At 50.1% G+C, this 288,358-nt stretch overlaps 3 protein-coding genes across 4 annotated transcripts; 2 read left to right on the plus strand and 1 right to left on the minus strand.

Moving 5' to 3' along the window:
* The first annotated feature begins 25,479 nt into the window (after window positions 1–25,479).
* LOC134945934 (phosphatidylserine decarboxylase proenzyme, mitochondrial-like) lies at window positions 25,480–135,935 on the plus strand. 2 transcript variants are annotated; one of them, XM_063935499.1, is made up of 7 exons: window positions 25,480–25,572; window positions 28,477–28,609; window positions 50,028–50,258; window positions 85,190–85,322; window positions 92,140–92,277; window positions 120,906–121,066; window positions 135,591–135,935. In XM_063935499.1, exons 1-7 carry the CDS (start codon window positions 25,520–25,522, stop codon window positions 135,813–135,815), a joined length of 1,074 nt encoding a protein of 357 aa, XP_063791569.1. In that variant the 5' UTR covers window positions 25,480–25,519; the 3' UTR covers window positions 135,816–135,935. The 2 variants fall into 2 exon arrangements, with proteins under 2 accessions (XP_063791569.1, XP_063791570.1); XM_063935500.1 differs by lacking the exon at window positions 92,140–92,277.
* A 22-nt stretch (window positions 135,936–135,957) lies between these two features.
* On the minus strand, window positions 135,958–206,799 carry HYLS1 (HYLS1 centriolar and ciliogenesis associated). The gene is made up of 2 exons (XM_063935501.1): window positions 206,674–206,799; window positions 135,958–136,978 (listed from the first exon to the last, which is right to left on the minus strand). The coding sequence occupies exon 2, from the start codon at window positions 136,956–136,958 to the stop codon at window positions 136,047–136,049; it is 912 nt and encodes a 303-aa protein (XP_063791571.1). The 5' UTR covers window positions 136,959–136,978; window positions 206,674–206,799; the 3' UTR covers window positions 135,958–136,046.
* Window positions 206,800–206,803: 4 nt separating this feature from the next.
* PUS3 (pseudouridine synthase 3) lies at window positions 206,804–232,402 on the plus strand. The gene is made up of 4 exons (XM_063935498.1): window positions 206,804–208,408; window positions 214,427–214,935; window positions 226,483–226,673; window positions 231,411–232,402. Exons 1-4 carry the CDS (start codon window positions 208,046–208,048, stop codon window positions 231,788–231,790), a joined length of 1,443 nt encoding a protein of 480 aa, XP_063791568.1. The 5' UTR covers window positions 206,804–208,045; the 3' UTR covers window positions 231,791–232,402.
* Window positions 232,403–288,358: the final 55,956 nt, after the last annotated feature.

Below are 288,358 nucleotides of genomic sequence, written 5' to 3' on the forward strand. Positions count from 1 at the left end.
ATGAGACCAGGATAGGACAGTGACCTGAGGACCTAGGGATGTAGTGTCTGTATGAGGAGAGGTCACAGTGTCACATGAAGCACAGACACCAGAGAGGGGAACACAGAGCGATTAGATAAGTAGGATGAGACCAGGATAGGACAGTGTCCTGAGGACCTAGGGATGTAGTGTCTGTATGAGGAGAGGTCACAGTGTCACATGCAGCAGAGACACCAGAGAGGGGAACACAGAGAGAGCGATTAGATAAGTAGGATGAGACCAGGATAGGACAGTGACCTGAGGACCTAGAGATGTAGTGTCTGTATGAGGAGAGGTCACAGTGTCACATGCAGCAGAGACACCAGAGAGGGGACCACAGAGAGAGCGATTAGATAAGTAGGATGAGACCAGGATAGGACAGTGTCCTGAGGACCTAGGGATTTAGTGTCTGTATGAGGAGAGGTCACAGTGTCACATGCAGCAGAGACACCAGAGAGGGGAACACTGAGAGTGATTAGATAAGTAGGATGAGACCAGGATAAGACAGTGACCTGAGGACCTAGGGATGTAGTGTCTGTATGAGGAGAGGTCACAGTGTCACATGCAGCAGAGACACCAGAGAGGGGAACACTGAGAGCGATTAGATAAGTAGGATGAGACCCAGGATAGGACAGTGTCCTGAGGACCTAGCGGTGTAGTGTCTGTATGAGGAGAGGTCACAGTGTCACATGCAGCAGAGACACCAGAGAGGGGGACACTGAGAGAGAGCGATTAGATAAGTAGGATGGGACTCAGGATAGGACAGTGTCCTGAGGACCTAGGGATGTAGTGTCTGTATGAGGAGAGGTCACAGTGTCACATGCAGCAGAGACACCAGAGAGGAGAACACTGAGAGTGATTAGATAAGTAGGATGAGACCAGGATAGGACAGTGTCCTGAGGACCTAGGGATATAGTATCTGTATGAGGAGAGGTCACAGTGTCACATGCAGCAGAGACACCAGAGAGGAGAACACTGAGAGTGATTAGATAAGTAGGATGAGACCAGGATAGGACAGTGTACTGAGTACCTAGGGATGTAGCGTATGTATAAGGAAAGGTCACAGTGTCACATGAAGCACAGACACCAGAGAGGGGAACACAGAGCGATTAGATAAGTAGGATGAGACCAGGATAGGACAGTGTCCTGAGGACCTAGGGATGTAGTGTCTGTATGAGGAGAGGTCACAGTGTCACATGCAGCAGAGACACCAGAGAGGGGAACACAGAGAGAGCGATTAGATAAGTAGGATGAGACCAGGATAGGACAGTGACCTGAGGACCTAGAGATGTAGTGTCTGTATGAGGAGAGGTCACAGTGTCACATGCAGCAGAGACACCAGAGAGGGGACCACAGAGAGAGCGATTAGATAAGTAGGATGAGACCAGGATAGGACAGTGTCCTGAGGACCTAGGGATTTAGTGTCTGTATGAGGAGAGGTCACAGTGTCACATGCAGCAGAGACACCAGAGAGGGGAACACTGAGAGCGAGTAGATAAGTAGGATGAGACCCAGGATAGGACAGTGTCCTGAGGACCTAGGGGTGTAGTGTCTGTATGAGGAGAGGTCACAGTGTCACATGCAGCAGAGACACCAGAGAGGGGAACAATGAGAGAGAGCGATTAGATAAGTAGGATGGGACTCAGGATAGGACAGTGTCCTGAGGACCTAGGGATGTAGTCTCTGTATGAGGAGAGGTCACAGTGTCACATGCAGCAGAGACACCAGAGAGGGGACCACAGAGAGAGCGATTAGATAAGTAGGATGAGACCAGGATAGGACAGTGTCCTGAGGACCTAGGGATTTAGTGCCTGTATGAGGAGAGGTCACAGTGTCACATGCAGCAGAGACACCAGAGAGGGGAACACTGAGAGTGATTAGATAAGTAGGATGAGACCAGGATAGGACAGTGTCCTGAGGACCTAGGGGTGTAGTGTCTGTATGAGGAGAGAGTGGTCACAGTGTCACATGCAGCGGAGACACCAGAGAGGGGAACACTGAGAGAGCGATTAGATAAGTAGGATGAGACCAGGATAAGACAGTGTCCTGAGGACCTAGGGATGAAGTGTCTGTATGAGGAGAGGTCACAGTGTCACATGCAGCAGAGACCCCAGAGAGGGGAACACTGAGAGAGCGATTAGATAAGTAGGATGAGACCAGGATAAGACAGTGTCCTGAGGACCTAGGGATGTAGTGTCTGTATGAGGAGAAGTCACATGCAGCAGAGACACCAGAGAGGGGAACACAGAGAGAGCGATTAGATAAGTAGGATGAGACCAGGATAGGACAGTGACCTGAGGACCTAGGGGTGTAGTGTCTGTATGAGGAGAGGTCACAGTGTCACATGCAGCAGAGACACCAGAGAGGGGAACACTGAGAGTGATTAGATAAGTAGGATGAGACCAGGATAGGACAGTGTCCTGAGGACCTAGGGGTGTAGTGTCTGTATGAGGAGAGGTCACAGTGTCACATGAAGCACAGACACCAGAGAGGGGAACACAGAGCGATTAGATAAGTAGGATGAGACCAGGATAGGACAGTGTCCTGAGGACCTAGGAATGTAGTGTCTGTATGAGGAGAGGTCACAGTGTCACATGCAGCAGAGACACCAGAGAGGGGAACACTGAGAGAGCGATTAGATAAGTAGGATGAGACCAGGATAGGACAGTGACCTGAGGACCTAGGGATGTAGTGTCTGTATGAGGAGAGGTCACAGTGTCACATGAAGCACAGACACCAGAGAGGGGAACACAGAGCGATTAGATAAGTAGGATGAGACCAGGATAGGACAGTGTCCTGAGGACCTAGGAATGTAGTGTCTGTATGAGGAGAGGTCACAGTGTCACATGCAGCAGAGACACCAGAGAGGAGAACACTGAGAGAGTGATTAGATAAGTAGGATGAGACCAGGATAGGAGAGTGTCCTGAGGACCTAGGGATGTAGTGTCTGTATGAGGAGAGGTCACAGTGTCACATGCAGCAGAGACACCAGAGAGGAGAACACTAAGAGTGATTAGATAAGTAGGATGAGACCAGGATAGGACAGTGTACTGAGTACCTAGGGATGTAGCGTATGTATAAGGAGAGGTCACAGTGTCACATGAAGCACAGACACCAGAGAGGGGAACAGAGAGCGATTAGATAAGTAGGATGAGACCAGGATAGGACAGTGCCCTGAGGACCTAGGGATGTAGTGTCTGTATGAGGAGAGGTCACAGTGTCACATGCAGCAGAGACACCAGAGAGGGGAACACAGAGAGAGCGATTAGATAAGTAGGATGAGACCAGGATAGGACAGTGACCTGAGGACCTAGGGATGTAGTGTCTGTATGAGGAGAGGTCACAGTGTCACATGCAGCAGAGACACCAGAGAGGGGAACACTGAGAGAGTGATTAGATAAGTAGGATGAGACCAGGATAGGAGAGTGTCCTGAGGACCTAGGGATGTAGTGTCTGTATGAGGAGAGGTCACAGTGTCACATGCAGCAGAGACACCAGAGAGGAGAACACTGAGAGTGATTAGATAAGTAGGATGAGACCAGGATAGGACAGTGTACTGAGTACCTAGGGATGTAGCGTATGTATAAGGAGAGGTCACAGTGTCACATGAAGCACAGACACCAGAGAGGGGAACACAGAGCGATTAGATAAGTAGGATGAGACCAGGATAGGACAGTGTCCTGAGGACCTAGGGATGTAGTGTCTGTATGAGGAGAGGTCACAGTGTCACATGCAGCAGAGACACCAGAGAGGGGAACACAGAGAGAGCGATTAGATAAGTAGGATGAGACCAGGATAGGACAGTGACCTGAGGACCTAGAGATGTAGTGTCTGTATGAGGAGAGGTCACAGTGTCACATGCAGCAGAGACACCAGAGAGGGGACCACAGAGAGAGCGATTAGATAAGTAGGATGAGACCAGGATAGGACAGTGTCCTGAGGACCTAGGGATTTAGTGTCTGTATGAGGAGAGGTCACAGTGTCACATGCAGCAGAGACACCAGAGAGGGGAACACTGAGAGTGATTAGATAAGTAGGATGAGACCAGGATAAGACAGTGACCTGAGGACCTAGGGATGTAGTGTCTGTATGAGGAGAGGTCACAGTGTCACATGCAGCAGAGACACCAGAGAGGGGAACACTGAGAGCGATTAGATAAGTAGGATGAGACCCAGGATAGGACAGTGTCCTGAGGACCTAGGGGTGTAGTGTCTGTATGAGGAGAGGTCACAGTGTCACATGCAGCAGAGACACCAGAGAGGGGAACAATGAGAGAGAGCGATTAGATAAGTAGGATGGGACTCAGGATAGGACAGTGTCCTGAGGACCTAGGGATGTAGTCTCTGTATGAGGAGAGGTCACAGTGTCACATGCAGCAGAGACACCAGAGAGGGGACCACAGAGAGAGCGATTAGATAAGTAGGATGAGACCAGGATAGGACAGTGTCCTGAGGACCTAGGGATTTAGTGTCTGTATGAGGAGAGGTCACAGTGTCACATGCAGCAGAGACACCAGAGAGGGGAACACTGAGAGTGATTAGATAAGTAGGATGAGACCAGGATAGGACAGTGTCCTGAGGACCTAGGGGTGTAGTGTCTGTATGAGGAGAGAGTGGTCACAGTGTCACATGCAGCGGAGACACCAGAGAGGGGAACACTGAGAGAGCGATTAGATAAGTAGGATGAGACCAGGATAGGACAGTGTCCTGAGAACCTAGGGATGTAGTGTCTGTATGAGGAGAGGTCACAGTGTCACATGCAGCAGAGACACCAGAGAGGAGAACACTGAGAGTGATTAGATAAGTAGGATGAGACCAGGATAGGACAGTGTACTGAGTACCTAGGGATGTAGCGTATGTATAAGGAGAGGTCACAGTGTCACATGAAGCACAGACACCAGAGAGGGGAACACAGAGCGATTAGATAAGTAGGATGAGACCAGGATAGGACAGTGTCCTGAGGACCTAGGGATGTAGTGTCTGTATGAGGAGAGGTCACAGTGTCACATGCAGCAGAGACACCAGAGAGGAGAACACTGAGAGTGATTAGATAAGTAGGATGAGACCAGGATAGGACAGTGCCCTGAGGACCTAGGGATGTAGTGTCTGTATGAGGAGAGGTCACAGTGTCACATGCAGCAGAGACACCAGAGAGGGGAACACAGAGAGAGCGATTAGATAAGTAGGATGAGACCAGGATAGGACAGTGCCCTGAGGACCTAGGGATGTAGTGTCTGTATGAGGAGAGGTCACAGTGTCACATGCAGCAGAGACACCAGAGAGGGGAACACTGAGAGAGTGATTAGATAAGTAGGATGAGACCAGGATAGGACAGTGTCCTGAGGACCTAGGGGTGTAGTGTCTGTATGAGGAGAGAGTGGTCACAGTGTCACATGCAGCGGAGACACCAGAGAGGGGAACACTGAGAGAGCGATTAGATAAGTAGGATGAGACCAGGATAGGACAGTGTCCTGAGAACCTAGGGATGTAGTGTCTGTATGAGGAGAGGTCACAGTGTCACATGCAGCAGAGACACCAGAGAGGAGAACACTGAGAGTGATTAGATAAGTAGGATGAGACCAGGATAGGACAGTGTCCTGAGGACCTAGGGATATAGTATATGTATGAGGAGAGGTCACAGTGTCACATGCAGCAGAGACACCAGAGAGGGGAACATAGAGAGCGATTAGATAAGTAGGATGAGACCAGGATAGGAGAGTGTCCTGAGGACCTAGGGATGTAGTGTCTGTATGAGGAGAGGTCACAGTGTCACATGCAGCAGAGACACCAGAGAGGAGAACACTGAGAGTGATTAGATAAGTAGGATGAGACCAGGATAGGACAGTGTACTGAGTACCTAGGGATGTAGCGTATGTATAAGGAGAGGTCACAGTGTCACATGAAGCACAGACACCAGAGAGGGGAACACAGAGCGATTAGATAAGTAGGATGAGACCAGGATAGGACAGTGTCCTGAGGACCTAGGGATGTAGTGTCTGTATGAGGAGAGGTCACATGCAGCAGAGACACCAGAGAGGGGAACACAGAGAGAGCGATTAGATAAGTAGGATGAGACCAGGATAGGACAGTGACCTGAGGACCTAGGGGTGTAGTGTCTGTATGAGGAGAGGTCACAGTGTCACATGCAGCAGAGACACCAGAGAGGGGAACACTGAGAGTGATTAGATAAGTAGGATGAGACCAGGATAAGACAGTGACCTGAGGACCTAGGGATGTAGTGTCTGTATGAGGAGAGGTCACAGTGTCACATGCAGCAGAGACACCAGAGAGGAGAACACTGAGAGAGCGATTAGATAAGTAGGATGAGACCAGGATAGGACAGTGACCTGAGGACCTAGGGATGTAGTGTCTGTATGAGGAGAGGTCACAGTGTCACATGCAGCAGAGACACCAGAGAGGGGAACACTGAGAGTGATTAGATAAGTAGGATGAGACCAGGATAGGACAGTGTACTGAGTACCTAGGGATGTAGCGTATGTATAAGGAGAGGTCACAGTGTCACATGAAGCACAGACACCAGAGAGGGGAACACAGAGCGATTAGATAAGTAGGATGAGACCAGGATAGGACAGTGTCCTGAGGACCTAGGGATGTAGTGTCTGTATGAGGAGAGGTCACAGTGTCACATGCAGCAGAGACACCAGAGAGGGGAACACAGAGAGAGCGATTAGAAAAGTAGGATGAGACCAGGATAGGACAGTGACCTGAGGACCTAGAGATGTAGTGTCTGTATGAGGAGAGGTCACAGTGTCACATGCAGCAGAGACACCAGAGAGGGGACCACAGAGAGAGCGATTAGATAAGTAGGATGAGACCAGGATAGGACAGTGTCCTGAGGACCTAGGGATTTAGTGTCTGTATGAGGAGAGGTCACAGTGTCACATGCAGCAGAGACACCAGAGAGGGGAACACTGAGAGTGATTAGATAAGTAGGATGAGACCAGGATAAGACAGTGACCTGAGGACCTAGGGATGTAGTGTCTGTATGAGGAGAGGTCACAGTGTCACATGCAGCAGAGACACCAGAGAGGGGAACACTGAGAGCGATTAGATAAGTAGGATGAGACCCAGGATAGGACAGTGTCCTGAGGACCTAGCGGTGTAGTGTCTGTATGAGGAGAGGTCACAGTGTCACATGCAGCAGAGACACCAGAGAGGGGAACACTGAGAGAGAGCGATTAGATAAGTAGGATGGGACTCAGGATAGGACAGTGTCCTGAGGACCTAGGGATGTAGTGTCTGTATGAGGAGAGGTCACAGTGTCACATGCAGCAGAGACACCAGAGAGGAGAACACTGAGAGTGATTAGATAAGTAGGATGAGACCAGGATAGGACAGTGTCCTGAGGACCTAGGGATGTAGTGTCTGTATGAGGAGAGGTCACATGCAGCAGAGACACCAGAGAGGGGAACACAGAGAGAGCGATTAGATAAGTAGGATGAGACCAGGATAGGACAGTGACCTGAGGACCTAGGGGTGTAGTGTCTGTATGAGGAGAGGTCACAGTGTCACATGCAGCAGAGACACCAGAGAGGGGAACACTGAGAGTGATTAGATAAGTAGGATGAGACCAGGATAGGACAGTGTCCTGAGGACCTAGGGGTGTAGTGTCTGTATGAGGAGAGGTCACAGTGTCACATGAAGCACAGACACCAGAGAGGGGAACACAGAGCGATTAGATAAGTAGGATGAGACCAGGATAGGACAGTGTCCTTAGGACCTAGGAATGTAGTGTCTGTATGAGGAGAGGTCACAGTGTCACATGCAGCAGAGACACCAGAGAGGGGAACACTGAGAGAGCGATTAGATAAGTAGGATGAGACCAGGATAGGACAGTGACCTGAGGACCTAGGGATGTAGTGTCTGTATGAGGAGAGGTCACAGTGTCACATGAAGCACAGACACCAGAGAGGGGAACACAGAGCGATTAGATAAGTAGGATGAGACCAGGATAGGACAGTGTCCTGAGGACCTAGGAATGTAGTGTCTGTATGAGGAGAGGTCACAGTGTCACATGCAGCAGAGACACCAGAGAGGAGAACACTGAGAGTGATGAGATAAGTAGGATGAGACCAGGATAGGACAGTGTCCTGAGGACCTAGGGATGTAGTGTCTGTATGAGGAGAGGTCACAGTGTCACATGCAGCAGAGACACCAGAGAGGAGAACACTGAGAGAGCGATTAGATAAGTAGGATGAGACCAGGATAGGACAGTGACCTGAGGACCTAGGGATGTAGTGTCTGTATGAGGAGAGGTCACAGTGTCACATGCAGCAGAGACACCAGAGAGGGGAACACTGAGAGTGATTAGATAAGTAGGATGAGACCAGGATAGGACAGTGTACTGAGTACCTAGGGATGTAGCGTATGTATAAGGAGAGGTCACAGTGTCACATGAAGCACAGACACCAGAGAGGGGAACACAGAGCGATTAGATAAGTAGGATGAGACCAGGATAGGACAGTGTCCTGAGGACCTAGGGATGTAGTGTCTGTATGAGGAGAGGTCACAGTGTCACATGCAGCAGAGACACCAGAGAGGGGAACACAGAGAGAGCGATTAGATAAGTAGGATGAGACCAGGATAGGACAGTGACCTGAGGACCTAGAGATGTAGTGTCTGTATGAGGAGAGGTCACAGTGTCACATGCAGCAGAGACACCAGAGAGGGGACCACAGAGAGAGCGATTAGATAAGTAGGATGAGACCAGGATAGGACAGTGTCCTGAGGACCTAGGGATTTAGTGTCTGTATGAGGAGAGGTCACAGTGTCACATGCAGCAGAGACACCAGAGAGGGGAACACTGAGAGTGATTAGATAAGTAGGATGAGACCAGGATAAGACAGTGACCTGAGGACCTAGGGATGTAGTGTCTGTATGAGGAGAGGTCACAGTGTCACATGCAGCAGAGACACCAGAGAGGGGAACATAGAGAGCGATTAGATAAGTAGGATGAGACCAGGATAGGACCGTGTCCTGAGGACCTAGGGATGAAGTGTCTGTATGAGGAGAGGTCACAGTGTCACATGCAGCAGAGACCCCAGAGAGGGGAACACTGAGAGAGCGATTAGATAAGTAGGATGAGACCAGGATAAGACAGTGTCCTGAGGACCTAGGGATGTAGTGTCTGTATGAGGAGAGGTCACATGCAGCAGAGACACCAGAGAGGGGAACACAGAGAGAGCGATTAGATAAGTAGGATGAGACCAGGATAGGACAGTGACCTGAGGACCTAGGGGTGTAGTGTCTGTATGAGGAGAGGTCACAGTGTCACATGCAGCAGAGACACCAGAGAGGGGAACACTGAGAGTGATTAGATAAGTAGGATGAGACCAGGATAGGACAGTGTCCTGAGGACCTAGGGGTGTAGTGTCTGTATGAGGAGAGGTCACAGTGTCACATGAAGCACAGACACCAGAGAGGGGAACACAGAGCGATTAGATAAGTAGGATGAGACCAGGATAGGACAGTGTCCTGAGGACCTAGGAATGTAGTGTCTGTATGAGGAGAGGTCACAGTGTCACATGCAGCAGAGACACCAGAGAGGGGAACACTGAGAGAGCGATTAGATAAGTAGGATGAGACCAGGATAGGACAGTGACCTGAGGACCTAGGGATGTAGTGTCTGTATGAGGAGAGGTCACAGTGTCACATGAAGCACAGACACCAGAGAGGGGAACACAGAGCGATTAGATAAGTAGGATGAGACCAGGATAGGACAGTGTCCTGAGGACCTAGGAATGTAGTGTCTGTATGAGGAGAGGTCACAGTGTCACATGCAGCAGAGACACCAGAGAGGAGAACACTGAGAGAGTGATTAGATAAGTAGGATGAGACCAGGATAGGAGAGTGTCCTGAGGACCTAGGGATGTAGTGTCTGTATGAGGAGAGGTCACAGTGTCACATGCAGCAGACACACCAGAGAGGAGAACACTGAGAGTGATTAGATAAGTAGGATGAGACCAGGATAGAACAGTGCCCTGAGGACCTAGGGATGTAGTGTCTGTATGAGGAGAGGTCACAGCGTCACATGCAGCAGAGACACCAGAGAGGGGAACACAGAGAGAGTGATTAGATAAGTAGGATGAGACCAGGATAGGACAGTGACCTGAGGACCTAGGGATGTAGTGTCTGTATGAGGAGAGGTCACAGTGTCACATGCAGCAGACACACCAGAGAGGGGAACACTGAGAGAGTGATTAGATAAGTAGGATGAGACCAGGATAGGAGAGTGTCCTGAGGACCTAGGGATGTAGTGTCTGTATGAGGAGAGGTCACAGTGTCACATGCAGCAGAGACACCAGAGAGGGGAACACTGAGAGAGCGATTAGATAAGTAGGATGAGACCAGGATAGGACAGTGTCCTGAGAACCTAGGGATGTAGTGTCTGTATGAGGAGAGGTCACAGTGTCACATGCAGCAGAGACACCAGAGAGGAGAACACTGAGAGTGATTAGATAAGTAGGATGAGACCAGGATAGGACAGTGTACTGAGGACCTAGGGATGTAGCGTATGTATAAGGAGAGGTCACAGTGTCACATGAAGCACAGACACCAGAGAGGGGAACACAGAGCGATTAGATAAGTAGGATGAGACCAGGATAGGACAGTGTCCTGAGGACCTAGGGATGTAGTGTCTGTATGAGGAGAGGTCACAGTGTCACATGCAGCAGAGACACCAGAGAGGGGACCACAGAGAGAGCGATTAGGTAAGTAGGATGAGACCAGGATAGGACAGTGTCCTGAGGACCTAGGGATGTAGTGTCTGTATGAGGAGAGGTCACAGTGTCACATGCAGCAGAGACACCAGAGAGGGGAACACTGAGAGTGATTAGATAAGTAGGATGAGACCAGGATAAGACAGTGACCTGAGGACCTAGGGATGTAGTGTCTGTATGAGGAGAGGTCACAGTGTCACATGCAGCAGAGACACCAGAGAGGGGAACACTGAGAGCGATTAGATAAGTAGGATGAGACCCAGGATAGGACAGTGTCCTGAGGACCTAGCGGTGTAGTGTCTGTATGAGGAGAGGTCACAGTGTCACATGCAGCAGAGACACCAGAGAGGGGAACACTGAGAGAGAGCGATTAGATAAGTAGGATGGGACTCAGGATAGGACAGTGTCCTGAGGACCTAGGGATGTAGTCTCTGTATGAGGAGAGGTCACAGTGTCACATGCAGCAGAGACACCAGAGAGGGGACCACAGAGAGAGCGATTAGATAAGTAGGATGAGACCAGGATAGGACAGTGTCCTGAGGACCTAGGGATTTAGTGTCTGTATGAGGAGAGGTCACAGTGTCACATGCAGCAGAGACACCAGAGAGGGGAACACAGAGTGATTAGATAAGTAGGATGAGACCAGGATAGGACAGTGTCCTGAGGACCTAGGGGTGTAGTGTCTGTATGAGGAGAGAGTGGTCACAGTGTCACATGCAGCGGAGACACCAGAGAGGGGAACACTGAGAGAGCGATTAGATAAGTAGGATGAGACCAGGATAGGACAGTGTCCTGAGGACCTAGGGATGTAGTGTCTGTATGAGGAGAGGTCACAGTGTCACATGCAGCAGAGACACCAGAGAGGAGAACACTGAGAGTGATTAGATAAGTAGGATGAGACCAGGATAGGACAGTGTCCTGAGGACCTAGGGATATAGTATCTGTATGAGGAGAGGTCACAGTGTCACATGCAGCAGAGACACCAGAGAGGGGAACATAGAGAGCGATTAGATAAGTAGGATGAGACCAGGATAGGACCGTGTCCTGAGGACCTAGGGATGAAGTGTCTGTATGAGGAGAGGTCACAGTGTCACATGCAGCAGAGACCCCAGAGAGGGGAACACTGAGAGAGCGATTAGATAAGTAGGATGAGACCAGGATAAGACAGTGTCCTGAGGACCTAGGGATGTAGTGTCTGTATGAGGAGAGGTCACATGCAGCAGAGACACCAGAGAGGGGAACACAGAGAGAGCGATTAGATAAGTAGGATGAGACCAGGATAGGACAGTGACCTGAGGACCTAGGGGTGTAGTGTCTGTATGAGGAGAGGTCACAGTGTCACATGCAGCAGAGACACCAGAGAGGGGAACACTGAGAGTGATTAGATAAGTAGGATGAGACCAGGATAGGACAGTGTCCTGAGGACCTAGGGGTGTAGTGTCTGTATGAGGAGAGGTCACAGTGTCACATGAAGCACAGACACCAGAGAGGGGAACACAGAGCGATTAGATAAGTAGGATGAGACCAGGATAGGACAGTGTCCTGAGGACCTAGGAATGTAGTGTCTGTATGAGGAGAGGTCACAGTGTCACATGCAGCGGAGACACCAGAGAGGGGAACACTGAGAGAGCGATTAGATAAGTAGGATGAGACCAGGATAGGACAGTGACCTGAGGACCTAGGGATGTAGTGTCTGTATGAGGAGAGGTCACAGTGTCACATGAAGCACAGACACCAGTGAGGGGAACACAGAGCGATTAGATAAGTAGGATGAGACCAGGATAGGACAGTGTCCTGAGGACCTAGGAATGTAGTGTCTGTATGAGGAGAGGTCACAGTGTCACATGCAGCAGAGACACCAGAGAGGAGAACACTGAGAGAGTGATTAGATAAGTAGGATGAGACCAGGATAGGAGAGTGTCCTGAGGACCTAGGGATGTAGTGTCTGTATGAGGAGAGGTCACAGTGTCACATGCAGCAGAGACACCAGAGAGGAGAACACTGAGAGTTATTAGATAAGTAGGATGAGACCAGGATAGGACAGTGTACTGAGTACCTAGGGATGTAGCGTATGTATAAGGAGAGGTCACAGTGTCACATGAAGCACAGACATTAGAGAGGGGAACACAGAGCGATCAGATAAGTAGGATGAGACCAGGATAGGACAGTGTCCTGAGGACCTAGGGATGTAGTGTCTGTATGAGGAGAGGTCACAGTGTCACATGCAGCAGAGACACCAGAGAGGAGAACACTGAGAGTGATTAGATAAGTAGGATGAGACCAGGATAGAACAGTGCCCTGAGGACCTAGGGATGTAGTGTCTGTATGAGGAGAGGTCACAGCGTCACATGCAGCAGAGACACCAGAGAGGGGAACACAGAGAGAGCGATTAGATAAGTAGGATGAGACCAGGATAGGACAGTGACCTGAGGACCTAGGGATGTAGTGTCTGTATGAGGAGAGGTCACAGTGTCACATGCAGCAGAGACACCAGAGAGGGGAACACAGAGAGTGATTAGATAAGTAGGATGAGACCAGGATAGGAGAGTGTCCTGAGGACCTAGGGATGTAGTGTCTGTATGAGGAGAGGTCACAGTGTCACATGCAGCAGAGACACCAGAGAGGAGAACACTGAGAGTGATTAGATAAGTAGGATGAGACCAGGATAGGACAGTGTACTGAGTACCTAGGGATGTAGCGTATGTATAAGGAGAGGTCACAGTGTCACATGAAGCACAGACACCAGAGAGGGGAACACAGAGCGATTAGATAAGTAGGATGAGACCAGGATAGGACAGTGTCCTGAGGACCTAGGGATGTAGTGTCTGTATGAGGAGAGGTCACAGTGTCACATGCAGCAGAGACACCAGAGAGGGGACCACAGAGAGAGCGATTAGGTAAGTAGGATGAGACCAGGATAGGACAGTGTCCTGAGGACCTAGGGATGTAGTGTCTGTATGAGGAGAGGTCACAGTGTCACATGCAGCAGAGACACCAGAGAGGGGAACACTGAGAGTGATTAGGTAAGTAGGATGAGACCAGGATAGGACAGTGTCCTGAGGACCTAGGGGTGTAGTGTCTGTATGAGGAGAGAGTGGTCACAGTGTCACATGCAGCGGAGACACCAGAGAGGGGAACACTGAGAGAGCGATTAGATAAGTAGGATGAGACCAGGATAGGACCGTGTCCTGAGGACCTAGGAATGTAGTGTCTGTATGAGGAGAGGTCACAGTGTCACATGCAGCAGAGACCCCAGAGAGGGGAACACTGAGAGAGCGATTAGATAAGTAGGATGAGACCAGGATAAGACAGTGTCCTGAGGACCTAGGGATGTAGTGTCTGTATGAGGAGAGGTCACATGCAGCAGAGACACCAGAGAGGGGAACACAGAGAGTGATTAGATAAGTAGGATGAGACCAGGATAGGACAGTGTCCTGAGGACCTAGGGGTGTAGTGTCTGTATGAGAAATGAGTGGTCACAGTGTCACATGCAGCGGAGACACCAGAGAGGGGAACACGGAGAGAGCGATTAGATAAGTAGGATGAGACCAGGATAGGACAGTGACCTGAGGACCTAGGGATGTAGTGTCTGTATGAGGAGAGGTCACAGTGTCACATGCAGCAGAGACACCAGAGAGGAGAACACTGAGAGTGATTAGATAAGTAGGATGAGACCAGGATAGGACAGTGTACTGAGTACCTAGGGATGTAGCGTATGTATAAGGAGAGGTCACAGTGTCACATGAAGCACAGACACCAGAGAGGGGAACACAGAGCGATTAGATAAGTAGGATGAGACCAGGATAGGACAGTGCCCTGAGGACCTAGGGATTTAGTGTCTGTATGAGGAGAGGTCACAGTGTCACATGCAGCAGAGACACCAGAGAGGGGAACACTGAGAGCGATTAGATAAGTAGGATGAGACCCAGGATAGGACAGTGTCCTGAGGACCTAGGGGTGTAGTGTCTGTATGAGGAGAGGTCACAGTGTCACATGCAGCAGAGACACCAGAGAGGGGAACAATGAGAGAGAGTGATTAGATAAGTAGGATGAGACCCAGGATAGGACAGTGTCCTGAGGACCTAGGGATGTAGTCTCTGTATGAGGAGAGGTCACAGTGTCGCATGCAGCAGAGACACCAGAGAGGGGACCACAGAGAGAGCGATTAGATAAGTAGGATGAGACCAGGATAGGACAGTGTCCTGAGGACCTAGGGATTTAGTGTCTGTATGAGGAGAGGTCACAGTGTCACATGCAGCAGAGACACCAGAGAGGGGAACACTGAGAGTGATTAGATAAGTAGGATGAGACCAGGATAGGACAGTGTCCTGAGGACCTAGGGGTGTAGTGTCTGTATGAGGAGAGAGTGGTCACAGTGTCACATGCAGCGGAGACACCAGAGAGGGGAACACTGAGAGAGCGATTAGATAAGTAGGATGAGACCAGGATAGGACAGTGTCCTGAGAACCTAGGGATGTAGTGTCTGTATGAGGAGAGGTCACAGTGTCACATGCAGCAGAGACACCAGAGAGGAGAACACTGAGAGTGATTAGATAAGTAGGATGAGACCAGGATAGGACAGTGTCCTGAGGACCTAGGGATATAGTATATGTATGAGGAGAGGTCACAGTGTCACATGCAGCAGAGACACCAGAGAGGGGAACATAGAGAGCGATTAGATAAGTAGGATGAGACCAGGATAGGAGAGTGTCCTGAGGACCTAGGGATGTAGTGTCTGTATGAGGAGAGGTCACAGTGTCACATGCAGCAGAGACACCAGAGAGGAGAACACTGAGAGTGATTAGATAAGTAGGATGAGACCAGGATAGGACAGTGTACTGAGTACCTAGGGATGTAGCGTATGTATAAGGAGAGGTCACAGTGTCACATGAAGCACAGACACCAGAGAGGGGAACACAGAGCGATTAGATAAGTAGGATGAGACCAGGATAGGACAGTGTCCTGAGGACCTAGGGATGTAGTGTCTGTATGAGGAGAGGTCACAGTGTCACATGCAGCAGAGACACCAGAGAGGAGAACACTGAGAGTGATTAGATAAGTAGGATGAGACCAGGATAGGACAGTGTCCTGAGGACCTAGGGATGTAGTGTCTGTATGAGGAGAGGTCACAGTGTCACATGCAGCAGAGACACCAGAGAGGAGAACACTGAGAGAGCGATTAGATAAGTAGGATGAGACCAGGATAGGACAGTGACCTGAGGACCTAGGGATGTAGTGTCTGTATGAGGAGAGGTCACAGTGTCACATGCAGCAGAGACACCAGAGAGGGGAACACTGAGAGTGATTAGATAAGTAGGATGAGACCAGGATAGGACAGTGTCCTGAGGACCTAGGGTGTAGTGTCTGTATGAGGAGAGGTCAGAGTGTCACCTGCAGCAGAGACACCAGAGAGGGGAACACTGAGAGAGCGATTAGATAAGTAGGATGAGACCAGGATAGGACAGTGTCCTGAGGACCTAGGGATGTAGTATCTGTATGAGGAGAGGTCACAGTGTCACATGCAGCAGAGACACCAGAGAGGAGAACACTGAGAGTGATTAGATAAGTAGGATGAGACCAGGATAGGACAGTGTCCTGAGGACCTAGCGGTGTAGTGTCTGTATGAGGAGAGGTCACAGTGTCACATGCAGCAGAGACACCAGAGAGGGGAACACTGAGAGAGAGCGATTAGATAAGTAGGATGGGACTCAGGATAGGACAGTGTCCTGAGGACCTAGGGATGTAGTCTCTGTATGAGGAGAGGTCACAGTGTCACATGCAGCAGAGACACCAGAGAGGGGACCACAGAGAGAGCGATTAGATAAGTAGGATGAGACCAGGATAGGACAGTGTCCTGAGGACCTAGGGATTTAGTGTCTGTATGAGGAGAGGTCACAGTGTCACATGCAGCAGAGACACCAGAGAGGGGAACACTGAGAGTGATTAGATAAGTAGGATGAGACCAGGATAGGACCGTGTCCTGAGGACCTAGGAATGTAGTGTCTGTATGAGGAGAGGTCACAGTGTCACATGCAGCAGAGACCCCAGAGAGGGGAACACTGAGAGAGCGATTAGATAAGTAGGATGAGACCAGGATAAGACAGTGTCCTGAGGACCTAGGGATGTAGTGTCTGTATGAGGAGAGGTCACATGCAGCAGAGACACCAGAGAGGGGAACACAGAGAGTGATTAGATAAGTAGGATGAGACCAGGATAGGACAGTGTCCTGAGGACCTAGGGATGTAGTGTCTGTATGAGGAGAAGTCACAGTGTCACATGCAGCAGAGACACCAGAGAGGGAAACACTGAGAGAGAGCGATTAGATAAGTAGGATGGGACTCAGGATAGGACAGTGTCCTGAGGACCTAGGGGTGTAGTGTCTGTATGAGGAGAGGTCACAGTGTCACATGCAGCAGAGACACCAGAGAGGGGAACACTGAGAGAGAGCGATTAGATAAGTAGGATGAGACCAGGATAGGACAGTGACCTGAGGACCTAGAGATGTAGTGTCTGTATGAGGAGAGGTCACAGTGTCACATGCAGCAGAGACACCAGAGAGGGGACCACAGAGAGAGCGATTAGATAAGTAGGATGAGACCAGGATAGGACAGTGTCCTGAGGACCTAGGGATTTAGTGTCTGTATGAGGAGAGGTCACAGTGTCACATGCAGCAGAGACACCAGAGAGGGGAACACTGAGAGTGATTAGATAAGAAGGATGAGACCAGGATAAGACAGTGACCTGAGGACCTAGGGATGTAGTGTCTGTATGAGGAGAGGTCACAGTGTCACATGCAGCAGAGACACCAGAGAGGGGAACACTGAGAGCGATTAGATAAGTAGGATGAGACCCAGGATAGGACAGTGTCCTGAGGACCTAGGGGTGTAGTGTCTGTATGAGGAGAGGTCACAGTGTCACATGCAGCAGAGACACCAGAGAGGGGAACACTGAGAGAGAGCGATTAGATAAGTAGGATGGGACTCAGGATAGGACAGTGTCCTGAGGACCTAGGGATGTAGTCTCTGTATGAGGAGAGGTCACAGTGTCACATGCAGCAGAGACACCAGAGAGGGGAACACTGAGAGTGATTAGATAAGTAGGATGAGACCAGGATAGGACAGTGTCCTGAGGACCTAGGGGTGTAGTGTCTGTATGAGGAGAGAGTGGTCACAGTGTCACATGCAGCGGAGACACCAGAGAGGGGAACACTGAGAGAGCGATTAGATAAGTAGGATGAGACCAGGATAGGACAGTGTCCTGAGGACCTAGGGATGTAGTGTCTGTATGAGGAGAGGTCACAGTGTCACATGCAGCAGAGACACCAGAGAGGAGAACACTGAGAGTGATTAGATAAGTAGGATGAGACCAGGATAGGACAGTGTCCTGAGGACCTAGGGATAAAGTGTCTGTATGAGGAGAGGTCACAGTGTCACATGCAGCAGAGACCCAAGAGAGGGGAACACTGAGAGAGCGATTAGATAAGTAGGATGAGACCAGGATAAGACAGTGTCCTGAGGACCTAGGGATGTAGTGTCTGTATGAGGAGAGGTCACATGCAGCAGAGACACCAGAGAGGGGAACACAGAGAGAGCGATTAGATTAGTAGGATGAGACCAGGATAGGACAGTGACCTGAGGACCTAGGGGTGTAGTGTCTGTATGAGGAGAGGTCACAGTGTCACATGCAGCAGAGACACCAGAGAGGGGAACACAGAGAGAGCGATTAGATAAGTAGGATGAGACCAGGATAGGACAGTGTCCTGAGGACCTAGGGGTGTAGTGTCTGTATGAGGAGAGGTCACAGTGTCACATGCAGCAGAGACACCAGAGAGGGGAACACTGAGAGAGAGCGATTAGATAAGTAGGATGGGACTCAGGATAGGACAGTGTCCTGAGGACCTAGGGGTGTAGTGTCTGTATGAGGAGAGGTCACAGTGTCACATGCAGCAGAGACACCAGAGAGGGGAACACTGAGAGAGAGCGATTAGATAAGTAGGATGAGACCAGGATAGGACAGTGACCTGAGGACCTAGAGATGTAGTGTCTGTATGAGGAGAGGTCACAATGTCACATGCAGCAGAGACACCAGAGAGGGGACCACTGAGAGAGCGATTAGATAAGTAGGATGAGACCAGGATAGGACAGTGTCCTGAGGACCTAGGGATTTAGTGTCTGTATGAGGAGAGGTCACAGTGTCACATGCAGCAGAGACACCAGAGAGGGGAACACTGAGAGTGATTAGATAAGTAGGATGAGACCAGGATAAGACAGTGTCCTGAGGACCTAGGGGTGTAGTGTCTGTATGAGGAGAGGTCACAGTGTCACATGAAGCACAGACACCAGAGAGGGGAACACAGAGCGATTAGATAAGTAGGATGAGACCAGGATAGGACAGTGTCCTGAGGACCTAGGAATGTAGTGTCTGTATGAGGAGAGGTCACAGTGTCACATGCAGCAGAGACACCAAAGAGGGGAACACAGAGAGAGCGATTAGATATGTAGGATGAGACCAGGATAGGACAGTGACCTGAGGACCTAGGGATGTAGTGTCTGATGAGGAGAGGTCACAGTGTCACATGCAGCAGAGACACCAGAGAGGGGAGCACTGAGAGAGCGATTAGATAAGTAGGATGAGACCAGGATAAGACAGTGTCCTGAGGACCTAGGGATGTAGTGTCTGTATGAGGAGAGGTCACAGTGTCACATGCAGCAGAGACACCAGAGAGGGGAACACTGAGAGTGATTAGATAAGTAGGATTAGACCAGGATAGGACAGTGTCCTGAGGACCTAGGGGTGTAGTGTCTGTATGAGGAGAGAGTGGTCACAGTGTCACATGCAGCGGAGACACCAGAGAGGGGAACACTGGGAGAGCGATTAGATAAGTAGGATGAGACCCAGGATAGGACAGTGTCCTGAGGACCTAGGGATGTAGTGTCTGTATGAGGAGAGGTCACAGTGTCACATGCAGCAGAGACACCAGAGAGGGGAACACTGAGAGAGCGATTAGATAAGTAGGATGAGACCAGGATAGGACAGTGCCCTGAGGACCTAGGAATGTAGTGTCTGTATGAGGAGAGGTCACAGTGTCACATGCAGCAGAGACACCAGAGAGGGGAACACTGAGAGTGATTAGATAAGTAGGATTAGACCAGGATAGGACAGTGTCCTGAGGACCTAGGGGTGTAGTGTCTTTATGAGGAGAGAGTGGTCACAGTGTCACATGCAGCGGAGACATCAGAGAGGGGAACACTGGGAGAGCGATTAGATAAGTAGGATGAGTCCCAGGATAAGACAGTGACCTGAGGACCTAGGGATGTAGTGTCTGTATGAGGAGAGGTCACAGTGTCACATGCAGCAGAGACACCAGAGAGGGGAACACTGAGAGAGCGATTAGATAAGTAGGATGAGACCAGGATAGGACAGTGTCCTGAGGACCTAGGGATGTAGTGTCTGTATGAGGAGAGGTCACAGTGTCACATGCAGCAGAGACACCAGAGAGGGGAACACTGAGAGAGCGATTAGATAAGTAGGATGAGACCAGGATAGGACAGTGCCCTGAGGACCTAGGAATGTAGTGTCTGTATGAGGAGAGGTCACAGTGTCACATGCAGCAGAGATACCAGAGAGGGGAACACTGAGTTTAGATAAGTAGGATGAGACCAGGATAGGACAGTGTCCTGAGGACCTAGGGGTGTAGTGTCTGTATGAGGAGAGGTCACAGTGTCACATGCAGCAGAGACACCAGAGAGGGGAACACTGAGAGAGAGCGATTAGATAAGTAGGATGGGACTCAGGATAGGACAGTGTCCTGAGGACCTAGGGATGTAGTCTCTGTATGAGGAGAGGTCACAGTGTCACATGCAGCAGAGACACCAGAGAGGGGAACACTGAGAGAGCGATTAGATAAGTAGGATGAGACCAGGATAGGACAGTGCCCTGAGGACCTAGGAATGTAGTGTCTGTATGAGGAGAGGTCACAGTGTCACATGCAGCAGAGATACCAGAGAGGGGAACACTGAGTTTAGATAAGTAGGATGAGACCAGGATAGGACAGTGTCCTGAGGACCTAGGGGTGTAGTGTCTGTATGAGGAGAGGTCACAGTGTCACATGCAGCAGAGACACCAGAGAGGGGAACACTGAGTTTAGATAAGTAGGATGAGACCAGGATAGGACAGTGTCCTGAGGACCTAGGGATGTAGTGTCTGTATGAGGAGAGTTCACAGTGTCACATGCAGCAGAGACACCAGAGAGGGGAACACTGAGAGCGATTAGATAAGTAGGATGAGACCAGGATAGGACAGTGTCCTGAGGACCTAGGGGTGTAGTGTCTGTATGAGGAGAGGTCACAGTGTCACATGCAGCAGAGACACCAGAGAGGGGAACACTGAGAGAGAGCGATTAGATAAGTAGGATGGGACTCAGGATAGGACAGTGTCCTGAGGACCTAGGGATGTAGTCTCTGTATGAGGAGAGGTCACAGTGTCACATGCAGCAGAGACACCAGAGAGGGGAACACTGAGAGAGCGATTAGATAAGTAGGATGAGACCAGGATAGGACCGTGTCCTGAGGACCTAGGGATGAAGTGTCTGTATGAGGAGAGGTCACAGTGTCACATGAAGCACAGACACCAGAGAGGGGAACACAGAGCGATTAGATAAGTAGGATGAGACCAGGATAGGAGAGTGTCCTGAGGACCTAGGGATGTAGTCTCTGTATGAGGAGAGGTCACAGTGTCACATGCAGCAGAGACACTAGAGAGGAGAACACTGAGAGAGCGATTAGATAAGTAGGATGAGTCCCAGGATAGGACAGTGTCCTGAGGACCTAGGGATGTAGTGTCTGTATGAGGAGAGGTCACAGTGTCACATGCAGCAGAGACACCAGAGAGGGGAACACTGAGAGAGCGATTAATTAAGTAGGATGAGACCAGGATAGGACAGTGTCCTGAGGACCTAGGGATGTAGTGTCTGTATGAGGAGAGGTCACAGTGTCACATGCAGCAGAGACACCAAAGAGGGGAACACAGAGAGAGCGATTAGATATGTAGGATGAGACCAGGATAGGACAGTGACCTGAGGACCTAGGGATGTAGTGTCTGATGAGGAGAGGTCACAGTGTCACATGCAGCAGAGACACCAGAGAGGGGAGCACTGAGAGAGCGATTAGATAAGTAGGATGAGACCAGGATAAGACAGTGTCCTGAGGACCTAGGGATGTAGTGTCTGTGTATGAGGAGAGGTCACAGTGTCACATGCAGCAGAGACACCAGAGAGGGGAACACTGAGAGTGATTAGATAAGTAGGATTAGACCAGGATAGGACAGTGTCCTGAGGACCTAGGGGTGTAGTGTCTGTATGAGGAGAGAGTGGTCACAGTGTCACATGCAGCGGAGACACCAGAGAGGGGAACACTGGGAGAGCGATTAGATAAGTAGGATGAGACCCAGGATAGGACAGTGTCCTGAGGACCTAGGGATGTAGTGTCTGTTTGAAGAGAGGTCACAGTGTCACATGCAGCAGAGACACAGAGAGGGGAACACTGAGAGAGCGATTAGATAAGTAGGATGAGACCAGGATAGTACAGTGTCCTGAGTACCTAGGCATGCAGTGTCTGTATGAGGAGAGGTCACAGTGTCACATGCAGCAGTAACCCAGAGAGGAGAACACTGAAAGAGCGATTAGATAAGTAGGATGAGACCAGGATAGGACAGTGACCTGAGGACCTAGGGGTGTAGTGTCTGTATGAGGAGAGGTCACAGTGTCACATGCAGCAGAGACACCAGAGAGGGGAACACTGAGAGAGCGATTAGATAAGTAGGATGAGAGAGACCAGGATAGGACAGTGACCTGAGGACCTAGGGATGTAGTGTCTGTATGAGGAGAGGTCACAGTGTCACATGCAGCAGAGACACCAGAGAGGGGAACACAGAGAGCGATTAGATAAGTTGGATGAGACCATGATAGGACAGTGTCCTGAGGACCTAGGGATGTAGTGTCTGTATGAGGAGAGGTCACAGTGTCACATGCAGCAGAGACACCAGAGAGGGCAACACAGAGAGCGATTAGATAAGTAGGATGAGACCAGGATAGGACAGTGTCCTGAGGACATAGGGATGTAGTGTCTGTATGAGGAGAGGTCACAGTGTCACATGCAGCAGAGACACCAGAGAGAGGAACACTGAGAGAGCGATTAGATAAGTAGGTTGAGACCAGGATAGGACAGTGACCTGAGGACCTAGGGATGTAGTGTCTGTATGAGGAGAGGTCACAGTGTCACATGCAGCAGAGACACCAGAGACGGGAACACAGAGAGAGCGATTAGATAAGTAGGATGAGACCAGGATAGGACAGTGTCCTGAGGACCTAGGGATGTAGTGTCTGTATGAGAGGTCACAGTGTCACATGCAGCAGTCACCATAGAGGGGAACACAGAGAGCGATTAGATAAGTAGGATGAGACCAGGATAGGACAGTGTCCTGAGGACCTAGGAATGTAGTGTCTGTATGAGGAGAGGTCACAGTGTCACATGCAGCAGAGACACCAGAGAGGGGAACACTGAGAGAGCGATTAGATAAGTAGGATGAGACCAGGATAGGACAGTGTCCTGAGGACCTAGGGGTGTAGTGTCTGTATGAGGAGAGGTCACAGTGTCTCACGCAGCAGAGAGGGGAACACTGAGAGCGATTAGATAAGTAGGATGAGACCATGATAGGACAGTGCCCTGAGGACCTAGGGATGTAGTGTCTGTATGACAAGAGGTCACAGTGTCACATGCAGCAGAGACACCAGAGAGGGGAACACTGAGAGAGCGATTAGTAAAGTAGGATGAGACCAGGATAGGACAGTGACCTGAGGACCTAGGAAAGTAGTGTCTGTATGAGGAGAGGTCACATGCAGCAGAGACACCAGAGAGGGGAACACAGAGTTTAGATAAGTAGGATGAGACCAGGATAGGACAGTGTCCTGAGGACCTATGGATGTAGTGTCTGTATGAAGAGTGGTCACAGTGTCACATGCAGCAGATACACCAGAGAGGGGAACACTGAGAGCAATTAGATAAGTAGGATGAGACCAAGGATAGGACAGTGCAGCTTGGAGGGACATGGGAGCTGAGAGATGGGGGTAATATGAGAGAGTGTGTGAGGTGGGTGTAGGTAAGTCTCTCAAGCAGTTTGGATTGACATGGGAGCTGAGAGATGGGGGTAATATGAGAGTTAGGTGGGTGTAGGTAAGTCTCTCCGGCAGGTTGGAGGGACATGGGAGCTGAGAGGTGGCAGTAGTATGATAGTGTGAAGTGGGTGTAGGTAAGTCTCTCAGGCAAGTTGGAGGGACATGGGAGCTGAGAGTTGGCAGTAGTATGATAGAGAGTGAGGTGGGTGTAGGTAAGGCCCTCAGGCAGGTTGGAGGGACATGGGAGCTGAGAGGTGGCAGTAGTATGAGAGAGAGTGAGGTGGGTGTAGGTAAGTCCCTCAGGCAGGCTGGAGGTACATGGGAGCTGAGAGGTGGCAGTAGTATGAGAGGGAGTGAGGTGGATGTAGGTAAGTCCCTCAGGCAGGTTGAAGGGACATGGGAGCTGAGAGGTGGCAGTAGTATGAGAGGGAGTCAGGTGGGTGTAGGTAAGTCCCTCAGGCAGGTTGGAGGGACATGGGAGCTGAGAGGTGGTAATAGTATGAGAGGGAGTGAGGTGGGTGTAGGTAAGTCCCTCAGGCAGGTTGAAGGGACCTGGGAGCTGAGAGGTGGCAGTAGTATGAGAGAGAGTGAGGTGTTTTTAGGTAAGTCCCTCGGGCAGGTTGGAGGGACATGGGAGCTGAGAGGTGGCAGCAGTATGAGAGAGAGTGAGGTGTTTTTAGGTAAGTCCCTCGGGCAGGTTGGAGGGACATGGGAGCTGAGAGGTGGCAGTAGTATGAGAGAGAGTGAGGTGGGTGTAGGTAAGTCCCTCAGGCAGGTTGGAGGGACATGGGAGCTGAGAGGTGGCAGTAGTATGAGAGAGAGTGAGGTGGGTGTAGGTAAGTCCCTCAGGCAGGTTGGAGGTACATGGGAGCTGAGAGGTGGCAGTAGTATGAGAGAGAGTGAGGTGGGTGTAGGTAAGTCCCTCAGGCAGGTTGGAGGGACATGGGAGCTGAGAGGTGGCAGTAGTATGAGAGAGAGTGAGGTGGGTGTAGGTAAGTCCCTCAGGCAGGTTGGAGGGACATGGGAGCTGAGAGGTGGCAGTAGTATGAGAGAGAGTGAGGTGGGTGTAGGTAAGTCCCTCGGGCAGGTTGGAGGGACATGGGAGCTGAGAGGTGGCAGTAGTGTGAGAGAGTGAGGTGGGTGTAGGTAAGTCCCTCAGGCAGGTTGGAGGGACATGGGAGCTGAGAGGTGGCAGTAGTATGAGAGAGAGAGTGAGCGGGGTGTAGGTAAGTCCCTCAGGCAGGTTGGAGGGACATGGGAGCTGAGAGGTGGCAGTAGTATGAGAGAGAGTGAGGTGGGTGTAGGTAAGTCCCTCAGGCAGGTTGGAGGGACATGGGAGCTGAGAGGTGGCAGTAGTATGAGAGAGAGTGAGGTGGGTGTAGGTAAGTCCCTCAGGCAGGTTGGAGGGACATGGGAGCTGAGAGGTGGCAGTAGTTTCAGAGAGAGTGAGATGGGTGTAGGTAAGTCCCTCAGGCAGGTTGGAGGGACATGGGAGCTGAAAGATGTTTGTTTGGCAGTGGGTGGTAGTTCTCAAACCAATGCAGCTATAACAATATTAGTTCTGTGTATTACAGGTCACATCCACCCTGAATATGTGTAAAGCCACCAGTCATTCTGGGAGTGGGGTCCAGAGGGACAGAAAATGGTGCGTATTACCTTCCAGCCAATGCACCTTCATAACACAGAGATGTTACTTCTTTCACAGTGCTTCTGCTGGCTACAGCCCTCTAACCCCAACCATAGTTTATATAGCGCCTCCACGTCATCCAGCTCTGTACAGAGATTGTTCCGGCCCTGCCCAGTCACACATTGTTCCTCCAGTGTTTTTATTGCACACCATGAGGCTCTTAAAGTTTATAACTCAGACTTCATTATTTGTTCATAAATTTTTTTTCTAATAAAAACGTAAAAATTGTGCTTTCAAAATATTCAGTTGAACGTGGAAGCTCCAAGATAAAGTCAGGTCCTTCAGTTGTAACAAGAAGCCCAGTCCCCATGAGAAATAGCACCTCCACCTCATGATGCCGCCATCCCCATACCTCACTGCTGGAAGGTGTTTGCTGAGGAATGGTCACTGTTTGAATTGGGGCCAAAAATCTACATTTTTGTGTCCATCCAGTAAAGACAAGGTTTTGGCAGCCGGAACACCAATGAATTAGTGCAAATAATTGTTGTGACAGAAATATGAAAGAATCAGCTGTTGGGTATTTTCACATCAGATCTCATCGTCTAAGACGAGTATATTGTTGTGTTGTCACAATAATGTTGTCCACTTAGTTTTCGGGACACTGGACAGCTACGGTGGCTGTGGTTACCTAGCAGCCCAGATGCTTGGGCTGTGTGCAGGACCGCAGCTGCAAGGAATTACTCAGTTAGCGGACCTTCCCATTCTGGCTGCTCTGATTGGTCCTGCTCCCTGTTATAAGGCAGTCAGTCCTGCACCACCCTGCCAGTTATAGTGTATACCTCCGTGTAAGTTGCTGGTCTGTGTCCTGGATTCCTGTATCCTGGTGATGTTCCTGTAAATACTCTGCATGTCAGTGCCTTGGAAACCCCAGCCGTGCCTGGAACCCAGTCCCCGCTTCTGCTATCTTATTACCTGTGTTTAGTCAGTGCCTCAGTATCTCTGTTGTGCCTCTCTTCCACAGCTCCACCTGCAAGCATCACTCTTATCAGTAGTTCTATCTCTCACAGGGCAGGATGTACTAACAGGAAAATGCAGCATAAACCCCATTTTTGGTGGTTTTATCCATATTTTCCATATGTAGCATATGTGTGTGACGGGCTGTACTGCAAGAGAGGTTGGTACATCCCATCTATAGTGTCCCACCTGCTGCTGCTGTGACTTCCACTCTGCTCTACAAGTTATCCCAGCATGTTCCACTCCCTTGCTGGCTATTCAGTCTGCCCTCTGTCACTCTACTCCAGCCATTCATCTAGTGGTCTCTAGTTAGCTGTATAAGCCCCTACTGCTTGAGGTTTAAGACCTAGCGGAATCCTAAGTACCAGTGTGTGTGTCAAACAGTAAGGGAGCCATGGCGGCTGTTGTAGGCAGAAGACCCTTGCTAGTGGCTCTAGGGGTCTTAGGCAATTGTGCTGGAGTTGTATAGCACAAAAATTTGGTTAACGTAGAGTTAGAGTCCAGACAAACCCAGGAAAAATTCCCCATCACGGGATAGATAACCTGTAATACTGAAGGGGCGATCTCCGTATTAGAATAATATAAGAAAGATAATAAGACAGATATACCACTCTGGTGTTTGGTCACAGATATGTGTGCTGTTGGCCTCATGCGTCCCTATGTACACAAGGTGTGTGTAGTATATCAGAGTGCGATCGCACACCCAAGACTGGTATCTGTATTACATATAAAGCACACAGGCTCTGCACTCACCATAACACAGCGTAATACTAATATTAGTAATAATACTTTATTATCATCAATGGTTCATATGTATGAACAACCAGCGAAATGAAAACATGAGCAGTACAGTAGCCATAGGAACAAAAGAACATCCACCAAGAATATCTCCATTATCTAACATGTGTCTTATTAAACATACTTATTGCTGTCGGGAAAAACGACCCCTTAGACGGCTAGTCCGACAACGTATAGAGCGATATCGCTTGTTAGATGGCAACACAGGATGCTTTTCACCTTTCCTCGTATACATCCTGAACACTGGGCAGACTACGTCCCACAGCTCCACCCTCTGATGAGAGTTCCGCTCTGTGGCAGGTTCCAAACCACGCCACAACTCCATATGTAAGAACGCTCCCTATAACACACGAGTAGAAATTAACTAGGATTCCCTACATATTCCCGACAATCGCATCTTCCTCAGAAAACAAACGTTGTTGGGCCTTTTTAATAACACACTGTGGGGGTAATTCACACCTGATCACTGGGGTGCGTTTTTTGCATCCCTGCGATCAGGTAGTCGCCGCCTACAGGGGGAGGGTATATTTTGTGTGCAGGGGTGCGATCGCATTTGTTTGGTAGCTACACAAACATCAATTTGCGCAGTCCCTGCATAGCCCAGGACCTACTCTTCCAGCGCGATGATCGGAGCCGGAGCTGACGTCAGAAACCCTCCCTCCAAATGACTGCGTTTTTCTGGACACTCCTCTAAAACGGACAGTTGCCACCCACAAACGCCCTCTTCCTGTCAGTCACCTTGCGATCTCCCGTGCGATCGCTCTTTTCGCACCATCCCGTCACTATGCACCAATGCCCGGCACAGTCGTCTGGCGCATTGCGGTGCATATGCATGCGCAGTACAGACCTGATCGCCCGCTGTGAGAAAACGCAGCCTAGCGATCGGGTGTGAATTACCTCCTGTGTGTGGACACTCCAAGACAAGTCTTTGGAGATGTTAATATCCAGGAACTTAAGCGACTCAGCCGTCTCCACTTCCCGACCATCCAGTACTGCGGGTAGAGGGGCTGTTTATACAGGGGCATTCAGTTCATATTTTGCTTTGATTTGCTAGATACATACAGATTTGCAGTATATAATTGTCAGCGTGTGTAATATCTCTTCTCTCAGGTTATCTGTACCTCGCTTCTCCATCAGACGCCAGTTTGGACGGATGCCGCAACCATTTCTGCGGTTCCGCTCCTGGCAGCTTCTCAAACCCTTGGCAAAAGCTGGATTCCGGCCAACCACCCGAGTCAGCAAGGTGAGTGCTGGGACCATTAGCCGGTGAGTGCCGTCTGAGGCTTGGGTAGGAGACACCGCAGTCCTGGATACGTGTCTCATGTCAGGGGAGACCGAGCTGTTAGCAACTCAGGAGAAGGGATAAGTCGGCTTATACTATAGTATAACACGGGGCCCGACGCTGGGGCCCCCCTCCCCCCCAAAGCACCAAGTACTTATATATTGTCTTATATCCTTGGTCATTTTCAAAATGTGGCTGTAGGGCCGACAAATATCTGGCAACATCCCTGACGTGGGTTGTGTACTGTACAGTTATGTCACCACACACCAACCCTGCAGCGCCCTCTGCCAGCCAGGATAGGGAGGCAGGATAGGGAGGCAGAATGGAGGCAGGATAGGGAGACAGAATGGAGGCAGGATAGGGAGACAGGATAGGGAGGCAGGATAGGGAGGCAGGATAAGGAGGCAGAATGGAGGCAGGATAGGGAGGCAGAATGGAGGCAGGATAGGGAGGCAGGATAGGGAGGCAGGATAGGGAGGCAGACTGTAGGCAGGATAGGGAGGCAGAATGGAGGCAGGATAGGGAGGCAGAATGGAGGCAGGAAAGGGAGGCAGGATAGGGAGGCAGACTGTAGGCAGGATAGGGAGGCAGAATGGAGGCAGGAAAGGGAGGCAGGATAGGGAGGCAGAATGGAGGCAGGATAGGGAGACAGAATGGAGGCAGGATAGGGAGACAGGATAGGGAGGCAGGATAGGGAGGCAGGATAGGGAGGCAGACTGTAGGCAGGATAGGGAGGCAGAATGGAGGCAGGATAGGGAGGCAGAATGGAGGCAGGAAAGGGAGGCAGGATAGGGAGGCAGGATAGGGAGGCAGACTGTAGGCAGGATAGGGAGGCAGAATGGAGGCAGGATAGGGAGGCAGAATGGAGGCAGGAAAGGGAGGCAGGATAGGGAGGCAGGATAGGGAGGCAGACTGTAGGCAGGATAGGGAGGCAGAATGGAGGCAGGATAGGGAGGCAGGATAGGGAGGCAGACTGTAGGCAGGATAGGGAGGCAGAATGGAGGCAGGATAGGGAGGCAGAATGGAGGCAGGAAAGGGAGGCAGGATAGGGAGGCAGACTGTAGGCAGGATAGGGAGGCAGGATAGGGAGGCAGGATAGGGAGGCAGACTGTAGGCAGGATAGGGAGGCAGAATGGAGGCAGGATAGGGAGGCAGAATGGAGGCAGGAAAGGGAGGCAGGATAGGGAGGCAGACTGTAGGCAGGATAGGGAGGCAGAATGGAGGCAGGATAGGGAGGCAGGATAGGGAGGCAGGATAGGGAGGCAGAATGGAGGCAGGATAGGGAGGCAGAATGGAGGCAGGATAGGGAGGCAGGATAGGGAGGCAGACTGTAGGCAGGATAGGGAGGCAGAATGGAGGCAGGATAGGGAGGCAGAATGGAGGCAGGAAAGGGAGGCAGGATAGGGAGGCAGACTGTAGGCAGGATAGGGAGGCAGGACAGGGAGGCAGGATAGGGAGGCAGACTGTAGGCAGGATAGGGAGGCAGAATGGAGGCAGGATAGGGAGGCAGAATGGAGGCAGGAAAGGGAGGCAGGATAGGGAGGCAGACTGTAGGCAGGATAGGGAGGCAGGATAGGGAGGCAGGATAGGGAGGCAGACTGTAGGCAGGATAGGGAGGCAGAATGGAGGCAGGATAGGGAGGCAGAATGGAGGCAGGAAAGGGAGGCAGGATAGGGAGGCAGACTGTAGGCAGGATAGGGAGGCAGAATGGAGGCAGGATAGGGAGGCAGGATAGGGAGGCAGAATGGAGGCAGGATAGGGAGGCAGAATGGAGGCAGGATAGGGAGGCAGAATGGAGGCAGGATAGGGAGGCAGGATAGGGAGGCAGGATAGGGAGGCAGGATAGGGAGGCAGAATGGAGGCAGGATAGGGAGGCAGGATAGAGAGGCAGGATAGGGAGGCAGACTGTAGGCAGGATAGGGAGGCAGAATGGAGGCAGGATAGGGAGGCAGAATGGAGGCAGGAAAGGGAGGCAGGATAGGGAGGCAGACTGTAGGCAGGATAGGGAGGCAGGATAGGGAGGCAGGATAGGGAGGCAGACTGTAGGCAGGATAGGGAGGCAGAATGGAGGCAGGATAGGGAGGCAGAATGGAGGCAGGAAAGGGAGGCAGGATAGGGAGGCAGAATGGAGGCAGGATAGGGAGGCAGGATAGGGAAGCAGAATGGAGGCAGGATAGGGAGGTAGGATAGGGAGGCAGACTGTAGGCAGGATAGGGAGGCAGAATGGAGGCAGGATAGGGAGGCAGGATAGGGAGGTAGGATAAGGAGGCAGGATAGTGAGGTAGGATAGGGAAGTAGAATGGAGGCAGGATAGGGAGGCAGGATAGGGAGGCAGGATAGGGAGGCAGACTGTAGGCAGGATAGGGAGGCAGAATGGAGGCAGGATAGGGAGGCAGAATGGAGGCAGGATAGGGAGGCAGGATAGGGAGGCAGACTGTAGGCAGGATAGGGAGGCAGAATGGAGGCAGGATAGGGAGGCAGACTGTAGGCAGGATAGGGAGGCAGAATGGAGGCAGGATAGGGAGGCAGGATAGGGAGGCAGACTGTAGGCAGGATAGGGAGGCAGAATGGAGGCAGGATAGGGAGGCAGAATGGAGGCAGGAAAGGGAGGCAGGATAGGGAGGCAGACTGTAGGCAGGATAGGGAGGCAGGATAGGGAGGCAGGATAGGGAGGCAGACTGTAGGCAGGATAGGGAGGCAGAATGAAGGCAGGATAGGGAGGCAGAATGGAGGCAGGAAAGGGAGGCAGGATAGGGAGGCAGACTGTAGGCAGGATAGGGAGGCAGAATGGAGGCAGGATAGGGAGGCAGGATAGGGAGGCAGGATAGGGAGGCAGAATGGAGGCAGGATAGGGAGGCAGAATGGAGGCAGGATAGGGAGGCAGGATAGGGAGGCAGGATAGGGAGGCAGACTGTAGGCAGGATAGGGAGGCAGAATGGAGGCAGGATAGGGAGGCAGAATGGAGGCAGGAAAGGGAGGCAGGATAGGGAGGCAGACTGTAGGCAGGATAGGGAGGCAGGATAGGGAGGCAGGATAGGGAGGCAGACTGTAGGCAGGATAGGGAGGCAGACTGTAGGCAGGATAGGGAGGCAGAATGGAGGCAGGAAAGGGAGGCAGGATAGGGAGGCAGACTGTAGGCAGGATAGGGAGGCAGGATAGGGAGGCAGGATAGGGGGGCAGAATGGAGGCAGGATAGGGAGGCAGAATGGAGGCAGGAAAGGGAGGCAGGATAGGGAGGCAGACTGTAGGCAGGATAGGGAGGCAGAATGGAGGCAGGATAGGGAGGCAGAATGGAGGCAGGATAGGGAGGCAGAATGGAGGCAGGATAGGGAGGCAGAATGGAGGCAGGATAGAGAGGCAGGATAGGGAGGCAGGATAGGGAGGCAGAATGGAGGCAGGATAGGGAGACAGAATGGAGGCAGGATAGGGAGGCAGGATAGGGAGGCAGAATGGAGGCAGGATAGGGAGGCAGAATGGAGGCAGGATAGGGAGGCAGGATAGAGAGGCTGGATAGAGAGGCAGAACAGGGAGGCAGAATAGGGAGGCAGGATAGGGAGGTAGGATAGGGAAGCAGAATGGAGGCAGGATAGGGAGGCAGGATAGGGAGACAGAATGGAGGCAGGATAGGGAGGCAGGATGGAGGCAGGATAGGGAGGCAGGATAGGGAGGCAGACTCTAGGCAGGATAGGGAGGCAGGATAGGGAGGCAGGATAGGGAGGCAGACTGTAGGCAGGATAGGGAGGCAGAATGGAGGCAGGATAGGGAGGCAGAATGGAGGCAGGAAAGGGAGGCAGGATAGGGAGGCAGACTGTAGGCAGGATAGGGAGGCAGGATAGGGAGGCAGGATAGGGAGGCAAACTGTAGGCAGGATAGGGAGGCAGAATGGAGGCAGGATAGGGAGGCAGAATGGAGGCAGGAAAGGGAGGCAGGATAGGGAGGCAGACTGTAGGCAGGATAGGGAGGCAGAATGGAGGCAGGATAGGGAGGCAGGATAGGGAGGCAGAATGGAGGCAGGATAGGGAGGCAGAATGGAGGCAGGATAGAGAGGCAGGATAGGGAGGCAGGATAGGGAGGCAGAATGGAGGCAGGATAGGGAGACAGAATGGAGGCAGGATAGGGAGGCAGGATAGGGAGGCAGGATAGGGAGGCAGGATAGGGAGGCAGGATAGAGAGGCTGGATAGAGAGGCAGAATAGGGAGGCAGGATAGGGAGGTAGGATAGGGAAGCAGAATGGAGGCAGGATAGGGAGGCAGGATAGGGAGACAGAATGGAGGCAGGATAGGGAGGCAGGATGGAGGCAGGATAGGGAGGCAGGATAGGGAGGCAGACTGTAGGCAGGATAGGGAGGCAGAATGGAGGCAGGATAGGGAGGCAGGATAGGGAGGTAGGATAGGGAGGCAGGATAGGGAGGTAGGATAGGGAGGCAGAATGGAGGCAGGCTAGGGAGGCAGAATGTAGGCAGGATAGGGAGGCAGAATGAAGGCAGGAAATGGAGGCAGGATAGGGAGGCAGGATAGGGAAGCAGAATGGAGGCAGGATAGGGAGGCAGGATAGGGAGGCAGGATAGAGAGGCAGGATAGGGAGGCAGGATAGGGAGGCAGGATAGGGAGGTAGGATAGGGAGGTAGGATAGGGAAGCAGAATGGAGGCAGGATAGGGGAGACAGAATGGAGGCAGGATAGGGAGGCAGACTGTAGGCAGGATAGGGAGGCAGGATAGGGAGGCAGACTGTAGGCAGGATAGGGAGGTAGGATAGGGAGGCAGACTGTAGGCAGGATAGGGAGGCAGAATGGAGGCAGGATAGGGAGGCAGGATAGGGAGGTAGGATAAGGAGGCAGGATAGTGAGGTAGGATAGGGAAGTAGAATGGAGGCAGGATAGGGAGGCAGGATAGGGAGGCAGGATAGGGAGGCAGACTGTAGGCAGGATAGGGAGGCAGAATGGAGGCAGGATAGGGAGGCAGAATGGAGGCAGGATAGGGAGGCAGGATAGGGAGGCAGACTGTAGGCAGGTTAGGGAGGCAGAATGGAGGCAGGATAGGGAGGCAGGATAGGGAGGCAGACTGTAGGCAGGATAGGGAGGCAGAATGGAGGCAGGATAGGGAGGCAGGATAGGGAGGCAGGATAGGGAGGCAGACTGTAGGCAGGATAGGGAGGCAGAATGGAGGCAGGATAGGGAGGCAGAATGGAGGCAGGAAAGGGAGGCAGGATAGGGAGGCAGACTGTAGGCAGGATAGGGAGGCAGGATAGGGAGGCAGACTGTAGGCAGGATAGGGAGGCAGAATGGAGGCAGGATAGGGAGGCAGAATGGAGGCAGGAAAGGGAGGCAGGATAGGGAGGCAGACTGTAGGCAGGATAGGGAGGCAGAATGGAGGCAGGATAGGGAGGCAGGATAGGGAGGCTGGATAGGGAGGCAGAATGGAGGCAGGATAGGGAGGCAGAATGGAGGCAGGATAGGGAGGCAGGATAGAGAGGCAGGATAGGGAGGCAGACTGTAGGCAGGATAGGGAGGCAGAATGGAGGCAGGATAGGGAGGCAGAATGGAGGCAGGAAAGGGAGGCAGGATAGGGAGGCAGACTGTAGGCAGGATAGGGAGGCAGGATAGGGAGGCAGGATAGGGAGGCAGACTGTAGGCAGGATAGGGAGGCAGAATGGAGGCAGGATAGGGAGGCAGAATGGAGGCAGGAAAGGGAGGCAGGATAGGGAGGCAGACTGTAGGCAGGATAGGGAGGCAGAATGGAGGCAGGATAGGGAGGCAGGATAGGGAGGCAGAATGGAGGCAGGATAGGGAGGCAGAATGGAGGCAGGATAGAGAGGCAGGATAGGGAGGCAGAATGGAGGCAGGATAGGGAGACAGAATGGAGGCAGGATAGGGAGGCAGGATAGGGAGGCAGAATGGAGGCAGGATAGGGAGGCAGAATGGAGGCAGGATAGGGAGGCAGGATTGAGAGGCAGGATAGAGAGGCAGAATAGGGAGGCAGAATAGGGAGGCAGAATAGGGAGGCAGGATAGGGAAGCAGAATGGAGGCAGGATAGGGAGGCAGGATAGGGAGACAGGATGGAGGCAGGATAGGGAGGCAGGATGGAGGCAGGATAGGGAGGCAGGATAGGGAGGCAGACTGTAGGCAGGATAGGGAGGCAGAATGGAGGCAGGATAGGGAGGCAGGATAGGGAGGTAGGATAGGGAGGCAGGATAGGGAGGTAGGATAGGGAGGCAGAATGGAGGCAGGCTAGGGAGGCAGAATGTAGGCAGGATAGGGAGGCAGAATGAAGGCAGGAAAGGGAGGCAGGATAGGGAGGCAAAATGGAGGCAGGATAGGGAGGAAGGATAGGGAAGCAGAATGGAGGCAGGATAGGGAGGCAGGATAGAGAGGCAGGATAGGGAGGCAGGATAGGGAGGCAGGATAGGGAGGCAGGATAGGGAAGCAGAATGGAGGCAGGATAGGGAGACAGAATGGAGGCAGGATAGGGAGGCAGACTGTAGGCAGGATAGGGAGGCAGGATAGGGAGGCAGACTGTAGGCAGGATAGGGAGGCAGAATGGAGGCAGGATAGGGAGGTAGGATAGGGAGGCAGGATAGTGAGGTAGGATAGGGAAGTAGAATGGAGGCAGGATAGGGAGGCAGGATAGGGAGACAGAATGGAGGCAGGATAGGGAGGCAGAATGGAGGCAGGATAGGGAGGCAGGATAGGGAGGCAGGATAGGGAGGCAGGATAGGGAGGCAGAATGGAGGCAGGATAGGGAGGCAGAATGGAGGCAGGATAGGGAGGCAGGATAGGGAGGCAGGATAGGGAGGTAGGATAGGGAGGCAGAATGTAGGCAGGATAGGGAGGCAGAATGAAGGCAGGATAGGGAGGCAGGATAGGGAAGCAGGACAGGGAGGCAGAATGGAGGCAGGATAGGTAGGCAGAATGGAGGCAGGAAAGGGAGGCAGGATAGGGAGGCAGAATGGAGGCAGGCTAGGGAGGCAGAATGTAGGCAGGATAGGTAGGCAGAATGGAGGCAGGAAAGGGAGGCAGGATAGGGAGGCAGGATAGGGAGGCTGAATGGAGGCAGGATAGGTAGGCAGAATGGAGGCAGGACAGGGAGGCAGGATAGGGAGGCAGGATAGGGAGGCAGACTGTAGGCAGGATAGGGAGGCAGAATGGAGGCAGGATAGGGAGGTAGGATAGGGAGGCAGGATAGGGAGACAGAATGGAGGCAGGATAGGGAGGCAAAATGAAGGCAGGATAGGGAGGCAGAATGGAAGCTGGATAGGGAAGTAGGATAGGGAGGCAGAATGGAGGCAGGATAGGGAGGCAGGATAGGGAGGCAGAATGGAGGCAGGATAGGGAAGTAGGATAGGGAGGCAGAATGGAGGCAGGATAGGGAGGCAGAATAGGGAGGCAGAATGGAGGCAGGATAGGGAGGCAGAATCTAGGTAGGATAGGGAGGCAGAATGGAGGCAGGATAGGGAGGCAGGATAGGGAGGCAGAATGGAAGCAGGATAGGGAGGCAGAATGGAGGCAGGATAGGGAGGTAGGATAGGGAGGCAGAATGGAGGCAGGATAGGGAGACAGAAAGCAGGTAGGATAGGGAGGCAGAATGGAGGCAGGCTAGGGAGGCAGAATGGAAGCAGGATAGGGAGACAGCATGGAGGCAGGATAGGGAGGCAGGATAGGGAGACAGAATGGAGGCAGGATAGGGAAGTAGGCTAGGGAGGCAGAATGGAGGCAGGATAGGGAGGCAGAATGGAGGCAGGATAGGGAGGCAGAATGGAGGCAGGACAGGGAGACATAATGGAGGCAGGATAGGGAGACAGAAAGGAGGTAGGATAGGGAGGCAGAATGGAGGCAGGATAGGGAGACAGAATGGAGGCAGGTTAGGGAGGTAGGATAGGGAGGCAGAATGGAGGCAGGCTAGGGAGGCAGGATGGGGAGACAGGATGGAGGCAGGATAGGGAGGCAGGATAGGGAGGTAGAATGGAGGCAGGATAGGGAGGCAGGATATGGAGGTAGGATAGGGAGGCAGAATGGAGGCAGGCTAGGGAGGCAGAATGTAAGCAGGATAGGGAGGCAGGATAGGGAGGCAGAATGGAAGCAGGATAGGGAGACAGAATGGAGGCAGGATAGGGAGGTAGGGTAGGGAGGCAGAATGGAGGCAGGCTAGGGAGGCAGAATGGAAGCAGGATGGGGAGACAGGATGGAGGCAGGATAGGGAGGCAGGATAGGGAGGTAGGATAGGGAGGCAGAATGGAGGCAGGCTAGGGAGGCAGAATGTAAACAGGATAGGGAGGCAGAATGGAGGCAGGATAGGGAGGCAGAATGGAGGCAGGATAGGGAGACAGAATGGAGGTAGGATAGGGAGACAAAATGAAGGCAGGATAGGGAGGCAGAATGAAGACAGGCTAGGGAGGCAGAATGAAGGCAGGATAGGGAAGTAGGATAGGGAGGCAGAATGGAGGCAGGATAGGGAGGCAGAATAGGGAGGCAGAATGGAGGCAGAATGGAAGCAGGATAGGGAGGCATAATGGAGGCAGGATAGGGAGACAGAATGGAGGTAAGATAGGGAGGCAGAATGGAGGCAGGCTAGGGAGGCAGAATGGAAGCAGGATAGGGAGACAGAATGGAGGCAGGATAGGGAGGCAGAATGGAGGCAGGATAGGGAGGCAGGATAGAGGTAGGATAGGGAGACAAAATGAAGGCAGGATAGGGAGGCAGGATAGGGAGGCAGAATGGAGGCAGGATAGGGAGGTAGGATAGGGAGGCAGGATGGAGGAAGGATAAGGAGACAGAATGGAGGTAGGATAGGGAGACAAAATGAAGGCAGGATAGGGAGGCAGAATGAAGGCAGGATAGGGAGGCAGAATGGAGGCAGGATAGGGAGGTAGAATGGAGGCAGGATAGGGAGGCAGAATCTAGGTAGGATAGGGAGGCAGAATGGAGGCAGGATAGGGAGGTAGGATAGGGAGGCAGAATGGAGGCAGGATAGGGAGACAGAATGGAGGCAGGATAGGGAGACAGAATGGAGGTAGGATAGGGAGGCAGAATGGATGCAGGCTAGGGAGGCAGAATGAAAGCAGGATAGGGAGACAGAATGGAGGCAGGATAGGGAGGCAGAATGGAGGCAGGATAGGGAGGTAGGATAGGGAGGCAGGATAGGGAGACAGAATGGAGGCAGGATAGGGAGTCAGAATGGAGGCAGGATAGGGAGACAAAATGGAGGCAGGATAGGGAGACAGAATGGAGGCAGGATAGGGAGACAGAATGGAGGCAGGATAAGGAGACAGAATGGAGGTAGGATAGGGAGACAAAATGAAGGCAGGATAGGGAGGAAGAATGAAGGCAGGATAGGGAAGCAGAATGGAGACAGGATAGGGAGGTAGGATAGGGAGGCAGAATGGAGGCAGGATAGGGAGGCAGAATGTAGGCAGGATAGGGAGGCAGAATGTAGGCAGGATAGGGAGGCAGAATGGAGGCAGGATAGGGAGACAGAATGGAGGCAGGCTAGGGAGGCAGAATGGAGGCAGGCTAGGGAGACAGAATGGAAGCAGGATAGGGAGACAGAATGGAAGCAGGATAGGGAGACAGAATGGAGACAGGATAGGGAGGTAGGATAGGGAGGCAGAATGGAGGCAGGATATGGAGGCAGGCTAGGGAGGCAGGATAGGGAGGCAGAATGGAAGCAGGATAGGGAGACAGAATGGAGGCAGGATAGGGAGGCAGAATGGAGACAGGATAGGGAGACAGAATGGAGGTAGGATAGGGAGACAAAATGAAGGCAGGATAGGAAGGCAGAATGAAGGCAGGATAGGGAGGCAGGGTAGGGAGGCAGGATAGGGAGGTAGGATAGGGAGGCAGAATGGAGGCAGGCTAGGGAGGCAGAATGTAAGCAGGATAGCGAGGCAGGATAGGGAGGCAGAATGGAAGCAGGATAGGGAGACAGAATGGAGGCAGGATAGGGAGGTAGGATAGGGAGGCAGAATGGAGGCCGGATAGGGAGGCAGAATGGAAGCAGGATGGGGAGACAGGATGGAGGCAGGATAGGGAGGCAGAATGGAGGCAGGATAGGGAGGCAGGATAGGGAGGCAGAATGGAGGCAGGATAGGGAGGTAGGATAGGGAGGCAGGATGGAGGAAGGATAAGGAGACAGAATGGAGGTAGGATAGGGAGACAAAATGAAGGCAGGATAGGGAGGCAGAATGAAGGCAGGATAGGGAGGCAGAATGGAGGCAGGATAGGGAGGTAGAATGGAGGCAGGATAGGGAGGCAGAGTCTAGGTAGGATAGGGAGGCAGAATGGAGGCAGGATAGGGAGGTAGGATAGGGAGGCAGAATGGAGGCAGGATAGGGAGACAGAATGGAGGCAGGATAGGGAGACAGAATGGAGGTAGGATAGGGAGGCAGAATGGAGGCAGGATAGGGAGACAGAATGGAGGCAGGATAGGGAGGCAGAATGGAGGCAGGATAGGGAGGTAGGATAGGGAGGCAGGATAGGGAGACAGAATGGAGGCAGGATAGGGAGTCAGAATGGAGGCAGGATAGGGAGACAAAATGGAGGCAGGATAGGGAGACAGAATGGAGGCAGGATAGGGAGACAGAATGGAGGCAGGATAAGGAGACAGAATGGAGGTAGGATAGGGAGACAAAATGAAGGCAGGATAGGGAGGAAGAATGAAGGCAGGATAGGGAAGCAGAATGGAGACAGGATAGGGAGGTAGGATAGGGAGGCAGAATGGAGGCAGGATAGGGAGGCAGAATGTAGGCAGGATAGGGAGGCAGAATGTAGGCAGGATAGGGAGGCAGAATGGAGGCAAGATAGGGAGGCAGAATGGAAGCAGGATAGGGAGACAGAATGGAGGCAGGCTAGGGAGGCAGAATGGAGGCAGGCTAGGGAGGCAGAATGGAGGCAGGCTAGGGAGGCAGAATGGAGGCAGGCTAGGGAGACAGAATGGAAGCAGGATAGGGAGACAGAATGGAGACAGGATAGGGAGGTAGGATAGGGAGGCAGAATGGAGGCAGGATATGGAGGCAGGCTAGGGAGGCAGGATAGGGAGGCAGAATGGAAGCAGGATAGGGAGACAGAATGGAGGCAGGATAGGGAGGCAGAATGGAGACAGGATAGGGAGACAGAATGGAGGTAGGATAGGGAGACAAAATGAAGGCAGGATAGGAAGGCAGAATGAAGGCAGGATAGGGAGGCAGGGTAGGGAGGCAGGATAGGGAGGTAGGATAGGGAGGCAGAATGGAGGCAGGCTAGGGAGGCAGAATGTAAGCAGGATAGCGAGGCAGGATAGGGAGGCAGAATGGAAGCAGGATAGGGAGACAGAATGGAGGCAGGATAGGGAGGCAGAATGGAGGCCGGATAGGGAGGCAGAATGGAAGCAGGATGGGGAGACAGGATGGAGGCAGGATAGGGAGGCAGAATGGAGGCAGGATAGGGAGGCAGGATAGGGAGGTAGGATAGGGAGGCAGAATGGAGGCAGGCTAGGGAGGCAGAATGTAAGCAGGATAGGGAGGCAGGATAGGGAGGCAGAATGGAAGCAGGATAGGGAGACAGAATGGAGGCAGGATAGGGAGGCAGAATAGGGAGACAGAATGGAGGTAGGATAGGGAGACAAAATGAAGGCAGGCTAGGGAGGCAGAATGGAGGCAGGCTAGGGAGGCAGAATGGAGGCAGGATAGGGAGGCAGGATAGGGAGGCAGAATGGAAGCAGGATAGGGAGACAGAATGGAGGCAGGATAGGGAGGTAGGATAGGGAGGCAGAATGGATGCAGGCTAGGGAGGCAGAATGGAAGCAGGATGGGGAGACAGAATGGAGGCAGGATAGGGAGGCAGGATAGGGAGGCAGAATGGAGGCAGGATAGGGAGACAGAATGGAGGCAGGATAAGGAAGTAGGCTAGGGAGGCAGAATGGAGGCAGGATAGGGAGGCAGAATGGAGGCAGGATAGGGAGGCAGAATGGAGGCAGGACAGGGAGACATAATGGAGGCAGGATAGGGAGACAGAAAGGAGGTAGGATAGGGAGGCAGAATGAAGGCAGGATAGGGAGGCAGGATAGAGGTAGGATAGGGAGACAAAATGAAGGCAGGATAGGGAGGCAGGATAGGGAGGCAGGATAGGGAGGTAGGATAGGGAGGCAGGATGGAGGAAGGATAAGGAGACAGAATGGAGGTAGGATAGGGAGACAAAATGAAGGCAGGATAGGGAGGCAGAATGAAGGCAGGATAGGGAGGCAGAATGGAGGCAGGATAGGGAGGTAGGATAGGGAGGCAGGATAGGGAGGCAGGATAGGGAGACAGAATGGAGGTAGGATAGGGAGACAAAATGAAGGCAGGCTAGGGAGGCAGAATGAAGGCAGGCTAGGGAGGCAGAATGGAGGCAGGCTAGGGAGGCAGAATGGAGGCAGGCTAGGGAAGTAGGATAGGGAGGCAGAATGGAGGCAGGATAGGGAGACAGAATGGAGGCAGGATAGGGAGACAGAATGGAGGTAGGATAGGGAGGCAGAATGGATGCAGGCTAGGGAGGCAGAATGAAAGCAGGATAGGGAGACAGAATGGAGGCAGGATAGGGAGGCAGAATGGAGGCAGGATAGGGAGGTAGGATAGGGAGGCAGGATAGGGAGGCAGGATAGGGAGACAGAATGGAGGCAGGATAGGGAGTCAGAATGGAGGCAGGATAGGGAGACAGAATGGAGGCAGGATAGGGAGACAGAATGGAGGCAGGATAAGGAGACAGAATGGAGGTAGGATAGGGAGACAAAATGAAGGCAGGATAGGGAGGAAGAATGAAGGCAGGATAGGGAAGCAGAATGGAGACAGGATAGGGAGGTAGGATAGGGAGGCAGAATGGAGGCAGGATAGGGAGGCAGAATGTAGGCAGGATAGGGAGGCAGAATGTAGGCAGGATAGGGAGGCAGAATGGAGGCAGGATAGGGAGGCAGAATGGAAGCAGGATAGGGAGACAGAATGGAGGCAGGCTAGGGAGGCAGAATGGAGGCAGGCTAGGGAGGCAGAATGGAGGCAGGCTAGGGAGGCAGAATGGAAGCAGGATAGGGAGACAGAATGGAGACAGGATAGGGAGGTAGGATAGGGAGGCAGAATGGAGGCAGGATATGGAGGCAGGATATGGAGGCAGGCTAGGGAGGCAGGATAGGGAGGCAGAATGGAAGCAGGATAGGGAGACAGAATGGAGGCAGGATAGGGAGGCAGAATGGAGGCAGGATAGGGAGACAGAATGGAGGTAGGATAGGGAGACAAAATGAAGGCAGGATAGGAAGGCAGAATGAAGGCAGGATAGGGAGGCAGGGTAGGGAGGCAGGATAGGGAGGTAGGATAGGGAGACAGAATGGAGGCAGGCTAGGGAGGCAGAATGTAAGCAGGATAGGGAGGCAGGATAGGGAGGCAGAATGGAAGCAGGATAGGGAGACAGAATGGAGGCAGGATAGGGAGGTAGGATAGGGAGGCAGAATGGAGGCCGGCTAGGGAGGCAGAATGGAAGCAGGATGGGGAGACAGGATGGAGGCAGAATGGAGGCAGGATAGGGAGGCAGGATAGGGAGGTAGGATAGGGAGGCAGAATGAAAGCAGGATAGGGAGGCAGAATGTAAGCAGGATAGGGAGGCAGGATAGGGAGGCAGAATGGAAGCAGGATAGGGAGACAGAATGGAGGCAGGATAGGGAGGCAGAATGGAGGCAGGATAGGGAGACAGAATGGTGGTAGGATAGGGAGACAAAATGAAGGCAGGATAGGGAGGCAGAATGAAGGCAGGCTAGGGAGGCAGAATGGAGGCAGGCTAGGGAGGCAGAATGGAGGCAGGATAGGGAAGTAGGATAGGGAGGCAGAATGGAGGCAGGATAGGGAGGCAGAATGGAAGCAGGATAGGGAGACAGAATGGAGGCAGGATAGGGAGGCAGAATGGAGGCAGGATAGGGAGACAGAATGGAGGTAGGATAGGGAGACAAAATGAAGGCAGGATAGGGAGGCAGAATGAAGGCAGGATAGGGAGGCAGAATGGAGGCAGGCTAGGGAGGCAGAATGTAAGCAGGATAGGGAGGCAGGATAGGGAGGCAGAATGGAAGCAGGATAGGGAGACAGAATGGAGGCAGGATAGGGAGGTAGGATAGGGAGGCAGAATGGATGCAGGCTAGGGAGGCAGAATGGAAGCAGGATAGGGAGACAGAATGGAGGCAGGATAAGGAAGTAGGCTAGGGAGGCAGAATGGAGGCAGGATAGGGAGGCAGAATGGAGGCAGGATAGGGAGGCAGAATGGAGGCAGGACAGGGAGACATAATGGAGGCAGGATAGGGAGACAGAAAGGAGGTAGGATAGGGAGGCAGAATGGAGGCAGGATAGGGAGACAGAATGGAGGCAGGATAGGGAGGCAGGATGGGGAGACAGGATGGAGGCAGGATAGGGAGGCAGGATAGGGAGGCAGAATGGAGGCAGGATAGGGAGGCATGATATGGAGGTAGGATAGGGAGGCAGAATGGAGGCAGGCTAGGGAGGCAGAATGTAAGCAGGATAGGGAGGCAGGATAGGGAGGCAGAATGGAAGCAGGATAGGGAGACAGAATGGAGGCAGGATAGGGAGGTAGGATAGGGAGGCAGAATGGAGGCAGGCTAGGGAGGCAGAATGGAAGCAGGATGGGGAGACAGGATGGAGACAGGATAGGGAGGCAGAATGGAGGCAGGCTAGGGAGGCAGAATGTAAGCAGGATAGGGAGGCAGGATAGGGAGGCAGAATGGAGGCAGGATAGGGAGGCAGAATGGAGGCAGGATAGGGAGGCAGAATGGAGGCAGGATAGGGATACAGAATGGAGGTAGGATAGGGAGACAAAATGAAGGCAGGATAGGGAGGCAGAATGAAGGCAGGCTAGGGAGGCAGAATGGAGGCAGGATAGGGAAGTAGGATAGGGAGGCAGAATGGAGGCAGGATAGGGAGGCAGAATAGGGAGGCAGAATGGAGGCAGAATGGAAGCAGGATAGGGAGGCAGGATAGGGAGACAGAATGGAGGCAGGATAGGGAGACAGAATGGAGGCAGGATATGGAGACAGAATGGAGGTAAGATAGGGAGGCAGAATGGAGTCAGGCTAGGGAGGCAGAATGGGTGCAGGATAGGGAGACAGAATGGAGGCAGGATAGGGAGGTAGGATAGGGAGGCAGAATAGAGGTAGGATAGGGAGATAGAATGGAGGCAGGATAGGGAGACAGAATGGAGGTAGGATAGGGAGGCAGAATGGAAGCAGGATAGGGAGACAGAATGGAGGCAGGATAGGGAGGCAGGATAGGGAAGCAGAATGGAGGCAGGATAGGGAGACAGAATGGAGGCAGGATAGGGAGTCAGAATGGAGGCAGGATAGGGAGACAGAATGGAGGCAGGATAGGGAGACAGAATGGAGGCAGGATAAGGAGACAGAATGGAGGTAGGATAGGGAGACAAAATGAAGGCAGGATAGGGAGGAAGAATGAAGGCAGGATAGGGAAGCAGAATAGAGACAGGATAGGGAGGTAGGATAGAGAGGCAGAATGGAGGCAGGATAGGGAGGCAGAATGTAGGCAGGATAGGGAGGCAGAATGGAGGCAGGATAGGGAGGCAGAATGGAAGCAGGATAGGGAGACAGAATGGAGGCAGGCTAGGGAGGCAGAATGGAGGCAGGCTAGGGAGGCAGAATGGAGGCAGGATAGGGAGGCAGAATGGAGGCAGGCTAGGGAGGCAGAATGGAAGCAGGATAGGGAGACAGAATGGAGACAGGATAGGGAGGTAGGATAGGGAGGCAGAATGGAGGCAGGATATGGAGGCAGGATATGGAGGCAGGCTAGGGAGGCAGGATAGGGAGGCACAATGGAAGCAGGATAGGGAGACAGAATGGAGGCAGGATAGGGAGGCAGAATGGAGGCAGGATAGGGAGACAGAATGGAGGTAGGATAGGGAGACAAAATGAAGGCAGGATAGGGAGGCAGAATGAAGGCAGGATAGGGAGGCAGGATAGGGAGGCAGGATAGGGAGGCAGGATAGGGAGGTAGGATAGGGAGGCAGAATGGAGGCAGGCTAGGGAGGCAGAATGTAAGCAGGATAGGGAGGCAGGATAGGGAGGCAGAATGGAAGCAGGATAGGGAGACAGAATGGAGGCAGGATAGGGAGGTAGGATAGGGAGGCAGAATGGAGGCCGGCTAGGGAGGCAGAATGGAAGCAGGATGGGGAGACAGGATGGAGGCAGGATAGGGAGGCAGAATGGAGGCAGGATAGGGAGGCAGGATAGGGAGGTAGGATAGGGAGGCAGAATGGAGGCAGGCTAGGGAGGCAGAATGTAAGCAGGATAGGGAGGCAGAATGGAAGCAGGATAGGGAGACAGAATGGAGGCAGGATAGGGAGGCAGAATGGAGGCAGGATAGGGAGGCAGAATGGAGGTAGGATAGGGAGACAAAATGAAGGCAGGATAGGGAGACAGAATGGAGGCAGGATAGGGAGGTAGGATAGGGAGGCAGAATAGAGGTAGGATAGGGAGACAAAATGAAGGCAGGATAGGGAGGCAGGATAGGGAGGCAGAATGAAGGCAGGATAGGGAGGCAGAATGGAGGCAGGATAGGGAGGTAGAATGGAGGCAGGATAGGGAGGCAGAATCTAGGTAGGATAGGGAGGCAGAATGGAGGCAGGATAGGGAGGCAGAATGGAGGCAGGATAGGGAGACAGAATGGAGGCAGGATAGGGAGACAGAATGGAGGCAGGCTAGGGAGGCAGAATGGAAGCAGGATAGGGAGACAGAATGGAGGCAGGATAGGAAGGCAGGATAGGGAGGCAGAATGGAGGCAGGATAGGGAGGCAGGATAGGGAAGCAGAATGGAGGCAGGATAGGGAGGCAGGATAGGGAGACAGAATGGAGCCAGGATAGGGAGTCAGAATGGAGGCAGGATAGGGAGGTAGGATAGGGAGGCAGGATGGAGGAAGGATAAGGAGACAGAATGGAGGTAGGATAGGGAGACAAAATGAAGGCAGGATAGGGAGGCAGGATAGGGAGGCAGAATGAAGGCAGGATAGGGAGGCAGAATGGAGGCAGGATAGGGAGGTAGAATGGAGGCAGGATAGGGAGGCAGAATCTAGGTAGGATAGGGAGGCAGAATGGAGGCAGGATAGGGAGGCAGAATGGAGGCAGGATAGGGAGGTAGGATAGGGAGACAGAATGGAGGCAGGATAGGGAGACAGAATGGAGGCAGGATAGGGAGACAGAATGGAGGCAGGCTAGGGAGGCAGAATGGAAGCAGGATAGGGAGACAGAATGGAGGCAGGATAGGATGGCAGGATATTGAGGCAGGATAGGGAAGCAGAATGGAGACAGGATAGGGATGTAGGATAGGGAGGCAGAATGGAGGCAGGATAGGGAGGCAGAATGTAGGCAGGATAGGGAGGCAGAATGGAGGCAGGATAGGGAGGCAGAATGGAGGCAGGATAGGGAGGCAGAATGGAAGCAGGATAGGGAGACAGGTTAGGGAGGCAGAATGGAAGCAGGATAGGGAGACAGAATGGAAACAGGATAGGAAGGTAGGATAGGGAGGCAGAATGGAGGCAGGATATGGAGGCAGGATATGGAGGCAGGCTAGGGAGGCAGAATGGAGGCAGGATAGGGAGGCAGAATGGAGGCAGGATAGGGAGGCAGAGTGGAGGTAGGATAGGGATGCAGAATGGAGGCAGGCTAGGGAGGCAGAATGGAGGCAGGATAGGGAGGCAGGATATGGAGGCAGGCTAGGGAGACAGAATGGAGGCAGGCTAGGGAGGCAGAATGGAGGCAGGCTAGGGAGGCAGAATGGAGGCAGGATAGGGAGGCAGAATGGAGGCAGGATATGGAGGCAGGCTATGGAGACAGAATGGAGGCAGGCTTGGGAGGCAGAATGGAGGCAGGCTAGGGAGGCAGAATGGAGGCAGGCAAGGGAGGCAAAATGAAGGCAGGATAGGGAGGCAGAATGGTGAGGGCCCCACGTCAGTGTGTGTGGGGGGATGGGCCTGTTTAATGATCACGGCGGCGCTGACTGTGCTGTTTGTGACATCTCTCTGACACTACACCGTAATACGGATACTGCATGTAGTCACAGTGTTGCCAGGCTAAAGGTCACACCATAATGTCATCATTTCCACACAGGTAAAATGTCAATTATAAACTTTTAGGTGTAAAAGTTACTGTTTGGCTTAAAACTCGGTGTCGCCATTACATGGGAATATGGTTCTCTCTGTACAGGGGGATGTCTGTGCAATATGGGGGTAAAGCTGCTTTGTGACACATTGTGTAAGAGATTGGAAGGAATGGCTCTAGCTGTGCTCTGTGACACATTGTGTAAGAGATTGGAAGGAATGGCTCTAGCTGTGCTCTGTGACACATTGTGTAAGAGATTGGAAGGAATGGCTCTAGCTGTGCTTTGTGACACATTGTGTAAGAGATTGGAAGGAATGGCTCTAGCTGTGCTCTGTGACACATTGTGTGAGAGATTGGAAGGAATGGCTCTAGCTTTGCTTTGTGACACATTGTGTAAGAGATTGGAAGGAATGGCTCTAGCTGTGCTCTGTGACACATTGTGCAAGAGATTGGAAGGAATGGCTCTAGCTGTGCTCTGTGACACATTGTGTGAGAGATTGGAAGGAATGGCTCTAGCTGTGCTTTGTGACACATTGTGTGAGAGATTGGAAGGAATGGCTCTAGCTGTGCTCTGTGACATATTGTGTAAGAGATTGGAAGGAATGGCTCTAGCTGTGCTCTGTGACACATTGTGTGAGAGATTGGAAGGAATGGCTCTAGCTTTGCTTTGTGACACATTGTGTAAGAGATTGGAAGGAATGGCTCTAGCTGTGCTCTGTGACACATTGTGTAAGAGATTGGAAGGAATGGCTCTAGCTGTGCTCTGTGACACATTGTGTAAGAGATTGGAAGGAATGGCTCTAACTGTGCTTTATGACACATTGTGTGAGAGATTGGAAGGAATGGCTCTGACTGTGCTCTGTGACACATTGTGTAAGAGATTGGAAGGAATGGCGCTAGCTGTGCTTTGTGACACATTGTGTGAGAGATTGGAAGGAATGGCTCTAGCTTTGCTTTGTGACACATTGTGTGAGAGATTGGAAGGAATGGCTCTGACTGTGCTCTGTGACACATTGTGTAAGAGATTGGAAGGAATGGCGCTAGCTGTGCTTTGTGACACATTGTGTGAGAGATTGGAAGGAATGGCTCTAGCTTTGCTTTGTGACACATTGTGTGAGAGATTGGAAGGAATGGCTCTAGCTGTGCTCTGTGACACATTGTGTGAGAGATCGGAAGGAATGGCTCTAGCTGTGCTCTGTGACACATTGTGTAAGAGATTGGAAGGAATGGCTCTAGCTTTGCTTTGTGACACATTGTGTGAGAGATTGGAAGGAATGGCTTTGGCTGTGCTCTGTGACACATTGTGTAAGAGATTGGAAGGAATGGCTCTAGCTGTGCTTTGTAACACATTGTGTGAGAGATTGGAAGGAATGGCTCTAGCTGTGCTCTGTGACACATTGTGTGAGAGATTGGAAGGAATGGCTCTAGCTGTGCTTTGTGACACATTGTGTAAGAGATTGTAAGGAATGGCTCTAGCTGTGCTTTGTGACACATTGTGTAAGAGATTGGAAGGAATGGCTCTGGCTGTGCTTTGTGATACATTGTGTAAGAGATTGGAAGGAATGGCTCTGGCTGTGCTTTGTGACACATTGTGTGAGAGATTGGAAGGAATGGTTCTAGCTGTGCTTTGTGACACATTGTGTAAGAGATTGGAAGGAATGGCTCTGGCTGTGCTCTGTGACACATTGTGTAAGAGATTGGAAGGAATGTCTCTAGCTGTGCTCTGTGACATATTGTGTGAGAGATTGGAAGGAATGGCTCTAGCTGTGCTCTGTGACACATTGTGTAAGAGATTGGAAGGAATGGCTCTAGCTGTGCTTTGTGACACATTGTGTGAGAGATTGGAAGGAATGGCTCTAGCTGTGCTCTGTGACATATTGTGTGAGAGATTGGAAGGAATGGCTCTAGCTGTGCTCTGTGACATATTGTGTGAGAGATTGGAAGGAATGGCTCTAGCTGTGCTCTGTGACACATTGTGTAAGATATTGGAATGAATGGCTCTAGCTGTGCTTTGCGACACATTGTGTAAGAGATTGGAAGGAATAGCTCTAGCTGTGCTTTGTGACACATTGTGTGAGAGATTGGAAGGAATGGCTCTAGCTGTGCTCTGTGACATATTGTGTGAGAGATTGGAAGGAATGGCTCTAGCTGTGCTTTGTGACACATTGTGTAAGAGATTGGATGGAATGGCTCTGGCTGTGCTTTGTATGATTGTGTAAGAGATTGGAAGGAATGGCTCTAGCTGTGCTCTGTGACACATTGTGTGAGGGATTGGAAGGAATGGCTCTAGCTGTGCTCTGTGACACATTGTGTAAGGTTGGAAGGAATGGCTCTAGCTGTGCTCTGTGACATAGTGTGTAAGAGACTGGAAGGAATGGCTCTAGCTGTGCTCTGTGACACATTGTGTAAGAGATTGGATGGAATGGCTCTAGCTGTGCTTTGTGACACATTGTGTAAGAGATTGGAAGGAATGTCTCTAGCTGTGCTTTGCGACACATTGTGTAAGATATTGGAAGGAATGGCTCTAGCTGTGCTCTGTTACACATTGTGTAAGAGATTGGTAGGAATGGCTCTAGCTGTGCTCTGTGACACATTGTGTGAGAGATTGGAAGGAATGGCTCTAGCTGTGCTCTGTGACACATTGTGTAAGGTTGGAAGGAATGGCTCTAGCTGTGCTCTGTGATACATTGTGTGAGAGATTGGAAGGAATGGCTCTAGCTGTGCTCTGTGACATATTGTGTGAGAGATTGGAAGGAATGGCTCTACTGTGCTCTGTGACACATTGTGTAAGAGATTGGATGGAATGGCTCTTGCTGTGCTTTGTATGATTGTGTAAGAGATGGGAAGGAATGGCTCTAGCTGTGCTCTGTGACACATTGTGTGAGGGATTGGAAGGAATGGCTCTAGCTGTGCTCTGTGACACATTGTGTAAGAGATTGGAAGGAATGGCTCTAGCTGTGCTCTGTGACACATTGTGTGAGAGATTGGAAGGAATGGTTCTAGCTGTGCTCTGTGACACATTGTGTAAGAGATTGGAAGGAATGGCTCTAGCTGTGCTCTGTGACACATTGTGTAAGAGATTGGAAGGAATGGCTCTAGCTGTGCTCTGTGACACATTGTGTAAGAGATTGGAAGGAATGGCTCTAGCTGTGCTCTGTGACACATTGTGTGAGAGATTGGAAGGAATGGTTCTAGCTGTGCTCTGTGACACATTGTGTGAGAGATTGGAAGGAATGGTTCTAGCTGTGCTTTGTATGATTGTGTATATCTCTCTTATCAGGCGGTGTACAGCAGAGTGCCCACTCGCCTCCTGTCTCGTCTGTGGGGCCTGCTCAATGAGGTGAGCCTTCCTCGCTGGCTGCGCTGTCCCCTCTTCTCCATGTATGTTTGGGCTTTCTCTGTGAACATGAAAGAAGCTGAGGTAGAAGACCTGAACCGCTACAAGAATTTGGGAGAACTCTTCAGGCGTCCACTGAAGGCCACAGCCAGGTCCATCTCTTCCCACTACTTAGTGAGTAGACTGTAGAGTATGTCCCATCACGTGGCACTTTACACCAGGACCCTCCCTTCTAGGGGAACCGCAGACTTCCGACAATGACATGGAACTAAAATAACACTTTAATATATGAGAAATAAAGGGTTATTCAAAGCTAAAGTAAAAATAGGTTACCTGGAAACACTCATACGTCTGGGGCGTATTTAGACTGAATGCACTTGGGTACTTGTAGTAGAGTGTTCTGCAGATTATACAACGGTTCTCATGATGAAAGGAGGATTGTCACCACCCACATAAACTCCACAAGCTGTACTAACCAATGACCTCAATACTACAGTTCACACAAAACTTACATGTGTTCTCTTTTTACACTCCCACTTCCCATTGATCCAAGGCCAACACTGCTGTGTAACTGGATCATACAGCCCACCAAGAGCCTCCTCAATCTGTGTGGACCAGTATGTACCACTTATACTTGTGTCCCACACTCCTAGTTCCCTATAGAGTGTAAGCTTACAGGAACGGCCCTCTTACCTCTGTCTGCCTGTCATTACTATAGACTGTTGCTATATACATAAATGTTAAGAAATAATAAAAGATGTGATAAAAGATGTGATAAAAGATGTGTTATGTAGTCGCAGCTATTACATTAACACAACACAAATGTGATGTAGCTGAAGGCATTGGAAAGAACTGTGTGTGTATGACTTATAGCTGCATTTATAAGGAATGGCAGACAGTAAGATTCCTCAGATGTTCTTTTACCCCTCCAAACCAGGTACACAATGCTCTGCTCCTGGAGTTCCCACTTACACACACTCCAACATGTCCCCTTCCACCAGGTACACAATGCTCTGCTCCTGGAGTTCCCACTTACACACAATCCAACATGTCCCTTTCCACCAGGCACACAATGCTCTGCTCCTGGACTTCCCACTGACACCCCCCCCCAACACGTCCCCTTCCACCAGGTACACAATGCTCGACTCCTGGGCTTCCCACTTACACCCCCTCCAACATGTCCCCTTCCACCAGCTACACAATGCTCTGTTCCTGGGCTTCCCACTGACACACCCTCCAACATGTCCCCTTCCACCAGGTACACAATGCTCCGCTCCTGGGCTTCCCCCTGACACACCCTCCAATATGTCCCCTTCCACCATGTACACAGTGCTCTGCTCCTGAGCTTCCCCCTGACACACCTTCCAACATGACCCCTCCCACCAGGTACACAATGCTCTGCTCCTCGGCTTCCCACTTACACACCCTCCAACATGTCCCCTTCCACCAGGTACACAATGCTCCACTCCTGGACTTCCCACTTACACACCCTACAAAATGTCCCCTTCCACCAGGTACACAATGCTCCGCTCCTGAGCTTCCCACTTACACACCCTCCAACATGTCCCCTTCCACCAGGTACACAATGCTCCGCTCCTGGGCTTCCCACTTACACACCCTCCAACATGACCCCTTCCACCAGGTACACAATGCTCCGCTCCTGGACTTCCCACTTACACACCCTCCAGCATGTCCCCTTGCACCAGGTATATAATGATCCGCTCCTGGGCTTCCCACTTACACACCCTCCAACATGTTCCCTTCGACCAGGTATACAATGCTCTGCTCCTGGACTTCCCACTTACACACCCTCAAACATGTCCCCTTCCACGAGGTACACAATGCTCCACTCATTAGCTTCCCACTTACACACCATCAAACATGTCCCCTTCCACCGGGTACACAATGCTGTGCTCCTGGACTTCCCACTTACACACCCTCCAACATGTCCCATTCCACCAGGTACACAATACTCTGCTCCTGGGCTTCCCACTAACACACCCTCCAACATATCCCCTTCCACCAGGTACACGATGCTCTGTTCCTGGGCTTCCCACTGACACACCATCCAACATGTCCCCTTCCACCAGGTACACAATGCTCCGCTCCTGGGCTTCCCCCTGACACACCCTCCAACATGTCCCCTTCCACCAGGTACACAATGCTCTGCTCCTGGGCTTCCCACTGACACACCCTCCAATATGTTCCCTTCCACCATGTACACAGTGCTCTGCTCCTGAGCTTCCTCCTGACACACCCTCCAACATGACCCCTTCCACCAGGTACACAATGCTCTGCTCCTGGGCTTCCCACTTACACACCCTCCAACATGTCCCCTTCCACCAGGTACACAATGCTCCACTCCTGGTCTTCCCACTTACACCCCTTCCAACATGTCCCCTTCCACCAGGTACACAATGCTCTGCTCCTGGGCTTCCCACTGACACCCCCTCCAACACGTCCCCTTCCACCAGGTACACAATGCTCATCTCCTGGGCTTCCCACTTACACCCCCCCCCCCCCCCCCCAACATGTCCCCTTCCACCAGGTACACAATGCTCCGCTCCTGGACTTCCCACTTACACACCCTCCAACATGTCCCCTTCTACCAGGTACACAATGCTCCCCTCCTGGTCTTCCCACTTACACACCCTCCAACATGTCCCCTTCTACCAGGTACACAATGCTCTGCTCCTGAGCTTCCCACTTACACACCCTCCAATATGTCCCCTTGACACCAGTTACACAATGCTCCGCTCCCAGACTTCCCACTTACACACCCTCCAACATGTCCCCTTCCACCAGGTACACAATGCTCCGCTCCTGAGCTTCCCTCTTACACCCCCTCCATCAGGTCCCCTTCCTCCAGGTACACAATGCTCTGATCCTAGTGTTCCGACTTAAACACCCTCCAACATGACCCCTTCCACCAGGTTCACAATACTCCGCTCCTTGTCTTCCCACTGACATACTCTCCAACATGTCCCCTTCCACCGGGTACACAGTGCTCTGCTCCTGGGCATCCCACTGACACACCCTCCAACACGTCCACCAGGTATACAATGCTCCACTCCCGGACTTCCCACTTACACACCCTCCAACATGTCCCCTTCCACCAGGTACACAATGCTCTGCTCCTGGGCTTCCCACTGACACCCCTTCCAACACGTCCCCTTCCACAGGGTACACAATGCTCCACTCCTGGGCTTCCCACTTACACCCCCTCCAACATGTCCCCTTCCACCAGGTACACAATGCTCTGCTCCCAGACTTCCCAATAATACACCCTCCAACATGTCCCTTTCCACCAGGTACACTATGCTCCGCTCCTGGGCTTCCCTCTGACACACCCTCCAACATGACCCCTTCCATCAGGTACACAATGCTCCGCTCCTGAGCTTCCCACTTACACCCCCTCCAACATGTCCCCTTCCACCAGGTACACAATGCTCCGTTCCTGGGCTTCCCACTTACACACCCTCCAACATGTCCCCTTCCACCAGGTACACAATGCTCCGCTCCTGGGCTTCCCATTTACACACCCTCCAACATGACCCCTTCCACCAGGTACACAATGCTCTGCTCCAGGACTTACCACTTACACCCCCCCCCCCCCCCCCCCCAACATGACCCCTTCCACCAGGTACACAATGCTCTGCTCCAGGACTTACCACTTACACCCCCCCCCCCCGTCCCCCAACATGTCCCCTTCCACCAGGTACACAATGCTCTGTTTCTGGGCTTCCCACTGACACACCCTCCAACATGTCCCCTTCCACCAGGTACACAATGCTCTGTCCCTGGACTTTCCACTGACACACCCTCCAACATGACCCCTTCCACCAGGTACACAATGCTCATCTCCTGGGCTTCCCACTGACACACCCTCCAACATGACCCCTTCACCAGGTACACAATGCTCCGCTCCTGGACTTCCCACCTACACACCCTCCAACATGTCCCCTTCTACCAGGTACACAATGCTCTGCTCCTGAGCTTCCCACTTACACACCCTCCAATATGTCCCCTTCCACCAGGTACACAATGCTCCGCTCCTGAGCTTCCCTCTTACACCCCCTCCATCAGGTCCCCTTCCTCCAGGTACACAATGCTCTGATCCTGGTTTTCCCACTTACACACCCTCCAACATGACCCCTTCCACCAGGTTCACAATGCTCCGCTCCTGGGCTTCCCACTTACACACCTTCCAACATGTCTCCATCCACCAGGTACACAATGCTCCGCTCCTTTTCTTCCCACTGACATACTCTCCAACATGTCCCCTTCCACCGGGTACACAGTGCTCTGCTCCTGGGCATCCCACTGACACACCCTCCAACACGTCCCCTTCCACCAGGTACACAATGCTCCACTCCCGTACTTCCCACTTACACACCCTCCAACATGTCCCCTTCCACCAGGTACACAATGCTCTGCTCCTGGGCTTCCCACTGACACCCCTTCCAACACGTCCCCTTCCACAGGGTACACAATGCTCCACTCCTGGGCTTCCCACTTACACCACCTCCAACATGTCCCCTTCCACCAGGTACACAATGCTCTGCTCCTGGACTTCCCACTTACACACCCTCCAACATGTCCCCTTCCACCAGGTACACAATGCTCCGCTCCTGGGCTTCCCATTTACACACCCTCCAACATGACCCCTTCCACCAGGTACACAATGCTCTGCTCCAGGACTTACCACTTACACCCCCCCCCCACTCAACATGTCCCCTTCCACCAGGTACACAATGCTCTGCTCCCAGACTTCCCACTTATACACCCTCCAACATGTCCCCTTCCACCAGTTACACAATGCTCCGCTCCTGGGCTTCCCTCTGACACACCCTCCAACATGACCCCTTCCATCAGGTACACAATGCTCCGCTCCTGAGCTTCCCACTTACACCCCCTCCAACATGTCCCCTTCCACCAGGTACACAATGCTCCGTTCCTGGGTTTCCCACTTACACCCCTTCCAACATGTCCCCTTCCACCAGGTACACAATGCTCTGTTTCTGGGCTTCCCACTGACACACCCTCCAACATGTCCCCTTCCACCAGGTACACAATGCTCTGTCCCTGGACTTCCCACTGACACACCCTCCAACATGACCCCTTCCACCAGGTACACAATGCTCATCTCCTGGGCTTCCCACTGACACACCCTCCAACATGACCCCTTCACCAGGTACACAATGCTCCGCTCCTGGACTTCCCACTTACACACCGTCCAACATGTCCCCTTCCACCAGGTATACAATGATCCGCTCCTGGGCTTCCCACTGACACACCCTCCAACATGTTCCCATTCCACCAGGTACACAATACTCTGCTACTGGGCTTCCCACTAACACACCCTCCAACATATCCCCTTCCACCAGGTACACAATGCTCTGTTCCTGGGCTTCCCACTGACACACCCTCCAACATGTCCCCTTCCACCAGGTACACAATGCTCCGCTCCTGGGCTTCCCCCTGACACACCCTCCAATATGTTCCCTTCCACCATGTACACAGTGCTCTGCTCCTGAGCTTCCCCCTGACACACCCTCCAACCTGACCCCTTCCACCAGGTACACAATGCTCTGCTCCTGGGCTTCCCACTGACACACCCTCCAACATGTCCCCTTCCACCAGGTACACAATGCTCCAAACCTGGTCTTCCCACTTACACCCCTTCCAACATGTCCCCTTCCACCAGGTACACAATGCTCTGCTCCTGGACTTCCCACTTACACACCCTCCAACATGTCCCCTTCCACCAGGTTCACAATGCTCTGCTCCTGGGCTTCCCACTGACACCCCCTCCAACATGTCCCCTTCCACCAGGTACACAATGCTCTGCTCCTGGGCTTCCCACCGACAGCCCCTCCAATACGTCCCCTTCCACCAGGTACACAATGCTCCGCTCCTGGACTTCCCACTTACACACCGTCCAACATGTCCCCTTCCAACAGGTACACAATGCTCCGCTCCTGGTCTTCCCACTTACACACCCTCCAACATGTCCCCTTCTACCAGGTACACAATGCTCTGCTCCTGAGCTTCCCATTTACACACCCTCCAATATGTCCCCTTGACACCAGGTACACAATGCTCCGCTCCCAGACTTCCCACTTACACACCCTCCAACATGTCCCCTTCCACCAGGTACACAATGCTCCGCTCCTGAGCTTCCCACTGACATATTCTCCAACATGTCCCCTTCCACCGGGTACACAGTGCTCTGCTCCTGGGCATCCCACTGACACACCCTCCAACACCTCCCCTTCCACCAGGTACACAGTGCTCCACTCCCGGACTTCCCACTTACACACCCTCCAACATGTCCCCTTCCACCAGGTACACAATGCTCTGCTCCTGGGCTTCCCACTGACACCCCTTCCAACACGTCCCCTTCCACCAGGTACACAATGCTCCACTCCTGGGCTTCCCACTTACACACCCTCCAACATGTCCCCTTCCACCAGGTACACAATGCTCCACTCCTGGGCTTCCCACTAACACACCCTCCAACATGTTCCCTTCCACCAGCTACACAATGCTCTACTCCAGGACTTACCACTTACACCCCCCCCCCCCCAACATGTCCCCTTCCACCAGGTACATAATGCTCTGCTCCCAGACTTCCCACTTATACACCCTCCAACATGTCCCCAATGCTCCGTTCCTGGGCTTCCCACTTACACACCCTCCAACATGTCCCCTTCTACCAGGTACACAATGCTGTGCTCCTGGATTTCCCACTTACACACCCTCCAACATGTACCCTTCCACCAGGTACACAATGCTCCGCTCCTGGGCTTCCCATTTACACACCTTCCAACATGACCCCTTCCACCAGGTTCACAATGCTCTGCTCCAGGACTTACCACTTACACCCCCGCCCCCCCCCCCCCCCCCCACCCCCACCCAACATGTCCCCTTCCACCAGGTACACAATGCTCTGCTCCCAGACTTCCCACTTATACACCCTCCAACATGACCCCTTCCACCAGGTACACAATGCTCCGTTCCTGGGCTTCCCACTTACACACCCTCCAACATGTCCCCTTCCACCAGTTACACAATGCTCCGCTCCTGGGCTTCCCTCTGACACACCCTCCAACATGACCCCTTCCACCAGGTACACAATGCTCCGTTCCTGGGCTTCCCACTTACACACCCTCCAACATGTCCCCTTCCACCAGGTACACAATGCTCCACTCCTGAGCTTCCCACTTACACACCCTCCAACATGTCCCCTTCCACCAGGTACACAATGCTCCACTCCTGAGCTTCCCACTTACACACCCTCCAACATGTCCCCTTCCACCGGGTACACAATGCTGTGCTCCTGGACTTCCCACTTACACACCCTCCAACATGACCCCTTCAACCAGTTACAGAATGCTTCGCTCCTGGACTTCCCACTTACACACCCTTCAACATGTCCCCTTCCACCAGGTACACAATGCTCAGCTCCTGGGCTTCCCACTTACACACCCTCAAACATGTCCCCTTCCACCAGGTACACAATGCTCAACTCCTGAGCTTCCCACTTACACACCCTCAAACGTGTCCCCTTCCACCGGGTACACAATGCTGTGCTCCTGGACTTCCCACTTACACACCCTCCAACATGTCCCATTCCACCAGGTACACAATACTCTGCTCCTGGGCTTCCCGCTAACACACCCTCCAACATATCCCCTTCCACCAGGTACACAATGCTCCGCTCCTGGGCTTCCCACTTGCACACACTCTAACATGTCCCCTTCCACCAGGTACACAATGCTCTGCTCCTGGGCTTCCCACTTACACCCCTTCCAACATGTCCCCTTCCACCAGGTACACAATGCTCTGTTTCTGGGCTTCCCACTGACACACCCTCCAACATGTCCCCTTCCACCAGGTACACAATGCTCTGTCCCTGGACTTCCCACTGACACACCCTCCAACATGACCCCTTCCACCAGGTACACAATGCTCATCTCCTGGGCTTCCCACTGACACACCCTCCAACATGACCCCTTCCACCAGGTATACAATGATCCGCTCCTGGGCTTCCCACTGACACACCCTCCAACATGTTCCCATTCCACCAGGTACACAATACTCTGCTACTAGGCTTCCCACTAACACACCCTCCAACATATCCCCTTCCAACAGGTACACAATGCTCTGTTCCTGGGCTTCCCACTGACACACCCTCCAACATGTCCCCTTCCACCAGGTACACAATGCTCCGCTCCTGGGCTTCCCCCTGACACACCCTCCAACATGACCCCTTCCACCAGGTACACAATGCTCTGCTCCTGGGCTTCCCACTTACACACCCTCCAACATGTCCCCTTCCACCAGGTACACAATGCTCCACTCCTGGTCTTCCCACTTACACCCCTTCCAACATGTCCCCTTCCACCAGGTACACAATGCTCTGCTCCTGGACTTCCCACTTACACCCCCTCCAACATGTCCCCTTCCACCATGTACACAATGCTCTGCTTCTGGGCTTCCCACCGACACCCCCTCCAATACGTCCCCTTCCACCAGGTACACAATGCTCCGCTCCTGGACTTCCCACTTACACACCGTCCAACATTTCCCCTTCCAACAGGTACACAATGCTCCGCTCCTGGTCTTCCCACTTACACACCCTCCAACATGTCCCCTTCTACCAGGTACACAATGCTCTGCTCCTGAGCTTCCCACTTACACACCCTCCAATATGTCCCCTTGACACCAGGTACACAATGCTCCACTCCCGGACTTCCCACTTACACACCCTCCAACATGTCCCCTTCCACCAGGTACACAATGCTCTGCTCCTGGGCTTCCCACTGACACCCCTTCCAAAACGTCCCCTTTCACAGGGTACACAATGCTCCACTCCTGGGCTTCCCACTTACACCCCCTCCAACATGTCCCCTTCCACCAGGTACACAATGCTCTGCTCCTGGACTTCCCACTTACACACCCTCCAACATGTCCCCTTCCACCAGGTACACAATGCTCCACTCCTGGGCTTCCCACTAACACACCCTCCAACAAGTCCCCTTCCACCAGCTACACAATGCTCTGCTCCTGGGCTTCCCACTTACACACCCTCCAACATGTCCCCTTCCACCAGGTACACAATGCTCCGCTCCTGGGCTTCCCATTTACACACCCTCCAACATGACCCCTTCCACCAGGTACACAATGCTCTGCTCCCAGACTTCCCACTTATACACCCTCCAACATGTCCCCAATGCTCCGTTCCTGGGCTTCCCACTTACACACCCTCCAACATGTCCCCTTCTACCAGGTACACAATGCTGTGCTCCTGGATTTCCCACTTACACACCCTCCAACATGTACCCTTCCACCAGGTACACAATGCTCCGCTCCTGGGCTTCCCATTTACACACCCTCCAACATGACCCCTTCCACCAGGTACACAATGCTCTGCTCCAGGACTCCCCCCCCCCCCCCCTCCAACATGTCCCCTTCCACCAGGCACACAATGCTCTGCTCCCAGACTTCCCACTTATACACCCTCCAACATGACCCCTTCCACGAGGTACACAATGCTCCGTTCCTGGGCTTCCCACTTACACACCCTCCAACATGTCCCCTTCCACCAGTTACACAATGCTCCGCTCCTGGGCTTCCCTCTGACACACCCTCCAACATGACCCCTTCCATCAGGTACACAATGCTCCGCTCCTGAGCTTTCCACTTACACCCCCTCCAACATGTCCCATTCCACCAGGTACACAATGCTCCGTTCCTGGGCTTCCCACTTACACACCCTCCAACATGTCCCCTTCCACCAGGTACACAATGCTCCACTCCTGAGCTTCCCACTTACACACCCTCCAACATGTCCCCTTCCACCGGGTACACAATGCTCCGCTCCTGAGCTTCCCACTTACACACCCTCCAACATGACCCCTTCAACCAGTTACACAATGCTCCGCTCCTGGACTTCCCACTTACACACCCTTCAACATGTCCCCTTCCACCAGGTACACAATGCTCAGCTCCTGAGCTTCCCACTTACACACCCTCAAACGTGTCCCCTTCCACCGGGTACACAATGCTGTGCTCTTGGACTTCCCACTTACACACCCTCCAACATGTCCCATTCCACCAGGAACACAATACTCTGCTCCTGGGCTTCTCGCTAACACACCCTCCAACATATCCCCTTCCACCAGGTACACAATGCTCCGCTCATGGGCTTCCCACTTGCACACCCTCTAACATGTCCCCTTCCACCAGGTACACAATGCTCTGCTCCTGGGCTTCCCACTGACACCCCCTCCAACACGTCCCCTTCCACCAGGTACACAATGCTCCACTCCTGGGCTTCCCACTTACACCCCTTCCAACAGGTACACAATGCTCTGTTTCTGGGCTTCCCACTGACACACCCTCCAACATGTCCCCTTCCACCAGGTACACAATGCTCCGCTCCTGGGCTTCCCCCTGACACACCCTCCAATATGTCCCCTTCCACCATGTACACAGTGCTCTGCTCCTGAGCTTCCCCCTGACACACCCTCCAACATGACCCCTTCCACCAGGTACACAATGCTCTGCTCCTTGGCTTCCCACTTACACCCCCTCCAATATGTCCCCTTCCACCAGGTACACATTACTCTGCTCCTGGGCTTCCCACTAACACACCCTCCAACATATCCCCTTCCACCAGGTACACAATGCTCTGTTCCTGGGCTTCCCACTGACACACCCTCCAACATGTCCCCTTCCACCAGGTACACAATGCTCCGCTCCTGGGCTTCCCCCTGACACACCCTCCAATATGTTCCCTTCCACCATGTAGACAGTGCTCTGCTCCTGAGCTTCCCCCTGACACACCCTCCAACATGTCCCCTTCCACCAGGTACACAAGTCTCCGCTCCTGGGCCTCCTACTTACACCCCCTCCAACATGTCCCCTTCCACCAGGTACACAATGCTCTGATCCTGGTCTTCCCACTGACACACCCTCCAACATGTCCCCTTCCACCAGGTACACAATGCTCATCACCTGGGCTTCCCACTGACACACCCTCCAACATGACCCCTTCACCAGGTACACAATCCTCCGCTCCTGGACTTCCCACTTACACATCGTCCAACATATCCCCTTCCACCAGGTATACAATGATCTGCTCCTGGGCTTCCCACTGACACACCCTCCAACATGTTCCCATTCCACCAGGTACACAATACTCTGCTCCTGGGCTTCCCACTAACACACCCTCCAACATATCCCCTTCCACCAGGTACACAATGCTCTGTTCCTGGGCATCCCACTGACACACCCTCCAACATGTCCCCATCCACCAGGTACACAATGCTCCGCTCCTGGGCTTCCCCCTGACACACCCTCCAATATGTTCCCTTCCACCATGTACACAGTGCTCTGCTCCTGAGCTTCCCCCTGACACACCCTCCAACCTGACCCCTTCCACCAGGTACACAATGCTCTGCTCCTGGGCTTCCCACTTACACACCCTCCAACATGTCCCCTTCCACCAGGTACACAATGCTCCACTCCTGGTCTTCCCACTTACACCCCTTCCAACATGTCCCCTTCCACCAGGTACACAATGCTCTGCTCCTGGTCTTCCCACTTACACACCCTCCAACATGTCCCCTTCCACCAGGTTCACAATGCTCTGCTCCTGGGCTTCCCACTGACACCCCCTCCAACACGTCCCCTTCCACCAGGTACACAATGCTCTGCTCCTGGGCTTCCCACCGACACCCCCTCCAACACGTCCCCTTCCACCAGGTACACAATGCTCTGTTCCTGGACTTCCCACTGACACACCCTCCCACATGTCCCCTTCCACCAGGTACACAATGCTCTGTTCCTGGACTTCCCACTGACACACCCTCCAACATATCCCCTTCCACCGGGTACACAATGCTGTGCTCCTGGACTTCCCACTTACACTCCCTCCAACATGACCCTTTCCACCAGGTACACAATGCTCCGCTCCTGGGCTTCCTACTTACACCCCCTCCAACATGTCCCCTTCCACCAGGTACACAATGCTCTGCTCCAGGACTTACCACTTACACCCCCCCCCCCAACATGTCCCCTTCCACCAGGTACACAATGCTCTGCTCCCAGACTTCCCACTTATACACCCTCCAACATGACCCCTTCCACCAGGTACACAATGCTCCGTTCCTGGGCTTCCCACTTACACACCCTCCAACATGTCCCCTTTCACCAGTTACACAATGCTCCGCTCCTGGGCTTCCCTCTGACACACCCTCCAACATGACCCCTTCCATCAGGTACACAATTCTCCGCTCCTGAGCTTCCCACTTACACCCCCTCCAACATGTCCCCTTCCACCAGGTACACAATGCTCCGTTCCTGGGCTTCCCACTTACACACCCTCCAACATGTCCCCTTCTACCAGGTACACAATGCTCCACTCCTGAGCTTCCCACTTACACACCCTCCAACATGTCCCCTTCCACCAGGTACACAATGCTCCACTCCTGAGCTTCCCACTTACACACCCTCCAACAAGTCCCCTTCCACCGGGTACACAATGCTGTGCTCCTGGACTTCCCACTTACACACCCTCCAACATGTCCCCTTCCACCAGGTACACAATGCTCCACTCCTGAGCTTCCCACTTACACACCCTCCAACATGTCCCCTTCCACCGGGTACACAATGCTGTGCTCCTGGACTTCCCACTTACACACCCTCCAACATGACCCCTTCAACCAGTTACACAATGCTCCGCTCCTGGACTTCCCACTTACACACCCTTCAACATGTCCCCTTCCACCAGGTACACAATGCTCAGCTCCTGGGCTTCCCACTTACACACCCTCCAACATGTCCCCTTCCACCAGGTATACAAAGCTCTGCTCCTGGACTTCCCACTTACACACCCTCCAACATGTCCCCTTCCACCAGGTATACAATGCTCTGCTCCTGAGCTTCCCACTTACACACCCTCAAACGTGTCCCCTTCCACCGGGTACACAATGCTGTGCTCCTGGACTTCCCACTTACACACCCTCCAACATGTCCCATTCCACCAGGAACACAATACTCTGCTCCTGGGCTTCCCGCTAACACACCCTCCAACATGTCTCCTTTCACCAGTTACACAATGCTCCGCTCCTGGGCTTCCCTCTGACACACCCTCCAACATGACCCCTTCCATCAGGTACACAATGCTCCGCTCCTGAGCTTCCCACTTACACCCCCTCCAACATGTCCCCTTCCACCAGGTACACAATGCTCCGTTCCTGGGCTTCCCACTTACACACCCTCCAACATGTCCCCTTCTACCAGGTACACAATGCTCTGTTCCTGGACTTCCCACTGACACACCCTCCAACATGACCCCTTCCACCAGGTACACAATGCTCATCTCCTGGGCTTCCCACTGACACACCCTCCAACATGACCCCTTCACCAGGTACACAATGCTCCGCTCCTGGACTTCCCACTGACACACCGTCCAACATGTCCCCTTCCACCAGGTATACAATGATCCGCTCCTGGGCATCCCACTGACACACCCTCCAACATGTTCCCATTCCACCAGGTACACAATACTCTGCTACTGGGCTTCCCCCTAACACACCCTCCAACATATCCCCTTCCACCAGGTACACAATGCTCTGTTCCTGGGCTTCCCACTGACACACCCTCCAACATGTCCCCTTCCACCAGGTACACAATGCTCCGCTCCTGGGCTTCCCCCTGACACACCCTCCAATATGTTCCCTTCCACCATGTACACAGTGCTCTGCTCCTGAGCTTCCCCCTGACACACCCTCCAACCTGACCCCTTCCACCAGGTACACAATGCTCTGCTCCTGGGCTTCCCACTGACACACCCTCCAACATGTCCCCTTCCACCAGGTACACAATGCTCCACACCTGGTCTTCCCACTTACACCCCTTCCAACATGTCCCCTTCCACCAGGTACACAATGCTCTGCTCCTGGACTTCCCACTTACACACCCTCCAACATGTCCCCTTCCACCAGGTTCACAATGCTCTGCTCCTGGGCTTCCCACTGACACCCCCTCCAACATGTCCCCTTCCACCAGGTACACAATGCTCTGCTCCTGGGCTTCCCACCGACAGCCCCTCCAATACGTCCCCTTCCACCAGGTACACAATGCTCCGCTCCTGGACTTCCCACTTACACACCGTCCAACATGTCCCCTTCCAACAGGTACACAATGCTCCGCTCCTGGTCTTCCCACTTACACACCCTCCAACATGTCCCCTTCTACCAGGTACACAATGCTCTGCTCCTGAGCTTCCCACTTACACACCCTCCAATATGTCCCCTTGACACCAGGTACACAATGCTCCGCTCCCAGACTTCCCACTTACACACCCTCCAACATGTCCCCTTCCACCAGGTACACAATGCTCCACTCCTGGGCTTCCCCCTGACACACCCTCCAATATGTTCCCTTCCACCATGTACACAGTGCTCTGCTCCTGAGCTTCCCCCTGACACACCCTCCAACCTGACCCCTTCCACCAGGTACACAATGCTCTGCTCCTGGGCTTCCCACTGACACACCCTCCAACATGTCCCCTTCCACCAGGTACACAATGCTCCACACCTGGTCTTCCCACTTACACCCCTTCCAACATGTCCCCTTCCACCAGGTACACAATGCTCTGCTCCTGGACTTCCCACTTACACACCCTCCAACATGTCCCCTTCCACCAGGTTCACAATGCTCTGCTCCTGGGCTTCCCACTGACACCCCCTCCAACATGTCCCCTTCCACCAGGTACACAATGCTCTGCTCCTGGGCTTCCCACCGACAGCCCCTCCAATACATCCCCTTCCACCAGGTACACAATGCTCCGCTCCTGGACTTCCCACTTACACACCGTCCAACATGTCCCCTTCCAACAGGTACACAATGCTCCGCTCCTGGTCTTCCCACTTACACACCCTCCAACATGTCCCCTTCTACCAGGTACACAATGCTCTGCTCCTGAGCTTCCCATTTACACACCCTCCAATATGTCCCCTTGACACCAGGTACACAATGCTCCGCTCCCAGACTTCCCACTTACACACCCTCCAACATGTCCCCTTCCACCAGGTACACAATGCTCCGCTCCTGAGCTTCCCTCTTACACCCCCTCCATCAGGTCCCCTTCCTCCAGGTGCACAATGCTCTGATCCTGGTTTTCCCACTTACACACCCTCCAACATGACCCCTTCCACCAGGTACACAATGCTCTGCTCCTGGGCTTCCCACTTACACACCCTCCAACATGTCCCCTTCCACCAGGTACACAATGCTCCGCTCCTTGTCTTCCCACTGACATATTCTCCAACATGTCCCCTTCCACCGGGTACACAGTGCTCTGCTCCTGGGCATCCCACTGACACACCCTCCAACACGTCCCCTTCCACCAGGTACACAGTGCTCCACTCCCGGACTTCCCACTTACACACCCTCCAACATGTCCCCTTCCACCAGGTACACAATGCTCTGCTCCTGGGCTTCCCACTGACACCCCTTCCAACACGTCCCCTTCCACAGGGTACACAATGCTCCACTCCTGGGCTTCCCCCTGACACACCCTCCAATATGTTCCCTTCCACCATGTACACAGTGCTCTGCTCCTGAGCTTCCCCCTGACACACCCTCCAACCTGACCCCTTCCACCAGGTACACAATGCTCTGCTCCTGGGCTTCCCACTGACACACCCTCCAACATGTCCCCTTCCACCAGCTACACAATGCTCTACTCCAGGACTTACCACTTACACCCCCACCCCCCCCAACATGTCCCCTTCCACCAGGTACATAATGCTCTGCTCCCAGACTTCCCACTTATACACCCTCCAACATGTCCCCAATGCTCCGTTCCTGGGCTTCCCACTTACACACCCTCCAACATGTCCCCTTCTACCAGGTACACAATGCTGTGCTCCTGGATTTCCCACTTACACACCCTCCAACATGTACCCTTCCACCAGGTACACAATGCTCCGCTCCTGGGCTTCCCATTTACACACCTTCCAACATGACCCCTTCCACCAGGTTCACAATGCTCTGCTCCAGGACTTACCACTTACACCCCCGCCCCCCCAACATGTCCCCTTCCACCAGGTACACAATGCTCTGCTCCCAGACTTCCCACTTATACACCCTCCAACATGTCCCCTTCCACCAGGTACACAATGCTCCACTCCTGAGCTTCCCACTTACACACCCTCCAACATGTCCCCTTCCACCGGGTACACAATGCTGTGCTCCTGGACTTCCCACTTACACACCCTCCAACATGACCCCTTCAACCAGTTACACAATGCTCATCACCTGGGCTTCCCACTGACACACCCTCCAACATGACCCCTTCACCAGGTACACAATCCTCCGCTCCTGGACTTCCCACTTACACACCGTCCAACATATCCCCTTCCACCAGGTATACAATGATCCGCTCCTGGGCTTCCCACTGACACACCCTCCAACATGTTCCCATTCCACCAGGTACACAATACTCTGCTCCTGGGCTTCCCACTAACACACCCTCCAACATATCCCCTTCCACCAGGTACACAATGCTCTGTTCCTGGGCATCCCACTGACACACCCTCCAACATGTCCCCATCCACCAGGTACACAATGCTCCGCTCCTGGGCTTCCCCCTGACACACCCTCCAATATGTTCCCTTCCACCATGTACACAGTGCTCTGCTCCTGAGCTTCCCCCTGACACACCCTCCAACCTGACCCCTTCCACCAGGTACACAATGCTCTGCTCCTGGGCTTCCCACTTACACACCCTCCAACATGTCCCCTTCCACCAGGTACACAATGCTCCACTCCTGGTCTTCCCACTTACACCCCTTCCAACATGTCCCCTTCCACCAGGTACACAATGCTCTGCTCCTGGTCTTCCCACTTACACACCCTCCAACATGTCCCCTTCCACCAGGTTCACAATGCTCTGCTCCTGGGCTTCCCACTGACACCCCCTCCAACACGTCCCCTTCCACCAGGTACACAATGCTCTGCTCCTGGGCTTCCCACCGACACCCCCTCCCACATGTCCCCTTCCACCAGGTACACAATGCTCTGTTCCTGGACTTCCCACTGACACACCCTCCAACATATCCCCTTCCACCGGGTACACAATGCTGTGCTCCTGGACTTCCCACTTACACTCCCTCCAACATGACCCTTTCCACCAGGTACACAATGCTCTGTTCCTGGGCATCCCACTGACACACCCTCCAAAATGTCCCCATCCACCAGGTACACAATGCTCCGCTCCTGGGCTTCCCCCTGACACACCCTCCAATATGTTCCCTTCCACCATGTACACAGTGCTCTGCTCCTGAGCTTCCCCCTGACACACCCTCCAACCTGACCCCTTCCACCAGGTACACAATGCTCTGCTCCTGGGCTTCCCACTTACACACCCTCCAACATGTCCCCTTCCACCAGGTACACAATGCTCCACTCCTGGTCTTCCCACTTACACCCCTTCCAACATGTCCCCTTCCACCAGGTACACAATGCTCTGCTCCTGGTCTTCCCACTTACACACCCTCCAACATGTCCCCTTCCACCAGGTTCACAATGCTCTGCTCCTGGGCTTCCCACTGACACCCCCTCCAACACGTCCCCTTCCACCAGGTACACAATGCTCTGCTCCTGGGCTTCCCACCGACACCCCCTCCAACACGTCCCCTTCCACCAGGTACACAATGCTCTGTTCCTGGACTTCCCACTGACACACCCACCCACATGTCCCCTTCCACCAGGTACACAATGCTCTGTTCCTGGACTTCCCACTGACACACCCTCCAACATATCCCCTTCCACCGGGTACACAATGCTGTGCTCCTGGACTTCCCACTTACACTCCCTCCAACATGACCCTTTCCACCAGGTACACAATGCTCCGCTCCTGGGCTTCCTACTTACAGCCCCTCCAACATGTCCCCTTCCACCAGGTACACAATGCTCTGCTCCAGGACTTACCACTTACACCCCCCCCCCCCCCCCCAACATGTCCCCTTCCACCAGGTACACAATGCTCTGCTCCCAGACTTCCCACTTATACACCCTCCAGCATGACCCCTTCCACCAGGTACACAATGCTCCGTTCCTGGGCTTCCCACTTACACACCCTCCAACATGTCCCCTTCCACCGGGTACACAATGCTGTGCTCCTGGACTTCCCACTTACACACCCTCCAACATGACCCCTTCAACCAGTTACACAATGCTCCGCTCCTGGACTTCCCACTTACACACCCTTCAACATGTCCCCTTCCACCAGGTACACAATGCTCAGCTCCTGGGCTTCCCACTTACACACCCTCCAACATGTCCCCTTCCACCAGGTATACAATGCTCTGCTCCTGGACTTCCCACTTACACACCCTCCAACATGTCCCCTTCCACCAGGTATACAATGCTCTGCTCCTGAGCTTCCCACTTACACACCCTCAAACGTGTCCCCTTCCACCGGGTACACAATGCTGTGCTCCTGGACTTCCCACTTACACACCCTCCAACATGTCCCATTCCACCAGGAACACAATACTCTGCTCCTGGGCTTCCCGCTAACACACCCTCCAACATGTCCCCTTTCACCAGTTACACAATGCTCCGCTCCTGGGCTTCCCTCTGACACACCCTCCAACATGACCCCTTCCATCAGGTACACAATGCTCCGCTCCTGAGCTTCCCACTTACACCCCCTCCAACATGTCCCCTTCCACCAGGTACACAATGCTCCGTTCCTGGGCTTCCCACTTACACACCCTCCAACATGTCCCCTTCTACCAGGTACACAATGCTCCACTCCTGAGCTTCCCACTTACACACCCTCCAACATGTCCCCTTCCACCAGGTACACAATGCTCCACTCCTGAGCTTCCCACTTACACACCCTCCAACATGTCCCCTTCCACCGGGTACACAATGCTGTGCTCCTGGACTTCCCACTTACACACCCTCCAACATGACCCCTTCCAGCAGGTACACAATGCTCCACTCCTGAGCTTCCCACTTACACACCCTCCAACATGTCCCCTTCCACCGGGTACACAATGCTGTGCTCCTGGACTTCCCACTTACACACCCTCCAACATGACCCCTTCAACCAGTTACACAATGCTCCGCTCCTGGACTTCCCACTTACACACCCTTCAACATGTCCCATTCCACCAGGTACACAATGCTCAGCTCCTGGGCTTCCCACTTACACACCCTCCAACATGTCCCCTTCCACCAGGTATACAATGCTCTGCTCCTGGACTTCCCACTGACACACCCTCCAACATGTCCCCTTCCACCAGGTATACAATGCTCTGCTCCTGAGCTTCCCACTTACACACCCTCAAACGTGTCCCCTTCCACCGGGTACACAATGCTGTGCTCATGGACTTCCCACTTACACACCCTCCAACATGTCCCATTCCACCAGGAACACAATACTCTGCTCCTGGGCTTCCCGCTAACACACCCTCCAACATATCCCCTTCCACCAGGTACACAATGCTCCGCTCCTGGGCTTCCCACTTGCACACCCTCTAACATGTCCCCTTCCACCAGGTACACAATGCTCCGCTCCTGGGCTTCCCCCTGACACACCCTCCAATATGTCCCCTTCCACCATGTACACAGTGCTCTGCTCCTGAGCTTCCCCCTGACACACCCTCCAACATGACCCCTTCCACCAGGTACACAATGCTCTGCTCCTTGGCATCCCACTTACACCCCCTCCAACATGTCCCCTTCCACCAGGTACACAATGCTCTGCTCCTGGGCTTCCCACTTACACACCCTCCAACATGTCCCCTTCCACCAGGTATACAATGATCCGCTCCTGGGCTTCCCACTTACACACCCTCCAACATGTGCCCTTCCACTAGGTATACAATGCTCTGCTCCTGGACTTCCCACTTACACACCCTCAAACATGTCCCTTTCCACCAGGTACACAATGCTCCACTCCAGAGCTTCCCACTTACACACCCTCAAACATGTCCCCTTCCACCGGGTACACAATGCTGTGCTCCTGGACTTCCCACTTACACACCCTCCAACATGTCCCATTCCACCAGGTACACAATACTCTGCTCCTGGGCTTCCCACTAACACACCCTCCAACATATCCCCTTCCACCAGGTACACAATGCTCCGCTCCTCGGCTTCCCCCTGACACACCCTCCAATATGTTCTCTTCCACCATGTAGACAGTGCTCTGCTCCTGAGCTTCCCCCTGACACACCCTCCAACATGTCCCCTTCCACCAGGTACACAATGCTCCGCTCCTGGGCCTCCTACTTACACCCCCTCCAACATGTCCCCTTCCACCAGATACACAATGCTCTGCTCCTGGGCTTCCCACTTACACACCCTCCAACATGTCCCCTTCCACCAGGTACACAATGCTCCACTCCTGGTCTTCCCACTTACACCCCTTCCAACATGTCCCCTTCCACCAGGTACACAATGCTCTGCTCCTGGACTTCCCACTTACACACCCTCCAACATGTCCCCTTCCACCAGGTTCACAATGCTCCGCTCCTGGGCTTCCCACTGACACCCCCTCCAACATGTCCCCTTCCACCAGGTACACAATGCTCTGCTCCTGGGCTTTCCACCGACACCCCCTCCAATACGTCCCCTTCCACCAGGTACACAATGCTCCGCTCCTGGACTTCACACTTACACACCCTCCAACATGTCCCCTTCCAACAGGTACACAATGCTCCGCTCCTGGTCTTCCCACTTACACACCCTCCAACATGTCCCCTTCTACCAGGTACACAATGCTCTGCTCCTGAGCTTCCCACTTACACACCCTCCAATATGTCCCCTTGACACCAGGTACACAATGCTCCGCTCCCAGACTTCCCACTTACACACCCTCCAACATGTACACTTCCACCAGGTACACAATGCTCCGCTCCTGAGCTTCCCTCTTACACCCCCTCCATCAGGTCCCCTTCCTCCAGGTACACAATGCTCTGATCTTGGTTTTCCCACTTACACACCCTCCAACATGACCCCTTCCACCAGGTACACAATGCTCTGCTCCTGGGCTTTCCACTTACACACCCTCCAACATGTCCCCTTCCACCAGGTACACAATGCTCCGCTCCTTGTCTTCCCACTGACATACTCTCCAACATGTCCCCTTCCACCAGGTACACAGTGCTCTGCTCCCGGACTTCCCACTTACACACCCTCCAACATGTCCCCTTCCACCAGGTACACAATGCTCTGCTCCTGGGCTTCCCACTGACACCCCTTCCAACACGTCCCCTTCCACAGGGTACACAATGCTCCACTCCTGGGCTTCCCACTTACACACCCTCCAACATGTCCCCTTCCACCAGGTACACAATGCTCCACTCCTGGGCTTCCCACTAACACCCCCCCCCCCCCCCCCAACATGTCCCCTTCCACCAGGTACATAATGCTCTGCTCCCAGACTTCCCACATATACACCCTCCAACATGTCCCCAATGCTCTGCTCCTGGGCTTCCCACTGACACCCCTTCCAACACGTCCCCTTCCACAGGGTACACAATGCTCCACTCCTGGGCTTCCCACTTACACACCCTCCAATATGTCCCCTTCCACCAGGTACACAATGCTCTGCTCCTGGACTTCCCACTTACACACCCTCCAACATGTCCCCTTCCATCAGCTACACAATGCTCTGCTCCTGGGCTTCCCACTTACACACCCTCCAACATTACCCTTCCACCAGGTACACAATGCTCCGCTCCTGGGCTTCCCATTTACACACCCTCCAACATGACCCCTTCCACCAGGTACACAATGCTCTGCTCCAGGACTTACCACTTACACCCCCCCCCCAACATGTCCCCTTCCACCAGGTACACAATGCTTCGTTCCTGGGCTTCCCACTTACACACCCTCCAACATGTCCCCTTCCACTAGTTACACAATGCTCCGCTCCTGGGCTTCCCTCTGACACACCCTCCAACATGACCCCTTCCATCAGGTACACAATGCTCCGCTCCTGAGCTTCCCACTTACACCCCCTCCAACATGTCCCCTTCCACCAGGTATACAATGCTCTGCTCCTGGACTTCCCACTTACACACCCTCCAACATGACCCCTTCAACCAGTTACACAATGCTCCGCTCCTGGACTTCCCACTTACACACCCTTCAACATGTCCCCTTCCACCAGGTACACAATGCTCAGCTCCTGGGCTTCCCACTTACACACCCTCCAACATGTCCCCTTCCACCAGGTATACAATGCTCTGCTCCTGGACTTCCCACTTACACACCCTCAAACATGTCCCCTTCCACCAGGTACACAATGCTCAACTCCTGAGATTCCCACTTACACACCCTCAAACGTGTCCCCTTCCACCGGGTACACAATGCTGTGCTCCTGGACTTCCCACTTACACACCCTCCAACATGTCCCATTCCACCAGGTACACAATACTCTGCTCCTGGGCTTCCTGCTAACACACCCTCCAACATATCCCCTTCCACCAGGTACACAATGCTCTGCTCCTGGGCTTCCCACTTACACCCCTTCCAACATGTCCCCTTCCACCAGGTACACAATGCTCTGTTTCTGGGCTTCCCACTGACACACCCTCCAACATGTCCCCTTCCACCAGGTACACAATGCTCTGTCCCTAGACTTCCCACTGACACACCCTCCAACATGACCCCTTCCACCAGGTACACAATGCTCATCTCCTGGGCTTCCCACTGACACACCCTCCAACATGACCCCTTCCACCAGGTATACAATGATCCGCTCCTGGGCTTCCCACTGACACACCCTCCAACATGTTCCCATTCCACCAGGTACACAATACTCTGCTACTGGGCATCCCACTAACACACCCTCCAACATATCCCCTTCCACCTGGTACACAATGCTCTGTTCCTGGGCTTCCCACTGACACACCCTCCAACATGTCCCCTTCCACCAGGTACACAATGCTCCGCTCCTGGGCTTCCCCCTGACACACCCTCCAATATGTACCCTTCCACCATGTACACAGTGCTCTGCTCCTGAGCTTCCCCCTGACACACCCTCCAACCTGACCCCTTCCACCAGGTACACAATTCTCTGCTCATGGGCTTCCCACTTACACACCCTCCAACATGTCCCCTTCCACCAGGTACACAATGCTCCACTCCTGGTCTTCCCACTTACACCCCTTCCAACATGTCCCCTTCCACCAGGTACACAATGCTCTGCTCCTGGACTTCCCACTTACACCCCCTCCAACATGTCCCCTTCCACCAGGTACACAATGCTCTGCTCCTGGGCTTCCCACCGACACCCCCTCCAATACGTCCCCTTCGACCAGGTACACAATGCTCCGCTCCTGGACTTCCCACTTACACACCGTCCAACATGTCCCCTTCCAACAGGTACACAATGCTCCGCTCCTGGTCTTCCCACTTACACACCCTCCAACATGTCCCCTTCTACCAGGTACACAATGGTCTGCTCCTGAGCTTCCCACTTACACACCCTCCAATATGTCCCCTTGACACCAGGTACACAATGCTCCGCTCCCAGACTTCCCACTTACACACCCTCCAACATGTCCCCTTCCACCAGGTACACAATGCTCCGCTCCTGAGCTTCCCTCTTACACCCCCTCCATCAGGTCCACTTCCTCCAGGTACACAATGCTCTGATCCTGGTTTTCCCACTTACACACCCTCCAACATGACCCCTTCCACCAGGTACACAATACTCTGTTCCTGGGCTTCCCACTGACATACTCTCCAACATGTCCCCTTCCACCGGGTACACAGTGCTCTGCTCCTGGGCATCCCACTGACACACCCTCCAACACGTCCCCTTCCACCAGGTACACAATGCTCCACTCCCGGACTTCCCACTTACACACCCTCCAACATGTCCCCTTCCACCAGGTACACAATGCTCTGCTCCTGGGCTTCCCACTGACACCCCTTCCAACACGTCCCCTTCCACAGGGTACACAATGCTCCACTCCTGGGCTTCCCACTTACACCCCCTCCAACATGTCCCCTTCCACCAGGTACACAATGCTCTGCTCCTGGACTTCCCACTTACACACCCTCCAACATGTCCCCTTCCACCAGGTACACAATGCTCTGCTCCTGGACTTCCCACTTACACACCCTCCAACATGTCCCCTTCCATCAGCTACACAATGCTCTGCTCCTGGGCTTCCCACTTACACACCCTCCAACATGTCCCCTTCCACCAGGTACACAATGCTCCGCTCCTGGGCTTCCCATTTACACACCCTCCAACATGACCCCTTCCACCAGGTACACAATGCTCTGCTCCAGGACTTACCACTTACACCCCCCCCCCCCCCCAACATGTCCCCTTCCACCAGGTACACAATGCTCTGCTCCCAGACTTCCCACTTATACACCCTCCAACATGTCCCCAATGCTCCGTTCCTGGGCTTCCCACTTACACACCCTCCAACATGTCCCCTTCTACCAGGTACACAATGCTGTGCTCCTGGATTTCCCACTTACACACCCTCCAACATGTACCCTTCCACCAGGTACACAATGCTCCGCTCCTGGGCTTCCCATTTACACACCCTCCAACATGACCCCTTCCACCAGGTACACAATGCTCTGCTCCAGGACTTACCACCCCCCCCAACATGTCCCCTTCCACCAGGTACACAATGCTCTGCTCCCAGACTTCCCACTTATACACCCTCCAACATGACCCCTTCCACCAGGTACACAATGCTCCGTTCCTGGGCTTCCCACTTACACACCCTCCAACATGTCCCCTTCCACCAGTTACACAATGCTCCGCTCCTGGGCTTCCCTCTGACACACCCTCCAACATGACCCCTTCCATCAGGTACACAATGCTCCGCTCCTGAGCTTCCCACTTACACCCCCTCCAACATGTCCCCTTCCACCAGGTACACAATGCTCCACTCCTGAGCTTCCCACTTACACACCCTCCAACATGTCCCCTTCCACCAGGTACACAATGCTCCACTCCTGAGCTTCCCACTTACACACCCTCCAACATGTCCCCTTCCACCGGGTACACAATGCTGTGCTCCTGGACTTCCCACTTACACACCCTCCAACATGACCCCTTCAACCAGTTACACAATGCTCCGCTCCTGGACTTCCCACTTACACACCCTTCAACACGTCCCCTTCCACCAGGTACACAATGCTCAGCTCCTGGGCTTCCCACTTACACACCCTCCAACATGTCCCCTTCCACCAGGTATACAATGCTCTGCTCCTAGACTTCCCACTTACACACCCTCATACATGTCCCCTTCCATCAGGTACACAATGCTCAACTCCTGAGCTTCCCACTTACACACCCTCAAACGTGTCCCCTTCCACCGGGTACACAATGCTGTGCTCTTGGACTTCCCACTTACACACCCTCCAACATGTCCCATTCCACCAGGAACACAGTACTCTGCTCCTGGGCTTCCCGCTAACACACCCTCCAACATATCCCCTTCCACCAGGTACACAATGCTCCGCTCCTGGGCTTCCCACTTGCACACCCTCTAACATGTCCCCTTCCACCAGGTACACAATGCTCTGCTCCTGGGCTTCCCACTGACACCCCCTCCAACACGTCCCCTTCCACCAGGTACACAATGCTCCACTCCTGGGCTTCCCACTTACACCCCTTCCAACAGGTACACAATGCTCTGTTTCTGGGCTTCCCACTGACACACCCTCCAACATGTCCCCTTCCACCAGGTACACAATGCTCCGCTCCAGGGCTTCCCCCTGACACACCCTCCAATATGTCCCCTTCCACCATGTACACAGTGCTCTGCTCCTGGGCTTCCCACTTACACACCCTCCAACATGACCCCTTCCACCAGGTACACAATGCTTTGCTCCTTGGCTTCCCACTAACACCCCCTCCAACATGTCCCCTTCCACCAGGTACACAATGCTCTGCTCCTGGGCTTCCCACTTACACACCCTCCAACATGTCCCCTTCCACCAGGTATACAATGATCCGCTCCTGGGCTTCCCACTTACACACCCTCAAACATGTCCCCTTCCACCATGTACACAATGCTCCACTCCTGAGCTTCCCACTTACACACCCTCAAACATGTCCCCTTCCACCGGGTACACAATGCTGTGCTCCTGGACTTCCCACTTACACACCCTCCAACATGTCCCATTCCACCAGGTACACAATACTCTGCTCCTGGGCTTCCCACTAACACACCCTCCAACATATCCCCTTCCACCAGGTACACAATGCTCTGTTCCTGGGCTTCTCACTGACACACCCTCCAACATGTCCCCTTCCACCAGGTACACAATGCTCCGCTCCTGGGCTTCCCCCTGACACACCCTCCAATATGTTCCCTTCCACCATGTAGACAGTGCTCTGCTCCTGAGCTTCCCCCTGACACACCCTCCAACATGTCCCCTTCCACCAGGTACACAATGCTCTGCTCCTTGGCTTCCCACTGACACACCCTCCAACATGACCCCTTCACCAGGTACACAATCCTCCGCTCCTGGACTTCCCACTTACACACCGTCCAACATATCCCCTTCCACCAGGTATACAATGATCCGCTCCTGGGCATCCCACTGACACACCCTCCAACATGTTCCCATTCCACCAGGTATACAATACTCTGCTCCTGGGCTTCCCACTAACACACCCTCCAACATATCCCCCTTCCACCAGGTACACAATGCTCTGTTCCTGGGCTTCCCACTGACACACCCTCCAACATGTCCCCTTCTACCAGGTACACAATGCTCCGCTCCTGGGCTTCCCCCTGACACACCCTCCAATATGTTCCCTTCCACCATGTACACAGTGCTCTGCTCCTGAGCTTCCCCCTGACACACCCTCCAACCTGACCCCTTCCACCAGGTACACAATGCTCTGCTACAGGACTTACCACTTACACCCCCCCCCCCCCAACATGTTCCCTTCCACCAGGTACATAATGCTCTGCTCCCAGACTTTCCACTTATACACCCTCCAACATGTCCCCAATGCTCCGTTCCTGGGCTTCCCACTTACACACCCTCCAACATGTACCCTTCCACCAGGTACACAATGCTCCGCTCCTGGGCTTCCCATTTACACACCCTCCAACATGACCCCTTCCACCAGGTACACAATGCTCTGCTCCAGGACTTACCACTTACACCCCCCCCCCCCCCCCAACATGTCCCCTTCCACCAGGTACACAATGCTCTGCTCCCAGACTTCCCACTTATACACCCTCCAACATGACCCCTTCCACCAGGTACACAATGCTCCGTTCCTGGGCTTCCCACTTACACACCCTCCAACATGTCCCCTTCCACCAGTTACACAATGCTCCGCTCCTGGGCTTCCGTCTGACACACCCTCCAACATGACCCCTTCCATCAGGTACACAATGCTCCGCTCCTGAGCTTCCCACTTACACCCCGTCCAACATGTACACAATGCTCCGTTCCTGGGCTTCCCACTTACACACCCTCCAACATGTTCCCTTCCACCAGGTACACAATGCTCCACTCCTGGGCTTCCCACTTACACACCCATCCAACATGTCCCCTTCCACCAGGTACACAATGCTCCATTCCTGAGCTTCCCACTTACACACCCTCCAACATGTCCCCTTCCACCGGGTACACAATGCTGTGCTCCTGGACTTCCCACTTACACACCCTTCAACATGTCCCCTTCCACCAGGTACACAATGCTCAGCTCCTGGGCTTCCCACTTACACACCCTCCAACATGTCCCCTTCCACCGGGTACACAATGCTGTGCTCCTGGACTTCCCACTTACACACCCTCCAACATGACCCCTTCAACCAGTTACACAATGCTCCACTCCCGGACTTCCCACTTACACACCCTCCAACATGTCCCCTTCCACCAGGTACACAATGCTCTGCTCCTGGGTTTCCCACTGACACCCCTTCCAACACGTCCCCTTCCACAGGGTACACAATGCTCCACTCCTGGGCTTCCCACTTACACCCCCTCCAACATGTCCCCTTCCACCAGGTACACAATGCTCTGCTCCTGGACTTCCCACTTACACACCCTCCAACATGTCCCCTTCCACCAGGTACACAATGCTCCACTCCTGGGCTTCCCACCAACACACCCTCCAACATGTCCCCTTCCACCAGCTACACAATGCTCTGCTCCTGGGCTTCCCACTTACACACCCTCCAACATGTCCCCTTCCACCAGGTACACAATGCTCCGCTCCTGGGCTTCCCATTTACACACCCTCCAACATGACCCCTTCCACCAGGTACACAATGCTCTGCTCCAGGACTTACCACTTACACCCCCCCCAACATGTCCCCTTCCACCAGGTACACAATGCTCTACTCCCAGACTTCCCACTTTTACACCCTCCAACATGTCCCCTTCCACCAGGTACACAATGCTCCATTCCTGGGCTTCCCACTTACACACCCTCCAACATGTCCCCTTCTACCAGGTACACAATGCTGTGCTCCTGGATTTCCCACTTACACACCCTCCAACATGTACCCTTCCACCAGGTACACAATACTCCGCTCCTGGGCTTCCCATTTACACACCCTCCAACATGACCCCTTCCACCAGGTACACAATGCTCTGATCCAGGACTTACCACTTACACCCCCCCCCCCCCCCCCAACATGTCCCCTTCCACCAGGTACACCATGCTCTGCTCCCAGACTTCCCACTTATACACCCTCCAACATGACCCCTTCCACCAGGTACACAATGCTCCGTTCCTGGGCTTCCCACTTGCACACCCTCCAACATGTCCCCTTTCACCAGTTACACAATGCTCCGCTCCTGGGCTTCCCTCTGACACACCCTATAACATGACCCCTTCCATCAGGTACACAATGCTCCGCTCCTGAGATTCCCACTTACACCCCCTCCAACATGTCCCCTTCCACCAGGTACACAATGCTCCGTTCCTGGGCTTCCCACTTACACACCCTCCAACATGTCCCCTTCCACCAGGTACACAATGCTCCACTCCTGAGCTTCCCACTTACACACCCTCCAACATGTCCCCTTCCACCAGGTACACAATGCTCGACTCCTGAGCTTCCCACTTACACACCCTCCAACATGTCCCCTTCCACCGGGTACACAATGCTGTGCTCCTGGACTTCCCACTGACACACACTCCAACATGACCCCTTCAACCAGTTACACAATGCTCCGCTCCTGGACTTCCCACTTACACACCCTCCAACATGTCCCCTTCCACCAGGTATACAATGCTCTGCTCCTGGACTTCCCACTTACACCCCCTCCAACATGTACCCTTCCACCAGGTACACAATGCTCAACTCCTGAGCTTCCCACTTACACATCCTCAAACGTGTCCCCTTCCACCGGGTACACAATGCTGTGCTCCTGGACTTCCCACTTACACACCCTCCAACATGTCCCATTCCACCAGGAACACAATACTCTGCTCCTGGGCTTCCGGCTAACACACCCTCCAACATATCCCCTTCCACCAGGTACACAATGCTCTGCTCCTGGGCTTCCCACTTGCACACCCTCTAACATGTCCCCTTCCACCAGGTACACAATGCTCCACTCCTGAGCTTCCCACTTACACACCCTCATACATGTCCCCTTCCACCGGGTACACAATGCTGTGCTCCTGGACTTCCCACTTACACACCCTCCAACATGTCCCATTCCACCAGGTACACAATGCTCTGCTCCTGGGCTTCCCACTTACACAGCCTCCAACATATCCCCTTCCACCAGGTACACAATGCTCTGTCCCTGGACTTCCCACTGATACACCCTCCAACATGACCCTTTCCACCAGGTACACAATGCTCATCTCCTGGGCTTCCCAGTGACACACCCTCCAACATGACCCCTTCACCAGGTACACAATCCTCCGCTCCTGGACTTCCCACTTACACACCGTCCAACATATCCCCTTCCACCAGGTATACAATGATCCGCTCCTGGGCTTCCCACTGACACACCCTCCAACATGTTCCCATTCCACCAGGTACACAATACTCTGCTCCTGGGCTTCCCACTAACACACCCTCCAACATATCACCTTCCACCAGGTACACAATGCTCTGTTCCTGGGCTTCCCACTGACACCCCCTCCAACATGTCCCCTTCCACCAGATACACAATGCTCCGCTCCTGGGCTTCCCCCTGACACACCCTCCAATATGTTCCCTTCCACCATGTACAAAGTGCTCTGCTCCTGAGCTTCCCCCTGACACACCCTCCAACCTGACCCCTTCCACCAGGTACACAATGCTCTGCTCCTGGGCTTCCCACTTACACACCCTCCAACATGTCCCCTTCCGCCAGGTACACAATGCTCCACTGCTGGTCTTCCCACTTACACCCCTTCCAACATGTCCCCTTCCACCAGGTACACAATGCTCTGCTCCTGGACTTCCCACTTACACACCCTCCAACATGTCCCCTTCCACCAGGTTCACAATGCTCTGCTCCTGGGCTTCCCACTGACACCCCCTCCAACACATCCCCTTCCACCAGGTACACAATGCTCTGCTCCTGGGCTTCCCACCGACACCCCCTCCAACACGTCCCCTTCCACCAGGTACACAATGCTCTGTTCCTGGACTTCCCACTGACACACCCTCCCACATGTCCCCTTCCACCAGGTACACAATGCTCTGTTCCTGGACTTCCCACTGACACACCCTCCAACATATCCCCTTCCACCGGGTACACAATGCTGTGCTCCTGGACTTCCCACTTACACACCCTCCAACATGACCCTTTCCACCAGGTACACAATGCTCCGCTCCTGGGCTTCCTACTTAAACCCCCTCCAACATGTCCCCTTCCACCAGGTACACAATGCTCTGCTCCTGGGCTTCCCACTGACACCCCCTCCAACACGTCCCCTTCCACCAGGTACACAATGCTCTGTTCCTGGACTTCCCACTGACACACCCTCCCACATGTCCCCTTCCACCAGGTACACAATGCTCTGTTCCTGGACTTCCCACTGACACACCCTCCAACATATCCCCTTCCACCGGGTACACAATGCTCTGTTCCTGGACTTCCCACTTACACACCCTCCAACATGTCCCCTTCCACCAGGTACACAATGCTCCGCTCCTGGGCATCCTACTTACACCCCCTCCAACATGTCCCCTTCCACCAGGTACACAATGCTCTGATCCTGGTCTTCCCACTGACACACCCTCCAACATGTCCCCTTCCATCAGGTACACAATGCTCTGCTCCTGGGCTTCCCACTTACACAGCCTCCAACATATCCCCTTCCACCGGGTACACAATGCTGTGCTCCTGGACTTCCCACTTACACACCCTCCAACATGTCCCCTTCCACCAGGAACACAATGCTCTGCTCCTGAGGTTCCTACTTACACACCCTCCAATATGTCCCCTTCCACCAGGTACACAATGCTCATCTGCTGGGCTTCCCACTTACCCCCCCCCCCCCCCCCCCCAACATGTCCCCTTCCACCAGGTACACAATGCTCCGCTCCTGGACTTCCCACTAACACACCGTCCAACATGTCCCCTTCCACCAGATACACAATGCTCCGCTCCTGGTCTTCCCACTTACACACCCTCCAACATGTCCCCTTCTACCAGGTACACAATGCTCTGCTCCTGAGGTTCCCACTTACACACCCTCCAATATGTCCCCTTCCACCAGGTACACAATGTTCCGCTCCTGAGCTTCCCTCTTACACCTCCTCCATCATGTCCCCTTCCTCCAGGTTCACAATGCTCTGCTCCTGGGCTTCCCACTTACACACCCTCCAATATGTCCCCTTCCACCAGGTACACAATGCTCCGCTCCCAGACTTCCCACTTACACACCCTCCAACATGTCCCTTCCACCAGGTACACAATGTTCCGCTCCTGAGCTTCCCTCTTACACCCCCTCTTTCATGTCCCCTTCCTCCAGGTTCACAATGCTCTGCTTCTGGTCTTCTCCCTGACACACCCTCCAACATGTCCCCTTCCACCAGGTACACAATGTTCCGCTCCTGAGCTTCCCTCTTACACCCCCTCCATCATGTCCCCTTCCTCCAGGTACACAATGCTCTGATCCTGGTTTTCCCACTGACACACCCTCCAACATGACCCCTTCCACCAGGTACACAATGCTCTGCCCCTGGGCTTCTCACTTACACCTCCTCCCACATGTCCCCTTACACCAGGTACAAAATGCTCTGCTCCTGGGCTTCCCACTTACACACCCTCCAACATGTCCCCTTCCACCAGGTACACAATGCTCTGCTCCTGAGCTTCCCACTTACACCCCTTCCAACACGTCCCCTTCCACAGGGTACACAATGCTCCACTCCTGGGCTTCCCACTTACACCCCCTCCAACATGTCCCCTTCCACCAGGTACACAATGCTCTGCTCCTGGACTTCCCACTTACACACCCTCCAACATGTCCCCTTCCACCAGGTACACAATGCTCCACTCCTGGGCTTCCCACTAACACACCCTCCAACATGTCCCCTTCCACCAGCTACACAATGCTCCGCTCCTGAGCTTCCCACTGACACCCCCCTCCCCCAACATGTCCCCTTCCACCAGGTACACAATGCTCTGCTCCTGGGCTTCCCACTTACACCCCTTCCAACACGTCCCCTTCCACAGGGTACACAATGCTCCACTCCTGGGCTTCCCACTTACACCCCCTCCAACATGTCCCCTTCCCCCAGGTACACAATGTCCTGCTCCTGGACTTCCCACTTACACACCCTCCAACATGTCCCCTTCCACCAGGTACACATTGCTCCACTCCTGGGCTTCCCACTAACACACCCTCCAACATGTCCCCTTCCACCAGCTACACAATGCTCTGCTCCTGGGCTTCCCACTTACACACCCTCCAACATGTCTCCTTCCACCAGGTACACAATGCTCCGCTCCTGGGCTTCCCATTTACACACCCTCCAACATGACCCCTTCCACCAGGTACACAATGCTCTGCTCCAGGACTTACCACTTACACCCCCCCCCCCCCAACATGTACCCTTCCACCAGGTACACAATGCTCTGTTCCTGGGCTTCCCACTGATACACCCTCCAACATGACCCTTTCCACCAGGTACACAATGCTCATCTCCTGGGCTTCCCAGTGACACACCCTCCAACATGACCCCTTCACCAGGTACACAATCCTCCGCTCCTGGACTTCCCACTTACACACCGTCCAACATATCCCCTTCCACCAGGTATACAATGATCCGCTCCTGGGCTTCCCACTGACACACCCTCCAACATGTTCCCATTCCACCAGGTACACAATACTCTGCTCCTGGGCTTCCCACTAACACACCCTCCAACATATCACCTTCCACCAGGTACACAATGCTCTGTTCCTGGGCTTCCCACTGACACCCCCTCCAACATGTCCCCTTCCACCAGATACACAATGCTCCGCTCCTGGGCTTCCCCCTGACACACCCTCCAATATGTTCCCTTCCACCATGTACAAAGTGCTCTGCTCCTGAGCTTCCCCCTGACACACCCTCCAACCTGACCCCTTCCACCAGGTACACAATGCTCTGCTCCTGGGCTTCCCACTAACACACCCTCCAACATGTCCCCTTCCACCAGCTACACAATGCTCCGCTCCTGAGCTTCCCACTTACACCCCCCCCCCAACATGTCCCCTTCCACCATGTACACAATGCTCCGCACCTGAGCTTCCCACTTACACCCCCTCCAACATGTCCCCTTCCACCAGATACACAATGCTCCGTTCCTGGGCTTCCCACTTACACACCCTCCAACATGTCCCCTTCCACCAGGTACACAATGCTCCACTCCTGGGCTTCCCTCTGACACACCCTCCAACATGATCCCTTCCATCAGGTACACAATGCTCTGCTCCTGAGCTTCCCACTTACACCCCCTCCAACATGTCCCCTTCCACCAGGTACACAATGCTCTGTTCCTGGGCTTCCCACTTACACACCCTCCAACATGTCCCCTTCCACCAGGTACACAATGCTCCGCTCCTGGTCTTTCCACTTTCACACCCTCCAACATGACCTCTTCCACCAGGTACACAATGCTCTGCTCATGGACTTCCCACTGACACACCATCCAACATGTCCCCTTCCACCAGGTACACAATGCTCTGTTCCTGGGCTTCCCACTTACACACCCTTCAACATGTCCCCTTCCACCAGGTACACAATGCTCTGCTTCTGAGCTTCCCACTTACACACCCTCCAACATGTCCCCTTCAACCAGGTACACAATGCTCTGCTCCTGGGCTTCCCACTGACACCCCCTCCAACATGTCCACTTCCACCAGGTACACAATGCTCCACTCCTGGGCTTCCCACTTACACCCCCTCCAACATGTCCCCTTCCACCAGGTACACAATGCTCTGCTCCAGGACTTCCCACTTACACCCCCCCCCCCAACATGTCCCCTTCCACCATGTACACAATGCTCCGCACCTGAGCTTCCCACTTACACCCCCTCCAACATGTCCCCTTCCACCAGGTACACAATGCTCTGCTCCAGGACTTCCCACTTACACCCCCCCCCCCAACATGTCCACTTCCACCAGGTACACAATGCTCTGCTCCTGAGCTTCCCACTTACACACCCTCCAACATGTCCCCTTCCACCAGGTACACAATGCTCTGCTCCTGGGCTTCTTACTTACACACCGTCCAACATGTCCCCTTCCACCAGGTACACAATGCTCTGCTCCTGGGCTTCCCACTGACACACCCTCCAACATGTCCCCTTCCACCACGTACACAATGCTCTACTTAATTTAGGATTGCATCACTTGTGCTGAACCAATTAATTGACAAGAAGGTTGTTTTAACACAGGTGACGGCAATCATAAATGATGTGTAGGAAGTCCAGCAGCACATAGAGGACGGGCCCTGGATCATGTTGGAGGGTCTGGACTTCTGGCAGCGTTAGAATAAAGCTAAGAGGAGAAAATGCCTTGGTCACTTCTGGAATCAGCACCTGTGTAGTATTAGCCTGTAAAAGAGTTTATATGTCTCCTTCTTCTGTTATCTGCTTGTCCCTGTAGGTCAGTCCTTGCGATGGCCGTGTCCTACACAGTGGCCGTACCCGTGGTTCACAGATTGAGCAAGTGAAAGGTCTCACCTATTCACTGGAGAATTTCCTGGGACCACAGGACTGGCGAGAGCCATCCAACTCAAGTAAGTGGCCAATTTGTATATTTGTATCCTACTGCTGGGGGGCTGTGCCGGTGACTGGGCTTGGGGATGATGCATCAGGGGCTATTGTATCCTACACATTCCTGGTGCTGATGTCCCTCTATCACCTCCTGCTTCCTCCCTCAGCCTTATACCTGTTACACTTTCCTGGTGCTGATGTCCCTCTATCACCTCCTGCTTCCTCCCTCAGCCTTGTACCTGTTACACTTTCCTGGTGCTGATGTCCCTCTATCACCTCCTGCTTCCTCCCTCAGCCTTGTACCTGTTACACTTTCCTGGTGCTGATGTCCCTCTATCACCTCCTGCTTCCTCCCTCAGCCTTGTACCTGTTACACTTTCCTGGTGCTGATGTCCCTCTATCACCTCCTGCTTCCTCCCTCAGCCTTATACCTGTTACACTTTCCTGGTGCTGATGTCCCTCTATCACCTCCTGCTTCCTCCCTCAGCCTTATACCTGTTACACTTTCCTGGTGCTGATGTCCCTCTATCACCTCCTGCTTCCTCCCTCAGCCTTATACCTGTTACACTTTCCTGGTGCTGATGTCCCTCTATCACCTCCTGCTTCCTCCCTCAGCCTTATACCTGGGTCACTTTCCTGGTGCTGATGTCCCTCTATCACCTCCTGCTTCCTCCCTCAGCCTTATACCTGTTACACTTTCCTGGTGCTGATGTCCCTCTATCATCCCCTGCCTCCTCCCTCAGCCTTATACCTGGGTCACTTTCCTGGTGCTGATGTCCCTCTATCATCCCCTGCCTCCTCCCTCAGCCTTGTACCTGGGTCACTTTCCTGGTGCTGATGTCCCTCTATCACCTCATGCCTCCTCCCTCAGCCTTGTACCTGGGTCACTTTCCTGGTGCTGATGTCCCTCTATCACCTCCTGCTTCCTCCCTCAGCCTTGTACCTGTTACACTTTCCTGGTGCTGATGTCCCTGTATCACCTCCTGTGTCCTCCCTCAGCCTTGTACCTGGGTCACTTTCCTGGTGCTGATGTCCCTCTATCACCTCCTGCTTCCTCCCTCAGCCTTGTACCTGTTACACTTTCCTGGTGCTGATGTCCCTCTATCATCCCCTGCCTCCTCCCTCAGCCTTGTACCTGGGTCACTTTCCTGGTGCTGATGTCCCTCTATCACCTCCTGCTTCCTCCCTCAGCCTTGTACCTGTTACACTTTCCTGGTGCTGATGTCCCTCTATCACCTCCTGTGTCCTCCCTCAGCCTTGTACCTGGGTCACTTTCCTGGTGCTGATGTCCCTCTATCACCTCCTGCCTCCTCCCTCAGCCTTGTACCTGGGTCACTTTCCTGGTGCTGATGTCCCTCTATCATCATCCTCTGCTTCCTCCCTCAGCCTTATACCTGTTACACTTTCCTGGTGCTGATGTCCCTCTATCACCTCATGTGTCCTCCCTCAGCCTTATACCTGTTACACTTTCCTGGTGCTGATGTCCCTCTATCACCTCCTGCCTCCTCCCTCAGCCTTGTATCTGGGTCACTTTCCTGGTGCTGATGTCCCTCTATCACCTCCTGCTTCCTCCCTCAGCCTTATACCTGTTACACTTTCCTGGTGCTGATGTCCCTCTATCACCTCCTGCTTCCTCCCTCAGCCTTGTACCTGTTACACTTTCCTGGTGCTGATGTCCCTCTATCACCTCCTGCTTCCTCCCTCAGCCTTGTACCTGTTACACTTTCCTGGTGCTGATGTCCCTCTATCACCTCCTGCTTCCTCCCTCAGCCTTGTACCTGTTACACTTTCCTGGTGCTGATGTCCCTCTATCACCTCCTGCTTCCTCCCTCAGCCTTATACCTGTTACACTTTCCTGGTGCTGATGTCCCTCTATCACCTCCTGCTTCCTCCCTCAGCCTTATACCTGTTACACTTTCCTGGTGCTGATGTCCCTCTATCACCTCCTGCTTCCTCCCTCAGCCTTATACCTGGGTCACTTTCCTGGTGCTGATGTCCCTCTATCACCTCCTGCTTCCTCCCTCAGCCTTATACCTGTTACACTTTCCTGGTGCTGATGTCCCTCTATCATCCCCTGCCTCCTCCCTCAGCCTTGTACCTGGGTCACTTTCCTGGTGCTGATGTCCCTCTATCACCTCCTGCTTCCTCCCTCAGCCTTATACCTGTTACACTTTCCTGGTGCTGATGTCCCTCTATCACCTCCTGCTTCCTCCCTCAGCCTTGTACCTATTACACATTCCTGGTGCTGATGTCCCTCTATCACCTCCTGCTTCCTCCCTCAGCCTTGTACCTGTTACACTTTCCTGGTGCTGATGTCCCTGTATCACCTCCTGTGTCCTCCCTCAGCCTTGTACCTGGGTCACTTTCCTGGTGCTGATGTCCCTCTATCACCTCCTGCTTCCTCCCTCAGCCTTGTACCTGTTACACATTCCTGGTGCTGATGTCCCTCTATCACCTCCTGCTTCCTCCCTCAGCCTTGTACCTGTTACACTTTCCTGGTGCTGATGTCCCTCTATCACCTCCTGCCTCCTCCCTCAGCCTTGTACCTGGGTCACTTTCCTGGTGCTGATGTCCCTCTATCACCTCCTGCTTCCTCCCTCAGCCTTGTACCTGTTACACTTTCCTGGTGCTGATGTTCCTCTATCACCTCCTGCTTCCTCCCTCAGCCTTATACCTGTTACACTTTCCTGGTGCTGATGTCCCTCTATCATCCCCTGCCTCCTCCCTCAGCCTTGTACCTGGGTCACTTTCCTGGTGCTGATGTCCCTCTATCACCTCCTGCTTCCTCCCTCAGCCTTGTACCTGTTACACTTTCCTGGTGCTGATGTCCCTCTATCACCTCCTGTGTCCTCCCTCAGCCTTGTACCTGGGTCACTTTCCTGGTGCTGATGTCCCTCTATCACCTCCTGCCTCCTCCCTCAGCCTTGTACCTGGGTCACTTTCCTGGTGCTGATGTCCCTCTATCATCATCCTCTGCTTCCTCCCTCAGCCTTGTACCTGTTACACTTTCCTGGTGCTGATGTCCCTCTATCACCTCATGTGTCCTCCCTCAGCCTTATACCTGTTACACTTTCCTGGTGCTGATGTCCCTCTATCACCTCCTGCTTCCTCCCTCAGCCTTGTACCTGTTACACTTTCCTGGTGCTGATGTCCCTCTATCACCTCCTGCTTCCTCCCTCAGCCTTATACCTGTTACACTTTCCTGGTGCTGATGTCCCTCTATCACCTCCTGCTTCCTCCCTCAGCCTTATACCTGTTACACTTTCCTGGTGCTGATGTCCCTCTATCACCTCCTGCTTCCTCCCTCAGCCTTATACCTGTTACACTTTCCTGGTGCTGATGTCCCTCTATCACCTCCTGCTTCCTCCCTCAGCCTTATACCTGTTACACTTTCCTGGTGCTGATGTCCCTCTATCACCTCCTATGTCCTCCCTCTGCCTTGTACCTGGGTCACTTTCCTGGTGCTGATGTCCCTCTATCACCTCCTGCTTCCTCCCTCAGCCTTGTACCTGTTACACTTTCCTGGTGCTGATGTCCCTCTATCACCTCCTGCTTCCTCCCTCAGCCTTGTACCTGTTACACTTTCCTGGTGCTGATGTCCCTCTATCACCTCCTGCTTCCTCCCTCAGCCTTATACCTGTTACACTTTCCTGGTGCTGATGTCCCTCTATCACCTCCTGCTTCCTCCCTCAGCCTTATACCTGTTACACTTTCCTGGTGCTGATGTCCCTCTATCACCTCCTGCTTCCTCCCTCAGCCTTATACCTGTTACACTTTCCTGGTGCTGATGTCCCTCTATCACCTCCTGCTTCCTCCCTCAGCCTTATACCTGTTACACTTTCCTGGTGCTGATGTCCCTCTATCACCTCCTATGTCCTCCCTCTGCCTTGTACCTGGGTCACTTTCCTGGTGCTGATGTCCCTCTATCACCTCCTGCTTCCTCCCTCAGCCTTATACCTGTTACACTTTCCTGGTGCTGATGTCCCTCTATCACCTCCTGCCTCCTCCCTCAGCCTTGTACCTGTTACACTTTCCTGGTGCTGATGTCCCTCTATCACCTCCTGCTTCCTCCCTCAGCCTTATACCTGTTACACTTTCCTGGTGCTGATGTCCCTCTATCATCCCCTGCCTCCTCCCTCAGCCTTGTACCTGGGTCACTTTCCTGGTGCTGATGTCCCTCTATCACCTCCTGCTTCCTCCCTCAGCCTTGTACCTGTTACACTTTCCTGGTGCTGATGTCCCTCTATCACCTCCTGTGTCCTCCCTCAGCCTTGTACCTGGGTCACTTTCCTGGTGCTGATGTCCCTCTATCACCTCCTGCCTCCTCCCTCAGCCTTGTACCTGGGTCACTTTCCTGGTGCTGATGTCCCTCTATCATCATCCTCTGCTTCCTCCCTCAGCCTTGTACCTGTTACACTTTCCTGGTGCTGATGTCCCTCTATCACCTCATGTGTCCTCCCTCAGCCTTATACCTGTTACACTTTCCTGGTGCTGATGTCCCTCTATCATCCCCTGCCTCCTCCCTCAGCCTTGTACCTGGGTCACTTTCCTGGTTCTGATGTCCTTCTATCATCTCCTTTTTCCTCCCTCAGCTTTCTACCCTGGTCACTTTCCTGGTGTTGATTTCCCTCTATCATCTCCTGTCTTCTCCCCCTCAGACATGTATCTGGTTCACTTTCCTAATGCTGATGTCCCTCTATCATCTCTTGCTTCCTCCCTCAGCCTTGTACCTGTTCCTTTCCTGGTGCTGATGTCCCGTTATCACCTCCTGCTTCCTCACATGGGGTAGGATGTATTAAGATACATCGCCGCCCCTCACCGCTTACCGCAGCGATGTTGATCGCATATGTACTAACATATGCGATCAATATCACGATGCGGTGACGGAGGCCCCCCGCGATACCTGTTAGGTGGTCTGCGGGGGGTCTCCGTCATCTCCCGGGATCTCTACACTGGCTAGACGCCGGGAAGCAGCAGCAGGCTGCCCCTGGCGCCTCCTCCCCCCCCCTGCAGCCGGAAGGACTTCCGGCTGCGTTGCTAGGGGGAGGAGATTACCTTCCGGGTCCAGGGTAGCCTGGAGGAAGGTAAGCCGGGGGGGAGGGGGGTCGGCGTCTGCGGCGGGGCCGGCGGAAGGTTGCGGCGGTCGGCGATAAAGATGGCGATACCCTGGACGGCGAAAACGCAGCGGTAGGGTCTTAGTAAATTTGAAAAGGCTGTAAAACCCCCGTTTTCGGGGGTTTTACCGCATTTTTGCTTTAGTACATTACACCCATGGCCTTGTATCTGGGTCACTTTCCTAGGGCTGATGTCCCTCTATCACCTCCTGTGTCCTCCCTCAGCCTTGTATCTGGGTCACTTTCCTGGTGCTGATGTCCCTTTATCACCTCCTGTGTCCTCCCTCAGCCTTGTATCTGGGTCACTTTCCTAGGGCTGATGTCCCTTTATCACCTCCTGTGTCCTCCCTCTGCCTTGTACCTGTTACTGATGTCCCTTTGTCACCTCCTGTTTCCTCCCTCAGCCTTGTATCTGGGTCACTTTCCTGATGCTGATGTCCCTCTATCACCTCCTGCTTCCTCCCTCAGCCTTGTATCTGGGTCACTTTCCTGGTGCTGATGTCCCTCTATCACCTCCTGCTTCCTCCCTCAGCCTTGTATCTGGGTCACTTTCCTGGTGCTGATGTCCCTCTATCACCTCCTGTGTCCTCCCTCAGCCTAGTACCTGTTACACTTTCCTGATGCTGATGTCCCTCTATCACCTCCTGCTTCCTCCCTCAGCCTTGTATCTGGGTCACTTTCCTGGTGCTGATGTCCCTTTAACACCTCCTGTGTCCTCCCTCAGCCTTGTACCTGGGTCACTTTCCTGGTGCTGATGTCCCTCTATCATCATCCTCTGCTTCCTCCCTCAGCCTTGTATCTGGGTCACTTTCCTGGTGCTGATGTCCCTTTATCATCATCCTCTGCTTCCTCCCTCAGCCTTGTATCTGGGTCACTTTCCTGGTGCTGATGTCCCTTTAACACCTCCTGTGTCCTCCCTCAGCCTTGTACCTGGGTCACTTTCCTGGTGCTGATGTCCCTCTATCACCTCCTGTGTCCTCCCTCAGCCTTGTATCTGGGTCACTTTCCTGGTGCTGATGTCCCTCTATCATCATCCTCTGCTTCCTCCCTCAGCCTTGTATCTGGGTCACTTTCCTGGTGCTGATGTCCCTTTAACACCTCCTGTGTCCTCCCTCAGCCTTGTATCTGGGTCACTTTCCTGGTGCTGATGTCCCTTTAACACCTCCTGTGTCCTCCCTCAGCCTTGTACCTGGGTCACTTTCCTGGTGCTGATGTCCCTCTATCATCATCCTCTGCTTCCTCCCTCAGCCTTGTATCTGGGTCACTTTCCTGGTGCTGATGTCCCTCGATCACCTCCTGTGTCCTCCCTCAGCCTTGTACCTGGGTCACTTTCCTGGTGCTGATGTCCCTTTAACACCTCCTGTGTCCTCCCTCAGCCTTGTACCTGGGTCACTTTCCTGGTGCTGATGTCCCTCTATCATCATCCTCTGCTTCCTCCCTCAGCCTTGTATCTGGGTCACTTTCCTGGTGCTGATGTCCCTCGATCACCTCCTGTGTCCTCCCTCAGCCTTGTACCTGGGTCACTTTCCTGGTGCTGATGTCCCTTTAACACCTCCTGTGTCCTCCCTCAGCCTTGTACCTGGGTCACTTTCCTGGTGCTGATGTCCCTCTATCATCATCCTCTGCTTCCTCCCTCAGACTTGTACCTGTTACACTTTCCCATAGCTACTGTGTCTTGAGTTCATCTGTTTTATTCTCTCATCCATGTATGTGTATGTTTCCCAAGAACTTCCATTCCTGCAACAGTTAGGTGTCCGTTCCGCCAGTCGCCTCTACCACCACGTAGTGTACTTGGCTCCTGGTGACTACCATCGATTCCATTCACCAACTGATTGGAGTGTCCAGCACAGGAGACATTTTCCAGGTAGAGAGCACAGACTGTTTATCCTGCTCCCCTATTCTCCCACTTCCCCATCCTTATCATGTTTACAGATGTTATCATACCTTCCATCTCTGCTGATTAGACTGTCTCTGAAAAAACGAGTTTTATGGTAAGAACTTACCTTTGTTAAAACTCTTTCTGCGAGGTACACTGGGCTCCACAAGGATTGGACAATGGGGTGTAGAGTAGGATCTTGATCCGAGGCACCAACAGGCTCAAAGCTTTGACTGCACAGGAGCTCAGTTTTTAGTTAACCAGCCCAATGCAGTAGCAGGCAAAGAGACGACAACAGTTAGTAGCCACACACACCACACTCTCACGACAAGAGAAGTGTCAGCGGCTAATGCCATACCAACCCAAAGAAGCTAAGTGCGTCAGGGTGGGCACCTTGTGGAGCCCAGTGTACCTCGCAGAAAGAGTTTTAACAAAGGTAAGTTCTTACCATAAAACTAGTTTTCTGCTGCGGGGTACACTGGGCTCCACAAGGATTGGACAATGGGGATGTCCTAAAGCAGTTCCTTATGGGAGGGGACGCACTGTAGCGGGCACAAGAACCCGGCGTCCAAAGGAAGCATCCTGGGAAGCGGCAGTATCGAAGGCATAGAACCTTATGAATGTGTTCCCGGAAGACCACGTAGCCGCCTTGCACAATTGTTCAAGGGTCACACCACGTTGGGCCGCCCAAGAAGGTCCAACAGACTGAGTAGAATGGGCCTTAATGTGAACAGGAGCAGAGAGACCAGCCTTCACATAAGCATGTGCAATCACCATTCTAATCCATCTAGCCAGGGTCTGCTTGTGAGCAGGCCAGCCACATTTGTGAAATCCAAACAAAACAAAGAGAGAATCAGATTTTCGGATAGAAGCAGTTCTCTTCACATAGATACGGAGAGCCCGTATCACATCCAAAGACCGCTCTTTGGGAGACAAATCAGGAGAGACAAAGGCCGGAACCACAATCTCCTGATTAAGGTGAAACGAAGAAACCACCTTAGGTAAATATCCGGGACGAGTCAGAAGAACCGTAGAATAAAAAGAGACCCTCCTAAGGCGCTGCAAACGGGCAGCAAATAGACAATACCAAATAGGTCACCAACCTATAGGAAAATATATAACAAAGAAAAAGGTACGATCTCACTCTTTGCGCTCCAAATGTCCCTTCACTTGAGTTGTCCTCACACCGATATCGGGGTTTACATGAAACAAAAAATTAAACATGACATAGTGTAATACTGCATATGCAAAAAAGTTCTTTCCACTGTGTAGGGGAAGAAATGAAGTGATGGAAAAAATCCCAGAAGAGTTCAAACGTCCACCTTCTTATGGGGTCACCAAAGTGATACGACGAGGACTTGGCAACGAATTCTTACATGTATGCTTACTTTTATGAATATGGTAGAAAACACATCAAGGTTTCTTTAATGAAGATATTGAGATTTTTCTTCTTAAACCATATGATACAGATGAATATTGCTCATGTGAATATATGTGGAGTTAAAAAAGGGAAGCCAATAAGGGCAAACCAAACCCCTTTTATTTGAAATAATACAAACAGACGACCAGTCATACCAAATTTGGGAAACAGAGATGGACTTCAGCTGACAAAGTAAAATCCGGATATAACAATGTCACATGCTCCCCTCAATGGATATGCTGGTTTAAAAACATCAATGTAACACTGTATCAACGCGTTTTGACGCTCGGCGGCGTCTTTATCAAGATTAGACAGTGTATTTAACTATAATAAAAAAGACATCAATAAGAAATTTTCCCATATACATAAAATTCCTATAAAAAACACAAATTAAAACATACCACTGGCGTGCAGCCTCTCACATAAGGTCAGCTGAATGAAACAGTTCCTAAACTGACCTCCCTTAAATAGCAGGGAACTGGTGTATTTCTGACCAATTATCCAATGAATGGGAACATAGCTTGACAGACATTTGTATGTACCAATGAAAAGTAATCCGTTTAAGGGTTAATTTACATAATTGGCGCCACCTTGGTGTTAAAACTCCGTTACAACTATACTCTTGCGTCTAATCACTATGGTAACATATCCGGATTAATGATGACACAAGGTCACATGTCATCCGCCCGCAGCCCGGCGGCATATCGCGCCGTCATGGTAACCAACAGGGACTCCCAGAATCACGGTCATGTGACACACGCTACTTCCTCCAATCTAGCGTGCGTCACACTCAATGTCCACGTCTCGACTTGGACCAGGCTTTGCACATTTTGCAATCCCCACATCGATAGAAGCCTTTATTCCTGGGGATTGCAAAATGTGCAAAGCCTGTCCAAGTCGAGAGTCTAAAGTGACCAATTTTTGCTGGGAAAAGAAAACGATTAAAATTGATGAATTCATTACATGCCATACAGACTATGTCATATATGGTATAATATGCAAATATAAATCACCCTTTCTCGTTGCATTTTAAAGAAAAACATGATATGTCTGCAAAAGGGATAAAAAGTTTCTGTGCAATTAAATGGATAAAAAATAATTGGCGAACAAGGGACAGAGACAATAGGTTGGCAAAGGCAGAAATGAGAAAGATCTATGAATTTAATAGCCTGAAACCTTATGGTCTCAATCATGATTTCGAAATCAGGTGGTTTTTGTGATTTATTTTCATTTTATTAGCACTGTTATATTATGTTTTGTTTATTTATGTAGATGTTTTTATTCTTTGCCCATACCTCGTATAGCTTGTTATATTATGGGGGCCATCTTGGAAAAGGGCTAAGAATATTTTTGCATATAAATCATTACTTAGTATATATTTCTTATTTAAAATTCTATTCAAAATCAGGGTCTATATAAGTACATTATGTGAGGGTGTTTTATTGAAGGCTATACCATCTCATGAAATCTGTTATGTTCTATACCTTAAAATCCCGGTAGCCATCTTCTTTATGGGCAAAATTTAGCCCATAGTTGTTAAGAATATGCCTGCTCCAACCAGTTTAAAATCATATGTATGTCCGATCGCATAATACTGGACATGCAATATAGAAAATGGTTAGGAATAATGTGTGGTATGTGACTACATTCAGCGGGTCCCTATGGTAACGAGATACGCCGCAGTATGGGGAACTCTAGACATGTGACTCCGCACTGTTGTTTATCAGGAAGGGTTTCCATGGTGATGGAGACGTGGACATTGAGTGTGACGCACGCTAGATTGGAGGAAGTAGCGTGTGTCACATGACCGTGATTCTGGGAGTCCCTGTTGGTTACCATGACGGCGCGATATGCCGCCGGGCTGCGGGCGGATGACATGTGACCTTGTGTCATCATTAATCCGGATATGTTACCATAGTGATTAGACGCAAGAGTATAGTTGTAACGGAGTTTAAACACCAAGTTGGCGCCAATTATGTAAATTAACCCTTAAACGGATTACTTTTCATTGGTACATACAAATGTCTGTCAAGCTATGTTCCCATTCATTGGATAATTGGTCAGAAATACACCAGTTCCCTGCTATTTAAGGGAGGTCAGTTTAGGAACTGTTTCATTCAGCTGACCTTATGTGAGAGGCTGCACGCCAGTGGTATGTTTTAATTTGTGTTTTTTATAGGAATTTTATGTATATGGGAAAATTTCTTATTGATGTCTTTTTTATTATAGTTAAATACACTGTCTAATCTTGATAAAGACGCCGCCGAGCGTCAAAACGCGTTGATACAGTGTTACATTGATGTTTTTAAACCAGCATATCCATTGAGGGGAGCATGTGACATTGTTATATCCGGATTTTACTTTGTCAGCTGAAGTCCATCTCTGTTTCCCAAATTTGGTATGACTGGTCGTCTGTTTGTATTATTTCAAATAAAAGGGGTTTGGTTTGCCCTAATTGGCTTCCCTTTTTTAACTCCACATATATTCACATGAGCAATATTCATCTGTATCATATGGTTTAAGAAGAAAAATCTCTATCTTCATTAAAGAAACCTTGATGTGTTTTCTACCATATTCATAAAAGTAAGCATACATGTAAGAATTCGTTGCCAAGTCCTCGTCGTATCACTTTGGTGACCCCATAAGAAGGTGGACGTTTGAACTCTTCTGGGATTTTTCCCATCACTTCATTTCTTCCCCTACACAGTGGAAAGAACTTTTTTGCATATGCAGTATTACAATGAGTCCGAAGAACCGCCCGATCATGGTGAAAAATCGGATATGGGGAACTACAAGACAAGGCACCCAGATCCGACACTCTTCTAGCAGAGGCAATAGCCAGCAAGGGAAAGCCACTTAAGGTCAGCTGAACCAAGGGGTTCAAACAAAGGCTCCTGCAACGCCTCCAAAACCACCGACAAGTCCCAAGGAGCCACAGGCGGGAAATAGGGAGGTTGGATACGCAACACACTCTGAGTGAAAGTATAAACATCAGGCAAAGTCGCAATTTTTCTCTGAAACCACACCGACAAGGCAGAAATATGAACCTTTAGGGAGGCCAGACGCAGGCCCAACTCTAGGCCTTGCTGCAGAAAAGCCAAAAGTTTGGCTGTACTAAACTTGGAAGCGTCATAATTGTTAGATGCGCACCAAACAAAGTAGGAATGCCAGACCCTATGGTAAATCCGAGCAGAAGCCGGTTTCCGGGCCTGCAACATAGTTTTAATGACCTCTTCAGAAAAACCCTTAGCCCTCAAGACGGCAGCTTCAAGAGCCATGCCGTCAAAGACAGCCGGGCTAGGTCCTGGTAGACACAGGGGCCCTGAACGAGGAGGTCTGGGCATTGTGGAAGTAGAATTGGACGCTCTGACGATTGGCCCTGCAGGTCTGAGAACCAGTGCCGTCTGGGCCACGCTGGAGCTATGAGAAGCAGAATTCCTTTTTCTCTATCGTCCTAGTGGATGCTGGGGTTCCTGAAAGGACCATGGGGAATAGCGGCTCCGCAGGAGACAGGGCACAAAAAGTAAAGCTTTAGGATCAGGTGGTGTGCACTGGCTCCTCCCCCTATGACCCTCCTCCAAGCCTCAGTTAGATTTTTGTGCCCGGCCGAGAAGGGTGCAATCTAGGTGGCTCTCCTAAAGAGCTGCTTAGAAAAGTTTAGCTTAGGTTTTTTATTTTACAGTGAGTCCTGCTGGCAACAGGATCACTGCAACGAGGGACTTAGGGGAGAAGAAGTGAACTCACCTGCGTGCAGGATGGATTGGCTTCTTGGCTACTGGACATTAGCTCCAGAGGGACGATCACAGGTACAGCCTGGATGGTCACCGGAGCCTCGCCGCCGGCCCCCTTGCAGATGCTGAAACGAGAAGAGGTCCAGAATCGGCAGCAGAAGACTCCTCAGTCTTCTTAAGGTAGCGCACAGCACTGCAGCTGTGCGCCATTTTCCTCTCAGCACACTTCACACGGCAGTCACTGAGGGTGCAGGGCGCTGGGAGGGGGACGCCCTGGGAGGCAAATGAAAACCTTTTTTGGCTAAAAATACCTCACATATAGCCTCCGGGGGCTATATGGAGATATTTAACCCCTGCCAGAATCCGTTAAGAGCGGGAGACGAGGCCGCCGAAAAAGGGGCGGGGCCTATCTCCTCAGCACACAGCGCCATTTTCCCTCACAGAAAGGCTGGAGGGAAGGCTCCCAGGCTCTTCCCTGCACTGCACTACAGAAACAGGGTTAAAACAGAGAGGGGGGGCACTAATTTGGCGTTAGAAATATATAAAAAAGATGCTATAAGGGAAAACACTTATATAAGGTTGTCCCTATATAATTATAGCGTTTTTGGTGTGTGCTGGCAAACTCTCCCTCTGTCTCTCCAAAGGGCTAGTAGGTCCTGTCCTCTATCAGAGCATTCCCTGTGTGTGTGCTGTGTGTCGGTACGTGTGTGTCGACATGTATGAGGACGATGTTGGTGAGGAGGCGGAGCAATTGCCTGTAATGGTGATGTCACTCTCTAGGGAGTCGACACCGGAATGGATGGCTTATTTAGGGAATTACGTGATAATGTCAACACGCGCCAAGGTCGGTTGACGACATGAGACGGCCGACAAACAATTAGTACCGGTCCAGACGTCTCAAAAACACCGTCAGGGGTTTTAAAACGCCCGTTTACTTTAGTCGGTCGACACAGACACAGACAGGGACACTGAATCCAGTGTCGACGGTGAATAAACAAACGTATTCCTTATTAGGGCCACACGTTAAGGGCAATGAAGGAGGTGTTACATATTTCTGATACTACAAGTACCACAAAAGAGGGTATTATGTGGGATGTGAAAAAACTACCGTAGTTTTTCCTGAATCAGATAAATTAAATGAAGTGTGTGATGATGCGTGGGTTCCCCCCGATAGAAAATATGGGCGGTATACCCTTTCCCGCCAGAAGTTAGGGCGCGTTGGGAAACACCCCTTAGGGTGGATAAGGCGCTCACACGCTTATCAGAACAAGTGGCGGTACCGTCTATAGATAGGGCCGTCCTCAAGGAGCCAGCTGACAGGAGGCTGGAAAAATATCATAAAAAGTATATACACACATACTGGTGTTATACTGCGACCAGCGATCGCCTCAGCCTGGATGTGCAGAGCTGGGGTGGCTTGGTCGGATTCCCTGACTAAAAATATTGATACCCTTGACAGGGACAGTATTTTCTCTATCGTCCTAAGTGGATGCTGGGGTTCCTGAAAGGACCATGGGGAATAGCGGCTCCGCAGGAGACAGGGCACAAAAAAGTAAAGCTTTACTAGGTCAGGTGGTGTGCACTGGCTCCTCCCCCTATGACCCTCCTCCAGACTCCAGTTAGATTTTGTGCCCGAACGAGAAGGGTGCAATCTAGGTGGCTCTCCTAAAGAGCTGCTTAGAGAAAGTTTAGTTTAGGTTTTTTTTCTTTACAGTGAGTCCTGCTGGCAACAGGATCACTGCAACGTGGGACTTAGGGGGAAAGTAGTAAACTCACCTGCATGCAGAGTGGATTTGCTGCTTGGCTACTGGACACCATTAGCTCCAGAGGGATCGAACACAGGCCCAGCCGTGGAGTCCGGTCCCGGAGCCGCGCCGCCGACCCCCTTGCAGATGCTGAAGCGTGAAGAGGTCCGGAAACCGGCGGCTGAAGACTCCTCAGTCTTCATAAGGTAGCGCACAGCACTGCAGCTGTGCGCCATTTTCCTCTCAGCACACTTCACTGGGCAGTCACTGAGGGTGCAGAGCGCTGGGGGGGGGCGCTCTGAGAGGCAAATATAAACCTTATACAAGGCTAAAAATACCTCACATATAGCCCATAGGGGCTATATGGAGATATTTAACCCCTGCCTGACTGGAAAAATAGCGGGAGAAGAACCCGCCGAAAAAGGGGCGGGGCCTATCTCCTCAGCACACGGCGCCATTTTCTGTCACAGCTCCGCTGGTCAGAACGGCTCCCAGGTCTCTCCCCTGCACTGCACTACAGAAACAGGGTAAAACAGAGAGGGGGGGCACATTAATGGCTATATATATATATATTAAAGCAGCTATAAGGGAGCACTTAATATAAGGATATCCCTTGTATATATAGCGCTTTGTGGTGTGTGCTGGCAGACTCTCCCTCTGTCTCCCCAAAAGGGCTAGTGGGTCCTGTCTTCATTAGAGCATTCCCTGTGAGTTTGCGGTGTGTGTCGGTACGTGGTGTCGACATGTATGAGGACGATATTGGTGTGGAGGCGGAGCAATTGCCAAATATGCAGATGTCACCCCCCAGGGGGTCGACACCAGAATGGATGCCTTTATTTGTGGAATTACGTGATGGTTTATCTTCCCTTAAACAGTCAGTTGAGGACATGAGGCGGCCGGACAATCAATTAATGCCTGTCCAGGCGCCTCAAACACCGTCAGGGGCTGTAAAACGCCCTTTGCCTCAGTCGGTCGACACAGACCCAGACACGGGCACTGATTCCAGTGACGACGGTAGAAATTCAAACGTATTTTCCAGTAGGGCCACACGTTATATGATTTTGGCAATGAAGGAGACGTTACATTTAGCTGATACTACAGATACCGTAAAACAGGGTATTATGTATGGTGTGAAAAAACTACAAACAGTTTTTCCTGAATCAGAAGAATTAAATGACGTGTGTGATGAAGCGTGGGTTGCTCCTGATAAAAAGTTGATAATTTCAAAAAAAGTTATTGGCATTATACCCTTTCCCGCCAGAGGTTAGGGCGCGCTGGGAAACACCCCCTAAGGTGGACAAGGCGCTCACACGCTTATCCAAACAAGTGGCGTTACCCTCTCCTGAGACGGCCGCACTTAAGGATCCATCAGATAGAAAGATGGAAGTTATTCAAAAGAATATATACACACATGCAGGTGTTATACTACGACCAGCTATAGCAACTGCCTGGATGTGCAGTGCTGGAGTAGTTTGGTCAGAATCCCTGATTGAAAATATTGATACCCTAGATAGGGACAATGTTTTACTGTCGTTAGAACAAATAAAGGATGCATTTATCTATATGCGTGATGCACAGAGGGATATTTGCACACTGGCATCTCGGGTGAGTGCTATGTCCATTTCAGCCAGAAGAGCCTTATGGACACGACAGTGGACAGGCGATGCGGATTCAAAACGTCACATGGAGGTTTTGCCGTATAAAGGGGAGGAGTTATTTGGAGTTGGTCTATCAGACTTGGTGGCCACGGCTACTGCCGGGAAATCCACTTTTTTACCTCAAGTCACTCCCCAACAGAGAAAGGCACCGACCTTTCAACCGCAGCCTTTTCGCTCCTACAAAAATAAGAGAGCAAAGGGCTTGTCGTACCTGCCACGAGGCAGAGGAAGAGGGAAGAGACACCAACAGGCAGCTCCTTCCCAGGAACAGAAGCCCTCCCCGGCTCCTGCAAAAACCTCAGCATGACGCTGGGGCCTCTCAAGCGGACTCGGGGACAGTGGGGGGCCGTCTCAAAAATTACAGCGCGCAGTGGGCTCACTCGCAGGTAGACCCCTGGATCCTGCAGATAATATCTCAGGGGTACAGGTTGGAATTAGAGACGGATCCTCCTCATCGTTTCCTGAAGTCTGCCTTACCAACCGTCTCTTCCGAAAGGGAGAGGGTGTTGGAAGCCATTCACAAGCTGTACGCTCAGCAGGTGATAGTCAAAGTACCCCTATTACAACAAGGAAAGGGGTATTATTCCACTCTATTTGTGGTACCGAAGCCGGATGGCTCGGTAAGGCCTATTCTAAATCTGAAGTCCTTGAACCTCTACATAAAAAAGTTCAAGTTCAAGATGGAGTCACTCAGAGCAGTGATAGCGAACCTGGAAGAAGGGGACTTTATGGTATCCTTGGACATCAAGGATGCGTATCTACACGTTCCGATTTACCCCGCACACCAGGGGTACCTCAGGTTCATTGTTCAAAACTGTCACTATCAGTTTCAGACGCTGCCGTTCGGATTGTCCACGGCGCCTCGGGTCTTTACCAAGGTAATGGCCGAGATGATGATTCTTCTTCGAAGAAAAGGCGTATTAGTTATCCCATACTTGGACGATCTCCTAATAAGGGCAAGGTCCAGAGAACAGCTGGAGACAGCTTTAGCACTATCTCAAGAGGTGCTAAGACAACACGGGTGGATTCTGAATATTCCAAAATCCCATTTAATCCCGACAACTCGTCTGCTGTTCCTAGGAATGATTCTGGACACGGTTCAGAAAAAGGTTTTCCTTCCAGAGGAAAAAGCCAAGGAGTTATCCGATCTGGTCAGGAACCTCCTAAAACCAGGAAAAGTGTCAGTACATCAATGCACAAGAGTCCTGGGAAAAATGGTGGCTTCTTACGAAGCAATTCCATTCGGCAGATTCCATGCAAGAATATTCCAAAGGGATCTGTTGGACAAATGGTCAGGGTCGCATCTGCAGATGCACCTGCGAATAACCCTGTCACCAAAGACAAGGGTGTCACTTCTGTGGTGGTTGCAGAAGGCTCACCTATTAGAAGGCCGCAGATTCGGCATTCAGGATTGGATCCTGGTGACCACGGACGCCAGCCTGAGAGGCTGGGGAGCAGTCACACAAGGAAGAAACTTCCAGGGAGTATGGACGAGTCTGGAAAAGTCTCTTCACATAAACATTCTGGAACTAAGAGCAATCTACAATGCTCTAAGCCAGGCGGAACTTCTCCTGCAAGGAAAGCCGGTGTTGATTCAGTCGGACAACATCACGGCGGTCGCCCATGTAAACAGGCAGGGCGGCACAAGAAGCAGGAGTGCAATGGCAGAAGCTGCCAAGATTCTTCGCTGGGCGGAGAATCACGTGATAGCACTGTCAGCAGTGTTCATCCCGGGCGTGGACAACTGGGAAGCAGACTTCCTCAGCAGACACGATCTTCATCCGGGAGAGTGGGGTCTACATCCAGAAGTCTTCAACATGTTAATAGACCGTTGGGAAAGACCAATTGTAGACATGATGGCGTCTCGCCTCAACAAGAAACTGGACAAATATTGCGCCAGGTCAAGAGATCCACAGGCAATAGCTGTGGACGCACTGGTAACTCCTTGGGTGTACCAGTCAGTGTATGTGTTTCCTCCTCTGCCGCTCATACCAAAGGTATTGAAGATCATACGGCAAAGAAGAGTAAGAACAATACTAGTGGTTCCGGATTGGCCGAGAAGGACTTGGTATCCGGAACTTCAAGAGATGCTCACGGACGAACCGTGGCCTCTACCTCTGAGAAGGGACCTGCTACAGCAGGGTCCCTGTCTTTTTCAAGACTTACCGCGGCTGCGTTTGACGGCATGGCGGTTGAACGCCAGATCCTAAAAGGGAAAGGCATTCCAGAAGAAGTCATTCCTACCTTGATTAAGGCACGGAAGGAAGTCACCGTGAAACATTATCACCGCATTTGGCGAAAATATGTAGCGTGGTGCGAGGATCGGAGGGTTCCGACGGAGGAATTCCAACTGGGTCGTTTCCTACATTTCCTGCAATCAGGATTATCTATGGGTCTCAAATTGGGATCCATTAAGGTTCAAATTTCGGCCCTGTCAATATTCTTCCAAAAAGAATTGGCCTCTGTCCCTGAGGTCCAGACTTTTGTCAAGGGAGTACTGCATATACAGCCTCCTGTGGTGCCTCCGGTGGCACCGTGGGATCTAAATGTAGTTTTAGATTTCCTCAAATCCCATTGGTTTGAACCATTGAAAAAGGTGGATTTGAAATATCTCACATTGAAAGTGACTATGTTACTAGCCCTGGCCTCTGCCAGGAGAGTATCTGAATTGGCGGCTTTATCTTATAAAAGTCCTTATCTAATCTTCCATTCGGATAGGGCAGAACTGCGGACTCGTCCGCATTTTCTCCCTAAAGTGGTATCAGCATTTCATCTGAACCAACCTATTGTGGTGCCTGCGGCCACTAGCGACTTGGAGGACTCCAAGTTGTTGGACGTTGTCAGAGCCTTAAAAATATACATTGCAAGGACGGCTGGAGTCAGAAAATCTGACTCGCTGTTTATATTGTATGCACCCAACAAGTTGGGCGCACCTGCTTCAAAGCAGTCGATTGCTCGTTGGATTTGTAACACAATTCAACTTGCACATTCTGTGGCAGGCCTGCCACAGCCTAAAACTGTAAAAGCCCACTCCACAAGGAAGGTGGGCTCATCTTGGGCGGCTGCCCGAGGGGTCTCGGCATTACAACTCTGCCGAGCAGCTACGTGGTCGGGGGAGAACACGTTTGTAAAATTTTACAAATTTGATACCCTGGCAAAGGAGGACCTGGAGTTCTCTCATTCGGTGTTGCAGAGTCATCCGCACTCTCCCGCCCGTTTGGGAGCTTTGGTATAATCCCCATGGTCCTTTCAGGAACCCCAGCATCCACTTAGGACGATAGAGAAAATAAGAATTTACTTACCGATAATTCTATTTCTCGGAGTCCGTAGTGGATGCTGGGCGCCCATCCCAAGTGCGGATTATCTGCAATACTTGTACATAGTTATTGTTAACTAATTCGGGTTATTGTTAAGGAGCCATCTTTAAGAGGCCCTTTCTGTTGTCATACTGTTAACTGGGTTTAGATCACAAGTTGTACGGTGTGATTGGTGTGGCTGGTATGAGTCTTACCCGGGATTCAAAATGCCTCCCTTATTGTGTATGCTCGTCCGGGCACAGTACCTAACTGGAGTCTGGAGGAGGGTCATAGGGGGAGGAGCCAGTGCACACCACCTGACCTAGTAAAGCTTTACTTTTTTGTGCCCTGTCTCCTGCGGAGCCGCTATTCCCCATGGTCCTTTCAGGAACCCCAGCATCCACTACGGACTCCGAGAAATAGAATTATCGGTAAGTAAATTCTTATTTTATTGACTATAGAGCATTTAAAGGATGTATTTCTATATATGCGAGATGCACAGAGGGATATTTGCACTCTGGCATCAAGAGTAAGTGCGATGTCCATATCTGCCAGAAGATGTTTATGGACACGACAGTGGTCAGGTGATGCAGATTCCAAACGGCAAAAAGGTGTATTGCCGTATAAAGGAAGAGGAGTTATTTGGGGTCGGTCCATCGGACCTGGTGGCCACGGCAACTGCTGGAAAATCCACCGTTTTTACCCTAAGTCACATCTCTGCAGAAAAAGACACCGTCTTTTCAGCTTCAGTCCTTTCGTCCCTATAAGAGTCATATCTGCCCAGGGATAGAGGAAAGGGAAGAAGACTGCAGCAGGCAGCCCATTCCCAGGAACAGAAGCGTTCCACTGCTTCTGACAAGCTCTCAGCATGACGCTGAGACCGTACAGGACCCCTGGATCCTACAAGTAGTATCCCAGGGGTACAGTTTGGAATGTCGAGACGTTTCCCCTGCGCAGGCTCCTGAAGTCTGCTTTACCAGGGTCTCTCTCCGACAAGGAGGCAGTATGGAAAAAAATTCACGAGCTGTATTCCCAGCAGGTGATAATTAAATTACCCCTCCTACAACAAGAAAAGGGGGTATTATTCCACACTATATTGTGGTACTGAAGCCAGAAGGCTAGGTGAGACCTATTCTAAATCTAAAAAAATTTGAACACTTACAAAGGTTCAAATCAAGATGGAGTCACTCAGAGCAGTGATAACGAACCGGGAAGAAGGGGACTATCTGGTGTCCCGAGACATCAGGGATGCTTACCTCCATGTCCCAAATTTGCCCTTATCACTAAGGGTACCTCAGGTTCGTGGTACAGAACTGTCACTATCAGTTTCAGACGCTGCCGTTTGGATTGTCTACGGCACCCCGGGTCTTTACCAAGGTAATGGCCGAAATGATGGTTCTTCTTCGAAGAAAAGGCGTCTTAATTATCCCTTACTTGGACGATCTCCTGATAAGGGCAAAGTCCAGGGAACAGTTGGAGGTCGGAGTAGCACTATCTCGGATACTGTTACAACAGCAGGGGTGGATTCTAAATATTCCAAAATCGCAGCTGATCCCGACAACAAGTCTCCTGTGCTTAGGGATGATTCTGGACACAGTCCAGAAAAAGGTGTTTCTCCCGGAAGAGAAAGCCAGGGAGTTATCCGAGCTAGTCAGGAACCTCCTAAAATCAGTGCATCATTGCACAAGGGCCATGGTAAAAAAATGGTGACTTCCTTCGAAGCAATTCCAGTCGGCAGATTTCATGCAAGAACTTTTCAGTGGGATCTGCTGGACAAATGGTCCGGATCGCATCTTCAGATGCATCAGCGGATAACCCTATATCCAAGGACAAGGGTGTCTCTCCTGTGGTGGTTACAGAGTGCTCATCTTCTAGAGGGCCGCAGATTCGGCATTCAGTTTTGGATGTTGGTGACCACGGAGGCCAGCCCGAGAGGCTGGGGAGCAGTCACACAAGGAAAAAATTTCCAGGGAGTGTGATCAAGTCTGGAGATTTTTCTCCACATAAATATAGCTAAGGGTAAATTTATAATGCTCTAAGCTTAGCAAGACCTCTGCTTCAAGGTCAGCCGGTATTGATCCAGTGGGATAAAACATCACGGCAGTCGCCCACGTAAATAGACAGGGCGGCACAAGAAGCAGGAGGGCAGTGGCAAAAACTGCAAGGACTTTTCGCTGGGCGGAAAATCATGTGATAGCACTGTCAGCAGTGTTTCATTCCGGGAATGGAAACTGGGAAGCAGACTTCCTCAGTAGGCACGACCTCCACCCGGCAGAGTGGGAACTTCATGGGGAAGTTTTCCACATAATTGTAAACCGTTGGGAATTACCAAAGGTGGACATGATGGCGTCCCGTCTGAACAAAAAACGGGACAGGTATTGCGCCAGGTTAAGAGACCCTCAGGCAATAGCTGTGGACGTTCTGGTAACACCGTGGGTGTACCAGTCGGTGTATGTGTTCCATCCTCTGCTTTTCATACCTAAGGTACTGAGAATTATAAGACGTAGAGGAGTAAGAACTATACTCATGGCTCCGGATTGGCCAAGAAGGACTTGGTACCCGGAACTTCAAGAGATGCTCACAGAGGACTTATGGCCTCTGCCGCTAAGAAGGGACTTGTTTCAGCAAGTACCATGTCTGTTCCAAGACTTACCGCAGCTGCGTTTGACGGCATGGCGGTGGAACGCCGGATCCTAAGGGAAAAGGCATTCAGGAAGAGGTCATTCCTACCCTGGTCAAAGCCAGAAAGGAGGTGACCGCACAACATTATCACCACATGTGGCGAAAATATGTTGCGTGGTGTGAGGCCAGGAAGGCCCCACGAAGAAATTTCAACTCGGTCGATTCCTGCATTTCTTGCAAACAGGAGTGTCTATGGGCCTCAAATTGGGGTCCATTAAGGTTCAAATTTCGGCCCTGTCGATTTTTCTTCCAGAAAGAATTGGCTTCAGTTCCTGAAGTCCAGAAGTTTGTCAAGGGAGTATTGCATATACAACCCCCTTTTGTGCCTCCAGTGGCACTGTGGGATCTCAACGTAGTTCTGGGATTCCTCAAAACACATTGGTTTAAAACCAGTCAAATCTGTGGATTTGAAGCATCTCACATGAAAAGTGAACATGCTCTTGGACCTGGCCTGGACCAGGCGAGTGTCAAATTGGTGGTTTTTTTCTCAAAAAAGCCCATATCTGTTTGTCCATTCGGACAGGGCAGAGCTGCGGACTCGTCCCCAGTTCTCTCCCTAAGGTGGTGTCAGTGTTTCACCTGAACCAGCTTATTGTGGTGTCTTGCGCCTACTAGGGACTTGGAGGACTCCAAGTTGCTAGATGTGGTCAGGGCCCTGAAGATATAGGTTCCAGGACGGCTGGAGTCGGGAAAACTGACTTGCTGTTATCCTGTATGCACCCAACAAACTGGGTGCTCTTGCTTTTAAGCAGACTTTTGCTAGTTGGATGTGTAATACAATTCAGCTTGCACATTCTGTGGCAGGCCTGCCACAGCCAAAATATGTAAATGCCCATTCCACAAGGAAGGTGGGCTCATCTTGGGCGGCTGCCCGAGGGGTCTCGGCTTTACAACTTTGCCGAGCGGCTATTTAGTCAGGGGCAAACACGTTTGTAAAATCCTACAAATTTGATACCCTGGCTAAGGAGGACCTGGAGTTCTCTCATTCGGTGCTGCAGAGTCATCCGCACTCTCCCGCCCGTTTGGGAGCTTTGGTATAATCCCCATGGTCCTTTCAGGAACCCCAGCATCCACTAGGACGATAGAGAAAATAAGAATTTACTTACCGATAATTCTATTTCTCGGAGTCCGTAGTGGATGCTGGGCGCCCATCCCAAGTGCGGATTATCTGCATTACTTGTACATAGTTACAAAAATCGGGTTATTATTGTTGTGAGCCATCTTTTCAGAGGCTCCGCTGTTATCATACTGTTAACTGGGTTCAGATCACAGGTTGTACAGTGTGATTGGTGTGGCTGGTATGAGTCTTACCCGGGATTCATAAATCCTTCCTTATTGTGTACGCTCGTCCGGGCACAGTACCTAACTGAGGCTTGGAGGAGGGTCATAGGGGGAGAAGCCAGTGCACACCACCTGATCCTAAAGCTTTACTTTTTGTGCCCTGTCTCCTGCGGAGCCGCTATTCCCCATGGTCCTTTCAGGAACCCCAGCATCCACTACGGACTCCGAGAAATAGAATTATCGGTAAGTAAATTCTTATTTTCTTGCTTGAACTTCCGAATTACCCTGTGCAGGAGTGACACCAGAGGGAACACATACGGCAGCTGAAACCTCCACAGCACCGCCAGCGCATCCACGAATGCTGCTTGAGGATCCCTTGTCCTTGCTCCGAAGAACGGAACCTCATGATTGTGACGAGACGCCATCAGATCCACGCCTGGAAGACCCCACTTTTCCACGAGGAGTTGAAACACTTCTGGATGGAGGCCCCACTCGCCGGCATGCACGTCCCAACAACTGAGAAAGTCCGCTTCCCAATTCAGGACTCCCAGAATGAATATTGCCGATATGGCCGGTAGATGGCGTTCCGCCCAACGTAGAATCCGTGAGACTTCCTTCATTGCCAAACGGCTTCGAGTGCCGCCTTGATGATTTATGTAAGCCACTGTGGTGGCGTTGTCCGACTGTACTTCAACAGGACGGTTCTGAATTAAATGCTGGGCCAGGTTCAACGCATTAAAGACCGCCCGCAATTCCAGAATGTTTATCGAGAGGAGAGATTCCTCCTTGGTCCACCGACCCTGAAGGGGGTGTTGCTCCAGCACCGCGCCCCAACCTCTTAGACTGGCATCTGTCGTCAACAGGACCCAGTCGGATATCCAGAAGGGACGGCCCCTGCACAATTGTTGGTCCCGGAGCCACCAGTGTAGCGACATACGGACCTCCGGAGTCAAGAAGATCATTTGAGATCTGATCCGGTGAGGCAGGCCGTCCCACTTGGCTAGAATCAGCCTCTGGAGGGGGCGAGAATGGAATTGAGCATACTCCACCATGTCGAATGCTGATACCATTAGGCCCAGCACCTGCATTGCCGAGTGAATCGACACTTGCGGACGAGAAAGGAAGCAATGAATCCTGTCCTGAATCTTCAGGACTTTGTCCTGAGACAAGAACAACCTTTGGTTGTGAGTGTCCAACAACGCTCCCAGGTGCACCATGCTCTGAGCAGGGACCAGGGAGGATTTCTTCCAGTTGATGAGCCACCCGTGGGCTTGTAGAAACCGGACCGTCATATCCAGATGACGCAGGAGAAGATCTGGGGAATTTGCCAGGATTAGCAAGTCGTCCAGATACGGCAGTATCCTGACCCCATGACGGCGGAGTACCACCATCATCACCGCCATAACTTTGGTGAAGACTCGCGGAGCCGTTGTTAAACCAAAAGGTAACGCCCGAAACTGGTAATGTAGGTTGCCAGTAGCGAACCTCAGGTATTGTTGATGTGACACTGCTATAGGAATATGCAGGTAAGCATCCTGTATGTCCAGGGAGACCATGTAGTCCCAAGGCCAGAACTATAGAGCGAAGGGTTTCCATACGGAACTTGGAAACCTTCACAAACCTGTTCAATGCCTTGAGGTTGAGAATGGGCCGGGAGGACCCATTCGGTTTCGGGACTAGAAACAGCTGAGAATAGTACCCGCGGCCCCTCTGAGCAAGAGGCATCTGTACGACGACTCCTGTATCCAGGAGGGTCTGTACCACCGAGTGTAGAATTTTTGCCTTTGTCTGGTCCAAAGGGACGTCTGTCTGGCAAAATCGATGAGGGGGTCGGTATTTGAAGGCTATGGCGTAACCTCGAGTGACGACTTCCCGTACCCAGGCATCTGAAGTGGTCTTCAACCATTCCTGGGTATACCCTAGAAGCCGGCCCTCCACCCTGGGATCCCCCAAGGGGAGGCTCGCCCCGTCATGCGGCAAGCTTATCGGTCTTTGTAGCTGGCTGACGGGCAGCCCAGGCTCTTTTGGGCTTCGGCTTGCCAGGTTTGGAAGTGCGGGCCTGCTTATGGTACGCCTGACCTTTTGCTTTACCTGAAGGGCGAAAGGACGTACCTTTAGCCTTCGACACAGAAGGAGCGGTATTAGGCTGACAGGCAGTTTTGGCAGTAGCCAAGTCAGCCACAATCTTATTTAAGTCCTCCCCAAACAGAATATCTCCCTTGAAAGGGAGTACCTCCAGGGTTTTTCTAGAGTCCAGATCCACAGACCAGGATCTCAGCCACAATATCTGGCGAGCCAGGACTGACGTAGTAGAGGCCTTGGCTGCTAGGATACCGGCATCAGAAGCAGCCTCTTTAATATATCGAGAAGCTGTGACAATATGTGACAAACCTTGTCTAGCATAGTCAGAAGAGATTTCTAACTCCAAGGCCCATGCTTCAATAGCCTCTGCAGCCCATGTAGCTGCAATAGTGGGCCTTTGTGCAGCACCCATGAGGGTGTAAATCGCTTTCAGACAACCCTCCACACGTTTATCCGTAGGCTCTTTTAGAGACGTGACGGTAGTGACAGGTAGAGCTGAGGAAACCTCCATCCTAGCCACATGAAAGTCCACTGAAGGAGGCGTTTCCCAATTCTTAGACAGCTCTGGCGCGAGGGGATAGCGAGCCAGCATCTTCTTTTGAGGCACAAACTTCGTACCCGGGTTTTCCCAGGGTACCTGACGTATATCCACTAAGTGCTCAGAGTGAGGTAAAACTTGCTTAACCACCTTCTGACGCTTGAACCGATCTGGTTTCTTAGGAGGGACGGATAGCTCGGGATCATCCGTAAGCTGCAGAATTAACTTAACAGCCTCCAAAAGATCAGGAACATCCACATGTGAACTACCCTCCCCATCAGCCGTATCTGAGTCAGAACCTGAGGGGTCAGTATATGTGCCGTCTTCATCAGACGAGGTGTCAGTGACAGCAGTGGATTGTGAGGAGATAAGTGCTCGCTTAGAGGACCTCTTGAACTTAGGCGAGCGTTGGTCAGACTTTTTAGTAGTCAAGGACTGGTTCAACTTCTTTAATTGAGCAGATAAATTGTCCGCCCACGGTGGGTTAGCTGCAGGGACCACATACGGTTGTACCGGCATTGGGGGTCCCATAGGGGGAGTTAGTTTATGAACTAGCGTATGCGGAAGCATGGAAAAAGCGGCCCACGGTGGGTCAGTATGTGCCTCCATTGCCACAGTCCCACTGGGGGGCAAGGAGCCCCAGAACCAGAGCCCACGGCTGCTATATTCTCCTCATATGGCCCCGTGGCGTCAGCAACTCCGGCAGTGTGTTCAGCCCCAGAACCGTTACCCTCAGAAGCAGACATGATATAACTTGCAGTATCAGGTAACACAGTACAATTGGCAGCAGCACAATACCTCTAAACCCAAACTCCTGCGCAGTGTAGTCAGCACCAGCAGAGATAAAGGAGAGATATGGTGACTAAATCACAGAGAAAAATACGTAATACAGTATATCTTTGTGAAAATCCTATATTAGATAACACCTGACGCACCAAGCCCCTTCAGGTTATAGAATATAGGGATAGCAAGATGAGTGAAAGACACGAGATGGACACCACTCAGCTATCTAATGCACACACAGAGTCACAGTTTGTACAATGCAGAGGTTATTACTAACAATAATACTGCACTGGACTAGCTTACACAGCTATATAACAATAGATATAACAGTACACAGTAATAACTGGATGTATATCACAGGGTAATTGTACAAGGAAACCCTGACTAAATGCACTCTTTCTTAACTAACACTGACTAAAAAGGCAGGTAGAATACTTAAGTGTCATGTAAAGTCACAGCGCTGACAACCAGGCGGCTTTACATAGGAGGATTTGCCCAAGCATTCCCAGGAACAGTGAGCTGAGGGATAATGGCGCCCAGACACTGACAGGGAGTGAGGGAGAGACAGATATGCAGCTCCAGGGCGGGGACACTTGCGGGAAATGGTGCCCTGGGGCTGGGGGAGGGGCTTCAGGTCTAAGCCTTATCTCCTCTGCTGGCAAAACCACCGGGTACTGTGGGTGATATAAGAATTGGTTTAGAGAGAGAACCTGACCTGCGCCCATGCCCTGGTGATCTAGTGGGATCGCCTGTACTGCCACAGTGGCCAGCGCACGCGGCCCGCCTCCCACTGACCGCGCCGGATCGCGATAAAGACCGGGTCCCGCAAGCGGGACCCACTTACTACCTCCCGAAGCGCAGCCACGCGATCCTGGAGGGCCCCAGCCGTGTGTGTCTAACGTGAAGTAAACCGGAGCCTCCGCTGTAGGTACCCGGCAACCAGGGCTCGGGAGTGTACAGCGCCGCTGGGGGAGAGCTGGAGCTGCAGCAGTGAATGTCACAAGACTTTACCACCACTGCTGCCCTTGAAGTCTTCACTTTTTACCTCGTAAAAAGCTTTTCTTTGGGCTGCTTGGAGCAGCCCCTCTGTTATGTGCCTGCTTACTGCAGCACCAACTACAAAACTGAGCTCCTGTGCTGGGAGGCGGGGTTATAGAGGAGGCGGCGCTGTGCATTCTGGGAACAGTCAAAGCTTTGAGCCTGTTGGTGCCTCGGATCAAGATCCTATTCTACACCCCATTGCCCAGACTTGTGGAGCCCAGTGTACCCCGCAGCAGAAAACGGGATTTTAATACCTACCGGTAAATCCTTTTCTCCTAGTCCGTAGAGGATGCTGGGGTCCACTTCAGTACCATGGGGTATAGACGGTTCTGCAGGAGCTATGGGCACTTTAAGACTTTTCAAGGGTGTGAACTGGCTCCTCCCTCTATGCCCCTGTGCCCAGGGAGACGGACATTTCGAGGAAAGGATTTACTTATAATTTAACGGTGAGATTCATACCAGCTCACACCTCAACCATGCCACACAACATGGCATTCAACATAACACATGCCAACGGGCATGAAACCATTGCAGCAACATGCTGAAAATAATCGTAACACAACAGCTGTGTAACTATAAAACTAATAACTGCAGGTAAAGTACGCACTGGGTCGGGTGCCCAGCATCCTCTACGGACTAGGAGAAAAGGATTTACCGATAGGCATTAAAATCCTGTTTTCTCATACGTCCTAGAGGATGCTGGGGTCCACTTCAGTACCATGGGGTTATACCAAAGCTCCAGTACGGGCGGGAGAGTGCGGATGACCCTGCAGCACCGATTGACCAAACTTGAGGTCCTCATCGGCCAAGGTGTCAAACTTGTAAAATTTAGTAAACGTGTTTGACCCTGACCAAGTAGCTGCTCGGCAAAGCTGTAGTGCTGAGACCCCCCGGGCAACCGCCCAGGATGAGCCCACCTTTCTAGTAGAATGGGCATTTACTGACTTCGGTATCGGCAATCCTGCCGTGGAATGAGCGTGCTGAATCGTACCTCTGATCCAGCGTGCAATGGTCTGCTTAGAAGCAGGACACCCAATCTTGTTGGGAGCATACACGACAAACAGAGCCTCCGTTTTCCGTATCCGAGCTGTTCTAGCGACATAAATATTCAAAGCTCTGACCACATCAAGAGACTTTGACGCAGTGATGGTGTCAGTAGCCACTGGCACCACAATAGGTTGGTTTATTTGGAAAGACGAAACCACCTTCGGAAGAAATTGCTGACGAGTTCTTAACTCTGCCTTATCTTCATGGAAGATCAGGTAAGGGCTCTGGTGAGACAAGGCCCCCAACTCGGCACCCGCCTTGCGGATGCCAAGGCCAAAAGCATCACCACTTTCCAAGTGAGAAACTTCAATTCTATCTCCTGTAGAGGGTCAAACCAATTCGACTGAAGGAACTGCAACACCACATTAAGGTCCCATGGTGCCACCGGGGGCACAAATGGAGGTTGGATGTGCACCACCCCTTTCACGAATGTCTGAACTTCTGGAAGGGAGGCCAATTGTTTTTGAAAGAAAACCAATAAGGCCGAAATCTGTACCTTGATTGAACCCAATCTCAGGCCCGCATCCACACCTGCCTGTAGAAAATGGAGAAAATATCCCAATTGAAACTCTTCCGTAGGAGCCTTCTTGGATTCACACCAAGACACATTTTCTCCAAATACGGTGGTAATGTTTAGACGTTACTCCTTTCCTGGCCTGAATAAGAGTGGGAATGACTTCTTTAGGAATACCCTTTCGGGCTAGGATCCGGCGCTCAACAGCCATGCCGTCAAACGCAGCTGCGGTAAGTCTTGATACACGCACAGCCCCTGCTGCAGCAGGTCCTCGTGAAGAGGAAGAGGCCGAGGATCTTCTATGAGCAACTCCTAAAGATCTGGATACCAAGTCCTCCTTGGCCAGTCTGGGACAATGAGGTTCGTTCGAACCCTTGTTCTTCTTATCAGCTTGAGAACTTTCGGTATTAGTGGAAGTGGAGGGAAGACATACACCGACCGAAACACCCACTGGGTCACTAGTGCATCCACTGCTATTGCTTGAGGGTCTCTCGACCTGGAACTATATCTCTGAAGCTTCTTGTTGAAACGACATGCCATCATGTCTACTTGAGGTATTCCCCAAAGACTTGTCACCTCTGCGAAGACTTCTTGGTGGAGGCCCCACTCTCCTGGATGGAGATCGTGTCTGCTGAGGAAGCCTGCTTCCCAGTTGTCCACTTCCGGAATAAAAATTGCCGACAGAGCTCCTGCATGTCTTTCTGCCCAGAGGAGGATCTTTGTCACATCTGCCATTGCCGCTCTGCTTTTCGTTCCGCCCTGAAGGTTTATGTACGCAACTGCTGTTACATTGTCCGACTGGATCAGCACGGGTTGATCTTGAAGAAGATGCCCCGCTTGTAGAAAGACGTTGTAAATGGCTCTCAATTCCAGAACGTTTATGTGAAGACATGTTTCCTGACTTGACCATTTTCCTTGGAAACTTTTTCCCTGTGTGACCGCTCCCCAGCCTCGGAGACGTGCATCCGTGGTTACCAGGACCCAGTCCTGAATCCCGAACCTGCATCCCTCTAATAGGTGAGAACTGTGTAGCCACCACAGGAGCGAAATCCTGGCTCTGGAGGACAGGACTATCTTCTGGTGCATGTGTAGGTGGGAACCGGACCACTTGTCCAACAGGTCCCACTGGAATACTGTATGGCCTCGTAGGCCGCTACCATCTTCTTCCCCAACAACCGAATGCATTGATGGATCGACACTCTTGTTGGTTTCAAAATTTGTTTGACCATTCTCTGGATTTCCAGAGCCTTTTCCACTGGTAGAAATACCCTCTGTACTTCTGTGTCCAGTATCATCCCCAGAAAGGACAATCTTGTCGTCGGTTCCAACTGCGACTTTGGAAAATTTATGATCCAACCGTGTTGTTGGAGTACTGACAGGGAGAGTGCAATGTTCTGCACCAACAGTTCCCTGGATCTCGCTTTTATCAGGAGATCGTCCAGGTAAGGAATTATATTGACTCCTTGTTGTCGAAGGAGGACCATCATCTCTGACACCACCTTGGTGAATACTCTCGCTGCCGTGGAGAGTACGAACGGCAATGTCTGGAACTGGTAATGGCAATCCTGTATTGCGAATCTCAGATAAGCTGGGTGAGGAGGATAAATGGGAACATGTAAGTAAGCATCTTTTAGGTCTACTGACACCATGATGTCCCCTTCCTCCAGACTGGAAATCACTGCTCTCAGAGATTCCATCTTGAACTTGAACCTTCTCAGGTAGAGATTCAGATTTTTCAGGTTTAAAATTGGTCTTACCGAGCCGTCCGGCTTCGGAACAACGAAGAGGCTTGAATAAAAACCTTCTCCTTGCTGTGACAAGGGCACCAGGACAATGACTTGATCCTGACATAATTTTTGAATTGCAGCCTTTACTACTTCTCTGTCTGGAAGAGAAGCTGGTAAGTTCGATTTGAAAAATCGGCATGGGGGACGTCTTGAAACTCCAGCTTGTATTCATGGGACACTATTTGCAAAACCCATGGGTCCAGGCCAGATTGAGTCCAGATCTGACTGAAAAGTTTCAGACGTGCCACCACCCGAGCGGACTCCCGCAAGGGAGCCCCAGCGTCATGCTGCAGATTTGGCAGAAACAGGGGTGGACTTCTGCTCCTGCGATCCGGGAGACGCTGCAGACTTTTTTTCCTCGTTCTCTCCCTCTACCTGGAAAGAAGGGGGAACCTTTGGCCTTATTGTATTTGTTGGGCCGAAAAGGACTGCATCTGAGAGTGATGTGTCTTTTTCGCCGATGCAGGAGCATAAGGCAAGAATGTCGACTTACCTGCGGTAGCCGCAGTGACCAACGCATCCAGCCCATCTCCAAACAAGGCCTCACCTTTATATGGGAGCGCCTCCATATTTCTTTTGGAATCTGCGTCAGCATTCCACTGGCGAATCCACAACGCCCACCGAGCCGAGACTGCCATGGTAGCGGCTTTTGAACCTAAAAGCCAATATCCTTCATAGCTTCTAGCATGTATGCAGCAGCGTCTTTGATATGACCTAACTTTAGGAGAACCTCGTCTCTATCTATCATGTCAATTTCAGATGACAAGTTATCTGACCATTTTTCGATAGCCCTACTCACCCACGCGCAAGCAATGTACCATTGGCCACATAAATAGATTTTAACGTAGTCTCCAACTTGCGGTTTGCCGGCTCCTTTTAGTGAAGCCGTCCCAGGCGCAGGGAGAATCACCCTTTTTGTTAACCGTGAGAGGGCACTGTCTAATACGGGGGGGTGACTCCCACCTTTTCCTGTCCTCTGCCGGGAAAGGATAAGGAACCTGAATTCTTTTGGGAATCTGAAATTTCTTTTCAGGGTTTGCCCAAATTCCCTCAAAGAGAGTATTTAGCTCGTGAGACGGAGGGAAAGTTACATTAATTTTCTTTTCTTTATAAAAATAAGCCTTCTCCTGAGGTACAGGAGGGGCTTCCGTAACTTCCAAAACCTCCCTTATAGCAACAATCATGTATTGAATGCTTTTTGCCAATTTAGGATCTGTTCCCCTGGAATCACTAGTGTCGACACAGGAATCAGAGTCCGTGTCGGTATCAGTTTGTACTATTTGTGCAAATGGCCTCTTATGTGACCCAGAGAGATTCCCTGTGGATGAAAAAGCAGGACTATGAAAAATCACATCTTCCACTGATTTTCTCCAGCTCTCTGCATGAGACTCAGACTTATCTAATCTCTTACTGATATGATTCACACTATCACATAATTCTTTCACCCATTCAGGCTCGTGGTGTACCGGCAGCACCACCACATTACAACTCTGTGTCCCTAAAATGGCTCCCTCAGGGGAAGAGCTCCCTGCCTCAGACATGCCTCACATGTGCACAACCACACCACAGACACTCCGGGGCTTATAGGGGACAGACCCACAGTAAAATCTGTCAGAAGGACACAGATGGGATTTGCCAGTTCACAACCCAGCGCCAGTAAAAAAATGTCTGTTAATACAATATGCCCACAGACCTACAGCACTTTTATAATGATATTTCCACACAATATATAGCACCAAATTTCACTGTGCCCCCCCGTTTTGCACCCTGATACTTGTTCAGCAGTGGAGGAGGACCAGCATTCTTCTCTGCAGCCTGGAGGGAGAGAAAATGGCGCTGAGCAGTGTGCTGGCTGACTGAGGAAGCCCCGCCCCCGTAATGGCGCATTTCCCCTCAGATTTTTTTATACTGATAATTATTCTGGCGGGGGTAGGACTGTGCCTCAGCATATTATGCCCCTTCTTTTTGCCAGTTTAGTAGGTTTCATGCTGCCCAGGCCCCCCCCCCCCCCCCTCTCCCTGCAGTGCCTGTGTGTGTGTGGGTAGCATGGTGCGCAGCGTTCCCGCCCGCTACGCGGTACCTCTTAGCCGTCACAATGACTGAAGATTCTTTTTCTTACACTCACCTGTCTGCTGACTTCTGGCTCTGTAAGGGGGGTGACGGCGGGCTGTGGGAGTAAGCACATAGCCGCAGCTAGCGTTTAGTACCCTTCAGGAGCTAATGGTGTCCTGTCAGCCCGAAGCAGAGCCATGAAACTATTCAGGAAGTTGGTTCCTACTTCTGCCCCCTAGGTCCCACGAAGCAGGGAGACTGTTGCCAGCAGATCTCCCTGAAAATAAAAACCTAACATAAGTCTTTCAGAGAAACTCAGTAGAGCTCCCCTGGAGTGCATCCAGTCTGCCTGGGCACATTTTCTAAACTGAGGTCTGGTGGAGGGGCATAGAGGGAGGAGCCAGTTCACACCCTTAAATTCTTAAAGTGCCCATGGCTCCTGCAGAACAGTCTATACCCCATGGTACTGAAGTGGACCCCAGCATCCTCTAGGACGTATGAGAAACATCACATACTGTATAGGAGACGGAGGTATGTGTGTGTCTCCAAGATGCGCAGTCAGGCGTAACAGACTGAGGTATCTCTGTGTGTCTCCTAGATGTACAGTCAGGCGTAATAGACTGAGGTATCTCTGTGTGTTCCCTAGATGTACAGTCAGGCGTAACAGACTGAGGTTTCTCTGTGTATCTCCTAGATGTACAGTCTGGCGTAATAGACTGAGGTATCTCTGTGTGTTCCCTAGATGTACAGTCAGGTGTAATAGACTGAGGTATCTCTGTGTGTTCCCTAGATGTACAGTCAGACATAGGAGACTGAGGTATCTCTGTGTGTTCCCTAGATGTACAGTCAGACATAGGAGACTGAGGTTTCTCTGTGTGTTCCCTAGATGTACAGTCAGGCGTAATAGACTGAGGTATCTCTGTGTGTTCCCTAGATATACAGTCAGACATAGTAGACTGAGGTTTCTCTGTGTGTTCCCTAGATGTACAGTCAGGTGTAATAGACTGAGGTTTCTCTGTGTGTTCCCTAGATGTACAGTCAGGCGTAATAGACTGAGGTATCTCTGTGTGTTCCCTAGATGTACAGTCAGCGTAATAGACTGAGGTATCTGTGTGTTCCCTAGATGTACAGTCAGGCGTAATAGACTGAGGTTTCTCTGTGTGTTCCCTAGATGTACAGTCAAATGTAGGAGACTGAGGTATCTCTGTGTGTTCCCTAGATGTACAGTCAGGCGTAATAGACTGAGGTATCTCTGTGTGTTCCCTAGATGTACAGTCAGGCGTAATAGACTGAGGTTTCTCTGTGTGTTCCCTAGATATACAGTCAGGCGTAATAGACTGAGGTTTCTCTGTGTGTTCCCTAGATGTACAGTCAGGCGTAATAGACTCTGTGTCTCCTAGATGTACAGTCAGGCGTAATAGACTGAGGTTTCTCTGTGTGTTCCCTAGATGTACAGTCAGACATAGGAGACTGAGGTATCACTGTGTGTTCCCTAGATGTACAGTCAGACATAGGAGACTGAGGTATCACTGTGTTCCCTAGATGTACAGTCAGGCGTCATAGACTGTGTGTCTCCTAGATGTACAGTCAGGCGTAATAGACTGAGGTTTCTCTGTGTGTTCCCTAGATGTACAGTCAGACATAGGAGACTGAGGTATCTGTGTGTTCCCTAGATGTACAGTCAGGTGTAATAGACTGAGGTTTCTCTGTGTGTTCCCTAGATGTACAGTCAGGCGTAATAGACTGAGGTATCTGTGTGTTCCCTAGATATACAGTCAGACATAGTAGACTGAGGTTTCTCTGTGTGTTCCCTAGATGTACAGTCAGGTGTAATAGACTGAGGTTTCTCTGTGTGTTCCCTAGATGTACAGTCAGGTGTAATAGACTGAGGTATCTGTGTGTTCCCTAGATGTACAGTCAGGTGTAATAGACTGAGGTTTCTCTGTGTGTTCCCTAGATGTACAGTCAGGCGTAATAGACTGAGGTATCTCTGTGTGTTCCCTAGATATACAGTCAGACATAGTAGACTGAGGTTTCTCTGTGTGTTCCCTAGATGTACAGTCAGGTGTAATAGACTGAGGTATCTGTGTGTTCCCTAGATGTACAGTCAGGTGTAATAGACTGAGGTTTCTCTGTGTGTTCCCTAGATGTACAGTCAGGCGTAATAGACTGAGGTATCTCTGTGTGTTCCCTAGATGTACAGTCAGGCGTAATAGACTGAGGTTTCTCTGTGTGTTCCCTAGATGTACAGTCAGACATAGGAGACTGAGGTATCACTGTGTGTTCCCTAGATGTACAGTCAGACATAGGAGACTGAGGTATCACTGTGTGTTCCCTAGATGTACAGTCAGACATAGGAGACTGAGGTATCACTGTGTGTTCCCTAGATGTACAGTCAGGCGTAATAGACTGTGTGTCTCCTAGATGTACAGTCAGGCGTAATAGACTGAGGTTTCTCTGTGTGTTCCCTAGATGTACAGTCAGACATAGGAGACTGAGGTATCACTGTGTGTTCCCTAGACGTTCAGTGAGACATAGTAGACTGAGGTATTTCTGTGTCATCCATTAATGTACAGTCAGAGGTAAGAGACTGAGATATCTGTGTCTCCTAGATATACAGTGAGACGTAGGAGACTGAGGTATATCTGTGTATCTCCTAGATGTACAGTCAGAGCTAGGAGACTGAGGTATCTCTGTGTGTCTCCTAGATGTACAGTCAGATGTAGGAGACTAAGGTATCTTTGTGTATTCCCTAAATGTACAATCAGGCGTCATAGACTGAGGTATCTCTGGGTGTCTCCTAGATTTACAGTCAGGTGTAGTGTAGGAGACTGAGGTATCTTAGTGTCTCCTAGATGTACAGTCAGATGTAAGCGGTTGAGCTATCTGTGTCTCTCCTAGATGTACAATCATACAGTATATAAGAGACTAAGATATTATATATCTGTGTTCCCATTAGGTTCCCTGCTGTCTGTCAGCCCTCATGTCGCCCGCTGGATGCCAGGCCTCTTCTGTCAGAATGAACGGGTTGTACTGAGTGGGCAATGGCAATTCGGTTTCTTTTCTCTTACGGCCGTTGGAGCAACGAATGTTGGGTCCATCCGCATCTACGGTGATCAGGTAAAAGCAGATTCCATGTACTTCTCCCTTTGCAGACCTTCCTGTGTGTGCCCTCCACTTCTCTACCCCAGCTTTCTTACACTTCCCCCCCCCATTAAGTGTCGTCCTCCCCCCTTCCACCACTAAGCTCTGCTCCTTCCCTTCTCTCCCCGCTTGCTTGCCACTGAGAGTTCCCCATCTAGCTCAGGCTCCTACCAATACCAACACTCGCCCCATTCACCCACTACAAATCAATCTCCCCACCATGCTCCAGGAACCCTCCTCTCCACTTTGCAGTCGGAATCCCAACACCCGTTAAAATGCAGACAGTGGAATGCAGACAGCCGGGATCCTGACTGAAAGTATAGTGGGCGGGTTAGTGCCAGGTGGGGAGTATGACCTCATCTCCCTCTCGCCCACTTCACTCATCCACTGCATGCCGCCTCCACTCCCAACTGGTTACTTCCTCCCACTCCTGCCTCAAACATTCTGCCTGTGCTGGTAATGCGCCTCACTTACTGTCAGTGTGTCCTGCGTCACCTATCCACTCACCTATAGACTGCAAGCTCTCACCCCTAACCCCTCACTTACTGTCAGTGTGCCCTGCGTCACCTATCCACTCGCCTATAGACTGCAAGCTCTCACCCCTAACCCCTCACTTACTGTCAGTGTGCCCTGCGTCACCTATCCACTCGCCTATAGACTGCAAGCTCTCACCCCTAACCCCTCACTTACTGTCAGTGTGCCCTGCGTCACCTATCCACTCGCCTATAGACTGCAAGCTCTCACCCCTAACCCCTCACTTACTGTCAGTGTGCCCTGCGTCACCTATCCACTCGCCTATAGACTGCAAGCTCTCACCCCTAACCCCTCACTTACTGTCAGTGTGCCCTGCGTCGCCTATCCACTCGCCTATAGACTGCAAGCTCTCACCCCTAACCCCTCACTTACTGTCAGTGTGTCCTGCATCACCTATCCACTCGCCTATAGACTGCAAGCTCTCACCCCTAACCCCTCACTTACTGTCAGTGTGTCCTGCGTCACCTATCCACTCACCTATAGACTGCAAGCTCTCACCCCTAACCCCTCACTTCCTGTCAGTGTGTCCTGCGTCACCTATCCACTCACCTATAGACTGCAAGCTCTCACCCCTAACCCCTCACTTACTGTCAGTGTGCCCTGCATCACCTATCCACTCGCCTATAGACTGCAAGCTCTCACCCCTAACCCCTCACTTACTGTCAGTGTGCCCTGCGTCACCTATCCACTCGCCTATAGACTGCAAGCTCACCCCTAACCCCTCACTTACTGTCAGTGTGCCCTGCGTCACCTATCCACTCGCCTATAGACTGCAAGCTCTCACCCCTAACCCCTCACTTACTGTCAGTGTGCCCTGCGTCACCTATCCACTCGCCTATAGACAGTAAGTGAGGGGTTAGGGGTGAGAGCTTGCAGTCTATAGGCGAGTGGATAGGTGACGCAGGGCACACTGACAGTAAGTGAGGGGTTAGGGGTGAGAGCTTGCAGTCATTGTGCCCTGCGTCACCTATCCACTCGCCTATAGACTGCAAGCTCTCACCCCTAACCCCTCACTTACTGTCAGTGTGTCCTGCTTCACCTATCCACTCGCCTAGAGACTGCAAGCTCTCACCCCTAACCCCTCACTTACTGTCAGTGTGCCCTGCATCACCTATCCACTCGCCTATAGACTGCAAGCTCACCCCTAACCCCTCACTTACTGTCAGTGTGCCCTGCGTCACCTATCCACTCGCCTATAGACTGCAAGCTCTCACCCCTAACCCCTCACTTACTGTCAGTGTGCCCTGCGTCACCTATCCACTCGCCTATAGACAGTAAGTGAGGGGTTAGGGGTGAGAGCTTGCAGTCTATAGGCGAGTGGATAGGTGACGCAGGGCACACTGACAGTAAGTGAGGGGTTAGGGGTGAGAGCTTGCAGTCATTGTGCCCTGCGTCACCTATCCACTCGCCTATAGACTGTAAGCTCTCACCCCTAACCCCTCACTTACTGTCAGTGTGCCCTGCGTCACCTATCCACTCGCCTATAGACTGCAAGCTCTCACCCCTAACCCCTCACTTACTGTCAGTGTGCCCTGCGTCACCTATCCACTCGCCTATAGACTGCAAGCTCTCACCCCTAACCCCTCACTTACGGTCAGTGTGCCCTGCATCACCTATCCACTCGCCTATAGACTGCAAGCTCTCACCCCTAACCCCTCACTTACTGTCAGTGTGCCCTGCATCACCTATCCACTCGCCTATAGACTGCAAGCTCTCACCCCTAACCCCTCACTTACTGTCAGTGTGCCCTGCATCACCTATCCACTCACCTATAGACTGCAAGCTCTCACCCCTAACCCCTCACTTACTGTCAGTGTGCCCTGCGTCACCTATCCACTCACCTATAGACTGCAAGCTCTCACCCCTAACCCCTCACTTACTGTCAGTGTGCCCTGCGTCACCTATCCACTCGCCTATAGACTGCAAGCTCTCACCCCTAACCCCTCACTTACTGTCAGTGTGCCCTGCATCACCTATCCACTCGCCTATAGACTGCAAGCTCTCACCCCTAACCCCTCACTTACTGTCAGTGTGCCCTGCATCACCTATCCACTCGCCTATAGACTGCAAGCTCTCACCCCTAACCCCTCACTTACTGTCAGTGTGCCCTGCGTCACCTATCCACTCACCTATAGACTGCAAGCTCTCACCCCTAACCCCTCACTTACTGTCAGTGTGCCCTGCGTCACCTATCCACTCGCCTATAGACTGCAAGCTCTCACCCCTAACCCCTCACTTACTGTCAGTGTGCCCTGCGTCACCTATCCACTCGCCTATAGACTGCAAGCTCTCACCCCTAACCCCTCACTTCCTGTCATTGTGCCCTGCTTCACCTATCCACTCGCCTATAGACTGCAAGCTCTCACCCCTAACCCCTCACTTACTGTCAGTGTGTCCTGCTTCACCTATCCACTCGCCTATAGACTGCAAGCTCTCACCCCTAACCCCTCACTTACTGTCAGTGTGCCCTGCATCACCTATCCACTCGCCTATAGACTGCAAGCTCTCACCCCTAACCCCTCACTTACTGTCAGTGTGTCCTGCGTCACCTATCCACTCGCCTATAGACTGCAAGCTCTCACCCCTAACCCCTCACTTACTGTCAGTGTGCCCTGCGTCACCTATCCACTCGCCTATAGACTGCAAGCTCTCACCCCTAACCCCTCACTTACTGTCAGTGTGCCCTGCGTCACCTATCCACTCGCCTATAGACAGTAAGTGAGGGGTTAGGGGTGAGAGCTTGCAGTCTATAGGCGAGTGGATAGGTGACGCAGGGCACACTGACAGTAAGTGAGGGGTTAGGGGTGAGAGCTTGCAGTCATTGTGCCCTGCGTCACCTATCCACTCGCCTATAGACTGCAAGCTCTCACCCCTAACCCCTCACTTACTGTCAGTGTGCCCTGCGTCACCTATCCACTCGCCTATAGACAGTAAGTGAGGGGTTAGGGGTGAGAGCTTGCAGTCTATAGGCGAGTGGATAGGTGACGCAGGGCACACTGACAGTAAGTGAGGGGTTAGGGGTGAGAGCTTGCAGTCATTGTGCCCTGCGTCACCTATCCACTCGCCTATAGACTGCAAGCTCTCACCCCTAACCCCTCACTTACTGTCAGTGTGTCCTGCGTCACCTATCCACTCGCCTATAGACTGCAAGCTCTCACCCCTAACCCCTCACTTACTGTCAGTGTGTCCTGCGTCACCTATCCACTCGCCTATAGACTGCAAGCTCTCACCCCTAACTCACCGCTCTATGCTCCTCGCTCACTGTCTCTCCCCTGTGTAACCAGTCTGTCTGACCCTCCCCTATAGACTGCAAGCTCTCACCCCTAACCCCTCGCTCACTGTCTCTCCCCTGTGTAACCCGTCTGTCTGCCCCTCCCCTGTAGAGTGTAATGTCTCATCCTAACCCACCGCTCTATGCTCCTCGCTCACTGTCTCTCCTCTGTGTGTCACCCCTGTCTGTCTGTCCCTCCTCTATAGAGTGTAAGCTCTCATCCTAACCCACCTCTATGCTCCTCACTCACTGGGGGAAATTTACTAAGCTCCCGATTTTGACCGAGATGCCGTTTTTTCATCAAAGTGTCATCTCGGTAATTTACTAAACACTAATCACGGCAGAGATGAGGGCATTCGTAATTTTTTGCAAGTCCAAGTAAAAAATTACGAATGAATACACCATCGGTCAAAACGCGGCTGTTTAAGTATGAATCTCGGTCATTTACTAAGAAGTGCAAAGCAAAAAAAAAACAAACACTGCCGTGAAAAATTACAACTCGTAAAAAAGTGCTAAAAAAAAAAAGACCTTTTTTTTTTTATTCGTGATTGGATAGGCATGCACGGATCCATGAGATCCGTGCATGTATATCAGTGGGAAGGGGTGGGAAAGTGCTTATTTTTTCAAAAAAAATTGCGTGGGGTCCCCCCTCCTAAGCATAACCAGCCTCGGGCTCTTTGAGCCGATCCTGGTTGCAGAAATATGGCAAAAAAAATGACAGGGGTTCCCCCATATTTAAGCAACCAGCATCGGGCTCTGCGCCTGGTCCTGGTCCCAAAAATACGGGGGACAAAAAGAGTAGGGGTCCCCCGTATTTTTAAAACCAGCACCGGGCTCCACTAGCTGGACAGATAATGCCACAGCCGGGGGTCACTTTTATATAGTGCCCTGCGGCCGTGGCATCAAAAATCCAACTAGTCACTCCTGGCCGGGGTACCCTGGGGGAGTGGGGACCCCTTCAATCAAGGGGTCCCCCCCCCCCCCCCCTAAAGTGACGTCACCGCTGGGAACTTTCTGCTCAGCGGTGACGTCACTTTAGGTCAACCGCAGGGCAGAAAGTTCCCATCATTGGTTACAATGTAGCGCATAGGCGCTACATTGTAACACTGCCGTGTGCTGCCTGTCAGTGAGGACAGGAGCACACAGCCGATCAGGAGAGTGCTACAACGTGGCGCTCCCTGATTGGCTGAAGAAACCCACTTAGACAGAAGTCAAAGTGGGTTTCTGGCATTCGTGGAAAGGTGACCCATGTGCAAACATGGGTCCCCTTTCAGTTCGTGGTCGGGACACCGTTTTGTTATTTTTTTCAAGTACGTGGATTACCCCTGGATTTCCCGAGGACCCTGGACCCCTGGATCTCGTGAGTATAATTTCTTCAACAGGTACCCCTTGGATTCTACTGGAGAAGAGGACCGACCTGCGTGGGAACTTAAGGTAAGTATGTATGTATGTGTGTATGTATGTAATAAAATTATACTTTCACGGTGTGTGTGTCTTGTCTTTTTTTGGGTATTTTTTTAGTAGTAGTACTACAGGTACCAGCGGGCCCGTTTTTCCGTCGCATGCTGGTACTTGTGGTTCTCCAAGTACCAGCATGCGGGGGAGGCTTGCTGGGCCTTGTAGTACTGCTACTAAAAACAATATCTTTTCTTTTACAACAAAGGCTATCAGCCTCCCCATCCGCAGCCCATTGGATGGGGGGGGGACAGCCTCGGGCTTCACCCCTGGCCCTTGGGTGGCTGGGGGGGGGGACCCCTTGATTGAAGGGGTCCCCACTCCCCCAGGGTACCCCGGCCAGGGGTGACTAGATGGATTTTTGATGCCACGGCCGCAGGGCACTATATAAAAGTGACCCCCGGCTGTGGCATTATCTGTCCAGCTAGTGGAGCCCGGTGCTGGTTTTAAAAATACGGGGGACCCCTACTCTTTGTCCCCCGTATTTTTGGAACCAGGACCAGGCGCAGAGCCCGATGCTGGTTGCTTAAATATGGGGGAACCCCTGTCATTTTTTTCCCATATTTCTGCAACCAGGATCGGCTCAAAGAGCCCGAGGCTGGTTATGCTTAGGAGGGGGGACCCCACGCAATTTTTTTTAAAAATTTTACAGTGTTTAATTAAAAAAAAAAAAAAAATAGAACCCCAGCACGGATCACACAGATCCGGCCGAGATTAATTGTAAAAAAGTCGGCAGTGTTTTGCTAATCACTGCCGTAAAAAACACAAAAAAAACACGAATGACCGACATCGGAAGAAAAGAAAAACCCGAATACGACAGCTTAGTAAATCCATCGTAACAAATTCAAAAAGTTGCAGTTTTACACTTTCGATGTCATTCGTGATTGAACTTTGACCTGAAACGGGAAAATACGAATCTTAGTAAATTTACCCCACTGTCTCTCCTCTGCGTCACCCCTATCTGTATCCCCTCCCCTAAAGAGTGTAAGCTCTCATCCTATCCCACCGCTCTATGCTCCTCACTCACTGTCTCTTCTCTGTGTCACCCCTGTCTGTCTGTCCCTCCCCTATAGAGTGTAATCTCTCATTCCTAACCCATTGCTCTATGCTCCTCACTCACTGTCTCTCCTCTCTGTGTCACCCCTGTCTGTCTGCCCCTCCCCTATAGAGTGTAAGCTCTCATCCTAACCCACCTCTATGCTCCTCACTCACTGTCTCTCCTCTGTGTGTCACCCCTGTCTGTCTATCCCTCCCCTATAGAGTGTAATCTCTCATCCTAACCCACCGCTCTAAGCTCCTCACTCACTGTCTCTCCTCTGTGTCACCCCTGTCTGTCTGTCCCTCCCCTATAGAGTGTAATCTCTCATCCTAACCCACCGCTCTATGCTCCTCACTCACTGTCTCTCCTCTGTGTCACCCCTGTCTGTCTCCCCTCCCCTAAAGAGTGTAAGCTCTCATCCTATCCCACCGCTCTATGCTCCTCACTCACTGTCTCTTCTCTGTGTCACCCCTGTCTGTCTCTCCCCTATAGAGTGTAAGCTCTCATTCCTAACCCACCGCTCTATGCTCCTCACTCACTGTCTCTCCTCTCTGTGTCACCCCTGTCTGTCTGTCTGTCCCTACCCTATAGAGTGTAATCTCTCATCCTAACCCACCGCTCTATGCTCCTCACTCACTGTCTCTCCTCTGTGTCACCCCTGTCTGTCTGTCCCTCCTCTATAGAGTGTAAGCTCTCATCCTAACCCACCTCTATGCTCCTCACTCACTGGGGGAAATTTACTAAGCTCCCGATTTTGACCGAGATGCCGTTTTTTCATCAAAGTGTCATCTCGGTAATTTACTAAACACTAATCACGGCAGAGATGAGGGCATTCGTAATTTTTTGCAAGTCCAAGTAAAAAATTACGAATGAATACACCATCGGTCAAAACGCGGCTGTTTAAGTATGAATCTCGGTCATTTACTAAGAAGTGCAAAGCAAAAAAAAAAACAAACACTGCCGTGAAAAATTACAACTCGTAAAAAAGTGCTAAAAAAAAAAGACCTTTTTTTTTTATTCGTGATTGGATAGGCATGCACGGATCCATGAGATCCGTGCATGTATATCAGTGGGAAGGGGTGGGAAAGTGCTTATTTTTTCAAAAAAAATTGCGTGGGGTCCCCCCTCCTAAGCATAACCAGCCTCGGGCTCTTTGAGCCGATCCTGGTTGCAGAAATATGGCAAAAAAAATGACAGGGGTTCCCCCATATTTAAGCAACCAGCATCGGGCTCTGCGCCTGGTCCTGGTCCCAAAAATACGGGGGACAAAAAGAGTAGGGGTCCCCCGTATTTTTAAAACCAGCACCGGGCTCCACTAGCTGGACAGATAATGCCACAGCCGGGGGTCACTTTTATATAGTGCCCTGCGGCCGTGGCATCAAAAATCCAACTAGTCACTCCTGGCCGGGGTACCCTGGGGGAGTGGGACCCCTTCAATCAAGGGGTCCCCCCCCCCCAGCCACCCAAGGGCCAGGGGTGAAGCCCGAGGCTGTCCCCCCCCCATCCAATGGGCTGCGGATGGGGAGGCTGATAGCCTTTGTTGTAAAAGAAAAGATATTGTTTTTAGTAGCAGTACTACAAGGCCCAGCAAGCCTCCCCCGCATGCTGGTACTTGGAGAACCACAAGTACCAGCATGCGACGGAAAAACGGGCCCGCTGGTACCTGTAGTACTACTACTAAAAAAATACCCAAAAAAAGACAAGACACACACACCGTGAAAGTATAATTTTATTACATACATACACACATACATACATACTTACCTTAAGTTCCCACGCAGGTCGGTCCTCTTCTCCAGTAGAATCCAAGGGGTACCTGTTGAAGAAATTATACTCACGAGATCCAGGGGTCCAGGCTCCTCGGGAAATCCAGGGGTAATCCACGTACTTGAAAAAAATAACAAAACGGTGTCCCGACCACGAACTGAAAGGGGACCCATGTTTGCACATGGGTCACCTTTCCACGAATGCCAGAAACCCACTTTGACTTCTGTCTAAGTGGGTTTCTTCAGCCAATCAGGGAGCGCCACGTTGTAGCACTCTCCTGATCAGCTGTGTGCTCCTGTCCTCACTGACAGGCAGCACACGGCAGTGTTACAATGTAGCGCCTATGCGCTACATTGTAACCAATGCTGGGAACTTTCTGCTCAGCGGTGACGTCACTTTAGGTCAACCGCAGGGCAGAAAGTTCCCATCATTGGTTACAATGTAGCGCATAGGCGCTACATTGTAACACTGCCGTGTGCTGCCTGTCAGTGAGGACAGGAGCACACAGCTGATCAGGAGAGTGCTACAACGTGGCGCTCCCTGATTGGCTGAAGAAACCCACTTAGACAGAAGTCAAAGTGGGTTTCTGGCATTCGTGGAAAGGTGACCCATGTGCAAACATGGGTCCCCTTTCAGTTCGTGGTCGGGACACCGTTTTGTTATTTTTTTCAAGTACGTGGATTACCCCTGGATTTCCCGAGGAGCCTGGACCCCTGGATCTCGTGAGTATAATTTCTTCAACAGGTACCCCTTGGATTCTACTGGAGAAGAGGACCGACCTGCGTGGGAACTTAAGGTAAGTATGTATGTATGTGTGTATGTATGTAATAAAATTATACTTTCACGGTGTGTGTGTCTTGTCTTTTTTTGGGTATTTTTTTAGTAGTAGTACTACAGGTACCAGCGGGCCCGTTTTTCCGTCGCATGCTGGTACTTGTGGTTCTCCAAGTACCAGCATGCGGGGGAGGCTTGCTGGGCCTTGTAGTACTGCTACTAAAAACAATATCTTTTCTTTTACAACAAAGGCTATCAGCCTCCCCATCCGCAGCCCATTGGATGGGGGGGGGGACAGCCTCGGGCTTCACCCCTGGCCCTTGGGTGGCTGGGGGGGGGGACCCCTTGATTGAAGGGGTCCCCACTCCCCCAGGGTACCCCGGCCAGGGGTGACTAGATGGATTTTTGATGCCATGGCCGCAGGGCACTATATAAAAGTGACCCCCGGCTGTGGCATTATCTGTCCAGCTAGTGGAGCCCGGTGCTGGTTTTAAAAATACGGGGGACCCCTACTCTCTTTGTCCCCCGTATTTTTGGAACCAGGACCAGGCGCAGAGCCCGATGCTGGTTGCTTAAATATGGGGGAACCCCTGTCATTTTTTTTCCCATATTTCGGCAACCAGGATCGGCTCAAAGAGCCCGAGGCTGGTTATGCTTAGGAGGGGGGACCCCACGCAATTTTTTTTTTAAATTTTACAGTGTTTAATTAAAAAAAAAAAAAAAAAAAATAGAACCCCAGCACGGATCACACAGATCCGGCCGAGATTAATTGTAAAAAAGTCGGCAGTGTTTTGCTAATCACTGCCGTAAAAAACACAAAAAAAACACGAATGACCGACATCGGAAGAAAAGAAAAACCCGAATACGACAGCTTAGTAAATCCATCGTAACAAATTCAAAAAGTTGCAGTTTTACACTTTCGATGTCATTCGTGATTGAACTTTGACCTGAAACGGGAAAATACGAATCTTAGTAAATTTACCCCACTGTCTCTCCTCTGTGTCACCCCTGTCTGTATCCCCTCCCCTAAAGAGTGTAAGCTCTCATCCTATCCCACCGCTCTATGCTCCTCACTCACTGTCTCTTCTCTGTGTCACCCCTGTCTGTCTGTCCCTCCCCTATAGAGTGTAATCTCTCATTCCTAACCCATTGCTCTATGCTCCTCACTCACTGTCTCTCCTCTCTGTGTCACCCCTGTCTGTCTGCCCCTCCCCTATAGAGTGTAAGCTCTCATCCTAACCCACCTCTATGCTCCTCACTCACTGTCTCTCCTCTGTGTGTCACCCCTGTCTGTCTATCCCTCCCCTATAGAGTGTAATCTCTCATCCTAACCCACCGCTCTAAGCTCCTCACTCACTGTCTCTCCTCTGTGTCACCCCTGTCTGTCTGTCCCTCCCCTATAGAGTGTAATCTCTCATCCTAACCCACCGCTCTATGCTCCTCACTCACTGTCTCTCCTCTGTGTCACCCCTGTCTGTCTCCCCTCCCCTAAAGAGTGTAAGCTCTCATCCTATCCCACCGCTCTATGCTCCTCACTCACTGTCTCTTCTCTGTGTCACCCCTGTCTGTCTCTCCCCTATAGAGTGTAAGCTCTCATTCCTAACCCACCGCTCTATGCTCCTCACTCACTGTCTCTCCTCTCTGTGTCACCCCTGTCTGTCTGTCCCTCCCCTATAGAGTGTAATCTCTCATCCTAACCCACCGCTCTATGCTCCTCACTCACTGTCTCTTCTCTGTGTCACCCCTGTCTGTCTCTCCCCTATAGAGTGTAAGCTCTCATCCTAACCCACCGCACTATGCTCCTCACTCACTGTCTCTCCTCTGTGTCACCCCTGTCTGTCTGTCCCTCCCCTATAGAGTGTAATCTCTCATTCCTAACCCACCGCTCTATGCTCCTCACTCACTGTCTCTCCTCTCTGTGTCACCCCTGTCTGTCTGTCCCTCCCCTATAGAGTGTAATCTCTCATCCTAACCCACCGCTCTATGCTCCTCACTCACTGTCTCTCCTCTGTGTCACCCCTGTCTGTCCCTCCCCTATAGAGTGTAATCTCTCATCCTAACCCACCGCTCTATGCTCCTCACTCACTGTCACTCCTCTGTGTCACCCCTGTCTGTCTGTCCCTCCCCTATAGAGTGTAAGCTCTCATCCTAACCCACCGCTCTATGCTCCTCACTCACTGTCTCTCCTCTGTGTCACCCCTGTCTGTCTGTCTCTCCCCTATAGAGTGTAATCTCTCATCCTAACCCACCGCTCTATACTCCTCACTCACTGTGTCTCCCCTCTGTGTCACCCCTGTCTGTCTGTCCCTCCCCTATAGAGTGTAAGCTCTCATCCTAACCCACCGCACTATGCTCCTCACTCACTGTCTCTCCTCTGTGTCACCCCTGTCTGTCTCTCCCCTATAGAGTGTAATCTCTCATACTAACCCACCGCTCTAAGCTCCTCGCTCACTGTCTCTCCTCTGTGTCACCCCTGTCTGCTCCTCACCTATAGAGTGTAATCTCTCATCCTAACCCATCGCTCTATGCTCCTCACTCACTGTCTCTCTGTGTCACCCCTGTCTGTCTGTCCCTCCCCAATAGAGTGTAATCTCTCAATCTAACCCACCACTCTATGCTCCTCACTCACTGTCTCTCCTCTGTGTCACCCCTGTCTGTCTGCCCCTCCCCTATAGAGTGTACGCTCTCACCCTAACCCACCACTCTATGCTCCTCACTCACTGTCACTCCTCTGTGTCACCCTTGTCTGTCTGTCCCTCCCCTATAGAGTGTAATCTCTCATCCTAACCCACCTCTCTATGCTCCTCACTCACTGTCTCTCCTCTGTGTCACCCCTGTCTGTCTGCCCCTCCCCTATAGAGTGTAAGCTCTCATCCTAACCCACCGCTCTTTGCTCCTCACTCACTGTCTCTCCTCTGTCACCCCTGTCTGTCTCTCCCCTATAGAGTGTAAGCTCTCATCCTAACCCACCGCACTATGCTCCTCACTCACTGTCTCTCCTCTGTGTCACCCCTGTCTGTCTCTCCCCTATAGAGTGTAATCTCTCATACTAACCCACCGCTCTATGCTCCTCACTCACTGTCTCTCCTCTGTGTCACCCCTGTCTATCCCTCCCCTAGAGTGTAAGCTCTCATCCTACCCCACCGCTCTATGTTCCTCACACACTCTCTCCTCTGTGTCACCCCTGTCTGTCTATCCCTCCCCTATAGAGTGTAATCTCTCATCCTAACCCACCGCTCTATGCTCCTCACTCACTGTCTCTCCTCTGTGTCACCCCTGTCTGTCTGTCCCTCCCCTATAGAGTGTAAGCTCTCATCCTAACCCACCCCTCTATGCTCCTCACTCACTGTCTCTCCTCTGTGTCACCCCTGTCTGTCTCTCCCTCCCCTATAGAGTGTAATCTCTCATCCTAACCCACCGCTCTATGCTCCTCACTCACTCTCTCTCCTCTGTGTCACCCCTGTGTGTCTGCTCCTCACCTATAGAGTGTAAGCTCTCATCCTACCCCACCGCTCTATGCTCCTCACACACTCTCTCCTCTGTGTCACCCCTGTCTGTCTTCCCCTCCCCTATAGAGTGTAATCTCTCATCCTAACCCACCGCTCTATGGGGGTCATTCCGAGTTGTTCGCTCGTTATTTTTTTGTCGCAACGGAGCGATAAGTCGCTAATGCGCATGCGCAATGTCCGCAGTGCGACTGCGCCAAGTAAATTTGCTATGCAGTTAGGAATTTTACTCATGGCATTACGAGGTTTTTTTCTTCGTTCTGGTGATCGTAATGTGATTGACAGGAAGTGGGTGTTTCTGGGCGGAAACTGGCCGTTTTATGGGAGTGTGTGAAAAATTGCTACCGTTTCTGGGAAAAACGCGGGAGTGTCTGGAGAAACGGAGGAGTGTCTGGGCGAACGCTGGGTGTGTTTGTGACGTCAAACCAGGAACGACAAGCACTGAACTGATCGCAGATGCCAAGTGTGGAGCTACTCAGAAACTGCTAAGAAGTGTCTATTCGCAATATTGCTAATCTTTCGTTCGCAATTTTGATAAGCTAAGATTCACTCCCAGTAGGCGGCGGCTTAGCGTGTGCAAAGCTGCTAAAAGTGGCTTGCGAGCGAACAACTCGGAATGACCCCCTATGCTCCTCACTCACTGTATCTCCTCTGTGTCACCCCTGTCTGTCTGTCCCTCCCCTATAGAGTGTAATCTCTCATCCTAACCCACCGCTCTATGCTCCTCGCTCACTGTCTCTCCTCTGTGTCACCCGTCTGCCCCTCCCCTATAGAGTGTAATCTCTCATCCTAACCCACCGCTCTATGCTCCTCACTCACTGTCTCTCTTCTCTGTGTCACCCCTGTCTGTCTATCCCTCCCCTATAGAGTGTAAGCTCTCATCCTAACCCTCTGCTCTATGCTCCTCACTCACTGTCTCTCCTCTGTGTCACCCCTGTCTGTCTGCTCCTCCCCTATAGAGTGTAATCTCTCATCCTAACCCACCGCTCTATGCTCCTCACTCACTGTCTCTCCTCTGTGTCACCCCTGTCTGTCTGTCCCTCCCCTATAGAGTGTAAGTTCTCATCCTAACCCACCGCTCTATGCTCCTCACTCACTGCCTCTCCTCTGTCACCCCTGTCTGTCTATCCCTCCCCTATAGAGTGTAATCTCTCATCCTAACCCACCGCTCTATGTTCCTCACTCACTGTCTCTCCTCTGTGTCACCCCTGTCTCTCTGCTCCTCCCCTATAGAGTGTAAGCTCTCATCCTAACCCACCGCTCTATGCTCCTCACTCACTGTCTCTCCTCTGTGTCACCCCTGTCTGTCCCTCCCCTATAGAGTGTAAGCTCTCATCCTAACCCACCGCTCTATGCTCCTCACTCACTGTCTCTCCCCTCTGTGTCACTCCTGTCTGTCTCTCCCCTAGAGGGTGTAATCTCTCATCCTAACCCACCGCTCTATGCTCCTCACTCACTGTCTCTCCTCTGTCACCCCTGTCTGTCTATCCCTCCCCTATAGAGTGTAAGCTCTCATCCTAACCCACCGCTCTATGCTCCTCACTCACTGTCTCTCTTCTCTGTGTCACCCCTGTCTGTCCCTCCCCTGTCTGTCCCTCCCCTATAGAGTGTAGTCTCTCATCCTAACCCACCGCTCTATGTTCCTCACTCACTGTCTCTCCTCTGTGTCACCCCTGTCTGTCTATCCCTCCCCTATAGAGTGTAAGCTCTCATCCTAACCCACCGCTCTATGCTCCTCACTCACTGTCTCTCCTCTGTCACCCCTATCTGTCTATCCCTCCCCTATAGAGTGTAATCTCTCATCCTAACCCACCGCTCTATGCTCCTCACTCACTGTCTCTCCTGTGTCACCCCTGTCTGTCCCTCCCCTATAGAGTGTAAGCTCTCATCCTAACCCACCGCTCTATGCTCCTCACTCACTGTCTCTCCTCTGTGTCACCCCTGTCTGTCCCTCCCCTATAGAGTGTAAGCTCTCATCCTAACCCAACGCTCTATGCTCCTCCCTTATAGACTAAGTTTCCCCTGAAAGGTCTTCTACACTTGCACATGTGTGGTAGGGTAGGGCTATAAGGATATTGGGATGGGGAGAAAGACGAGGTGCTGAATGTAAATGTTGCGTGGATAACGCTCGCACTCTCCTCATTCTGTCTCCAGGATCTACACACTAATCGCTCTCGTCATGTGAAGGGGAAGTACCACGACTATGATTATGTGGATCAGCATGGAGCATCGGGCCTTGTATTCTCAAAGGGCGCTCCTCTGGGAGAGTTCAACTTTGGCTCCACCATCGTGTTGGTCTTTGAGGGCCCTCGTCACTTCAAATTCCATGTGACAGAAACATCGAGAATCTGTATGGGAGCGGCCCTGGGAACACTGTGATTACACCTGGACTTATTTCCTTCCCAGAATGATGTCACTATAGGTGCAGGACACCGCGCTTTCCTTTTCTACACTGGTTATTCACTAAAAAGACTTCTTAATAAAATGTGAAAAACTTGACTTTATTTATTCTGTGCACACACACACCGACACCAGTCCCCGACACACCGACCCCAGTCCCCGACACACCGACCCCAGTCCCCGACCGTGCACAACATCCGCTACGAGTGTCTATGAGGAGCTCCCCCGCGGAATGTTCCCATTCACTAGGTCTTGCCTGATAGCCCAACGTAGCCCATACCGCTTCTTATCCGTGGGGATCACATAGGAATTTGGGGTAGGGAGTGGTCGGGGAAGAGGAAGTGGTGGTGCAGACATCATCCTCTCGCGGACTTCCCAGCGTAGCTCCTTTTTACTCCGCTCTTGTGCTCCCTGTAGGGCATCCCAGCTCTGCTTATATCCATGATATCGGCCCACAGGGTCTGAGCGCTGCCTGTACTGGTCAAGTAGGGAATATGGTGGAAGGCGGATAAAGGATTTTATGCAGTCTATCGACTGCTCCCCCACTGACTCTGGTCGGGTAACTTCAGAAGATACCGTCATGTCTTCATCTCCAGTCTCCGTCAGACTAGACAGCAAGGACTCATCGCACACCTGGACCTGCCCGTCACTTTTCCTGCGCAGAACTTTGCGTGTTAGTGCTGGTGGCCTTTGTTTCCCAAAGCTGAGGCCCCCCACACGTACTGTATGTTTGCTGTAGGAGTCGGGGCCATCTCGCTGCCCTGGAGCCTGGCTAGATGCGGTGGAGGAGATGGGCCATGATAGTGTAACCGGGTTGTTCTCCTTTTCAGCCTCAGCTCCACCTCCTGAAGATGCCGGGGATAAATCTACTGGCTTCTGACTTCGCATCAGATGTTCCAGGTCTTCCTTAAACTGTAGAAACCTCTTGTGGGGAACAGAGGGATATCCCAGAAGAGACAGCTCATTGCGGAGGTCTTCCTCTGAGACAGACACGTTCCCGGGAGAAGAGTCTTCTGCAGAACTGTACCGTGATTGCTCTGATACTGACAGAGGCTCAGAAGAGCTGATTTCATACATGTTCCCAGAGATATACTTCTGTTCCTGGCTGGCTTTCACAGACATGTCACGTACACCAGAGTGCTCTGCAGAGTACATGGGGGGATAGATAGATCATACAGAAGCAGCGGTTACTGGGGAACTATAGTACAGGCATATAACATACACCACCAGAGTGCTCTGCAGAGTACATGGGGGGATAGATAGATCATACAGAAGCAGCGGTTACTGGGGAACTATAGTACAGGCATATAACATACACCACCAGAGTGCTCTGCAGAGTACAGGGGGGATAGATAGATCATACAGAAGCAGCGGTTACTGGAGAACTATAGTACAGGCATATAACGTACACCACCAGAGTGCTCTGCAGAGTACAGGGGGGATAGATAGATCATACAGAAGCAGCGGTTACTGGGGAACTATAGTACAGGCATATAACATACACCACCAGAGTGCTCTGCAGAGTACATGGGGGGATAGACAGATCATACAGAAGCAGCGGTTACTGGGGAACTATAGTGCAGGCATATAACATACACCACCAGAGTGCTCTGCAGATTACAGGGGGGGATAGATAGATCATACAGAAGCAGCGGTTACTGGGGAACTATAGTACAGGCATATAACGTACACTACCAGAGTGCTCTGCAGAGTACATGGGGGGATAGACAGATCATACAGAAGCAGCGGTTACTGGGGAACTATAGTACAGGCATATAACATACACCACCAGAGTGCTCTGCAGAGTACATGGGGGATAGATAGATCATACAGAAGCAGCGGTTACTGGGGAACTATAGTACAGGCATATAACATACACCACCAGAGTGCTCTGCAGAGTACAGGGGGGATAGATAGATCATACAGAAGCAGCGGTTACTGGGGAACTATAGTACAGGCATATAACATACACCACCAGAGTGCTCTGCAGAGTACAGGGGGGATAGACAGATCATACAGAAGCAGCGGTTACTGGGGAACTATAGTGCAGGCATATAACATACACCACCAGAGTGCTCTGCAGATTACAGGGGGGGATAGATAGATCATACAGAAGCAGCGGTTACTGGGGAACTATAGTACAGGCATATAACGTACACTACCAGAGTGCTCTGCAGAGTACATGGGGGGATAGACAGATCATACAGAAGCAGCGGTTACTGGGGAACTATAGTACAGGCATATAACATACACCACCAGAGTGCTCTGCAGAGTACATGGGGGATAGATAGATCATACAGAAGCAGCGGTTACTGGGGAACTATAGTACAGGCATATAACATACACCACCAGAGTGCTCTGCAGAGTACAGGGGGGATAGATAGATCATACAGAAGCAGCGGTTACTGGAGAACTATAGTACAGGCATATAACGTACACCACCAGAGTGCTCTGCAGAGTACAGGGGGGATAGATAGATCATACAGAAGCAGCGGTTACTGGGGAACTATAGTACAGGCATATAACATACACCACCAGAGTGCTCTGCAGAGTACATGGGGGATAGATAGATCATACAGAAGCAGCGGTTACTGGGGAACTATAGTACAGGCATATAACATACACCACCAGAGTGCTCTGCAGAGTACAGGGGGGATAGATAGATCATACAGAAGCAGCGGTTACTGGAGAACTATAGTACAGGCATATAACATACACCACCAGAGTGCTCTGCAGAGTACATGGGGGATAGATAGATCATACAGAAGCAGCGGTTACTGGGGAACTATAGTGCAGGCATATAACATACACCACCAGAGTGCTCTGCAGAGTACATGGGGGATAGATAGATCATACAGAAGCAGCGGTTACTGGGGAACTATAGTGCAGGCATATAACGTACACTACCAGAGTGCTCTGCAGAGTACATGGGGGGATAGACAGATCATACAGAAGCAGCGGTTACTGGAGAACTATAGTGCAGGCATATAACATACACCACCAGAGTGCTCTGCAGAGTACATGGGGGATAGACAGATCATACAGAAGCAGCGGTTACTGGGGAACTATAGTACAGGCATATAACATACACCACCAGAGTGCTCTGCAGAGTACAGGGGGGATAGACAGATCATACAGAAGCAGCGGTTACTGGGGAACTATAGTACAGGCATATAACATACACCACCAGAGTGCTCTGCAGAGTACATGGGGGATAGATAGATCATACAGAAGCAGCGGTTACTGGGGAACTATAGTACAGGCATATAACGTACACCACCAGAGTGCTCTGCAGAGTACATGGGGGATAGATAGATCATACAGAAGCAGCGGTTACTGGGGAACTATAGTACAGGCATATAACGTACACCACCAGAGTGCTCTGCAGAGTACATGGGGGATAGATAGATCATACAGAAGCAGCGGTTACTGGAGAACTATAGTGCAGGCATATAACATACACCACCAGAGTGCTCTGCAGAGTACATGGGGGGATAGATATATCATACAGAAGCAGCGGTTACTGGGGAACTATAGTACAGGCATATAACGTACACCACCAGAGTGCTCTGCAGAGTACATGGGGGATAGATAGATCATACAGAAGCAGCGGTTACTGGGGAACTATAGTACAGGCATATAACGTACACCACCAGAGTGCTCTGCAGAGTACAGGGGGGATAGATAGATCATACAGAAGCAGCGGTTACTGGAGAACTATAGTACAGGCATATAACATACACCACCAGAGTGCTCTGCAGAGTACATGGGGGATAGATAGATCATACAGAAGCAGCGGTTACTGGAGAACTATAGTGCAGGCATATAACATACACCACCAGAGTGCTCTGCAGAGTACATGGGGGATAGATAGATCATACAGAAGCAGCGGTTACTGGAGAACTATAGTACAGGCATATAACATACACCACCAGAGTGCTCTGCAGAGTACATGGGGGATAGATAGATCATACAGAAGCAGCGGTTACTGGGGAACTATAGTGCAGGCATATAACGCACACCACCAGAGTGCTCTGCAGAGTACATGGGGCATAGACAGATCATACAGAAGCAGCGGTTACTGGGGAACTATAGTACAGGCATATAACATACACCACCAGAGTGCTCTGCAGAGTACAGGGGGGATAGATAGATCATACAGAAGCAGCTGTTACTGGAGAACTATAGTGCAGGCATATAATATACACCACCAGAGTGCTCTGCAGAGTACATGGGGGGATAGACAGATCATACAGAAGCAGCGGTTACTGGGGAACTATAGTACAGGCATATAACATACAGCACCAGAGCGCTCTGCAGAGTACATGGGAGATAGATAGATCATACAGAAGCAGCGGTTACTGGAGAACTATAGTACAGGCATATAACATACACCGCCAGAGCGCTCTGCAGAGTACAGGGGGGATAGACAGATCATACAGAAGCAGCGGTTACTGGGGAACTATAGTACAGGCATATAACATACACCACCAGAGTGCTCTGCAGAGTACATGGTGGGATAGATATATCATACAGAAGCAGCGGTTACTGGGGAACTATAGTACAGGCATATAACATACACCACCAGAGTGCTCTGCAGAGTACATGGGGGATAGATAGATCATACAGAAGCAGCGGTTACTGGAGAACTATAGTACAGGCATATAACATACACCACCAGAGCGCTCTGCAGAGTACATGGGGGATAGATAGATCATACAGAAGCAGCGGTTACTGGGGAACTATAGTACAGGCATATAACATACACCACCAGAGTGCTCTGCAGAGTACATGGGGGATAGATAGATCATACAGAAGCAGCGGTTACTGGGGAACTATAGTACAGGCATATATCATACACCACCAGAGTGCTCTGCAGAGTACATGGGGGGATAGATAGATCATACAGAAGCAGCGGTTACTGGAGAACTATAGTACAGGAATATAACATACACCACCAGAGTGCTCTGCAGAGTACAGGGGGGATAGACAGATCATACAGAAGCAGCGGTTACTGGGGAACTATAGTATAGGCATATAACATACACCACCAGAGTGCTCTGCAGAGTACATGGGGGGATAGATAGATCATACAGAAGCAGCGGTTACTGGGGAACTATAGTACAGGCATATAACATACACCACCAGAGTGCTCTGCAGAGTACATGGGGGGATAGATAGATCATACAGAAGCAGCGGTTACTGGGGAACTATAGTGCAGGCATATAACATACACCACCAGAGTGCTCTGCAGAGTACAGGGGGTTATAGATAGATCATACAGAAGCAGCGGTTACTGGGGAACTATAGTGCAGGCATATAACATACATCACCAGAGTGCTCTGCAGAGTACATGGGGGATAGACAGATCATACAGAAGCAGCGGTTACTGGGGAACTATAGTACAGGCATATAACATACACCAACAGAGTGCTCTGCAGAGTACATGGGGGGATAGATAGATCATACAGAAGCAGCGGTTACTGGGGAACTATAGTGCAGACATATAATGTACACCACCAGAGTGCTCTGCAGAGTACAGGGGGGATAGACAGATCATACAGAAGCAGCGGTTACTGGGGAACTATAGTGCAGGCATATAACATACACCACCAGAGTGCTCTGCAGAGTACATGGGGGCATAGATAGATCATACAGAAGCAGCGGTTACTGGGGAACTATAGTACAGGCATATAACGTACATCACCAGAGTGCTCTGCAGAGTACATGGGAGATAGATAGATCATACAGAAGCAGCGGTTACTGGAGAACTATAGTACAGGCATATAACATACACCACCAGAGCGCTCTGCAGAGTACATGGGGGATAGATAGATCATACAGAAGCAGCGGTTACTGGGGAACTATAGTGCAGGCATATAACATACACCACCAGAGTGCTCTGCAGAGTACATGGGGGATAGATAGATCATACAGAAGCAGCGGTTACTGGAGAACTATAGTACAGGCATATAACATACACCACCAGAGCGCTCTGCAGAGTACATGGGGGATAGATAGATCATACAGAAGCAGCGGTTACTGGGGAACTATAGTGCAGGCATATAACATACACCACCAGAGTGCTCTGCAGAGTACATGGGGGATAGATAGATCGATCATACAGAAGCAGCGGTTACTGGGGAACTATAGTGCAGGCATATAACATACACCACCAGAGTGCTCTGCAGAGTACAGGGGGGATAGATAGATAGATCATACAGAAGCAGGGGTTACTGGGGAACTATAGTACAGGCATATAACATACACCACCAGAGTGCTCTGCAGAGTACATGGGGGGATAGATAGATCATACAGAAGCAGCGGTTACTGGGGAACTATAGTACAGGCATATAACGTACACCACCAGAGTGCTCTGCATCGTACAGGGGGGATAGATAGATCATACAGAAGCAGCGGTTACTGGGGAACTATAGTACAGGCATATAACATACACCACCAGAGCGCTCTGCAGAGTACAGGGGGTATAGACAGATCATACAGAAGCAGCGGTTACTGGGGAACTATAGTACAGGCATATAACGTACACCACCAGAGTGCTCTGCATCGTACAGGGGGGATAGATAGATCATACAGAAGCAGCGGTTACTGGGGAACTATAGTACAGGCATATAACATACACCACCAGAGCGCTCTGCAGAGTACAGGGGGTATAGACAGATCATACAGAAGCAGCGGTTACTGGGGAACTATAGTACAGGCATATAGTGCAGGCATATAACATACACCACCAGAGTGCTCTGCAGAGTACATGGGGGGAGGGGGAATAGATAGATCATACAGAAGCAGCGGTTACTGGGGAACTATAGTACAGGCATATAACATACACCACCAGAGTGCTCTGCAGAGTACATGGGGGATAGACAGATCATACAGAAGCAGCGGTTACTGGGGAACTATAGTGCAGGCATATAACATACACCACCAGAGTGCTCTGCAGAGTACATGGGGGATAGACAGATCATACAGAAAGCAGCGGTTACTGGGGAACTATAGTACAGGCATATAACATACACCACCAGAGTGCTCTGCAGAGTACAGGGGGGATAGACAGATCATACAGAAGCAGCGGTTACTGGGGAACTATAGTACAGGCATATAACATACACCACCAGAGTGCTCTGCAGAGTACATGGGGGATAGATAGATCATACAGAAGCAGCGGTTACTGGGGAACTATAGTACAGGCATATAACGTACACCACCAGAGTGCTCTGCAGAGTACATGGGGGATAGATAAATCATACAGAAGCAGCGGTTACTGGGGAACTATAGTACAGGCATATAACATACACCACCAGAGCGCTCTGCAGAGTACAGGGGGTATAGACAGATCATACAGAAGCAGCGGTTACTGGGGAACTATAGTACAGGCATATAGTGCAGGCATATAACATACACCACCAGAGTGCTCTGCAGAGTACATGGGGGGAGGGGGAATAGATAGATCATACAGAAGCAGCGGTTACTGGGGAACTATAGTACAGGCATATAACATACACCACCAGAGTGCTCTGCAGAGTACATGGGGGATAGATAGATCATACAGAAGCAGCGGTTACTGGAGAACTATAGTACAGGCATATAACATACACCACCAGAGTGCTCTGCAGAGTACATGGGGGATAGATAGATCATACAGAAGCAGCGGTTACTGGGGAACTATAGTGCAGGCATATAACGCACACCACCAGAGTGCTCTGCAGAGTACATGGGGCATAGACAGATCATACAGAAGCAGCGGTTACTGGGGAACTATAGTACAGGCATATAACATACACCACCAGAGTGCTCTGCAGAGTACAGGGGGGATAGATAGATCATACAGAAGCAGCTGTTACTGGAGAACTATAGTGCAGGCATATAACATACACCACCAGAGTGCTCTGCAGAGTACATGGGGGGAGGGGGAATAGATAGATCATACAGAAGCAGCGGTTACTGGGGAACTATAGTACAGGCATATAACATACACCACCAGAGTGCTCTGCAGAGTACATGGGGGATAGACAGATCATACAGAAGCAGCGGTTACTGGGGAACTATAGTGCAGGCATATAACATACACCACCAGAGTGCTCTGCAGAGTACATGGGGGATAGACAGATCATACAGAAAGCAGCGGTTACTGGGGAACTATAGTACAGGCATATAACATACACCACCAGAGTGCTCTGCAGAGTACAGGGGGGATAGACAGATCATACAGAAGCAGCGGTTACTGGGGAACTATAGTACAGGCATATAACATACACCACCAGAGTGCTCTGCAGAGTACATGGGGGATAGATAGATCATACAGAAGCAGCGGTTACTGGGGAACTATAGTACAGGCATATAACGTACACCACCAGAGTGCTCTGCAGAGTACATGGGGGATAGATAAATCATACAGAAGCAGCGGTTACTGGGGAACTATAGTACAGGCATATAACATACACCACCAGAGCGCTCTGCAGAGTACAGGGGGTATAGACAGATCATACAGAAGCAGCGGTTACTGGGGAACTATAGTACAGGCATATAACATACACCACCAGAGTGCTCTGCAGAGTACATGGGGGATAGATAGATCATACAGAAGCAGCGGTTACTGGAGAACTATAGTACAGGCATATAACATACACCACCAGAGCGCTCTGCAGAGTACATGGGGGATAGATAGATCATACAGAAGCAGCGGTTACTGGAGAACTATAGTACAGGCATATAACATACACCACCAGAGCGCTCTGCAGAGTACATGGGAGATAGACAGATCATACAGAAGCAGCGGTTACTGGGGAACTATAGTGCAGGCATATATCATACACCACCAGAGCGCTCTGCAGAGTACAGGGGGGATAGACAGATCATACAGAAGCAGCGGTTACTGGGGAACTATAGTGCAGGCATATAACATACACCACCAGAGTGCTCTGCAGAGTACATGGGGGGATAGACAGATCATACAGAAGCAGCGGTTACTGGGGAACTATAGTACAGGCATATAACATACACCACCAGAGTGCTCTGCAGAGTACAGGGGGGAAAGATAGATCATACAGAAGCAGCGGTTACTGGGGAACTATAGTGCAGGCATATAACATACATCACCAGAGTGCTCTGCAGAGTACATGGGGGATAGACAGATCATACAGAAGCAGCGGTTACTGGGGAACTATAGTACAGGCATATAACATACACCACCAGAGTGCTCTGCAGAGTACATGGGGGGATAGATAGATCATACAGAAGCAGCGGTTACTGGGGAACTATAGTGCAGACATATAATGTACACCACCAGAGTGCTCTGCAGAGTACAGGGGGGATAGACAGATCATACAGAAGCAGCGGTTACTGGGGAACTATAGTGCAGGCATATAACATACACCACCAGAGTGCTCTGCAGAGTACATGGGGGCATAGATAGATCATACAGAAGCAGCGGTTACTGGGGAACTATAGTGCAGGCATATAACATACACCACCAGAGTGCTCTGCAGAGTACATGGGGGCATAGATAGATCATACAGAAGCAGCGGTTACTGGGGAACTATAGTGCAGGCATATAACATACACCACCAGAGTGCTCTGCAGAGTACATGGGGGATAGATAGATCATACAGAAGCAGCGGTTACTGGAGAACTATAGTACAGGCATATAACATACACCACCAGAGCGCTCTGCAGAGTACATGGGGGATAGATAGATCATACAGAAGCAGCGGTTACTGGGGAACTATAGTGCAGGCATATAACATACACCACCAGAGTGCTCTGCAGAGTACATGGGGGATAGATAGATCGATCATACAGAAGCAGCGGTTACTGGGGAACTATAGTGCAGGCATATAACATACACCACCAGAGTGCTCTGCAGAGTACAGGGGGGATAGATAGATAGATCATACAGAAGCAGGGGTTACTGGGGAACTATAGTACAGGCATATAACATACACCACCAGAGTGCTCTGCAGAGTACATGGGGGGAGGGGGAATAGATAGATCATACAGAAGCAGCGGTTACTGGGGAACTATAGTACAGGCATATAACATACACCACCAGAGTGCTCTGCAGAGTACATGGGGGATAGATAGATCATACAGAAGCAGCGGTTACTGGAGAACTATAGTACAGGCATAAAACATACACCACCAGAGTGCTCTGCAGAGTACATGGGGGATAGATAGATCATACAGAAGCAGCGGTTACTGGGGAACTATAGTACAGGCATATAACATACACCACCAGAGCGCTCTGCAGAGTACAGGGGGTATAGACAGATCATACAGAAGCAGCGGTTACTGGGGAACTATAGTACAGGCATATAGTGCAGGCATATAACATACACCACCAGAGTGCTCTGCAGAGTACATGGGGGGAAGGGGAATAGATAGATCATACAGAAGCAGCGGTTACTGGGGAACTATAGTACAGGCATATAACATACACCACCAGAGTGCTCTGCAGAGTACATGGGGGATAGATAGATCATACAGAAGCAGCGGTTACTGGAGAACTATAGTACAGGCATATAACGCACACCACCAGAGTGCTCTGCAGAGTACATGGGGCATAGACAGATCATACAGAAGCAGCGGTTACTGGGGAACTATAGTACAGGCATATAACATACACCACCAGAGTGCTCTGCAGAGAACAGGGGGGATAGATAGATCATACAGAAGCAGCTGTTACTGGAGAACTATAGTGCAGGCATATAACATACACCACCAGAGTGCTCTGCAGAGTACATGGGGGGAGGGGGAATAGATAGATCATACAGAAGCAGCGGTTACTGGGGAACTATAGTACAGGCATATAACATACACCACCAGAGTGCTCTGCAGAGTACATGGGGGATAGACAGATCATACAGAAGCAGCGGTTACTGGGGAACTATAGTGCAGGCATATAACATACACCACCAGAGTGCTCTGCAGAGTACATGGGGGATAGACAGATCATACAGAAAGCAGCGGTTACTGGGGAACTATAGTACAGGCATATAACATACACCACCAGAGTGCTCTGCAGAGTACAGGGGGGATAGACAGATCATACAGAAGCAGCGGTTACTGGGGAACTATAGTACAGGCATATAACATACACCACCAGAGTGCTCTGCAGAGTACATGGGGGATAGATAGATCATACAGAAGCAGCGGTTACTGGGGAACTATAGTACAGGCATATAACGTACACCACCAGAGTGCTCTGCAGAGTACATGGGGGATAGATAAATCATACAGAAGCAGCGGTTACTGGGGAACTATAGTACAGGCATATAACATACACCACCAGAGTGCTCTGCAGAGTACATGGGGGATAGATAGATCATACAGAAGCAGCGGTTACTGGAGAACTATAGTACAGGCATATAACATACACCACCAGAGCGCTCTGCAGAGTACATGGGGGATAGATAGATCATACAGAAGCAGCGGTTACTGGAGAACTATAGTACAGGCATATAACATACACCACCAGAGCGCTCTGCAGAGTACATGGGAGATAGACAGATCATACAGAAGCAGCGGTTACTGGGGAACTATAGTGCAGGCATATATCATACACCACCAGAGCGCTCTGCAGAGTACAGGGGGGATAGACAGATCATACAGAAGCAGCGGTTACTGGGGAACTATAGTGCAGGCATATAACATACACCACCAGAGTGCTCTGCAGAGTACATGGGGGGATAGACAGATCATACAGAAGCAGCGGTTACTGGGGAACTATAGTACAGGCATATAACATACACCACCAGAGTGCTCTGCAGAGTACAGGGGGGAAAGATAGATCATACAGAAGCAGCGGTTACTGGGGAACTATAGTGCAGGCATATAACATACATCACCAGAGTGCTCTGCAGAGTACATGGGGGATAGACAGATCATACAGAAGCAGCGGTTACTGGGGAACTATAGTACAGGCATATAACATACACCACCAGAGTGCTCTGCAGAGTACATGGGGGGATAGATAGATCATACAGAAGCAGCGGTTACTGGGGAACTATAGTGCAGACATATAATGTACACCACCAGAGTGCTCTGCAGAGTACAGGGGGGATAGACAGATCATACAGAAGCAGCGGTTACTGGGGAACTATAGTGCAGGCATATAACATACACCACCAGAGTGCTCTGCAGAGTACATGGGGGCATAGATAGATCATACAGAAGCAGCGGTTACTGGGGAACTATAGTACAGGCATATAACGTACATCACCAGAGTGCTCTGCAGAGTACATGGGAGATAGATAGATCATACAGAAGCAGCGGTTACTGGAGAACTATAGTACAGGCATATAACATACACCACCAGAGCGCTCTGCAGAGTACATGGGGGATAGATAGATCATACAGAAGCAGCGGTTACTGGGGAACTATAGTGCAGGCATATAACATACACCACCAGAGTGCTCTGCAGAGTACATGGGGGATAGATAGATCATACAGAAGCAGCGGTTACTGGAGAACTATAGTACAGGCATATAACATACAGCACCAGAGTGCTCTGCAGAGTACATGGGGGATAGATAGATCATACAGAAGCAGCGGATACTGGGGAACTATAGTACAGGCATATATCATACACCACCAGAGTGCTCTGCAGAGTACATGGGGGATAGATAGATCATACAGAAGCAGCGGATACTGGGGAACTATAGTACAGGCATATATCATACACCACCAGAGTGCTCTGCAGAGTACATGGGGGATAGATAGATCATACAGAAGCAGCGGTTACTGGGGAACTATAGTACAGGCATATAACGTACACCACCAGAGTGCTCTGCATCGTACAGGGGGGATAGATAGATCATACAGAAGCAGCGGTTACTGGGGAACTATAGTACAGGCATATAACATACACCACCAGAGCGCTCTGCAGAGTACAGGGGGTATAGACAGATCATACAGAAGCAGCGGTTACTGGGGAACTATAGTACAGGCATATAGTGCAGGCATATAACATACACCACCAGAGTGCTCTGCAGAGTACATGGGGGGAGGGGGAATAGATAGATCATACAGAAGCAGCGGTTACTGGGGAACTATAGTACAGGCATATAACATACACCACCAGAGTGCTCTGCAGAGTACATGGGGGATAGACAGATCATACAGAAGCAGCGGTTACTGGGGAACTATAGTGCAGGCATATAACATACACCACCAGAGCGCTCTGCAGAGTACAGGGGGGATAGACAGATCATACAGAAGCAGCGGATACTGGGGAACTATAGTACAGGCATATAGCATACACCACCAGAGTGCTCTGCAGAGTACAGGGGGGATAGACAGATCATACAGAAGCAGCAGTTACTGGGGAACTATAGTGCAGGCATATAACATACACCACCAGAGTGCTCTGCAGAGTACAGGGGGGATAGACAGATCATACAGAAGCAGCGGTTACTGGGGAACTATAGTGCAGGCATATAACATACACCACCAGAGTGCTCTGCAGAGTACATGGGGGATAGATAGATAGATCAGACAGAAGCAGCGGTTACTGGGGAACTATAGTGCAGGCATATATCATACACCACCAGAGTGCTCTGCAGAGTACATGGGGGATAGATAGATCATACAGAAGCAGCGGTTACTGGGGAACTATAGTACAGGCATATAACATACAGCACCAGAGTGCTCTGCAGAGTACATGGGGGATAGATAGATCATACAGAAGCAGCGGTTACTGGGGAACTATAGTACAGGCATATAACGTACACCACCAGAGTGCTCTGCAGAGTACATGGGGGATAGATAGATCATACAGAAGCAGCGGTTACTGGGGAACTATAGTACAGGCATATAACATACACCACCAGAGTGCTCTGCAGAGTACATGGGGGATAGATAGATCATACAGAAGCAGCGGATACTGGGGAACTATAGTACAGGCATATATCATACACCACCAGAGTGCTCTGCAGAGTACATGGGGGATAGATAGATCATACAGAAGCAGCGGTTACTGGGGAACTATAGTACAGGCATATAACGTACACCACCAGAGTGCTCTGCATCGTACAGGGGGGATAGATAGATCATACAGAAGCAGCGGTTACTGGGGAACTATAGTACAGGCATATAACATACACCACCAGAGCGCTCTGCAGAGTACAGGGGGTATAGACAGATCATACAGAAGCAGCGGTTACTGGGGAACTATAGTACAGGCATATAGTGCAGGCATATAACATACACCACCAGAGTGCTCTGCAGAGTACATGGGGGGAGGGGGAATAGATAGATCATACAGAAGCAGCGGTTACTGGGGAACTATAGTACAGGCATATAACATACACCACCAGAGTGCTCTGCAGAGTACATGGGGGATAGACAGATCATACAGAAAGCAGCGGTTACTGGGGAACTATAGTACAGGCATATAGTGCAGGCATATAACATACATCAACAGAGTGCTCTGCAGAGTACATGGGGGGGGGGGGGGGGATAGATAGATCATACAGAAGCAGCGGTTACTGGGGAACTATAGTACAGGCATATAACATACACCACCAGAGTGCTCTGCAGAGTACATGGGGGATAAACAGATCATACAGATGCAGCGGTTACTGGGGAACTATAGTGCAGGCATATAACATACACCACCAGAGTGCTCTGCAGAGTACAGGGGGGGGGGATAGCTAGATCATACAGAGGCAGCGGTAACTTGGAACTATAGTACAGGCATATAACGCACACCACCAGAGCGCTCTGCAGAGTACATGGGGGGATAGATAGATCATACAGAAGCAGCGGTTACTTGGGAACTATAGTACAGGCATATAACGCACACCACCAGAGCGCTCTGCAGAGTACATGGGGGATAGATAGATCATACAGAAGCAGCGGTTACTGGGGAACTATAGTACAGGCATATATCATACACCACCAGAGTGCTCTGCAGAGTACATGGGGGATAGACAGATCATACAGAAGCAGCGGTTACTGGGGAACTATAGTATAGGCATATATCATACACCACTAGAGTGCTCTGCAGAGTACATGGGGGGATAGATAGATCATACAGAAGCAGTGGTTACTGGGGAACTATAGTGCAGGCATATAACGCACACCACCAGAGCGCTCTGCAGAGTACATGGGGGCATAGATAGATCATACAGAAGCAGCGGTTACAGGAGAACTATAGTACAGGCATATAACATACACCACCAGAGCGCTCTGCAGAGTACATGGGAGATAGATAGATCATACAGAAGCAGCGGTTACTGGGGAACTATAGTGCAGGCATATAACGCACACCACCAGAGCGCTCTGCAGAGTACATGGAGGCATAGATAGATCATACAGAAGCAGCGGTTACTGGGGAACTATAGTACAGGCATATAGTGCAGGCATATAACATACACCACCAGAGTGCTCTGCAGAGTACATGGGGGGAGGGGGAATAGATAGATCATACAGAAGCAGCGGTTACTGGGGAACTATAGTACAGGCATATAACATACACCACCAGAGTGCTCTGCAGAGTACATGGGGGATAGACAGATCATACAGAAGCAGCGGTTACTGGGGAACTATAGTGCAGGCATATAACATACACCACCAGAGCGCTCTGCAGAGTACAGGGGGGATAGACAGATCATACAGAAGCAGCGGATACTGGGGAACTATAGTACAGGCATATAGCATACACCACCAGAGTGCTCTGCAGAGTACAGGGGGGATAGACAGATCATACAGAAGCAGCAGTTACTGGGGAACTATAGTGCAGGCATATAACATACACCACCAGAGTGCTCTGCAGAGTACAGGGGGGATAGACAGATCATACAGAAGCAGCGGTTACTGGGGAACTATAGTGCAGGCATATAACATACACCACCAGAGTGCTCTGCAGAGTACATGGGGGATAGATAGATCATACAGAAGCAGCGGTTACTGGGGAACGATAGTGCAGGCATATATCATACACCACCAGAGTGCTCTGCAGAGTACATGGGGGATAGATAGATCATACAGAAGCAGCGGTTACTGGGGAACTATAGTACAGGCATATAACATACAGCACCAGAGTGCTCTGCAGAGTACATGGGGGATAGATAGATCATACAGAAGCAGCGGTTACTGGGGAACTATAGTACAGGCATATAACGTACATCACCAGAGTGCTCTGCAGAGTACAGGGGGGATAGACAGATCATACAGAAGCAGCGGTTACTGGGGAACTATATTACAGGCATATAACGTACACCACCAGAGTGCTCTGCAGAGTACATGGGGGATAGATAGATCATACAGAAGCAGCGGTTACTGGGGAACTATAGTACAGGCATATAACATACACCACCAGAGTGCTCTGCAGAGTACATGGGGGATAGATAGATCATACAGAAGCAGCGGTTACTGGGGAACTATAGTACAGGCATATAACATACACCACCAGAGTGCTCTGCAGAGTACATGGGGGATAGATAGATCATACAGAAGCAGCGGATACTGGGTAACTATAGTACAGGCATATATCATACACCACCAGAGTGCTCTGCAGAGTACATGGGGGATAGATAGATCATACAGAAGCAGCGGATACTGGGGAACTATAGTACAGGCATATATCATACACCACCAGAGTGCTCTGCAGAGTACATGGGGGATAGATAGATCATACAGAAGCAGCGGTTACTGGGGAACTATATTACAGGCATATAACGTACACCACCAGCGTGCTCTGCAGAGTACATGGGGGATAGATAGATCATACAGAAGCAGCGGTTACTGGGGAACTATAGTACAGGCATATAACGTACACCACCAGCGTGCTCTGCAGAGTACATGGGGGATAGATAGATCATACAGAAGCAGCGGTTACTGGGGAACTATAGTACAGGCATATAACATACACCACCAGAGTGCTCTGCAGAGTACATGGGGGATAGATAGATCATACAGAAGCAGCGGTTACTGGGGAACTATAGTACAGGCATATAACATACACCACCAGAGTGCTCTGCAGAGTACATGGGGGATAGATAGATCATACAGAAGCAGCGGTTACTGGGGAACTATAGTACAGGCATATAATGTACACCACCAGAGTGCTCTGCAGAGTACAGGGTGGATAGATAGATCATACAGAAGCAGCGGTTACTGGAGAACTATAGTACAGGCATATAACATACACCACCAGAGTGCTCTGCAGAGTACATGGGGGATAGATAGATCATACAGAAGCAGCGGTTACTGGGGAACTATAGTGCAGGCATATAACATACACCACCAGAGTGCTCTGCAGAGTACATGGGGGGAGGGGGAATAGATAGATCATACAGAAGCAGCGGTTACTGGGGAACTATAGTACAGGCATATAACATACACCACCAGAGTGCACTGCAGAGTACATGGGGGATAGACAGATCATACAGAAGCAGCGGTTACTGGGGAACTATAGTGCAGGCATATAACATACATCACCAGAGTGCTCTGCAGAGTACATGGGGGGGGGGATAGATAGATCATACAGAGGCAGCGGTAACTTGGAACTATAGTACAGGCATATAACGCACACCACCAGAGCGCTCTGCAGAGTACATGGGGGTATAGATAGATCATACAGAAGCAGCGGTTACTTGGGAACTATAGTACAGGCATATAACGCACACCACCAGAGCGCTCTGCAGAGTACATGGGGGATAGATAGATCATACAGAAGCAGCGGTTACTGGGGAACTATAGTACAGGCATATATCATACACCACCAGAGTGCTCTGCAGAGTACAGGGGGGATAGACGGATCATACAGAAGCAGCGGTTACTGGGGAACTATAGTGCAGGCATATATCATACACCACCAGAGTGCTCTGCAGAGTACATGGGGGGATAGATAGATCATACAGAAGCAGCGGTTACTGGGGAACTATAGTACAGGCATAAAACATACACCACCAGAGTGCTCTGCAGAGTACATGGGGGGATAGATAGATCATACAGAAGCAGCGGTTACTGGAGAACTATAGTACAGGCATATAACATACACCACCAGAGTGCTCTGCAGAGTACAGGGGGGATAGACGGATCATACCGTAGCAGCGGTTACTGGGGAACTATAGTACAGGCATATAACGTACACCACCAGAGTGCTCTGCAGAATACAGGGGGGATAGGTAAATCATACAGTAGCAGCGGTTACTGGGGAACTATAGTACAGGCATATAACATACACCACCAGAGTGCTCTGCAGAGTACATGGGGGCATAGATAGATCATACAGAAGCAGCGGTTACAGGAGAACTATAGTACAGGCATATAACATACACCACCAGAGCGCTCTGCAGAGTACATGGGAGATAGATAGATCATACAGAAGCAGCGGTTACTGGGGAACTATAGTGCAGGCATATAACGCACACCACCAGAGCGCTCTGCAGAGTACATGGAGGCATAGATAGATCATACAGAAGCAGCGGTTACTGGGGAACTATAGTACAGGCATATAACATACAGCACCAGAGTGCTCTGCAGAGTACATGGGGGATAGATAGATCATACAGAAGCAGAGGTTACTGGGGAACTATAGTACAGGCATATAACGTACATCACCAGAGTGCTCTGCAGAGTACATGGGGGGATAGGTAAATCATACAGAAGCAGCGGTTACTGGGGAACTATAGTACAGGCATATAACGTACACCACCAGAGTGCTCTGCAGAGTACATGGGGGGATAGATAGATCATACAGAAGCAGCGGTTACTGGGGAACTATAGTACAGGCATATAACATACACCACCAGAGTGCTCTGCAGAGTACAGGGGGGATAGATAGATCATACAGTAGCAGCGGTTACTGGGGAACTATAGTACAGGCATATAACATACACCACCAGAGTGCTCTGCAGAGTACATGGTGGGATAGATAGATCATACAGAAGCAGCGGTTACTGGGGAACTATAGTACAGGCATATAACATACAGCACCAGAGTGCTCTGCAGAGTACATGGGGGATAGATAGATCATACAGAAGCAGCGGTTACTGGGGAACTATAGTACAGGCATATAACATACACCACCAGAGTGCTCTGCAGAGTACAGGGGGGATAGATAGATCATACAGTAGCAGCGGTTACTGGGGAACTATAGTACATGCATATAACATACACCACCAGAGTGCTCTGCAGATTACAGGGGGGGATAGATAGATCATACAGAAGCAGCGGTTACTGGGGAACTATAGTACAGGCATATAACGTACACCACCAGAGTGCTCTGCAGAGTGCAGGGGGGATAGATAGATCATACAGAAGCAGCGGTTACTGGGGAACTATAGTGCAGGCATATATCATACACCACCAGAGTGCTCTGCAGAGTACATGGGGGGATAGATAGATCATACAGAAGCAGCAGTTACTGGGGAACTATAGTACAGGCATATATCATACACCACCAGAGTGCTCTGCAGAGTACAGGGGGGATAGACGGATCATACAGAAGCAGCGGTTACTGGGGAACTATAGTGCAGGCATATATCATACACCACCAGAGTGCTCTGCAGAGTACATGGGGGGATAGATAGATCATACAGAAGCAGCGGTTACTGGGGAACTATAGTACAGGCATAAAACATACACCACCAGAGTGCTCTGCAGAGTACATGGGGGGATAGATAGATCATACCGTAGCAGCGGTTACTGGGGAGCTATAGTACAGGCATATAACATACACCACCAGAGTGCTCTGCAGATTACAGGGGGGGATAGATAGATCATACAGAAGCAGCGGTTACTGGGGAACTATAGTACAGGCATATAACGTACACCACCAGAGTGCTCTGCAGAATACAGGGGGGATAGGTAAATCATACAGTAGCAGCGGTTACTGGGGAACTATAGTACAGGCATATAACATACACCACCAGAGTGCTCTGCAGAGTACATGGGGGGATAGATAGATCATACAGAAGCAGCAGTTACTGGGGAACTATAGTACAGGCATATATCATACACCACCAGAGTGCTCTGCAGAGTACAGGGGGGATAGACGGATCATACAGAAGCAGCGGTTACTGGGGAACTATAGTACAGGCATATAACGTACACCACCAGAGTGCTCTGCAGAGTACATGGGGGATAGGCAGATCATACAGATGCAGCGGTTACTGGGGAACTATAGTGCAGGCATATAACATACACCACCAGAGTGCTCTGCAGAGTACAGGGGGGGGGGGGGATAGATAGATCATACAGAGGCAGCGGTAACTTGGAACTATAGTACAGGCATATAACGCACACCACCAGAGCGCTCTGCAGAGTACATGGGGGGATAGATAGATCATACAGAAGCAGCGGTTACTTGGGAACTATAGTACAGGCATATAACGCACACCACCAGAGTGCTCTGCAGAGTACATGGGGGATAGAAAGATCATACAGAAGCAGCGGTTACTGGGGAACTATAGTACAGGCATATATCATACACCACCAGAGTGCTCTGCAGAGTACATGGGGGATAGACAGATCATACAGAAGCAGCGGTTACTGGGGAACTATAGTACAGGCATATATCATACACCACTAGAGTGCTCTGCAGAGTACATGGGGGGATAGATAGATCATACAGAAGCAGTGGTTACTGGGGAACTATAGTGCAGGCATATAACGCACACCACCAGAGCGCTCTGCAGAGTACATGGGGGCATAGATAGATCATACAGAAGCAGCGGTTACTGGAGAACTATAGTACAGGCATATAACATACAGCACCAGAGCGCTCTGCAGAGTACATGGGAGATAGATAGATCGATCATACAGAAGCAGCGGTTACTGGGGAACTATAGTACAGGCATATAACATACAGCACCAGAGTGCTCTGCAGAGTACATGGGGGATAGATAGATCATACAGAAGCAGAGGTTACTGGGGAACTATAGTACAGGCATATAACGTACATCACCAGAGTGCTCTGCAGAGTACATGGGGGGATAGGTAAATCATACAGAAGCAGCGGTTACTGGGGAACTATAGTACAGGCATATAACGTACACCACCAGAGTGCTCTGCAGAGTACATGGGGGGATAGATAGATCATACAGAAGCAGCGGTTACTGGGGAACTATAGTACAGGCATATAACATACACCACCAGAGTGCTCTGCAGAGTACAGGGGGGATAGATAGATCATACAGTAGCAGCGGTTAGTGGGGAACTATAGTACAGGCATATAACATACACCACCAGAGTGCTCTGCAGAGTACATGGTGGGATAGATAGATCATACAGAAGCAGCGGTTACTGGGGAACTATAGTACAGGCATATAACATACAGCACCAGAGTGCTCTGCAGAGTACATGGGGGATAGATAGATCATACAGAAGCAGCGGTTACTGGGGAACTATAGTACAGGCATATAACATACACCACCAGAGTGCTCTGCAGAGTACAGGGGGGATAGACAGATCATACAGTAGCAGCGGTTACTGGGGAACTATAGTACATGCATATAACATACACCACCAGAGTGCTCTGCAGATTACAGGGGGGGATAGATAGATCATACAGAAGCAGCGGTTACTGGGGAACTATAGTACAGGCATATAACGTACACCACCAGAGTGCTCTGCAGAGTGCAGGGGGGATAGATAGATCATACAGAAGCAGCGGTTACTGGGGAACTATAGTGCAGGCATATATCATACACCACCAGAGTGCTCTGCAGAGTACATGGGGGGATAGAAAGATCATACAGAAGCAGCAGTTACTGGGGAACTATAGTACAGGCATATATCATACACCACCAGAGTGCTCTGCAGAGTACAGGGGGATAGACGGATCATACAGAAGCAGCGGTTACTGGGGAACTATAGTGCAGGCATATATCATACACCACCAGAGTGCTCTGCAGAGTACATGGGGGGATAGATAGATCATACAGAAGCAGCGGTTACTGGGGAACTATAGTACAGGCATAAAACATACACCACCAGAGTGCTCTGCAGAGTACATGGGGGGATAGATAGATCATACAGAAGCAGCGGTTACTGGAGAACTATAGTACAGGCATATAACATACACCACCAGAGTGCTCTGCAGAGTACAGGGGGGAAAGACGGATCATACCGTAGCAGCGGTTACTGGGGAACTATAGTGCAGGCATATAACGTACACCACCAGAGTGCTCTGCAGAATACAGGGGGGATAGGTAAATCATACAGTAGCAGCGGTTACTGGGGAACTATAGTACAGGCATATAACATACACCACCAGAGTGCTCTGCAGAGTACATGGGGGGATAGATAGATCATACAGAAGCAGCAGTTACTGGGGAACTATAGTATAGGCATATATCATACACCACCAGAGTGCTCTGCAGAGTACAGGGGGGATAGACGGATCATACAGAAGCAGCGGTTACTGGGTAACTATAGTACAGGCATATAACGTACACCACCAGAGTGCTCTGCAGAGTACATGGGGGGATAGGTAAATCATACAGAAGCAGCGGTTACTGGGGAACTATAGTGTAGGCATATAACATACACCACCAGAGTGCTCTGCAGAGTACATGGGGGGATAGATAGATCATACAGAAGCAGCGGTTACTGGGGATCTATAGTGCAGGCATATAACATACATCACCAGAGTGCTCTGCAGAGTACATGGGGGGATAGACAGATCATACAGAAGCAGCGGTTACTGGGGAACTATATTACAGGCATATAACATACACCACCAGAGTGCTCTGCAGAGTACAGGGGGATAGATAGATCATACAGAAGCAGCGGTTACTGGGGAACTATAGTACAGGCATATAACGTACATCACCAGAGTGCTCTGCAGAGTACATGGGGGGATAGGTAAATCATACAGAAGCAGCGGTTACTGGGGAACTATAGTACAGGCATATAACGTACACCACCAGAGTGCTCTGCAGAGTACATGGGGGGATAGATAGATCATACAGAAGCAGCGGTTACTGGGGAACTATAGTACAGGCATATAACATACACCACCAGAGTGCTCTGCAGAGTACAGGGGGGATAGATAGATCATACAGTAGCAGCGGTTACTGGGGAACTATAGTACAGGCATATAACATACACCACCAGAGTGCTCTTCAGAGTACATGGGGGGATAGATAGATCATACAGAAGCAGCGGTTACTGGGGAACTATAGTACAGGCATATAACATACACCACCAGAGTGCTCTTCAGAGTACATGGGGGGATAGATAGATCATACAGAAGCAGCGGTTACTGGGGAACTATAGTACAGGCATATAACATACACCACCAGAGTGCTCTGCAGAGTACAGGGGGGATAGATAGATCATACAGTAGCAGCGGTTACTGGGGAACTATAGTACAGGCATATAACATACACCACCAGAGTGCTCTGCAGATTACAGGGGGGGATAGATAGATCATACAGAAGCAGCGGTTACTGGGGAACTATAGTACAGGCATATAACGTACACCACCAGAGTGCTCTGCAGAGTGCAGGGGGGATAGATAGATCATACAGAAGCAGCGGTTACTGGGGAACTATAGTGCAGGAATATATCATACACCACCAGAGTGCTCTGCAGAGTACATGGGGGGATAGATAGATCATACAGAAGCAGCAGTTACTGGGGAACTATAGTACAGGCATATATCATACACCACCAGAGTGCTCTGCAGAGTACAGGGGGGATAGACGGATCATACAGAAGCAGCGGTTACTGGGGAACTATAGTGCAGGCATATATCATACACCACCAGAGTGCTCTGCAGAGTACATGGGGGGATAGATAGATCATACAGAAGCAGCGGTTACTGGGGAACTATAGTACAGGCATAAAACATACACCACCAGAGTGCTCTGCAGAGTACATGGGGGGATAGATAGATCATACAGAAGCAGCGGTTACTGGAGAACTATAGTACAGGCATATAACATGCACCACCAGAGTGCTCTGCAGAGTACAGGGGGGATAGACGGATCATAACGTAGCAGCGGTTACTGGGGAACTATAGTACAGGCATATAACATACACCACCAGAGTGCTCTGCAGAGTACAGGGAGGATAGATAGATCATACAGTAGCAGCGGTTACTGTGGAACTATAGTACAGGCATATAACGTACACCACCAGAGTGCTCTGCAGAGTACAGGGGGGATAGGTAAATCATACAGAAGCAGCGGTTACTGGGGAACTATAGTACAGGCATATAACGTACACCACCAGAGTGCTCTGCAGAGTACATGGGGGATAGATAGATCATACAGAAGCAGCGGTTACTGGGGAACTATAGTACAGGCATATAACATACACCACCAGAGTGCTCTGCAGAGTACATGGGGGACAGATAGATCATACAGAAGCAGCGGTTACTGGGGAACTATAGTACAGGCATATAACATACACCACCAGAGTGCTCTGCAGAGTACAGGGGGGATAGATAGATCATACAGAAGCAGCAGTTACTGGGGAACTATAGTACAGGCATATATCATACACCACCAGAGTGCTCTGAAGAGTACAGGGGGGATAGACGGATCATACAGAAGCAGCGGTTACTGGGGAACTATAGTACAGGAATATAACATACACCACCAGAGTGCTCTGCAGAGTACATGGGGGATAGATAGATCATACAGAAGCAGCGGTTACTGGGGAACTATAGTACAGGCATATAACATACACCACCAGAGTGCTCTGCAGAGTACAGGGGGGATAGACAGATCATACAGAAGCAGCGGTTACTGGGGAACTATAGTACAGGCATATAACGTACACCACCAGAGTGCTCTGCAGAGTACATGGGGGGATAGGTAAATCATACAGAAGCAGCGGTTACTGGGGAACTATAGTGCAGGCATATAACATACACCACCAGAGTACTCTGCAGAGTACATGGGGGGATAGATAGATCATACAGAAGCAGCGGTTACTGGGGAACTATAGTACAGGCATATATCATACACCACCAGAGTGCTCTGCAGAGTACATGGGGGGATAGATAGACCATACAGAAGCAGCGGAAACTGGGGAACTATAGTGCAGGCATATAACATACACCACCAGAGTGCTCTGCAGAGTACATGGGGGATAGATAGATCATACAGAAGCAGCGGTTACTGGGGAACTATAGTACAGGCATATAACGTACACCACCAGAGTGCTCTGCAGAGTACATGGGGGGATAGACAGATCATACAGAAGCAGCGGTTACTGGGGAACTATAGTACAGGCATATAACATACACCACCAGAGTGCTCTGCAGAGTACAGGGGGGATAGATAGATCATACAGTAGCAGCGGTTACTGGGGAACTATAGTACAGGCATATAACATACACCACCAGAGCGCTCTGCAGAGTACATGGGGGATAGATAGATCATACAGAAGCAGCGGTTACTGGGGAACTATAGTGCAGGCATATATCATACACCACCAGAGTGCTCTGCAGAGTACATGGGGGGATAGATAGATCATACAGTAGCAGCGGTTACTGGGGAACTATAGTACAGGCATATAACATACACCACCAGAGTGCTCTGCAGAGTACAGGGGGGATAGATAGATCATACAGTAGCAGCGGTTACTGGGGAACTATAGTACAGGCATATAACATACACCACCAGAGTGCTCTGCAGATTACAGGGGGGGATAGATAGATCATACAGAAGCAGCGGTTACTGGGGAACTATACTACAGGCATATAACGTACACCACCAGAGTGCTCTGCAGAGTACATGGGGGGATAGGTAAATCATACAGAAGCAGCGGTTACTGGGGAACTATAGTGCAGGCATATAACATACACCACCAGAGTGCTCTGCAGAGTACATAGGGGATAGATAGATCATACAGAAGCAGCGGTTACTGGGCAACTATAGTACAGGCATATAACATACACCACCAGAGTGCTCTGCAGAGTACATGGGGGATAGATAGATCATACAGAAGCAGCGGTTACTGGGGAACTATAGTGCAGGCATATAACATACACCACCAGAGTGCTCTGCAGAGTACATGGGGGGATAGATAGATCATACAGAAGCAGCGGTTACTGGGGAACTATAGTGCAGGCATATAACGTACACTACCAGAGTGCTCTGCAGAGTACATGGGGGATAGATAGATCATACAGAAGCAGCAGTTAATGGGGAACTATAGTACAGGCATATATCATACACCACCAGAGTGCTCTGCAGAGTACATGGGGGGGGGGGGGGGGATAGATAGATCATAGAGAAGCAGCGGTTACTGGGGAACTATAGTACAGGCATATAACATACACCACCAGAGTGCTCTGCAGAGTACATGGGGGATAGATAGATCATACAGAAGCAGCGGTTACTGGGGAACTATAGTGCAGGCATATATCATACACCACCAGAGTGCTCTGCAGAGTACATGGGGGATAGATAGATCATACAGAAGCAGCGGTTACTGGGGAACTATAGTACAGGCATATAATGTACACCACCAGAGTGCTCTGCAGAGTACATGGGGGATAGATAGATCATACAGAAGCAGCGGTTACTGGGGAACTATAGTACAGGCATATAACATACACCACCAGAGTGCTCTGCAGAGTACATGGGGGATAGATAGATCATACAGAAGCAGCGGTTACTGGGGAACTATAGTACAGGCATATAACATACACCACCAGAGTGCTCTGCAGAGTACATGGGGGGGGGGATAGATAGATCATACAGAAGCAGCGGTTACTTGGGAACTATAGTACAGGCATATAACGCACACCACCAGAGCGCTCTGCAGAGTACATGGGGGATAGATAGATCATACAGAAGCAGCGGTTACTGGGGAACTATAGTACAGGCATATATCATACACCACCAGAGTGCTCTGCAGAGTACATGGGGGATAGACAGATCATACAGAAGCAGCGGTTACTGGGGAACTATAGTACAGGCATCACCAGAGTGCTCTGCAGAGCACATGGGGGATAGACAGATCATACAGAAGCAGCGGTTACTGGGGAACTATAGTACAGGCACATATCATACACCACCGGAGTGCTCTGCAGAGTACATGGGGGGATAGATAGATCATACAGAAGCAGCGGTTACTGGGGAACTATAGTACAGGCATATATCATACATCACCAGAGTGCTCTGCAGAGTACATGGGGGGGGGGGGGATAGATAGATCATACAGAAGCAGCGGTTACTTGGGAACTATAGTACAGGCATATAACGCACACCACCAGAGCGCTCTGCAGAGTACATGGGGGGATAGATAGATCATACAGAAGCAGCGGTTACTTGGGAACTATAGTATAGGCATATAACGCACACCACCAGAGCGCTCTGCAGAGTACATGGGGGATAGATAGATCATACAGAAGCAGCGGTTACTGGGGAACTATAGTACAGGCATATAACATACACCACCAGAGTGCTCTGCAGAGTACATGGGGGATAGACAGATCATACAGAAGCAGCGGTTACTGGGGAACTATAGTACAGGCATCACCAGAGTGCTCTGCAGAGCACATGGGGGATAGACAGATCATACAGAAGCAGCGGTTACTGGGGAACTATAGTACAGGCATATAACATACACCACCGGAGTGCTCTGCAGAGTACATGGGGGGATAGATAGATCATACAGAAGCAGCGGTTACTGGGGAACTATAGTGCAGGCATATAACATACACCACCAGAGTGCTCTGCAGAGTACATAGGGGATAGATAGATCATACAGAAGCAGCGGTTACTGGGGAACTATAGTACAGGCATATATCATACACCACCAGAGTGCTCTGCAGAGTACAGGGGGGATAGACGGATCATACAGAAGCAGCGGTTACTGGGGAACTATAGTACAGGCATATAACGTACACCACCAGAGTGCTCTGCAGAGTACATGGGGGGATAGGTAAATCATACAGAAGCAGCGGTTACTGGGGAACTATAGTGCAGGCATATAACATACACCACCAGAGTGCTCTGCAGAGTACATAGGGGATAGATAGATCATACAGAAGCAGCGGTTACTGGGGAACTATAGTGCAGGCATATAACATACACCACCAGAGTGCTCTGCAGAGTACATGGGGGGATAGATAGATCATACAGAAGCAGCGGTTACTGGGGAACTATAGTACAGGCATATAACATACACCACCAGAGTGCTCTGCAGAGTACATGGGGGATAGATAGATCATACAGAAGCAGCAGTTACTGGGGAACTATAGTACAGGCATATAACATACACCACCAGAGTGCTCTGCAGAGTACATGGGGGATAGATAGATCATACAGAAGCAGCGGTTACTGGGGAACTATAGTGCAGGCAAATATCATACACCACCAGAGTGCTCTGCAGAGTACACGGGGGATAGATAGATCATACAGAAGCAGCGGTTACTGGGGAACTATAGTACAGGCATATAATGTACACCACCAGAGTGCTCTGCAGAGTACATGGGGGATAGATAGATCATACAGAAGCAGCGGTTACTGGGGAACTATAGTACAGGCATATAACATACACCACCAGAGTGCTCTGCAGAGTACATGGGGGATAGATAGATCATACAGAAGCAGCGGTTACTGGGGAACTATAGTACAGGCATATAATGTACACCACCAGAGTGCTCTGCAGAGTACATGGGGGATAGATAGATCATACAGAAGCAGCGGTTACTGGGGAACTATAGTGCAGGCATATAACATACATCACCAGAGTACTCTGCAGAGTACATAGGGGGAGGGGGAATAGATAGATCATACAGAAGCAGCGGTTACTGGGGAACTATAGTACAGGCATATAACATACACCACCAGAGTGCTCTGCAGAGTACATGGGGGATAGATAGATCATACAGAAGCAGCGGTTACTGGGGAACTATAGTACAGGCATATAACATACACCACCAGAGTGCTCTGCAGAGTACATGGGGGATAGATAGATCATACCGTAGCAGCGGTTACTGGGGAGCTATAGTACAGGCATATAACATACACCACCAGAGTGCTCTGCAGATTACAGGGGGGGATAGATAGATCATACAGAAGCAGCGGTTACTGGGGAACTATAGTACAGGCATATAACGTACACCACCAGAGTGCTCTGCAGAATACAGGGGGGATAGGTAAATCATACAGTAGCAGCGGTTACTGGGGAACTATAGTACAGGCATATAACATACACCACCAGAGTGCTCTGCAGAGTACATGGGGGGATAGATAGATCATACAGAAGCAGCAGTTACTGGGGAACTATAGTACAGGCATATATCATACACCACCAGAGTGCTCTGCAGAGTACAGGGGGGATAGACGGATCATACAGAAGCAGCGGTTACTGGGGAACTATAGTACAGGCATATAACGTACACCACCAGAGTGCTCTGCAGAGTACATGGGGGATAGGCAGATCATACAGATGCAGCGGTTACTGGGGAACTATAGTGCAGGCATATAACATACACCAGAGTGCTCTGCAGAGTACAGGGGGGGGGGGGGATAGATAGATCATACAGAGGCAGCGGTAACTTGGAACTATAGTACAGGCATATAACGCACACCACCAGAGCGCTCTGCAGAGTACATGGGGGGATAGATAGATCATACAGAAGCAGCGGTTACTTGGGAACTATAGTACAGGCATATAACGCACACCACCAGAGTGCTCTGCAGAGTACATGGGGGATAGAAAGATCATACAGAAGCAGCGGTTACTGGGGAACTATAGTACAGGCATATATCATACACCACCAGAGTGCTCTGCAGAGTACATGGGGGATAGACAGATCATACAGAAGCAGCGGTTACTGGGGAACTATAGTACAGGCATATATCATACACCACTAGAGTGCTCTGCAGAGTACATGGGGGGATAGATAGATCATACAGAAGCAGTGGTTACTGGGGAACTATAGTGCAGGCATATAACGCACACCACCAGAGCGCTCTGCAGAGTACATGGGGGCATAGATAGATCATACAGAAGCAGCGGTTACTGGAGAACTATAGTACAGGCATATAACATACAGCACCAGAGCGCTCTGCAGAGTACATGGGAGATAGATAGATCGATCATACAGAAGCAGCGGTTACTGGGGAACTATAGTACAGGCATATAACATACAGCACCAGAGTGCTCTGCAGAGTACATGGGGGATAGATAGATCATACAGAAGCAGAGGTTACTGGGGAACTATAGTACAGGCATATAACGTACATCACCAGAGTGCTCTGCAGAGTACATGGGGGGATAGGTAAATCATACAGAAGCAGCGGTTACTGGGGAACTATAGTACAGGCATATAACGTACACCACCAGAGTGCTCTGCAGAGTACATGGGGGGATAGATAGATCATACAGAAGCAGCGGTTACTGGGGAACTATAGTACAGGCATATAACATACACCACCAGAGTGCTCTGCAGAGTACAGGGGGGATAGATAGATCATACAGTAGCAGCGGTTAGTGGGGAACTATAGTACAGGCATATAACATACACCACCAGAGTGCTCTGCAGAGTACATGGTGGGATAGATAGATCATACAGAAGCAGCGGTTACTGGGGAACTATAGTACAGGCATATAACATACAGCACCAGAGTGCTCTGCAGAGTACATGGGGGATAGATAGATCATACAGAAGCAGCGGTTACTGGGGAACTATAGTACAGGCATATAACATACACCACCAGAGTGCTCTGCAGAGTACAGGGGGGATAGACAGATCATACAGTAGCAACGGTTACTGGGGAACTATAGTACATGCATATAACATACACCACCAGAGTGCTCTGCAGATTACAGGGGGGGATAGATAGATCATACAGAAGCAGCGGTTACTGGGGAACTATAGTACAGGCATATAACGTACACCACCAGAGTGCTCTGCAGAGTGCAGGGGGGATAGATAGATCATACAGAAGCAGCGGTTACTGGGGAACTATAGTGCAGGCATATATCATACACCACCAGAGTGCTCTGCAGAGTACATGGGGGGATAGAAAGATCATACAGAAGCAGCAGTTACTGGGGAACTATAGTACAGGCATATATCATACACCACCAGAGTGCTCTGCAGAGTACAGGGGGATAGACGGATCATACAGAAGCAGCGGTTACTGGGGAACTATAGTGCAGGCATATATCATACACCACCAGAGTGCTCTGCAGAGTACATGGGGGGATAGATAGATCATACAGAAGCAGCGGTTACTGGGGAACTATAGTACAGGCATAAAACATACACCACCAGAGTGCTCTGCAGAGTACATGGGGGGATAGATAGATCATACAGAAGCAGCGGTTACTGGAGAACTATAGTACAGGCATATAACATACACCACCAGAGTGCTCTGCAGAGTACAGGGGGGAAAGACGGATCATACCGTAGCAGCGGTTACTGGGGAACTATAGTGCAGGCATATAACGTACACCACCAGAGTGCTCTGCAGAATACAGGGGGGATAGGTAAATCATACAGTAGCAGCGGTTACTGGGGAACTATAGTACAGGCATATAACATACACCACCAGAGTGCTCTGCAGAGTACATGGGGGGATAGATAGATCATACAGAAGCAGCAGTTACTGGGGAACTATAGTACAGGCATATATCATACACCACCAGAGTGCTCTGCAGAGTACAGGGGGGATAGACGGATCATACAGAAGCAGCGGTTACTGGGGAACTATAGTACAGGCATATAACGTACACCACCAGAGTGCTCTGCAGAGTACATGGGGGGATAGGTAAATCATACAGAAGCAGCGGTTACTGGGGAACTATAGTGTAGGCATATAACATACACCACCAGAGTGCTCTGCAGAGTACATGGGGGGATAGATAGATCATACAGAAGCAGCGGTTACTGGGGATCTATAGTGCAGGCATATAACATACATCACCAGAGTGCTCTGCAGAGTACATGGGGGGGGGGGGGGGGTAGATAGATCATACAGAAGCAGCGGTTACTGGGGAACTATAGTACAGGCATATAACATACACCACCAGAGTGCTCTGCAGAGTACATGGGGGATAGACAGATCATACAGATGCAGCGGTTACTGGGGAACTATAGTGCAGGCATATAACATACACCACCAGAGTGCTCTGCAGAGTACAGGGGGGGGGGGATAGATAGATCATACAGAGGCAGCGGTAACTTGGAACTATAGTACAGGCATATAATGCACACCACCAGAGCGCTCTGCAGAGTACATGGGGGGATAGATAGATCATACAGAAGCAGCGGTTACTTGGGAACTATAGTACAGGCATATAACGCACACCACCAGAGTGCTCTGCAGAGTACATGGGGGATAGACAGATCATACAGAAGCAGCGGTTACTGGGGAACTATAGTACAGGCATATATCATACACCACTAGAGTGCTCTGCAGAGTACATGGGGGGATAGATAGATCATACAGAAGCAGTGGTTACTGGGGAACTATAGTGCAGGCATATAACGCACACCACCAGAGCGCTCTGCAGAGTACATGGGGGCATAGATAGATCATACAGAAGCAGCGGTTACTGGAGAACTATAGTACAGGCATATAACATACAGCACCAGAGCGCTCTGCAGAGTACATGGGAGATAGATAGATCGATCATACAGAAGCAGCGGTTACTGGGGAACTATAGTGCAGGCATATAACGCACACCACCAGAGCGCTCTGCAGAGTACAGGGGGGATAGACAGATCATACAGAAGCAGCGGTTACTGGGGAACTATAGTGCAGGCATATAACATACAGCACCAGAGTGCTCTGCAGAGTACAGGGGGGATAGATAGATCATACAGAAGCAGCGGTTACTGGGGAACTATAGTACAGGCATATAACATACACCACCAGAGTGCTCTGCAGAGTACATGGGGGGATAGACAGATCATACAGAAGCAGCGGTTACTGGGGAACTATATTACAGGCATATAACATACACCACCAGAGTGCTCTGCAGAGTACAGGGGGATAGATAGATCATACAGAAGCAGCGGTTACTGGGGAACTATAGTACAGGCATATAACGTACATCACCAGAGTGCTCTGCAGAGTACATGGGGGGATAGGTAAATCATACAGAAGCAGCGGTTACTGGGGAACTATAGTACAGGCATATAACGTACACCACCAGAGTGCTCTGCAGAGTACATGGGGGGATAGATAGATCATACAGAAGCAGCGGTTACTGGGGAACTATAGTACAGGCATATAACATACACCACCAGAGTGCTCTGCAGAGTACAGGGGGGATAGATAGATCATACAGTAGCAGCGGTTACTGGGGAACTATAGTACAGGCATATAACATACACCACCAGAGTGCTCTTCAGAGTACATGGGGGGATAGATAGATCATACAGAAGCAGCGGTTACTGGGGAACTATAGTACAGGCATATAACATACACCACCAGAGTGCTCTGCAGAGTACAGGGGGGATAGATAGATCATACAGTAGCAGCGGTTACTGGGGAACTATAGTACAGGCATATAACATACACCACCAGAGTGCTCTGCAGATTACAGGGGGGGATAGATAGATCATACAGAAGCAGCGGTTACTGGGGAACTATAGTACAGGCATATAACGTACACCACCAGAGTGCTCTGCAGAGTGCAGGGGGGATAGATAGATCATACAGTAGCAGCGGTTACTGGGGAACTATAGTACAGGCATATAACATACACCACCAGAGTGCTCTTCAGAGTACATGGGGGGATAGATAGATCATACAGAAGCAGCGGTTACTGGGGAACTATAGTACAGGCATATAACATACACCACCAGAGTGCTCTGCAGAGTACAGGGGGGATAGATAGATCATACAGTAGCAGCGGTTACTGGGGAACTATAGTACAGGCATATAACATACACCACCAGAGTGCTCTGCAGATTACAGGGGGGGATAGATAGATCATACAGAAGCAGCGGTTACTGGGGAACTATAGTACAGGCATATAACGTACACCACCAGAGTGCTCTGCAGAGTGCAGGGGGATAGATAGATCATACAGAAGCAGCGGTTACTGGGGAACTATAGTGCAGGAATATATCATACACCACCAGAGTGCTCTGCAGAGTACATGGGGGGATAGATAGATCATACAGAAGCAGCAGTTACTGGGGAACTATAGTACAGGCATATATCATACACCACCAGAGTGCTCTGCAGAGTACAGGGGGGATAGACGGATCATACAGAAGCAGCGGTTACTGGGGAACTATAGTGCAGGCATATATCATACACCACCAGAGTGCTCTGCAGAGTACATGGGGGGATAGATAGATCATACAGAAGCAGCGGTTACTGGGGAACTATAGTACAGGCATAAAACATACACCACCAGAGTGCTCTGCAGAGTACATGGGGGGATAGATAGATCATACAGAAGCAGCGGTTACTGGAGAACTATAGTACAGGCATATAACATGCACCACCAGAGTGCTCTGCAGAGTACAGGGGGGATAGACGGATCATAACGTAGCAGCGGTTACTGGGGAACTATAGTACAGGCATATAACATACACCACCAGAGTGCTCTGCAGAGTACAGGGAGGATAGATAGATCATACAGTAGCAGCGGTTACTGTGGAACTATAGTACAGGCATATAACGTACACCACCAGAGTGCTCTGCAGAGTACAGGGGGGATAGGTAAATCATACAGAAGCAGCGGTTACTGGGGAACTATAGTACAGGCATATAACGTACACCACCAGAGTGCTCTGCAGAGTACATGGGGGATAGATAGATCATACAGAAGCAGCGGTTACTGGGGAACTATAGTACAGGCATATAACATACACCACCAGAGTGCTCTGCAGAGTACATGGGGGACAGATAGATCATACAGAAGCAGCGGTTACTGGGGAACTATAGTACAGGCATATAACATACACCACCAGAGTGCTCTGCAGAGTACAGGGGGGATAGATAGATCATACAGAAGCAGCAGTTACTGGGGAACTATAGTACAGGCATATATCATACACCACCAGAGTGCTCTGCAGAGTACAGGGGGGATAGACGGATCATACAGAAGCAGCGGTTACTGGGGAACTATAGTACAGGCATATAACATACACCACCAGAGTGCTCTGCAGAGTACATGGGGGATAGATAGATCATACAGAAGCAGCGGTTACTGGGGAACTATAGTACAGGCATATAACATACACCACCAGAGTGCTCTGCAGAGTACAGGGGGGATAGACAGATCATACAGAAGCAGCGGTTACTGGGGAACTATAGTACAGGCATATAACGTACACCACCAGAGTGCTCTGCAGAGTACATGGGGGGATAGGTAAATCATACAGAAGCAGCGGTTACTGGGGAACTATAGTGCAGGCATATAACATACACCACCAGAGTACTCTGCAGAGTACATGGGGGGATAGATAGATCATACAGAAGCAGCGGTTACTGGGGAACTATAGTACAGGCATATATCATACACCACCAGAGTGCTCTGCAGAGTACATGGGGGGATAGATAGACCATACAGAAGCAGCGGAAACTGGGGAACTATAGTGCAGGCATATAACATACACCACCAGAGTGCTCTGCAGAGTACATGGGGGATAGATAGATCATACAGAAGCAGCGGTTACTGGGGAACTATAGTACAGGCATATAACGTACACCACCAGAGTGCTCTGCAGAGTACATGGGGGGATAGACAGATCATACAGAAGCAGCGGTTACTGGGGAACTATAGTACAGGCATATAACATACACCACCAGAGTGCTCTGCAGAGTACAGGGGGGATAGATAGATCATACAGTAGCAGCGGTTACTGGGGAACTATAGTACAGGCATATAACATACACCACCAGAGTGCTCTGCAGATTACAGGGGGGGATAGATAGATCATACAGAAGCAGCGGTTACTGGGGAACTATACTACAGGCATATAACGTACACCACCAGAGTGCTCTGCAGAGTACATGGGGGGATAGGTAAATCATACAGAAGCAGCGGTTACTGGGGAACTATAGTGCAGGCATATAACATACACCACCAGAGTGCTCTGCAGAGTACATAGGGGATAGATAGATCATACAGAAGCAGCGGTTACTGGGCAACTATAGTACAGGCATATAACATACACCACCAGAGTGCTCTGCAGAGTACATGGGGGATAGATAGATCATACAGAAGCAGCGGTTACTGGGGAACTATAGTGCAGGCATATAACATACACCACCAGAGTGCTCTGCAGAGTACATGGGGGGATAGATAGATCATACAGAAGCAGCGGTTACTGGGGAACTATAGTGCAGGCATATAACGTACACTACCAGAGTGCTCTGCAGAGTACATGGGGGATAGATAGATCATACAGAAGCAGCAGTTAATGGGGAACTATAGTACAGGCATATATCATACACCACCAGAGTGCTCTGCAGAGTACATGGGGGGGGGGGGGGGGATAGATAGATCATAGAGAAGCAGCGGTTACTGGGGAACTATAGTACAGGCATATAACATACACCACCAGAGTGCTCTGCAGAGTACATGGGGGATAGATAGATCATACAGAAGCAGCGGTTACTGGGGAACTATAGTGCAGGCATATATCATACACCACCAGAGTGCTCTGCAGAGTACATGGGGGATAGATAGATCATACAGAAGCAGCGGTTACTGGGGAACTATAGTACAGGCATATAATGTACACCACCAGAGTGCTCTGCAGAGTACATGGGGGATAGATAGATCATACAGAAGCAGCGGTTACTGGGGAACTATAGTACAGGCATATAACATACACCACCAGAGTGCTCTGCAGAGTACATGGGGGATAGATAGATCATACAGAAGCAGCGGTTACTGGGGAACTATAGTACAGGCATATATCATACATCACCAGAGTGCTCTGCAGAGTACATGGGGGGGGGGGGATAGATAGATCATACAGAAGCAGCGGTTACTTGGGAACTATAGTACAGGCATATAACGCACACCACCAGAGCGCTCTGCAGAGTACATGGGGGGATAGATAGATCATACAGAAGCAGCGGTTACTTGGGAACTATAGTATAGGCATATAACGCACACCACCAGAGCGCTCTGCAGAGTACATGGGGGATAGATAGATCATACAGAAGCAGCGGTTACTGGGGAACTATAGTACAGGCATATAACATACACCACCAGAGTGCTCTGCAGAGTACATGGGGGATAGACAGATCATACAGAAGCAGCGGTTACTGGGGAACTATAGTACAGGCATCACCAGAGTGCTCTGCAGAGCACATGGGGGATAGACAGATCATACAGAAGCAGCGGTTACTGGGGAACTATAGTACAGGCATATAACATACACCACCGGAGTGCTCTGCAGAGTACATGGGGGGATAGATAGATCATACAGAAGCAGCGGTTACTGGGGAACTATAGTGCAGGCATATAACATACACCACCAGAGTGCTCTGCAGAGTACATAGGGGATAGATAGATCATACAGAAGCAGCGGTTACTGGGGAACTATAGTACAGGCATATATCATACACCACCAGAGTGCTCTGCAGAGTACAGGGGGGATAGACGGATCATACAGAAGCAGCGGTTACTGGGGAACTATAGTACAGGCATATAACGTACACCACCAGAGTGCTCTGCAGAGTACATGGGGGGATAGGTAAATCATACAGAAGCAGCGGTTACTGGGGAACTATAGTGCAGGCATATAACATACACCACCAGAGTGCTCTGCAGAGTACATAGGGGATAGATAGATCATACAGAAGCAGCGGTTACTGGGGAACTATAGTGCAGGCATATAACATACACCACCAGAGTGCTCTGCAGAGTACATGGGGGGATAGATAGATCATACAGAAGCAGCGGTTACTGGGGAACTATAGTACAGGCATATAACATACACCACCAGAGTGCTCTGCAGAGTACATGGGGGATAGATAGATCATACAGAAGCAGCAGTTACTGGGGAACTATAGTACAGGCATATAACATACACCACCAGAGTGCTCTGCAGAGTACATGGGGGATAGATAGATCATACAGAAGCAGCGGTTACTGGGGAACTATAGTGCAGGCAAATATCATACACCACCAGAGTGCTCTGCAGAGTACACGGGGGATAGATAGATCATACAGAAGCAGCGGTTACTGGGGAACTATAGTACAGGCATATAATGTACACCACCAGAGTGCTCTGCAGAGTACATGGGGGATAGATAGATCATACAGAAGCAGCGGTTACTGGGGAACTATAGTACAGGCATATAACATACACCACCAGAGTGCTCTGCAGAGTACATGGGGGATAGATAGATCATACAGAAGCAGCGGTTACTGGGGAACTATAGTACAGGCATATAATGTACACCACCAGAGTGCTCTGCAGAGTACATGGGGGATAGATAGATCATACAGAAGCAGCGGTTACTGGGGAACTATAGTGCAGGCATATAACATACATCACCAGAGTACTCTGCAGAGTACATAGGGGGAGGGGGAATAGATAGATCATACAGAAGCAGCGGTTACTGGGGAACTATAGTACAGGCATATAACATACACCACCAGAGTGCTCTGCAGAGTACATGGGGGATAGATAGATCATACAGAAGCAGCGGTTACTGGGGAACTATAGTACAGGCATATAACATACACCACCAGAGTGCTCTGCAGAGTACATGGGGGATAGATAGATCATACAGAAGCAGCGGTTACTGGGGAACTATAGTACAGGCATATAACATACACCACCAGAGTGCTCTGCAGAGTACATGGGGGATAGACAGATCATACAGAAGCAGCAGTTACTGGGGAACTATAGTGCAGGCATATAACATACATCACCAGAGTGCTCTGCAGAGTACATGGGGGGGATAGATAGATCATACAGAAGCAGCGGTTACTGGGGAACTATAGTACAGGCATATAACATACACCACCAGAGTGCTCTGCAGAGTACATGGGGGATAGACAGATCATACAGAAGCAGCGGTTACTTGGGAACTATAGTACAGGCATATAATGCACACCACCAGAGCGCTCTGCAGAGTACGTGGGGGCATAGATAGATCATACAGAAGCAGCGGTTACTGGGGAACTATAGTACAGGCATATATCATACACCACCAGAGTGCTCTGCAGAGTACATGGGGGATAGATAGATCATACAGAAGCAGCGGTTACTGGGGAACTATAGTACAGGCATATAACATACACCACCAGAGCGCTCTGCAGAGTACATGGGGGATAGATAGATCATACAGAAGCAGCGGTTACTGGAGAACTATAGTGCAGGCATATAACATACACCACCAGAGTGCTCTGCAGAGTACATGGGGGATAGACAGATCATACAGAAGCAGCGGTTACTGGGGAACTATAGTGCAGGCATATAACCTACACCACCAGAGTGCTCTGCAGAGTACAGGGGGGGGGGGGGGGATAGATAGATCATACAGAAGCAGCGGTTACTGGGGAACTATAGTACAGGCATATAACGTACATCACCAGAGTGCTCTGCAGAGTACAGGGGGGGGGGGGATAGATAGATCATACAGAAGCAGCGGTTACTGGAGAACTATAGTACAGGCATATAACGTACATCACCAGAGTGCTCTGCAGAGTACATGGGGGGATAGATCATACAGAAGCAGCGGTTACTGGGGAACTATAGTACAGGCATATAACATACACCACCAGAGTGCTCTGCAGAGTACATGGGGGTTAGATAGATCATACAGAAGCAGCGGTTACTGGGGAACTATAGTACAGGCATATAACGTACACCACCAGAGTGCTCTGCAGAGTACATGGGGGGATAGATAGATCATACAGAAGCAGCGGTTACTGGGGAACTATAGTACAGGCATATAACGTACACCACCAGAGTGCTCTGCAGAGTACATGGGGGGATAGATAGATCATACAGAAGCAGCGGTTACTGGGGAACTATAGTACAGGCATATAACGTACACCACCAGAGTGCTCTGCAGAGTACAGGGGGGATAGATAGATCATACAGAAGCAGCGGTTACTGGGGAACTATAGTGCAGGCATATAACATACACCACCAGAGTGCTCTGCAGAGTACATGGGGGATAGATAGATCATACAGAAGCAGCGGTTACTGGGGAACTATAGTACAGGCATATAACGTACATCACCAGAGTGCTCTGCAGAGTACATGGGGGATAGATAGATCATACAGAAGCAGCGGTTACTGGGGAACTATAGTACAGGCATATAACGTACATAACCAGAGTGCTCTGCAGAGTACATGGGGGATAGACAGATCATACAGAAGCAATCACTGGGGAGTGGGTAGGAGAAGTAATTACTGGGGAACTATATACCGGGGTCTATGACACTGGGATTACGTAGGATACATCACTGCAGGATATATAGGAAATAAAACACTAGGTAATCGTCACCCTAGGGGGAGGGATATAATACTGGGGCAAAAACTACCGCAGGCATAACAAGAGATATATAGAAATAATACTGGAGTAATATTTACTGGGGGTGTATATAGGACATAATACTGGGTAATAGTAACAAGCGAGATATATATACTATAATACTGAGGTCTAAGTAACCAGTGTTAGATGGGTTGGGTCACTGGGGGTAGCAGTTACATTGGTGATGTAGTATAAAGGGTATGAGAATGGGGTAATTCTTACTGAGGGACATTTATAGGGTATACTATGAAGGCGTATAATCAGAGGCAGAACTCTGGGAGGCAATGGAGTCAGCTGCCGCCGGGCTCCTGCTTTGAAGGGGGGCACCTCACCTCCTGTTCCGTGTGTTCAGCTACATTAAACAATTAAGTTAATTGACAGCAGCCGGTACCTCTTCCGTAGCCGACTTCCCCACTAGTCATTGCACCTTACAAATCACACCCTCTTTATTATAGATATACTGGAAGCAGACACCTTACTGATGAAGATATTTGCTCCTAAAAAAGGAAACATGAGAATTCTAACTATATGAAGTTATTTCTCTGACAATTACACATAACTTCATATACTGTAGTTAGAATTCTCATATTTCCTATGCAAGAGCAGATATCTCCATCAGTAAGGTGCATGCTTCCAATGTAAAAGGTTGTGGGTTCTAATCCTGGATACGACACTTGCAAATTAATTGTCAGAGAAATAATCAGCATTGTGAGTGACTGAGCAGATCTATGTAGTGTGTGGCTGGACCCCTACATAGATCTGCCTGGTTGCAACGGTTTTGTAGTAGCTTCATGTAGTTAGAATCTGCAGGCTTGCTATGTAGGAGAAAATAAATATTTATACAGTGGGGATTGAAAGTTTGGGCACCCCAGGCAAAAAATAATTTTAATGTGCAGAAAGAAGCCAAGGAAAGATGGGAAAATCTCCAAAAGGCATCAAATTACAGATTAGACATTCTTATAACATGTCAAAAAATGTTTGATTTTATTTCCATCATTTACACTTTCAAAAGAACAGAAAACAAAAAATGGCGTCTTCAAAAGTTTGGCCACCCTGCAGAGTTAATACCTTGTACTGCCCCCTTTGGCAAGTATCACAGCTTGTAAACGCTTTTTGTAGCCAGCCAAGAGTCTTTCAATTCTTGTTTGCGGTATCTTCGCCCATTCTTCCTTACAAAAGTCTTCCAGTTCTTTGAGATTCCTGGGCTGTCTGTGACGTACTGCTCTTTTAAGGTCTATCCATAGATTTTCAATTATGTTGAGGTCAGGAGACTGTGAAGGCCATGGCAAAACCTTCAGTTTACGCCTCTTGATGTAATCCACCGTGGATTTTGAGGTGTGTTTAGGATCATTATCCATTTGTAGAAGCCAGCCTCTCTTTAACTTCAGCTTTTTCACAGATGGCATCAAGTTAGCGTCCAAAAATTTTCCTTCTACTCGTGAAATGTTTCCTGTGCCACTGGCTGCAATACAACCCCAAAGCATGATTGATCCACCCCCATGCTTAACAGTTGGACAGAGGTTCTTTTCATTAAATTCTGTGCTCTTCCTTCTCAAAACGTACCTTTGCTCATTCCGGCCAAAAAGTTCGATTTTAACCTCATCGGTCCACAGAACTTTATTCCAAAATGCATCAGGCCTGTCTATATGTTCATTTGCAAACTTCAAACGCTGATTTTTGTGGTGAGGATGTAGAAGAGGTTTTCTTCTGATGACTCTTCCATGAAGACCATATTTGTACAATATCTCTTTATAGTGGAATAGTGTACCACAACTCCAGTGTCTGCCAGATCATCCTGGAGGGATCGTAGAGTCAAACGTGGATTTTGACTTGCTTTTCTCACAATCCTGCGAGCTGTTCTGTCTGATATTTCTCTTACGTCCTAAAGGATGCTGGGGACTCCGTAAGGACCATGGGGTATAGACGGCTCCGCAGGAAACATGGGCACTGTAAAGACTTTAGAATGGGTGTGCACTGGCTCCTCCCTCTATGCCCCTCCTCCAGACCTCTGTTCGTTCCTGTGCCCAGTGGAGACTGGATGCACTGCAGGGGAGCTCTCCTGAGTTTCTCTGAAAAGACTTTTGTTAGGTTTTTTATTTTCAGGGAGCACTGCATCGTGGGACTGAGGGGAGAGAAGCTGACCTACTTAAATGATAGGCTCTGCTTCTTAGGCTACTGGACACCATTAGCTCCAGAGGGTCGGAACGCAGGTCTCACCCTTGCCGTTCGCCCCGGAGCCGCGCCGCCGTCCTCACAGAGCCAGAAGATAGAAGCCGGGTGAGAATAAGAAAGAAGACTTCAAAGGCGGCAGAAGACTTCAGATCTTCACTGAGGTAACGCGCAGCGGTAACGCTGAGCGCCATTGCTCCCACACACACACACACACACACAGGCACAGCATGGGTGCAGGGCGCCCTGGGCAGCAATAAACACCTCAATTTAATCTGGCAGCAAGTTTAGATACTGCAGGGGCAGTATGTAATAAAACCCCCGCCAGTATAAAGATATGAGCGGGACCGAAGCAGGCCGTCGAGGGGGCGGGGCTTGATCCTACAGCACTAACCAGCGCCATTTTCTCCACAGCATGCTGCAGAGAAGCTGCTCCCGGACTCTCCCCTGCTGAACACAATAACAGGGGGCAAAAACGAGGGGGGGGGGGCACATTATTTGGTGCAAATATTATATGTTATAAGCGCTATTTAGACTGGGACTTTTGTTTTCAGTATATTGTGGCGCTGGGGTGTGTGCTGGCATACTCTCTCTCTGTCTCTCCAAAGGGCCTTATTGTGGGTCAGTCCCCATATATCAGTTATCCCAGTGTGTGGGGGGGTGTCAGTACGTGTGTGTCGACATGTCTGAAGCGGAAGGCTTGTTTAGGGAGGATGCAGAGCAGATGGTGATCGTGTCTCTGTCGGCACAGCCGAAACCGGATTGGGTGGACATGTGGAATGTTTTAAATACTAATGTGAATTTATTACATAAGAGATTGGACAAAGCAGAGTCCAGGGACAGAGCAGGGAGTCAATCCATGGCTTTGACTGTGTCACAAGACCCATCAGGGTCACATATACGTCCCCTTTCCCAGATAGCACACTGATACCGACACGGATTCCGACTCCAGTGTCGACTAGATGATGCACGGTTGCACCCAAGAGTGGCCGAGAGTATTCAATAGATGATTATTGCAATAAAAGATGTTTTGCATATCACGGAGGACCCCTCTTTCCCTGACACGAGGGTACACATGTATAAGGAAAAGAAACCTGAGGTAACGTTTCCCCCATCCCATGAGCTTAACGAGTTATTTGAAAAGGCTTGGGAAACTCCTGACAAGAGGCTGCAGGTTCCCAAAAGAATTATTATGGCGTATCCTTTCCGCGCGAAGGACAGGTTACGGTGGAAATCCTCGCCCACGGTGGACAAGGCTTTGACTCGCTTGTCCAAGAAGGTTGCACTACCGTCCCCAGACACGGCAGCCCTCAAGGATCCTGCTGACCGCAGACAGGAAACTACCTTAAATTCAATTTATGCGACTACGGGGGCCCTGCACAGACAGGCAGTGGCGTCGGCATGGGTGGATACCGCTATTGCAGCGTGGGCAGATAACTTGTCATCTGACATAGACACCCTAGATAAAGATAGTATTTTGTTGACCTTGGGTCACATTAAGGACGCAGCCTTATATATGAGAGAGGCTGCGAGAGATATTGGGCTGTTGGGTTCAAGAGCCAATGCCATGGCAGTTTCTGCTAGAAGGTCCCTGTGGACCCGTCAATGGACAGGTGATGCGGATTCAAAGAGACATATGGAGGCTTTGCCTTACAAAAGTGAAGTGTTATTTGGGGACGGCCTCGCGGATTTGGTTTCCATGGCTACCGCGGGTAAGTCTTCTTTTATGCCTTACGTTCCCCCACTGCAAAAGAAAACACCTCAATACCAGATGCAGTCCTTTCAGGCGCATAAGTTCAAAAAGGGTCGGGGCTCTTCCTTCCTTGCCAGAGGTAGAGGGAAAAGAACTCCAGCTACGGCTAGTTCCCAGGAACAAAAGTCCTCCCCGGCCTCTACAAAATACACCGCATGACGCTGGGGCTCCGCTGCGGGAGTCCGCACCGGTGGGGGCACGTCTTCGGCTCTTCAGCCAAGTCTGGGTTCAGTCGGACTTGGATCCTTGGGTGGTCGATATAGTATCCCAAGGCTACAAACTGGAGTTCGAAGATGTGCCTCCACGCCGATTTTTCAAATCGGCCTTGCCAGCTTCTCCCCCAGAGAGGGAAATAGTTTCAGCTGCCATACAAAAGCTGTGTCAACAGCAGGTGATTACTAAGTTTCCCCTAGTGCAACAGGGGAAAGGGTTTTATTCAACCCTATTTGTGGTCCCGAAGCCGGATGGCTCGGTCAGACCAATTCTGAATCTAAAATCCCTGAACCTATATTGGAAAAGGTTCAAATTCAAGATGGAATCTCTCCGGGCAGTGATCTCCAGCCTGGAAGGGGGGGATTTTATGGTGTCACTGGACATAAAGGATGCATACCTTCATGTCCCCATATATCCGCCTCATCAGGCGTTCCTGAGATTCGCTGTACAGGATTGTCATTACCAGTTTCAGACGTTGCCGTTTGGGCTTTCCACGGCCCCGAGAATTTTCACCAAGGTAATGGCGGAAATGATGGTGCTCCTGCGCAAGCAAGGAGTCACAATTATCCCATACCTGGACGATCTCCTGATAAAGGCAAGATCAAGAGATCAGTTGTTAAAAAGCGTGGCTCTCTCCCTGAGAGTACTACAACAACACGGCTGGATTCTAAATCTACCAAAGTCGCAGTTGGTTCCGTCAACTCGGCTGTCATTTTTGGGCATGGTTCTGGACACGGAAAAAAAGAGGGTTTTTCTCCCAGTGGAAAAAGCCCAGGAACTCCAGAACATGGTCAAGGACCTGCTAAAACCAAAAAGAGTGTCAGTTCATCAATGCACTGGAGTATTGGGAAAGATGGTGGCGGCCTACGAGGCCACTCCGTTCGGCAGGTTCCATGCGAGAACTTTTCAGTGGGACCTTCTGGACAAGTGGTCAGGGTCCCATCTACAAATGCATCGGAGGATAAGCCTGTCCCCCAGGGCCAGGGTCTCTCTCTTGTGGTGGCTCCAGATCAATATACTGGAGTTAAGGGCCATATACAACGGCCTACGACAAGCGGGGAATCTTCTTCGCAACCTACCAGTTCTGATTCAGTCAGACAACGTCACAGCCGTGGCGCATGTAAACCGCCAGGGCGGGACAAGGTGCAGAGCAGCAATGGCAGAAGCCACCAGGAATCTTCGCTGGGCGGAAAATCATGTAAGTGCTCTGTCAGCAGTCTTCATTCCGGGAGTAGACAACTGGGAAGCAGACTTCCACAGCAGACACGAGTTCCATCCAGGAGAGTGGGGGCTTCATCAAGAGGTCTTTGCAGAGGTAACGAGTCGTTGGGGACTTCCTCAAATAGACATGATGGCGTCACGCCTCAGCAAGAAGCTTCGGATGTATTGTTCCAGGTCGAGAGACCCTCAGGCAGTGGTGGTGGACGCCCTAGTGACACCTTGGGTGTTTCAGTCGTTCTATGGGTTTCCCCCACATCCACTCATCTCAAAAGTATTGAGAATCATAAGAAGAACTAGAGTGCAGACAATTCTCATTGTCCCAGATTGGCCTCGAAGGGCCTGGTATTCAGATCTTCAGGAAATGCTCAGAAGATCCGTGGCCTCTTCCTCCCAGGGAGGACCTGTTGCAACAGGGGTCCTGTGTGTTCCAAGACTTACCGCGGTTGCGTTTGACGGCATGGCGTTTGAACACCAAATCCTAGCTAGGAATGGTATTCCGGGGGAGGTCATCCCTACTCTGATCAAGGCTAGGAAGGAAGTAACGGCAAAGCATTATCACCGTATCAGGAGAAAATATGTATCTTGGTGTGAAGCCAAGAATGCTCCTACGGAGGATTTTCGGCTGGGTCGTTTTCTCCACTTCCTGCAGACAGGAGTGGATATGGGCCTCAAGTTAGGCTCCATCAAGGTGCAGATTTCGGCCCTATCTATATTCTTTCAGAAGGAATTGGCTTCTCTACCAGAAGTCCAGACTTTTGTAAAGGGAGTGCTGCACATCCAGCCACCTTTTGTGCTCCCAGTGGCACCGTGGGACCTTAACGTGGTGTTACAGTTCCTTAAATCACACTGGTTTGAACCTCTTCAAATGGTTGACTTAAAATTTCTCACTTGGAAAGTGGTCATGTTGTTGGCCTTGGCATCTGCAAGGCGGGTGTCCCAATTGGCGGCTTTGTCTCACAAGAGCCCCTATCTGATTTTCCATGTGGATCGAGCGGAGTTGAGGACTCGTCCTCAGTTTCTACCTAAGGTGGTTTCGTCGTATCATATGAACCAACCTATTGTGGTGCCTGTGGCTACGGGTGACTTGGAGTATTCCAAGTCCCATGAGGTAGTCAGGGCCTTAAAAATTTATGTAGCCAGGACGGCTAGGGTTAGGAAAACAGAGGCACTGTTTGTCCTGTATGCAGCCAACGAGGTTGGCGCTCCTGCTTCTAAGAAGACTATTGCTCGCTGGATCTGTAATACAATTCAGCAGGATCATGCTACGGCTGGATTGCAGTTACCAAATTCGGTAAAGGCCCATTCCACTAGGAAGGTGGGCTCTTCTTGGGCAGCTGCCCGAGGTGTCTCGGCATTACAGCTTTGCCGAGCAGCTACTTGGTCGGGTTCAAACACCTTTGCAAAATTCTACAAGTTTGATACCCTGGCTGATGAGGACCTCATGTTTGCTCAATCGGTGCTGCAGAGTCATCCGCACTCTCCCGCCCGGTCTGGAGCTTTGGTATAATCCCCATGGTCCTTACGGAGTCCCCAGCATCCTCTAAGACATAAGAGAAAATAAGATTTTAAACCTTACGGTAAATTTTTTTCTCCTAGTCCGTAGAGGATGCTGGGCGCCCGTCCCAGTGCGGACAAATTCTGCAAGGCTTGTATATAGATGTTGATTACATAAGAGTTATGTTACAGTTGAGATCAGTCTTTGGCTGAGGCTGTTTGGTTCATACTGTTAACTGGTTTGGGTTCATTCCATGTTGTACGGTGTGTATGGTGTGGGCTGGTATGTATCTCGCCCTTAGATTAACAAAAATCCTTTCCTCGTACTGTCCGTCTCCTCTGGGCACAGTCCTAACTGAGGTCTGGAGGAGGGGCAGAGAGGGAGGAGCCAGTGCACACCCATTCTAAAGTCTTTACAGTGCCCATGTCTCCTGCGGAGCCGTCTATACCCCATGGTCCTTACGAAGTCCCCAGCATCCTCTACGGACTAGGAGAAAATAAGATTTTACTTACCGGTAGATCTATTTCTCGTAGTCCGTAGTGGATGCTGGGGACTCCGTAAGGACCATGGGCAATAGACGGGCTCCGCAGGAGACATGGGCATTTTAAGAAAGAATTTAGATTCTGGTGTGCCCTGGCTCCTCCCTCTATGCCCCTCCTCCAGACCTCAGTTAGAGAAACTGTGCCCAGAAGAGCTGACAGTACAAGGAAAGGATTTTGGGAATCCAGGGTAAGACTTATACCAGCCACACCATTCACACCGTATAACTTGTGATAAACTTACCCAGTTAACAGTATGAACAATCACAGAGCATCAGATAAACTCTGATGCAACTAGAACATAACCCTTATTTAAGCAATAACTATATACAAGCATTGCAGAAGAAGTCCGCACTTGGGACGGGCGCCCAGCATCCACTACGGACTACGAGAAATAGATTTACCGGTAAGTAAAATCTTATTTTCTCTAACGTCCTAGTGGATGCTGGGGACTCCGTAAGGACCATGGGGATTATACCAAAGCTCCCAAACGAGCGGGAGAGTGCGGATGACTCTGCAGCACCGAATGAGCAAACACAAGGTCCTCCTCAGCAGGGGTTTCAAACTTGTAGAACTTTGCAAAGGTGTTTGAACCTGACCAAGTAGCTGCTCAGCAAAGCTGTAATGCCGAGACCCCTCGGGCAGCCGCCCAAGAAGAGCCCACCTTCCTTGAGGAATGGGCCTTAACTGATTTAGGCAGCGGCAACTCAGCCCCAGAATGAGCCTGCTGAATCGTGTTACAGATCCAGCGAGCAATAGTTTGCTTTGAAGCAGGCGCCCCAAGCTTGTTGGAAGCATACAGGATAAACAAAGATTCTATTTTCCTGACCTTAGCCGTTCTGGCTACATAAACCTTCAAAGCCCCGACCACATCCAGTGACTCGGAATCCTCCAAGTCAGTAGTAGCCACAGGCACCACAATAGGTTGGTTTATATGAAAGGATGAAACCACTTTCAGCAGAAATTGTGGGCGGGTCCGCAATTCTGCTCTATCCGCATGGAAAACCAGATAAGGGCTTTCATGCGACAAAGCCGCCAATTCTGACACACGCCTAGCCGAAGCCAAGGCTAATAGCATGACCACCTTCCACGTGAGATATTTTACTTCCACCGTTTTGAGTGGTTCAAACCAGTGTGATTTCAGGAAACTCAACACCACGTTAAGATCCCAAGGTGCCACTGGAGGCACAAAAGGGGGCTAAATATGCAGCACTCCCTTTACAAACGTCTGAACTTCAGGCAGAGAAGCCAGTTCTTTTTGAAAGAAAATGGAGAAGGCCGAAATCTGAACCTTAATGGAACCCAATTTAAGGCCCAAAGTCACTCCCGACTGTATGAAGTGAAGGAAACGGCCCAGCTGGAATTCCTACGTAGGGGCATTCCTGGCCTCACCTAAAGCCACATATTTTCGCCATATACGGTGATAATGTTGAGCCGTCACATCCTTCCTAGCCTCTATCAGCGTAGGAATGACCTCAGCCGGAATGCCTTTTTCTGCTAGGATCCGGCGTTCAACCGCCATGCCGTCAAACGCAGCCGTGGTAAGTCTTGGAACAGACAGGGCCCCTGTTGCACAAGTCCTGTCTTAGAGGCAGAGGCCACGGGTCCTCTGTGAGCATTTCTTGCAGATCTGGATACCAAGTCCTTCTTGGCCAATCCAGAACAATGAGTATTGTTCTCACTCCTCTTTTTCTTATGATTCTCAACATCTTGGGTATGAGAGGAAGAGGAGGAAATACATAGACCAGCTGGAACACCCACGGTGTCACCAGTGCATCCACAGCTATCGCCTGAGGGTCTCTTGACCTGGCGCAATATCTCTGCAGCTTTTTGTTGAGGCGGGATGCCATCATGTCCACCTGTGGCAGTTCCCACCGACTTTCAATCTGCGTGAAGACTTCTTGATGAAGTCCCCACTCTCCCGGGTGGAGGTCATGCCTGCTGAGGAAGTCTGCTTCCAGTTGTCCACTCCCGGAATGAACACTGCTGACAGTGCGCTTACGTGATTCTCCGCCCAGCGAAGAATTCTGGTGGCTTCTACCATCGCCACCCTGCTCCGTGTGCCGCCTTGGCGGTTTACATGAGCCACTGCGGTGATGTTGTCTGACTGAATCAGAACCGGTTGGTCGCGAAGCAGGGACTCCGCTTGACGTAGGGCGTTGTATATGGCCCTTAGTTCCAGGATGTTGTTGGAAATTTCTTCCCTGTGTGACTGCCCCCCACCCTCGGAGGCTTGCATCAGTGGTCACCAGGACCCAGTCCTGAATGCCGAATCTGCGACCTTCGAGAAGGTGAGCACTCTGCAGCCACCACAGGAGAGACAACCCTGGCCCTGGGGGATAGGGTGATTAACCGATGCATCTGAAGATATGATCCGGACCACTTGTCCAGTAAGTCCCATTGGAAGGTCCTCGCATGGAACCTGCCGAAGGGAATGGCCTCGTATGAAGCCACCATCCTTCCCAGGACTCGAGTGCAGTGATGCACTGACACCTGTTTTGGTTTTAATAGATTCCTGACCAGTGTCACGAGCTTCTGAGCTCTCTCTATCGGGAGATAAACCCTTTTCTGGTCTGTGTCTAGGATCATGCCTAGGAGAGGCAGATGAGCTGTAGGAACCAACTGCGACTTTGGAATATATAGAATCCAGCCGTGTTGCCGTTACACTTCCTGAGAAAGTGATACGCTATTCAGCAACTGCTCTCTTGATCTCGCTTTTATGAGGAGATCGTCCAAGTACGTGATAATAGTGACACCTTGCTTCCGCAGGAGCACCATCATTTCCGCCATTACCTTGGTGAATATTCTCGGGGCCGTGGAGAGACCAAACGGCAACGTCTGAAATTGGTAATGACAATCCCGTACCGCAATTCTGAGGTACGCCTGATGAGGTGGATAAATGGGGACATGAAGGTATGCATCCTTTATGTCCAGAGTCACCATAAAATCTCCCCCTTTCAGGCTTGCAATGACTGCTCTTAGCGATTCCATCTTGAACTTGAACCTTTTCAGGTATATGTTCAGGGATTTTAAATTCAATATGGGTCTGACAGAACCGTCTGGTTTCGGGACTACAACATGGTCGAATAATAACCCCCTCCTTGTTGAAGGAGGGGAACCTTGACCACCACCTGTTGAAGATACAATTTGTGAATTGCAGTTAACACTGTTTCCCTCTCGTGGGGGGAAGCCGGCAGGGCCGTCGGTGAGGGGGCATCTCCTCAAAGTCCAGCTTGTATCCCTGAGACACAATATCTATTGCCCAGGGATCTAACAGGGAGTGAACCCACTTGTGGCTGAACTTACGAAGGCGTGCCCCCACCGGGCCTAGCTCCGCCTGTGGAGCCCCAGCGACATGCGGTGGATTTTATAGAGGCCGGGGAGGACTACTGTTCCTGGGAACTAGCTGTGTTGTGCAGCTTCTTTCCTCTGCCCCCGCCTCTGGCAAGAAAGGACGCACCTCGGACTTTCTTGTTTCTTTGTTCGAAAGGCTGCATTTGATAATGACGTGCTTTCCTAGGCTGTGCAGGAATATAAGGCAAAAGATCAGAATTACCAGCTATAGCTGTGGAGACCAGGTCCGAGAACCCTTCTCCACACAATCCTCAGCCTTCCACATGCCTCTTAAGTCGGCATCATCTGTCCATTGCATATTCTACAGGACACGCCAAGCAGAAATCGACATAGCTTTGACTCTAGGACCCAGTATACTCATATCTCTTTGGGCATGATTTATATATATATATATATATATATATATATATATATATATATATATATATACATACATACACACATACTAGGGTCTCAATCTCTACTGATAAGGTACCTGTCCACGCTGCTACAGCGCTATAAACCCATGCCGACACAATCGCCGGTCTGAGTAGTGTACCAGAATGTGCACGCTATCTGCAGGATCCCTGAGAATAGCTGTTACGTCAGGGCTACCTTTTGGGCAAACGTGACACCCTAGGGGAAGATTCCCATCGTATCCTGGCCCTAGTGGGGAAAGGATACTGCCTGAGAATTCTTTGTGGGAAGCTGCCGTTTCTTGTCTGGAGATTCCCGCTCTTTTTCCTCATGAGAGGAGGGAAATTTACCTCAGCTTTCTTCCCCTTAACATGTGTACTCTTGTGTCAGGGACAGATGGGTCATCAGTGATATGCAAATCATCTTTATTACAATAATCATATATTGAATACTTTTCTGCCATTTTGGCTGTAACTTTGCATTATCGTAGTCGACACTGGAGTCAGACCCTGTGTCGATATCAGTGTCTATTATTTTGGATAGTGAGCATTGAGAGACTCTGAAGGTCTCTGCGACATAGGGACAGACATGGGTAGATTTCCTGTCTGTTCTCTACCCTTTGTGCAATAAATTCATCTTAGCACTTAATTAGACATATCCAAACAGGTGTCGGCGTTGTCGACGGAGACACCATCTCACACACATTTGCTCCATCTCCTCCTTAGGGGAGCCTTTTACCTCAGACATGTCGACACACACGTACCGACACACCACACACTCAGGGAATGCTCATCTGAAGACAATTCCCTCACAAGGCCCTTTGGAGAGACAGAGAGAGAGTATGCCAGCACACACCCCAGCGCTATTAACCCAGGAATAACACAGTAACTTAATGTTAACCCAGTAGCTGCTGTTTATATTGAATTTTGCGCCTAATTATGTGCCCCCCCTCTCTTTTTACCCTCTTCTACCGTGTAACTGCAGGGGAGAGACTGGGGAGCTTCCTCTCAGCGGTGCTGTGGAGAAAAAACATGGCGCTGGTGAGTGCTGAGGAAGAACCCCGCCCCCTCGACGGCGGGCTTCTGTCCCGCTTTCATGTACAATTTTGGCGGGGGCTCATACATATATACAGTGCCCAACTGTATATATGCAAACTTTTGCCAAAGAGGTCTCTAATTGCTGCCCAGAGCGCCCCCTCTGCGCCCTGCACCCTTACAGTGACCGGAGTATGTGGGTGTAGCGTGGGAGCAATGGCGCACAGCTGCAGTGCTGTGCGCTACCTCAGTGAAGACTGGAGTATTCTGCCGCCGATTTCGAAGTCTTCTTGCTTCTGTCACCGGCTTCTGTCTTCCGGCTCTGCGAGGGGGACGGCGGCGCGGCTCTGGGATCGGACGACGAGGGTGAGATCCTGTGTACGATCCCTCTGGAGCTAATGGTGTCCAGTAGCCTAAGAATCAGGACCTAGCTTCAGAGAGTAGGGCTGCTTCTCTCCCCTCAGTCCCACGATGCAGGGAGTCTGTTGCCAGCAGAGCTCCCTGAAAATAAAAAACCTAACAAAATACTTTCTTACAGCAAGCTCAGGAGAGCTCACTGAACAGCACCCAGCTCGTCCGGGCACAGATTCAAACTGAGGTCTGGAGGAGGGACATAGAGGGAGGAGCCAGAGCACACCAGAATCTAAATTCTTTCTTAAAGTGCCCATGTCTCCTGCGGAGCCCGTCTATTCCCCATGGTCCTTACGGAGTCCCCAGCATCCACTAGGACGTTAGAGAAAAAGATTTACCGGTAGGTTTAAAATCTTATTTTTTCTTGGTCTCCCAGATCTTGCTTTAACTTCCACTGTTCCTGATGACTGCCATTTCTTAATTACATTCCGAACAGAGGATATGGGCATCTGATAACGCTTTGCTATCTTCTTATAGCCTTCTCCTGCTTTGTGAGCGTCAACTATTCTCAGTTTCAGTGTTCTACACAACTGCTTAGAGGAACCCATGGTGCTGATTGTTGGAGCAAGGTCAGATGAGTCTGGGCTTTTAAAACCTTTGAGATTGACATCACCTGGTCTTTCCAGACGATGATTGAGAACAATCCATGACACTGCCAGGTCTCAGCTGTCCAAAGGGGGCAGTACAAGGTATTAACTCTGCAGGGTGTCCAAACGTTTGCAGATGCCATTTTTTGTTTTCTGCTCCTTTGATAGTGTAAATGATGGAAATAAAATCAAACTTTTTTTGACATGTTATAAGAATGTCTAATCTGTAATTTGGTGCCTTTTGGAGATTTTTCCATCTTTCCTTGGCTTCTTTTTGCACATTAAAATGAATTTTTGCCTGGGGTGTCCAAACTTTCAATCCCCACTGTATGTATGTATGTATATATTTATTTATTTATAGGAGGGCACCAATATTTTTCTTGCCTCCGGGCAACTGGGAGGAACTTACGCCACGGCGTATAATATCAGGGTAATAGGGTGGTATATGGGATATAATACTGGGGTGACAGCTACCAATTGGTTTACATGAGCGTTATAGTGGGTTCAGCAATGGTGTAATAAGAGTAATCATTTGGTAACAGTTATGGTGGGCACATAGGGAATAATATACTACTGGGTAACAGTCCTCCACTGACTGACAGCCTATGGTATATATGCTATAGTACAGGATTACAGAATACATATATGGGGTACAATTCTGAAGCAACAGTAACCAAGGTATTGGTTTATAGACACCGGTGTATGGGCAGACTGTATTGGGCATAATACATATAGAGGTATAAAACCTGGGTGGGCTAAGGTACATGGGAGATATAATATATGGTTGGGGTATATGAGGCTATTAAAAATGGATAGGGGATAATGGGATCCGGTCTGAAGATCGACAGTGTCTAGGTCGACAATGTTTAGGTCGACAGTCACTAGGTCGACATGGATGGAAGGTCGACAGGTCTAAAGGTCGACATGATTTTTTTTCATTTTTTTTTCTTTTTTTGAATTTTTTCATACTTAACGATCCACGTGGACTACGATTGGAACGGTAAAGTGTGCCGAGCGAAGCGAAGGCACCATGCCCGAAGCATGGCGATCGAAGCGAGCCATGCGAGGGGACGCGGTGCACTAATTTGGGATCCCGGTCACTCTACGAAGAAAACGACACAAAAAATAAATAAAAATCCTCATGTCGACCTTTAGACCTGTCGACCTAGCACATGTCGACCTAGAAACCCTGTCGACCTTCCATCCATGTCGACCTAGTGACTGTCGACCTATAGTGGTCGACCTAAACATTGTCGACCTAGACACTGTCGATTTGATGAACCACACCCGGGGATAATAGCTGGGCGGGGTGTATATACTATATTATACAAAGGGTGTACAATATTGGGGTGGGGGGATACAAAGGCAGTATAAAAGCTGGGTGGTAGGATACAAGGGAGGTATAAAACCTGGATAGGGGGATACACTGGTGTATAACACCTGGGGTGGGGGGGGGGGGGACATATGGAGGTAAAAGCCCTGAGTGTGAGGGTATGAGAGATAGGGGGAATATACAGAGGGGTGGTATATGGGGGTATAACACCTGAGTGTGGGGGGTAGAACACATAGGGTGCCTCCCTGCCAAGTTCCTTCAAAATCTGTGTGCAAGTGTACCTAGAATAAGGTGATATATGTGTGTACATAGGAGCTGGGGTAGGGGGATATATGTGTGTACATAGGAGCTGGGGTAGGGGGATATATGTGTGTACGTAGGATCTGGGGCAGGAGAGGTGATATATGTGTGTACATAGGAGCTGTGGTACGGGGATATATGTGTGTACATAGGAGCTGGGATAGGGGGATATATGTGTGTACATAGGAGCTGGGGTAGGGGGATATATGTGTGTACATAGGAGCTGGGGTAGGGGGATATATGTGTGTACATAGGAGCTGGGGTAGGGGGATATATGTGTGTACGTAGGATCTGGGGCAGGAGAGGTGATATATGTGTGTACATAGGAGCTGGGATAGGGGGATATATGTGTGTACATAGGAGCTGGGGTAGGGGGATATATGTGTGTACATAGGAGCTGGGGTAGGGGGATATATGTATGTACATAGGAGCTGGGGTAGGGGGATATATGTGTGTACATAGGAGCTGGGGTAGGGGATATATGTGTGTACATAGGAGCTGGGGTAGGGGGATATATGTGTGTACATAGGAGCTGGGGTAGGGGGATATATGTGTGTACATAGGAGCTGGGGTAGGGGGATATATGTGTGTACATAGGAGCTGGGGTAGGGGGATATATGTGTGTACATAGGAGCTGGGGTAGGGGGATATATGTGTGTACGTAGGATCTGGGGCAGGAGAGGTGATATATGTGTGTACATAGGAGCTGGGATAGGGGGATATATGTGTGTACATAGGAGCTGGGGTAGGGGGATATATGTGTGTACATAGGAGCTGGGGTAGGGGGATATATGTATGTACATAGGAGCTGGGGTAGGGGGATATATGTGTGTACATAGGAGCTGGGATAGGGGATATATGTGTGTACATAGGAGCTGGGGTAGGGGGATATATGTGTGTACATAGGAGCTGGGGTAGGGGGATATATGTGTGTACATAGGAGCTGGGGTAGGGGGATATATGTGTGTACATAGGAGCTGGGGTAGGGGGATATATGTGTGTACATAGGAGCTGGGGTAGGGGGATATATGTGTGTACATAGGAGCTGGGGTAGGGGGATCTATGTGTGTACATAGGAGCTGGGGTAGGGGGATCTATGTGTGTACGTAGGATCTGGGGCAGGAGAGGTGATATATGTGTGTACATAGGAGCTGGGATAGGGGGATATATGTGTGTACATAGGAGCTGGGGTAGGGGGATATATGTGTGTACATAGGAGCTGGGGTAGGGGGATATATGTGTGTACATAGGAGCTGGGGTAGGGGGATATATGTGTGTACATAGGAGCTGGGATAGGGGATATATGTGTGTACATAGGAGCTGGGGTAGGGGGATATATGTGTGTACATAGGAGCTGGGGTAGGGGGATATATGTGTGTACATAGGAGCTGGGGTAGGGGGATATATGTGTATATATAGGAGCTGGGGTAGGGGGATATATGTGTGTACATAGGAGCTGGGGTAGGGGGATATATGTGTGTACATAGGAGCTGGGGTAGGGGGATATATGTGTGTACGTAGGATCTGGGGCAGGAGAGGTGATATATGTGTGTACATAGGAGCTGGGATAGGGGGATATATGTGTGTACATAGGAGCTGGGGTAGGGGGATATATGTGTGTACATAGGAGCTGGGGTAGGGGGATATATGTATGTACATAGGAGCTGGGGTAGGGGGATATATGTGTGTACATAGGAGCTGGGATAGGGGATATATGTGTGTACATAGGAGCTGGGGTAGGGGGATATATGTGTGTACATAGGAGCTGGGGTAGGGGGATATATGTGTGTACATAGGAGCTGGGGTAGGGGGATATATGTATGTACATAGGAGCTGGGGTAGGGGGATATATGTGTGTACATAGGAGCTGGGATAGGGGATATATGTGTGTACATAGGAGCTGGGGTAGGGGGATATATGTGTGTACATAGGAGCTGGGGTAGGGGGATATATGTGTGTACATAGGAGCTGGGGTAGGGGGATATATGTGTGTACATAGGAGCTGGGGTAGGGGGATATATGTGTGTACATAGGAGCTGGGGTAGGGGGATATATGTGTGTACATAGGAGCTGGGGTAGGGGGATATATGTGTGTACGTAGGATCTGGGGCAGGAGAGGTGATATATGTGTGTACATAGGAGCTGGGATAGGGGGATATATGTGTGTACATAGGAGCTGGGGTAGGGGGATATATGTATGTACATAGGAGCTGGGGTAGGGGGATATATGTGTGTACATAGGAGCTGGGATAGGGGATATATGTGTGTACATAGGAGCTGGGGTAGGGGGATATATGTGTGTACATAGGAGCTGGGGTAGGGGGATATATGTGTGTACATAGGAGCTGGGGTAGGGGGATATATGTATGTACATAGGAGCTGGGGTAGGGGGATATATGTGTGTACATAGGAGCTGGGATAGGGGATATATGTGTGTACATAGGAGCTGGGGTAGGGGGATATATGTGTGTACATAGGAGCTGGGGTAGGGGGATATATGTGTGTACATAGGAGCTGGGGTAGGGGGATATATGTGTGTACATAGGAGCTGGGGTAGGGGGATATATGTGTGTACATAGGAGCTGGGGTAGGGGGATATATGTGTGTACATAGGAGCTGGGGTAGGGGGATATATGTGTGTACGTAGGATCTGGGGCAGGAGAGGTGATATATGTGTGTACATAGGAGCTGGGATAGGGGGATATATGTGAGTACATAGGAGCTGGGGTAGTGGGATATATGTGTGTACATAGGGGCTGGGGTAGGGGGATATATGTGTGTACATAGGGGCTGGGGTAGGGGGATATATGGGGGTACATAGGACCTGGGGTGGGGAGATATATGGGGGTAGTTAGGACCAGGGGCATATATGGAGGTAAATAGGGCCTAGGGGGAGGGTGGAAATATGAGGGTAGATAGGGCCTGCGGCAGTGGGAAATATGGGGGTTAGATAGGGACTTGGGGGGATATAAGGGGGTAGATAAAGCCTGAGGATATAAGGGGGGTTAGATACGACTGGGGGAATGTATGGGGGTAGATAGAACCTGGGGAGGGAGATATAATAAGATTTTACTTACCGATAAATCTATTTCTCATAGTCCGTAGTGGATGCTGGGGACTCCGTCAGGACCATGGGGAATAGCGGCTCCGCAGGAGACAGGGCACAAAAGCAAGCTTTTAGGATCACATGGTGTGTACTGGCTCCTCCCCCTATGACCCTCCTCCAAGCCTCAGTTAGGTACTGTGCCCGGACGAGCGTACACAATAAGGAAGGATCTTGAATCCCGGGTAAGACTCATACCAGCCACACCAATCACACCGTACAACTTGTGATTTGAACCCAGTTAACAGTATGATAACAATGAAGTAGCCTCTAAAAAATAAGAATTTACTTACCGATAATTCTATTTCTCGGAGTCCGTAGTGGATGCTGGGGTTCCTGAAAGGACCATGGGGAATAGCGGCTCCGCAGGAGACAGGGCACAAAAGTAAAGCTTTCCGATCAGGTGGTGTGCACTGGCTCCTCCCCCTATGACCCTCCTCCAAGCCAGTTAGGTACTGTGCCCGGACGAGCGTACACAATAAGGGAGGAATTTTGAATCCCGGGTAAGACTCATACCAGCCACACCAATCACACCGTACAACTTGTGATCTAAACCCAGTTAACAGTATGATAACAGCGGAGCCTCTGAAAAGATGGCTCACAACAATAATAACCCGATTTTTGTAACTATGTACAAGTATTGCAGATAATCCGAACTTGGGATGGGCGCCCAGCATCCACTACGGACTCCGAGAAATAGAATTATCGGTAAGTAAATTCTTATTTTCTCTATCGTCCTAGTGGATGCTGGGGTTCCTGAAAGGACCATGGGGATTATACCAAAGCTCCCAAACGGGCGGGAGAGTGCGGATGACTCTGCAGCACCGAATGAGAGAACTCCAGGTCCTCCTTAGCCAGGGTATCAAATTTGTAGGATTTTACAAACGTGTTTGCCCCTGACTAAATAACCGCTCGGCAAAGTTGTAAAGCCGAGACCCCTCGGGCAGCCGCCCAAGATGAGCCCACCTTCCTTGTGGAATGGGCATTTACATATTTTGGCTGTGGCAGGCCTGCCACAGAATGTGCAAGCTGAATTGTATTACACATCCAACTAGCAATAGTCTGCTTAAAAGCAAGAGCACCCAGTTTGTTGGGTGCATACAGGATAACAGCAAGTCAGTTTTCCTGACTCCAGCCGTCCTGGAACCTATATTTTCAGGGCCCTGACAACATCTAGCAACTTGGAGTCCTCCAAGTCCCTAGTAGGTGCAAGGCACCACAATAAGCTGGTTCAGGTGAAACACTGACACCACCTTAGGGAGAGAACTGGGGACGAGTCCGCAGCTCTGCCCTGTCCGAATGGACAAACAAATATGGGCTTTTTTGAGAAAAAAACCACCAATTTGACACTCGCCTGGTCCAGGCCAGGGCCAAGAACATGGTCACTTTTCATGTGAGATGCTTCAAATCCACAGATTTGACTGGTTTTAAACCAATGTGATTTGAAGAATCCCAGAACTACGTTGAGATCCCACAGTGCCACTGGAGGCACAAAAGAGGGTTGTATATGCAATACTCCCTTGACAAAGGTCTGGACTTCAGGAACTGAAGCCAATTCTTTCTGGAAGAAAATTGACAGGGCCGAAATTTGAACCTTAATGGACCCCAATTTGAGGCCCATAGACACTCCTGTTTGCAGGAAATGCAGGAATCGACCGAGTTGAAATTTCTTTGTGGGGCCTTCCTGGCCTCACACCACGCAACATATTTTCGCCACATGTGGTGATAATGTTGTGCGGTCACCTCCTTTCTGGCTTTGACCAGGGTAGGAATGACCTCTTCCGGAATGCCTTTTTCCCTTAGGATCCGGCGTTCCACCGCCATGCCAACAAACGCAACTGCGGTAAGTCTTGGAACAGACATGGTACTTGCTGAAGCAAGTCCCTTCTTAGCGGCAGAGGCCATAAGACCTCTGTAAACATCTCTTGAAGTTCCGGGTACCAAGTCCTTCTTGGCCAATCCGGAGCCATGAGTATAGTTCTTACTCCTCTACGTCTTATAATTCTCAGCACCTTAGGTATGAGAAGCAGAGGAGGGAACACATACACCGACTGGTACACCCACGGTGTTACCAGAATGTCCACAGCTATTGCCTGAGGGTCTCTTGACCTGGCGCAATACCTGTCCCGTTTTTTGTTCAGACGGGACGCCATCATGTCCACCTTTGGTATTTCCCAACGGTTTACAATCATGTGGAAAAAACTTCCCGATGAAGTTTCCACTCTCCCGGGTGGAGGTCGTGCCTGCTGAGGAAGTCTGCTTCCCAGTTTCCATTCCCGGGATGAAACACTGCTGACAGTGCTATCACATGATTTTCCGCCCAGCGAAAAGTCCTTGCAGTTTTTGCCATTGCCCTCCTGCTTCTTGTGTCGCCCTGTCTGTTTACGTGGGCGACTGCCGTGATGTTTTTCCCACTGGATCAATACCGGCTGACCTTGAAGCAGAGGTCTTGCTAAGCTTAGAGCATTATAAATTTACCCTTAGCTCCAGTATATTTATGTGGAGAAAAGTCTCCAGACTTGATCACACTCCCTGGAAATTTTTTCCTTGTGTGACTGCTCCCCAGCCTCTCGGGCTGGGCTCCGTGGTCACCAGCATCCAATCCTGAATGCCGACTCTGCGGCCCTCTAGAAGATGAGCACTCTATAACCACCACAGGAGAGACACCCTTGTCCTTGGATATAGGGTTATCCGCTGATGCATCTGAAGATGCGATCCGGACCATTTGTCCAGCAGATCCCACTGAAAAGTTCTTGCGTGAAATCTGCCGAATGGAATTGCTTCGTAGGAAGCCACCATTTTCTACCAGGACCCTTGTGCAATGATGCACTGTTTTTAGGAGGTTCCTGACTAGCTCGGATAACTCCCTGGCTTTCTCTTTCGGGAGAAACACCTTTTTCTGGACTGTGTCCAGAATCATCCCTAGGCACAGCAGACGTGTCGTCGGGATCAGCTGCGATTTTGGAATATTTAGAATCCACCCGTGCTGTTGTAGCAGTATCCGAGATAGTGCTACTCCTACCTCCAACTGTTCCCTGGACTATGCCCTTATCAGGAGATCGTCCAAGTAAGGGATAATTAAGACGCCTTTTCTTCGAAGAAGAATCATCATTTCGGCCATTACCTTAGTAAAGACCCGGGGTGCCGTGGACAATCCAAACGGCAGCGTCTGAAACTGATAGTGACAGTTCTGCACCACGAACCTGAGGTACCCTTAGTGAGAAGGGCAAATTTGGGACATAGAGGTAAGCATCCCTGATGTCCCGGGACACTATATAGTCCCCTTCTTCCTGTTCGTTATCACTGCTCTGAGTGACTCCATCTTGATTTGAACCTTTGTAAGTGTTCAAAAAATTTTTAGATTTAGAATAAGTCTCACCTAGCCTTCTGGCTTCAGTACCACAATATAGTGTGGAATAATACCCCTTTTCTTGTAGTAGGAGGGGTAATTTAATTATCACCTGCTGGGAATACAGCTTGTGAATTTTTTCCCATACTGCCTCCTTGTCGGAGGGAGACCTTGGTAAAGCAGACTTCAGGAGCCTGCGAAGGGGAAACGTCTCGACATTCCAATCTGTACCCCTGGGATACTACTTGTAGGATCCAGGGGTCCTGTACGGTCTCAGCGCCATGCTGAGAACTTGTCAGAAGCGGTGGAACGCTTCTGTTCCTGGGAATGGGCTGCCTGCTGCAGTCTTCTTCCCTTTCCTCTATCCCTGGGCAGATATGATCTTATAGGGACGAAAGGACTGAGGCTGAAAAGACGGTGTCTTTTTCTGCAGAGATGTGACTTAGGGTAAAAACGGTGGATTTTCCAGCAGTTGCCGTGGCCACCAGGTCCGATGGACCGACCCCAAATAACTCCTCTTCCTTTATACGGCAATACACCTTTGTGCCGTTTGGAATCTGCATCACCTGACCACTGTCGTGTCCATAAACATCTTCTGGCAGATATGGACATCGCACTTACTCTTGATGCCAGAGTGCAAATATCCCCCTGTGCATCTCGCATATATAGAAATGCATCCTTTAAATGCTCTATAGTCAATAAAATACTGTCCCTGTCAAGGGTATCAATATTTTTAGTCAGGGAATCCGACCAAGCCACCCCAGCTCTGCACATCCAGGCTGAGGCGATCGCTGGTCGCAGTATAACACCAGTATGTGTGTATATACTTTTTATGATATTTTCCAGCCTCCTGTCAGCTGGTCCTTGAGGACGGCCCTATCTATAGACGGTACCGCCACTTGTTTTGATAAGCGTGTGAGCGCCTTATCCACCCTAAGGGGTGTTTCCCAACGCGCCCTAACTTCTGGCGGGAAAGGGTATACCGCCCATAATTTTCTATCGGGGGGAACCCACGCATCATCACACACTTTATTTAATTTATCTGATTCAGGAAAAACTATGGTAGTTTTTTCACATCCCACATAATACCCTCTTTTGTGGTACTTGTAGTATCAGAAATATGTAACACCTCCTTCATTGCCTTTAACGTGTGGCCCTAATAAGGAATACGTTTGTTTATTCACCGTCGACACTGGATTCAGTGTCCCTGTCTGTGTCTGTGTCGACCGACTAAAGTAAACGGGCGTTTTAAAACCCCTGACGGTGTTTTTGAGACGTCTGGACCGGTACTAATTGTTTGTCGGCCGTCTCATGTCGTCAACCGACCTTGCAGCGTGTTGACATTATCACGTAATTCCCTAAATAAGCCATCCATTCCGGTGTCGACTCCCTAGAGAGTGACATCACCATTACAGGCAATTGCTCCGCCTCCTCACCAACATCGTCCTCCTACATGTCGACACACACGTACCGACACACAGCACACACACAGGGAATGCTCTGATAGAGGACAGGACCCACTAGCCCTTTGGAGAGACAGAGGGAGAGTTTGCCAGCACACACCAAAACGCTATAATTATATAGGGACAACCTTATATAAGTGTTTTCCCTTATAGCATCTTTTTTATATATTTCTAACACCAAATTAGTGCCCCCCCTCTCTGTTTTAACCCTGTTTCTGTAGTGCAGTGCAGGGGAGAGCCTGGGAGCCTTCCCTCCAGCCTTTCTGTGAGGGAAAATGGCGCTGTGTGCTGAGGAGATAGGCCCCGCCCCTTTTTCGGCGGCCTCGTCTCCCGCTCTCAACGGATTCTGGCAGGGGTTAAATATCTCCATATAGCCTCCGGAGGCTATATGTGAGGTATTTTTAGCCAAAATAGGTTTTCATTTGCCTCCCAGGGCGCCCCCCTCCCAGCGCCCTGCACCCTCAGTGACTGCCGTGTGAAGTGTGCTGAGAGGAAAATGGCGCACAGCTGCAGTGCTGTGCGCTACCTTAAGAAGACTGAGGAGTCTTCTGCCGCCGATTCTGGACCTCTTCTTATTTCAGCATCTGCAAGGGGGCCGGCGGCAAGGCTCCGGTGACCATCCAGGCTGTACCTGTGATCGTCCCTCTGGAGCTGATGTCCAGTAGCCAAGAAGCCAATCCATCCTGCACGCAGGTGAGTTCACTTCTTCTCCCCTAAGTCCCTCGTTGCAGTGATCCTGTTGCCAGCAGGACTCACTGTAAAATAAAAAACCTAAGCTAAACTTTTCTAAGCAGCTCTTTAGGAGAGCCACCTAGATTGCACCCTTCTCGACCGGGCACAAAAATCTAACTGGCTTGGAGGAGGGTCATAGGGGGAGGAGCCAGTGCACACCACCTGATCGGAAAGCTTTACTTTTGTGCCCTGTCTCCTGCGGAGCCGCTATTCCCCATGGTCCTTTCAGGAACCCCAGCATCCACTAGGACGATAGAGAAAAGATGGCTCACAACAATAATAACCCGATTTTTTTTGTAACAATAACTATGTACAAGTAATGCAGACAATCCGCACTTGGGATGGGTGCCCAGCATCCACTACGGACTATGAGAAATAGATTTATCGGTAAGTAAAATCTTATTTTCTCTAACGTCCTAGTGGATGCTGGGGACTCCGTCAGGACCATGGGGATTATACTAAAGCTCCCAAACGGGCGGGAGAGTGCGGATGACTCTGCAGCACCGAATGAGAGAACTCCAGGTCCTCCTCAGCCAGGGTATCAAATTTGTAGAATTTAGCAAACGTGTTTGCCCCTGACCAAGTAGCTGCTCGGCAAAGTTGTAAAGCCGAGACCCCTCGGGCAGCCGCCCAAGATGAGCCCACCTTCCTTGTGGAATGGGCATTTACATATTTTGGCTGTGGCAGGCCTGCCACAGAATGTGCAAGCTGAATTGTACTACAAATCCAACGAGCAATAGTCTGCTTAGAAGCAGGAGCACCCAGCTTTTTGGGTGCCTACAATATAAACAGCAAGTCAGACTTTCTGACTCCAGCCGTCCTGGAATTATATATATATATATATATTTTCAGGGCCCTGACAACGTCTAGCAACTTGGAGTCCTCCAAGTCCCTAGTAGCCGCAGGCACCACAATAGGTTGTTTCAGGTGAAACGCTGACACCACCTTAGGAAGAAACTGGGGACGAGTCCGCAGTTCTGCCCTGTCCGAATGGAAAATCAAATATGGGCTTTTGTAAGACAAAGCCGCCAATTTTGACAATCGCCTGGCCGAGGCCAGGGCCAACAGCATGGTCACTTTCCATGTGAGATATTTCAAATCCACAGATTTGAGTGGTTCAAACCAATATGATTTGAGGAATCCCAACACTACGTTGAGATCCCACGGTGCCACTGGAGGCACACAAGGGCTGTATATGCAATACTCCCTTGACAAACGTCTGGACTTCAGGAACTGAAGCCAATTCTTTCTGGAAGAAAATCTATAGGGCCGAAACTTGAACCTTAATGGACCCCAATTTGAGGCTCATAGACACTCCTGTTTGCAGGAAGTGCAGAAATCGACCTAGTTGAAATTTTTTCGTGGGGCCCTCCTGGCCTCACCCACGCAACATATTTTTACCACATGTGGTGATAACGTTGTGCGGTCACCTCCTTCCTGGCTTTGACCAGGGTAGGTATGACCTCTTCCGGAATGCCTTTTCCCTTAGGATCCGGCGTTCAAACCGCCATGCCGTCAAACGCAGTCGCGGTAAGTCTTGGAACAGACAAGGTCCCTGCTGGAGCAGGTCCTTTCTTAAAGGCCGATGCCACGGTTCCTCTTGGAACAGACATGGTACTTGCTGAAAGCAAATCCCTTCTTAGCTCCCGAGGCCATTAGTCCTCTGTGAGCATCTCTTGAAGTTCCGGTTACCAAGTCCCTCTTGGCCAATCCGGAGCCACGAGTATAGTTCTTACTCCTCTATGTCTTATAATTCTCAATACCTTGGTTATGAGAAGCAGAGAAGGGAACACATACACCGACTGTTACACCCACGGTGTTACCAGGACGTCCACAGCTATCACCTGAAGGTCTCGTGACCTGGCGCAATACCTGTCCCATTTTTTTGTTCGGGCGGGACGCCATCATGTCCACCTTTGGTCTTTCCCAACGGTTCACAATCATGCGGAAAACTTCCCGATGAAGTTCCCACTCTCCCGGGTGGAGGTCGTGCCTGCTGAGGAAGTCTGCTTCCCAGTCGTCCACTCCCGGAATGAACACTGCTGACAGTGCTATCACATGATTTTCCGCCTAGCGAAAAATCCTTGCAGTTTTGCCACTGCCCTCCTGCTTCTTGTGCCGCCCTTTCTGTTTACGTGGGCGACTGCCGTGATGTTATCCCACTGGATCAATACCGGCTGACCTTGAAGCAGAGGTCTTGCTAAGCTTAGAGCATTATAAATTTGCTCTTAGCTCCAGTATATTTATGTGGAGAGAATTCTCCAGACTTGATCACACTCCTTGTGTGACTGCTCCCCAGCCTCTCAGGCTGGCCTCCGTGGTCACGAGCATCCAATCCTGAATGCCGAATCTGCAGCCCTCTAGAAGATGAGCACTCTGTAATCACCACAGGAGAGACACCCTTGTCCTTGGATATAGGGTTATCCGCTGATGCATCTGAAGATGCGATCCGGACCATTTGTCCAGCAGATCCCACTGAAGAGTTCTTGCGTGAAATCTGCCGAATGGAAGCGCTTCGTAATAAGCCACCATTTTTACCAGGACTCTTGTGCAATGATGCACTGACACTTTTCCTGGTTTTAGGAGGATCCCGATTAGCTCAGATAACTCCCTGGCTTTCTCCTCTGGGAGAAACACCTTTTCCTGGACTGTGTCCAGAATCATCCCTAGGACCAGCAGACGTGTCGTCGGAACAACTGCGGTTTTGGAATATTTAGAATCCACCCGTGCTGTCGTAGAACTACTTGAGATAGTGCTACTCCGACCTCCAACTGTTCTCTGGACCTTGTTCTTATCAGGAGGTCGTCCATTTTCTTTGAAGACGAATCCTCCTTTCGGTCATTACCTTGGTAAGGACCCGGGGTGCCTTGGACAATCCAACGGCATCGTCTTGAAACTGATAGTGACAGTTCTGTACCACGAACCTGAGGTACCCTTGGTGAGAAAAGGCAAATTTTGGGACATGGAGGTAAGCATCCCTGATGTCCCGGGACACCATATAGTCCCCTTGTTCTTTGCTATCACTGCTCTGAGTGACTCCATCTGGATTTGAACCCTTGTAAGTGTTCAAATTTTTCAGATTTAGAATAGGTCTCACCTAGCCTTCAGTACCACCATATAGTGTGGAGTAATACCCCTTTCCTTGTTGTCGGAGGGGTAAATTTATTATCACCTGCTGGGAATACAGCTTGTGAATTGTTTTCAATACTGCCTCCCTGTCGGAGGGAGACATTGGTACAGCAGACTACAGGAACCTGCGAGGGGGGAAACCTCTCGACATTCCAATCTGTACCCCTTGGATACTACTTGTAGGATCCAGGGATCCTGTACGGTCCCAGCGTCATGCTGAGAACTTGGTAGAAGCGGTGGAGGGCTTCTGTTCCTGGGAATGGGCTGCCTGCTGCAGTCTTCTTCCCTTTCCTCTATCCCTGGGCAGATATGACTCTTATAGGGACGAAAGGACTGAGGCTGAAAAGACGGTGTGACTTAGGGTAAAAAACTGTGGATTTTCCAGCAGTTGCCCTGGCCACCAGGTCCCATGGACCGACCCCAAATAACTCCTCCCCTTTATACGGCAATACATCTTTGTGCCGTTTGGAATCTGCATCACCTGACCACTGTCGTGTCCATAAACATCTTCTTGCAGATATGGACATCGCATTTACTCTTGATGCCAGAGTGCAAATATCCCTCTGCGCATCTCGCATATATAGAAATGCATCCTTTAAATGCTCTATAGTCAATAAAATACTGTCCCTGTCAAAGGTATCAATATTTTTAGTCAGGGAATCCGACCAAGCCACCTCAGCTCTGCACATCCAGGCTGAGGCGATCGCTGGTCACAGTATAACACCAGCATGTGTGTGTATACTTTTTAGGATATTTTTCAGCCTCCTATCAGCTGGCTCCTTAAGTACGGCCCTATCCGTAGATGGTACCGCCACTTGTTCTGATAAGCGTGTGAGCGCCTTATCCACCCTGAGGGGTGTTTCCCACCGCGCCTTAACTTCTGGCGGGAAAGGGTATACCGCCAATAATTTTCTATCGGGGGAAACCCACGTCACACACTTCATTTAATTTATCTGATTCAGGAAAAACTACAGGTAGTTTTTTCATCTCACACATAATACCCTTTTTTGTGGTACTTGGAGTATCAGAAATATGTAACACCTCCTTCATTGCCCTTAACGTGTGGCCCTAAAAGAAAATACGTTTGTTTCTTCACCGTCGACACTGAAATCAGTGTCCGTGTCTGGGTCTGTGTCGACCGACTGAGGTAAATGGGCATTTTACAGCCCCTGACGGTGTTTGAGACGCCTGGACAGATACTAATTTGTTCGCCGGCCCTCTCATGTCGTCAACCGGCTTGCAGCGTGTTGACATTGTCACGTAATTTCCATAAATAAGCCATCCATTCCGGTGTCGACTCCCTAGAGAGTGACATCACCATTACAGGCAATTTGCTCCGCCTCCTCACCAATATTTTCCTCATACATGTCGACACACACGTACCGACATACAGCACACACATAGGGAATGCTCTGATAGAGGACAGGACCCACTAGCCCTTTGGGGAGACAGAGGGAGAGTTTGCCAGCACACACCAAAACGCTATAATTATCCAGGGACAACCTTTATATAAGTGTTCCTCCCTTATAGCATTTTAATATATATACATATCGCCAAATCAGTGCCCCCCCTCTCTGTTTTAACCCTGTTTCTGTAGTGCAGTGCAGGGGAGAGCATGGGAGCCTTCCCACCAGCCTTTCTGTGAGGGAAAATGGCGCTGTGTGCTGAGGAGAATAGGCCCCGCCCCCTTTTCGTCGGGCTTCTTCTCCGGAGTTTTAGATATCTGGCAGGGGTTAAATACATCCATATAGCCTCAAGGGCTATATGTGATGTATTTTTCGCCATACAGGTATTATACATTGCTGCCCAGGGCGCCCCCCCCCAGCGCCCTGCACCCTCCGTGACCGCTGTGTGAAGTGTGCTGACAACAATGGCGCACAGCTGCAGTGCTGTGCGCTACCTGATGAAGACTGAGAGTCTTCTGCCGCCTGGTTCCGGACCTCTTCATCTTCAGCGTCTGCAAGGGGGGTCGGCGGCGCGGCTCCGGGACGAACCCCAGGGCGAGCCCTGTGTTCCGACTCCCTCTGGAGCTATGTCCAGTAGCCTAAGAATCCAATCCATCCTGCACGCAGGTGAGTTGAAAATCTCTCCCCTAAGTCCCTCGATGCAGTGAGCCTGTTGCCAGCAGGACTCACTGAAAATAAAGAACCTAAAAACTTTTTCTAAGTAACTCTTTAAGAGAGCCACCTAGATTGCACCCTTCTCGGCCGGGCACAAAAACCTAACTGAGGCTTGGAGGAGGGTCATAGGGGGAGGAGCCAGTACACACCATGTGATCCTAAAAGCTTGCTTTTGTGCCCTGTCTCCTGCGGAGCCGCTATTCCCCATGGTCCTGACGGAGTCCCCAGCATCCACTAGGACGTTAGAGAAAAGGGGATAGATAGGGACTGGGGAGGGGAATATACGGAGGGGGGGGGGGGGTTAGACAGGACTGGGGGGATATGTGGGGGTAGATAGGGCCTGTGGTGGATATAAGGAGGGGGTAGATGGGGTAGATAGGGCCCGGGGGATATAAGGAGGGGGTAGATATAAGGAGGGGGTAGATAGGGCCCGGGGGATATAAGGAGGGGGTAGATACAAGGAAGGGGTAGATACAAGGAAGGGGTAGATACAAGGAAGGGGATATGAGGGGGTAGATAGGGCCCGGGGGATATAAGGAGGGGGTAGATATAAGGAGGGGGTAGATATAAGGAGGGGGTAGATATAAGGAGGGGGTAGATAGGGCCCGGGGGATATAAGGAAGGGGTAGATATAAGGAGGGGTAGATAGGGCCCGGGGGGTATATATGGGGGGTAGTTGCCGGGCAGGGAGATATATACGGCGGGTAGTTACCGGGCAGGGGGGTATATACGGGGGGGTAGTTACAGGGCCCGGGGGATATATACGGCGGGTAGTTACCGGGCAGGGGGGTATATACTGGGGGGGGGGGGGGTAGTTACCGGGCAGGTGGGTATATACGGGGAAGTAGTAGCCGGGCAGGGGGGTATATACGGGGGTAGTTACCGGGCAGGGGGGTATATACGGGGGGGTAGTTGCCGGGCAGGGGGGTATATACGGGGTGGGTAGTTACCGGGCAGGGGGGTATATACGGGGGTAGTTACCGGGCAGGGGGGTATATACGGGGGTAGTTGCCGGGCAGGGGGGTAAATACGGGGGGGGGGGGGGGGTAGTTGCCGGGCAGGGGGGTATATACGGGGGGAGTAGTTACCGGGTAGGGGGGTATATACGGGGGTAGTTACCGGGCAGGGGGGTATATACGGGGGAGTAGTTACCGGGCAGGGGGGTATATACGGGGAAGTAGTTGCCGGGCAGGGGGGTATATACGGGGGTAGTTACCGGGCAGGGGGGTATATACGGGGGGGGTAGTTGCCGTGCAGGGGGGTATATACGGGGGTAGTTACCGGGCAGGGGGGTATATACGGGGGGTAGTTGCCGGGCAGGGGGGTATATACGGGGGGGGGGGGGGGGGTAGTTGCCGGGCAGGGGGGTATATACGGGGGGGTAGTTGCCGGGCAGGGGGGTATGTACGGGGGGGGTAGTTGCCGGGCAGGGGGTATATACGGGGGGGGGGGGGGATAGTTACCGGGCAGGGGGGTATATACGGGGGGGGTAGTTGCCGGGCAGGGGGGTATATACGGGGGGGGGTAGTTGCCGGGCAGGGGGGTATATACGGGGGGGTAGTTGCCGGGCAGGGGTATATACGGGGGGGGGGTAGTTGCCGGGCAGGGGGGTATATACGGGGGGGTAGTTGCCGGGCAGGGGGTATATACGGGGGGGGGGGGGGGGGGGGTAGTTGCCGGGCAGGGGGGTATATACGGGGGGGAGTAGTTACCGGGTTGCCGGGCGCTGCTGCAGTAACGGCTTCTCTCTTTCTCTCTGTCAGATTGTGCGCGGTGACGTCAGAGCCGGAAGTACAATCGGCGTCTCTCAGTATCCAAGCAACGCGGTGACGTCATCAGTGTGGGCCGGAAGAGCGCGTGTCACGCCGCATTCCGAGGTCGAATCCATGTGCGAATTGGGTGCGAGGGACCCGCTGAGTAGTGTCCCCGGGTGAGAGGCTGTGGGTTCCAGCAAATAGACGGTGGTCCCAGTTGGGAGGGTGCCCGTTAGAAAGCGGTGGTCCCAGTTGGGAGGGTGCCCGTTAGAAAGCGGTGGTCCCAGTTGGGAGGGTGCCCCTCAGAAGGCGGTGGTCTCAGTTGGGAGGGTGCCCGTTAGAAGGCGGTGGTGCCAGTTGGGAGGGTGCCCGTTAGAAAGCGGTGGTGGCAGTTGGGAGGGTGCCGTTAGAAGGCGGTGGTGCCAGTTGGGAGGGTGCCCGTTAGAAAGCGGTGGTGCCAGTTGGGAGGGTGCCCGTTAGAAGGCGGTGGTGCCAGTTGGGAGGGTGCCCGTTAGAAGGCGGTGGTCCCAGTTGGGAGGGTGCCCGTTAGAAGGCGGTGGTCCCAGTTGGGAGGGTGCCCGTTAGAAAGCGGTGGTCCCAGTTGGGAGGGTGCCCGTTAGAAGGCGGTGGTCCCAGTTGGGAGGGTGCCCGTTAGAAAGCGGTGGTGGCAGTTGGGAGGGTGCCCGTTAGAAGGCGGTGGTGCCAGTTGGGAGGGTGCCCGTTAGAAGGCGGTGGTCCCAGTTGGGAGGGTGCCCGTTAGAAGGCGGTGGTCCCAGTTGGGAGGGTGCCCGTTAGAAAGCGGTGGTCCCAGTTGGGAGGGTGCCCGTTAGAAGGCGGTGGTCCCAGTTGGGAGGGTGCCCGTTAGAAAGCGGTGGTCCCAGTTGGGAGGGTGCCCGTTAGAAAGCGTTGGTCCCAGTTGGGAGGGTGCCCGTTAGAAGGCGGTGATCCCAGTTGGGAGGGTGCCCGTTAGAAAGCGGTGGTCCCAGTTGGGAGGGTGCCCCTCAGAAGGCTGTGGTCCCAGTTGGGAGGGTGCCCGTTAGAAGGAGGTGGTCCCAGTTGGGAGGGTGCCCGTTAGAAGGAGGTGGTCCCAGTTGGGAGGGTGCCCGTTAGAAGGCGGTGGTCCCAGTTGGGAGGTTCCCCGTTAGAAGGGGTTGGTCCCTGTTGGGAGGGTCCCCATTAGAAGGCGCTGGTCCCAGTTGGGAGGGTGACCACTAGGTGGTGGTGGTGGTCCCAGTTGGTTGGGACCCCCATTAGAAGGAGTTGGTCCCAGTTGGGAGGGTGCCCGTTAGAAGGCAGTGGTCCCATTGAGCCGATAACCCGTATTTGCGCCATGTCTGAGGAGGCGGAACTGACCCTGCTGCGTCAGAGGGTTCAGGTACTGGAGCAGGAGGTCTTGCGTCTGGGAGCCCTGACCAGGGAGACCTCGCATGTTGACACCACCAGGAAACCGTCAGCTAAGCAGCGGCCTCAGCGCCCATTTGATTTCTCTGCGCATCCCAAGCAGCACGTGGCTCTGCGTCTGGCCTACCTTGGTTGGAGCTACCATGGTTTTGCCAGCCAGGAAAACACGGCTAACACTGTGGAAGAGGTGCTTTTCGAGGCCCTCACCAAGACTCGGCTACTGGAGAACCGACAGACCTCCAACTATCACCGCTGTGGCCGTACGGACAGGGGGGTCAGCGCACTGGGGCAGGTGAGAGCAGCGGAGTGTATGGGAAAACCCCTCTTATTATTAATATATTATTTTCTCTATCGTCCTAAGTGGATGCTGGGGTTCCTGAAAGGACCATGGGGAATAGCGGCTCCGCAGGAGACAGGGCACAAAAAAGTAAAGCTTTACTAGGTCAGGTGGTGTGCACTGGCTCCTCCCCCTATGACCCTCCTCCAGACTCCAGTTAGATTTTGTGCCCGAACGAGAAGGGTGCAATCTAGGTGGCTCTCCTAAAGAGCTGCTTAGAGAAAGTTTAGTTTAGGTTTTTTTTCTTTACAGTGAGTCCTGCTGGCAACAGGATCACTGCAACGTGGGACTTAGGGGGAAAGTAGTAAACTCACCTGCATGCAGAGTGGATTTGCTGCTTGGCTACTGGACACCATTAGCTCCAGAGGGATCGAACACAGGCCCAGCCGTGGAGTCCGGTCCCGGAGCCGCGCCGCCGACCCCCTTGCAGATGCTGAAGCGTGAAGAGGTCCGGAAACCGGCGGCTGAAGACTCCTCAGTCTTCATAAGGTAGCGCACAGCACTGCAGCTGTGCGCCATTTTCCTCTCAGCACACTTCACTGGGCAGTCACTGAGGGTGCAGAGCGCTGGGGGGGGGCGCTCTGAGAGGCAAATATAAACCTTATACAAGGCTAAAAATACCTCACATATAGCCCATAGGGGCTATATGGAGATATTTAACCCCTGCCTGACTGGAAAAATAGCGGGAGAAGAACCCGCCGAAAAAGGGGCGGGGCCTATCTCCTCAGCACACGGCGCCATTTTCTGTCACAGCTCCGCTGGTCAGAACGGCTCCCAGGTCTCTCCCCTGCACTGCACTACAGAAACAGGGTAAAACAGAGAGGGGGGGCACATTAATGGCTATATATATATATATATTAAAGCAGCTATAAGGGAGCACTTAATATAAGGATATCCCTTGTATATATAGCGCTTTGTGGTGTGTGCTGGCAGACTCTCCCTCTGTCTCCCCAAAAGGGCTAGTGGGTCCTGTCTTCATTAGAGCATTCCCTGTGAGTTTGCGGTGTGTGTCGGTACGTGGTGTCGACATGTATGAGGACGATATTGGTGTGGAGGCGGAGCAATTGCCAAATATGCAGATGTCACCCCCCAGGGGGTCGACACCAGAATGGATGCCTTTATTTGTGGAATTACGTGATGGTTTATCTTCCCTTAAACAGTCAGTTGAGGACATGAGGCGGCCGGACAATCAATTAATGCCTGTCCAGGCGCCTCAAACACCGTCAGGGGCTGTAAAACGCCCTTTGCCTCAGTCGGTCGACACAGACCCAGACACGGGCACTGATTCCAGTGACGACGGTAGAAATTCAAACGTATTTTCCAGTAGGGCCACACGTTATATGATTTTGGCAATGAAGGAGACGTTACATTTAGCTGATACTACAGATACCGTAAAACAGGGTATTATGTATGGTGTGAAAAAACTACAAACAGTTTTTCCTGAATCAGAAGAATTAAATGACGTGTGTGATGAAGCGTGGGTTGCTCCTGATAAAAAGTTGATAATTTCAAAAAAGTTATTGGCATTATACCCTTTCCCGCCAGAGGTTAGGGCGCGCTGGGAAACACCCCCTAAGGTGGACAAGGCGCTCACACGCTTATCCAAACAAGTGGCGTTACCCTCTCCTGAGACGGCCGCACTTAAGGATCCATCAGATAGAAAGATGGAAGTTATTCAAAAGAATATATACACACATGCAGGTGTTATACTACGACCAGCTATAGCAACTGCCTGGATGTGCAGTGCTGGAGTAGTTTGGTCAGAATCCCTGATTGAAAATATTGATACCCTAGATAGGGACAATGTTTTACTGTCGTTAGAACAAATAAAGGATGCATTTATCTATATGCGTGATGCACAGAGGGATATTTGCACACTGGCATCTCGGATGAGTGCTATGTCCATTTCAGCCAGAAGAGCCTTATGGACACGACAGTGGACAGGCGATGCGGATTCAAAACGTCACATGGAGGTTTTGCCGTATAAAGGGGAGGAGTTATTTGGAGTTGGTCTATCAGACTTGGTGGCCACGGCTACTGCCGGGAAATCCACTTTTTTACCTCAAGTCACTCCCCAACAGAGAAAGGCACCGACCTTTCAACCGCAGCCTTTTCGCTCCTACAAAAATAAGAGAGCAAAGGGCTTGTCGTATCTGCCACGAGGCAGAGGAAGAGGGAAGAGACACCAACAGGCAGCTCCTTCCCAGGACAGTGGGGGGCCGTCTCAAAAATTACAGCGCGCAGTGGGCTCACTCGCAGGTAGACCCCTGGATCCTGCAGATAATATCTCAGGGGTACAGGTTGGAATTAGAGACGGATCCTCCTCATCGTTTCCTGAAGTCTGCCTTACCAACCGTCTCTTCCGAAAGGGAGAGGGTGTTGGAAGCCATTCACAAGCTGTACGCTCAGCAGGTGATAGTCAAAGTACCCCTATTACAACAAGGAAAGGGGTATTATTCCACTCTATTTGTGGTACCGAAGCCGGATGGCTCGGTAAGGCCTATTCTAAATCTGAAGTCCTTGAACCTCTACATAAAAAAGTTCAAGTTCAAGATGGAGTCACTCAGAGCAGTGATAGCGAACCTGGAAGAAGGGGACTTTATGGTATCCTTGGACATCAAGGATGCGTATCTACACGTTCCGATTTACCCCGCACACCAGGGGTACCTCAGGTTCATTGTTCAAAACTGTCACTATCAGTTTCAGACGCTGCCGTTCGGATTGTCCACGGCGCCTCGGGTCTTTACCAAGGTAATGGCCGAGATGATGATTCTTCTTCGAAGAAAAGGCGTATTAGTTATCCCATACTTGGACGATCTCCTAATAAGGGCAAGGTCCAGAGAACAGCTGGAGACAGCTTTAGCACTATCTCAAGAGGTGCTAAGACAACACGGGTGGATTCTGAATATTCCAAAATCCCATTTAATCCCGACAACTCGTCTGCTGTTCCTAGGAATGATTCTGGACACGGTTCAGAAAAAGGTTTTCCTTCCAGAGGAAAAAGCCAAGGAGTTATCCGATCTGGTCAGGAACCTCCTAAAACCAGGAAAAGTGTCAGTACATCAATGCACAAGAGTCCTGGGAAAAATGGTGGCTTCTTACGAAGCAATTCCATTCGGCAGATTCCATGCAAGAATATTCCAAAGGGATCTGTTGGACAAATGGTCAGGGTCGCATCTGCAGATGCACCTGCGAATAACCCTGTCACCAAAGACAAGGGTGTCACTTCTGTGGTGGTTGCAGAAGGCTCACCTATTAGAAGGCCGCAGATTCGGCATTCAGGATTGGATCCTGGTGACCACGGACGCCAGCCTGAGAGGCTGGGGAGCAGTCACACAAGGAAGAAACTTCCAGGGAGTATGGACGAGTCTGGAAAAGTCTCTTCACATAAACATTCTGGAACTAAGAGCAATCTACAATGCTCTAAGCCAGGCGGAACTTCTCCTGCAAGGAAAGCCGGTGTTGATTCAGTCGGACAACATCACGGCGGTCGCCCATGTAAACAGGCAGGGCGGCACAAGAAGCAGGAGTGCAATGGCAGAAGCTGCCAAGATTCTTCGCTGGGCGGAGAATCACGTGATAGCACTGTCAGCAGTGTTCATCCCGGGCGTGGACAACTGGGAAGCAGACTTCCTCAGCAGACACGATCTTCATCCGGGAGAGTGGGGTCTACATCCAGAAGTCTTCAACATGTTAATAGACCGTTGGGAAAGACCAATTGTAGACATGATGGCGTCTCGCCTCAACAAGAAACTGGACAAATATTGCGCCAGGTCAAGAGATCCACAGGCAATAGCTGTGGACGCACTGGTAACTCCTTGGGTGTACCAGTCAGTGTATGTGTTTCCTCCTCTGCCGCTCATACCAAAGGTATTGAAGATCATACGGCAAAGAAGAGTAAGAACAATACTAGTGGTTCCGGATTGGCCGAGAAGGACTTGGTATCCGGAACTTCAAGAGATGCTCACGGACGAACCGTGGCCTCTACCTCTGAGAAGGGACCTGCTACAGCAGGGTCCCTGTCTTTTTCAAGACTTACCGCGGCTGCGTTTGACGGCATGGCGGTTGAACGCCAGATCCTAAAAGGGAAAGGCATTCCAGAAGAAGTCATTCCTACCTTGATTAAGGCACGGAAGGAAGTCACCGTGAAACATTATCACCGCATTTGGCGAAAATATGTAGCGTGGTGCGAGGATCGGAGGGTTCCGACGGAGGAATTCCAACTGGGTCGTTTCCTACATTTCCTGCAATCAGGATTATCTATGGGTCTCAAATTGGGATCCATTAAGGTTCAAATTTCGGCCCTGTCAATATTCTTCCAAAAAGAATTGGCCTCTGTCCCTGAGGTCCAGACTTTTGTCAAGGGAGTACTGCATATACAGCCTCCTGTGGTGCCTCCGGTGGCACCGTGGGATCTAAATGTAGTTTTAGATTTCCTCAAATCCCATTGGTTTGAACCATTGAAAAAGGTGGATTTGAAATATCTCACATTGAAAGTGACTATGTTACTAGCCCTGGCCTCTGCCAGGAGAGTATCTGAATTGGCGGCTTTATCTTATAAAAGTCCTTATCTAATCTTCCATTCGGATAGGGCAGAACTGCGGACTCGTCCGCATTTTCTCCCTAAAGTGGTATCAGCATTTCATCTGAACCAACCTATTGTGGTGCCTGCGGCCACTAGCGACTTGGAGGACTCCAAGTTGTTGGACGTTGTCAGAGCCTTAAAAATATACATTGCAAGGACGGCTGGAGTCAGAAAATCTGACTCGCTGTTTATATTGTATGCACCCAACAAGTTGGGCGCACCTGCTTCTAAGCAGTCGATTGCTCGTTGGATTTGTAACACAATTCAACTTGCACATTCTGTGGCAGGCCTGCCACAGCCTAAAACTGTAAAAGCCCACTCCACAAGGAAGGTGGGCTCATCTTGGGCGGCTGCCCGAGGGGTCTCGGCATTACAACTCTGCCGAGCAGCTACGTGGTCGGGGGAGAACACGTTTGTAAAATTTTACAAATTTGATACCCTGGCAAAGGAGGACCTGGAGTTCTCTCATTCGGTGCTGCAGAGTCATCCGCACTCTCCCGCCCGTTTGGGAGCTTTGGTATAATCCCCATGGTCCTTTCAGGAACCCCAGCATCCACTTAGGACGATAGAGAAAATAAGAATTTACTTACCGATAATTCTATTTCTCGTAGTCCGTAGTGGATGCTGGGCGCCCATCCCAAGTGCGGATTGTCTGCAATACTTGTACATAGTTATTGTTACAAAAATCGGGTTATTATTGTTGTGAGCCATCTTTTCAGAGGCTCCGCTGTTATCATACTGTTAACTGGGTTTAGATCACAAGTTGTACGGTGTGATTGGTGTGGCTGGTATGAGTCTTACCCGGGATTCAAAATGCCTCCCTTATTGTGTATGCTCGTCCGGGCACAGTACCTAACTGGAGTCTGGAGGAGGGTCATAGGGGGAGGAGCCAGTGCACACCACCTGACCTAGTAAAGCTTTACTTTTTTGTGCCCTGTCTCCTGCGGAGCCGCTATTCCCCATGGTCCTTTCAGGAACCCCAGCATCCACTACGGACTCCGAGAAATAGAATTATCGGTAAGTAAATTCTTATTATTACCAGTTATTTATATAGCGCCCACATACATTCCAGAGAACATTTAGCCATTCACATCAGTCCCTGCCCCAGTGGAGCTTACAATCTATATTCCCTATCACATGTACACACACACTAGGGTTAATTTTGTTGGGAGCCAATTAACCTCCCAGTATATTTTTGGATTGTGGGAGGAAACCTGAGAACCTGGAGGAAACCCACGCAAGTGCAGGGAGAACATACAAACTCCACGCAGTTAGGGCCATGGTGGGAATGGAACCCATGACCTCAGTGCTGTGAGGCAGTAATGCTAGCCACTACACCGTCCGTACTGCCCTCTTATAACTTACTGACCCTCTATCCCTATTCCCAGGTCATCTCTCTGGACCTCCGGACTGCTGCAGCGGGGAAGCCGGAGCTCAGATACACCCAGATGCTGAACCGTGTCCTGCCACCTGATATCCGGGTGCTAAGCTGGGCTGTTGTACCTTCTTCATTCAGCGCACGCTTCAGCTGCCGTTCCCGAACCTACAGGTACCTCTTTCCCCGCGCACAGCTGGATGTGGAAGCAATGGACCGAGCTGCACGGCTGCTCGAGGGGACTCATGATTTCCGCAACCTTTGCAAGATGGATGTGGCCAATGGGGTGGTGACCTTCGTCCGTACCGTGCTCTCTGCTAAGGTGGAGCCTGTCCCGGAGCTTCCAGAGGGCGGAGGAGCATTCCAGCTCTACCACCTACAGATCACGGGCCTGGCATTTCTTTACCACCAGGTCAGGTGCATTATGGGAGTCCTCTTTCTGATTGGTCAGGGCAAGGAGGAACCTGAGATCATTAGAGAGCTTATGGACGTGGAGAAAAATCCCCGCAAACCCCAATACAAGTGAGATGGGTCAACGTGTGGTATGTCTCCTTACAGTATGTTTAGGGGGTTAAAGAGACTGTGTGACTGACCAGTAATATATAATAATAGCACCCTGTAGTATGGAGGTGGAGTTCCCCCTGGTGCTTTATGGCTGATCTGCAATATTACCCCACAGTGGCGGTGGAGTTCCCCCTGGTGCTCTGTGACTGATCTGTAATGTGTAATATTACCCCACAGTATGGCGGTGGAGTTCCCCCTGGTGCTCTGTGACTGATCTGTAATATTACCCCACAGTACGGAGGTGGAGTTCCCCCTGGTGCTCTATGACTGATCTGTAATATTACCCCACAGTATGGCGGTGGAGTTCCCCCTGGTGCTCTATGACTGATCTGTAATGTGTAATATTACCCCACAGTATGGCGGTGGAGTTCCCCCTGGTGCTCTATGACTGATCTGTAATGTGTAATATTACCCCACAGTATGGCGGTGGAGTTCCCCCTGGTGCTCTATGACTGATCTGTAATATTACCCCACAGTATGGGGGTGGAGTTCCCCCTGGCTCTCTATGACTGATCTGTAATATTACCCCACAGTATGGCGGTGGAGTTCCCCCTGGTTCTCTATGACTGATCTGTAATATTACCCCACAGTATGGCGGTGGAGTTCCCCCTGGTGCTCTATGACTGATCTGTAATATTACCCCACAGTATGGCGGTGGAGTTCCCCCTGGTGCTCTGTGACTGATCTGTAATGTGTAATATTACCCCACAGTATGGCGGTGGAGTTCCCCCTGGTGCTCTGTGACTGATCTGTAATATTACCCCACAGTATGGCGGTGGAGTTCCCCCTGGTGCTCTGTGACTGATCTGTAATATTACCCCACAGTATGACGGTGGAGTTCCCCCGTGTTTTCTATGACTGATCTGTAATATTACCCCACAGTATGGTGGTGGAGTTCCCCATGGTGCTCTGTGACTGATCTGTAATGTGTAATATTACCCCACAGTATGGCGGTGAGTTCCCCCTGGTGCTCTGTAGCTGATCTGTAATATAACCCCACAGTATGGCGGTGGCGTTCCCCCTGGTGCTCTGTGACTGATCTGTAATATTACCCCACAGTATGGTGGTGGAGTTCCTCCTGGTGCTCTGTGACTGATCTGTAATGTGTAATATTACCCCACAGTATGGCGGTGGAGTTCCTCCTGGTGCTCTATGACTGATCTGTAATATTACCCCACAGTATGGGGGTGGAGTTCCCCCTGGTTCTCTATGACTGATCTGTAATATTACCCCACAGTATGGCGGTGGAGTTCCCCCTGGTGCTCTATGACTGATCTGTTATATTACCCCACAGTATGGCGGTGGAGTTCCCCCTGGTGCTCTGTGACTAATCTGTAATATTACCCCACAGTATGGCGGTGGAGTTCCCCCTGGTGCTCCGTGACTGATCTGTAATATTACCCCACAGTATGGCGGTGGAGTTCCCCCTGGTTCTCTATGACTGATCTGTAATATTACCCCAAAGTATGGCGGTGGAGTTCCCCCCTGGTGCTCTGTGACTGATCTGTAATATTACCCCACAGTATGGCGGTGGAGTTCCCCCTGGTGCTCTATGACTGATCTGTAATATTACCCCACAGTATGGCGGTGGAGTTCCCCCTGGTTCTCTATGACTGATCTGTAATATTACCCCAAAGTATGGCGGTGGAGTTCCCCCCTGGTGCTCTGTGACTGATCTGTAATATTACCCCACAGTATGGCGGTGGAGTTCCCCCTGGTGCTCTATGACTGATCTGTAATATTACCCCACAGTATGGCGGTGGAGTTCCCCCTGGTTCTCTATGACTGATCTGTAATATTACCCCATAGTATGGCGGTGGAGTTCCCCCTGGTGCTCTGTGATTGATCTGTAATATTACCCCACAGTATGGCGGTGGAGTTCCCCCTGGTGCTCTGTGACTGATCTGTAATATTACCCCACAGTATGGCGGCGGAGTTCCCCCTGGTGCCCTATGACTGATCTGTAATATTACCCCACAGTATGGCGGTGGAGCTCCCCCTGGTGCTCTATGACTGATCTGTAATGTGTAATATTACCCCACAGTATGGCGATGGCGTTCCCCCTGGTGCTCTATGACTGATCTGTAATATTACCCCACAGTATGGCGGTGGAGCTCCCCCTGGTGCTCTATGACTGATCTGTAATGTGTAATATTACCCCACAGTATGGCGATGGGGTTCCCCCTGGTGCTCTATGACTGATCTGTAATATTACCCCACAGTATGGAGGTGGAGTTCCCCCTGGTGCTCTGTGACTAATCTGTAATGTGTAATATTACCCCACAGTATGGCGATGGGGTTCCCCCTGGTGCTCTGTGACTGATCTGTAATGTGTAATATTACCCCACAGTATGGCGGTGGAGTTCCCCCTGGTGCCCTATGACTGATCTGTAATATTACCCCACAGTATGGCGGCGGAGTTCCCCCTGGTGCTCTATGACTGATCGGTAATATTACCCCACAGTATGGCGGTTGAGTTCCCCCTGGTGCTCTATGACTGATCTGTAATGTGTAATATTACCCCACAGTATGGCGGTGGGGTTCCCCCAGGTGCCCTATGACTGATCTCTAATATTACCCCACAGTATGGCGGTGGGGTTCCCCTTGGTGCTCTATGACTGATCTGTAATATTACCGCACAGTATGGAGGTGGAGTTCCCCCTGGTGGTCTGTGACTGATCTGTAATGTGTAATATTTCCCCACAGTATGGCGGTGGGGTTCCCCCTGGTGCTCTGTGACTGATCTGTAATGTGTAATATTACCCCACAGTATGGCGGTGGAGTTCCCCCTGGTGCTCTGTGACTGATCTGTAATGTGTAATATTACCCCACAGTATGGCGGTGGAGTTCCCCCTGGTGCTCTATGACTGATCTGTAATGTGTAATATTACCCCACAGTATGGCGGTGGAGTTCCCCCTGGTGCTCTATGACTGATCTGTAATGTGTAATATTACCCCACAGTATGGCGGTGGAGTTCCCCCTGGTGCTCTGTGACTGATCTGTAATGTGTAATATTACCCCACAGTATGGCGGTGGAGTTCCCCCTGGTGCTCTGTGACTGATCTGTAATATTACCCCACAGTATGGCGGTGGAGTTCCCCCTGGTGCTCTATGACTGATCTGTAATATTACCCCACAGTATGGCAGTGGAGTTCCCCCTGGTGCTCTGTGACTGATCTGTAATATTACCCCACAGTATGGCGGTGGAGTTCCCCCTGGTGCTCTATGACTGATCTGTAATATTACCCCACAGTATGGCGGTGGAGTTCCCCCTGGTGCTCTATGACTGATCTGTAATATTACCCCACAGTATGGCAGTGGAGTTCCCCCTGGTGCTCTGTGACTGATCTGTAATATTACCCCACAGTATGGCGGTGGAGTTCCCCCTGGTGCTCTATGACTGATCTGTAATATTACCCCACAGTATGGCGATGGCGTTCCCCCTGGTGCTCTATGACTGATCTGTAATATTACCCCACAGTATGGCGGTGGAGTTCCCCCTGGTGCTCTATGACTGATCTGTAATATTACCCCACAGTATGGCGGTGGAGCTCCCCCTGGTGCTCTATGACTGATCTGTAATGTGTAATATTACCCCACAGTATGGTGGTGGGGTTCTCCCTGGTGCTCTATGACTGATCTGTAATGTGTAATATTACCCCACAGTATGGCGGTGGGGTTCTCCCTGGTGCTCTATGACTGATCTGTAATGTGTAATATTACCCCACAGTATGGTGGTGGGGTTCTCCCTGGTGCTCTATGACTGATCTGTAATGTGTAATATTACCCCACAGTATGGTGGTGGGGTTCTCCCTGGTGCTCTATGACTGATCTGTAATGTGTAATATTACCCCACAGTATGGCGGTGGAGTTCCCCCTGGTGCTCTGTGACTGATCTGTAATGTGTAATTTCTCTGACGTCCTAGTGGATGCTGGGAACTCCGTAAGGACCATGGGGAATAGCGGGCTCCGAAGGAGGCTGGGCACTCTAGAAAGATTTATGACTACCTGGTGTGCACTGGCTCCTCCCACTATGACCCTCCTCCAAGCCTCAGTTAGATTTTGTGCCCGGCCGAGGTTGGATGCACACTAGGGGCTCTCCTGAGCTCTTAGAAAGAAAGATAGACTTAGGTTTTTTATTTTCAGTGAGACCTGCTGGCAACAGACTCACTGCAGCGAGGGACTAAGGGGAGAAGAAGCGAACTCGCCTGCTTGCAGCCGGATTGGGCTTCTTAGGCTACTGATCACCATTAGCTCCAGAGGGATCGACCGCAGGCCCAGTCCTTGGTGTTCGGTCCCGGAGCCGCCGTCCCTCTTACAGAGCCAGAAGCAAGAAGAGGTCCGGAAAATCGGCGGCAGAAGACATCAGTCTTCTCCAAGGTAGCGCACAGCACTGCAGCTGTGCGCCATTGCTCCTCTCACACACTTCACACTCCGGTCACTGAGGGTGCAGGGCGCTGGGGGGGGGGCGCCCTGAGAAGCAATTATAACACCTTGGCTGGCAAAAATACCACAATATATAGCCCTAGAGGCTATATATGTGGAAAATACCCCTGCCAGAATCCAGAAAAAAGCGGGAGAATAGGCCGCGGAAAAGGGGCGGAGCTATCCTGCAGCACACTGGCGCCATTTCTCCTTCACAGATCCACTGGAAGGAAGCTCCCTGGCTCTCCCCTGCAGTCTACACTACAGAAAAGGGTAAAAAAAGAGAGGGGGGGCACTAAATTTAGGCGCTGTATAAATTATATAGAAATGCAGCTATAGGGGACATAACTCAGTCCCTGCATTATATAGCGCTCTGGTGTGTGCTGGCATACTCTCACTCTGTCCCCCCAAAGGGCTTTTGTGGGTCCTGTCCTCTGTTGGAGCATTCCTTGTGTGTGTGCGGTGTGTCGGTACGGCTGTGTCGACATGTTTGATGAGGATAATGATGTGGAGACGGAGCAGATGCCTTTAGCAGGGATGTCACCCCCTGCGGGGCAGACACCTGAGTGGATGGGCTTATGGAAAGTAATGAGTGCACGTATAGACTCCTTACATAAGAAATTTGACGACATGCCAAATGTGGGACAGCCGACTTCTCAGCTCGTGCCTGCCCAGGCGTCGCACAGGTCATCAGGGGCTCTAAAACGCCCGCTACCTCAGACCGCAGACCCAGATGTCGACACTGATACTGACACCAGTGTCGACGACGATGAGTCTAATCTGATGCCCACTAAGGCCATTCACTGCATGATTGAGGCAATGAAAGAGGTGTTACACATTTCTGATATAACTACTGGTACCACTAAAAAGGGTATTATGTTTGGGGAGAAAAAACTACCCGTAGTTTTTCCCCCATCAGATGAATTAAATGAAGTGTGTGAAGAAGCGTGGGTTTTCCCTGATAAAAAATTGGTAATTCCTAAGAAGGTACTAATGGCGTTCCCTTTCCCGCCAGAGGATAGGTCACGTTGGGAGACACCTCCTAGGGTGGATAAAGCGCTCACACGTTTGTCAAAAAAGGTGGCACTACCGTCTCCGGATACGGCCGCCCTCAAGGAGCCTGCTGATAGAAAGCAGGAGGCGATCCTGAAGTCTGTATATACACACTCAGGCATTATACTTAGGCCAGCTATTGCGTCAGCATGGATGTGCAGTGCTGCCGCTGCGTGGTCATATAAACTGTCAGAAAACATTGACACATTAGACAGAGACACGATCCTGTTAACCATAGACCATATAAAAGACTCAGTCTTATACATGAGAGATGCACAGAGGGAAATCTGCCGACTGGCATCTAAAGTTAGTGCATTGTCCATTTCTGCTAGGAGAGGCTTATGGACTCGCCAGTGGACAGGAGATGCAGATTCTAAAAGGCATATGGAAGTGTTGCCATATAAAGGTGAGGAATTATTTGGGGATGGTCTCTCGGACCTAGTTTCCACAGCAACGTCTGGGAAGTCAGCATTTTTACCCCATGTCCCCTCACAGCCTAAGAAGGCGCCGTTTTATCAGGTTCAGTCCTTTCGGACCCAGAAAAACAGGCGTGGAAAAGGCGGGACTTTTCTATCCAGAGGCAGAGGTAGGGGAAAAAGGCTGCAACACACAGCAGGTTCCCAGGAGCAAAAGTCCTCCCCCCGCTTCTTCTGCCAAGTCCGCCGCATGACGGTGGGGCTCCACAGGCGGAGCCTGGTACGGTGGGGGGCCGCCTCAAGAATTTCAGCGATCAGTGGGCTCGCTCACAGGTGGATCCCTGGATTCTTCAAATAGTATCTCAGGGGTACAAACTGGAATTCGAGGCGTCTCCACCCCACCGGTTCCTAAAATCTGCCTTGCCGATTGCTCCCTCAGACAGGGAGGCGGTGCTAGCGGCAATTCACAAGCTGTATTCCCAGCAGGTGATAATCAAGGTACCCCTACTTCAACAAGGCCGGGGTTACTATTCCACACTATTTGTGGTACCGAAACCGGACGGTTCGGTGAGACCCATTTTAAATTTGAAATCCTTGAACACATACATAAAAAAATTCAAGTTCAAGATGGAATCGCTCAGGGCGGTTATTGCGAGCCTGGAAGAGGGGGATTACATGGTATCCCTGGACATCAAGGATGCTTACTTGCATGTCCCCATTTACCATCCTCACCAGGAGTACCTCAGATTTGTGGTACAGGATTGCCATTACCAATTCCAGACGCTGCCGTTTGGACTGTCCACGGCACCGAGGGTATTTACCAAGGTGATGGCGGAAATGATGATACTCCTTCGAAAAAAGGGAGTTTTAATTATCCCGTACTTGGACGATCTCCTAATAAAAGCAAGGTCCAAGGAACAGTTGTTGGTGGGAGTAGCACTATCTCAGGAGGTGCTGCACCAGCACGGCTGGATTCTGAATATCCCGAAGTCACAGCTGGTTCCGACGACACGTCTACTGTTCCTGGGTATGATTCTGGATACAGTCCAGAAAAAAGTGTTTCTCCCGGAGGAGAAAGCCAGGGAGTTGTCATCTCTAGTCAGAGACCTCCTGAAACCAAAACAGGTATCAGTGCATCGCTGCACGCGGGTCCTGGGAAAGATGGTGGCTTCTTACGAAGCAATTCCCTTCGGCAGGTTCCATGCCAGAATCTTTCAGTGGGACCTGTTGGACCAGTGGTCCGGATCGCATCTTCAGATGCATCGCTTGATAACCCTGTCTCCAAGAACCAGGGTGTCTCTACTGTGGTGGCTGCAGAGTGCCCATCTTCTAGAGGGCCGCAGGTTCGGCATACAGGACTGGGTCCTGGTGACCACGGATGCCAGCCTTCGAGGCTGGGGGGCAGTCACAAAGGGAAGAAACTTCCAAGGACTATGGTCGAGTCAGGAGACTTCCCTTCACATAAATATTCTGGAACTAAGGGCCATCTACAATGCCCTAAGTCAAGCAAAATCCCTGCTTCTACACCAGCCGGTGCTGATCCAGTCAGACAACATCACGGCAGTCGCCCATGTAAATCGACAGGGCGGCACAAGAAGCAGGATGGCGATGGCAGAAGCCACAAGAATTCTCCGATGGGCGGAGAATCATGTACTAGCACTGTCAGCAGTGTTCATTCCGGGAGTGGACAACTGGGAAGCAGACTTCCTCAGCAGACACGACCTCCACCCGGGAGAGTGGGGACTTCATCCAGAAGTCTTCCAGATGCTGGTAAACCGTTGGGAAAAACCACAGGTGGACATGATGGCGTCCCGCCTCAACAAAAAGTTAAAAAGATATTGCGCCAGGTCAAGGGACCCTCAGGCGGTAGCTGTGGACGCTCTAGTGACACCGTGGGTGTACCAGTCGGTTTATGTGTTCCCTCCTCTGCCTCTCATACCAAAGGTATTGAGAATAATAAGAAAGAGAGGAGTAAACACCATTCTCGTGGTTCCGGATTGGCCAAGACTAGCGTGGTACCCGGAACTTCAAGAGATGCTCTCAGAGGACCCGTGGCCTCTACCGCTCAGACAGGACCTGCTACAGCAGGGGCCCAGTCTGTTCCAAGACTTACCGCGGCTGCGTTTGACGGCATGGCGGTTGAACGCCGGATCCTAAAGGAAAAGGGTATTCCGGAAGAAGTCATTCCTACGCTTATTAAGGCCAGGAAAGATGTTACGGCAAAGCATTATCACCGCATATGGCGGAAATATGTTGCATGGTGCGAGGCCAAAAAGGCCCCAACAGAGGAATTTCAACTAGGTCGATTTCTGCATTTCCTGCAAGCAGGAGTGAATATGGGCCTAAAACTAGGCTCCATTAAAGTACAGATCTCGGCTCTGTCGATTTTCTTTCAAAAAGAACTAGCTTCAGTACCTGAAGTTTAGACATTTGTGAAAGGAGTGCTGCATATTCAGCCCCCGATTGTGCCTCCTGTGGCACCTTGGGATCTCAACGTGATGTTGAGTTTCTTAAAATCACATTGGTTTGAGCCACTAAAAACCGTGGATCTGAAATATCTCACGTGGAAAGTGGTCATGTTATTGGCCTTGGCTTCAGCCAGGCCAGTGTCAGAATTGGCGGCTTTATCCTGTAAAAGCCCTTATCTGATTTTCCATATGGATAGGGCAGAATTGAGGACTCGTCCCCAATTTCTCCCTAAGGTGGTGTCAGCGTTTCACCTGAACCAGCCTATTGTGGTGCCTGCGGCTACTAAGGATTTGGAGGACTCCAAGTTGCTAGACGTTGTCAGGGCCCTGAAAATATATGTTTCCAGGACGGCTGGAGTCAGAAAATCTGACTCGCTGTTTATCCTGTATGCACCCAACAAGCTGGGTGCTCCTGCTTCTAAGCAGTCTATTGCTCGCTGGATTTGTAGTACAATTCAGCTTGCACATTCTGTGGCAGGCCTGCCACAGCCAAAATCTGTGAATGCCCATTCCACGAGGAAGGTGGGCTCATCTTGGGCGGCTGCCCGAGGGGTCTCGGCTTTACAACTTTGCCGAGCAGCTACTTGGTCACGGGCAAACACGTTTGCAAAATTCTACAAATTTGATACCCTGGCTGAGGAGGACCTGGAGTTCTCTCATTCGGTGCTGCAGAGTCATCCGCACTCTCCCGCCCGTTTGGGAGCTTTGGTATAATCCCCATGGTCCTTACGGAGTTCCCAGCATCCACTAGGACGTCAGAGAAAATAAGAATTTACTCACCGGTAATTCTATTTCTCGTAGTCCGTAGTGGATGCTGGGCGCCCATCCCAAGTGCGGATTATCTGCAATACTGGTACATAGTTATTGTTAACTAAAGGGTTATTGTTGAGCCATCTGTTGAGAGGCTCAGTTGTTTTCATACTGTAAAACTGGATATAGTATCACGAGTTGTACGGTGTGATTGGTGTGGCTGGTAAGAGTCTTACCCGGGATTCTAAATCCTTCCTTATTATGTCAGATCGTCCGGGCACAGTATCCTAACTGAGGTCTGGAGGAGGGTCATAGAGGGAGGAGCCAGTGCACACCAGGTAGTCATAAATCTTTCTAGAGTGCCCAGCCTCCTTCGGAGCCCGCTATTCCCCATGGTCCTTACGGAGTTCCCAGCATCCACTACGGACTACGAGAAATAGAATTACCGGTGAGTAAATTCTTATTATTACCCCACAGTATGGCGGTGGAGTTCCCCCTGGTGCTCTGTGACTGATCTGTAATATTACCCCACAGTATGGCGGTGGAGTTCCCCCTGGTGCTCTGTGACTGATCTGTAATATTACCCCACAGTATGGCGGTGGAGTTCCCCCTGGTGCTCTATGACTGATCTCTAATATTACCCCACAGTATGGCGGTGGAGTTCCCCCTGGTGCTCTGTGACTGATCTGTAATATTACCCCACAGTATGGCGGTGGGGTTCTCCCTGGTGCTCTATGACTGATCTGTAATGTGTAATATTACCCCACAGTATGGCGGTGGAGTTCCCCCTGGTGCTCTATGACTGATCTGTAATGTGTAATATTACCCCACAGTATGGCGGTGGAGTTCCCCCTGGTGCTCTGTGACTGATCTGTAATGTGTAATATTACCCCACAGTATGGCGGTGGAGTTCCCCCTGGTGCTCTGTGACTGATCTGTAATATTACCCCACAGTATGGCAGTGGAGTTCCCCCTGGTGCTCTGTGACTGATCTGTAATATTACCCCACAGTATGGCGGCAGAGTTCCCCCTGGTATTCTATGACTGATCTGTAATATTACCCCACAGTATGGCGGTGGAGCTCCCCCTGGTGCTCTATGACTGATCTGTAATGTGTAATATTACCCCACAGTATGGCGGTGGGGTTCTCCCTGGTGCTCTATGACTGATCTGTAATGTGTAATATTACCCCACAGTATGGCGGTGGGGTTCTCCCTGGTGCTCTATGACTGATCTCTAATATTACCCCACAGTATGGCGGTGGGGTTCCCCTTGGTGCTCTATGACTGATCTGTAATATTACCCCACAGTATGGCGGTGGAGTTCCCCCTGGTGCTCAGTGACTGATCTGTAATGTGTAATATTACCCCACAGTATGGCGGTGGAGTTCCCCCTGGTGCTCTGTGACTGATCTGTAATATTACCCCACAGTATGGCGGTGGAGTTCCCCCTGGTGCTCTGTGACTGATCTGTAATATTACCCCACAGTATGGCGGTGGAGTTCCCCCTGGTGCTCTATGACTGATCTCTAATATTACCCCACAGTATGGCGGTGGAGTTCCCCCTGGTGCTCTGTGACTGATCTGTAATATTACCCCACAGTATGGCGGTGGAGTTCCCCCTGGTGCTCTATGACTGATCTGTAATGTGTAATATTACCCCACAGTATGGCGGTGGGGTTCTCCCTGGTGCTCTATGATTGATCTGTAATGTGTAATAATACCCCACAGTATGGCGGTGGAGTTCCCCCTGGTGCTCTATGACTGATCTGTAATGTGTAATATTACCCCACAGTATGGCGGTGGGGTACTCCCTGGTGCTCTATGACTCATCTCTAATATTACCCCACAGTATGGCGGTGGGGTTCCCCTTGGTGCTCTATGACTGATCTGTAATATTACCCCATTGTATGGCAGTGGAGTTCCCCCTGGTGCTCTGTGACTGATCTGTAATGTGTAATATTACCCCACAGTATGGCGGTGGAGTTCCCCTTGGTGCTCTATGACTGATCTGTAATATTACCCCACAGTATGGCGGTGGAGTTCCCCCTGGTGCTCTGTGACTGATCTGTAATGTGTAATATTACCCCACCGTATGGCGGTGGGGTTCCCCCTGGTGCTCTGTGACTGATCTGTAATGTGTAATATTACCCCACAGTATGGCGGTGGGGTTCCCCCTGGTGCTCTGTGACTGATCTGTAAGGTGTAATATTACCCCACAGTATGGCGGTGGGGTTCCCCCTGGTGCCCTATGACTGATCTGTAATATTACCGCACAGTATGGCGGTGGGGTTCCCCCTGGTGCTCTGTGACTGATCTGTAATATTACCCCACAGTATGGCGGTGGAGTTCCCACTGGTGCTCTGTGACTGATCTGTAATATTACCCCACAGTATGGCGGTGGAGTTCCCCCTGGTGCTCTATGACTGTCGGTTTGATGACATGCAGTGGGTCGGAGAGAAGGATTTCCAGGCCGTTACGGTATCGCACCTGCAGCGCCTGTGGACACAAGAAGCAGTGAAGGCGCAGATCCTACGTATGGCGTTACACCATCTGGACTCCATGCCCGTCACCATGACTCCTGGTAATGATGCACACAGTACTACGGCTCCATGACTCACGGTAATGACGCACACAGTACTACGGCACCATGACTCCCGGTAATGACGCACACAGTACTACGGCTCCATGACTCCTGGTAATGACGCACACAGTACTACGGCTCCATGACTCCCGGTAATGACGCACACAGTACTATGGCACCATGACTCCTGGTAATGACGCACACAGTACTACGGCACCATGACTCCTGGTAATGACGCACACAGTACTACGGCACCATGACTCCCGGTAATGACGCACACAGTACTACGGCACCATGACTCCCGGTAATGACGCACACAGTGCTACGGCACCATGACTCCCGGTAATGACGCACACAGTACTACGGCACCATGACTCCCGGTAATGACGCACACAGTACTACGGCACCATGACTCCCGGTAATGACGCACACAGTACTACGGCACCATGACTCCCGGTAATGACGCACACAGTACTACGGCTCCATAACTCTTGGTAATGACGTACACAGTACTACGGCTCCATGACTCCTGGTAATGACGCACACAGTACTACGGCACCATGACTCCTGGTAATGACGCACACAGTACTACGGCACCATGACTCCCGGTAATGACGCACACAGTACTACGGCACCATGACTCCCGGTAATGACGCACACAGTACTACGGCTCCATAACTCTTGGTAATGACGTACACAGTACTACGGCTCCATGACTCCTGGTAATGACGCACACAGTACTACGGCACCATGACTCCTGGTAATGACGCACACAGTACTACGGCACCATGACTCCCGGTAATGACGCACACAGTACTACGGCACCATGATTCCCGGTTATGACGCACACAGTACTACGGCACCATGACTCCCGGTTATGACGCACACAGTACTACGGCACCATGACTCCCGGTAATGACGCACACAGTACTACGGCACCATGACTCCCGGTAATGACGCACACAGTGCTACGGCACCATGACTCTTGGTAATGACGTACACAGTGCTACGGCACCATAACTCCCGGTAGTGACGCACACAGTACTACGGCACCATGACTTCCGGTAATGACGTACACAGTACTACGGCACCATGACTCCCGGTAATGACGCACACAGTACTACGGCACCATGACTCCCGGTAATGAGGCACACAGTACTACGGCACCATGACTCCCGGTAATGACGCACACAGTACTACGGCACCATGACTCCCGGTAATGACGCACACAGTACTACGGCACCATGACTCCCGGTAATGACGCACACAGTACTACGGCACCATGACTCCCGGTAATGACGCACACAGTACTGCGGCACCATGACTCCTGGTACCATACACACCACCAACCGTACGTGTCCCGTTATAACCATTATAGTGAGATCCCAGGATGTTATACACACAAGTAGCGTGTATGCCCCGGTATCACCATTATAGTGATATCCCAGCATGTTATACACATGAGTAGCGTGTATGCCCTGTTATCACCATTATAGTGATATCCCAGCATGTTATACACACGAGCAGCGTGTATCCCCGTTATCACCATTATAGTGATATCCCAGGATGTTATATACAAGAGTAGCTTGTATGCCCCGTTATCATCATTATAGTGATATCCAAGCATGTTATACACACGAGCAGCGTGTATGCCCCGTTCTCATGATTATAGTGATATCCCAGCATGTTATACACACGAGCAGCGTGTATGCCTCGATATCACCATTATAGTGATATCCCAGCATGTTATACACACGAGCAGCGTGTATCCCCGTTATCACCATTATAGTGATATCCCAGGATGTTATATACAAGAGTAGCTTGTATGCCCCGTTATCACCATTATAGTGATATCCCAGCATGTTATACACACGAGCAGCGTGTATGCCCCGTTCTCATGATTATAGTGATATCCCAGCATGTTATACACACGAGCAGAGTGTATGCCCCGGTATCACCATTATAGTGATATCCCAGCATGTTATACACACGAGCAGCGTGTATGCCCCGGTATCACCATTATAGTGATATCCCAGCATGTTATACACACGAGAAGCGTGTATGCCCCGTTATCACCGTTATAGTGATATCCCAGCATGTTATACACACGAGCAGCGTGTATGCCCCGTTCTCATGATTATAGTGATATCCCAGCATGTTATACACACGAGCAGAGTGTATGCCCCGGTATCACCATTATAGTGATATCCCAGCATGTTATACACACGAGCAGCGTGTATGCCCCGGTATCACCATTATAGTGATATCCCAGCATGTTATACACACGAGCAGCGTGTATGCCCCGGTATCACCATTATAGTGATATCCCAGCATGTTATACACACGAGAAGCGTGTATGCCTCGGTATCACCATTATAGTGATATCCCAGCATGTTATACACACGAGAAGCGTGTATGCCTCGGTATCACCATTATAGTGATATCCCAGCATGTTATACACACGAGCAGCGTGTATGCCCCGTTATCACCGTTATAGTGATATCCAAGCATGTTATACACACGAGCAGCGTGTATGCCCCGTTATCACCGTTATAGTGATATCCCAGCATGTTATACACACGAGCAGCGTGTATGCCCCGTTATCACCATTATAGTGATATCCCAGCATGTTATACACATGAGTAGCGTTTATGCCCCGGTATCACCATTATAGTGATATCCTGGGATGTTATACACACGAGTAGCGTATATGCTCCGTTATCACCATTATAGTGATATCCCGGGATGTTATACACATGAGTAGCGTGTATGCCCCGGTATCACCATTATAGTGATATCCCAGCATGTTATACACACGAGCAGCGTGTGTGCCCCGTTCTCATCATTATAGTGATATCCCAGCATGTTATACACACGAGTAGCTTGTATGCCCCGTTCTCATGATTATAGTGATATCCCAGGATGTTATACACACGAGCAGCGTGTATGCCCCGGTATCACCATTATAGTGATATCCCAGCATGTTATACACATGAGCAGCGTGTATGCCCCGTTATCACCATTATAGTGATTTCCCAGGATGTTATACACACGAGCAGCGTGTATGCCCCGTTATCACCATTATAGTGATATCCCAGCATGTTATACACATGAGCAGCGTGTATGCCCCGTTATCACCATTATAGTGATTTCCCAGGATGTTATACACACGAGCAGCCTGTATGCCTCGGTATCACCATTATAGTGATATCCCAGCATGTTATACACGCGAGCAGCCTGTAGGCCCCGGTATCACCATAATAGTGATATCCAAGCATGTTATACACGCGAGCAGCCTGTATGCCCTGGTATCACCATTATAGTGATATCCCAGCATGTTATACACATGAGCAGCGTGTATGCCCCGTTATCACCATTATAGTGATTTCCCAGGATGTTATACACACGAGTAGTGTGTATGCCCCGTTATCACCATTATAGTGATATCCCAGTATGTTATACACACGAGCAGCGTTTATGCCCCGGTATCACCATTATAGTGATATCCCAGCATGTTATACACATGAGCAGCGTGTATGCCCCGTTATCACCATTATAGTGATTTCCCAGGATGTTATACACACGAGCAGCGTGTATGCCCCGTTATCACCATTATAGTGATATCCCAGCATGTTATTCACTCGAGAAGCGTGTATGCCCCATTATCACCATTATAGTGATATCCCAGTATGTTATACACACGAGCAGCGTGTATGCCCCGTTATCACCATTATAGTGATATCCCAGTATGTTATACACACGAGCAGTGTGTATGCCCCGTTATCACCATTATAGTGATATCCCGGGATATTGTACACACGAGTAACGTATGCCTCGTTATCACCATTATACTGAAATCCCAGGATGTTATACACACGAGTAGCGTATATGCCCCGTTTTCACCATTATAGTGATATCCCAGCATGTTGTACACACGAGTAGCGTATATGCCTCATTATCACCATTATAGTGATATCCTAGCATGTCATACACACGAGTAGCGTGTATGCCCTGTTATCATTATTATAGTGATATCCCAGGATGTTATACACACGAGCAGCGTGTATGCCCCGTTATCACCATTATAGTGCTATCTCAGGATAAGCTATACACACCACGAGTAGCGTATATGTCCCGTTATCACCATTATAGTGATATCCCAGCATGTTATACACATGAGCAGCGTGTATGCCCCGTTCTCACCATTATAGTGATATCCCAGCATGTTATACACACGAGTAGCGTGTATGCCCGGTATCACCATTATAGTGATATCCCAGCATGTTATACACACGAGTAGCGTGTATGCCCCGGTATCACCATTATAGTGATATCCCGGGATGTTGTACACACGAGTAGCGTGTATGCCCCGGTATCACCATTATAGTGATATCCCAGGATGTTATACACACGAGCAGCGTGTATGCCCCGTTATCACCATTATAGTGATATCCCAGCATGTTATACACACGAGTAGCGTGTATGCCCCGGTATCACCATTATAGTGATATCCCAGCATGTTATACACACGAGCAGCGTGTATGCCCCGTTATCACCATTATAGTGATATCCCAGCATGTTATACACACGAGTAGCGTGTATGCCCCGTTATCACCATTATAGTGATATCCCAGCATGTTATACACACGAGTAGCGTGTATGCCCCGTTATCACCATTATAGTGACGGGTTAGCTGTGAACACCAGGTGATGTCTGTGTCCTGTCATTGATCCACAGGGCAGCAGCCTGTCTCATGGAGCCTGTGTCAGCCAGCAGTTCTCAGCCAGAGCAGTGGCCTCGTGGAGGGAGTGAGTGCACGCACATACACTCCTCTGATGAAGAGACATTTGTGTCAGGCACTGGAGGAGAGAGTGCAGCACTATGTACGGCGTGGAAGGATTGCAGCGCCCCCTGATGGAGGTGATGTGCAGATTGCAGATAGCAAAAAACAGGATTGTGAAGATGAATCTCCGAGAGGGCGCAGCGCTAAATCCAACTGCACATCTCACCTAGTAACTTCTACAGGGCGAGAAATCCACAGCCAAGAGACAGGAGATGAGACCGTCCAGCAGAATGTCAAGAGAGTGTGCCTCAGTCTGCACAATGAGAGTGTATAGCGCATGATGCACACAGGCCCTCATTCCGAGTTGGTCGCTCGCTAGCTGCTTTTAGCAGCATTGCACACGCTAGGCATCGCCCCCTGGGAGTGAATCTTAGCTTAGCAGAATTGTGAATAGAAATTTCTTAGTTTCTGAGTAGCTCCAGACTTACTCCTACACTGCGATCAGTTCAGTCAGTTTCGTTCCTGCTTTGATGTCACAAACGCTCCCTGCGTCCGGCCAGCCACTCCCCTGTTTCCCCAGGCACGCCTGCGTTTTTACCTGACACGCCTGCGTTTTTTAGCACACTCCTGGAAAACGCTCATTTACCTCCCAGAAACACCCAGTTCCTGTCGATCACTCACCGATCAGCAGTGCGACTGAAAAGCGTCGTTAGAGCTGGTGTAAAACTGCATCGGCTTTTGTGAAAGTACTTTGCGCGTGCGCACCATACGCATGCACAGAAGTGCCGATTTTTAGCCTGATCGCTGCGGTGCGAACAACGGCAGCTAGCGATCAACTCGGAATGAGGGCCATAGCCGGCTGTATAACATCCTTACATCCGGAACATTCTTTCTTCTTTCTCTTTTTTCTTTTAAATAAATTTGGGGAAATCCAGGTTTTACTGTGTGAGGTAAATGTATTTTATCCGTGATGGCACAGCAAGTGTGCACTCATTGTGCGGCTGTGCGAGTGCATGTAGTGGTGCCACCGGAAATGCTTGTATTGGATGTGCCGGCATGAGTGCATGTAGTGGTGGCACCGGCCACGCTTGTATTGGATGTGCCGGCATGAGTGCATGTAGTGGTGACACCGGAAATGCTTGTATTGGATGTGCCGGCATGAGTGCATGTAGTGGTGACACCGGCCACGCTTGTATTGGATGTGCCGGCATGAGTGCATGTAGTGGTGACACCGGCCACGCTTGTATTGGATGTGCCGGCATGAGTGCATGTAGTGGTGGCACCGGCCACGCTTGTATTGGATGTGCCGGCATGAGTGCATGTAGTGGTGACACCGGCCACGCTTGTATTGGATGTGCCGGCTTGAGTGCACGTAGTGGTGACACCTGCCACGCTTGTATTGGATGTGCCGGCATGAGTGCATGTAGTGGTGGCACCGGCCACGCTTGTATTGGATGTGCCGGCTTGAGTGCACGTAGTGGTGACACCTGCCACGCTTGTATTGGATGTGCCGGCATGAGTGCATGTAGTGGTGACACCGGCCACGCTTGTATTGGATGTGCCGGCATGAGTGCACGTAGTGGTGACACCTGCCACGCTTGTATTGGATGTGCCGGCTTGAGTGCATGTAGTGGTGACACCGGAAATGCTTGTATTGGATGTGCCGGCATGAGTGCATGTAGTGGTGACACCGGCCACGCTTGTATTGGATGTGCCGGCATGAGTGCATGTAGTGGTGACACCGGCCACGCTTGTATTGGATGTGCCGGCATGAGTGCATGTAGTGGTGGCACCGGCCACGCTTGTATTGGATGTGCCGGCATGAGTGCATGTAGTGGTGACACCGGCCACGCTTGTATTGGATGTGCCGGCTTGAGTGCACGTAGTGGTGACACCTGCCACGCTTGTATTGGATGTGCCGGCATGAGTGCATGTAGTGGTGACACCGGCCACGCTTGTATTGGATGTGCCGGCATGAGTGCATGTAGTGGTGGCACCGGCCACGCTTGTATTGGATGTGCCGGCATGAGTGCATGTAGTGGTGACACCGGCCACGCTTGTATTGGATGTGCCGGCTTGAGTGCATGTAGTGGTGACACCGGCCACGCTTGTATTGGATGTGCCGGCATGAGTGCATGTAGTGGTGGCACCGGCCACGCTTGTATTGGATGTGCCGGCATGAGTGCACGTAGTGGTGACACCGGCCACGCTTGTATTGGATGTGCCGGCTTGAGTGCACGTAGTGGTGACACCTGCCACGCTTGTATTGGATGTGCCGGCATGAGTGCATGTAGTGGTGGCACCGGCCACGCTTGTATTGGATGTGCCGGCTTGAGTGCACGTAGTGGTGACACCTGCCACGCTTGTATTGGATGTGCCGGCATGAGTGCATGTAGTGGTGACACCGGCCACGCTTGTATTGGATGTGCCGGCATGAGTGCACGTAGTGGTGACACCTGCCACGCTTGTATTGGATGTGCCGGCTTGAGTGCATGTAGTGGTGCCACCGGAAATGCTTGTATTGGATGTGCCGGCATGAGTGCATGTAGTGGTGGCACCGGCCACGCTTGTATTGGATGTGCCGGCATGAGTGCACGTAGTGGTGACACCGGCCACGCTTGTATTGGATGTGCCGGCTTGAGTGCACGTAGTGGTGACACCTGCCACGCTTGTATTGGATGTGCCGGCATGAGTGCATGTAGTGGTGACACCGGCCACGCTTGTATTGGATGTGCCGGCATGAGTGCATGTAGTGGTGCCACCGGAAATGCTTGAATTGGCTGTACCGGCTTGAGTGAGAGAGGAGATTCTGTAGCATTGGGGACAGTCAGGAGAAAGTAAGAGATTACAGTAGTCCAGGTGAGAGATGAAAAGGGCATAGATAAGGGATTTAGTAGCCTCAGGGATGAGGAAAGTTCTATAGATGATGCGGTGGAAGCAGCAGGATCAGGAGGCAGCATAATTGCACATGGTGACCCCCAGGCAGCGGGCTTGTGTGAGCGGAGAGAGGTGGGAGAGGATGGGGACAGACAATACCATCAGTCTTAGACTTGCTGATTTTAAAGTGCTGAGATATCCAGGGAGGGTTGGAGAGAGACAGTTGGCGGTGAGGTAGACTTCAGCATTAAGGTATTCCAGACTGACAGCTGATAAGTTCTCCAAGGGAGGAGGTGTGGAGAGATAAGGGGACCAAGGACCGCCTCGGGGGGGGGGGGTCACCAACCGGAAGAGGGAATGATGGGGAGGCCGGAGGATAGCCAAGAGAGTGAAAGGTTTGAAGGAGGAGATGGTGGACAATTGTGTCAGACAGCTGACTGGTCATGCAGGATTACACAATGTGGTCCTTAGACTTCACTGTGAGAATGCCGCTAGTGACCTTGGTAAGGGCAGTAAAGAGAAGAGAGAAAGGCAGGTGAAGGAAGGAGAGGAAGTGGACAAGGTTTGGGCAACAGGAAGCTCCAAGAGCTTGGAGGCAAAGAGGGGAACAGAGATGAGGTGGTAGTTACAGAGGGTTCCCTACAAGGATTAACAAAACCTTTCTCATCCAATGACTGGAGATAAAGCCTTAGGAACGCCTCACCCCAGACCTCCAACCACCTTCTCCCCCTCATAGGAACTCCTCACCCCAGACCTCCAACCACCTTCTCCCCCTCATAGGAACTCCTCACCCCAGACCTCCAACCACCTTCTCCCCCCTCATAGGAACTCCTCACCCCAGACCTCCAACCACCTTCTCCCCCTCATAGGAACTCCTCACCCCAGACCTCCAACCACCTTCTCCCCCTCATAGGAACCCCTCACCCCAGACCTCCAACCACCTTCTCCCCCTCATAGGAACTCCTCACCCCAGACCTCCAACCACCTTCTCCCCCTCATAGGAACTCCTCACCCCAGACCTCCAACCACCTTCTTCCCCTCATAGGAACTCCTCACCCCAGACCTCCAACCACCTTCTCCCCCTCATAGGAACTCCTCACCCCTGACCTCCAACCACCTTCTCCCCCTCATAGGAACCCCTCACCCCAGACCTCCAACCACCTTCTCCCCCTCATAGGAACCCCTCACCCCAGACCTCCAACCACCTTCTCCCCCTCATAGGAACCCCTCACCCCAGACCTCCAACCACCTTCTCCCCCTCATAGGAACCCCTCACCCCAGACCTCCAACCACCTTCTCCCCCTCATAGGAACCCCTCACCCCAGACCTCCAACCACCTTCTCCCCCTCATAGGAACCCCTCACCCCAGACCTCCAACCACCTTCTCCGCCTCATAGGAACCCCTCACCCCAGACCTCCAACCACCTTCTCCCCCTCATACTAACCCCTCACCCCAGACCTCCAACCACCTTCTCCCCCTCATAGGAACCCCTCACCCCAGACCTCCAACCACCTTCTCCCCCTCATAGGAACCCCTCACCCCAGACCTCCAACCACCTTCTCCGCCTCATAGGAACCCTATTCCTGGATGTGCCACATCTTTCAAAACCTGACGTAACAAGTGCAGGCGGACTACAAGTAATATAATAAACTATTCACTTTACTGTTCAGCAATACATACACTACTCTGCTGTGCAGTAATACATACACTACTCTACTGTGCAGCAATACATACACTACTCTGCTGTGCAGTAATACATACACTACTCTACTGTGCAGCAATACGTACACTGCTCTACTGAGCAGCAATACGTACACTACTGTGCAGCAATACATACACTACTCTGCTGTGCAGCAACACATACACTACTCTGCTGTGCAGCAATACATACACTACTGAGCAGCAATACGTACACTACTCTACTGTGCAGCAATACATACACTACTCTGCTGTGCAGCAATACGTACACTACTCTACTGTGAAGCAATATGTACACTACTCTACTGTGCAGCAATACATACACTACTCTGCTGTGCAGCAATACATACACTACTGAGCAGCAATACGTACACTACTCTGCTGTGCAGCAATACATACACTACTGAGCAGCAATACGTACACTACTGTGCAGCAATATGTACACTACTCTACTGTGCAGCAATACATACACTACTCTACTGTGCAGCAATACATACTCTACTCTGCAGCAATATGTACACTACTCTACTGTGCAGCAATACGTACACTACTCTACTCTGCAGCAATATGTACACTACTCTACTGTGCAGCAATACGTACACTACTCTACTGTGCAGCAATATGTACACTACTCTACTGTGCAGCAATACATACACTACTCTACTGTGCAGCAATACATACACTACTCTACTGTGCAGCAATACATACACTACTCTACTGTGCAGCAATACGTACACTACTCTACTGTACAGCAATACATACACTACTCTACTGTGCAGCAATACATACACTACTCTACTGTGCAGCAATACATACACTACTCTACTGTGCAGCAATACATACACTACTCTACTGTACAGCAATACATACACTACTCTACTGTGCAGCAATACATACACTACTCTACTGTGCAGCAATACATACACTACTCTACTGTGTAGCAATACATACACTACTCTACTGTGCAGCAATACATACACTACTCTACTGTGCAGCAATACATACACTACTCTACTGTGCAGCAATACATACACTACTCTACTGTGCAGCAATACATACACTACTCTACTGTGCAGCAATACATACACTACTCTACTGTGCAGCAATACATACACTACTCTACTGTGCAGCAATACATACACTACTCTACTGAGCAGCAATACATACACTACTCTACTGTGCAGCAATACATACACTACTCTACTGTGCAGAAATACATACACTACTCTACTGTGCAGCAATACATACACTACTCTACTGTGCAGCAATACATACACTACTCTACTGTGCAGCAATACATACACTACTCTACTGTGCAGCAATACATACACTACTCTACTGAGCAGCAATACATACACTACTCTACTGAGCAGCAATACATACACTACTCTACTGTGCAGCAATACATACACTACTCTACTGTGCAGCAATACATACACTACTCTACTGTGCAGCAATACATACACTACTCTACTGTGCAGCAATACATACACTACTCTACTGTGCAGCAATACATACACTACTCTACTGTGCAGCAATACATACACTACTCTACTGTGCAGCAATACATACTCTGCTCTACTGTGCAGCAATACATACACTACTCTACTGTGCAGCAATACATACACTACTCTACTGTGCAGCAATACATACACTACTCTACTGTGCAGCAATACATACACTACTCTACTGTGCAGCAATACGTACACTACTCTACTGTGCAGCAATACATACACTACTCTGCTGTGCAGCAATACATACACTACTGTGCAGCAATACATACACTACTCTACTGTGCAGCAATACATACACTACTCTACTGTGCAGCAATACATACACTACTCTGCTGTGCAGCAATACATACTCTGCTCTACTGTGCAGCAATACATACACTACTCTACTGTGCAGCAATACATACACTACTGTGCAGCAATACATACACTACTCTACTGTGCAGCAATACATACACTACTCTACTGTGCAGCAATACATACTCTGCTCTACTGTGCAGCAATACATACACTACTCTACTGTGCAGCAATACATACACTACTCTACTGTGCAGCAATACATACACTACTGTGCAGCAATACATACACTACTCTACTGTGCAGCAATACATACACTACTCTACTGTGCAGCAATACATACACTACTCTACTGTGCAGCAATACGTACACTACTCTACTGTGCAGCAATACATACACTACTCTGCTGTGCAGCAATACATACACTACTGTGCAGCAATACATACACTACTCTACTGTGCAGCAATACATACACTACTCTACTGTGCAGCAATACATACACTACTCTGCTGTGCAGCAATACATACTCTGCTCTACTGTGCAGCAATACATACACTACTCTACTGTGCAGCAATACATACACTACTGTGCAGCAATACATACACTACTCTACTGTGCAGCAATACATACACTACTCTACTGTGCAGCAATACATACACTACTCTGCTGTGCAGCAATACATACTCTGCTCTACTGTGCAGCAATACATACACTACTCTACTGTGCAGCAATACATACACTACTCTACTGTGCAGCAATACATACACTACTCTACTGTGCAGCAATACATACACTACTGTGCAGCAATACATACACTACTCTACTGTGCAGCAATACATACACTACTCTACTGTGCAGCAATACATACACTACTCTACTGTGCAGCAATACATACACTACTCTACTGTGCAGCAATACATACACTACTCTACTGTGCAGCAATACATACACTACTGTGCAGCAATACATACACTACTCTACTGTGCAGCAATACATACACTACTGTGCAGCAATACATACACTACTCTACTGTGCAGCAATACATACACTACTCTACTGTGCAGCAATACATACACTACTGTGCAGCAATACATACACTACTCTACTGTGCAGCAATACATACACTACTCTACTGTGCAGCAATACATACACTACTCTACTGTGCAGCAATACATACACTACTCTACTGTACAGCAATACATACACTACTCTACTGTGCAGCAATACATACACTACTCTACTGTGCAGCAATACATACACTACTCTACTGTGCAGCAATACGTACACTACTCTACTGTGCAGCAATACATACACTACTCTACTGTGCAGCAATACATACACTACTCTACTGTGCAGCAATATATACACTACTCTACTGTTCAGCAATACATACACTACTCTACTGTGCAGCAATACATGCAATACATACACTACTCTACTGTTCAGCAATACATACACTACTCTACTGTGCAGCAATACATACACTACTCTACTGTGCAGCAATACATACACTACTCTACTGTGCAGCAATACATACACTACTCTACTGTGCAGCAATACATACACTACTCTACTGTTCAGCAATACATACACTACTCTGCTGTGCAGCAATACATACACTACTCTACTGTGCAGCAATACATACACTACTCTACTGTGCAGCAATACATACACTACTCTACTGTGCAGCAATACATACTCTGCTCATGGTGTTATATCTGGAAAGTAAGGAATATGACAGTGGGGATAATACTATACAGGGTGTGAGGATACGGGGGTGTGAGGATACGGGGGTGTGAGGATACGGGGGTGTGAGGATACAGGGTGTGAGGATACGGGGGTGTGAGGATACGGGGGTGTGAGGATACGGGGGTGTGAGGATACGGGGGTGTGAGGATACGGGGGTGTGAGGATACGGGGGTGTGAGGATACGGGGTTCTTCTAATCACTCGTGTCACGTCTAGCAAAGTTTGGGGATCCGGCAGCTGAGACTTGCCCAAGGAGGTAGCAGGCTGGGGAAGAACAAAATGAGGGGGTTGGATATAGTTCCTTTGCATGGGATACGGAGCAATGAAGGATGTAGGCGGAGTTTGAGAGTCAATGGAAAGTATTTATTATGTACAGAGCAGAGGTAGAAAACTGAGGTTGATGAACGGTGACTTGAGAACGTTGTCGTAGACAAAGAACTGTGGAACTGTGACTTATGAGATGAAACTGCGGTAGAGGAGCTGAGAACTGTGGACGGTAGTTTGGGTCGTGACTGGAGACTGAGAACTGTAGACTGTGGCTTGAAAGAAGAAGCTGGAGATAACGAGCTGAGGACTGTGAATGGTGGTTCGAGGACTTGGCTAGAAGCAAGAATCTGCGGACTGTGGCTTGGAGGACGAGGCAAGAGACCCGGGGTCGTCCGTGCCCAAAGGGTCTTACAGAACCGGGTTTTCCAAGAGCGTCTCCACGGGCAGCAGCAGGCTAGGAACGGGAAAACTGCAGCAGCAACTGAGAACTGGCAAAGCAGGGTTAGAAGTACCAGAATACAGCAGGAATCCTGGGAGCACAGGCTAAAGCACCTACAACAGGGTTGTAACTTGAAGCACTGGCGTCCCTGTCCTAAACCAGCCCCCTTTTATAGGAAGAAGTCTCCCTGGATTGGCTGGAAAACTAGGAACAGGAATTATGTCAGAAACTTGGTCTCCAACATGGCGGCGCCCAGTAATGCAGACCTTTTCTGACAACATGCTGCCAGGGCCGTCTTTTCGTATGGGCTCAATGGGCTCTTGCCCAAGGGCCCCAGGGGTAAAAGGGCCCTAGACTGATAGCTGAGGGTCCCCTCTTTCCAGGGGTACCAGATTTTTGAAAATCGGCCCTGGGGAACCAAAGATATCCGACTTCAAAGTAGTGGTCCCCATCCATGCCTGTTAATTTTTCTTCCCAGCCAGATATCTCGGGTTCTGTTTGACATATAGTTTTTCTGAGGATATATTTCAAAAGCTGGGACTCTCCCCTTTTGGTGGTCACTGGCAGCTTGTCTCTACTATGCCCAGAACCAGAGATATCAGCCTTCCAGCAGCTGGTCCCTACTCCAGCTCCACACGCCTAATGTGCAGTTTTATATTTTCGTTGGTGGATTACTCTGGCTCCTGAACTCTGATCCCCAAGTCCCCAGTACCTCCTGAAAGGTGTCCCCAGTATCTCCTGAAAGGTGGGTCTCTCTAGTTTTTTTTTATCCCATGAAAACTAAGAAATCTGTTTCCAGGAACTGGAGATATCTGCAGTCAAGCATTCTGCCCTCCCACCAGAAGATGATGAATATTAAGCCCACTCCACTATCGACCCCTTCCCTGCGTATTAGACACCCCCTACCACCCTGGAAGTCATGTACCGGGGCCACTTCATTCAGCACAATGTCCCACATTCTACAGTTTAGTGTTCTCCCTAACGCTCCATCTGTGCAGTAAAGGAATAACTAGCAGAAATTATTGCTCCAGGTCCTACACGTTGAGCAGAAGACAGAACATCCCTTCCACCCGCGGGACATTAAAAGCTGCCACTGATAGCACCACCCACCCCTGCCGCTGATGGATGGTTAGGGGCCCCAGTGCATTGCTGTGCCCAGGGGTCTACACTGCTGTTAAGACGGCTCTGCATGCTGCTCACTGCCCCTGGTCTCCTAGGCAACGGCTTAGCGAGAGCAAGCCGCTGCAGCGGCGTCCCGCTGCCACGAGCGGACACCCTCAACGCCATTACCGCTGCCTGTACCCTTGAACCCAGCGCCGCAGCCCTCCACCGCCGCTGCCCAGCCGCCCGTGAAGCCTGCCCCGCGTCCCCAGCGTTCCGGTAAGACCCCGGACGCTGACAACTCGGACACAGAGCTGATGAAACCAAAGTGATGGTTTATTTCTCACCGCACACAGGAGTAGTCATCACATAGGAAACAGAGGTAAATATAGCGCAGAAACAATACACAGGTAGCAGTCCAGATAGTAAGTCCCAGTACAGATTTAGGTCCACAGCAATTCCACACAGAAGGTCCAGATACACAGGTCCACACAGCAGACCCGTCACTGAGTCCACACGGCAGACCCGTCACTGAGTCCGCACGGCAGACCCGTCACTGAGTCCGCACGGCAGACCCGTCACTGAGTCCGCACGGCAGACCCGTCGCAGAACTATATCACCGAGTCCGCCCAGCAGAACTGTATCACCGAGTCCGCCCAGCAGAACTATAGCAGAACTATATCACAGAGTCCACCCAGCAGAACCATCTCCGATCAGAACCATCACCGAGTCCTCCCAGCAGAACCATCACCGAATCCACCCATCAGAACCATCTCCGATCAGAACCATCACCGAGTCCACCCAGCAGACCCGTCACCGAGTCCACCCAGCAGACCCCGAGTCCACCCCGGCAGACCCGTCACCGAGTCCACCCCGGCAGACCCGTCACCGAGTCCACCCCGGCAGACCCGTCACCGAGTCCACCCCGGCAGACCCGTCACCGAGTCCACACAGCAGTAATAGCAGATTAGTCAAGTCCACACAGTACTGGTGATGCGTTCCACAAGGTGCCCTGGCAGAGAATCACTCCTTAGCCAGAGTCCTGCAACTAACATCAGGAGCTGACCTGCGCAACCTCTTTTATAACTTTCCAAATGCCCATCATGCCGTGCTCGGGAAGTGGTCGTTAGGTCGACAAGCAAAAAGGTTGACATGAGTTTTTCACAATTTTTTTAATTTTTTCAACTTTTTCATACTTTACGATCCACATGGACTCTGATTGGAACGGTAACCTTTGCCTAAAGCATGCGAGGGGACGCGGTGCACTATTTAGTGTTCCCCGTCACTTTACGACAAAAACAGCACCAAAAGCAGTCGAAAAAACTAATGTCGACCTAATGAACCACACTGCCCTGCTCACCTGGGGCAGGATGTACTAAAGGAAAAATGTACTATCACCCGACCGCCGCGCTTTCGCCGATGATGGTATCGCCATCTCTGGATGGCGATACCCTATAGAAACCTATGGACTTCTTTTCACCGGCCACCGCAACCCGCCGCCTCCCCCTCTCTTCCCCGACATACCTCCCTCCAGGAAGCCTGGACCCGGAAGGTAGTCTCCTCCTCCCCCTAGCAACACAGCCGGAGGTCCTTCTGGCTGCAGGGGGAGGAGGAGGCGCCGGGGACAGCCTGCTGCTGCTTCCTGGCGTGCGTAGAGTGTGGAGACCCCTGGGGAGTAACGGAGACCCCCTACAGACCATCTCGCAGGTATCGCGAGGGGCCTCCATCACCGCATTGCGATATTGATCGCATATGTTAGTACATATGCGATCAACATCGCTGCGATGCGCGGCGAAGTATCTTAATACATCCCGCCCCTGGGGAGGAGACGCAGGTTCCTGATTGGTGGGATCCCACCTCAGGTATCCCCCTCCTCCCTCCCACAGCTGGCCTTCTCCTGCTGACCACATGCTGGGTCAGGCTCCGCGATGTCTGTCGGAGACCAGGATGGAACAGAGGAAAGTAAACATAAGGAACAATGACAGGGAGATTGGTTTAGGTCCTGATTGTCCCCTGTGGAGGAGAAGCTCCAGAGAGACATTACCTGGACCTCATATGTTTCCTGTGCGACCATCTAAGTATCATAGATGGACTTCATAGGCTTATCAATAACTTGTAAACTCATATCATACACAGAATGGCATCCTCCTAACATTACATGACAGCACTATGTGCCTCATTCAGACCCGTTTGCATGCTGCATTTTCTCGCAGCCGCGTGAACGAGTCTGAACTGCGCATGCTTGTGACCCGCAATGAGCAGGCGCGTCATTGCCCGGTGACGGGGGTCGCCGGAGAGCGACTGTTTCTATGAAGAAAGCGATCACATGGACGATCGCAAGACGTTTGACAGGTAGAAGGCGTTCATGGTCGGCAACTCAAAAGGAATAAAAAGTACTTTAAACGCTATAAAGATTGAAATGCCATAAATACAGTTTTAGCCCCTGCCTCATATCTTTACAAGGTGAAACTCGGCAAATTAGAATATCGTGCCAAAGTTCATTTCTCTAACGTCCTAGTGGATGCTGGGGACTCCGAAAGGACCATGGGGAATAGCGGCTCTGCAGGAGACTGGGCACAAAGTAAAAGCTTTAGGACTAGCTGGTGTGCACTGGCTCCTCCCCCCATGACCCTCCTCCAAGCCTCAGTTAAGATTTTGTGCCAGGCCGAGAAGGGTGCACACTAGGGGCTCTCCTGAGCTCTTAGTGAAAGTTTAGTTTTAGGTTTTTTATTTTCAGTGAGACCTGCTGGCAACAGGCTCACTGCATCAAGGGACTAAGGGGAGAAGAAACGAACTCACCTGCGTGCAGGATGGATTGGCTTCTTAGGCTACTGGACATTAGCTCCAGAGGTACGATCACAGGTACAGCCTGGATGGGTCACCGGAGCCGCGCCGCCGGCCCCCTTACAGAGCCAGAAGAGTGAAGAGGTCCGGAAAATCGTCGGCAGAAGACGTCCTGTCTTCAATAAGGTAGCGCACAGCACCGCAGCTGTGCGCCATTGCTCTCAGCACACTTCACACTCCGGTCACTGAGGGTGCAGGGCGCTGGGGGGGGGCGCCCTGGGACGCAATGAAAATACCTTAAATGGCTAAAAATACATCACATATAGCTCCTGGGCTATATGGATGTATTTAACCCCTGACAGTTTTCCACAAAAAAGCGGGAGAAAGGCCGCCGAAAAAGGGGCGGAGCCTATCTCCTCAGCACACAAGCACCATTTTTTCCTCACAGCTCCGTTGGAGGAAGGCTCCCTGACTCTCCCCTGCAGTCCTGCACAACAGAAACAGGGTAAAACAAGAGAGGGGGGGGCACTAAATTGGCATATTAATATATACAGCAGCTATATTAGGGAAAAACACTTATATAAGGTTATCCCTGTATATATATAGCGCTCTGGTGTGTGCTGGCAAACTCTCCCTCTGTCTCCCCAAAGGGCTAGTGGGGTCCTGTCCTCTATCAGAGCATTCCCTGTGTGTGTGCTGTGTGTCGGTACGCTGTGTCGACATGTATGAGGAGGAAAATGGTGTGGAGGCGGAGCAATTGCCTGTGTTAGTGATGTCACCCCCTAGGGAGTCGACACCTGACTGGATGGTCTTATGGAAAGAATTACGTGATAGTGTCGGCACTTTACAAAAGACTGTTGACGACATGAGACAGCCGGCAAATCAGTTAATACCTGTACAGGCGTCTCAAACACCGTCAGGGGCTATAAAACGCCCGTTACCTCAGGTCGATACTGACACGGACACTGACTCCAGTGTCGACGGTGAGGAAACAAACGTATTTTCCAGTAGGGCCACACGTTACATGATCACGGCAATGAAGGAGGTTTTGAACATTTCTGATACTACAAGTACCACAAAAAAGGGTATTATGTGGGGTGTGAAAAAACTACCCGTAGTTTTTCCTGAATCAGATGAATTAAATGAGGTGTGTGATGAAGCGTGGGTTTCCCCCGATAAAAAACTTTTAATTTCTAAAAAATTATTGGCATTATACCCTTTCCCGCCAGAGGTTAGGGCGCGTTGGGAAACACCCCCTAGCGTAGATAAGGCGCTCACACACTTATCAAAACAAGTGGCGTTACCGTCCCCTGATACGGCCGCCCTCAAGGAACCAGCTGATAGGAAGCTGGAAAATATCTTAAAAGGTATATACACACATACCGGTGTTATACTGCGACCAGCGATCGCCTCAGCCTGGATGTGCAGCGCTGGAGTGGCTTGGTCGGATTCCCTGACTGAAAATATTGATACCCTGGACAGGTACAGTATATTATTGACTATAGAGCATTTAAAGGATGCATTTCTATATATGCGAGATGCACAGAGGGATATTTGCACTCTGGCATCAAGAGTAAGTGCGATGTCCATTTCTGCCAGAAGAGGATTATGGACGCGACAGTGGTCAGGGGATGCGGATTCCAAACGGCATATGGAAGTATTGCCGTATAAAGGGGAGGAGTTATTTGGGGTCGGTCTATCGGACCTGGTGGCCACGGCAACGGCTGGAAAATCCACCTTTTTACCCCAAGTCACCTCGCAGCAGAAAAAGATACCGTCTTTTCAGGCTCAGTCCTTTCGTCCCCATAAGGGCAAGCGGGCAAAAGGCCACTCATATCTGCCCCGGGGCAGAGGAAGGGGAAAAAGACTGCAGCAAACAGCCTCTTCCCACGAACAGAAGCCCTCCCCCGCTTCTGCCAAGTCCTCAGCATGACGCTCGGGCCTTACAAGCGGACTCAGGCACGGTGGGGGCCCGTCTCAAGAATTTCAGCGCGCAGTGGGCTCACTCGCAAGTGGACCCCTGGATCCTGCAGGTAGTATCTCAGGGGTACAAATTGGAATTCGAAACGTCTCCCCCTCGCCGGTTCCTGAAGTCTGCTTTACCAACGTCTCCCCCCGACAGGGAGGCGGTATTGGAAGCCATTCACAAGCTGTATTCCCAGCAGGTGATAATCAAGGTACCCCTCCTACAACAGGGAAAGGGGTATTATTCCACGCTGTTTGTGGTACCGAAGCCGGACGGCTCGGTGAGACCCATTTTAAATCTGAAATCCTTGAACACTTACATAAAAAGGTTCAAGTTCAAGATGGAGTCACTCAGAGCAGTGATAGCGAACCTGGAAGAAGGGGACTATATGGTGTCTCTGGACATCAAGGATGCTTACCTCCATGTCCCAATTTGCCCTTCTCATCAAGGGTACCTCAGGTCTGTGGTACAGAACTGTCACTATCAGTTTCAGACGCTGCCGTTTGGATTGTCCACGGCACCCCGGGTCTTTACCAAGGTAATGGCCGAAATGATGATTCTTCTTCGAAGAAAAGGCGTCTTAATTATCCCTTACTTGGACGATCTCCTGATAAGGGCAAGGTCCAGAGAACAGTTAGAGGTCGGAGTAGCACTATCTCAAGTAGTACTACGACAGCACGGGTGGATTCTAAATATTCCAAAATCGCAGCTGATTCCGACGACACGTCTGCTGTTCCTAGGGATGATTCTGGACACAGTACAGAAAAAGGTGTTTCTCCCGGAGGAGAAAGCCAAGGAGTTATCCGACCTAGTCAGGAACCTCCTAAGACCAGGCCAAGTGTCAGTACATCAATGCACAAGGGTCCTGGGAAAGATGGTGGCTTCTTACGAAGCGATTCCATTCGGCAGATTCCACGCAAGAACTTTTCAGTGGGATCTGCTGGACAAATGGTCCGGATCGCATCTTCAAATGCATCAGCGGATAACCCTGTCTCCAAGGACAAGGGTGTCTCTCCTGTGGTGGTTACAGAGTGCTCATCTCCTAGAGGGCCGTAGATTCGGCATTCAGGATTGGGTCCTGGTGACCACGGATGCCAGCCTGAGAGGCTGGGGAGCAGTCACACAGGGAAGAAATTTCCAGGGCTTGTGGTCAAGCATGGAAACGTCACTTCACATAAATATCCTGGAACTAAGGGCCATTTACAATGCCCTAAGTCAGGCAAGACCTCTGCTTCAGGGTCAGCCGGTGTTGATCCAGTCGGACAACATCACGGCAGTCGCCCACGTAAACAGACAGGGCGGCACAAGAAGCAGGAGGGCAATGATGGAAGTGGCAAGGATTCTTCGCTGGGCGGAGAATCATGTGATAGCACTGTCAGCAGTGTTCATTCCGGGAGTGGACAACTGGGAAGCAGACTTCCTCAGCAGACACGATCTTCATTCGGGGGAGTGGGGACTTCACCCAGAAGTCTTCCACATGATTGTGAACCGTTGGGAAAAATCAAAGGTGGACATGATGGCGTCCCGCCTCAACAAAAAACTGGACAGATATTGCGCCAGGTCAAGGGACCCTCAGGCAATAGCTGTGGACGCTCTGGTAACACCGTGAGTGTACCAGTCAGTGTATGTGTTCCCTCCTCTTCCTCTCATACCAAAAGTACTGAGAATCATAAAAAGGAGAGGAGTAAAGACTATACTCGTGGCTCCGGATTGGCCAAGAAGGACTTGGTACCCGGAAATTCAAGAGATGCTCACGGAAGACCCGTGGCCTCTACCTCTAAGAAAGGACCTGCTCCAGCAGGGACCATGTCTGTTCCAAGACTTACCGCGGCTGCGTTTGACGGCATGGCGGTTGAACGCCGGATCCTGAAGAAAAAAGGCATTCCGGATGAAGTCATCCCTACCCTAATCAAAGCCAGGAAGGATGTAACCATACAACATTATCACCGTATTTGGCGTAAATATGTTGCGTGGTGCGAGGCCAGGAAGGCCCCTACAGAGGAATTTCAACTGGGTCGTTTCCTGCATTTCCTGCAAACAGGACTGTCTATGGGCCTCAAATTAGGGTCCATTAAGGTTCAAATTTCGGCCCTGTCAATATTCTTCCAAAAAGAACTGGCTTCTGTTCCTGAAGTTCAGACGTTTGTCAAGGGAGTACTGCATATACAGCCTCCTTTTGTGCCTCCAGTGGCACCTTGGGATCTCAATGTAGTTTTGGGATTCCTAAAATCACATTGGTTTGAACCACTCACCACTGTGGACTTAAAATATCTCACATGGAAAGTGGTAATGCTGTTAGCCCTGGCCAGGCGTGTCTCAGAATTGGCGGCTTTATCCTATAAAAGCCCTTACCTAATTTTTCATACGGACAGGGCAGAATTGAGGACTCGGCCTCAATTTCTTCCTAAGGTGGTTTCAGCATTTCACTTAAACCAGCCTATTGTGGTGCCTGCGGCTACTAGGGACTTGGAGGATTCCAAGTTGCTGGACGTAGTCAGGGCCCTGAAAATATATGTTTCCAGGACGGCTGGAGTCAGAAAATCTGATTCGCTGTTTATCCTGTATGCACCCAGCAAGCTGGGTGCTCCTGCTTCTAAGCAGACGATTGCTCGTTGGATTTGTAGTATAATTCAGCTTACACATTCTGTGGCAGGCCTGCCACAGCCAAAATCTGTAAAAGCCCATTCCACACGGAAAGTGGGCTCATCTTGGGCGGCTGCCCGAGGGGTCTCGGCTTTACAACTTTGCCGAGCAGCTACTTGGTCAGGGGCAAACACGTTTGCTAAATTCTACAAATTTGATACCCTGGCTGAGGAGGACCTGGAGTTCTCTCATTCGGTGCTGCAGAGTCATCCGCACTCTCCCGCCCGTTTGGGAGCTTTGGTATAATCCCCATGGTCCTTTCGGAGTCCCCAGCATCCACTAGGACGTTAGAGAAAATAAGAATTTACTTACCGATAATTCTATTTCTCGTAGTCCGTAGTGGATGCTGGGCGCCCATCCCAAGTGCGGATTGTCTGCATTACTTGTACATAGTTATTGTTACAAAAATCGGGTTAATGTTGTTGTGAGCCATCTTTTCAGAGGCTCCTTCTGTTATCATGCTGTTAACTGGGTTCAGATCACAAGTTGTACGGTGTGATTGGTGTGGCTGGTATGAGTCTTACCCGGGATTCAAAATCCTTCCTTATTGTGTACGCTCGTCCGGGCACAGTATCCTAACTGAGGCTTGGAGGAGGGTCATGGGGGGAGGAGCCAGTGCACACCAGCTAGTCCTAAAGCTTTTACTTTGTGCCCAGTCTCCTGCGGAGCCGCTATTCCCCATGGTCCTTTCGGAGTCCCCAGCATCCACTACGGACTATGAGAAATAGAATTATCGGTAAGTAAATTCTTATTTTTTCTCTGGCTGGGTCCACAGGTTATCCACAGGATAACAATGGGATATTATGATGGAGTGACAGCGGATTGGCACCAAACGATCACAAGCTTTCCGGCCTCCCAGGGTGCAACGGGCTCGTCCATATATCCCCGCCCACTGGCTCAGGCAAATCAGTTTTCTGTTTGGTGCGGCAGGAGCCGGACCGTGGTCACAGGGCTGCTGTGTTTAGCAGCCCTAAGCTTTTTTATTTTTATTTTTATAGTCTTACTATGTTTCTGAGTGATATTTCCTAACAGCGTCTTACACGCATATTGGAAAGAGTCGCTCCAACAACTCTCCGTGGGGTCACAACAACGCTTACCCACGGTACAAGTGCTGTCTCGACGGGTGTCTGTGTCGGATGTTACTAGCAGGTCCAGCAGACGTTACCAGGCTGTGGCCGGAGCACGGGGAGAAGGTAAGGCATCGGTTCCACTTATAAGGGGAATACGGACACAGCCGCACTGTTTTGGGAGGAGACTACCAAACAGCTGGCGCGCCGCCACCATGGGTGCTCCAGCGCTAGGCCTTAGGGATCATAAGGCAACAGGACTAGTATGAGGCTGCGATCCCTAGGGTTGATGTCGTCAGTGGGGAGTAAGATGCTCTCCTTGTCACCCCCCCGGTTCATGACCAGTTTCCGTCTGTCTCCCGCCATGAACTGTTGCCTTACTTCCGTCTCAGACGCTGCCTTGAGGGGTCTCGGTCGCAGCGTAGCCGCTGCGTTGTGTACACTAAGTGCTACCGCGAGGAGACCTGGTTTCAGTACAGGCGTCTGTATGACCGGTGCGTCTGCATGCACAGTGCATCTGTGTTCACTTAAAGTTCCCGGAGCGGCAGTGTACACTAGTAGCATCTGGATCCACTCAGCGTTCGCGAACGTATTGATCGATCTTGGAAGTGAGGCGAGTCTCCCTGTATCCCACTCTACTGAGTACGGGTTATACAGCACTAAAATTCTATCTACTTTGTCAGTATGAATAAGTTTAGTGCCTATTGCATATGAGTCTGTGTACATTACTGTGGTTTTCTTCCCATTGCGTCTGAATACGTTAAAATCTGTATAGAACAGAATTCAGTGATATGTACTCCTACATACTTTACAATGTGTTTGTAGTTGATATTATGCTCATATGACTAATATATAACATGTGACTGACTGCTAGTGTGATTGCTGACTTTAATATATGTTTGCCAGTTGATCTTCTGATCCTCAATGCTGGTGCATGGGTAGGGTCAGATTGATATCACTTTAGAGAGATAAAGTGATTACAGTCTCAAATTGTGTAGTACACTGAAAGTGCTGATTATTTATCATGTCTAAGAGCGGCAAAAGTGACTAAGTTACACTTACAGTAACACCAACATTGATATCATGTTGTTTTGCAAAGCTGTATTATCCTCTCAGGATCTGTTACAGGATGGTTTATGTGTAAAATGGTTTGCTGTTCAGCATAATACATCCCTGAGCTAAATCGGGTATTGACCGACCCACTTGGGCAATGTTTGCACAGACCTTGTCCAGTTTGGCTGAAAAGTTAATTCTTACAGTTTAGATACCAGGAATAGGGTTCACTATTAACCCATACATGCAGCCCTCTACAAACGGTATATCCCCAAAAGCTTCTCCCATAAGACAGGCTGATGAACCGAATGTAAATAAATCATCAACTTCACAGGCTACACATGATGATCATCAGACGATGAAAGCTCTATATACTCTACTTCAGCATATGAAGAACAGGTAAAAGGTATCAGCTTGATAAATAAGTTGAATTAATGAGAGCATTTGAGGCTAGTTGTCATTTAAGGCAGCAGAACCTGGGTTAAAAATAAGGCACCTGTGTTTAAACGTCCCAAAACAAATAGGGCCTCCTCACGAGGCCGGAATTCAAGGAGAAGGTTTGGGTTACACCCAATAAAACATATAGAATTCCTGATAATTGGGATTTCAATATCCTTTTCCAGCTAGGAATGGTTTTAAATAGGGAAGTGCCTCCCAAAATAGATACGCATGTCATTTGATAGTGCAAAAATCTATATGGTCTCTGCCGTCAATATCAAAAGAGGAATGGTTTTCAGAAAAACCATAATGTCTCTATCTGAAGCAGTCATAAGGTCAGCCATGACCTCAGTTTGCATGGAAAGCTACAGCCACACCACACTGTATGTGCCCAATCTCACTTGATCTTGGAAGCTGAGCAGTGTTGGGCCTGGGTAGTTCTTGGATGTAAGACCACCTGGAATACCAGGTGCTGTTGGTATAATGGCTGTCTGGGGCTCGCAGAGCTTACATTCCCAGGGTGGGACATGGAAAGCTGAGTCAGAATCAAAGAAGGTTCTAGGAACTTAACTTTGGCTGGAACTATCTGTTGAGTAACGAATTAACAGATATGTGGAAGTCAAAGGCAGACTCCAAGAGGGTCACGTTCCTTCCACATATAGCCCCTGGTTAGGGGTCTGGTTTTGGCCTTGTCAGTCGTAAAGGAAAAGCAAAAGGGTCGTAACAGCGACCGGAGGGCTAGCTTCTAAACAAGAGGATAAGCCATCAGCATGATGGGGGCAGGCCTCCTTCTGGGGAATCCCAGGGTAGGGGGCCGACTTCTTCAGTTGTCACAGATGGGTGCATGCTTTCAAGAAGCATCTTCCTCGAAGGTTCTTCTGTCCAGCCCACCTCGGGTAGAGGTGAGGGCGAGGGATCTGCATGAAGCAGTTCAGAAATTGCTTTTGTCAGGAATAGTCATCCGATAACCCATGCGCAATGGGGGTTTACTCCAAACTGGTTTTGACTAAGAATGATCCTTGGCTCCATTCTCAATCTCAAAAAGCCTAAACAGTTAAGTTGGGGTACCACGGTTCACATGGAGACAATGCACTCCATAGTTGGACAGGGAGCCAGTAGATCACATAGCATTACTGGGTAAGTCAGGATGCTTGCCTACAGGCTCCTATAGCACTGTCTGGCAGGGTTATCTCAAGGTTACCATCCTTCAGCAACATTTCAGTTAGGCCTTACCCTTTGGGTTAGCCACAGCCCCAGAGTATTTACCAATATGATTATGGCAGTTTATCTCCGTAAGCAGGGGATAAGAAAATTGCCATACCTCTACCACCTTTTGTATCCTGGCACAATTACAGGAAAGGCTTCTGTGCCATCTCCAACAGACAATAACTTGTCTGCAGAGGCACAGGTGCTTCATAAATTGGCAAAGTCATCTCTGGTTCCGTCACAACGGATGACTAATGGTGGGGCTGTACTGAATTCAAGTCTGCAGAAAATATTTACCTTGGAACAAGATATCCAAGATACAGTCAGGGGAGTTGTTACACAGTCCAACAATATCAATTCACGCAGCAATACGAAGGATAGGTTTGAAGGTGTCAACAGTAGACATGGTGGAATATACACAATTCCACTCAAGAACTCTGCAGCTTCTGTTTCTATCTACAGCCACATCACACTGGTCATGTCCAATCTCACATGATGTTGGAAGTTAAGCAGTACTGTGCCTGGTTAAATTCTCTGATAGGAGACCACCTGTGAATACCAGGTAGTGTAGGTGGGCTAGATGGAAAGTAGACAAACAGTACGTGGTACTGTCAGAAAAGGTAAGAAGGTCAGTAGCCTGTTGGCTACAGACATCCCATCTAGACAAGAGTACACACTTTTGAATATCAGGTTGGTAGATCCTGACAACAAATGCCAGTCTTCGGGGGATGGGGGGCATTGTCTGGAAGATGATAATTCTGGGGACTATGGACCACAGAAGAAAATTGCCTGCTAATAAACCTGTTAGCACTTTGGGCCATGCACATGGTCCTGATTCAGACACAGGACGCTCCTAAAGGAAAACCATTCCAGATCCGCAGGGACGAGGCAACGGCAATAGTGTACCTCAACTTTCAGAGGGGAACGCACGGCTAAACAGCAAGGAAGGAGGTAAGTCACATACTAAAGTGAGCAGAACTCCATCTTCCAGCCTTGTCCGCAGTGTTCGTTCCGGGAGTCCTAAACTGGAGAGCAGACTTTCTCAGTTGACATGCCATTCAGGTAAGCGAAAGGGCTTTGTACCTAGAAGTCGTTTCATACTCGGGTAGACAAGGGGGGTTGGCCAGAGATAGATCTCATGGAATCCCATATAAACTAAAAAGAGCCCATAGTCGGATCAGGAACAAAGGATCAGGGAGTGATCCTTGTGGACGTCTTTTCAATGGGAATTTCATTTCACTTATGTGTTTTCTCAAATCATCCTGCACCAGGGTAACGAGGAAAATACAACTTAAGTGCCAGGATTCTAATAATTCCGATCTGGCCCAGAAGGTGTTGATACATAGAGCCGCAGAAAATGTCAAATGCCATTTCTGCTTCCTCAACGCCCAGATCTACTAATGCAGGATCCTTGTTATCACAGATATCTGGATCGACAATCTTGACGGCGTGGCTCTTGAAATCTATATCCTGAAGTCAAGAGGATTCTCACAACAGGTAAATCAAACAATGCTCAGAGCAAGGAAACAATCCTCAGCTTGTATTTATCACCAAATATAGCAAGCCTATAGTTATTGGTGCAGTGAAAGAATTATGAACCCGAAATCTTTCAGAGTTTCCAGGGTTCTAGCATTCCTTCAGGCAGGAATGGATAAAGGTTTAAGGATGGCTTCCTTGAGAGCGCAAGTTTCAGCATTTACTGCATGGTTCCGAAAGAAAATTGACAATTTTCAGGATATGCGCACTTGTTCCAGGGAATGCTGCGCGTTCAACCTCCTTTTGTTCCTCCTACAGTGTCTTGGGACTTTAAGTCTAGTCCTAAAAGCACTTCAAGTTGCTCCATTTGAACCACTTAATAAAGTGGATCTTAAATGGTTAACAGCTAAAGTTCTCTTTCTACTGACTATGGCATCAGCTAGAAGAGTGTCAGATTTAGGGGCTTTATCATGTCGTTCCCCATTTCTGATTTTTTATCCAGATAAAGCAGTTCTCAGAACTAGATCTGGGTATCTTCCCAAGGTGGTGTCTAAGTTCCACCTTAATGAAGAAATTGTAGTCCCGGTTTTTCAGGTATCGAGATTTTCTTCGCGAGATGCGTCGCTGGACGTAGTCCGGGCATTAAGGATCTACGTGGATCGTACCAGTGCCATCAGAAAGATAGATTCTCTCTTCATTCTCTACAGATTTCACAAGAGAGGATGGCTTGCTACTAAACAGACGCCAGCAAGATGGCTTTGATTGACGATTTCAGAAGCATATTCTCAAGCTGATCTCCCTGTTCCGGCTAATGTCTCTGCTCACTCTACACGTAAGGTAGGTCCTTCATGGGCAGCACAACATGGTGCTTCAGCAGAACAGATATGTAAGGCAGCCACATGGTCTTCCATTAACACTTTCATTAGACATTATGCCTTGGATACTTTTGCCTCTCATGATGCTGAATTCGGGCGTAAGGTTTTCCTGTCCAATCAGGAGCGTCCCCACCACTAAAATAATTGCTTTGGGAAATCCCATTGTTATCCTGTGGATAACCTGTGGAACCAGCCAGAGAAATATATACGTTATGGTAAGAACTTACCGTTGATAACGGTATTTCTCCTATGTCCGCAGGTTCCACAGGGATCCCACCCTGACGCACCTGATTTGAGGATCTTTATACTCCCTAACCTCTTCCTTCTTGCATGGAAGGGTGTGCATGTGTGTTCTCCCCTGATTAGGGTTCTACATGATGCTCCTGCCTTGTGCTTTGGAATACAACTGATTTGCCTGAGCCAGTGGGCGGGGATATATGGACGGGCCCGTTGCATCCTGGGAGGACTGAAAGCTTGTGATCGTTTGGTGCCAATCTGCTGTCGCTCCATCATATCCCAATGTTATCCTGTGGAACCTGTGGACATAAGAGAAATACCGATATCAACGGTAAGTTCTTACCATAACGTATATATTTCAGTAATTCAACTTAAAAGGTGAAACTAATATATTATATAGACTTATTACATGCAAAGTGATATATTTCCTTTATTTGTTATCATTTTGATGATTGTGGCTTACAGCTTAAGAAAACCCCAAATCCCAAATCTCAGAAAATTAGAATTTATCTTACGTCTGTCAAAGTCAGAAAAATATCTCTATGCACACTACCATATTTGCACCTCACACAGGTCCGTGCTGCGCATGCGTACGCTCTCCCGTACGTGCGCAGTACTCACAGTCGCGGGCACCCGCAGGCGCACGGTATGCGTATTTACGGTAGAGTTTATGTGATCGTAGCGTGCGACTCAATCGTTACATATTTTCACTATATAATGTATTTTGTAGATCATGGTCCTTTTGATAGGTTCTGAAAGTTTAGTTAACATAGAATGTTCATGAACAGAGAAATCCCTCTTTGTTTAATACGAAGGGTCAGACAGGAGTAATACAGTGGTGTTTAGTATCCATCGGAAGAATATTTAATTAGAAATATTCCGGTGTTGGTTTGAAGCGGATTAATCGCTCGTGCGAATAGTTATGGACATAAGAAGTTTATGAACATTTACTTTATTTGCACTTTATTACCCATGCGGCGGGAAACCCAGTTTCCCTCCCACCTGAGCTGTTGGAAATAGTCACAGCCCACCTGTATGAATCAACCTATGACCTTTTGTTATAATGCGAAGCCGAATTCCTGTGTCCAATGAACAATGAGATTGTAGGGACCATTGAATTGCATTGTGTGTGGGGCATAAATAGAAAGGCCGATCACATCCAGCTCTCACTCTTCAACGGTTATCATTGCTGAAAATCGGGAGCTGGATGTCCAGAGGCGCATGCGATCGTTTCCTTTGTGCGTAAGTTTTTCTCCGTAATCATACTGTTTCTCTCTTGTTATTATGGGCCATATCTTTCTCTCTCTTCTCTTTCTCTCATTTTTCTCTTAAACTTAATTGTATTGTATTTACTGTGTAGTTACCTGGTTAGTTAGTCTATGTTATATTGTAGTGTATGATTTGTATTTTTATTAATTCTTTTGCAAGTATATCATTCAAAATATATATATTAGGCGTTGGACCCTAAGCCCAGGTATCTGTGTATTTCTTATAGAGTTAAGTATTCTCAGAGCGTCGGTGACGCTCAAACTGCTTTTAAGCTAGTAAGGTTATACTGTGTTGCATTTACACCATATCATTACACAAAGGGTTTACTGCATAATACACTGTTTATGGTTTAGATATAAAGGTTTTACATTGTGAGCGTATGCGCCGCTGGTGATCTCCTCGTGGTCTCGAGCGGTCGCATCGCTATAGCGAATCATTACGGTAGTCGGCAGCCAATAGCGTGCCTGCCAGTGATCTCTTGGCCGTGAGCGAACGTAACGCTTGAGCGTCTCGACCACGGCTAAGCGATTGTTACGCAACGTGCGTACCCTTACGGTACTTCATACGTAGTTAGCGTACAGTGTTCTTAGACCTCATAAAGGGTATTATATAAGATAAATAATCTGCTTTAACAATTGCGGGCTCGTCCTGTCCTTCACATATCTGCACTAGGTAATTACAGCAGACATTATCCAGCAGCAAAGGGCGGGAGATCATATTCCTCGTAGTGCTGTTTGGATAAGCGTCTGCTTCTCTTAGTAAAGGGTGCTGAAGGAATCCGGGAACCGCAGGTAAGAACAACACGCTAGTCTCTTTTAAAACTGTTTATTTTTCTGTCTTGCGTACACACGCACGCATATCTGCATTTCTTTTCATTCGTGTATTTTCGTATATCACTCTCCTGTTTGCTATTGTATAGTTGATAAACGTGCTAAGAGAGATTTGCCGCTATTTCAAAGTGTAAAAGTAAAGGTAATATAGTTAAAGACAAACACACAGCTCTGCCTGAGAGACAAGGCGAAGTCAGTGTGGTGCGCGGTAGATGATCAAGGATCATCTACATTGATAAACGTATAAATTGTGTTACGGTGGATCTTTGCTTTGCGTACACGTGTCTCTAACAAAGGACTGAGACTTGCGTACGCAAACCAAAGGCCGACGCACGCAGCGTATATCACGCAGCAGAGCGTCCGGGTACGCCCACGTAACTCAAATCACAAGTTTTTTTTTCGCTTCTCAACGCGATAAATAGCGCAACGCGGTAAATAACGCAAGGCGATAAATCGCACAAATTTATTTTAAATTCGAAATTTAAATTAATAGATCCTTCTCCTAATTTGTAACACATCTGGTCTAAAGAGAAATTTCTGCGCAGAAATAGAAATAGAAACAAAAGTGTACATGTGGTGAGTGAGTGTGTTGTATACAATTTTACAGGTTGAACCACAAGAAAAGTCGAGTTCTCGTGAGGTACATGCGTGTAAGTGACGTACATGGTGGCTAGGGAGGCATCCCTGGTTAAAACATACAATTTGAGCATTAGAGTGTAACAGACCAGGAGGTCATAGCAGACCAACAGGTTCAGGTACAGCAGACAAGGAAGTCCGCTATACAGTCCACAGGCACAACACCAAGAAAGGGTTGGTGCAACACCCATATAGGCCATACAAGCTCTGGCTGAAGGAATTCGCAGCCGCAGTTTTCGATTCCACTGGTCGCTCCGTACATAAGATTAGTTGCTTATGTGCTGAACGATTGTACCGCACGTAATTGTGTACATTAGTAAACCTGACCGGTACTATTTGTGTACGAAGGTCATAAACGCTATTTGTACATTCTAACGTGATTTGTGTAAAAAATTTTTATTTTAAGGGAAGTTCGCTGCTCACTCAGGAACTATCCAACAACCAATAGTTACTGGAAAGAGTAAGTGTTCTTCGGATCACCCTCACAGGTTCCAGTAAATAGAGGTTCAGGTCGCAGGGGCCCTGGGTCGAGTACGCCAGCACCATATCGGTGTGATCAGGTCGTATTGGTCGGCGTGGGCGAGTGAGTGGGGTACTCGGTAAACCGCCACCTTCAGCCTATTTTGAACATTTTGGTTTGCGTAAGGGTTGGCTGAATAAAGCAACACCTTCGAACTATGGGGGCCACTTGTTCAGGTAGGGGGCGATCAACCTCGGTTCGGGTTGATTCAGTGAACCGACCAGTTGGGTCGGCAAGGTACGTGATGTGTGAAAAATACGGTTCACACACAGAGGTTTTATGTGATGAATGGGAGAGAATGACGGTACATGACGGGGAGAAATTCCCAAGAGTAGGTAGCTTCAGCACAGAAGTGTTAACGAATTTAAGGAGAAGGATATGTCTCATTAAATCAGCAAAGAGACGAATCAAGCATTATGATTATTTGCAGTTGTGGCAACAGGAGGGTGACATACAGAGAGGATTGGCTCAGGCGGCGGGATCTGGCTCAATCAGAAAACTGATAGCCACGGCCCCACCGCCACCATATATATCGGGAGAGAAATTGGTTGCGGAGAATGACGCACTAAGGTGTAACACACAAACACTTAGCAACTGTGTAAATGTTAAAGATAATGTTAACCAATTAACCAATGCAAGTATTAACCCGTGCAAGTTGTACCCTGTTTTGAACTTTCCTCAGGAGTGTGATCAAGAAGACGAATCGGCAACAATTTCAGCGCTCTCTCTAGCAGCCACCATAGCAGAGACCACAGTAGGCACAGCTCCACCCACGAGATTAGTAACAAGGGCCCCTAGCGGAGGGATAGGTGAGGTCGTATCTACAGGTAAGTACGGCACCATACACTATGCTGAAGCCATTTCACCACAGGCTGTAGAACCCACACAGAGTGATATTGTTAGAGTTAATCCTGTTAGGGTAATAGCTGTTCCAAATGGGAAAACTGACACATCAGGAGTCACCCCTGTGAGGAACATTGCCATGTATAGCCCATTTTCCAGAATGGAATTTAGGACCATAGTGTCTGAATTCCCTGACCCTTGAAAAGACTTAGTTGCCAGCCAAAAATACATCAGAGACCTAGGTAACACTGTAGAGCCCAACAACAAAGACTGGCAGATATTGCTGAGAGCATGTTTACCCTCCAATGTTGACGCAACTCAATTTTTAGCTGACTGTGGATTAGATCAGGATGTACCTCTTACAGATGTGTACAACAAAGACAATGTAAAAAGAATAAGCTTACAGTTAAAGGAGTATTTCCCAGCCGTAGTTAAATGGAACAAAATATTCTCCATTAAACAGAAGGAGTCAGAAACAGCTGCAGAGTATTTTCACAGAGCATTATCAGAAATGGCAAAATACACAGGCATAGAGGACATTAAAACAAACATAAACCATCGAGAAGTAGCAGTATCGGTACTGATGGATGGTTTAAAAGAATCATTAAAGACTAGGGTACAGACCACACAACCATGTTGGCGAGGTCTGTCTGTGGCTACTTTGAGAGAGGCTGCTATTGATCACGATAGGAACATCACCAGACACAGGGAACAACAAAGTGATAAGTTAATGGCAGTAAGTATACAGGCCCTGACCACAAAACAGCCTGTGTTAACATCACCAAACCCTGTGGGTAAGTCAAATGTGGTAACATGTTATTTTTGTCACAAACAGGGACACTTTGCACGAGACTGTAGATCGAGAAATGTACAAAAATCTTATCAACCCCCTAGACAACGACACGACACACGACATTGGGAGCAGGGTCCGCAGAAACGGAGTTATGTGCCACATGCAGGGGAAACAAAAAGATACCCCCCAAACAGAGATTGGCAAACCTCTGGTAGTTCCCAGCTAACTCCCTCACAAGTAGTTGCTGCCAGCGGGATTCAGGGAGGTCACCATACCCAATAGGGGTGTGGCCATACCTGTAATCTGCAGCCAGTAAAATTGATTGCAAGCCTTGGAAGTGAACCAGAAATTGCAATCAATGTAGCTGGTAAATCATTAAACTTTCTTGTAGACACAGGGGCGGCCAAATCAGTGATAAATTCGACAGTGGGCATGAGAACCACTGGTAAGACAATTCCAGCCTTAGGGGTAACGGGAGTAGTCCAGCACTACCCTGTTAGCAAACCAGCCGAGATTACAGTAGGGCCGTTACATACCAAGCATTCCTTTTTGCTGGCTGCATCGGCACCGACTAATCTCCTGGGAAGAGACTTACTGTGTAAAATGGGGTGCGTCATTTATTGTACTCCTGAAGGTGTATTCTTGGACATACCTGAGAATCACGCTCAGGAAGTACGAGACATGTTAGACTCCCCATCAAAATTACTGTCACATACCATTATGACAAATAGGACTCCCTCCCAAGTAGAAGAAATGACATCTCAGATACCAGAGTCACTTTGGACAAAAGATGGACAGGACACTGGATTAATGGCAAACGTAGCTCCGGTAGTTGTACAAGTAAAAGATGGTAGGATAGCTCCAAAAATCCCACAGTACCCTCTGAAGCCAGAGGTGGAGTTAGGAGTTTATCCCGTAATAGAGCGCTTGCTACAACAGGGCATTCTGGTAAGAACGTCCAGCACTGCCAATAGTCCCATCTTCCCTGTTAAAAAGAGTGGGGGGAGGGGTTACCGGCTAGTGCAGGATCTAAGGGGGATTAACAAAATAGTTGAGAGTCAGTTCCCCGTAGTGCCAAATCCAGCTGTCATCCTAATGCAAATCCCTCCCACTGCGAAATTTTTCACTGTTATTGACCTCTGCTCCGCTTTCTTTTCGGTACCTCTGCACCCTGACAGTCAATATTTGTTTGCATTCACATACAGAGGAGTCCAATACACATGGACTCGATTACCACAAGGATTCATAGATAGTCCAAGTATATTTTCTCAGGCTTTGCATGATTGTTTACAGTCTTTCCAACCAGAGAGTGGATCAATATTGATACAGTACGTGGATGATTTACTACTGTGTTCAAATTCATTGGAAGCATCCCTGAAGGATACGAAACAGCTCCTGTTTCATCTTTCAGACACAGGACACAAGGTTTCCAAAGACAAGTTGCAATTATGCCAAACTAAGGTAAAATATTTGGGACACTGTCTAACACAAGGACTGAGACACCTGACCGCTGATAGAATTCAAGCAATTAGAGACATGACTCTGCCACAAACCCAGCAACAGATCAGAACATTTTTAGGAATGTGTGGGTATTGCCGTAACTGGATCCCAGGGTTTTCCATCCTAGCGTTACCCTTGCAGGAAATGGTCTCCTCAAACAAACCTGATCGGATTTCGCATACAGACGAGTCTGAGACAGCATTTGAGAGACTTAAACAGTGCCTAACGCAGGCACCAGCATTGGGTATGCCAGACTATGGGAAACCCTTTGAACTATACGGAACAGAAAGTGCTGGTTGCGCGGCAGGCGTACTAACCCAAAAGCACGGTGATGCCAGCAGGCCAGTAGCATATTACAGCGCTCAGCTAGATACGGTAGCGCGATCCCTCCCCACATGCTTGCGAAGCGTTGCTGCGATAGCATTGCTAGTAACGAAAAGCGAAGACGTCGTGCTAGGTCACAACCTCACAATTCATACACCACATGCAGTGTCAGCCTTGTTGAATTCTGCCCAAACCAGACACGTCTCATCAGCGCGGTTTACAAGATGGGAATTGGCACTAATGGCCCCCGTAAACATCACCATAAGGAGATGCAGTGCATTAAATCCTGCAACATATCTCCCAGGTGTGCCTGGACAGGCACAAAGGGTGGAGGATGAGAGTGGTGGGGAAGGAGAATTTAATACAAAGGAAGACACTCATGATTGTATGGAATATTTGACCCAAAATTTTACCGCAAGGCCTGACATCAGTGACAACCCACTGGAAGATGCAGAACTTACGTTCTACACGGACGGTAGTTGTCATAGACAGTCAGACTCGGGAGACTTGTGTACTGGATACGCAGTCGTAGATGACCAAGGCACCATAGAAGCGGAACCGCTAGGCCCACCTCACTCAGCCCAGGTTGCTGAACTGGTCGCCCTAACCAGAGCATGTGAATTGGCTAAGGGCAAATCAGCCAATATCTACACCGATTCTAGATACGCATTCGGGGTAGTCCATGATTTCGGAGCCCTATGGCGCCTCAGAAATTTCATGACGGCAGCTGGTACACCGGTAGCGCATGCAGCTCATATAAAAAGGCTTCTAACAGCGATACAGGAACCCGACAGAGTGGCTGTTATCAAATGTAAAGCACACACATATAGCCAAGACCCAATATCACTTGGTAACAGCCGAGCAGACGAAGCGGCTAAATTAGCAGCTGGTACCCCCAGACAGACAGACACCACACAACTGATGGTATTTAATACCATCAACACACAGAAGTTGTGTGAGATGCAAAATTTGTGTTCCACACAGGAAAAGGCAGTCTGGAAGGCAAAGGGATATGGCCAGGAGTCCTCAGGACTCTGGACGGATGGACAAGGTAAACCGGTGGCCCCCAGAGCATATCTTCCATGTTTAGCTGAGGCAGCTCACGGGCTGACTCATCTGGGCAGGGAAGGGATGTGCAAGTTGGTAAGAGCATATTGGTGTGCCCCAGGATTTTCATCTCATGCGAGTAAAAGAGCAATGTCATGCCTTACCTGTCTGAGAAAGAACATCGGAAAAACAATACCAACAGAACCATCCCATATCCCACCTGCCGGCGGCCCTTTCCAGGTAATACAGATTGACTTTATTCAATTACCCCCTTGTCGAAATTTGAAATATGTACTTGTTTGTATAGATGTTTTCTCAAATTGGGTCGAAGCATTTCCGGCGGCCACAAATACCGCTATGTTTACTGCTAAGAAAATTGTGCAGGAATTTGTATGTAGATATGGTATCCCTAGAATTATCGAAAGTGATAGGGGTACCCATTTTACAGGTGATGTCTTTCAAGGAATGTGTAAATTGATGGGAATTGATAGCAAGCTGCACACTCCATACCGTCCACAGGCGAGTGCGAAAGTGGAAAGAGTGAACAGCACTATTAAAAATAAACTGAGTAAAGTGATGGCAGAGACAGGATTGACATGGCCAGAAGCTTTACCCATTGTACTGTACAGCATCAGAACCACTCCCAGGTCCCCTCTTAATCTGTCTCCCTTTGAAATCTTGTTTGGTCGACAACCGCATGTTATGATTAACCCTCAGGATGATTTGAAGTGTAACAATGAAGTGACTGTAAAATACTTGATTAACATGAGTAAACAGTTAAGGAATCAAAATGATAATCTGAAGTTAGTGATTCCTGACTTACCAGATAGTAATTGTCATGACATTGAACCTGGGGATTATGTAATGATACGGAATTTTCTACGCTCAGGTTGCCTTATTGACAGATGGGAAGGACCATACCAGGTCTTATTGACTAGCACTACAGCATTGAAGGTTGCTGAGAGAGAGACTTGGGTTCATTCGTCCCACTGTAAGAAGGTCGTTGATCCAGAGAAGTTCTGTGATAAGGAACAGACGGTAGAGGTTGTATCACTAGAGTGTCTGTTCCAGGAGGACTAAGGCGGCACCTGAGCATCGAGAACCACAAGATCAAAAGCAGTTGTCGATCCCCTGTTCCCTTTTATTGTTTTTCTCCAACTTCCCATCCCCTCTCCCTCAAATTATTTTTTTCCCCCTTCTCATTCTTCTCCGTTTCCTCCTACAAGATGGACTTGCCCCAAGAGACTGTGATCCGGATTTTCCTGTTGACCATGATGTTGACCAGAGCAGTCTGTTCCGGCGAGAGTACCATGGAGTTCGAGAGAGGTTCTGGAATGGGTTCTGATGACAGAAATGGAGGCGTAGTTTTCCAAGAACAACTTAACCAACAAGTAAAGGCGAGTATCAGAAAACGATCCGATAGCATTGACCATAGAAGGAATTGTGAAGGATTGTTAGCTGAAGAAAACTGTATCTGTCGGCTTTGTAACAATGTCATTGAGGATGGGTGCATAAAGAAATGCCAATCCAGTTTTAATATCCATATGGACCGGCATCCCTTGAGTGACTATCACTCTTTAGTGGGTAGTGTGTTAAATAAAACAGATTGTTGGGTATGCTCTCAAGTACCTCAAGGTCATAGCAAATCAGGGCTAGTACCATTTCCTTTAACGTTAGGGGAGGTACTTGAGTTAAGTGGTGGGAGACCGGTGGACAGGAGGTTTAATATCTCCAGCCCTCCTAGTTTGAAGCTCCACCAATACCATGTGGATAGGTCCCTATTATGTTTTAACATCTCCAATCCCCGAAAGCCGGGAAATTGGGAAGTGTCATGGAGTAATCAAACCATGACCTTTTCACACAGAGCAGATAGAATGCCTACAGATACAGAGCTTATACGCCACATAGCCAGTAGAGGAAAATCTTTCCGGTATAGGTATACCTTAGGAAATAGGATTACGAGAGTTGGAGAGGTATCACCAGGATACTGTGCACATATCGTACAACCCGATACGTGTACTAAGCAGATGGAAGAATTAGGGTTAGGAGATTTCACATGGAAGGTGTGTAATATGGTTATGTCCTACTCCGTCCCATATGTTCTCCCCGATGATGCATATTTCATATGCGGGAGAAAGGCGTATAAGTGGCTTGCCCCAAACTCTGAAGGATTGTGTTATATTGGAAAAGTACTGCCTGAAGTAATGACTGTATCACATGACAAAATGAAAGACATACACCGTGTTGCCCAAACTCCTTATACTCATACTCATTACGAGCACATCGTTAAACGGCACCTGATAGAAAGAACAGAGCACCCGGCCTCTGACATGATCAGTGAATCCACCGGGATTCAATTCTTAATCGCGTTAGATATCACTCACACCACTAGAGGAGTGTTGAATTATAAATACATTTCTGCGCTCGCCAATTTGTTAGATAATATCACTGAAATGTATGATGACACGTTTAGGTATACTGGAAGGGAACTTCAGGCTTACAAAACAGAACTAGTCCAGCATAGAATGGTTCTTAATTACCTCACAGCAGTAACAGGCGGATATTGTGTCACACTGGCAACACAATACGGCGTGAAATGTTGCACATATATTACGAATAGCACCAAGGACCCGGTCGAGGTCATAGACCAAAAGATGGACGATATTCTCCAACTAAAGTGGGAATTTCGCAGAAGACACAATCTCACCCTTGCTGCTGTGAGTAATGAGCTGACTGGTTGGGTGTCATGGTTGAACCCGCGAAATTGGTTCTCCGGTTTAGGAGAATGGGCCCAAGGAGTTATAATGGATGTTGGGAAGTTTCTCCTATGTATCTTAGGTGTTATCATAACGATTGGTTTGATATTTAGATGCGGTCAGGCTTTAATGAGGTGCAATCATCGTACTAGGGTAATGAGTTTAAGGAGTGAGGAAACTGTAATTCCAATGGACTTGATTTATGACCCAAATGTAGAAACAATGATGTGATGAAAATGCGATTTCTACGGTCCGTTTCTTTCACCTGTTTTTCCGTTTCCTCCAAGGTAAAAAGACCCACTTGGACGAGGAATTTGATGAGCCGATATACAGACAACAGAGAGATTAAAGAAGAAGTTTTGACAACCTGATACACAGATTTTTGATGAACTATGCCATGGATCCCCAGTTTCCCTAGAAATTTTAAAATTACGCTAGCCCAACACTTTTGTAAATCTATGGACATTGACAGCTTTGCTCGCACCTTATGAGCAAAAGCACAAAGAAGGCTGCATTCAACAGACACCAAACAAGACCTCAATCGACGAATGTACATTTACCTGACATAGAATACCACCGCATTTACCGTAATTATGTCTTTTCTTCATTTCTACAACCCTCAGGTAATGACACACATAGTCGATAGGGAATACAGGCACAGATATCAGCAATCACATATCTCCCCCATTCATGTATCATCAACTACAATGTGCTCCCCCATTTTGTTACAACCAAAGCCGAAAAGAGCTCGGTAAAGTTTGACAGCCCATCCACAGACCCGTACCACGGGATAAGAAGGAATTCAAATGTATACTTCGCAATACCTCGAAGCTTGATTTAAAACACGTACGGCACGATGATACATGACCCCCAAGCACGGATTCATACACACATGCTTCTGCTATCTCACTAGGTCATACCCTTTTCCTACCTTCTCCTCTCCTCCCTTACCCAACCATGTAAATGTATTAACCCCTAACATATATTTTTCTCTTTTTGAAATGTTTTCAGGAAGTGGCAGTTATTGTTGACTGCCAAAGGGTGGACTGTCAAAGTCAGAAAAATATCTCTATGCACACTACCATATTTGCACCTCACACAGGTCCGTGCTGCGCATGCGTACGCTCTCCCGTACGTGCGCAGTACTCACAGTCGCGGGCACCCGCAGGCGCACGGTATGCGTATTTACGGTAGAGTTTATGTGATCGTAGCGTGCGACTCAATCATTACATATTTTCACTATATAATGTATTTTTTAGATCATGGTCCCTTTGATAGATTCTGAAAGTTTGGTTAATATAGAATGTTCATGAACAGAGAAATCCCTCTTTGTTTGATATGATGGGTCAGACAGGAGTAATACAGTGGTGTTTAGTATCCATCGGAAGAATATTTAATTAGAAATATTCCGGTGTTGGTTTGAAACAGATCAATCGCTCGTGCGAATAGTTATGGACATAAGAAGTTTATGAACATTTACTTTATTTGCACTTTATTACCCATGCGGCGGGAAACCCAGTTTCCCTCCCACCTGAGCAGTTGGAAATAGTCACAGCCCACCTGTATGAATCAACCTATGACCTTTTGTTATAATGCGAGGAGGAATTCCTGTGTCCAATGAACAATGAGATTGTAGGGACCATTGAATTGTATTGTGTGTGGGGCATAAATAGAAAGGCCGATCACATCCAGCTCTCACTCTTCAACGGTTATCATTGCTGAAAATCGGGAGCTGGATATCGAGGCGCATGCGATCGTTTCCTTTGTGCGTAAGTTTTTCTCCGTAATCATACTGTTTCTCTCTTGTTATTATGGGCCATATCTTTCTCTCTCTTCTCTTTCTCTCATTTTTCTCTTAAACTTAATTGTATTGTATTTACTGTTAGTTAGTCTATGTTATATTGTAGTGTATGATTTGTATTTGTATTAATTCTTTTGCAAGTATATCATTCAAAATATATATATTAGGCATTGGACCCTAAGCCCAGGTATCTGTGTATTTCTTATAGAGTTAAGTATTCTCAGAGCGTCGGTGACGCTCAAACTGCTTTTAAGCTAGTAAGGTTATACTGTGTTGCATTTACACCCTATCACTACACAAAGGGTTTACTGCATAATACACTGTTTATGGTTTAGATATAAAGGTTTTACATTGTGAGCGTATGCGCCGCTGGTGATCTCCTCGTGGTCTCGAGCGGTCGCATCGCTATAGCGAATCATTACGGTAGTCGGCAGCCAATAGCGTGCCTGCCAGTGATCTCTTGGCCGTGAGCGAACGTAACGCTTGAGCGTCTCGACCACGGCTAAGCGATTGTTACGCAACGTGCGTACCCTTACGGTACTTCATACGTAGTTAGCGTACAGTGTTCTTAGACCTCATAAAGGGTATTATATAAGATAAATAATCTGCTTTAACACGTCCTAGAGGATACTGGGAAACCATTTAGTAACATGGGGTATAGACAGGTCCACTAGGAGCCATGGACACTTTAAAAATTTGAGAGTGTGGGCTGGCTCCTTCCTCTATGCCCCTCCTACAAGACTCAGTTTAGAAAATGTGCCGGGAGGAGCCGGTCACGCTTAGGGGAGCTCCTGATGAGTTTTCTGCATTTGTTTTATATGTTTGTTATTTTCTCTAACGTCCTAGTGGATGCTGGGGACTCCGTCAGGACCATGGGGAATAGCGGCTCCGCAGGAGACAGGGCACAAAAAGTAAGCTTTTAGGATCACATGGTGTGTACTGGCTCCTCCCCCTATGACCCTCCTCCAAGCCCCAGTTAGGTTTTTGTGCCCGTCCGAGCAGGGTGCAATCTAGGTGGCTCTCATAAAGAGCTGCTTAGAAAAAGTTTTTTAGGTTTCTTATTTTCAGTGAGTCCTGCTGGCAACAGGCTCACTGCTACGAGGGACTTAGGGGAGAGAAGTGAACTCACCTGCGTGCAGGATGGATTTGCTTCTTAGGCTACTGGACACCATTAGCTCCAGAGGGATCGAACACAGGCCCAGCCATGGAGTCCGGTCCCGGAGCCGTGCCGCCGACCCCCCTTGCAGATGCCGAAGTTGAAGAGGTCCAGAGGTCCGGAAACAGGCGGCAGAAGACTTTCAGTCTTCATAAGGTAGCGCACAGCACTGCAGCTGTGCGCCATTGTTGTCGGCACACTTCACACCAGCGGTCACTGAGGGTGCAGGGCGCTGGGGGGGGCGCCCTGGGCAGCAATGTATAATACCTTTTTCTATGGCTAAAATACATCACATATAGCCCTTGAGGCTATATGGATGTATTTAACCCCTGCCATATATCGCAAACTCCGGGAGAAGAGCCCGCCGTTTTAGGGGGCGGGGCCTATTCTCCTCAGCACACAGCGCCATTTTCCTGCTCGGCTCCGCTGTGAGGAAGGCTCCCAGGACTCTCCCCTGCACTGCACTACAGAAACAGGGTAAAACAGAGAAGGGGGGCATATTTTGGCGATATTTTTATATATTAAGCGCATATAACAGAAACAACACCTTTTAGGGTTGTTTATATACATTTTTATAGCGCTTTGGTGTGTGCTGGCAAACTCTCCCTCTGTCTCCCCAAAGGGCTAGTGGGGTCCTGTCTTCGATAAGAGCATTCCCTGTGTGTCTGCTGTGTGTCGGTACGTGTGTGTCGACATGTATGAGGACGATGTTGGTGTGGAGGCGGAGCAATTGCCGGTAATGGTGATGTCACCCCCTAGGGAGTCGACACCGGAATGGATGGCTTTAATTATGGAATTACGTGATAATGTTAGCACGCTGCAAAAGTCAGTTGACGACATGAGACGGCCGGAAAACCAGTTAGTACCTGTCCAGGCGTCTCAGGCACCGTCAGGGGCTGTAAAACGTCCCTTACCTCAGTCAGTCGACACAGGTACCGACACAGATGAATCTAGTGTCGACGGTGAAGAAAGAAACGTATTTTCCAATAGGGCCACACGTTATATGATCACGGCAATGAAGGAGGCTTTGCATATCTCTGATACTGCAGGTACCTCAAAGGGGGGTATTATGTGGGGTGTGAAAAAACTACCTGTAGCTTTTCCAGAATCAGAGGAATTGAATGACGTGTGTGATGAAGCGTGGGTTAACCCCGATAGAAAACTGCTAATTTCAAAGAAGTTATTGGCATTATACCCTTTCCCACCAGAGGTTAGGGCGCGCTGGGAAACACCCCCTAGGGTGGATAAGGCGCTCACACGCTTATCAAAACAAGTGGCGTTACCGTCTCCTGATACGGCCGCCCTCAAGGATCCAGCTGATAGGAGGCTGGAAACTACCCTGAAGAGTATATACACACATACTGGTGTTATACTGCGACCAGCAATAGCCTCAGCCTGGATGTGCAGTGCTGGGGTGGTGTGGTCGGATTCCCTGACTGAAAATATTGATACCCTGGATAGGGACAGTATTTTATTGACTATAGAGCAATTAAAGGATGCTTTTCTTTATATGCGAGATGCTCAGAGGGATATTTGCACTCTGGCATCGAGAGTAAGTGCGATGTCCATATCTGCCAGAAGAAGTTTATGGACGCGACAGTGGTCAGGTGATGCGGATTCCAAATGGCATATGGAAGTATTGCCGTATAAAGGAGAGGAATTATTTGGGGTCGGTCTATCGGATCTGGTGGCCACGGCAACAGCCGGAAAATCCACTTTTTTACCTCAGGTCACCTCCCAACAGAAAAAGACACCGTCTTTTCAGCCGCAGTCCTTTCGTTCCTATAAGAACAAGCGGGCAAAAGGACAGTCATATTTGCCCAGAGGCAAAGGAAGGGGTAAGAGGGTGCAGCAAGCAACTACTTCCCACGAACAGAAGCCCTCCCCGGCTTCTACAAAGCCCTCAGCATGACGCTGGGGCTGTGCAAGCGGACTCAGGGGCGGTGGGGGGTCGACTAAAGATTTTCAGCACACAGTGGGCGCGCTCACAGGTGGACCCTTGGATCCTGCAGGTAGTATCTCAGGGTTACAAGTTGGAATTCGAAAAGTCTCCCCCTCGCCGGTTCCTAAAGTCTGCTTTACTAACGTCTCCCTCAGAAAGGGCGACGGTATTGGAAGCCATTCACAAGCTGTATTCTCAGCAGGTGATAGTCAAGGTACCCCTCCTACAACAGGGAAAGGGGTATTATTCCACACTATTTGTGGTACCGAAGCCGGACGGTTCGGTAAGACCTATTCTAAATCTGAAATCCTTGAACCTGTACATACAGAAATTCAAGTTCAAGATGGAGTCACTCAGAGCAGTGATAGCGAATCTGGAAGAAGGGGACTTCATGGTGTCCCTGGACATAAAAGATGCTTATCTGCATGTCCCAATTTACCCTTCACAACAAGGGTATCTCAGGTTCGTGATACAAAACTGTCATTATCAGTTTCAAACGCTGCCGTTTGGTTTGTCCACGGCACCTCGGGTCTTTACCAAGGTAATGGCCGAAATGATGGTTCTTCTACGAAGAAAAGGCGTATTAATTATCCCTTACTTGGACGATCTCCTGATAAGGGCAAGGTCCAGAGAACAGCTGGAAGTCGGAGTAGCACTAACCCAAGTAGTGCTTCAACAACACGGGTGGATTCTGAATCTTCCAAAATCTCAATTGACCCCGACGACACGTCTGCTGTTCCTGGGAATGATTCTGGACACTGTTCAGAAAAAGGTGTTTCTCCCGGAGGAGAAAGCAAGGGAGTTATCCGAACTTGTCAGGAACCTCCTAAAACCAGGAAATGTGTCAGTACATCAATGCACAAGAGTCCTGGGAAAGATGGTGGCTTCTTACGAAGCAATTCCATTCGGCAGATTCCACGCACGAATATTTCAGTGGGATCTGCTGGACAAATGGTCCGGATCGCATCTGCACATGCATCAGCGGATAACACTGTCACCAAGAACAAGGGTGTCTCTTCTGTGGTGGTTGCAGAGTGCCCATCTGTTAGAGGGCCGCAGATTCGGCATACAGGACTGGGTCCTGGTGACTACGGATGCCAGCCTACGAGGCTGGGGAGCAGTCACACAGGGAAGAAACTTCCAGGGCGTGTGGTCAAACCTGGAGACGTCTCTTCACATAAATATACTGGAGCTAAGAGCGATTTACAATGCTCTAAGCCTGGCAAAACCGCTGCTTCAGGGTCAGCCGGTGTTGATCCAGTCGGACAACATCACGGCAGTCGCCCACGTAAACAGACAGGGCGGCACGAGAAGCAGAAGAGCAATGACAGAAGCTGCAAGGATTCTTCGCTGGGCGGAAAATCATGTCATAGCACTGTCAGCAGTGTTCATTCCGGGAGTGGACAACTGGGAAGCAGACTTCCTCAGCAGACACGACCTCCACCCGGGAGAGTGGGGACTTCATCCAGAAGTCTTCCACATGATTGTGAACCGTTGGGAAAAACCAAAGGTGGACATGATGTCGTCCCGCCTCAACAAGAAACTGGACAGATATTGCGCCAGGTCAAGAGACCCTCAGGCAATAGCTGTGGACGCTCTGGTAACACCGTGGGTGTACCAGTCCGTGTATGTGTTTCCTCCTCTGCCTCTCATACCAAAGGTACTGAGAATTATACGGCTACGGGGAGTAAGAACAATACTCGTGGCTCCGGATTGGCCGAGAAGGACTTGGTACCCGGAACTTCAAGAGATGCTCACGGAAGAGCCGTGGCCTCTACCGTTAAGAAGGGATCTGCTTCAGCAGGGACCTTGTATGTTCCAAGACTTACCGCGACTGCGTTTGACGGCATGGCGGTTGAACGCCGGATTCTAAAAGAAAAGGGCATTCCAGAGGAAGTTATTCCTACCTTGATTAAAGCCAGGAAGGAAGTGACCGCACAACATTATCACCGCATTTGGAGAAAATATGTTGCGTGGTGTGAGGCCAAGAAGGCCCCAACGGAGGAATTTCAATTGGGTCGATTCCTACATTTCCTGCAGGCAGGATTGTCTATGGGCCTCAAATTGGGGTCTATTAAGGTTCAAATTTCGGCCTTATCGATTTTCTTCCAGAAAGAATTGGCTTCAGTGCCTGAAGTACAAACCTTTGTCAAAGGTGTACTACATATACAGCCCCCGATTGTGCCTCCAGTGGCACCGTGGGATCTCAACGTAGTTTTGGATTTTCTCAAATCCCATTGGTTTGAGCCGCTCAAATCGGTAGATTTGAAGTATCTTACATGGAAAGTAACCATGCTACTGGCCCTGGCTTCAGCCAGGAGAGTATCAGAGTTGGCGGCTTTATCGTACAAAAGCCCATATCTGATTTTCCATTCGGACAGGGCAGAACTGCGGACGCGTCCTCAGTTTCTGCCTAAGGTGGTTTTGGCTTTTCACTTGAACCAGCCTATTGTGGTGCCTGCGGCTACTAGCGACTTGGAGGACTCCAAGTTGCTGGACGTTGTCAGAGCATTGAAAATATATATTTCAAGGACGGCTGGAGTCAGAAAATCTGACTCGCTGTTTATCCTGTATGCACCCAACAAGATGGGTGCTACTGCGTCTAAGCAGACGATTGCTCGTTGGATCTGTAGCACAATCCAACTTGCACATTCTGTGACAGGCCTGCCACAGCCTAAATCTGTAAATGCCCACTCCACAAGGAAGGTGGGCTCATCTTGGGCGGCTGCCCGAGGGGTCTCGGCATTACAACTTTGCCGAGCAGCTACGTGGTCAGGGGAGAACACGTTTGTAAAATTTTACAAATTTGATACTCTGGCTAAGGAGGACCTGGAGTTCTCTCATTCGGTGCTGCAGAGTCATCCGCACTCTCCCGCCCGTTTGGGAGCTTTGGTATAATCCCCATGGTCCTGACGGAGTCCCCAGCATCCACTAGGACGTTAGAGAAAATAAGAATTTACTTACCGATAATTCTATTTCTCATAGTCCGTAGTAGATGCTGGGCGCCCATCCCAAGTGCGGATTGTCTGCAATACTTGTACATAGTTATTGTTACAAAAATCGGGTTATTATTGTTGTGAGCCATCTTTTCAGAGGCTTCTTCGTTGTTATCATACTGTTAACTGGGTTCAAATCACAAGTTGTACGGTGTGATTGGTGTGGCTGGTATGAGTCTTACCCGGGATTCAAGATCCTTCCTTATTGTGTACGCTCGTCCGGGCACAGTACCTAACTGAGGCTTGGAGGAGGGTCATAGGGGGAGGAGCCAGTACACACCATGTGATCCTAAAAGCTTACTTTTTGTGCCCTGTCTCCTGCGGAGCCGCTATTCCCCATGGTCCTGACGGAGTCCCCAGCATCCACTACGGACTATGAGAAATAGAATTATTGGTAAGTAAATTCTTATTTTCAGGCAGGACTTGATGGCACCAGACTGCCTGCTTCATGGGACTTAGGAAGGGGGAACGGACAAAGCTATTGAAAGGTTAATGCTCCCGTTCATCGCTGACAGGACACTGAGCTCCTGAGGGAACTATTCGCAAGCCCCACCACGGCGAGCGTACATTTCCGCAGCACGCCGCCACCCCCTAACAGAGCCAGAAGAATGAAGATATTTTATAGACTCATTACATTCAAAGTGAGATATTTCAAGCCTTTATTTGTTATCATTTTGATGATTGTGGTTTACATCTTAAGAAAACCTTAAATCCAAAATCTCAGAAAATTAGAATATTGTGAAAAGGTTCAATATTGTAAACTCAGTCACACCCTAATCAGTTAATTAATCCAAACCACCTGCAAAGGGCTCCTGAGCCTTTAAGTGGTCTCTCAGTCTGGTTCAGTACAATCCACAATCACGAGGAAGACTGCTGACCTGACAGTTGTGCAGAAAACCATAATTGACACCTTCCACAAGGAGGGAAAGCCTCAAAAGGAAATTGCAAAAGAAGTTGGATGTTCTCAAAGTGCTGTATCAAAGCACATTAATAGAAAGTTAAGTGGAAGGGAAATGTGTGGAAGAAAAAGGTGCACAAGCAGCAGGGATGACTGCAGCCTGGAGAGGATTGTCAGGAAAAGTCCATTCAAAAGTGTGGGGGAGCTTCACAAGGAGTGGACTGAGGCTGAAGTTAGTGCATCAAGAGCCACCACACACAGACGGTTCCTGGACATAGGCTTCAAATGTCAGATACCTCTTGTCAAGCAGCTCCTGAACAACAAACAACGTCAGAAGCGTCTTACCTGGGCTAAAAAAAAAAGAACTGGTCAAATTTTGCATCTCATTTGGAAACCAAGGTCCCAGAGTATGGAGGAAGAATAGAGAGGCACACAATCCAAGATGCTTGAGGTCCAGTGTGAAGTTTCCACAGTCTTTGTTGATTTGGGGAGCCATGTCATCTGCTGGTGTTGGTCCACTGTGCTTTATTAAGTCCAGAGTCAACGCAGCCGTCTACCAGGACATTTTAGAGCACTTCACGCTTCCTTCAGCAGACAAGCTTTATGGAGCTACTGACTTCATTTACCAGCAGGACTTGGCACCTGCCCACACTGCCAAAAGTACCAAAACCTGGTTCAATGACCATGGGATTACTGTGCTGGATTGGCCAGCAAACTCACCTGACTTGAACATCATAGAGATCTATGGGGCATTGCCAAGAGAAAGATGAGAGACATGAGACGGAACAATGCAGAAGAGCTGAAGGCCACTATTGAAGCATCCTTGTCTTCCATAACACCTCAGCAGTGCCACAGGCTGATAGAATCCGTGCCACGCTGCATTGAGGCAGTAATTCATGCAAAAGGGGCCCAAACAAAGTACAGAGTACATATACATGATTACACTTTTCAGAGGGCCGGCATTTCTGTATTTAAAATCCTTTTTTTATTGATTTTATGTAATAATAGTTTTTTAATTACCTACCGGTAAATCCTTTTCTTGTAGTCCGTAGAGGATACTGGGAATCCATTTAGTACCATGGGGGTATAGACAGGCCCACTAGGAGCCATGCACTTTTTATGAATTTGATAGTGTGGGTTGGCTCCTCCCACTATGCACCTCCTACCAGACTCAGTCTAGGAAACTGTGCCCGTGGGGATGGACATACTTTGAGAGAAGGATATAAAAGGATAGTGGTGAGATTTCGAACCAGCACACACAAACAAGAGGAAAGCCAAGCTAACCAAACTTGAAAACAGGAAAAGCAACAGCTGAACCAAACAATAATACTTAACCAAGTAACAGTGCAGGAAGTATGAAGCACTAGGCGGGCGCCCAGTATCCTCTACGGACTACGAGAGAAGGATTTACCGCCAGGTAATTAAAATCCTATTTTCTCTTATGTCCTAGAGCAGGCATTCCCAACCACGGTCCCCAAGGCACACTAACAGTGCAGGTTTTAGTGATATCCAGGCTGCAGCACAGATGGTTAAATCAAAATAACTGAACTACTAATTAAGTCAACTGTGCTGAAGCCTGGATATCACTAAAACCTGCACTGTTAGTGTGCCTTGAGGACCGTGGTTGGGAATGCCTGTCCTAGAGGATACTGGGGATCCATTTAGTACCATGGGGAAGTACCAAAGCTCCCAAACCAGGTGGGAGAGTGCTGAGGTTCCTGCAGAACTGATTGACCAAACTGAAGGTCCTCAGAGGCCAAAGTATCAAACTTGTAGAACTTAGCAAACGTGTTCGAACCCGACCAAGTATCTGCTCGGCATGGTTGTAAAGCTGAGACACCCCGGGCAACCGCCCATAAAAGAACCCACCGACCTAGTAGAGTGGGCCTGTACAGATTTTGGAACTGGCAAGCCTGCCGTGGAATAAGTATGTTGGATAGTGAGCCTAATCCAGCGTGCAAGTGCCTGCTATGAAGCATGACACCCAATCAGCGAGTCCGATTTCCAGTTACGAGCTGTTCTCTTGACATACAACTTCAAAGCTCTCACAAGGACTTTGAAGTAGCCGAGGTGTCCGTAACAACTGGAACCACAACAGGTTGGTTGATGTGAAACGCAGACACCACCTTAGGAGTTCTGAGTTTAGCTCTGTCCTCATGGAAAATTAAATAGGGGCTCTTGTGAGACAATGCCCCCAACTCCGACACACGTCTTGCTGAAGCCAAGGCCAACTGTGTGACGGTCTTCCACGTAAGATATTTTAGATCTACCTCCTGTAAAGGTTCAAACCAATCTGATTGGAGGAACTGCAGCACCAAATTGAGATACCAAGGTGCAGTGGGAGGCACAAAGGGTGGTTAGATGTACAGTACACCTTTCAAGATTGTCTGGACCTCAGGGAGAGAAGCCAATTGTTTCTGAAAGAAAATGGACAAGGCTGAAATCTGGACTTTTATGGAGCCCAGATGTACAGTAGACCCACATCCACACCTGACTGCAGAAAAAGCAGTAAACGTCCCAAATGAAATTCCACCGCAGAATATTTTCTGCCCTCACACCAAGAGATGTATGTCTTCCAAATACAGTGGTAATGTTTAGACATTACCCCCTTTCTGGCTTGGATCATAGTCGGGATAATCTTATCAGGGATCCCTCTTTGGGCTAGAAACAGCCTTTCAACTTCCATGCTGTTAAACGTAGCCGTGGTAACTGCTCCCCAACCTCTGAGGCTTGCATCTCTGGTTAGCAGAAGCCAATTCTGAATCCTGAACCGTCGACCCTCAATTAGGTGAGAAGTCTGAAGCCACTAGACAGATGGATCCTCTGGTGCATGTGAAGATGCGTTCCGTACCATTTGTTCAACAGATCGAGCTGGAAGGGTCTTGCGTGAAACCTTTCGTACTGAAGTGCCTCATAAGAGGCTACCATTTTCCCCAGAAGGCGAATGCATAGAAGCACTGAGATCCGGGGTTGGCTTCAGGACATCCCGAACCATCGACTGGATTACCAATGCCTTTTCCAACAGAAGGAACACTTTCTGCGACTCTGTGTCCAGTATCATTCCCAGGAATGGGAGCCTCCGTGTTGGCTCTAGGTGAGATTTCGGAAGGTTCAGGATCCACCGGTGATCCCGGAGTAGTTGGGTTGAGAGGGCAATGCTGTCCAGCAACCTCTCCCTGGATGGCGCCATTATCAGAAGATCGTCCAGGTACGGAATTACTTTCACTCCCTGTTTGTGAAGGAGGAACATTATCTCTGCCATCACTTTGGTGAACACCCTCGGTGCCGTGGAGAGACCAAATGGCAGGGCCTGGAACTGGTAGTGACAGTCCTGCAGTGCAAACCATAGATAAGCCTGATTAGGCAGCCAGATCGGAATATGAAGGTATGCATCCTTGATATCCAGAGACACTAGGAATTCCCCTTCCTCCAGACCTGAGATCACCGCTCTCAGAGACTCCATCTTGAATTTGAACACTCGTAAGTACGGGTTTAATGACTTGAGGTTCAAAATTAGTCTTACTGGACCGTCCGGTTTCGGTACTACAAACAAGTTGGAACAATACCCCTTGTTTTGCAGATGAGGTGGAACTGGAACAATGACCTGAGTCTGCACCAGTTTCTGAATGGCGCCCTGTAAAGTTATACTTGCCTCTTGTAAAACTGGTAAGCCTGATTTGAAGAATCTGTGAGGTGGGAGCTCCCGGAACTCCAGTCTGTAACCCTGGGATATAAGATCTATGACCCAGGGATCCTGGCACGAACTTGTCCAGATGTGACTGAAGAATAGTAACCAGTGAAGAATAGTAACCAGGCTCCCACCTGCCAGTCTTCCAGGCATCGCGGTCCACTGTCATGCTGAAGGCTTTGAGGAAGCAGAGTTTGACTCTGTTCCTAAGAACCGGCAGTTGCTGGTTTGCATTGTTTACCTCTAGCGCCTCTGGTGGCTGTAGAAGAACCTCTGGCTGTCCGAAAGGACTGCAAATCGGAAGCTGAGTAGGCCTTCCTGGCTGGGAGAGCTGCAGAAGGAAGATAAGTGGACTTACCCGCAGTAGCTTTGGAGATCCATTTATCTAGTTCATCTCCAAATAAGGCCTCTCCTGTAAATGGTAGGCCTTCCACGCCTTTCCTGGAGTCCGCATCAGCAGTCCACTGGCGTAGCCATAAGCTCCTGCATGCCGAAACTGCCATAGCTGTGGTGCGTGCATTAAGTAATCCTATTTCTTTTATTGCTTCCAACAAAAAGTTCGGAGAGTCCTGTATATGTTGCAGGAGTAAAACAACATCTTCCCTAGACAAGGATTCTAAACCCTCAATTAGGTTACCTGACCATTTAACAATGGCTTTTGTGATACACGCACATGCAGTAGTGGGTTTCTGGGCCACCCCAGTAGCTGTATACAAGGATTTAAGAGTAGTCTCAATTTTACGATCAGCCATGTCTTTCAGGGAGGCTGCACCAGGGACAGGCAATACAATTTTCTCTTACGTCCTAGAGGATGCTGGGGACTCCGTAAGGACCATGGGGTATAGACGGGCTCCGCAGGAGACATGGGCACTCTAAGACTTTAGATGGGTGTGAACTGGCTCCTCCCTCTATGCCCCTCCTCCAGACCTCAGTTAGATCCTGTGCCCAGAGGAGACTGGATGCACTGCAGGGGAGCTCTACTGAGTTTCTCTGAAAAAAGACTTTTGTTAGGTTTTTTATTTTCTGGGAGACTGCTGGCAACAGGCTCCCTGCATCGTGGGACTGAGGGGAGAGAAGCAGACCTACTTTCCTGGACTGATGGGCTCTGCTTCTTAGGCTACTGGACACCATTAGCTCCAGAGGTTCGGAACACAGGTGTCGTCCTCGCCGTTCGTCCCGGAGCCGCGCCGCCGTCCTCCTCACAGAGCTGGAAGATAGAAGCCGGGTGAGTATATGAAGAAAGAAAACTTCAAAGGCGGCAGAAGACTTCAGATCTTCAGAGAGGTACCGCGCAGCGGTCGCGCTGTGCGCCATTACTCACACACACACACACACACACACACACACACACACACACACACACACACACACACACACAGGCACAGCAAGGGTGCAGGGCGCAGGGGGGGGGGCACCCTGGGCAGCAATAATTACCTCAAATAAGACTGGCACCAGTATCAGATACTGCGGAGGCAGTATATTATAAAACCCCCACCAGTATAAAAAAATGAGCGGGACCGAAGCCCGCCGTCGAGGGGGCGGGGCTTGATCCTCCAGCACTAACCAGCGCCATTTTCTCCACAGGCAAGCTGCAGAGAAGCTGCTCCAGGTCTCTCCCCTGCTGTACAAGTGACAGAGGGCAAAAACGAGGGGAAGGCACATTTATTTGGCGCAAAGTGTATGTATGTGTATATATATATATATATATATATATATATAAAAAGAGCGCTGTACAGGCTGGGATTTTGTTTCCAGTGTCCAGTGGTGCATACTCGCTCTCTGTCTCTCCAAAGGGCCTTATTGGAGGGCTGTCCCCATATTCATATATCCCAGAGTGTGTGGGGGGGTGTCAGTACGTGTGTGTCAGCATGTCTGAAGCGGAAGGCTCTCCTAGGGAGGATGCAGAGCAGATGGTGGTGGTGTCTCCGTCGGCACAGCCGACACTGGATTGGTGGGATATGTGGAATGTTTTAAATGCAAATGTGACCTTATTACATAAAAGATTGGACAAAGCAGAGTCCAGGAAAAAAGCAGGGAGTCAATCCATGGCTTTGACTGTCACAGGCTCTCATAAATGTCCCCTGTCCCAGGTAGCAGACACTGATACCGACACGGATTCCGACTCCAGTGTCGACTAGATGATGCACGGTTGCACCGAAGGGTGGCCAAAAGTATTCATTATATGATTATTGCAATAAAAGATGTTTTGCATATCACGGAGGACCCCTCTGTCCCTGACACGAGGGTCTGCATGTATAAGGAAAAGAAACCTGAGGTAACGTTTCCCCCATCCCATGAGCTGAACGCTTTATTTCAAAAGGCTTGGGAAACTCCTGACAAGAGACTGCAGGTTCCCAAGAGAATTATTATGGCGTATCCTTTCCCCTCACAGGACAGGTTACGGTGGGAATCCTCGCCCACGGTGGACAAGGCTTTGACGCGCTTGTCCAAAAAGGTTGCACTACTGTCCCCGGACACGGCAGCCCTCAAGGATCCTGCTGATCGCAGACAGGAGACTACCTTAAATTCAATTTATACGCATACGGGTGCCCTGCTCAGACTGGCAGTAGCGTTGGCATGGGTGGGTAGCGCGATTGCAGCGTGAGCGGATAACTTGTCATCTGACATTGACACCCTAGATAAAGATAGTATTTTGTTGACCTGGGGTCACATTAAGGACGCAGCGTTATATATGAGAGAGGCTGCGAGAGATATTGGGCAGTTGGGTTCAAGAGCCAATGCCATGGCAGTTTCTGCTAGAAGGTCCCTGTGGACCCGTCAATGGACAGGTGATGCGGATTCAAATGTTCCCCCGCAGCAAAAGAAAACACCTCAATACCAGATGCAGTCCTTTCAGGCGCATAAGTTCAGAAAGGGTCGGGGCTCTTCCTTCCACGCCAGAGGTAGAGGTAGAGGGAAAAGAACGCCAGCTACGACTAGTTCCCAGGAACAAAAGTCCTCCCCGGCCTCTACAAAATCCATTGCATGGTGCTGGGGCTCCGCTGAGGGAGTCCGCACCGGTGGGGGCACGTCTTCGACTCTTCAGCCAGGTCTGGGTTCAGTCGGGTTTGGATCCTTGGGCGGTCGAAATTGTATCCCAAGGCTACAAACTGGAGTTCGAAAAGGTGCCTCCTCACCGATTTTTCAAATCGGCTTTGCCAGCCTCTCCCCCAAAGAGGGAAATATTTTCAGCTGCCATACAAATGCTGTGTCAACAGCAAGTGCTTATCAAGGTTTCCCTAATGCAACAGGGGAATCCTACGGAAAAGGCCCAGGAGATCCAGAACATGGTCGGGGACCTGCTAAAACCAAAAAGAGTGTCAGTTCATCAATGCACTCGAGTATTGGGAAAGATGGTGGCGGCTTACGAGGCCATTCCGTTCGGCAGGTTCCAGGCGAGAACTTTTCAGTGGGACCTTCTGGACAAGTAGTCAGGGTCCCATCTACAAATACATCAGAGAATAAGCCTGTCCCCCAGGGCCAGGGTATCTCTCCTGTGGTGGCTCCAGAGTGCTCACCTTCTAGAGGGTCGCAGGTTCGGCATTCAAGACTGGGTTCTGGTGACAGCGGACGCGAGCCTCCGAGGATGGGGAGCAGTCACACAAGGAAGAAATTTTCAAGTATTATGGTCAAGCCAGGAGGCGTGTCTACACATCAATGTGCTGAAATTAAGGGCCATATACAACGGCCTTCCACAAGCGGAGAATCTTCTTCGCAACCTACCCGTTCTGATTCAGTCAGACAACGTCACAGCCGTGGCGCATGTAAACCTCCAGGGCGGGACAAGGAGCAGAGCAGCAATGGCAGAAGCCACCAGGATTCTTCGCTGGGCGGAAAATCATGTAAGCGCTCTCTCAGCAGTCTTCATTCCGGGAGTAGACAACTGGGAAGCAAACTTCCTCAGCAGACACGATCTCCATCCAGGAGAGTGGGGTCTTCATCAAGAGGTCTTTGCAGAGGTAACAAGTCATTGGGGACTTCCTCAAATAGACATGATGGCGTCACGCCTCAACTGAAAGCTTCGGACGTATTGTTCCAGGTCGAGGGACCCTCAGGCAGTGGCGGTGGACGCCCTGGTGACACCGTGGGTTTTTCAGTCGGTCTATGTGTTCCCTCCACTTATCTCAAAAATATTGGGAATCATAAGACGAACAAGAGTGCAGACAATACTCATTGTTCCAGAAGGGCCTGGTATTCAGATCTTCAGGAAATGATCACAGAAGATCCGTGGCCTCTTCCTCCCAATGAGGACCTGTTGCAACAGGGGCCCTGTGTGTTCCAAGACTTACAGCGGTTACGTTTGACGGCATGGCGGTTGAACACCAAATCCTAGCTAGGAAAGGTATTCCGGGGGAAGTCATCCCTACTCTGATCAAAGCTAGGGAGGAGGTAACGGCGAAGCATTATCACCGTATCTGGAGAAAATATGTATCTTGGTGTGAAGCCAAGAATGCTCCTACGGAGGATTTTCAGCTGAGTCGTTTTCTCCACTTTCTACAGACAGGAGTGGATATGGGCCTAAAGTTAGGCTCCATTAAGGTGCAGATTTCGGCCTTATCTATATTCTTTCAGAAGGAATTGGCTTCTCTCCCAGAAGTCCAGACTTTTGTAAAGGGAGTGCTGCACATCCAGCCTCCTTTTGTGCCCCCAGTGGCACCGTGGGACTTTAACGTGGTGTTACAGTTCCTTAAATCACACTGGTTTGAACCTCTTCAAATGGTTGAATTAAAATTTCTCACTTGGAAAGTGGTCATGTTGTTGGCCTTGGCATCCGCGAGGCGGATGTCCGAATTGGCGGCTTTGTCTCACAAGAGCCCCTATCTGATTTTCCATGTGGATCGAGCGGAGTTGAGGACTCGTCCTCAATTTCTACCTAAAGTGGTTTCGTCGTTTCATATGAACCAACCTATTGTGGTGCCTGTGGCTACGGGTGACTTGGAAGATTCCAAGTCCCTTGATGTAGTCAGGGCCTTAAAAAATTATGTAGCCAGGACGGCTCAGGTTAGGAAAACAGAGGCTCTGTTTGTCCTGTATGTGACCAGCAAGGTTGGCGCTCCTGCGTCTAAGCAGACTATTGCTCGCTGGATCTGTAACACGATTAAGCAGGCTCATTCTACGGCTGGATTGCCGTTACCTAATTCAGTAAAGGCCCATTCCACAAGGAAGGTGGGCTCTTCTTGGGCGGCTGCTCGAGGAGTCTCGGCATTACAGCTTTGCTGAGCAGCTACTTGGTCGGGTTCAAACACTTTTGCAAAATTCTACATGTTTGATACCCTGGCTGGTGAGGACCTCATGTTTGTTCAATCGGTGCTGCAGGGTCATCCGCACTTTCCCACCCGGTCTGGAGCTTTGGTATAATCCCCATGGTCCTTACGGAGTCCCCAGCATCCTCTAGGACGTAAGAGAAAATAAGATTTTAACCTACCGGTAAATCTTTTTCTCCTAGTCCGTAGAGGATGCTGGGCGCCCGTCCCAGTGCGGACTTCTTCTGCAATGCTTGTATATAGTTGTTGCTTACATAAGGGTTATGTAACAGTTGAGATTAGTCTCTGGCTGATGCTGTTTTGTTCATACTGTTAACTGGTTTACTATATTCCATGTTGTACGGTGTGTATGGTGTGGGCTGGTATGTATCTCGCCCTTAGATTAACAAAAATCCTTTCCTTGTATTGTCCATCTCCTCTGGGCACAGTTCTTTAACTGAGGTCTGGAGGAGGGGCATAGAGGGAGGAGCCAGTTCACACCCATCTAAAGTCTTAGAGTGCCCATGTCTCCTGCGGAGCCCGTCTATACCCCAAGGTCCTTACGGAGTCCCCAGCATCCTCTACGGACTAGGAGGAAATGATTTACCGGTAGGTTTAAAATCTTATTTTTCGTGACAGCCTGGACACTGATGCATCCACTATCGGTGGATTTTCCCATTTTCTTCTATCCTCCAGAGGAAAAGGAAAAGATGATAACAACCTTTTAGGGATTTGAAATTTCCTATCAGGAATAACCCACGGTTCTTCAAACAGGGGCCAGTATTTACTAAGAATCCGAGTTTTTCCGATTTGTGTTTTTTTTTCTAAGTCCCAATCCGGGAATTCACTAAGCACCAATCTCGGCAGTGTTTGGACTATTCGTAATGGTTTGAATGACAACGTTCAGAAATACGAATGAATAGACCATCGGTCAAACGCGGCTGTTATTTCATAGAATACGGGCATTCACTATTCATTCGTATTTGGGTGTTAGTTTCTGAGTGCTCAAGTGTGGGTCTGTTTTTTTTCGATTCGTTAAAAAAAGCAGCAATAAAATAGACCTGCTTTTTCCAGTCGAGTTTGGATAACCATGCACGGATCAGTGAGATCTGTGCATGGTTATCTATTGGAAAGGGTCTGTTTAGTGTAAAATCGGAAAAAAAATTGCGTGGGGTCCCCCCTCCTAAGCATAACCAGTCTCGGGCTCTTTGAGCCGGTCCTGGTTGAAAAAATATGGGGGAAAAAATGACAGGGGTTCCCCCATATTTAATCAATTAGCACCGGGCTCTGCGCCTGGTCCTGGTTCCAAAAATACGGGGGACAAAAAGCGTAGGGGTCCCCCGTATTTTTTAAACCAGCACCGGGCTCCACTAGCTGGGGAGATAATGCCACAGCCGGGGGACACTTTGATATCGGTCCCTGCGGCCATGCCATTAAAATCAAGGGGTCCCCCCCCCTCCAGCCACCCAAGGGCCAGGGGTGAAGCCCGAGGCTGTCCCCCCCCATCCAAGGGCGGCAGATGGGGGGCTGATAGCCTTGTGAGAAATTGTGAATATTGTTTTTAGTAGCAGTACTACAAGTCCCAGCAAGCCTCCCCCGCAAGCTGGTACTTGGAGAACCACAAGTACCAGCATGCGGTGGAAAACCGGGCCCGCTGGTACCTGTAGTACTACTACTAAAAAAATACCCCAATAAAAACAGGACACACACACCGTGACAGTACAACTTTATTACATACATGCACACCAACATACATACATACTTACCTATGTTCCCACGAGGCTCGGTCCTCTTCTCCATGTAGAATCCTCGGGGTACCTGTGAACAAAAATTCTACTCACATAATCCAGTGTACCTTCTGTTCTTTGTATAATCCACGTACTTGTCAAAATAATAAAACGGAAACCCGACCACGCACTGAAAGGGGTCCCATGTTTACACATGAGACCCCTTTCCCCGACTGCCAGGACCCCCCCTGACTCCTGTCAAAGATGGTCCCTTCAGCCAATCAGGGAGCGCCACGTCGTGGCACTCTCCTGATTGGCTGTGTGCTCCTGTAGTGTCTGTCAGGCAGCACACGGCACAGATACAATGTAGCGCCTATGCGCTCCATTGTAGCCAATGGTGGGAACTTTGCGGTCAGCGGTTGACCGAAAGTAACCTCACCGCTGACCGCAAAGTTCCCACCATTGGCTACAACGTGGCGCTCCCTGATTGGCTGAAGGGACCCTCTTTGACAGGAGTCACGGGGGGTCCTGGCAGTCGGGGAAAGGGGTCCCATGTGTAAACATGTGGCCCCTTTCAGTGCGTGGTCGGGTTTCCATTTTATTATTTTGCCAAGTACGTGGATTATACAAAGAACAGAAGGTACACTGGATTATGTGAGTATAATTTTTTTCACAGGTACCCCTAGGATTCTACATGGAGAAGAGGACCGAGCCTCGTGGGAACATAGGTAAGTATGTGTGTATGTTGGTGTGCATGTTTGTAAAAAAGTTGTACTGTCACAGTGTGTGTCTCCTGTTTTTATTGGGGTATTTTTTTAGTAGTAGTACTACAGGTACCAGCGGGCCCGGTTTTCCACCGCATGCTGGTACTTGTGGTTCTCCAAGTACCAGCTTGCGGGGGAGGCTTGCTGGGACTTGTAGTACTGCTACTAAAAACAATATTCACAATTTCTCACAAGGCTATCAGCCCCCCATCCGCCACCCTTGGATGGGGGGGACAGCCTCGGGCTTCACCCCTGGCCCTTGGGTGGCTGGAGGGGGAGGGACCCCTTGATTGAAGGGGTCCCCACTCCTCCAGGGTACCCCGGCCAGGGGTGACTAGTTGGGGTTTTAATGGCACGGCCGCAGGGACCGATATCAAAGTGTCCCCCGGCTGTGGCATTATCTCCCCAGCTAGTGGAGCCGGGTGCTGGTTTCAAAAATACGGGGGACCCCTACGCTTTCTGTCCCCCGTATTTTTGGAACCAGGACCAGGCGCAGAGCCCGGTGCTGGTTGATTAAATATGGGGGAACCCCTGTCATTTTTTACCCCATATTTTTTTCAACCAGGACCGGCTCAAAGAGCCCGAGGCTGTTTATGCTTAGGAGGGGGGACCCCACGCAATTTTTTTCATAATTTTTTAGACTTTAAACAACTTTTTAAGGTACACAATGAAGCCCTGCATGGATCTTACAGAACCGGCCGGGATTCCTTGTGTTTTTTCAGGCAGTGTTTTACTTATCACTCCCGTAAAACACTGCCTGATATTACGAATCACATCGACATCGGAAAAAAACGATAGTGCAAAACTCGGCAGCTTTGTGAATGATCGTATCAGGATTCAAAAAGTTGCAGTAAAATGCACCAGATACCATTCGAGTTCAAACACCCTTCAAAACGGCCAAAACATGAATCTTTGTAAATATACCCCAGGGTATTCAATTCCATTGACACAGGAAAAGTGACTGAGGACTTATTTTTTACATTAAAAAAAGATTTCTCACTCTCCTGTCAGCTTATCAGGAATTTGCATAACGTCTCTGATAGCTTCTATGAGAGCCTCTATTCCCTGTGACAGAGTGCCCTCCCCCATCTCTGAGGCCACCTCCCCCTCCTCCATGTCTGACCCCTCATCATCAGAGTCAGACTGCAGGATATGGGTCAAAGGACGTTTTTGTGGACAAATGGCAGGGGCAGGGCCGTCTTTTCGTATGGGCTCAATGGGCACTTGCCCAAGGGCCCCAGGGGGTATAAGGGCCCTATGCTAATAGCTGAGGGTCCCCTCTTTCCAGGGGTACCAGATTTTTGAAAATCGGCCCTGGGGAACCGGAGAAATCCAACTTCGAAGCAGTGGTCCCCATCCAAGCCTGTTAATTGCTCTTCCCAGTCAGATATCTCTGGTTCTGTCTGACATAGAGTTTTTCTAAGGGTATATTCCAAAAGCTGGGACTCTCCCCTTTTGGTGGTCACTGGCAGCTTGTCTCTACTATGCCCAGAACCAGAGATATCAGCCTTCCAGCAGCTGCTCCCTGCTCCAGCTCCACACGCCTGGTATGCAGTTTTATATTTTCATTGGAGAATTGCTCTGGCTTCTGAACTCTGATCCCCAAGAACTCTATACCTCCTGACAGGTGTCCCCAGTACCTCCTGACAGGTGTCCCCAGTACCTCCTGACAGGTGTCCCCAGTACCTCCTGACAGTTGTCCCCAGCACCTCCTGACAGTTGTCCCCAGTACCTCCTGACAGGTGTCCCCAGCACCTCCTGACAGGTGTCCCCAGCACCTCCTGACAGGTGTCCCCAGCACCTCCTGACAGTTGTCCCCAGCACCTCCTGACAGGTGTCCCCAGCACCTCCTGACAGGTGTCCCCAGTTCCTTCTGACAGGTGTCCCTAGGTGTCCCCAGTACCTCCTGACAGGTGTCCCCAGTTCCTCCTGACAGGTGTCCCCAGTACCTCCTGACAGGTGTCCCCAGTATCTCCTGAAAGGTGTCCCCAGCACCTCCTGAAAGGTGTCCCCAGCACCTCCTGACAGGTGTCCCCAGCACCTCCTGAAAGGTGTCCCCAGTACCTCCTGAAAGGTGTCCCCAGTACCTCCTGAAAGGTGTACCCAGTACCTCCTGAAAGGTGTCCACAGCACCTCCTGAAAGGTGTCCCCAGTAGCTCCTAACAGGTGTCCCCAGCACCTCCTGACAGGTGTCCCCAGTACCTCCTGAAAGGTGTCCCCAGTACCTCCTGAAAGGTGTCCCCAGTACCTCCTGAAAGGTGTCCACAGCACCTCCTGAAAGGTGTCCCCAGTAGCTCCTGACAGGTGTCCCCAGCACCTCCTGAAAGGTGTCCCCAGCACCTCCTGACAGGTGTCCCCAGCACCTCCTGACAGGTGTCCCCAGCACCTCCTGAAAGGTGTACCCAGTACCTTCTGAAAGGTGTACCCAGTACCTCCTGAAAGGTGTCCCCAGTGCCTCCTGAAAGGTGTCCCCAGTGCCTCCTGA

The sequence above is a fragment of the Pseudophryne corroboree genome, chromosome 7, assembly GCF_028390025.1.
Source record: "Pseudophryne corroboree isolate aPseCor3 chromosome 7, aPseCor3.hap2, whole genome shotgun sequence".
In the NCBI taxonomy this organism is placed as follows: Eukaryota; Metazoa; Chordata; class Amphibia; order Anura; family Myobatrachidae; genus Pseudophryne; species Pseudophryne corroboree.

What these genes read in the sequence shown, in the direction of transcription:
- PUS3 (XM_063935498.1), top strand. Translation starts at nt 208,046, where the DNA reads ATGTCTGAGGAGGCGGAACTGACCCTGCTGCGTCAGAGGGTTCAGGTA. An exon ending in GGGTCAGCGCACTGGGGCAG is followed by an intron (nt 208,409 to 214,426) that starts GTGAGAGCAGCG and finishes CCCTATTCCCAG; the next exon opens with GTCATCTCTCTGGACCTCCG. An exon ending in GCCCGTCACCATGACTCCTG is followed by an intron (nt 226,674 to 231,410) that starts GTAATGATGCAC and finishes ATTGATCCACAG; the next exon opens with GGCAGCAGCCTGTCTCATGG.
- HYLS1 (XM_063935501.1), bottom strand. Translation starts at nt 136,958, where the DNA reads ATGTCTGTGAAAGCCAGCCAGGAACAGAAGTATATCTCTGGGAACATG.
- LOC134945934 (XM_063935499.1), top strand. Translation starts at nt 25,520, where the DNA reads ATGTGTAAAGCCACCAGTCATTCTGGGAGTGGGGTCCAGAGGGACAGA. An exon ending in GCGAGAGCCATCCAACTCAA is followed by an intron (nt 85,323 to 92,139) that starts GTAAGTGGCCAA and finishes ATGTTTCCCAAG; the next exon opens with AACTTCCATTCCTGCAACAG. An exon ending in TCCGCATCTACGGTGATCAG is followed by an intron (nt 121,067 to 135,590) that starts GTAAAAGCAGAT and finishes TTCTGTCTCCAG; the next exon opens with GATCTACACACTAATCGCTC.